The 243,793-nt window shown below is 44.2% G+C and overlaps 4 protein-coding genes across 18 annotated transcripts; 2 read left to right on the top strand and 2 right to left on the bottom strand.

Moving 5' to 3' along the window:
- Positions 1 to 12,985: 12,985 nt before the first annotated feature.
- On the top strand, positions 12,986 to 23,421 carry RNF139 (ring finger protein 139). Its single transcript, XM_090040612.1, has 2 exons — positions 12,986 to 13,280; positions 21,577 to 23,421. Exons 1-2 carry the CDS (start codon positions 13,115 to 13,117, stop codon positions 23,400 to 23,402), a joined length of 1,992 nt encoding a protein of 663 aa, XP_089896738.1. The 5' UTR covers positions 12,986 to 13,114; the 3' UTR covers positions 23,403 to 23,421.
- Positions 23,422 to 24,145: 724 nt separating this feature from the next.
- On the bottom strand, positions 24,146 to 54,914 carry TATDN1 (TatD DNase domain containing 1). The gene is made up of 12 exons (XM_090040613.1): positions 54,779 to 54,914; positions 52,521 to 52,586; positions 40,404 to 40,453; positions 38,876 to 38,939; positions 37,674 to 37,817; positions 37,541 to 37,583; positions 32,240 to 32,325; positions 32,084 to 32,124; positions 29,883 to 29,959; positions 28,920 to 28,990; positions 27,590 to 27,716; positions 24,146 to 24,441 (listed from the first exon to the last, which is right to left on the bottom strand). The coding sequence occupies exons 1-12, from the start codon at positions 54,828 to 54,830 to the stop codon at positions 24,339 to 24,341; spliced, it is 924 nt and encodes a 307-aa protein (XP_089896739.1). The 5' UTR covers positions 54,831 to 54,914; the 3' UTR covers positions 24,146 to 24,338.
- On the top strand, positions 54,852 to 62,298 carry NDUFB9 (NADH:ubiquinone oxidoreductase subunit B9). Its single transcript, XM_090040614.1, has 4 exons — positions 54,852 to 55,005; positions 56,848 to 57,040; positions 58,883 to 58,996; positions 62,031 to 62,298. The coding sequence occupies exons 1-4, from the start codon at positions 54,920 to 54,922 to the stop codon at positions 62,157 to 62,159; spliced, it is 522 nt and encodes a 173-aa protein (XP_089896740.1). The 5' UTR covers positions 54,852 to 54,919; the 3' UTR covers positions 62,160 to 62,298.
- Positions 62,299 to 66,257: 3,959 nt separating this feature from the next.
- On the bottom strand, positions 66,258 to 236,024 carry MTSS1 (MTSS I-BAR domain containing 1). Of its 15 annotated transcripts, XM_090040615.1 has the most exons (17): positions 235,377 to 236,024; positions 211,992 to 212,053; positions 208,062 to 208,135; positions 116,519 to 116,603; positions 114,919 to 115,010; positions 112,929 to 113,003; positions 92,314 to 92,471; positions 88,758 to 88,865; positions 87,669 to 87,766; positions 87,004 to 87,021; positions 84,326 to 84,536; positions 76,385 to 76,504; positions 75,270 to 75,464; positions 72,982 to 73,146; positions 72,099 to 72,261; positions 70,294 to 70,398; positions 66,258 to 69,151 (listed from the first exon to the last, which is right to left on the bottom strand). In XM_090040615.1, the coding sequence occupies exons 1-17, from the start codon at positions 235,446 to 235,448 to the stop codon at positions 68,466 to 68,468; spliced, it is 2,487 nt and encodes an 828-aa protein (XP_089896741.1). In that variant the 5' UTR covers positions 235,449 to 236,024; the 3' UTR covers positions 66,258 to 68,465. The 15 variants fall into 15 exon arrangements, with proteins under 15 accessions (XP_089896741.1, XP_089896742.1, XP_089896745.1 ...); XM_090040616.1 differs by lacking the exon at positions 87,004 to 87,021; XM_090040619.1 differs by lacking the exon at positions 76,385 to 76,504.
- Positions 236,025 to 243,793: the final 7,769 nt, after the last annotated feature.

Consider the following 243,793-nt stretch of genomic DNA (forward strand, 5'->3'; position numbering starts at 1 on the left):
GTCAAAAAATAAGTGAAAACGAAGAGTGGGCATTTTCCAAGGGTGTATCAAAGCTATCAAGGGATGCCTGAAGTTTATCAAGGGGTGCCTTGAGTCTAAAAATGTTGAGAATCACTGATTTAAACCCATCCTAAGCCCTCAATTTAGCCTATGCCTTGTATTGCCTTCTATGCCGGCATAAATATTACCCTTAGTGACATAACTTCACTGTCTGTTTTCCACAAGTCCCTGTCACAGTGGTTGCAAGAGTGCAGTTTTTAAATAATCTTAGTTGTGAAATTCCTTTTGAAGTCAAATGTCAGAGCAGAAGAGTTGTAAGAGCAGCTCCATGCTGCTTCCCTCGGCCAATAGCTAGCTCTTTATACTAATCTTGCCTATGCAATCTCATGAATGATCGATACTCAGAATTCACTTATTGCCATCTAGATGCAATATTTTGCAAGCCTTTTACTGAAGGCTTTTAGAGGGAGCAAGGCTGTAATTTCCTCTCTCATGAAGAAGACAGGGCAGGGTGGCACCCTAGGGACAAGCTGGTTCAGAAAGTTATGAGCCTCTGTAGGTCAGTCACTTTCAGGCCTTGGATAGATTCATGTCATTTCCATTGGTTTTATAGAGGGATGTAACTTGTACCAGGATTCAGAGCAAGCAGACAACCAGCTGTCGCAGGATAGCTGTACTACTGCAACACCTCACCACTACTAGACTGTTTGCTCTTAGCAAATGGCAACCCCAGGATGGGGAAGACCAACAGCACCTGCACTGATTTAATGTACTTTGGTATATTTTTACTGCTGATTTTTACAAAAGTAACTTTATGGCAGATTCAAGTGACAAACTCCATTCCTCTCTCTCAGAAAATGGCTGAAAACTAGTACTTTAATCACTGGCTAGAACAGAGACTTGAATCATCCCAGAAAGCAGATCATTTGTAATTCTTTTGTATGACAAAAACAGTGTTGATATCTTTATCTTTGTGAGCTTTGGCATTTTCGTCGATTCAGGACCGCTTGGTCATCAGAGACATTACCAGGGATCACTACATGGAAGTGACTCTTGTCGATCCCCATTTGTAATTGAAAAAAATATTAATTCCTGTGCAGTTGAGTCAAACTGCTACTCTCAAAAACAACTGTCATCTAGTGCTGTAACTCGGTACTGGTATTAATTACATGATTAATTACTGATGCCCTGAATAATCTAGTGTTGGTTAGCTCTGAGAAAGTGTCTAAGCTGATGACAGATTTGTGTTCAGAATATAAGCAGTTTTGATCGTCTCAGCTCTCCTAAATGTCTGAGTCTCATGTCAGTCTTGTACCATCCCAAAGATGAGGGATTACAGTTGAAAAGATTTGTCACATGGGTTGTTTTTTTATTAAAGTCCATAAAGATGAAACCTCAGCAGAGGTTAGAATAGATGACTATTTTATGCCCAACTGTGAATCCCACATGAAATGCACAGTCCATAGTAAAGGTTTAAGTTAATTTTAAGAGGATATGGATAATATATACCCAAATCCAGGAAAACAAATAAATATGTATTTATTTTACAAATAAATTATGATTAAAATCAATCATCAGAAAGCCCACAGGCATAACGTAACATGTAGCTGCAAACCAGACCAGTAGTTTACTTAGTCCAGTAGTTCTCGACGTTCTTAGACTCATCTCCTTAGACTCGGAGCACCCCTTGTTAGACCCAAAGCACCCCACAGAAAATGCCAGTTCTTAGTTTTCAGCAGGTCAGAATGATTGTAACATCATGAATTCCTATCTGAACACTCTGGTTTTATCTTGTGAATCATGTTTGCACACCCAGCAGTTGTGGCATCCTACGGCACTCTTGCAAGGATCTCAAGGCACCGTGGCTGAGAATCACTGACCTAGTTGCATCTCTGATAATGACTAGTGTGAAATCAAATAGGTCAAAGGAAGGTGAAAGGTGTCTTCTTAATATAACGTCCCTATATAAATGTCTGTCCCTTTCTGAATCTTCCTAAGCACTTGGCATTAACAGAGTCTTCTGCCTGTGAGCTTCACAGGCTAATCATGTATTATGTAGAAAGTATTTCCATGTATCAATTTTAAACATACGGTAATATTTTTCAATTTCATTTACTCTCCATTTGTTCTTTATTAAGAAGAATAGGGAAGTAAGAGTGTCTGGTTTCTGTTCTCTTTTCAGGGCTGTTATCACCTCATTTCCTATTCTCTCATCCATACCACCATCCCTGAGGTGCTGCTCTATGCAAATATAAATCTGGACCAGTACAGAGCCCCACTGAAGTTAACAAGGGCCCTCCATCCATGTGCATCCGTGTGGAACAGCTTGCAAAATACTGACCTAAATCTAACAGCCCCAATATTGACAATTCTCATGATTTTTGTCATTATTTTTGAAGTCTATGTTTCAGGAATGTGAAAGATGTAGCTCTTTCTTTTATATATAAATATAAAATATATATAAAAGAATTACTTTTTTCACGTTCCCAAAGCATAGACGTTAAGAACAACACCAAAAATCATGAGAATTGGCAGCACGGCAGCCCTGACTTTTCCAGTTTCTCCTCATTCAAAAATCTCTTTAGGCTTCTAACCATTTTCATCAGCTTTGCCATTCTCTGAATGTGTTTTACAAAGTAAAGACAAACTATGTTTTCTGTAGGAATCTTTTGGCTGCTAATGCACAATGAGCAGAGGTTTCATCTGAGCTGCCTACCATTACACCTGTCTTTACCCTGAGTAGCTGTACTGAAATTCAGACCCAGCAATGTATATGGGTAATTCAAATGACTCCTTCCAATATGCATTACGTTGCTTTTTCCAACAGTGAATTTCCCATACATTGGCCATACACCTAGTTGTATTCACCGCTGAAGATTTTTCTGGTCTCGTTCTTATGGCTAGCCGTGAATCAGATGTATATGTTGATTCTATTAAACCTATCAGTTAACTTTGTCCTCACTGACCATGATATACTGCTGACACATGCAGGACATGATAGAGGTATCTTGTCACCCTCCCCATTTGATACATGTAAGAGACTACCAGGGGAGATGGACAATATGGGTCCTGTTGCACTCACTATGTAGATAAAATAATTCTCAGTACTATTGACTGGCTTTTTCAATGTGTGCCCAAACTGGAAATTAGAAACAATCTGAAATGGGTGAAACTCAGCCCAGACCAGACACCTTACTTGAAGAATGCTGTCTGCTTTTTCTTCCTTAGGTTTGCAATATTAAGTGTTTTTCTGTTACTGCCTCGTTGCCTGTACAGCATCTGATGAACTAAGTCCAGGCTCACAAAAGTTTATAATAGATACCTCTGATTTAGTTTGTCTATGGGTGTATCTTCATGTCACCATACAGTGACGTTGCTACGGGCAGTAGTACCTTGTGGAAGTACTAAAGCACAGCGCAGTATAGGCGGTTACTGCGCAGTGTGCACAGGGCACGGTTAGATTTCACTGCTACGTTGCTGTAGCAGTGCACTATATCCAGGGAGCGTGCCACTACAGCGGCATAGCAGGCAATCATATGTAGATCTGCCTGCTTGCTACATCACCATAGTGTGCCATACAGCAATGTAGCATGTTGCTGAGTCACCATAGGGCAACATGTAGACATGCCCCCTAAGGTGCAAATACACACTGCCTTCTGCCTGACTTCAGACTGTCATGGCTAACTGCCTCTCTCTGCTAAATAGCTGAGTGCAGCAGTTGCCAAGAAGGCTTTACTTCAGGTACATTTAGTTTAGAACATCGCCATTTCTTTTCAGATGCATGTCTTACTATCCTTTTCCCCCTACTCAAATTAGTTTAGAGACACACTTAACATAAAGATACAGTAGAAAATAGCTTAGAAACCTCAGCCAGTGTAGAATACCATTGCCATGTATTAAGCAACATTTCCCAAAGGAAGCCTGATTACTGCTCCGCCACAGAAACACACTGGAGGCCAGTGCAATTGAAGATGGCATAACCCCTTGCTCTAAGAGGCTATCTGCGCTGAGTACCTGCTACAGCTGGGGGCACGTACTCTCAAGCACACCTCATCCAGTCTCGCTCACACAGACTGGACCCAGGAATACAGTAATGCTGCTGCTCCATGGGCATCCCTGAAGCCACGCTCAAGGCTTCAGCCGTTGGCTCACTGGAAAACAGCTGGACAGTATGAACCTGAAGCAGCTTCACTTTCACACTTCTGGGTTTGGTGTGTGCAAGTGGAAGTAACTGGCCAAGGGGCACTTGAGAGCATGTGCTCCTGGCAGCAGCAGGGGCATGGTCTGGACATACCATGAGTGGCTTGGACTACTCAAGCTAACAGCTAGATAGTTCCTGACATGTGATGATAAATTTGTGTGGACTAGCATCTCATTTTTTTTCTTGATCCACTACTTCTTAGTCAATTGGCAAATAAACAATCATATACTGAGCTGCAAATACCATTTTGCAAGATCAAATCCACTTAGTCCATTTCTGAGTTGTTTCATAGTTGTTAGGGGTTGGAAGGGACCTTACAGATCTTCAGGTCTAGTCCCCCTGCACTTGGGCAGAAAAGACTGCTGGGGTCAGGTAACCCCAGCAAAATATACGAGCACTCGTTCTACATTTGGATGAAAGCTTTTTCATTTTGTTGCTTAGGCTTTTCAGATGTGTTTATTAGAAGATGCCAGTGGATTAACATTTGAAATCTCACTGGTTCATTAGTTAAAACGACTGAGCTGTATCACTCAGTTGTTAGCATTGTGCACAAGCTAGTAGGACATAACAACCAAAACTTGTCATGGCTTCTTCCTCCTTGGTGTCCACCTACATGCAAATGAAACATGCAGGTCCCTTGGGTGCATTTCTCCACATTGTATTATTAAATTAAACAAGTTACTACATTCAAAACTCAGAAAATCTACTGTTAAATATATGATATACATAAATATTATTGCACAACCTGCACAACTAAAGCCAGGTGTAAGGGGCTGGGTTGTACCACAGGACCCCTTTGAGCCATCTACTCTGCTTGATTGCTGGGCTTGAGTGCAGACAGAAAAGGAGTAGAGGGCAGAGACTGTTCTACAACAGTGGTTGTGGGTTCTGCAGGGACGCAGAATAGCCATAAACTAAGTCAGCAGATATTAGTACCAGGTCCATTTAAAGTTCTCTACCGACCAAATCACAAACCTCTATAACAGTAGTGATTAACCTGGCTGGATCTGGCCCCCGAAGTGCCTAGATTTAGCCCACGGCACAAGGAATCAGCAGCAAGCATCCCCCCTTTCTCTGCCTTGCACGGTGCTGCTGATCCCCTCCACACCCTCCCTGCTCTCTTCCCTCCCCCACCCCAGGTGCTGCTTACTCTCTCCCTTCCCCATGCTGGCCAGTGGTGCAGCTGGGTCACAAGCCGCTGCCCCTCTCCTCTAAAAGGCTGAGCACTACTGCTCTAGACTTGGATACATAAGACTAGGTTATATCAGTACAGTGCTATTTAGGATTTGTTTTAGTTAGGAGCCAGTTCTCTAGTAGATCAGTATTTTATTTACTACAGCATTCTGATACCAGAGCTATGTGATCCAAATCATGGCAAGAAGTCAGAATGATGTGACATCAATTTCTTCACCTCCATTGCCTGTTCTTTAATGTGTCCCACTTACAGTCCATTAATGGATTTTCTTTCTAAACCATTATTAAAATGAAACTAATGCTGATGTGTTATTTATCAGAAAAAAATTGTTGTGTGTATACTACAACCATCCTGTCCTTTGAATGGTCACACTCATGTGCCAGCCATCGCATTTTTATATTATTTCACAGATTTCATAGACGTTAGGGCTGGAAGGGACCACAGAAGATCATTGAGCCCAGCCCCCTGCCCCAGGGGCGGGAAGTCAGCTGGGGTCACAGGATCCCAGCAAAATAAAGGGCCAAATGTCTGTTGAAGGTGTTCAAAGTAGGTGCTTGCACCACCTCTGGCAGCAGTTTATTCCAGACCTTGGGGGCTCAGACAGTAAAGAAGTTCTTCCTTATGTCCAGCCTGAAACCGTCTTGTAGTAGTTTATAACCGTTCGACCTTGTCATCCCTTGGGGCGCTCTGGTGAACAGACGTTCCCCCAGATACTGGTGAGCACCACTGATAAACTTATAGGTGGCCACCAGTTCACCCCGAGCCTGTATTTTTCCAGGCTGAAGGGTCCCATGGCTCTCAGCCTCTCATCGTAAGGTCTGTTTTCCTGACCTCTGATCATGATTAGTCTGTTTTCTCCTACATGCTGTCTGAATAAGGGATGTATTTCAGACAGTCCTGCTGAAAATCATCAAGCTCCATAAGGCAAGGGCCAGCGTCTCTCTTGCAGTCTTTCTGTAGTAAGGAGTCAGTGTGGGAAAATGCAGCATTCACCCCTACCTTGGAGTATGGGGGAAAAATGGAGAAAGGTTATTCTTGGTTTTGGTGGAACTCAGAAATTTGCTGTCTCAGGAAAACTACTCCTTGTTTTATCTTTCCACCCTAAAAGTGTTCTGGAAATGTTTCTTTCTTGAGTGAGACTTTTTGCCAGAGGAGAGGCCGAAAGCCCTTTGGCTCACTTAAAGGCATTGCTGGATAAGAGGCACTCAGACACTGCAGTAACTGGCCACCTTAAACATGCGGGAAACAGAAACGGGAAATTCTACACAGACAAATTATTACAATTGAACTTTTCCTCCCCTCAGTATATTTAAGATTCAAGCATTTTTCGGGCTTGGTTGATTTCAAAAGTGAAAACTAAACTCTTGACTCATATTTTAGGGGAAAAACCATGAAGATCAAAGCATAAATACAGTAATGCTAGCTGAATCTTACAGACAGTGCCTTTTATGGGCAAAATAGAAGCATTGTTGTAGCTGTGATGGTCCTATGTGAGTAACAAGATTGTAAGGTAATACCTTTTACTGGACAAACTTACAGTTGGGAAAGATGTTAGACAAGCTGCCAGGCACAATACAAATGGGAAGAAGACAAGCGATTCAACTCTTAAAATAGGAGAAAGATTGCCCAGTGATATTGGCAAGTATTTACCACTGCTATTTTCAATTTTCTTCTTTTTTAAATGTGCTTCTTGTTTGCTGTGTCCTAGTTGCTTTGCTTCTAACAAGCAGACATAAACTATTGTCCAGCAAAAATTTTACTGGTGTGTCCATGACCTAGGCCAGTGTCTTTAATTAGAAAATCTGAAAAATAGATACGAACCTTAACTGACAATTCTGTTGGTCTCTAATTATCTTACATGCTTTTAGTATCATGGATAACAGTGTATCTAGACCAACTTGCAAAAAAATATGCAGGTTTTGATAATGCTGTCTCCACCTGCAGGTCTCACTAACAATCTTTTATCATAGTCAGTATAAATAGTTACAAGTTCATAACAGACAAAAATTTAGATAAACGTAACTATGGACAGAATTTGTTCCTTTACAGAAAATAATCTGATAAACATCGGCAGGCAAGGTTCTTTGAGTAGATGTGATATCTTTTATTAATGAGTAGTTGGAAAAAAAGCAGACTGACAAGTCAGACCAGCGGAGACTACCTGTGCCTGGAAGAGGGTGACTGCACCCAAAAGCTTGCCAAGAACTTTTTTACAATTACTCAGTCGGTCTAATACAAGATATTACATCTTAGACCAACATGGCTACCACCAAAAATCCACTAAGCATCTGCATACTAAACATACAGAAGAAGCTCACGCTAATAAAATATTATTACTGAGCAACAGTCAAACTCTAAATTTATTTAATGGCAGAGAGAAAGCCTAAACCCCAGTTTCCTTTCACAGTTCTCTTTTCTTTGGGTCTGTTAAACAAAGAATTTCACTTTTCCTAGTAGAAAATATGGTGATGAATGAGCTATTATACAGAATAAGATATGGGATATAATTTTCAAATTATTAGTTCCAAAAATTCCTTTGGAAGTAAGGAAATCTTGAAATACAGAAGGACGTTGACTGTTTTATCATTTACAAATTGATTAAAACTGATTTTGAATTGCCTCTCTCAAAAACAGGAACAGTTTTTAGTTCTTGTGTAATGGCTAGATTAATATGGCGAAATCAGTCCTTGATGACATAAAGAAAAGATCTCTGACTATGCTTACAGGCTGTTCAGAAATGTGTGGTTAGAAACAAAAATCCTTTGCTTTGTTCCCCCTATAATTTGTAACGAGCCTTGAAATTAGTGGAGCTGCTTTGTTGAGACACTCATTTGTTCAAAGTCAACACTGATAATGTCAGTTCAGCTCCAGGAACTTCATTAGAGGATTCAATTCAGGCTCTGCCATGATGGGTGCACGGGTATCTAATGCTACAGAAGGAGGGGGAGTTTAAAAATAGAAATGTAAGGCATTGCACTCTTTACACAGACTTGCAGTAGCAGGATGACTTCTACATCACCCATTTCCTCCTTTTCACTTGTAGCAATTTGGATCTTACAACTGCTTGTAGTTTTGCAGTATGGACTCTAAGAGCCTTAGGGGACCTCTGAAGCAGGGGCTGGCAACCCTTTACCAATGGCGGACTACAACTTGTGAAACACTTGACACCGCTGGCTACCAATCCCATCTACCAGGCAATGTCTATTCCCCCCGGCTTCCGCCCCTAAAACCCCTCAGCACACCACCAACGAGCTTACTTGATAACGTTTGTAACTTGGACAGTGTGAAGGTCACATCCTAGTAGGTCTAGTCCCTGCAGCCTCATGACCCCCCGCCCTGCCGCCCAAGCCACTAGAAATGATGCTGCTGTTGCAAGGGGAGCCAACTCTCAGGGGAGTCATGCAACAGATCCCAAAGGTAGGGACCATCTTGTTCCCCACTTGCCTCCCCCCCAGTTATGCTTCTGGTTGTTGAATCCCCTTCCATCGCTACAGGCAGATCAGACGGTCATGGGCCAAATTCAATCTCTTCATGAGTCAGATCTGGCCTGCAGGCTGTAGGTTGCTGACCTGCTCTAAATCATGTTTCTTAAAGACCCTTTGGAGCACCTAACTGAGAAGAGGACTCCTTATGAAACATCAGTTGTTTCCAACAGCGGATGTAGATGAGGCAACTATGTAAGGCAGCAGAAACCTATAAACCTGGCTTCATTAGGGGATAGTAAATAGAAAGGCTGATAGGAGAAGTATGTGAGAGTGTATGCCAAACAGTTATTTTGAGCTCCAGCACGGTATCCTGTACACGTTCAGTTTGTTTGTAATAAAGTTATTAAACTAGCTGTGGCTCACATAAACCATCACAGCCTGTGTATGACACCTATAATTCAAGAATCTCAAACAGAGCTGCTTGAAAAATACAGGTAAAATCTTGTGAACAACTTTTGACATTTTTCAGGCAGGTCAAAAACAAACAAACAAAATTTCTGAAAATATTTTAAATGTTTTTGTACCATGTCAGATGTGTGGTAGTATCACAGAGTAAGTCAACAGCAAGATGGAAAGCTCCATCCTTCTGCCACTCTTTAAACACCAGACTTCACTTCAATTACCTGATGCACAGTTTATGAAAGGGATTATTTAACTTGGATGCCTGCAACAGTAGGGACATGGCATCATGGACCCAGAAGTTTCCTTCTACTTCTACAGTCCTATGAGTACAATATTCAAGGCCTGTTCTATCATACTGCTTTGTTAAGAGGTCTAGACTTGAAAGAGGCAGGTGAAGGAGCATCCATGTCTACACTATATGCCAGTTAAATCAATAGGAAGCCACAGAAATCCCTAGGCTATGTAAGGAAACCATTTTTTAGGAGTGTTAATAAAAATTCAAGCAGGAATAAGATGTAACCTTAAAATTTACATTGGGGTGCTAAATTAGGCTTAACTACAGAAATAATGTGATATAGTCTGTACCATATGTGTGATCCACTGGCTTTGGTGAGGTTTCACCAGTCTAAAAGAGCAAAATGTGGTTTGTTATTGCAAATGATCATCATACGAGGAAAGCACAAATTGCAAAACTGTAAATATCCAGCAGGTGTCAGCTTTGCACATCCAACCTACATTCTAGAGTAGAACGCAAGCTTTTTTTTTTACTTTAGCGATTAGCAACAGCAATTTTAGATACTGGGGCAAATTTTCATAAATATGCATGCAAAAATGTATCTGCTCATTTGATCTGAGCCAATTTAGGTACACTAATACGCCTTAGGAGTTCATGTGGGTTGGAGCTGTATGTTACTGAGCTGTTCACAAACACGCAAATTCACTCTGAAAATCCAGTCAACTGCTTTTTTCCCCCTTATTTCCATTGAGGCAATGCTCAAACAGCAGTGCAGGCTCTGATCCTGCAAGCTGTACTGTGAAAGCTGTACTGCAATATGAACTTGCACCACTGAGGATATTAATTGAAGTTAATGAGGTCCTCTGTGGGCATAGGATTTCACTGCAGGGAACAATTTGCAGCTGATCATCAATATAAATTATACGATATACCAATAAATATTTGCAATATATCTTGTACAGAATTAGAGCTCATTATACATATTTATACAATATATTGTATTATATTTTTTCAGAACTATACCTTTTGTTCCCATTTCTTCCTTCTTCAAAAGGAGCATTAACAGGATTTCAAATGCTTCATCTCAAGTCTGCTTGATTTACATTGCTCTTTATTTCAAAGCAAACATGACTGCCAATATTATTATAAGCACCAGGCTTAGGACAAGCTATAATTAAGAGTTTTAGTCACTTTTATACCCAAATTTTTGTAAAATTCCTTTTTTTGTCTGGCAGTAAATTTATTCTGGAAAGTTTGAATCATAATGGTTCAGCGATCTTCAAGGAAAAGCAGAATAAAAAATATACATTTTCCCCAGTGAAACACAAAAAACAAACTTGCAACTTCTATTTGGCCTGGAACTAGTTCCTGTATACCCTAATCCAAGACAACTTTGCATATAAAATAACCCCGCCCCCCCTAAAATTTCACACATTTATAAATTTGTTACAAGTTTCCATGTATAAAATCTAATTTTTGGAAGGTCTTCTTAAATTCACTACTCTCCCTCCCCCACTGCAGGAGTGCAAGCAGCAGAAGGAAGGCAAGGAAGGGCAGGGGGCAGGAAGTGGGCGTGTAGGTGATGGGGGAGTCAAGCAGCCTGACCCCCACCCCTTGCCTCCTGCTGCCTGCCCTGCCTGTGTGCCTTTGCCCCCATAACTGCCCCCCCCCGCCCCACCACCACAGCTTACCCTTGGTTGTGGCTCCAGCTCCTGCCCAGGGCACTGAGCACAGGCTAGCTCCAGTCTCCACCCAGCCAAGCAGTAGCTCTAGCTCTGGCCCCTGGACCGAGCTGCAGCTGCCACCCTGGCGGCTGCCTGGCCCAGAAGAGACTGGATCCAGCTTGTGCCTTTTGCTGCGTAGTAGAAATAGTTGTCAAAGATAAGGTTTCCTTTAAAAAAAAGTATCCTGTGGTACTTTTAAAAGCAATTCCTTAGCAATCTGCCTGTGTTTTATCAGTTTTCTGAGGGTGGACAAAGCTTAGGGTCATTCAGAGGCAACAAAGTTGGGCCTGATCTAAAGCCATCAAATTAACATCCCCATTATCCTGGAGGGCTGTGACAATATTTGCCTCAGTGACAATATTTGAGGAGGGAAAGGTGATTTCAAAGAACACCTCTCTTTTCCATGACCTAGACGTCACGTGTCATTGATTGTATATAACCCCCTCAGGAAATCCCCCACAACCCGCTAAAACAACAGTAACGCTCAAAGGTGAACGACTCGCTCAAGAGCAACCTGCCAAGTCTCCCGTGTCTAAACAAGCTTAGAAAATGTAGCAGTAAAAATACGGGCATGTGAAGGACATTTTATGAAAGTGGCCAGGGTAGGCAGACTTCTGGCGCAGAGTATGGAAGATTTGGGACCGCAAATTAAATGAGTTACTAAGACCATGAAAGCAGTGTGGTGCGGGTGTGCTATCCTTCTCATAACCATATGTTGAGCCAGACTAAAACTGTGTAGTGTTAGCTTCAGTTTAAGGCTCATCAGTGATTCTTTGCCTCTAAAAACAAGCATACAAGCCTGGAAGAGAAGAAGTACCCTCAAAAATCACTGACTGGTCATGGCTTAAAACAGGGGTTTTCAACTTTTTTTAATACATGTACCCCTGGCAGCTGGCCACGGAGCAGCAGCGCAGGCTGGTGGGTGGTGGCTGCATACAAGCTGTCCCCCCCCGCCAGGCACTGCAGAGGGGCACTGCCGCCCTTGGCACCCCCTGGCCCTGCTCCTGGAGGTGGCGGCACAGGGTGGTGCATGGCTGCGCCCCATCCCTGCCTGCCCACGGGTACCCCTAGGGTGTTCCCAGGTACCCCCCAGCGTACGTGTCTCCACAGGCAACTGGTGCCTCCCGAGTCTGGGGGGGCACCGCACTGCCAACCGGGTGGAGGATCCCCCAGCAGCTGATTGCCAAGCCAGCGGCAAAGCTGGACGTGCACTTCGTTTCGTGGCTGGTGCTTCCAGGGGGCGCACCCCCTGTGCATCCCCAATGCCTGCACCCCCGGTAGACAACCCCAGTTTAAAACAGTAGGGAAGTTTTAGTAATAGAAAAGGTATCCTACCCAGTCCTGAGGGGAAAAAAGGACCACCCATAATTAAGATATGGAAGGAAGGCGGGGAGAAAGGGATCAAATAGGGGTGTGGGGGAGAGATGCTTTCTTGGAAAACTGTTAAGAAATTTGCTAAAAAATATATATATTTTCTGCGTCCAAACCGAACCACTGGAGGAACATTTTTGGAGCCGGGGAGGGAAGCGCAGGCAGTCGGGGCTAGGCAGCAAGTTGTGCAAGGAGCTCGGGACGCGGGGAAGGCGGGAGCCGCAGGGAGACTAGCGACCCGGCAGGCACCGGGGCCCGGCAGGAGGCGCGCGCTGACACCGCGGGCCGGCAGCGCCACCCCCGCGGGGTTTCCTGGGCGCGTTCCGGGGGCAGCAGGAAGCGGGGGGCGGGGCCTCGCATTGTGACGCCGTGGCCCCGCCCCGCCCCGCGCGCCACGGGCGGGTCCGCGTGGGAACATGGAGGCGGCGGCGCGGGCGCGGGGAGCCCGGCGGGGCCCGGGCCTGGGCGCGGCGGGGGGCCGGTAGCGCGGTCCGCGCGGCGATGGCGGCGCCGGGCCCCCCGTGGCTGGGCGCGCGGCTGCGGGCCGGGCTGGAGGTGGCGCTGCGGGTGCCCAGCCTCTTCCTCATCGACGCCATCTTCAACGCGGCGCCGCTGCCCGCCGGCTCCCGGGGCGCTGCGCTGCTGGGCGCGCTGCTGCGGCTGCTGGGTGAGCCCCGGGGCTGGGGGCGGGGGCCGTGGAGGATACCCGGGCCGCGCCGGCCCGCGAGAGCCGAGCCGAGCCGAGCCGGGCCGGGCGGGCAGGAGCTGTGGCTGCGTCCCGCTCCCGCTCCGTCTGCCCGAGGGCCGGGCCGGGCCGGGCCGGGCCGGGCCTGACCCCGCGGGCGCCTGCGGCCCGGGGTGTTGACATGAAAGGAGCATTTGTGTTTCTGGGCAGTAAACGTAGCCGGGGTGAGGGCAGGCGTCTGGCGCCGCGGCTTCAGGCACAAGTCGGGGTCAGTTTACACCTTCCAGACTCGCTCAGTCAGAGACAGGCAAAGCTTTTGCAAGTAGTAGGTCCTTTCATCAGATGGTATCGTTTCATCAGATGGTATCGTATCCGATAGTATCCTTTCACCAGATACCAATTTTCTTAGCCGATTCGGTGCACGGACTGACAGGGCTAAGCGCCTCTGCTCGGGTTTGACTTCCCTCCCCTGCACTGTAGAGAAGGAGCATCTCTGTCTCAGGGTGCTAGGGCCCTGCTTCAGATTCAGGCTGGGTAGCAACTGGCTGTGGAGTTGTTTCATATTTGCAAGTACCTATTTGATAGCTCCCTGGCTCTTTTTTCTAGCTGGATAGTCTTTTTTAGGGTGTGATCGTTACTTTGCCCATGTGTGGCCGGTGTAAATTGGTTGTGCAATTCACCAGTGAATTGCATTCATGTATGTAATGTGTAGTGGTGTGAGTGGTGTGACAGCCCGCCCCTGGGTGCATTGGATTCAGGCAGAAGTCAGGGTAGATTTGCAAAAGCCACGTATGAGCAGAGAGGGGCACTCAGCTGTATCAGTCAAGTCCAGCAAGACTTTCACCTTGTTGGCTAAGCCAGGACGCAAGAAGCAGCTCGCTTCATCAGATACAGATTTAGTTAGCCAACAAGGTGAAAGTCTTGCTGGACTTGACTTATACAGCTGAATGCCCCTCTCTGCTAATATTTGGCTTTGGGTCTTTCTTTAACCCAGGGATATTGAAAGCATCTCTGATTCTGAGCGGTAAATGTGACCAGAGTGATTGCAGGTCTCTGGTGTCTTGGTTTCCCAGTAGACTTGCACCTCATAGACCAGCTTAGAGATGGGAAAAGCTTTTTTGTAAGTAGCAGCTGGCTTCACCGGGGACTGATTTCAGTAGTTGAGAAGGGGCAAATCTAGCCTGACTCCAGACTGATGCAGCTGAGTGCCTCTGTTCACACTGGGCATCTGGCTGTGCTTTTACCTGTAGATAAATGGAGCATTTCTGTTTTGGGGCAATAAATGCCAGTGGTGTGACCAGTGTGATGGCAGGCCTCTGCTTCAGACAGAAGTCAGGGTAGATTCATACTTTAAAGACTGACTAAATCAGAGATGCACAAGTTTTCATAAGCAGCACCACTTTATCAGATGCTGATTTCTTTAGCCTATGCCATGCAAGTCTAACCCGACTTCAGACTGCTACAGCTAAGTGCCTCTGCTCAGGTTTGACTTTGGGTCATTCTTTTATCTGTAGAGAGAAGGAACATCTCTGTTTCTGAGTGATAGGGCCCTGCTGCATGTTCAAATTAAAGCTGGGTGGAAACCAACTATTGAATTGTTTCATGTGTGCAAGTACCAACTTCACAGCTCACTGGCTTTTTTTCTAGGTGGACAGTCCTTTGTATGGTGTGATAATTACTTTGCATGTATGGCTGGTCTAAATTTATTGTGCGATTCACCGGTTAATTGTGTTAATATATGCAATGTGTAGCAGCCGCCTAAATGCAACCAATGTGACCAGTGTGATTGCGGGCCTCTGGAACATTGGCATCAGGCAGAAATCAGGGCAGACTTTGCACCTTACAGACTAACTAAACCAGAAACACACAGGCTTTCGTAAGTAGCAGTCAGCATCATCACATACCACTTTTATCAGCCAACAAGATGGAAGTCTAGCCTGACTTCAGCCTGACACAGCTAAGTGTCCCTCTGCTCACGTGAGCTTCGGGTCTTTTACCCATAGATTAGGAGCATCTCTGTTTCTGAGCAGTAGGGCCCTGCTACACATTCAAATTAAAGCTGGATAAAAATTAGCTATGAAATGGCTGTATGTTTTTCAAGCACCAACTTTCTAGCTCCCTGGCTCTTTTTCTAGCTGGATAGTCCTTTTTATGGTGTGATAATTACTTTGCACGTGTGGCCAATCTAAATTTACTGCAACTTTCACGGGCTGATTGCATGTTCATTACTTTGCACCTGTGACTGGTCTTACTTTGCATGTGTGGCTGGTCTAAATTAATTGTGAGATTCATCAGTTAATTGCATAATATATGTAACATGTAGCAGCGGTTTAAATACAACCAGCATGACTAATGTGATTGGAGGCCTCTAGCATCATGGCACGTGTCAGGCTAGATTTGTGCATTGTAGACTAAATCAGAGATGCATACACATGTAAGCAGCAGTTAGCTTTGTCAGATACGACACGGTGCAAGTCTAGCCTTCAGACTAACGTGGCCAAGTACCTCTCGCTGCTTATGTTTGGCTTCAGCTTGTTCTTTTACCCATAGATAGAAGAAGCATCTACGTTTCTGAGTGATAGTGTTCTGAAAATATTAAGTGTCTTCAGATGCCAGTATGGGATGCCCTCAGACTGCTGTTGCTTATATTGAGGCAGTTAGAAAGACTCTGGGCTCAGTGGTCTTTCCCCTAAAACAAGGAGGTTAGAAAGCCCTGACTTATTTATTCCCTGTGTATGAGATTGTAGCTGGTGCGGGCAGCTTTGGCGCTGCTGCTTTCACTTTGTGGAGGAAGGAGAGATGATCTGTGGTTCCAGTCCCTTTCTCTGAGAGCACTGAAATACTCTGATTTACTTGCACCTCTCCCACCCTTGCATCTCTCAGCTAGTAAAGGTGAAGCCTGAAACAGACAAAACGAATGATGTTTTGGGGGAAAAATTCTATTTGCGTATCTCAGTGGACATTTCGGACTCCTTCATGGCAAGAGAGAAATGCTTTATCAAATGCCTTGATATTAACCCTACGTAGCTGAGACTTGGTGGATATGTTGTGCGATCTCCATTAAATTTTGTAATAATAGGATTAAATGATTAAGGAGTTCTGCAGAGCTATATTCATACAGTAGCTTTTCCAAAAAAAAGTTTTGGGGAAGAAGCAGTGGTTTGTTTTATTTGTAATGTTTATAAATTAGACTGAAACACTTAACTGTGCTGAAGGGGCTGGTCCAGTAGCAGATGACCTACTGACTTCTGGGGTTTTCTATCTTTAGTGTATCAGAAACACTTTAAATAGAGAGGCTTCTCCCTTGGATCATATAGTGGAGTGTCTGTTGCTCGCTCGCTCGCTCTCTTTAATCCTTCATTCCCTCAAATTAAGAAAAGTTTATAGTCCGTGTTTGTAATCAGACACTGGGATCTTTTGAGTTATAGGTACAGACTTGTTTTGCAGTTGATATATAATGCAACTTCAAGATGAATACACTGGCAGGCAGGGACTGCATCCAGGCAGACCTGGAAAGGTTAGAGAAGTGGGCGGATCTGAACAGGATGCGGTTCAACAAGGACAAGTGCAGGGTGCTGCACCTGGGGAGAGGGAACCAGCATGATGGTTATAGGTTAGGGGCTGACCCTCTCAGCAGCACGGAGGCAGAGAGGGATCTTGGAATCAGGATTGACTCCAGGACAAATATGAGTTGCCAATGTGACAAAGCAATAGGCAGAGCCAACCGCACCCTGTCATACATCAACAGGGACATCACTAACAGGTCCAGAGAGGTCTTGCTCCCCCTCTATGCAGCGCCGGTCAAGCTGCAGCTGGCGTACTGTGTCCAGTTCTGGGCGCCTCACTTCAAGATGAATGTGGACAACATGGAGAGGGTCCAGAGGAGGCCACTCATAATTGAGGGCCTCCATGGCCAGCCCTATGAGGAGAGGCTGAGGGACCTGAATCTCTTCAGTCTCCGCAAGAGGAGACTAAGGGGGGATCTTGTGGCTGCCTACAACTTTATCAGGGGGCACCAGCAGGGACTCGGGGAAAGTCTGCTTACCAGGGCCCCCCTTGGAGTCACCAGGAACAATGGCCACAAGCTGAGGGAGGATCGGTTTAGGTTAGATATTAGGAAGAACTACTTCACGGTAAGGGTGGCCAGGGCCTGGAACAGGCTTCCCAGAGAGGTGGTGCTCTCACCTTCCCTGGAGACCTTCAAGAGGAGACTGGACAGGCACCTGGCTGGGGTCTTATGACCCCTGCCACCCCCAGTGCCCCTTCCTGCCCATGGCAGGGGGTTGGACTCGATGATCTGTCTAGGTCCCTTCCGACTCATTGATTCTGTGATCAACAGTATATTGGATTCAGAAACATCCTTTGGATCACGCCATATTAAATGGGGAAAGCTTGCCTTAAAACCATTGCAGCAAAAGATAGGTCTTATTGTACTTGTAGCAACTTACTATTATTTTTCCTATTTTAAAAAAATGTAACTATGTATGGAATCAGAGAAACAGTGTTCTGGTGGAAATTTCAGTGATACTCTGGGGGGAATGCTGTTCAGCACTTTAGAAACCCTGTTCCAGATGCATACCTTGCTGTTAGAGGAATGAATGGCTCCATAACAGCCTTGTTTTGCTTCAAAATTGTATAATAAATTTCCAATTTTGTTTTTATGCAATAGCCTTGACTTCACTAAGATTATAGACATTAAGTTGGAGGAAAACTAAGCCTTAAAACTGTTGTGCAGTCTTTTTATTACCCTGTTGTGTAACCTCTCATTTTATCTCCCTAGTTACCTACTCTCTATCTCTTTTTGCTTCCAGTTAAGAGATCTGCTTTGGTGACACTGGTCTGTTGTTTTTAATTGCCACTTCAAAAATAGTCTCTCTTCATATGAATAAACTGATTTGACAGAGTAACTGGCAGCACTGCTAAGGCTGAGATTCAATTTGAAGGACAGGGTTGGGGTCAGAGAAGTTCAGTGGCAATTCCATGTGATTTTGAGTTAGAAACAACTATTATCTAAAGAAATTATATCCTTTTGACACAGCTCTGATGTAACTGAAGGTCAAACTCTGGGTACCACATTGCTAGGAAGATACTGACAAATTGCTAGGAGTTGAGAAATAATTTACAATTGGAGAGTGGTTTGAAAAAGTAAAAAAGATTGATTAAATGTTGAATACAGAGACGCTATACACACATTTAGTTGGGCAAGGAGTTACAGCTACAAAGAGATGAAATAGTATGGAAAAATGTAGGTGGAACATGAGGAAAACTGTCTTGAGCAAGATGTATTAGGCTGTGCAGGATAGTCTCCCAAAATGAAATGGCAGAAGCCCCACCGTTTAGCAAATACTGCACAGAACAATCTTGCGTTAGCAAGGCAATGGACTGGATGACCCACAACAGGGGATAGGCAGGATTTGGCTGGGGGTGATGTGACATTTATGCAGTCAAGGATTTTGCCCAGGTGGTGGCTGGGCTGCTGGGAAAAAGCAGCAGTGGTGGTGCACAGGAGCCTGCCTGCCTTTTAGATCAGGATAACTTCTATCTTAGGTGCCTCTGAGCATTTGTGAATGCTCAGTGTTTAAAAGTGACCTGTAATATGTAAATGCAAACTAGTTATTCTAGGCAGGAAGGGAAAGCCAGGTTGCCTGGCTATGTGTTTCAGAGCAGCTGAACGGGTGAGACGCTTGTATTTAGCACTAAAGATATCACAAGAATGTGGATGCAAAAAATCATCACGTTCTTTGAGTCCTGCTAATGACTATGGGTAAACAGGAATCATTGATTCTTTCCAAGTGTTTGTACAAGAAATAGTAAATGAACTCACTCCTACCAGAAAGATGATTCTAAATAATAATTTGGCTCCTAATACAAGACATTTCTTTAAAATTAATTATAATCTTGGAGTTAACTGCTCGAGTCTCTTCCTTAAACTACCAACTTCTCCAAGTTAGTCCTTAATCTTGTGAAGGTGCCCCTGACATCAGCCAATATTGCTTAATGAATGGGTCTTGGTAAGATGTACAAATGTCTTATTTATACCTGACATTTGATTCTTATCCACATCATTCTTGGATTGCTGTTTCCTTTTATACAGTCCCTCAACACTGCTAGGATAATAATCATTGCCAACACTAGTAATGGAATGCAAAGTTGATTGCTCCATTGTTTCCAAGATGCCATGTGAAATGAATACAAAACCACAGCATAGGAATTAAGACTAACATTACTTCTGTAAAACTGTGGTATACGTACTTTGCAAGTAATGCCATCCTAAGGTTACTAAGAAAATTTTGCTTTAAACCATGTATTCCTAGAGCGTTTGAAATAATCTAAAAGTACCAATTTGGTTGGCTTTTTTTTATAAGACCTATGTTTGTCCTTAAATAAAATAGATCTGTGATACCTTTGGATTATAGAACAGATACTGATAGCAACTTTTAGACTTGGTAGGAAAACAAAATCTATCCAAACCTGTATGTCAATTAGTTTGAACAGGGAACCGCGGAATAAAATCATCCAGAGACTAGACTGTGTTAACTACGGTTTACATGATGACTTTGGATTCTTACTCCATTACCAGGATTCACTTTTGTGACCCCTTTGTTCCCATGGGTTCTTTGCTTGTTTGCTTCCGCCAGCACTGCCCTTTCTCCCCCCTCCCTGCTGCTTTGTATTCAAATGTGCATGTCCTTCCACAGTATTTGATAAAGTGAGCTCTGCATCTCTAGATGAGGTCGAGGCCCTTCTCAGAAAATGGCAGTACAGACTAAATTAAACCCAAAATGGGTCTGAATATTTTGGACCCTATGGATTTGTATTTGAAAGCTCTGGGTTTATCTTGGGAACCATATTTTCACGCCTAATGGGCTAACATTGCATGGTATCCTGTGCCACCCTTCAAAGGATCTCAAAGTACCCTGATTGAGAATCACTGCTTCAGTCTATAAGGTGCAAATCTACCCTGCTTTCTACTTGACTTCAGCTCAACAAAACTAACTACATGTATAGAACAGTCTCCAAAGTTTCCTTCTTAAATCAGAAGGAAAACTTGGTTTTTAAATCTAAACTAGAAACATTTCTTTAAAATTACTCTAGGTACAAATCTAGGGCAATGAGGAAACAGAATGTAAAACTTGACAGGTTTAATTTCTTTGGTTTTTTCCTGGCTTGCAAGGACACTGCACCTGTAACGCTTCCAGACTAGTGTTTCTTAGCCAGTAGTTTTGATCTCTGCCCCTGGGATTGTGAAATCCAAATGGGAATGGGGTAGGATTAATGAAGCACTGAAAAATGTTACCAATCTACAAGCATGGAACTGAGTAAGGGAATGAGGTTCTTTACCTTTCCATTCTCCAGCTATTTCTCGGCACACACTAAATTGTTACTGCCATAATTATAAAAATAGGAGACTGCAAATACTTTCTGTTTAAATACATGGATACCTACTTGAAAAGCTCAGGAGCCACTGCCCCAGATATGTGACAAGAGATTGGTTTGCTGCCTGGGTCTCTTACAGCCGTTAGAAATATGCCGGTGCAGTAAAACTATAAACTTGAACCTAACTTTTCCATAGCTTCTTGCAGACATGAATAAGAATAATTTGGGGTAGTTATCATTTTTGTTTCATATCTTTGGTAAAGCCACACTTACTAGAAAAAAATGTTTACTATCAGTTCAATTTGTTTGAGGTGCTTCATTATTTTGGGATGTGACAAAAACTTGACTTTTTAGAGTGACGCAAGTCAAGGGAACACAAAATAAAACCAGTTTAATTTAAGCGTGAGTGGTTTTTAAATATAATTAGTGCTCTACTTAACGGCCCCTACATTTTAAATAACTTGATAAAAGGGATTTGGATTGGGTTAATAGTCCCAGAGACTGAAGTCCTGCATATGTCCACAGGGCCTGAATACTTAAAATTCATGAATAATGGGGAAAACACGCAAGTCTCCGCACAAGCTGCAAATAATGTTGATGGTAGTGGTAACTTACACTTGTATTATTTTTGCTTTGTAGGTGTTTGGTAAGTTCAAGACTACGGGAAAAGCATATTAAAGTAGCCCTCTTCTGCAGTGGGGTACCTTGTGCAAAAATAAACAAACAAACAGAGGTTTATAAAAAAAAAGTTATTTGCCAGTTTTATGGGACTTTTTAAAATGAATGCAAGTGACTGAATTGAAAAGGAAGAGTTGAATAACTGTAGCTCAAAACTAATAAGATAAAAATGTATGGCCAGTTTCTGTTGCATGCTAAATGATTTCCATCTGTTTTTTTTTAGGTGTCTTTGTATCCAGTGTGGTTCTGGTCTTGCAGCAGCGAGCACTTTTCAAGTTTTATATGATCACCTCAGCTTTTCTGCTTGCTGCAACTTCAGTATTGGTGAATTATCATGCTTCTTTGCACATAAACTTCTACAGTGCCTACTATACAGCAGCTTCTGGAATTCAGTTCTTCCCTCATAAGGGACCCTCGCTATGGATGGCACTTTCTGTCCTTCAGCTTACCTTTGGAATTGGATATGTTACGTTGTTAAATGTGCAGTCCGTATATTCTCAACTAATCATACTGGATATATTGATCCCTATAATAGGATTGGTTATTGAATTACCTTTTCATGTCAGACAGATTTTAGTTTTTACTTCAGGCCTGATTCTGACATTATATACCACAGTCATTTTAGCTATGAAAATTAAATGGTTCTATTATTCTGCGCGATACGTTTATCTCCTTGTAAGGCACATGTATCGCATTTATGGATTACAGCTATTGATGGAAGACACGTGGAAAAGGATCCGTTTTCCAGCAGTACTGCGTGTCTTCTGGCTAACAAGACTCACAGCACAAGCTGTTGTATTAACGTATGTTGTCAGGATGGCAGAAACTGATACAGAAGAGCAATTTTACCTAATATCTTGGGATAATTGTTGGGAATTAATTTGCAGTCTTATTATAAGTGGGTGTGATTCTACTTTAACTGTCTTAGGCATGAGTGCTGTAATTTCTTCAATTGCCCATTATTTGGGACTTGGTATTTTGGCTTTCATTGGATCAACTGATGAAGATGACAAGAAGCTTGGTTTTGTAGCACCAGTTTTGTTTTTTATTTTGGCTCTGCAGACTGGTTTAAGTGGGCTAAGGCCAGAAGAGAGACTAGTTCGCCTAAGTCGAAACATGTGCCTTTTGTTAACTGCAGTCCTGCATTTTATCCATGGAATGACAGACCCTGTGTTAATGTCTCTCAGTGCCTCCCATGTGTCGTCATTTCGCAGACACTTCCCAGTACTGTTTGTTTCAGCTTGCCTTTTTATCCTTCCAGTCCTACTCAGTTATGTCCTTTGGCACCACTATGCATTAAATACATGGCTTTTTGCAGTTACAGCATTTTGTGTGGAACTCTGCTTAAAAGTAATTGTTTCTATCACTGTTTATGTTCTGTTCATGATTGATGGCTATTATAATGTGCTGTGGGAAAAGCTTGATGATTATGTCTACTATGTCCGTTCAACGGGCAGTATTATTGAGTTTATATTTGGAGTGATCATGTTTGGAAATGGAGCTTATACCATGGTATTTGAGTCGGGAAGTAAGATTCGGGCTTGTATGATGTGTTTACATGCATATTTCAACATATATTTGCAAGCAAAGAATGGCTGGAAGACTTTCATAAATCGTAGGACTGCTGTTAAAAAAATTAACTCCCTTCCTGAAGTAAAAGGAAGCCGATTACACGAAATTGATGATGTATGTGCAATCTGCTACCATGAGTTTACTACATCTGCTCGTATTACTCCCTGTAATCATTATTTTCATGCACTCTGTCTTCGGAAATGGCTGTATATTCAAGACACTTGCCCAATGTGCCATCAAAAAGTATATATTGAAGACAAAGAAAATGCAAGTATTGCTAATAACAATGGGTTTGTTGCACCTAATGAAAATCCCATACAAATTGCTGAAGAAGCTGCTGATGCTGAAAATGAACTAAATGAAGACAATGACAGTACTGGAAGTGAGGAGGAGGAGGAAGAGGAGGAAGACAATGAATGCTTGACACAACACCTGAATGAAACGCTAAATGTTGACTCTGATTCACTCGGTGATTAAAATGTCACTTAAAAATCCAGTGTCAGGCTGTTTGTTTAAAATTCAGTTCAATAGAATAAAATTATCATTTATCCTTGTATACTTAAGCACAACAACAGTATCTCAAAATAGAGTCTGTGAATGGTGGTTGTTTACTGTGGTGTGCTACTGTAAATATACCTCTAATTACTGCTGGTCTCTTTCGTGACCACCTTAAACTTGTGTACATTATTGTACATGGAATAAAATGTTTTCACATGTTTTTAAAACAAAGTTGGACAAACACTTTTTAATTGTGATAGTGACATATGCAGACCATCAGCTGTGCCAAAGACTGCAAGCTAGTAAATGCCCAAGTAGAGACTGGTGGGGGGAAGGGCGGGAACATATAAATAAGTCACTGTGTGGACCTGGTAGGTATAAGCAGAGGTGACCAATTCTGAACAACAACTTGTTGACAGCTCTGTTCTTAAATGTGTAGGTAAAATAGCCATAAATTGCAGAGCTGTTTAAAAACTGAAGTTTAGGTTGGTAGAGGATTAACTATAGGAACAGCACTTACATATGTAAAACAGAATGAAATTCCTGTGTTTTCTGCTTGTTTAAGCATAAGATATTGAGAAAGTATTGCACATTCAGTAGACTTCCTTAAAGTTAAATCTGAAACAGCACTGGAAAAGATGACCAGACAGGCCAGCTAGCATAGACTACCGCTGCGAGGGAAACGGCAGAGAAGCTGCCTGAACAAAATACAGACCAAAGTGTTTTAGGTTTAGGTGTTTATTCCTGCAGCTCTTAACGACAGGTTATCTCAGCATCTCAAGGAAAAAATAAGTGCTAAATACTGTACCCCTGGATGACATGCTTAAGATCTTGTAGATTTGACTACTGAAACCTCACAACGATTTTCTTTTGACTTGACAAAGTATGCAAAATGCATGTAAGATAAAATTAGCTTTACATACTTGAAAAGAAGACTTTAATAGCATTGTTGTATAAGGTGTTTGCCAATTCAAGTGGGTCTTCTTCTCTTACTGTGGCCATTATCTCCAGTACTTGACTAAAAAGAGAAAGATTTCATATTTTGAGTAATATTAGCACTGTTTATAGCATGTACATAATTAACTCTTCCAATCATTTGGAGTAATTTAGTTACTAAGAAACCAAGAAGGGAAGGATACTTCTAGTGAAAGGTTTCATCGTTACTTCTGTCAAACCCCTTAAAGTTGCCCCGTGCTGCTCAATGGTGTAGACTCATGTTTCGGCTTGAATTTTACTTGAGCAGGGAATAATTAAACAGTCTTACATCCCAATGAAAATGTGATTCTGTTGATTGTCCTTCTAAATGACCTTACTCTGTGTGTGACAGTTCTACCAGCCTCCCTTTTGGGATGAGTGAAGTAGATACCCCCTGTGGAAGTAAATAATTTATGTTGAGTATAGTTGATTCACTGGCTCGGAGACTGTTCATTCCTGTTTGTGTTCCAAACTGAAGTTTTAGTAGAAATACCTTCAAAGAGCAGTATTACTGCTCATACATTTATCCTGTGATTACAAGCTGTAGCTATAAAAAGAAATCTAACTACCTATTAGAGACCCAACCTTCACTAGCTGAACTACACCATTAAAGGCCTGTAGCCTGACCATGTTTTTTGGCAGTATCTCACCCTTCTACATTTATGGCCATTACTTTGTCTCTTAAATAGTTAAGGCATCTTCATTTTCACTTATCACACTTCAACTTAAGTAAAGTTAAAGCCACACTGAAGTAGCCAATATAATATTTGGTCTTTACCAGCTTACAGCTGACTAATATACAGCATGTAAGTTTGCTAAATGCTATATGAAGATATAAAAGGCCACTGACTTCAAAGCAACAGTTTAAGCCAAGTCTTGTACCTCTTGTTACAATTAAATGACTACTATTACTGAAAATAAATGTTTCTTCTAATATCTGCTTCAGCTATATTTAAAGTGCATCTGTTTCTTATAGTACTCTGGATGGAAGCTCATGCTATCCCCCAGGATCTGTAAATAGGGGTTTAACAGTAAAAAACACAAAGGTGCAACAGCAGAGCATCTGCATGCAGCCAAGGAAAGGTGTGCCCTACAAGACAGCATGCACAGGGAGCAGAAGAGATCTTTACAAATTACATGCATAATGATACATAACTGTCATAAAAAAACCTTTCAGCCAGTCAGAAATCACTGATATTCCCCTGAAGGTTTCATGCTGCTTTTATGTTCTTTTTTTATTCAAAATGTAAAATACACAAAGTTCAGAGACTCCTATAGAAGAGCAGCTGGAAACCCTTTTTTTCAGGCCACAGGCTGGAATGACTTGAGTCAGGCACGGGAAAGACAAGTGCTAGGCAGGACCTATCCGTGGCTGCTTCTGCCCATGGTAATATGGGGAAAGTACCTGTTGCCAAAGTCTGTGTCTACAGACCCTAGGTTACCCCAACCTCCACTATAAACTGTTACTATTCATAGTTTCTGTAACTTTAATGATGTCTTTTCAACTATGATCAATCCATACTTTTTCAGAAGCCTTTAAGTGGTGCTCATTAGTAGGATATTATGGAGGGTGAATCCCTTTGTACTCAAAGAAACTATGCTGTGGGTTACTTGCCAAATTCTTAAGATTCTTTAGTAGTTGCATCCAAGTTTTAAAAGTCTCTCTTTAAAAAAATAAATTTATGTAACCTTTTGTAGAAGGAAGTAAAAAAGCAGAGGCTGATTTCTGACCAGGTAAATCTATTTCACATTTGGTTTGGTTACACATGTATTTATGTTTTTGCAAACTTGTTGCTGGGCTGAAATTGAATTAAAGTCATTTATAACACAAGGAGAGCTTTTCATTTAATTTTTTGTGCTAGTGAATGGAAGCATTTAATATGTCAGCCAGGCTTTAACAGTGGACCAAATTTCAGGTTTCTGATATTCAGTGATGATAATTTTTAAAACAATTCCCTATTCAACTAGAACGAGCGATTCATTTGCTATTTTTTCCCATTCATGCAAGTTCCACAAGCACCTGAAGAGTTTTCCTTCTATTGAGGCATTCATGTTCATCTTCAATCCTCCCAGTCAAACTTGATTTACTGCCCTTAGTCTGTGGCTGGTTTTTTGCTTTTTTATATGCAGCAGCAGAATGGAGCTGCTGTGATCCTACTACATTTTAGACGGCTGCTGATCCTCAGGTTACAGATACACCAGCCTGCTGGCAGGTTCTGAAATGGGCTTAAAGAAACATAAGCTATTCCTGCCTACTGCGTGTCATGCCGTTCCCTCTTCCAAAGGTATGACGAATGTGCCTCATGGTGCACCTGCTGTAAATACTGCCACAGCTGGAGCAGCAAGGAGACTGACCGTAGTTGGGTTCTTAGTTCTGTTCCGGTAATGCTATAGGACGGGTCACCAACATTTTGCAGTGAGGAATGCTTTAATGGAGCTTCCAAGCACAGGCTACTTCCAACCCAGCCCACCCGCAGTCACCACTGCCTGCCACAGTGCTGCCACTTCCCCCTGCTGCCTGGCTGTCACACCGGAGAACCCCACTGCATTCATAATGCCACAGAAGCCTCACAGTTCTGTGGGCCGCAGGTTGCCAACCCCTGCATATAGGAGAATTTTTTATTTTGGTAAGGAAATTTTAAGTTAGGGGAAGGAATGCACAAGGCTACAAGATAAAGACTTAATAGCAAGGGCCTGGGGTTTTCAGTGGTTTTAAGCATTCACTACTGCTGAAGCTCAGAATCTTTGCAAATAAGCTGCTTACATACTTGGTGAAATACAGCAAAAGCTTTGTTACCCAGCACACGTGGGAAATGGGGGGTGCCAGATAACCAAATATGCCAGTTATCTGAGAGGCGCAAACAGGCATCCTTGCCTTTTTGGGCCACCACCCCTCCCTGGCATCAGTGTGCCAGGGGACAGAGAGAGGGGCCTGTGCAAGCTGCTATGCCTTGGGCTGTGGGGGCTCGGTGAAACTGGAAGTGTCATGGTGGGCACTTCCAGTTTCGCTTTTGCCACATCAACCAGCATGCTGGTTAATGGAGTGTGCCAGTTTGTAAGATGCCGGATAACACGGCTTTTGCTGTATATCTTTACTCTAGATTCAATAACCTCATTAATTTTAAGCCTCCTAAATTCAGTAAAGATAAACCTTCTTCAAACTCTTTAAAACGTAAAAACGATGCACTTACATTATATGGCAGGGTTCATTTCTGTCCTTCAAACAGTGTCCTATTTCCCACTTCTTTTTTGTGGGAAATGTAGTTTTTATAAACTTTGATCCAGCATGAGTATTTTTTATTCCACACCATGGGGCATCTAGTTAAATCAAAGGTATTAAAAAGCAATGAAATCATTTGGTAATAGCATGTAATTGTTAACTCTACTGTCAATTAATACAGTTCCTCTTTCCATACAAAGGCTTCTGAGGGCTTCAGTCTAAGTGCATTCTCCTCTCCACTCCCCTTGTCTTTCCACAACAACAGTATGATTAAAAGACAGATATTTCTTGTTATGAATGTTCTAATTAAACTCATTCTAGCTTCTCATCCCATTTTATATTTTCTACAATTGTAATATATCAAAAAACGATCCACTTTACCTAGCAGTAATGTAATGGGAAAAAAAAGAGAATTGCTATGATGAGGGCTGCTAGTAAATGTTTTGGATTGGGAGTCCAGAAAAAAAGATGACAAAGCTGATATGGAAATACAGAGCGCCCGAGTGAGAGACTAACAACAGAGGGATGGGGGTGAGGAGGGGAACGCGACTAGGTTACAGGTGATACAAACTACACTATATATGGCCCAAGGAGCTGTATGTACACATTATAAGAATCCCTGACTAAATTCCCATGTTTCATTTCAAATCTTGGTGGGGGAGGAGGGAAATGGGGAATCAAATTTACTGTCAACTGAGTCCTATGAGAATCCATATTTAATGGTTGTTTAGTAGCGGTTAAAGTAAATGTGAGGAGACATAACATCTGCTAGAGGACCAATTTAAAATCACTGTTGATTATTCCAGGAGGTATTTTTCAGGCCTTTTTCACGTTGTTTTACTTAATTACATGCAATTTATTGTTATGTATCATAGTGTGGTACTATTATTGCCAAATGGGAGGGAGTTAATCAAAATCTTTAGCATAACACACATTTGGTACATCTAAACAGGTCCACACTTTTTAAAGGTACCTGGGCAGGTGCAAGGCATCCAGGTGTCAGCTATTATTATCTCGCACACATTTACTCATTCACCAAGCTCAGGATTTGCTAAGGTAGCCCATGCTTCTTCTAGCAGAACACAGCTGGAGCCTCTTATTGAGCACTGAGCCAGGCGGAAGGCTTTTTGGACAAGAGAATAATTTCATATTCCTGGCCCTTGTTGCCATGGCACATCTGTGTCTCAAATCTGTTCTTTATACCTACTACAAAACAAGAAAACCCTAATATCCAATAGTTTTCAAATTGTGATCTAGTATTAAAGCAAGATGCAGTACAATCCATCTGGACAGCAACTTACCTGTCTCGATCATTAATCTTTCACTAGGAATTGATTTCAGCGTTTCTAAGTTGGCTTCTGTTTTCAATGAACTATAAAATCATAGAAATAAGGAGTAAATTTGGATTTAAAATCACTATATTTTAATATTGTGACTGTTCAAACTACACATAAGCTTATACATGGCTGGAGTTGTTCTCTCAGAGTCTCAAAAAGACTCATCATTTTTAGAAACTAGATACCATGTTGGTTGACTGCTTTATAATTATTGTGCTCACAGAAACTGTTTATCTAGCAAAAGTAGTTTCTTAAATTTACTTAATAACATGCAGCTACTATTTGCTTTAACTTGCATAACAGCTCTTAAATGTAAACTCAAGACACTGCTAAAAGTGGCAACCCTAGGGAGGCCGGAGGGGTTGTACGCTGTGCCAATCCTTGTTCCAGAAACGCACTTGTACAATCACTCAGACCTGGTAAAACGCATGGAAGCCTCTGCAGGGTTTCACTTGGCTCCATCTAGCAAAAACAAACTGAAGGCAGCTTGAGCCCAGATACATTTAACATTTCGGTCTCAATCAGATGAATATTATGGTTTCTGTCCCATCCATTGGTAGAACCAGGTGATCATATTACTTGTGGACTAGGTCAGGTAGTTTACAAGTGAATATTTAGTTTCTCTCTTAATAGTTTCCTCCAAAATACCAGCACTTGCAGCAATCAACAGCCTCCTTTATGTTCACATAATAGCATGAAAGAAGGGGTCAAGGCATTACCTCAATGAACTACTGGGAAATGTACAGTATTTGACAAAATAACTTTTTTCCAGCTAACAGATTTACTTTAGTAAGTACATGTTTAAATGAGCATACAGATGATCAGGAAGACTAATAAGCATCAAGGACTTAACCATATTTTTTAAAAAGGCATTACAGCTCAACAGCTATGACATTTTAAAAGCAATTTCATTTGAAACGAACTTACCAACCATTTATACCAATATAGAGATCCAAATCAATTATAGCAGCTGCTTCTTCCTTTGTGCCATCAAATGAATGTACCTAGAAAAATGTTTATATATTTTATCATGTGAGAAAAACCTATAATCCAAAAGTAAGATATGGTTTCTCGGTGTAATATAAAAAACATGACAATGATGCATTATTATACCTAAGTGGATTACACAATCAATGTGGCTTAGTTGATAGTACGTCTGCTTTTGGGTAAGAAAGTCACAGGATGAATTTACCAGAATTGGAGGTGAAACACTAGGCTGAAGACAGAACATGAAAAATTAACAGTGTTAGAGTTTGTAAATGTGCCTGCCTGCGTGGCCTGCCTTTCTCTTTTAGCTGAGGATTTTGGTTATAAACTAAAAATAACATGAAAGAGTTTTTTAAAAAATAATTTTAAAAATATTTTTCTCTACTAGCTAGTAATTCAGGACCTGAATTCCTGCAGGTACTGACTCATGGAAAATTACATCCAGACACAGTTTGGAGAAATGAACAAATGCAACAAATGAAAAGTTAAAAATGAAGATGTACAAAGTTCTACCACAAAGCTTGCAGCTTGTCAAGTAACTGCTGATGAGCGTTTCCTTCCAAAAATCTCTCTTAGGCATTAGTGATGGGAAGGGCAATGATGAGCAGGGATTAGGTTTTCCATTTCCCACAGAAAAACAGAGTAAAATGCAGATTTCTCATTTAAGTAGAGAAACCCACAGCTTTTGCAGTTTTGCAACAAGCCCTTTGCAGGCTGGCAGAGTGCACATGCACATGGCTGCCAGGCAGCCTGGAGAGCAGCTCCTTCAGGTAAGCTGGGGGTAGGGGAATGATTGAGGTCCTCATAGGGAGGGAAGAAGAGAGGGAGTTGGGCAAGGCTGGGGCTGCTGCCCAGCTGGGCACTGCATGGGGCTTGAGGCCCAGGCCCCAATGGGGAGCAGGATGGGGCTGCGGGTGGCTCATCTTGGGGGCAACGGGGTCAGCTCCCCAATGCTGCATGCACTCCCAGGGGAAGGGGGGGGGCTCATACCCCCAGATCTGTGTGCAAGGTAGGCACAGGCTGTGTGCTCAGACTCCCGCCCTGCAGCCCTCTCCCCAGTGTGTGTGACCTGGTGCCGCAGGACAGCATGGCTGTGCAGGAAGGCTGCTTGCCACTACAAGCTCCGAGCTGCTCTCATGATGTGTTTCTCACGCCCAAACCCATGCCGCTGCCCCCGGTCATGAAGAGGAAGTATGGCCAAGGCAGCACGGAACTGCAGTGGCAAGCAGCTGTCCTACAGAGGCCCCAGGGGACAGCAGCAAGGCAGAAGCCCAAGTGCACAGCCCACACCCACCCAGCACACATCTGGAGAGTCACGGGTCCCTCTGGCCCCACCAGGAGCATGTGCAGCAGCGGGGAGGCAGTCCCTCCGCCCCAAGCCTGCAGCAGGTGGAGAGCTAGGCTCTGCTCCTTTCCAGCAGCCACGGCTCCTGCCAAGGGCAGGGGGCTGCAGACCCAAGTCCCTGGCCCCAGGGCCCTCGCAACTGGGGGCCTCCTCCAGCAGGACTGGGGGCAATTGGCCTGTGGAGGCCTTTAATTTTAATCAAAGATTTTGGGGTTTTTATTAGAGAATTTGCTTTTTTTTATCAAGGAAAACCAGAATCCTCGATGATGAGACAGGTCTGGAGTCACGCAAACATAATTCTTACTTTAAAAGTCTGACTATTTTTTATGGAATGGTGTCTTGGCAACTGGTATCTAAAACATGCTCTGCTTAGGTTTTTAGCACTTTACTCTTATATACAGCTCAGATTTTTGTTACGTTTCAGGTTCTGGGCAGGATTGGTATAACCTTTGGGATGACCACAGCTATAGACACTGCAGAGCTAGGAAAGGGCCAGCATATGGTAGAAGGTGCTTAAGCTGCATTTCTGCCAAGCCAAAGAAAACTGCTACTGTCAGCAAAGAGTCTCTCTCTCCCTGGCCTATCCTTTTATCTTGCAAGAAATTGTTGGGTAAGCAATAGGAGGAATAAAAATGTGAAAGGGCTTGAGAACCTGTTATTAACTTGACATGTTTCAATGGTATATCAGGAACTCCAATTAGATTATATTATAAACAATAAGTTACAAGGGGACGGTACCAAAAATAATCTAAAAATATTAGATTGCATATAGTTTAGAAGGTTAGTTCATACTTACCACTCCTCCCACACACCTATCTCTGTTTCTTCTCATTATGTCTGTGAATTAAAAAGGAACATTAGCAAAACTGCTTGACAGAGGGCCAGTGAAAACATCTTTTCCCCCCTCAGAATCAGTCTTTGGCATTACTTTAAAACTGTGAGTGAAACCCACCTAAAAATTCAGCATGTGAATTTCTACAATGGAGAAATACTGGTAGTTTTGTTTGTTCTGACAGGTCAAATTGTTTTTCAAAGTATCTGTAAGGGGAAAAAAACCACAAAAATGTAGTGCAAGGCTGAATAAATAGCTTAAGTGATATAACAGCAGAATGGAGTTTTTATGCATATACATTCTTATCCACAAGAATCAAGACAAAATGGTTCTCTCTCATAGACATTTTTACCTGAGCAACAACTGGGCTTTGCTTGGGCAGCTTAATACATTAAGTGATCTATTTTGGAAATCAGATAAGTAGTAGTCAACTAATAAACCGGAGGATGACTCCTTTTTACCGCTTTGCCCCTGCTACCCCCAGGTTTTGTTTTGTTTTTTTCTTTTTTCTTTTTGGAAAACAGAACTAAATTTCTTTTAGGGAACTTTTAAACCCTAAAGAACTTTAGGATTAGATTTAGCACAGTTGTGGCAATTCTTCCCAAAGTTTCAGGAATAGGTAAGGAGAGAGATTATGAGGGTACCACTGGCCCAACAAACCATCAGAAAGTACATGTGGATTACTAAATGCATGGAAAGTATTCCCCTACACTTTGCAAACAACTAAAATCAAGCAGCAAATATGACATTTCTACAGCACAGTCATCCTGGAAATACCCAAAAAGTATTTTGGTAGATCTTCTTCTTCTATTCACACTTTCCAGTTACAGAATAGGGTCCCAATGTTAGGATGAATTCTTTTTGCCTCTGTCTATCCAAAATCTCTCTAGATATTCCATTATTTATTTCCCATCTTCCTTGTTGCATGCATCTGTATTTCTCATCTTTTATCTCTTTATCCCTCAAGGAAAGGGAGTAGTAGTGTTGTTGATAGGAGTCTTATAAAGAAGTACAAAAAGGGTGGGCAAAGTGAAACCAGCTAGGGTGCTGGTTTTCTGACATTCATTTTAAAAGGAAACCAATTAGTATTTCAACAACCTTGTCAGTTTCCATTTGCAGCTATCTCTGTCTCTAGAGTACTGCCATCAACCATATCTGCCTGGTTGTCTGCCAAACTGCACCCAGATCAGGCAAATTACAACCACTCAGGAAATACAGCAGAGGTACTTATGCTTGGCAGATGGCCAGCAATGCACAAATAAATCTGAAGAATAACATTAATTGTACAAGACTGGACAAAAGTTGCCTGTTCAGCAAACCAATGCTAACAGCATTTATTGGATTTCTTTATATTTTGTGGTTAAAAACTGGACGGAGCACTGGATCATGTTTGTCCATACATATCAAGGTCTTTTTAGAGGAAAGATTCAGTGTCCACCTGTAGCTGCATACGATTCGTAGGCTTGGGGTAGAATGGAAAAAGGTTAAAGTTCATAGATGCTTAGTTTAATGTTCATCCTTAGAGCACATAAAATGGAGGAAAAGAAGATGCAACAACTGCAAAGGCAGAGATATTGGTAGCATTGGAGAACCAGAATCAAGGGACAGTCTCTCCATATCTACCTCTGCCCAAGAGAGGACAAACGACAAATAAAAATTACAAGAGCTATTAAAAAAAAAATGAAGCCACGCCAACTATTTAAATACAAAAGCCATGACAGCCACCAACCAAACTGTTATTTAACAAAATAATACAAATGAACAGAAACACAATATCCAGACTATATAAAAAGCAGATCCATCATTCACATCTAAACAAGTTAAAGCTAAGTCATACCCTTGAATCTTCAAACCAACTGTTATCTTTTTACAACCAGAATTTTGTCTTTTTTTTTTTAAATATTTCTCTCCCTTTCTTTCCCAAGAAAAGACACCCCTAGACACATCCAAAAAATAGAAAAGCTAACTGACTACTCATAAAAGAGAAACAGCAAAATGATTAATTAGAAAGGGTGTGTGAAATGTACAAAGCAAGCCAACTGGGGGAAAAAATTAAAACCGTTTTTCTCCAAAGTTTTTTGTTATGTTAATCATCAATATATTTGAAATCCCAGCAGATGTACATTCAGTGATAGTTAAATTGATATTCCCTTTTCATTTCATATTTTAGAATGAATTTAGCATTTGTGAGATTCTAGATTGACATCAACCACTCACATATTAATGAAGATATGCACAACCCAAAATGTCAGCAAAAAATGTTTCCCTCGGACTGCATCTCAGAACACTGAATGGGGGTGTAGGTGGAGTCAATGCCTCCAAAACTTGGCTTTTTCCCCATAGCCAGTAAATACAAATGAGAATGCTTAGCTCGATATTAAAGGATCTCTGCCACCTCACATCATTTCTGATGCTGCAGCGGACGTACATACTACCAAACAGCACCAAATACTACCAAAATCATAACGGCAGCATTACATACCTGCTTGGCACAGAAATAGATAACTATAGAACAAGCTAGATAAGAGAAGCAGTACTGAAGTGTTTAACCTTGCATTTACAGACAAACCCCTAAACTTGCCAAAACAAGCCGATGAGAAGCTAAGCACGCGTGTTAAGTATCAAAAGGCCTGAGCCACAGCTCTCTGACGAAATAAAACAAATTAGAATCAATGATGTAAATGCTCTCCAAAGAAGCAATTCTGGATGTACATTCAGTATTGGATGTATCCAGCACTGGAAGTATCTCCAGATAAGTACAATATTTCTTCTCTTTGTATATACCTGGGTAGGGAAACTTCTGTTCTAGGAGTATTTGATCCATGCAAGTCCTGAGCAATATTATATTAGGAAACATGATTTACAAGAAGTTGGAAAAACTGGGATTAGTTATTCTGGACAAGACTGAAGGATTATTTGATACATCTTCAAGTACCTGAAGAATGGTTATAAAGAACTCTGGACAGACTATTCTCTGTGATCGCAGAAGACACAGCAAAAAGTAAAAGTCTTAAATTACAATAAGGAAAATTGATGTTGGGTTAGGGAGAACTTTCTGGGTGGCTTAAACACTAAAAAAGATAACCTAGACAGCTGCAGAGTATCCAGCCTTGGAAGTTTTTTATTGAAGACTGAACAAACTCTTAGATGACATGACTCAGGCAGGGATGATCTTGCCTTGAGTAGCGGGGGTGGACTAAACGAACTCCAGAGGTGCCTTCCAGCCCCATTTTTCTATAATTTTATAGCAGAAGAGAAGTTTCTAGACTGGTATTACCAATTTAACCATAATGTGTCGAATCGCTGAACTGTCTAGATAGTATTTTCATCTGCAGACAACTAGGCATTACCTCTTATCATGTAAATCATATCTACGCTAGAACAGGTGAGAAAGAGGAAAGCCTGGTAGAAACAGCTCCTGGAGCAGCTTTACCAAAGAACTTTCATCCTGCCTGGCTGTGCAAGCCAGGAGAGAAAGCAGAATGAACATCCTGTCATCTTCACAGGCGAATAACTGTCCACAAGGAACAAAGTTAAATATAACAGAAAAGAATGTTTAGATGTTGGGTGGAGGTCAACTTCAGGTATTATTCACTAGGAAATCCCCACACTTTCTTATCTTATCAGTGTAACTGAGGGTGACTGTTAGGAACTATAAATGACTAACATAAGAATCTGAACTCCCACTACACTGACAGCTGGCAAGTTTGCTGCACTCACTCCACCCTTTACCCTTAACATGTCAAAATATTAGTTGGCAGAAGTCTCCCACTAACCTGAAGCAGGTTTTGAAACTTAGAACTTAAGATCTACCCAACACAGTGTTCATTTTTTTTCTTTTGTCAATTGTGCAAACCAGATTTGCATAGACAGCTATAACAAAGTTACCAGTGAAATTAAAAATATCTATGGAAATAAATAAGAAAAACGTACAAACCTAAAAATGAAGTGCATCTTTCCCTGGGGCTTTCCCCATTTTACATTTCTTTAATCCCTTATCTTCCTTGCCTTCTGTCTCTCTGAATCAGTATTTCCATCTATCTCCTTTTCTATGATCGCCAGCAATGGTGGCAACTGGAGCCACTAGGAACTGGACTGACAAAACCAGCTTATTTCACACAACCCAATGCACAAGTGACAAAGTCTCTATTATTTGACACTACCAACCTAGGCCCAAAAGGAATCAACCGGTGACGTTTTCCCTATTTTATTCTTCCTCCTTTTCTCTCCCATGTTAATTTAAATATAATTAGAGATTTCCTGCAGCCTAGCAAAACTGTAGGTCAGCAACCTTGTGTTAGTGAGCCTGCTGGCATAGGGCTGTGTGTTAATGTCAATGTACTGGGAAGGAACAACTGGACTCCGGCTCTGCTGATGATTACGAAGCAGGCTCAGGATTTGCTTGGTGAAAAGAATAATCTTCAGTGACATCTTGCCTTTGTGTTTTATTGCACTGCAAAGGCTGGATGGGGTCCTCCAGATTGTACTTTATTGAATTCACTCCATTCTGGATTCTACTAGAAATCATAAAATGATAAAGAATTATTCTAGCCACTCAGTCTATCTTCTTACTACAAGAGGCTAAATCAGGAGCACAGAAATGCTGTAAACTAGAGATTAAAAGTCACAAACGAATACGCCTCCTACAGCGGAAGCTATGCAAGATGGTGAGGGGAAAATATCCCAACTCTATCACAGTGGTTGATAGGGGGTTTCCAGCTATTTAGAGCAGTGATATTCAAGCATCATCCAACAACGGATCATTTTGCTTGCATTATCATTGACTTTCCTTAACTACTTAATAGGCCGTGCATTTTCTGCCTGAAAGCACAGCATAATTGAGATGCAATGGCTGTATGCTTCCATTCTAACAACCCAGTACCTTCCCTGCTCCATATTCCATATCCCACTTTCGACAAGCCACCCTCTTTCCCTCTTCCAGTTTAATCTCACTTGTTTTCCCTGACTGCACATCTCCCAAAGACCACCCTTGTCAATAATTTCCCCCCTTCCAATTCTGACTCCAGCCCCTCTGACTATTCTGCTCCCTTCTACCTCCCTCCCTGCCCTACCTTGGGCCATATTGCAGGTTTCCCTCCCCACTGGAATTCCTGAGTGACCTTGAATTCAAGGGAATGCCTATCTATCCAGAAATCCCCAAATTCTGATCAATTCTACAGCAGAGGATATGCTGATTCAATGTGAGGTCATGTAGGAGTAGATCTGCACCAGAAAGTTCCTAACTGCTTGAATGTGGCTTTCTTTCCAGTACAGTTCCTGGAAACTAAACAGAAACCACTTAGATCAAGTACATTTTACACAGTGCAAGTTGCATAGCTACCAAACGCCACTTGCTACAATACAGAATTAAAAATGCTTCTGGAAATTGCTATAAGGTTAATCTACAGTAATCTTTCTTACTTGAGCTGGGTGTCCTTAGGGCAAAATTCTAATCTATCAAAATCTACAAGAGGAAAAAAAAGAATAATTAATTACTTTCCTTTTCAGTATGCAAAGGAAGAGAATAAACTTGAAGCAGTCTGATCATACTTACCCAGGCCACATTCCCCAACTGCTATGACCTTCCCCTTATTTTTTTCAACCAGATTTTGTAATTCAGCTAAATATTGGTCAGGGTCACTCTTCTCAAATTCTCCACAACGGGTGGGATGACAGCCAACCGTACTGTAAAACATCTCTAATGTAAAACAGTATTAAAAGATTTTTTTCAGGGACAAAATATATTTTTGTAAGTTAAAGACATCATTTGTATTTTTCAGTTCCTAACTTTTAAAGAAACTTCCTCTCTTACTGTCCCTATGTTATCTGTCTAGTGAATTAATACCAATGATATATTCTACCTCAAGGACAGTAAGTAACATTTATCCAGAGGCTGTTCACTATAGACCAAATGTAGTATCTGAACAATCTATTCCAAAACAGTAACTCATACGTTAGTTTTTCCTTGGGTTAATACTCAGACAAAAACATAACTGGGGTTTACACACATCAGGTGACAATTGTTGCTTATGCTCTTGAATCAGCATCTAAGTTTCTTCCTCTCACCTGCTCCAAACTCTGATACCTGCTGGAACAAAATCTCTGGGTCAGCCCCAAGCAACCCCTTACAGGTTGGAACTCTGCCACCCTGCAAGGGGAAACCTGCAGTTTCCCACATCTGTCTCTTTTAAAGGACTAAATCTGCATTTTTCCATGACAAACAGAAAACCCAGATTCCTGGTAATCAATCATAGATGCTACTTACTCCCCAGTACAATTATCCTAGAATAAAATTTTATGTTGTCTGTCCATTCCTTATGTAAGATAGTGTAAAGGTCACTTACTTTAATGTAAACTTGGTGTGTGCACAAATTCTCAGGTCAGTTAAAAATAATATATACTGTGCACTGTATGGCAGTGCAGCATGGGCAGTAAATATTAAACCAGCACATTAACCTACTCTTAGGAGAGGAGGGGTGGAGAAAAATTCCTCCTCCAAAAGCATCATTCACTTGTCTACAAACACAGAAATGGAAGACAAAGACTAATGCCCACCCAGACCCAAGCCTCCCTGAGATAACATCAAATAACAGAATATGGCTATGTGACCCCAAGATGATATTCCTCTTTTGAATCTGATAAGCCTGAGTTCTGCCAGCATTTTCAGGGGTAGATAATTTTACATGTCAGTCATGATGGTGGGGCTGAAAGTGATGCTACCCTGACTAGCTATTTTGCATATTAAGGCAAGGATACCATTTGTCTGTGCCAGCTGTAATGCATCTTTACTGTCTTGTAGACTTCCACCTGTAATCATAAACTGAAATGAAGAGAATACTGTCAGCAAATACTTGTTCAACTCTGAGTTAATAGCAAACTAAAGGTATCAAAGGGCATTTGGATACCAGAAGGATAGGATTCACAAGAACCTAAACAGATAAAATACTAAGAGGTATTCCCATTATACAGTACAAGTTCTGTTATCTGGCATTTTACAAGCTGGCATGCTCCACTAACCAGCATGCCAGCTTGAAAGATAAAGTGAAACCAGAAGTGCCCACCGTGGCACTTCTGGTTTCTCCGAGCCCCCATGGCTCGGGCCAAAGCAGCCTGCACTGCCAAGCCCCCACGGCCTGGGGGCATAACAGGTTGTACAGGGCTGTGCGGGACCTGCCTCCCTGTCCCATAGGGCCCACAGGGCCCTGCAGGAGCAACAGTGATGCCGCAGGAGGGGTGGAGGGACGCCTCAGACACAGCGTGAGAAGCGGTGGCTGGGGCCGCTCAATTATCTGGCATATTTTGTTATCCACCATCCCTGTTCCCGGAGCTTTTACTGTAAATACATTCACATTTTGGTAAATCGTACAAGGAGCTACTGAGTCATCAAGAGACATGATAATGAACTTAGAGTGGACCAAATGGTGGATTCTGTTCAGCAGAACATAAAGTCGATACCCATCTTAACTGTTGTTGTAAATCCGTATAGTACCACTACTTCTAACAATACTAACTCCTTATATAGTGATTTTCATCTACAAAGACTTCTTCGTGTCCAAATATGAACATTACTAGTTACCTGCCCCACATAGCTGCTGAGGAGCATATAACGCATGTACATAGCTTTTTGAGTGCTAAGAATTAAAATTATTCTATGTTAATGATTGGATGGTAAGTTTTTCCTCATTCTTCAAAATTAGTTTTTCTTTAACTCTCTAAATGTCCTTTCAAACCCTTCTAGAAAATAGGTTTTTTTTGTCAAACTTCTAAAAATGCTTGTTTCTCTAAAAGAGAAGCTTATCAGTATACTTCATTAACAGGGTAATATAATACGTAACTTGCATGATGCCACACATTTCATGTATATAAATATTTGCATCAGAATCATAGAAGTGTGTTAGTCTAGGCTAACAGAGATAATCACAGAGTAAGAGTTTCACAAGATGAAAAAAAGAACCCGCAACATGCTCACGGTAAGTTAGAGCAGAAAAGATGATTAAAACCGGGCACAACAAATTCTACATGCATGACGCAAATAAACCTCTTAGAAAAAAATACCCTTAAACTAAAGTTTCAAAATAATCTAATCACTGCGCACAGGAAATGTGATGCTTTGTACAAGAGTATTTTTATTTCACAATACCAGAGAGATTTTGTAGCATTTTTATTAATATAAAACTTCAATAGAAAGTTGTTTCAGTATCCATAAAAATCCAGATGAAAAGATTAGAGAAAAATCATTGCAGCAAAAGAAACGCACGTATACATAATCTACAAGATAAATTACCTTTTTAACACCAGTTTTGACTGCTCTCTCTATTACGTCCAAAAAGTCATCTGTAAAAAATTACAAAAAACTGGTAAATTTAAATCCACTTTTTGGAACATTATTTAATTTCATTACGTTAAACTAATGCAACTTTCGCACAGTCAACATTACATTTACTATAGCATGAATAATCTTTGGACAGATGCAATTGATTATGCTTAGGAAGACTGTGACAGGGGGCCATCCCAGGGCCTGTCTAGAGCAGTCCTCTTGACTGGCTTGTTTGCCATGCTTTTGTTGTACAGTATTCATAGAATCATAGAAGTCGGGTGGGAAGGGACCTTGTAGATCTTCAAGTCTGACCCCCCACCTGGGCAGGAGAAAAACTGGACTCAAATGACTCCAGCCAGGTAGGCATCAAGCCTCTTCTAAAAGACCCCCAGGGTAGGAGCCAGCACCACTTCCCTAGGAAGTTGGTTCCAGATCCTAGCCGCCCTGACTGTGAAGTAGTTCTTATGGATGTCTAATCTAAACCTACTCTCCAACAACTTGTGGCCGTTCTTCCTTGTTATGCCAGGGGGCGCGAGGGGAAACAAGGTCTCTCCCAAACCCTTCTGGTCCCCCCTAGTGAGTTTATAGATGGTCACCAGGTCCCCCCTCAGCCTTCTCTTGTGAAGGCTGAACAGGTTCAGGTCCCACAGTCTCTCACTGTAGGGTCTGCCCTGTTGTCCCCAGATCATGAGGGTGGCCCTCCTCTGGACCCTCTCAATGTTGTCCACATCCCACCTGAAGTGGGGCGCACAGAACTGGACGCAGTACTCCAGCTGTGGCTTGACCGGTGTCGCGTAGAGGGGAAGGATCACCTCCTCGGCCCTGCTTGAGATGCATCAGTGGATGCATGACAAGGTCTGGTTAGCCCTGCCAACCGTGACCTTGCATTGTCAGCCCATGTTCATCTTGGCGTCAATAATGACTCCAAGATCCCTTTCTGCCTCTGTGCTCTCAAGAAGGGAGTTTCCCATCTTATAAGTGTGCTTGCTGCTGGTTACTACTGCCCAAGTGCAGTACCCTGCATTTGTCAGTATTGAAACGCATCCTGTTTTTGTTAGCCCACCCCTGTAACCTATCCAGGTCTTGTTGCAGTCTTTCCCTCCCTATTAGCAAGGTCACCTCATCCCAAATTTTGGTATCATCAGCAAATTTAAACAAGTTGCTTTTCACCCCATCATCCAAATCGCTGATAAAGAGATTGAACAATGCGGGCCCAAGGACCGAGCCCTGGGGGACTCCGCTGCCCACTTCTCCCCAGGTTGAATATGACTCGTCCACCACCACCCTCTGAGTATGAACCTTCAGCCAATCTGCAATCCATCTGACGGTACAGGCATCAATGCCACAGTCGCCTAGTTTTTAAATGAGGATGGGGTGGGAGACGGTGTCAAAGGCCTTGCTGAAGTCCAGAAGGACTACATCCACAGTGACACCTGCATCCAATGCTTTTGTGACCTGATCATAAAAGGCAATCAGGTAGGTCTGACATGAGCTGCCCCTAATGAAACCGTGCTGGTTGCCCTTGAGCATCATCCCTGAAGCCAGCCCATCACAGATGTGCTCCTTGATGATCTTCTCAAAGAGTTTTCCTAGGATTGAGGTAAGACTGACCAGCCTATAGTTGCCCGTCAGTCTTTTCATAGATTTCATAGACATTAGGGCTGGAAGGGACCTCGGAAGATCATTGAGTCCAGCCCCCCACCCAAAGGGCAGGAAGTCAGCTGAGGTCATAGGATCCCAGCAAGATAAGCATCCAATTTGCTCTTGAAGGTGTTCAATGTAGGTGCTTGAACCACCTCCGATGGCAGACTGTTCCAGACCAGCCTATGGTTGCCCGTCAACTATTGAAATAGTTTTTTCTAGGCAGGAGGCCTGATTTAATGCCCTGATGCCAAGGGCGTAATACACGGCTCTGACCTACCATGTCCCATAGCTTGCAGATGGCATCCACAATCACTTTTGCTGTTACTCCTCTGACCCCACTGCTGGACCGCACTTGGCCTCTGGTATCCTCAGACTTACCTTGGCAAAATGCCCCATCACTGGGGTCTCTAGTCCCACATGCACTCTGGGCTCTTAGCCCCCGTCACAGAGCCCCCTCACTGGGGTCACTACTTCGCCCCCTCACTGGGGCTGCAGGGACTTATGGTCTTTGGGCCTCAGGTCTCTGTCAATGTGCCAGGACCTCGCTCTCCTTCAGACCTCCCACTAGGCCCCACTCTCATTTAGGCCTTGGGTCTTTTTGGCCCCCGTGTTGTTGCCCAAGCCTCACTCTCAGGCATTGGGCCTCAGGTCCTCTTGACCTCCATGTTGTTGCCCAAGCATCTTTCTCTCAGACTCTGGGCCTTCCTGGCCTCCATGGTGTTGCCCGAGCCTGTTGCTTTTCTCTCAGGGTGTGCTCCCCTAGCCATTCCCCTCCACAGGGTCACTGGCAAGGCAGTGGCGGCTGAGGCTTTCCAGTGCCCATACTTGCTGTTCACTAGGGAGGCACTGGCATGGCAATACCTGTGGACTGCCGTGCCACACCATCCTCCCCAGCAGGGTATAGTTTCAGGTCATGCCCTAGGACCACTGCAGGCCACCTGCCCTGGTCTTACCTCCACTCACTGGGCTCCTGGATGTTCTCCCTGGGTTGCTCACTCCCGGGCACTGTTGCAGCTTCCTTCATAATCTCATAACCTTCCTCTCAGCCACAGGCCCCAACTCTCTCAGGCTCCCTTACAGGGCACCTCCCATCAAGAGGCTGGGCTTCAACATCCATCATACGAGCGTACTGGCCGGCTGACCACCTATCCTCTCTTGGCAGTGATGTCCCCCCGCAATCGAAGGGACCTTCAGCCTCTTCTAGGCTCTGGCCCCTTCTCCAGGCCAGCTGGGGTGCCAGTAGCGCTCCGCAGCCCTGGCTTGCCGCTCATGGTAGGCTCACCTGCCCTTTGGCCTTTCAGCCCTAGCCCCTTTGCTTTGACCAACTGAGATTTCCTGGTATCAGTGTAGCAGCAGCTGACCTCCCTATTCATCAGGGGTCCCCCCTTGGGCCCCACCATGAAGCCATCAACTCCCACAGGCTTACCAAGAACCCTAGAGATCTTCTATCCGGCAGCCCTTCACTCCACTGGGCTCCTCTGAGCCCCTGGCCTCGGTTACAGGCAGTTCTAATCAGGGGCTTGCTCAGCCCTTCAGTAGGCCCCCACTCTCTAGGCCCCTTTCCTATGCTGGCCTAGCTCTCCTTAGGCTCACACCCATTTCCTTGGGGCTTGGCACCCCTCTAGGTCCCTAGGAACCTCCTTCTTCCCCATAGTTCCTACTCTTGACCTCCAGAACATCCTGGGAGCAGCAGTACTCTGTCTGGGAGATGTTCACCCTTTGGCCCCCCTAGTTGCAACTGCCAGCTCCACTCCTCAGGGCCTGCTTTTATTCTGAGGCTGCTCCAATCAGGTGGCCTCCTGGCTATCATGTCACTGCCCGATTGGCTCTGCAGTCACCTGCAGGCTGCCTCACAGCTTGCTCAGGCCCTTAAAGTGGCAAGCACCTGAAGGTGCACTGCCACAAAGACAAAAAGGTAGATGCAGTGCCTAAGGATGCGATACAAAGGCATGCCGAAGCTCACTTAAATTAGTGGGCTCACCAGAGATTACTGACACCCTTAGGTAGCAGTACCACCCTTATGTAGCTACATTGCTTCCTCTTTAAGAATTAGCGCATGCAGAGCAAACATGGCATTATAACCAAAAAAGATGCACGGATGCCTAGTTTCTTTCTTGTCAAGCTTCTCTTCAACTTCCCTAAATGCCTGTGCATATTTAGTAAAAGATTTTTAAAAAAATGAAACACTGTTTTTCCTCAACATAATATTATTTTTGTTTCAGTGGGAAATAAACACTCATTTTTTCATTCTCCTCACTTTTTGCACTGGAGAATGAGGAAATTTTAAAGTGAAGGTTGGACTTTTTCCTCACCAAGTATGTCAGTAACAAGAGGAAGGTCAGGGAAAGTGTGGCTCTGTTATTGAACGGGGGAGGGAACCTTGTGACAGAGAATGCAGAAAAGGCTGAAGTGCTTAATGTCTTTTCACTTCAGTCTTCACAGGCAAGGTCACCTCCCAGACTACTGCACCTGGCAGCACAATTTGGGGAGGAAGTAAGCAGCCAACAATGGTGAAAGAACAGGTTAGGGACTATTTGGAAAAGCTGGACACGTACAAGTCTATGGGGCCAGATGGGATGCACCTAAGGGTGCTGAGGGAGACTACAGAGCCACTGGCCCTTATCCTTGAAAATTTGTGGCACTCTGGGAAGGTCCTGGGCAACTGGAGAAATGCAGATCTAGTGCCCATCTTTAAGAAAGAGATGGAAAAGGATCTGGAGAACAGAAGGCCGGTCAGCCTCACCTCAGTCCCTGGAAAAAGCACGGAGTAGATTCACAAGCATCCAATTTCATAGATTTCATAGATTTCATAGACATTAGGGCTGGAAGGGACCTCGGGAGATCATCGAGTCCAGCCCCCTGCCCAAAGGGCAGGAAGTCAGCTGGGGTCATAGGATCCCAGCAAGATAAGCATCCAATTTACTCTTGAAGGTGTTCAATGTAGGTGCTTGAACCACCTCCGCTGGCAGACTGTTCCAGACCTTGGGGGCTCGGACAGTGAAGAAATTCTTCCTTATGTCCAGCCTGAAACGGTCTTGCAGGAGTTTGTGACCGTTCGACCTCGTCATCCCTTGGGGCGCTCTGGTGAACAGACGTTCCCCCAGATCCTGGTGGTCACCCCTGATAAATTTATACGTGGCCATCAGATCACCCCTGAGCCTGCGCTTTTCCAGGATAAAAAGTCCCATGGCTCTCAGCCTGTCATCGTAAGATCTGTTTTCCTGACCTCTGATCATGCGCGTGGCTCTCCTCTGGACTCTCTCAAGCTTCTCCACATCCTTTTTGAATTGTGGAGCCCAAAACTGGACGCAGTACTCCAGCTGCGGCCTCACCAAGGCCGAGTACAAGGGGAGAATGACGTCCCGGGATTTGCTCGAGAAGCATCTATGGATGCAAGCCAGTGTTTTGGTCGCTTTACTAGCCGCAGCATGGCATTGCAGACTCATGTTCATCTTGTGGTCAATGATGACCCCCAAGTCTCTTTCTTCTGTAGTGCTAACCAACGTAGCACTGCCGAGCCTACAAGGATGCTGCAGGTTTTTCCTCCCAAGGTGGAGAACCTTGCATTTTTCGGTGTTAAACACCATCAGGTTCTCATCTGCCCATTTGCTGAGCTTGTCCAGGTCAGCCTGGATCACCCGCCTGTCTTCTGGCGTGGACAGCTAGAGACCCTCTGGGTAAAAATTCGTGGGGAATACGGCACAGGGGACACAATGGTGGGAGTCTACTACAGACCTCCCACTCAAAGTCCTGAGCTTGACCAGGAGTTCGCCCGGGAACTGACTGAGGCCGCTTGCTCCAGGACCTTGCTTGTCATGGGTGACTTCAATTACCCAGACATCTCCTGAGAAGATCACTCAGCAAAATCTGAGCGGTCGCAAAGCTTTCTCTCGTGCATGGATGACCTCTACCTGACTCAAGAAGTCTATGGGCCAACGAGAGGCAAAGCACTGCTCGACCTGGTACTGGCTACAGGGGACGACCTAATCAGCGACCTAGTGATCGATGGGAAGCTGGGTGACAGCGACCACGAGCTGATCACCTTCACCATCCACCGTAAAGCTGGCAAGTCAGTCAGCAACACAGAAGTCCTTGACTTCAGAAAAGCCGACTTTGAGAAGCTCAAGAGGCTTGTCAGTCAGGCCCTCAGGGACCATGACCCCAGGGAGATGGGAGTTCAAGAAGAGTGGTTGCTTCTCAAGGAAGTGATCCTCAATGCACAAGCTAAATCTATCCCAACATGGAGGAAAGGCAGCAAGAAGGCACAGTAGCCCTCCTGGCTCTCCAGGGACCTAGTGGACCTCCTGTGGCTAAAAAGGAAAGCCTACAAAGGATGGAGGATGGGATTCACCTCCAAGGAGGATTACTCCGTGCTGGTCCGGTCCTGCAGGGAGCAAACCAGGAAAGCCAAGGCTGCAACTGAACTCCAACTAGCTTCAAGCATCAAGGACAACAAAAAGTCCTTTTTCAGGTATGTGGGGAGCCGGAGGAAAAGCAAGGGCAACGTTGGACCCCTGCTAAACCAGATGGGGCAACTGACAACTGACGACCAGGAAAAAGCCAACCTATTAAATAGGTACTTTGCGTCAGTCTTTCATCAGTCCCATGGGACACCCATGCCTGCTATGGGACAGGGAAATCTGGGTGAGGGGGATCCCCTACCCTCCATCAATGCTGACCTCGTGAAGGAACACCTTGAGAAGCTGGATACCTTCAAGTCAGCTGGCCCTGACAATCTGCACCCCAGGGTACTCAAGGAGCTGGCGAGCGTCATAGCCCAGCCCCTGGGACGGATCTTTGAAAACTCCTGGCACTCTGGTGTAGTGCCCGAAGACTGGAAGAAGGCCAATGTGGCGCCGATCTTCAAAAAAGGGAGGAGAGTGGATCCGGCTAACTACAGGCCCATTAGCCTGACTTCTATCCTGGGGAAGATCTTAGAAAAGTTTACTAAGGAGGCCATCCTTGAGGGACTGGCCCAGGCTAACATCCTAAGGGATAGTCAGCATGGGTTTGTTGTGGGTAGGTCTTGTTTGACCAATCTCATTTCCTTCTATGATCAGGTGACCTATCACCTGGACAAGGGAGAAGAGGTTGATGTCATATATCTTGACTTCAGAAAAGCTTTTGATCTGGTATCCCATGATCACCTCTTGGCCAAACTGGCCAGTTGTGGCCTTGGCTCCACCACGATCTGCTGGCTGGGAAATTGGCTTTGTGGTCGGACCCAGAGGGTTGTAATCGATGGCAGTCATTCATCCTGGTGCCCTGTGACCAGTGGGGTCCCTCAAGGCTCTGTCCTTGGACCCATACTGTTCAACATCTTCATTAACGATGTGGACATTGGAGTCAGGAGTGGACTGGCCAAGTTCGCCGATGACACCAAACTTTGGGGCAAAGCATCCACGCCAGAAGACAGGGGAGAGAGGTGGAGGCCATCTCTTCCCAGCAGCTCGCTGCCTCTCCCGCCAAAGAGCGGGCTGTGGTCAAGGAAGCCAAAGCCTTCCCGATAACACCAGCGCCGCAGTCTTTGGTTCACTGCGTGGATCCTCCTCTCCCCCCCTCAGCCCATAGCCCGAGACTGGGAGGATGGACGAAAACACCACCTGAGCTCCCAGACCCCTAAGCCCCGCTCCCAAATCCCTGTAGCACCTCATGACCTGGCTGGGGGTGCTCCGAGCCGTGTCATTGGTGCCCACGTGAATAAGGAGCATGGGGTAGTGGTCTGTGGGCTGGAGGAGCTCTGGGATCCTCTCCGCAATGTCTCGGATACGGGCCCCCGGGAAGCAGCAGACTTCCCGGGCTAAGGGGTCGGGGCAGCAGATTGCCCCCTCAGTGCCCCGCAGGATGGAGTCTCCCACAACAAACACCTTTCGCTTTGTCTTGGGGAGAGCAGGGGCAGTAGCTGCGGTCGACCCTGGGTTGCCTGCGGGAGCCGGGAACTGAGCAGGCTCTGCCAGGGCTGCAAGAGGTGCGAACCTGTTGCTAAGCTCCGGCGGGGCAGGGGCCTTGGTGCGGCGGGCCTTCGGGCCCTTGACCACCTTGGTCCATGCCCCTGACTGGGCAGAGCGGGAGGTCCCAGAGTCCTCCTTAGTCGTGGAGGGAGATGGAGCTCTCCCCTGCGGCTCCCGGGGGAGAAGGGCCTGGCAGTAGGAGTCTATCTCCTGCTCGTAGTCCCTGATGGCACGCAGTCTCTGGACTGTGGCCTGGAGCTCCTCCAGCTGGCGCGCCAGAGACCCCAGTAGGGAGCAGACCCTGCAAGGGGAGGGGGCCATGCTCCTGGGCCCCAGAGCCTGAAAAAGGGACAGGCAGCCCCTGCAGCCAAGAGCCAGGGGCTCCGTCTGCGTGGAGCCCGGGACCATGGGCTCCGTCTGGGTGGCCGTCTCTGAGGTGCCCGATGGCCGCAGAGCCCGAGGTGACCCTCGGGGTGCGGCGCATGCCCATCCGTGTCATGCCTCTGGTAGGCTGGCTACGGCTGGGGCCGGCTACGGCTGGGGGGGGGGTCGCAGGCAGGGTCTCGTGCCCTCCCGTGCCCTCTCCCACGCGAACTCCGCGCTAACTCAAGTGCCTGTTTGCACAGCCTGTTCGCGCGGCTCCCTGGGGGGCTGGGCCAAGTAGGGGCCTGGGCGGGGGCTTGACCCGGCCCGGCACCAGGCAGCAGCCTCCTCCCAGCAAGCGAGGAGTTAACCCCTTCCCACCACGAGCCCGCTCACCTCCGGCTGTGCCGGGGGTCGGCAGGGGGCTCGGCAGCTGCTGAGGGGGTGTCTGGGGGGCTTCGGGGGAGCAGCGGACTTCACCTGCGCGTCTCTCACCGCTCTGGAGTCTACCTGAGTGTTTTTTTGCAATTCTAAGCACTGGGAAGAGAAAAAGGTGATTAGGAACAGTCACCATGGATTTGCTGGGGCAAGCCATGCCTGACCAACCTGACTGCATTCTATGACGGTATAATTATCTCTGTGGATGCAGAGAGACCACTGGATGTGGTTTACTTTGATTTGAACAAGGCTTTTGATACAGACTCCCACAACATTCTTCCAGGCAAGCTAAGGAAGTACAAGCTGGATGAATAGACTGTAAGGTAGATAGAAAACTGGCTGAAGCATCAGGCACAGAAGGTAGTAATCAATGGCTCCATGTCTAGTTGACAGCTGGTATCAAATAGAGTGCCCCAGAGGTCGGTCCTGGGACCAGTTTTGTTCAATATCTTCATCAACAATCTGGAAGATGGCATAGAGTGCACCCTCAGCAAGTCTGCAGATGACACCAAGCTGGGGGGAGTAGTAGATACACTGGAGGGTAGGGCTAGGAGTCAGAGTGACCTAGACAGATTGGAGCATTGGACGAAAATAAATCTCATGAGATTCAACAGGGACAAGTGCAAAGTCCTGCGCTTAGGACAGAAGAATCCCATGCACCAGTACAGGCCGGGGGCTGACTGACTGGGCAGCAGCTCTGTAGAAAATGACCTGGGGGTTATAGTGGACAATAAATTGAATATGAGCCAGCAGCGTGCCCTTGTTGCCAAGAAGGCTAATGGCATACTGGGCTGCACTGGTAGGAGTGTTACCAGTAGTCGAAGGGAAGTAATTATTTACCTCTTTTCAGCACCGGTGAGGCCACATCTGGAGTACTGCGTTTAGTTTTGGGCCCCCCCACTACAGAAAGGATGTGGTCAAATTGGAGAGAGTCCAGTGGAGGGCAACAAAAATGGTTCAGGGGCTGGGGCACATGACTTCTGAGGAGAGGCTGAGGGAACTTATGGGCTTATTTAGTCTACAGAAGAGAAGACTGAGAGGGGATTTAATAGCAGCCACCAGCTGCCTGAAGGGCAGGTCCAAAGATGATGAAGATAGACTGTTCTCAGTGGTGGCAGATGACAGAACAAGGAGCAAAGGTATCAAGTTGCAGCAAGTGAAGTTTAGGTTAGATATTAGAAGAATGTTCTCACTAGGAGGGTAGTAAAACACTGGAACAAGTTACCCAGACAGGTTGTGGACTCTTCATCCTTGGAGGTTTTTAAGACCTGGCTAGACAAAACCTTGATTTAGTAAGTAGTGGATAGTCCTGCTTTGAGCAGGAGGTTGGACCAGATGACCTCCTTAGGTTCCTTCCAACTCTAATTTTTTATGATTCCTACACCACCAGAAGCAGGTACTCCTCACACCTGCAGAAGAGGATCACACTGCTGATGGGCCAACCAAGATTAAAAAAAAGAATGGGAGAAGCCCAGAGTAAAGAAATAGACAAAATCTTGCTCAACTGGGACTTAAATTATTATAATAGTTTTCTGGACTTCAAGTCAGTACATTCTAGAGGACATTAAAATTTTATCTCTAAAAATTGTTAACGTCTCCAACCTTGTTTGAAGAGAAAGGAAAAGAAAATGAATGCATGTATGTGAATTCCTTTGCAGAAAAATATTAAATTAATGCTCATTGATACTATGAACCAGAAAATAATGCATGTGGATAACTGTAAATTGGAAAGGTAGTAAAGATATAAAAAAAAGAAATCTTGATTCATTAGCAATAAATATTTATTGATAGAGAAAGTGTATTGCATCTTTCTTAGACAAAAGGAGACACAATCATTGTTACAAAAAGCTTACAGTGGGGGGACAATTATTTCAGGTGGAGGGCCGCTTAACAGGTTTTGTCGAGCTGTCAAGGGCCACCTGGGTGGTCCCATCCCTTGACAGTTGCACCAACCTTTTGTCGCTATCTTGGGACAAGAAGTCCTGCCCCCTAACCCTTGCCACCGGACGTCCTTCCCATTGCCCCCCGGAAGTACTGCTTCTGGGAGGGGGGGGTTGCCATCTTAGAACCAGAATAAAACCAAATCATACACTAAAAGTCTAACATCTACTATAACATATTTTATTACAAAAAATATTTTTGCCATGATTTGGGTTTGCTTAGAGTATATAAAGGCAATGTCATAATAACTGAAAAATACATTCTGAGTTTTACATATTGTGGGGGGGGGTATGGTGGGGGTGTGTGTGTGTGTGTGGTAAGATGGGGGTAGGGGGTTTGTGAGGGGGTATGGCTGTGTGTGTGGAGGGGCACAGGGTATGTCGGGAGGTTGTGTATATGTTGGGGGTTGGGGAGACAGGGTATGGGTCCTGGGGAGGAGTATGGGGACTCCCCCACACTCTCCCCATGGCATGCAGCCCCAGCAGGCAGTAGTGGCAGCAGCGGCAGCAGGTGGGGTGCTCAGGGCGCAGGTGCCTGGCAGGGTGCAGCTCTAGCAAGTGCTGCACATCACAGCAAGGAGTGCAGCCTCTGCTGAGCCTCCTGTATTGCTGGTGCTCCCTGCCACATTTGACAGCAGGGAGGGAAGACCCACGGGGGAAGGATCCTGGTGCTTCTCTCCCCTGCAGTGCAGCCCCTGAGAGGAAGGCAGCTGGCTCTAGCATGCGGGGCTTCCCTCCCCGCTGTGCAAGTGCAGGGGTTGCATGCAAGTGGCAGGGAGCACCAGCAATACAGGCCATTGCGCAGAGGCTGAACCCCTCACTGTGATGTGCAGTGCCTGCTGGAGCCACACTCCACTGGGCAACTCTGCCCTGAGCTCCCCACCTACTGTAGCTGCAACTGCCTGCCAGGGCTGCACACCATGAGGGGAGTGTGGGAAGGTCCCCACATTCCTCACTCTCCCTCACACCCACACACTGCCCACTCCAGCTCCATGCTGCTGCCACCGCCTGTCCCTCAGGGGTGGCAGCAGCAGCAGCAGGAGCCCTGCACGGAAGCTGCATGCTGGCTAGCTTCTGCCCAGGAGGTTGGGAGCCAGACAAAAGAATAAGTTTTTGGGCTGCGTGTACACATGGGCACCTTGCTCTCACCCTTGCAGGCAGAAGGGATGGGCAGGACACAATTTGTTGGGCAGCTCCGCAGGCAGGATGAAAGTGCTTGGCAGGCCAGATCCAGCCCACGGGCCATATTCTGCCCACCCCTGGCTTAAAGTCTAAACCAGACAAACTATTGAGTCCAAACGCATAGAACAGGATCCTCAGCAAAAGGAAACCACATGTGTATGGTATGTAAAAAATGTCACCTGTTGCAAACTGCACTAATTCACCTCAATGGAAATAAGCTAATTCATACCTGGCTCAAAGAAAACAAAGGATATAGTTCTACGCTCAGAACCCCGGGCATAAATGAAGGAACCCTTGTTTAAAGATGTAGGTGAAGATTTCAGCTACTGAGTTTGGGGTTTTTTAACCATCTGACAGTTTTATAGCAAAAACAGATTTCAGCTAGAATGCATCTTTTTAATTCTAGAGTGCATATCATATTTCAGGCCCCATCTAAATAAAAATAATACATTTTATTTACTTTATATAACCTCTGAGGGAAAAAGATGAATGTATCATAGTTGCTACTTAGGTAAGGAAACAGGCCCTTAGTCTAACACTGTTGCTAGATTCAAAGAAACATTTACCTTGATGTTTCTGTGTACCTCTATAAATCCCTCTGAACATAGGGTCTGTCAAATTAATAGCGATATCTGTCAGGAGAAAAACAATGGAGATTAAGTTACTTGTAATCATCCCCTCCACTTTAAAGGTATTCCCACCTCATGTAGTGAGTTTTTGTAACAGAGAGCTATGCTGGCAGCTGTATGGTGCAACTACCAGGAGGGTCTTCTGTGCCAAACAAGTTGAAGGGTAGAGACCAGACTAAGAGGAATACCCTGGTCTTCCAGGTTGGGCATGAACCCAACTACCTTATCTCATGAAAAAAACCCACATTATGAAACCAAAACTAAAGCCTTGGACAAATACGAAATGTGGATCTTGGAACACTGGATGCTCGTGTATGCCTGGAGCTTTAATTTGCCTATTAGCAGAGATGGAACAGCGTAGCGTGAATGTTGTCACTATCCCAGAGGTAAGATGGTTTGGACACAGAAATGTTGTAAGAACATAAAACTGATTTGGCAAGGACAGACAAAGATGCAACAAGGTGGAAGGCAACTACACAAGACAGGAGGAGATGGAAGGGCTGGAGCTATGGCTGTTATAGGTCCTCGAGGCCTGCAAGGCCAGAGAGGGAGCACTTTAGTCATTTCCTGCTCTTCACTGAAGGAAAGATTAGGGAATATGCATGTGTATGCACATGTGCTTGTGTGTACACACATGCATCCACACATGTATGGACATGTACATATTATACACACATGTGCATGTGTTGCCTACATGGTAGGTGCTCACTCTGGGCTAGCAAATAGCTCTTCTCTAGTCCCAGGCTATGTACTTGAACGGTGTTTCGCCAGAAGCATTTACCTACTAAATGTTATTCATGCTAATGTATGTCAGTACTGAAGTTTTATAGGGCAGGAGGGCAAGGTCAGGCATTTCTCCATTCATCCCACTGAACATAACTTGTAGTGTAGCGGCTCCAACACTGAGCCCAGGGCTGTCCAGCATACGTGTGGTCAGGTGCTGCACTGCCTGCTCCTACCCTCTGCCCCCAACACTGTGCAGACAACCCACACTGCTTCCCCAGTCCTGTGGGCTGTGCCCTGCTCCCACACACACATCCACACGTGTGCCTGCATGTATACATGTACATATACAGGCAGTCCTCAACTTAAGATGTTTCAAATTACATCGGACAGCACTTAAGACATTTATAAATTGACACCCTGTTTTGACTTTCTGACATCAGTTTTGATTTTACAAAGCTTGATCCCATGCCATGCCATGCCACACCACGCCTGCAAACAGGTTCGCTGCATCACCCATCTCCCTGGAGAACACCTGTCCAAACTTCCTTGGACACTTTCTTAAAGAAAGCAGAGAAGACTCTAGAAAAACCTTCAGCCAAGACTTCTGAGAAAACTCCAGCCAAGAACCCTTCAAAAAGTCCAGCAAAGTCACCTCAAAGTCCTTCCAAATCAATATGATTGCTATTTACAATATAAATACATTAATGTAGCTATATTACTCATCTATAATTGACCGAGTACAAAACTCTGGGGTATTTTTGGTGAAAATAGGGTATCGGGCCTTAGTTCAGGAACCAACCCCACTATTCATAACATTGTTCCTATGGGAAAATTGGTTCCAAGTTAACGACTTTTCGACTTAAGGCACAGTTTTCAGGAACCAATTGTGAGGGGCAAGAGGCAGTAGGGCAGAGAACTGCCTGTACACATGTGTGTGCATACACGCATACACCCTTACAAGTACACACATGCGTGTGCACCATACACACACACATCTATACACACAGGTACATATGTATACAGGTGTACACACACACACATGCAGCATACACACACCTATACCTGCAGGTATCTATACACAGAAGTACACACACGCATGTACACCATACACACACATCTATATCTGCAGGTACATATACATACAGATGTATATACACATCTGCACATGCAGGTACCTATACACACAGGCAGACACACATCTCATATACACACATGTAGGTTCATATACATACATGTACACACGCGCATGCACCATACACACATCTATACGTGCAGGGACGTGTCCATGCAGGTACACACACATGTACACAAGACAAGTACACACGTGGCCCCATGCACACATCCGCACCTGTACACGTACACACACACGCGCGCGCGCGCGGCAGGTCGTGCCCCGGCGCAGCCCGCGGGGTGACTCCCCTGCCCCCGCCCCCGCCCCCGCCCCCGCCCGCGCGCCCCTCCCTCCTTACCGACGAACTTGCACCGGCTCATGTCTGCGGCGGACAGGCGACTGTAGCGCATGCGCCGAGCGCGGAGGACTCCGCCCCCTTCCCGGCACCCCCCGCGCCCCGGGCCAAGAGAAACAGGGGGCGGAGCGTCACCGGCCCAAGATGGCGGGGTACCTGACGCACCGACAGAAGGTGCTGCGGCTCTACAAGCGCGCGCAGCGTCACCTCGAGTCCTGGTGCGTCCAAAGGTGAGGGCGCCTCCCGCCCCGTGCGGCGTCTCCTTGTAACGCCCCCCCCATGACGCAGGGGCTGGTTCCTGGGTGCGGGGGAGGAGCGGCGCCCCCCAGTATAGCCTGGAGGGAGTGCGCATGCGTGGGAGGAACTCCCTGCTCAGATTCGCTGTCAGCAGCGCCCCCTGGCGGTGGGAGGCTGCGGCGCCTGCGGGGGGGGGGCTAGGCCTGAGGCTGGATCTTGGCTGCACCCCGTCCTCGTGTGGTGGACAGCGCCTAGTACTGGAATAACTAGGTCAAACGGGACACTTGTGTGAAAGGGCTCAAGGATAAAGACTGGAACTACTGATGTGGAAGTGAAAAGGGAACCCATGGAGGGACTCTGAGTGGATATATGCAAAAAGAGTAGTGTGCCAAGAAGACTATCTTAGCATTAGTGTTTGGTGTGATCTTAAGAGGTGTTGGGTTTCAGCCAAGTTCACTGAAGAAGGTAACTATTCATGATGCAAGTTGATGAACAGCTTTGCTGAGCATTCTGGTGATGAGAGTACAGATCGTGTATAGCAGGGGTAGGCATGGTAGGATGCCCTACTTGTGCCCCTGGCCCCCCACCCAAAGTCCCTGCCCCACAGCCCAGGCTCTGTGGCTGCCAGCAGCTGCCTGGGCTCTGGGTAGCTGCTGCCAGCGACGGAGCGCAGGCTGCTCTGAGCTGGGCTTGCAGCATCCCAGCTGCCTGCTGAGAGCAGCCCACAATCCCAGCTGGCAGCAGCTCCCCTAGAGCTAGGGCCGGCTTCAGCCAAGAGGCTCCAAACAGCTGTGCCGGGCTCCAGCACCAGCTCCGCACCGGCACGTGCAGCACGCCTTGGTGGGGGCAGGGCCTGAGGCAGTGCAGCCCCGGTCTCTCCCCTACTCCCAGCACAGAGATGGTGAGCCTGGAGCAACTGTTTGTAACCAGTCCAGGCTCTGGGCAGTTGTAGCAAGCAGTGGGCTTGCTACAAACAGCTGTGCTGGGCTCATCACCTCTGTGCCAGGAGTGGGGGAGAGACTGGGGCTGCGCTGCTCTGCCCCCACTGCCTGCTCCGAGGTGTGCCTGCACGCGTGGGTGTGGAGCTGGTGCCGGAACCCGGCACGGCTGTTTGGAGCCTCCTGGCTGAAGCTTGCCCCGGCTCTGGGGAGCTGCTGCCAGCCGGGATCCCAGGCTGTTCCCAGGAGGCAGCTGGGATGCTGCAAGCCCTCCTCGGAGCAGCCCAGGCTCCATTGCTGGCAGCAGCTACCTGGAGCCAGGGCTGGCTGCCATGTGCCAAGCAAAGTGGCCTTGTGTGCCACACTTGTCACACATGCCAGGGGTTGCCAACCCCTGCTGTATAGAAATAGGTTAGATCAGGGTTAGGCAGCCCCGGGCACCAGTGCCAGGATGTGGCATTTTGCTGTGCAGACATCAGGGAGGGGGCTAGGGCTGCTCTGCCGCAATAAGAATCAGGCCCTTCACAGCTCCCCCGTCCACCCCTAGCATGCCAGCATCTTACAAGTTGAGGTTGGAAGTGTTTTTGGCACTGCCCAAAAGCGTTGCTGACCCCTGGGTTAGAAATTGCCTGGGTTTGCATAACCAGGCGGAGGGATGGACTAATTTAAAGGGACAGTCTGCGGGCCTTGGTTAGAGAATGAATAGATGACCTAAGAAGGCTTTCTGCTGCTGTTTCCTTGATTAGTAATGATGAAAAGGATGAATAACGTATGATTTGTAAAACTGAGGACAAGATTATGCTGCATAGAGAAACTTCTGCTATTCCTGTACTAGAAACCTTTGACACATCCGCTTTCTTTCCCACTAGAACTGTTGCAAGTTTTTTGTACTTACAGAGATAAGTATAGATTCTATGCCTGTTTGCTGAGAGATCGGTTTGATAAAAACAAGAATGAGAAGGATATGGTGAAAGCAACGCAACTGCTGAGAGCTGGCGAGGAAGAATTTTGGTTAGAGCAGCATCCTCAGCCTTACATCTTCCCTGACTCTCCAGGAGGCACATCTTATGAGAGATATAACTGCTACAAGGTAGGTAAGATACCACCAGGCTGTTTGGCAGTAAGGGACTTGTATGCTGGTGCCTTCTTCCCATCATTGCCTCTTGCTTTGGGGATGGGGTGAGAATTTCCATCACTGTTGTAGGTTTGTAATGCTCTGCTATTCTTTTCATTCTGTTAGGGCTCTTATTTTCCATGAAGGCTGTTAAGGGATCCCTATTTCTTTCTTCTTCCTGCCCTTCCCCCAAAAAACCTCTCAGTCCTCAAGTATTGCAAGTTAAGGTTGTAAATGATTGATTTCTGACTTGTGGATTACTGTCACATGTTCAACACTGCAGTGATACATGGTATAACAAAAACCCAAGGTAGATTTACAATAACATTCCTGGGGTTTGGTTTTTGGTTAGCTTTTTTTTTTTGGTTTTTTAAATTCTATATAGAAATTTTTTAAGGTTGCGTGAACCTTGGATGGTCTTTTTCTTGTTTCTCACATGCATTTTAACAAGACTATGACTATTAGACAATGCACTCACCCTTTCCTATATCAGCAAGTGGGATTTGAAGAGGGTGGGCATGTTTAAGATTAGTTCAGGGTGTGGTTTGCATAAGGAGCATATTGGGATAAAGAAACAAAGACTAAGGTGATGGACACACCCAAGGGATGTACATGTAATATGCATGATGCTGTGTAACTTAACTTTACTACAGTGCACAAGCCATGAAACTGTGTTATTGATTTGCTCAGTGCAAACCAGCTTCCCTGGCCTGGCACTATAATAGCCCCTGCTGTAGGTAACCAACTTGGAGAGCTGTTCCTGTGTCCACTCCTTACTATGGAGTCAGTATACTGCAAAATAAAATCCCTGTACTTCTTCTTTTGCACCACCCAAAGGAGGTGCAAAGCTGTGAGGGTTCTTGGAAAACAGAATGCGAAGCTTGAATTTGATGCGATGGAAGCATTTTGAGAGGAGTTGGATTTACATGATTCAGGTAAATGACCAGGAAGGTCTCCTTAGCTGTGTTTTGAACAGGTTGGGGTGGGATATGGATATTGGCAGGATAAATGGGGCAGGAAAGGTGGCCTACAGTTATCAAGGTAGGAGATAGGGGGCCTGAATGAGGAGGAAGGGTGGGATTAGTTGGAAAATTGATAATGTGGGGGGAAAAGTAGAACTTACACAGAGCCTGGATGTTACTTTATAGTAACAGGAATTAACAGCAACAATCCTGCAAGGTTGTGTACTGACTGACACATCCTGCTTCTACTCCTGATTAGACTGCACTTCAGAGTATATTTTATACCCCCCTCTTATGGATATGATTGCTGAACCACACAGCATAAGAAAAAATGAGGTGAATTTTTAGTCTTGCAACTTTTACTGTTATAACTTCCATGTCTTCCTTTCATTGCTGCATCTGGTTTGTACCACATATGGTAGTGACCGAACTTAAACACAAGACACATTTGAAATTGTGTCTGTTCTGTAACTGCTAATTCAAGCATCTGCAACTGGTACTGTTCTTGCAAGGGGAGAAATGAGAATAATTTGACTTGTGAAAAGAGCACTATGGGACTAATGAGCCTTGGATTCTCTCTTGAGCTTGCTTGTGCTCTGAGTGACATTAAAGCAAGTTACTGTCCTCCCCGTGTCTGTTCAATGGTCTGTAAAATGGAGGAGAGGCCAGTAATTTTATCCTTGACGTGATTAGAGATCTACTGGAAAGCACTATGTAAGAGCTAGATATATTGTTATGAAATGCTGTGCTTCACAGACCATTTACCTATCCCATGACATCTGTTGCCTAAGATGTATGTACTGTTGCTGTATCTTATGGTTTCTTTCATCTAGTGCTTGATTTGCTCTTTGGACAGGCTCCTGAATGGGTCCTGAATTACTGGCATCCTTCAGAGAAGGCAATGTATCCTGATTACTTTGCCAAAAGAGAACAGTGGAAGAAATTGCAGTTGGAAAGCTGGGATAAGGAGGTCAGTACTGCTTGAATGCAGAACAGAGCTCACTTAGTGTGCAGTCTGAGTTTAAAGGAATCAAAAAGGAATTAAAGACTCTTACTTAGTGAAAAGAAATGCCCAATTTAGGTATGAAAGTAGCCCCTCAGGGTTAACCTGCAGCCCCTAGGTTCTCACCCCTCCTCCAGCTTTTGCTTCGTGCTCCTGGGGCAGTGGAGCAGGGCACAGCCCACAGGGCTGGGGAAGCAGTGGGGGTTGCTTGCAGTACAGCATGGGGCATGGGATAGCGTGGGGGCAGAAGGTAGGACCATACAGCACAGCGCCTGACCACACATAAGGTAGACAGCCCTGGGCTAAAAGTGTTGCAGCCGCTACACTAGAAATTATGTTCAGTAGGATGAATAGAGAAATGGCCTGACCTTGCCTTCTTTCCCTATAAAATTTCAACATTAATGAGTAGCATTTAGTAGATAAATACTTCTAGGGAAACATTGTTTAAGTACATAACCTCAAGACTGGAGAAAAACTATATGCGAACCCAGAGTGAGCACCTAGAAGGCAGGCAACATAGATTTCATAGACATTAGGGCTGGAAGGGACCTCAGAAGATCGAGTCCAGCCTCCCGCCCAAAGGGCAGGAAGTCAGCTGGGGTGATAGGATCCCAGCTAGATAAGCATCCAATTTGCTCTTGAAGGTGTTCAATGTAGGTGCTTGAACCACCTCCGATGGCAGGCTATTCTAGACCTTGGAGGCTCAGACAGTAAAGAAATTCTTCCTTATACCCAGCCTGAAACGGTCTTGCAGGAGTTTATGACCGTTCGACTTCATCATCCCTCGGGACGCTCTGGTGAACAAACGTTCCCCCAGATCCTGGTGGTCACCCCTGAAAAGCTTATAGGTGGCCATCAGATCACCCCTGAGCCTGCGCTTTTCCAAGCTAAAGAGCCCCATGGCTCTCAGCCTGTCATCATAAGGTCTGCTTTCCTGACCTCTGATCATGCGCGTGGCTCTCCTCTGGACTCTCTCAAGCTTCTCCACATCCTTTTTGAATTGTGGAGCCCAAAACTGGACACAGTACTCCAGCTGTAGCCTCACCAGGGCGGAGTAAAAGGGGAGAATGATGTCTCGGGATTTGCTTGAGAAGCATCTGTGGATGCAAGCCAGAGTTTTGGTCACTTTACTAGCCGCAGCATCACATTGCAGGCTCATGTTCATCTTGTGGTCAATGATGACCCCCAAGTCTCTTTCTTCTGTAGTGTTATCGAACGTAGCACTGCCGAGCCTATAAGGAGGCTGTAGGTTTTTCCTCCCAAGGTGGAGAACCTTGCAATTTTCAGTGTTAAACACCATCAGGTTCTTGTCCGCCCATTTGCTGAGCCTGTCCAGGTCAGCCTGGATCGCCCTCCTGTCTTCTAGTGTGGATGTTTTGTCCCAAAGTTTGGTGTCATTGGCGAACTTGGCCAGTCTGCTTCTGATTGCAATGTCCACATCATTAATGAAGATGTTGAACAATACGGGTCCAAGGACAGAGCCTTGGGGGACCCCACTGGTCACAGGACACCATGACGATGGACCCCTGTCGATTACTACCCTCTGGGTCTGACCGCGGAGCCAATTTCCCAGCTAGCAGATCGTGGTGGATCCAAGGCCACAATTGGCCAGTTTCACCAAGAGGTGATCATGGGATACCAGATCGGAGGCTTTTTTGAAGTCAGGATGTATGATGTCAATGTCTTCTCCCTTGTCCAGGTGATAGGTCACCTGGTCGTAGAAGGTAATGAGATTGGTCAAGTAAGAGCTACCCGCAACAAGCCCATGCTGGCTATCCCTTGGGATGTTGGTATTGGCCAGTCGATTAAGGATGGCCTCTTTAATAAACTTTTCTAAGACCTTCCCTGGGATAGAAGTCAGGCTGATGGGCCTATAGTTAGCTGGATCCACTTTCCTCCCTTTCTTGAAGATAGGCACCACATTGGCCTTCTTCCAGTCTTCGGGCACTACACCAGAGCACCAGGAGGTCTCATAGATCTGTGCTGGAGGCCGGGCTTACCTTCTGCATTCCTTCACCCACTACTTCCCCCTCATCCCTGCCTCCTCTCCCTTATCTACCCATTGTTTCCCTAATTTCCACCTGTTTACATTCTCACTTACCTCCTGTCACACTTAGCTTCTTTCATTCCTTGGAGATCTCAGAACAACATCAGACTCCCAATCCTGAAGTAGGGTGCTTGTGCCTGAAAGATTGCAAAGAACTTTTTTCTAACTACTCAGTTGGAGTAGGTGTGGTATCTATTAGACCAAGAGCCTTGCTTTACCTTGCTTAGGCTCCTTACCTTCTTTCTCTGAAAACCTTTGCCCGGACTAGCAGCTTAGAAATTGACAGGGCATAGTTTCACAAATGTTGTAGTTAAACAGAATATTATAATGTAAAATAGACAGTTGGAGCTAAAATATTCTTATGTATTTAACCAATATGCACTTGCTTACAACATAAGAAATACAAGTGACAAATAAGGATCAACATTGTGTTACACAGTTAAGCAAATTAGGCCCTTAGGTATTTGTGTCACCTGTTCACTTGGTAAGCTTTCAAGAAATACCAGCTCAAAATAGCCACAGTGAGCTTAAGTAAATCCAGTGTAGTCAACAGCTGAATTTCTGGAAAAGAAAAATTCTTTTAAGGCATTGGAAGAGGTTGGTTTGGGACCCATAACTTCTAGTGTGGTATCTTACAGTGTATAAGACAGGATATTTTTATTCTTTAGTTTAGCAATCTTGTATTCCATTATTTTTTCCAGTAGGCTACAACTAGGTTTGAAGTAACTGTTGGAGATTCAAATGCTCCATATAGCAGAAGCTGCAGGTCAACAGTACATAGTTTGGCCATGCAGCTTGAGTGAGGGGAATTTTGTGAAGTTGACGCTCCATTTGTGATTTGAGGGTCTTCACTGTACCTACATTTGAGCCTGAAGTAAAATAAGAAAGAAGCAAAGATTTACATCTTTAAAATATGCTGATAAGCTGTGTGGACCTTTTTGTTTTTTTGTATAGGTTCAGCAACTACAAGAAGAAATTCCACCTGATGGTCCAAAGAATGAAGCCTTGCCCCCAGCCCGCAAAGAAGGGCATTTGCCACCTCTCTGGTGGCATTACGTAACTAGACCTCGTGAGCGTCCATAGTAAAAGCATCCTCTGGTGTGCAGCTGAACTAGTGGCAGTGGGCTTGTTCTCTACAAATCAGATAAATACCAGTTTGCATGCACTACTGTATGTAATAAACAGTAAGGCTTAACAAAATAAAAAATACAAGTATACTTTGGGATTTGGTGCTGTGCTACCCTAACTTTTAAGTCTAAGGTACCTGTGGGCTACAACAAGTGACAAAGTTGGTGTGAATATTACACATCTTAAATGACTGTTCTGTAGCCAGGTGTGCACTAAGGGGGGGTGTGATGTGCATCTCTAAGCACTCCTGCTCATAAAGTATTAATAGTGCCTTGGATGGATCGTAGAACAATTTAACTACAGACTAAGTTGTGTAGGTGCTGCACACATGAAACTGTGTGGCTCTGGTTCCTGCTTCTGGCTGCCTGGTGCATTGAGCAGCCACCTGTGGGTGGAAGGCAGTCTGGAGCTGGAGCCTTCCATATTGGGACAGGAGCCATCCAGCTGTAGCTTAGCTCTTTTCCCCTCCTTCCCCCTACTCCACTGCCCAGAGTCATGCAGCGGAGAGAGGAGAAGCTGCTGGAGGTGAGAGGAGCCCAGCAGTACCTGGTTGGCTGCAGCTACACTGCGAGTAGCCTCGATGGGAAGCTGTGCATGCTGGCTGGGGTGGTGCCACCACTGGGTATTGGGCAGGTGTGGGCCACCCTGGGTGGGGTTCAGCTGGATGGGGGTGGGCATGTCACACCTGCACTGCACCACATTGCCTGGGTGAGCTGTGCTGAACACGGCCCCTGTCTCCCTACCCTCTCTCACTCTCTCCCTACCCCCGGCTGCCTCCTAGGACATAGTGTGATGGCAACCTCTTTTCCCTACCCCTCCACACACATAGTACAGGCAACCACCACTTAGTGCTCTTAATTGGTTCTGGAAAAAATGAGTGCTAAGTGAAACAGTGTTAAGCAAAACTCATTTCCCCATTGGATTTAATGTAAATAAAGATAATTGGTTTCATACCACTTACTGGCCCAGACCCCATGCTCCTGCAGCCCCACCCTAGGCCCTGCACTCCTGCTGCTGCATGGGCCCAGGCCTTGCGTTCCTGCTGCCACACCAGCCTGGGACACATGCTCCTGCCACCCTCCAGCCCCTTGGTGCTGCCACTGCTCCTTCCCACCTGCTCTATCACCATGTGCCAAAGTGGATCCTAGGCTCCTGCCAGCTGCCACTCACCTGTTCCCTCCATGCTGACACTGATGCCAGTGAAACCAGGTAGGTATTTTAAATTAGTTCTATAATGAAACTATGCTAAGCAAAACAGCTTAAACAGTTAAGCGGGGGTTGCCTGTACACAAGAGTTAGACTTTTTTAAGTTAATATGCAATCACCCCTATCCACTCCCCCAAAAAACAAATCGGGCCAAAAATATTTTTTGCAATAAGATTAAGATGTGTTGTAGTAGAGGTTTGAGTCTTTTTTAGTGCTGGATTTAATTTTTATAATATTTTAAAAATAATATCTTCTGAAAGATTTTGTGCAGCCCTCAGCAGCTTACCAGAACTTGTTAAGTGGCCTACCAGCTGAAATTATGTCTACCCATGCATTAATGGGCAGTTTCTTAACAAAGTGAGTTTGTTTTTCATGTACCTTGTGATTTTTTTTTTTTTTTTTTTGTCTAATAAACTTCTTTATGCAAACTGGTTTTCCCTAGATTCACTATAGGAAGTCTGTTAGTCAATTGGTTTTTTTTGGTTCAGTGTTAAAAACATAAATACTCTTTTTGAACAAGGGTTTTGTTTAAGTGTAATTCAAAGGGGTAAAGTGTCCTTAATGGGGGCAACTTTCACTCCTGTCCTTTGATGTCATTTGCTATGGTTCTCCTACCAGTCTCTTCTCCTATGCAAGTCTGAATTTTAAGGGAAACGCAAGCAGACAAAGCTTTAAAGGCCATGTTTATACAACAAAGCAGAAGATATGCATAAACCTACCACTTCTCCCCTTTGTTGTACATCTCTGACACACATTTTTAGTTGGCAAAGCAAGAGACCCAAGAAGCTGTCCAAAAGCTAGTTCTGGCTTACCTGGGTTTTTCCTGTAGTGAAGCCAACCATGCCTACTTAGTGAAGTAACTGCATTACTCTTTGTTCTCACAGCAGATTACTTGCTAGTAATGCTCTGACTTGGCTAAATGGAGCATTGTGCATTCCAGGATGTAGGTAGTGCACACTACCCCACCTCTGTGGCACCTGAATAACCTGCATTATTGCCCCGTTTGTCTAGTGGATTGTACAAGCCAGAACAACTGAATTGCTGTTTGCAGCTTTTACGATTGTGGGCTACATGCTCTAAGAAGCTCTACTGTTTTCCAGAAAGGAATGCCAGATTCTTGGCCGCTAGAACCTGTAACCTGGTCTTTAGGGTGCTCTCTGGGAGGTGGAGTTATTTCAGGCTGAGGGCACAGAACAGACTGCTTGCAAGCAGTTGCTTCAGAGAAGTGAAGCTGTATTTTGGGAAGGGCCTAGTCCTGGGGGATTGCAGGGCTCTCCAGTACATGCTTGCTTGATTGGGCCTCTCAGAGGAAATGCGTTGCTTCTGCTCCTTTCATTTCTGCAGCTTGTTACTGCCTTCAGGGTAGAGAGGCTGACTCTTCTTGCAAGGCCCATGTCACTAGTGTTCCTGAATTATTCATGCTTAGCATTTTGGCCCTAGTTGAGAGTAGCTAACTACTGTTTTCTCACATCACAAGTGTCTTGGTCTTAGCAACTCATTGCAAAGAATGCTCAGATTCTTTTCCTTTAAGAGGATGGTCAATCCACCTTCTTGTGCTGTTCTTGCCTGGTAACATCTACATCTGGGGAAAATGTAAATATGAGCTCTTAGGCTTGCTTAATATCATCTGGGCTGAGATGACCTCAAATGCAAGCCTCTCTTGTGGGGAGTCTTTTCATGGACTTAAATACAGAGGAAATCAGGCCTTATGTGGCACTTCATAGGAAGATGTAGTGTTTCTTTTGTGTATTTGTTTAAATGGTGTTTGTGGACAGGCATGCATTAACACTGCTGGGAACATGGCTCAATTCCTGGAAGCTGATTCCATAGAGCAGGGGTTCCTAAACAGGTACATGTACCCCTGGGGGTATGCAAGGTATCTTTGTGGGGTACATGGGAGAAACGGTGTAATGGTGGATTTGATTTTCATTGTAATAATTGGCATTTAAGGGGTAAAAATATAAAATGCATGCTGGTAGGGGTACCCAGACAGCTGGTAAATCTCGAAGTGGGAACACAATAAGAAAGTCTGGGGAAACTCTGCCACAGAGCGTACAATCATGATGTATATTTGGTAGCAGACAAAAGTGATGGAAGTATGATCTTCAAGAAATTATTTTTAGCTCAACTACCTGGAGTTTTAAAATCTGAAAGAAAAAGTGGAAAACTTAAGACATGAAGAAAGAAATGGAAGCCTCAAGACATGAATTGTATATTTCAACAGATGAAAAAATTACGGTACTGCATGCATCCCAGTATTATTGGCTATGCTGGGATGGTTTACTTGAGACAGATCTTGCCTTGAGCAAGGGGCTGGACTAGATGACCTCAAAGTTCTTCCAGCCCTGCTTTCCTATGACCCTAGGTTAAGTTTTAAGCAGGAACAATTCCTTCCCTCTTAATCTTGAAGTCCAAGTCAGCTCAGATGCAACTTGAAGTGAACACCTGATTGCAAGATGGACAAATTACTGGTATAAGCACATGCACTGTTAACCACAGCATTTCTCTCCCCTAAAGTTAAGGCAACTCCATTCCATACTGGCAGCAGACAGAGAAAAGCACATTTTTCATGCCCAGGCTAGTATTTACATATAACAGATGAAAGGGCAGGAAAATATATTGCATTCATCATTTAGTCAGATGTTATTCTACCTTGTCTCAGCCCACCTCTTCCAGAAGCACACAAACAAAGCTATATGATGTTCAAGATCTCTTCTCTAAATGTCTGCTTACTTCCGGGCATGGAGTATACCTGAAGTTCAGCTGTCACTTGAATGTGATGAAATGGAGATATTGGTATCCCTGAAGAGGTGTTGTGGCTTGTTTTCAACAACTGAAACACAGGAGTTTTCCAGCAGTTCTTTATTTATAATGTAGGCTGAAGCAATCATTACAATGTAGAAGGGAGACACAGTTACAGCAATTCTTTATACCAGTTTAGAACAAAAAACTGCACACAGAGAGGTCAACTCTCAGTACAAACTAGCAACTAAACCACAATAATTTACCATTAGAAACGTTTTATTTTTAGCTGTGACACTGCTTTTACAATATGCAAAAACACAAACAATAGAACTATTCAAAGGGTCTTGTCACATTCTTTCTACATTGAATTTGGCAACATTTTATATTAAATTTTACTGAGATTATACTAACGTTTAAGAACTAAACAAGTGAAAAGCTGTACTCCGGTACAGTTACATCCATTTATTTCAAAGGTTTAAATAACACTTTTACCTATCATCTATCAGTTTTTGTTTAAGCAAAAACCATCTCAAAGCCTCATTTGCACAATGCATCAGCTACTTGAATCAAGATTGGTGGGCTACACCACAGGCACTACTGTTTATTATATTCTGTAAGAAGGAGCTTGTTTTTCAAAGAAAGGAAGGTTTAACATCTTCTAAGAATCATGCCTTTTTTGCTTTAAAGCCGTAAGTAACAAAAATGTTAAGCAACCACAGCAGTGTAAAAATGTTATACAGAACACAGTGACTATACAGTTACAAGGCTCACACCCAATGCAGTTATGTATTAAAGCATAAGAGGTTATGTAGGCAAGACTAGAGCCAAGAGAAATCTGCAGGGTGTCAGGTGCAAACAAGCCCCTTAACATGCACCAAAAAATTTGTGTAAGTCACAAATGCAAAAGTCTGGTGTCACTCTCTCACACGGTTCTGATGTGGATAGGCAGACTATGTACCCTTTTGGACTGAACACTAGCGTCACCCTGAGTTCTCCACATTCCTCTTGGCTTTAGGAGATGGGCATCGCAGCAATAACTTATTTTTACTTTAAGGAAAAAAAACAACTCATCTATAATTCTATCAATAACATTCCAAAAGTACATTACCTAGGATACAAAAGAGAATATAGTGGTCAGCCTCCCCGTAACATGAAATAAAAATCAGTCACCCCTCCCCCCACCCCCCTCCCTTTCACTATTTAGTAAAAGCCAATCATCTGCTATTTAAAAGAAGGTAAGAAAAACAAGCCCCTGTATCGGAAAGAAACATCTGCAATTTACTAGATGTCAAGCTGGTTACCGCTGTCAAACCATTAAATGTTTTCTTAAAATATTTGGGCTTTTCAAGGTGCCCAGCCTGCTGGGCACAGTCAGTAAAAGGCATTTTGATATATCTAAGAACTCCCTGCCAACATTTTAAAATGTCTTCACATTTGTAACTGCCTTAAGCCTCTTGAACTTTTTTGAACTTCAATGAAAGTATGAACAGAACAGAAAGTGAATGAGGAAGAACTAAGCCTACACAGTGACAGCAGCATGCATGTGACTTCAAGTTGTTGCTCTGCGGACAAGAAATGTTGGGCGGAGGGGGGTTATCTTTAAACACCCTACAGAAACAAACACTGCAATCCAATATGGCTTATTCTGATGCATTTACCATGAAGCTACTAGTAATTAATCCTACTAGGCTACTTTGTGCAACAGCATCTGCTATTTTGATGGCATTCCCCTCCCTCATTCTTCCCAAATATTCTACCAATTGCAGGTTTCTTCCTTGCATTATATTGCTTTTATTGTCAATTGCCATTCCTGCTTTTTGTATGAACACGTTTTATTATACTTAGATGAGGATCTATTCCTTACTGGTTCACTTAAAAACTTTAAAATAAGTCCCATTTGTGTTTAACCTCACTATTACAAGGCGCTCTACAAAAGCTTGCAAAAAAGCCAAATGCATTAAATCCCTTTGCTGAAGTTAATGACTTAACTTTGTTCTCTTATGCACTGAAAACTTTACAAAGTTATAAAAAAGTTAAATGGGATTTGGCACCTTCAGAAAATAAAAGCATAGCTTGGATCAAAAAATGTGCAGAAACAAAATCGTTTGTATTTACAAATTAAAACACCAGTGAGGACCACGTCTGTTACTATGCACTTTCATCTCATTTTCTCTTTTAGAGTATTTTCAAAACTGTCTGTTACTGGGTTTCCTACAAAATCATTTGACTACAGATTGGAATGGATAGAGACAGATAAGGTTTCATCACAGTTTATTCTCAGTGACTAGTACTCTGGCAGTGTTCTCACGTCTAGGAAATACGAGGTGCCGAGCGGTCGTTGGTGGTGGTCTTCTTCAGCTTGACGCCACGGCGAATGGCATTGAGCATGTCTTCACCTTGTGGGGCGTCTCCAGGGCTCATGTCCCCCAGGTCCGACTGTGGCTGGCATGGGGGCGCAAGCATGCTGGAACTCTCCTTCTCACTTTCTTCTCCCTCGCTTTCAGGAACCGCTTGCCTCTGTTCATCAGTAGTACTCAGTTTCTGGCTTGGTGGTGGAGGGTTGACAGATGCTTGTCCACTCCACGAGGAAGGCATCGCTCCTTGGCCACCATCTGCCGAGGGAGACTCAGGACTCTGCTCAGGAGATTCTTCTGCCCCAGCCAGGGTGCCTGGCAGTCCTCCCGGGACATCTGGTACAGTTGGTGTTTTGACAGGAATGACTGGGGTCTTGATTGGAATAGGGCCTGTCCCGATGGTGCCGCGCCTGACCGAAGGCTTGGTGGAAGGGGTCCGTCTGATGGTTGCTACACCAGGTGTAACTATCACAGGTCCCAGAGTCGTTGGCAGGCCAGCAGTAGACGCGGGGCGCTTGGCCTGGAACATTCGCCGGTAGGACTGGCTGATGTCGCTGTTTCTCGGAATGGTTGAAGATTTGTCGAATTCTTGTTGTTCTGCCTCCTGGTCACCACTCACTGAGAAATAATCGTAGTCTGAAACTGAAACCAAAAACAGCACCATTAGCAGCAAGCTGGAACAAAATGGCTGTGGCAGGCTAGTAAGAGTGAAGCCAAATGGGCACTACTAGTAGCCAGGACAGAGCTACACCACTCAGGGTAGTTGCTGCTCCTAAGCAAGATTCAGCTGATCTGCATTAACTGTTCCATATGTCTACTCCTATCCTGCAGGAAGCAAAGATAAACTGCAATCATTTATCCCCAAATGAAATGGGTGCTTAACAATTGCAGTTTAAAACTTCCATTTGCTTCCAGGTGGAGTGGACACACAATGCAGCTACAGCATTAATCCACCCCCTCAACCCTCATCAGTTAACATAACTTTGTTTGTCCATCCCCTATCTTTTAAGAAACTGTTAGTGGGAGCAGCCCTTGGTAAGAAGAGCCTTTACCAACCTGTGCTAGTCCCCAGACAAAGTCACACCCCTATGGCCTTGTAGCCAAGATTGCCAAACCTGAAGTCAGGCACCCAAATAAAAGTAGTTGATCTTGGAAGTGCTGAGCCCCCACTTCTACCACTAAAGCTAATGAGAGCTGTGAGCACCCAGCAGGGGAAGAGAAAGTCAGGATGCTGATTCAGGGGTTGACACGGAGGTTGTGGAGTTTGAGCTACTGACTTCTATGCTGTGGCAGGACGTGTTTGCTAATGCCTTATTGGGCTAACGAGAGAGGGAGAGGGAGAGGGAGAGGGAGAGGGAGCTCAGACAAGGTTTCAGGCACAGAATCCCCTTCCTCAGGGTCACCTTGTCCAACGTCTCTCCCAACGATAAATAGTTAGTCCAATAAGAGATACTACCAGACTAATCCTACTTCTTGCGTGTCTCTTGGACCATCGTGGCTACAATGCTATGGCTGTGACACCGATGCCCGTCACAACCATGTCCCACCATTTTGAATAAAAATGCTTAAAATTGCCAAAGATCTATCCACAGTCCTAGGCTGTAGGTGGCACTGCAGGGTACACATGGTTGCTAGGCCTCAAGGATTTCTGCAGCAAGTAAGAGGAAAAACAGCTCCTAGCTGCTAACTCAGCCTGAATTGTGAGAGTTAAGCTGGTTCCTTCCTTCTCACACGAAGGCTGGGCCAACTCGGGCCTTCAGTTACACCTGTGCAACTCCTATTACCTTTAACAGACTTGCCCAGGTGCAACTGATCCAGGCTTAGTCCACAGTTCTGTTGATGCAAGAGGAATGGAATCCGGCTCAGCCCCTCCTTGCTCACCGCCAGTTCTGAAGGTGAACACAGAAAACCCTTACTGCAATTGTCACAGCCCCTGACTGTGCTTTTAGCACATCCAGGTTTCAATTACAATTACTAGTTTATACCTGTTCACACCCTCCCTCCCTCCCTCCCTCCAAGCAACTCACAAAATGAGGGTGTCAGGAGCTGCGCAGAGGATGTAACACCAAGAGCTACAGAGCAAAATCCATGGATTTGCTACTGGTTAGTGGCTCATACAACACACTTCCCCCCCTCCCCACCCTCAGTCCAGTGACATGTTCTACTTGATTTGTCTTTTAAATACAATTCAAAATGCCTGAACTGATTTTCTACAAAACCAGTGATGCATTTAGGGTGCAATTCACTCCCCTGCAGAGAGGCTGCGTGAGGCATTTCACAGCACATCAGCCCTCAAGGGCCGACTCAGTCCCATCATTTCTTCAGCAAAGTGCAGTTTTGGACTCCACCTTTCAAAAAAGGACATTAGAGAGGGCTCCAGAGGTGGACAATAAAAATGATAAAGGGCTTGGAAGGCAAGTCCTACAAGGAAAGGCTGAAGGAGCTAGGCACATTCAGCTTACAGAAAAGGCATTTAAGAAGGGACATGACAGCAGCCTTTAAGAGCTGCTATAAAGAAGAGGGAGGACACGTTTTCTTTCGTGCTGCAGAGTAGGACACAGACCAATGGCTGGATGTCTCAGCAAAGCAGGTTTAGACCAGATATCAGGAAGCACTTCCAGTCAGAGCAGCGAGCCAGGAGAACAGACTGCCCAAGGAAGTTGTGGCGTCTCCATTACTGAAGGTGTTCAAGAGTCCCTGGTCAGAGAGGATCTAGACATAGCTACGCCCATGTTCTGCTATGGGTTTTCCCATGCTTCTGAGCTTTGCTGTTTGCCACATGGTAGTGGGGAGCCCATGTAGCAGGGTTTCATTTTGTGGGGGTTTTGTTTTGTTTTTTTAAGTCTTTCTCAGATGCACTGTGTGCTGGCTGTAGCCAAGGCTTGGGATTTTGACTGGAGTGTGCCAATGCTCTCTTATTGGGACTTAAAGTCTGACATTCCTGGCTAGAGGGTGGCTAGAGGGTCTTGCTCCTCCACTCTGCGTCAGACCAATCTTCATGTTTGGGGTCACAAAGGAATTTTAGCCCATGGTCAGAAAGATACAAGCTGTGGGGGGCTTTGCCTCTCTCAGTAGCAGGGGGCATGGCCCTCTTCCTGGGATCTCTTGAGCATATATTAACAACCTTTTACAGCATCAAGAGGTTGGTCACTGTGGCCTCCCTGCTTTACTTGTGGTGGGTTAGGGTGTTATGCCTTGTGTTACGCCATGGTTGACTTGTTGTTTTGCCAAGAAATTGGATGATAGACTTGTATAGGATGTTTTGGATAGGGATAATTCTGCTTCAGGGGATTGGACTAGATGACCAATGGAGGTCCCTTCCAGACCTACTTCTCTGACCCTGCCTTTGTTAAAGAGAAAAAAGGGCTGAGAACCTTGTGAGATAGACACAGTGATAACACTCAGCTCACACTTGCACCTGAAAGCCCTTCAGCAAAATAAAATGAGCTTTTCCCTTGTCCCATTACTGGCCCTGCAACAGCGCTTCATTTCCTGAATCCAATTCCTTAAGTACCAAGAGGGCAGGGCCTGAGATAGCCCTTGTTAGGAGTGCAGCACCTGGGCAGTAAGTAAATTCAGGGCGATTTACCTTGTGATGGGATAGTGTCCTCTGAACAGCACGGCGTGGTCGTCTGAGTGCTGTAGCCACTGGAACACTGTAAGGAATCCCTGCTGCTTCTCTGGGTGTCCAGCTGCAGACCCCTCGTCAGAGCCAAAGCCAGCTCCTCACATGCTTCCATCTCCTCTCCTTGCTATGGACACAGAGAACAGCATGTCATTGCATTTATGAATGGTTTGGTCAGGTCAATATGTAGGAGTCCTCCCTTAGCTTGGTCCTGCCCCCACCATGTCCTTTGGAACCTGGCATCACCACCACAACTCACCAGGGCATTTTAAACCAGTGGTGCTCAACCTTTCGGGGTGGTGGGCCTGGTGCTTGCAGTCTGGCTGTGCCACAGGTCAGCAATCCCCTCTGGTAGCACAGTGGGGAGCAAAGGGGACAGGAAATGGCAGCCAATGTTGGGGTGGGGAGCAAGTGAGCATGAGCTTACCTCTTATTCCGCATCTGCCATAGGGGAGGGAGAGAGGAAGGAGTGCCTGCCTTAAGGGGAGGAAGAGGGAAAGAGCAAAGAGGGTGTGGAGGGGATCAGGTGCATGGCTGGGAAGGGGACACCCTGGGCTGAGCTCCTTGACACTAAATCCCTGTGCTGCAGACCAGATCCAATCACTTAGAGGGCTGGATCCGGCCCACAGGTCAGAGGCTGAGCACCACTGTTTTAAACCACTGAGAGACAGGCGTGACAGCAAATCGTACAGTTTCTGAATCATGCACAAGGCTTCCAATGACTGCCGGAGCTCTGTCGTTCTGTGCCTGTACAGTGAGATGTCCCAGCCAAAAGCACATGAAACAACACTCCTGCAAATCACCAACATGTCCTCTCTGCACTGAGCTGGTTAGTAAAGAGCATCACCCTTGCGGCAGCTGACACAGTCATACTCCGAGGTCTCTGGGCCTCCTCAGCGGGCAGAAGTGGTCCACTCTGGGCTCCTCCATTAGGGTCCGGCTCACGTTTTTCTTTGCGGCGTTGCAAGGTGTTTGCCATAGGCTGGTCATAGGGGCCAGGCTTAGCCCAATCCTAAGGAAATGTGTGCATTAGGAGACATGCTCTCATGGAACTACAGCCATTCCCACTACATGGCAATATCAATACAGCACATTGTGTATCATAGTATATAGATGCACTACTTAATCTGAGGTTACCTGAAAAAACTTCCTAGTGTAACAACTACTTCTGCTAACCTCCTGCCCCTTTAAACAGAGGTACCTAAAATACTAAAATACCTTGGTTCTCTCTATATGAGCCTTTCAGTTGTTTAAGGCCTAACATTTCAGAACTAGAAAGGCATACACTTACAAACCACCACAAATAGGCAAATGCGGTGCATCTGTGAAGGCTAGTTAGCCATCCAAGAGTCCTTCTGCATATCCAAGAGATGGAGCACACCACATCCTGTGCACACAGCTCTGAATGCCCCCAGAAGTAGAAATGTACATATTTTGAAGCCTACTCATCAGCTTCAATCCAGGCTGTAGTTATGAGCTGTGTGGAGACTGTTTCCTCTCCTTTCCACACAGATGTGGAATGCACCGAGCCTTGGGCATTTACTCAAGCTGACAGGGACACATTCACTTAGGGATCTACCAAGCGGTGAAACTCCAGGTGAAGCTGGGGACTGTGTACCAAACAAGATCTCTGGCACAGATGGCAGATTCACTGACCATCTACTCCAGAGGTCCCAAAATAGTAATGCTCAATTATCTGTAGGGCCTCATCTCATCTCCTTCCCCAACAGGGACAGGGACAACTTGGAGACCACTGACAGCAGGTTAGCTGCTAATTACCTACTCCAGTGCCATCTCCAAATCAATGGCTTTACAACAAGCCAGGTCTACATGGCAGACTTCTGTTGGCACAGACTGTCAGGGCTGATGAGGTTCCTGACCGAGAGAGCTATGGTGGCAGAAACCCCTGGTGTAGAGACTGGCATGAAGCCCAGTTATGCCCCAAACACTTTGCCAATACAGTACTTCTCACACCAGTATCTTGCTCCAGTAGATGCAGCTGAAGATGCTCAAGGCCCACAGTTATCATTACCCTCCTTTGCATGTGGTTTGCCAAGAGTCAGCCCTATAGTCTCCACATACTGGACTGGGGAAGTACCGGACACTTACGTGTAAAATCTCAGAGCTAACAGGGGGCAGTCTCCAGAGCCAGGAGTTATTTAAAAAGGGCCTTCTTACTAATTAATTTCCTGGGAGCATATGTAATGTTGGAACAAATCCATGGCCATCTAGCAAGTCACAGCTCCTGGAAGTCAGGGCCACTTGGAGCCTCAACATTATCAAGGAGAAAAAGCTTCAACCCATTTACTCCAAAGACACAAGGTCCTCCTCCCACCTGCAAGCAGGGAGCAGTACTGGAGTGATGGAGGCAATGGAGCAGTCCCCATGACATCCACCAATGAACTGGTTAAAGTAACACAGTAGCAGAGTGGTTTAGGCACCTCACTACAGCTCCAGAAGCAGGCATTTGACCCCATTCTGGGTGGGTGCCAAAGGCTGCCCCCAGTCTACACAGCAGTAAATGTGTACCTCATCACACACCTGGAATGGGTAAGTCGGAGGCCACCAGACATGAGGTTAGCTACAGAAGCTGGCATGCCTTCACCATGCCACCCCATGGGCTATTAAGCTCAGGAGGACCCAGGACCTTTTTGGCTTCCTCTGCAAGTCCTGACTAATTCATTACAATAGCTAAAAATAATACGTGCACCTTGTTACACAGTGTAAGAAACAACGTTTTCACTAAAAAAATGCTGTGCCAACCCTACACTTGTGGCCTCAGGGTGGGTGCTGAAACACTTAGACGTCTGGCTCCCAGCAGCAGAAGGCCAGAGTGCATTCAGCCAAGATACCTCCTCCCCTTTCCAAAATCTGACCGTCATCCACTTGTTAAAAGAAACGCAAGTACTAATATCAGACTGTTCCTGTTGCTGCTGAAATGCTCGTTACCTTCCTTTAGATCATTATATTTATCACTGCATGACTCTAGTAAATGTTTAGCACCCATCTCCACTCTAGTATGGTATTAAAACAGCCAAATGAACTGGTAATGATGTGGGATTTGAAATGCTACAACTATAGTGGGTTGTGTAGGCATGGAGAGGAGAGTGCTGCTACAATGAAAGAAACACAAACCTTCCAGCCAGGGATCTTAGATGATGGTAACATGCCAGGCCCAATGGTGTAATAATGAACGTAGTCTGGATGGAGGGCTGAGGAAGCCCGACTCCATGCGCGGGATGCAGGCAGGTAATGAGGGAAAGAACCTGCACCAAATGAAGCTACGGATGGGTCACTTGGTAAACTACAGTGATAAAACCCATTATACAACTGGAAATGAAAAACACAAACAAAAAGAAAGAAATTAATATAAACAGGATGAATATGGAAATACACAGCCACACATGCTCTAAGGGGAGAGACATTCCTCATATTTCAAAGCAAAAACGGAGAACTGCGGCAAACAAACAATGGGGAGGAAATCAGTATGGTGTTTGCTCCTGAAAGATTGCTTGAAAATTGTTATTGAAATAACAAATTTCCACAGACAATCTAGAAATGATTTTTTCTGGGCTGGGCCACTTTGCCCTATCTCTGGTGGAGATGGCATGCTGCATGGAGTCTCAACAGGTTGGTTATGCTGACTCTGGACACCGAACATCAAACATCTCCAAAGCTGAAAGCCTTCGTATGTTGATGTCATTCATGGCATACAACAAAACAGAGCAGAGAAAGCATGCAGCCCCAGAAAATGACTGACTATCCCAGCAGCATAATGAGGGGAGGGAAGAAAAAAAAAGTAAGAAAAAAAATGGCAAGGATTACTAGATGTAAATGGATACTAATACCAACTTCCTCCCCCAGATTCAGAACGTATCCCAAGCTTTTTCTAGACTGTTTTGTTTTTAAATGTACCCGAGCTGCTTAGAGAGTAATGCATGCTCCATAATTTAGGGAAAGAAACCTGGACAGTAAAATGTGGACAAGAGCTTTTAGGCAGCCTCCTGCCACGCTATGGCTGCACTTTTTCCAGAAAGCCACCACTGTTACGTTGCCAGAGTTTGCAGGTCATCCCAACTGGCACTTTAAGACATGTTTCACCATGGTTTACTTATTCTTTAAAAGGGACCATGTAACAGTTCTTCACAGGGAGGAAAATCTTAGCTGCATGTCCCATGCACGTTGTTCACATCACTGAGCCAGGAGAACAAGCTTAAAGACTGGTATGTCTGCGAGATGAAATGTTTCACCTTCTCTGTGGAGGCCCAAGCCCCCATGGTGGAGCCTGAGCTGACTGAGGTGGGGGAACTGCACTCGCTCACTGACTGGCAGGTTTCAGAGGCTTCAGAAGAGGCAGAGCTGGACGAATTCTGCAGCGTAAAACGGCACCGCAACACCGCAGAGAAAAGAAAACAAGCCACCAAAAAAAAAAAAAAAAAAAGGGGTTGGGGGTGACAAAGCGCACACAGACAAACACAGGAGAAGGGGAAGGATGAGAGAAGCAGAGGGTTAGGCATTAATCATTAATAACTGCTCAAAACCATCACTAATGATCAGCAATTTAACAAGAGAAAAAGCCAGAACATTTCCTTAAGACAGAGGCCTGCTGCACCGGGGTGGGAGGCCTCCGTTTCCTCGCACCTGATCCCTCGCCATGCCTGTACCTGCAATTGGAGGGCCCAGTCCTGTCGGGGGACGAGACCCTGCCTGTAACAAGTCGATGAAGCTGAGAAACTCAGCGCATCGCACAACTAGGCCTTCAACGCACTTGAGCAAATGCGTGTCACCCCAGAGCTCATTATGTCAGGATTCAGCCTGCCTGCAGGAAGGTGAACAGGAAATGCCACTGGTGTTTACACGTTCTGGAGTTTTTCTTTGGATACAAAGGTCGGCTGAGCCTTTGGCTCCTGGGTTCGCATCATGATTCTTACTGGCTGCAAAGTTTCAACATTCACCTTTCCTCTGATGTCCTCTCCCTGCCTGCACTGGTCGTGGCCGCCTTGCAGCACGTTCTGCACAGATCTGAGCAGCGCTTTGCAGAGTAACACGTAGGATTCCTCCGAGGGTGGTAACCTGCTATCTGGTCCGTCAGCGTGACCCTGTTCGTTTCACAGTCTGTTCTTCAATAACCTTCCCTGATCAACACACACAGTTCTTCACGCTCTGGGCCACTGCCTCACTTTTATATGAAACTGTACTTCACATCTATTAGCCTATTAACCTGCAAAAACCTTCACGCTATCTCCATCTGCTAGCATTCTTTATTCACTCTATTTTCAATTCATATACAGCACTTCTGCCCAAAAGCATACTAGATATGCCTCTTCCTTCTGCAACGGTGTTTCCTAGAAAGACAAAATCCCACTGAAAAGCCCGATTTCCCAGGGGACTCTACTAAATCCCGCACTTGACCTGTATCAAATTTGAAGCAACTGCATGCAGAGAACTTGTGAAAGTTTCCTCCTCTGAAAGACTAGCAATGTAAGACGAGTTCCTGATAGGACCTGATCAGTGCTCTTCCCAGAGAAGTTAAGGCTCTTCTGAGATTGTCTCCTACCTACTCACTGAGACTTAGCACTTCTCCAAATGCTTTTTGGAAATGTAGGCAAACTTCTGTGTTTTAGTTTGGATCATTTGAGTGAGGGACTGCATCATCCTCTATGTTTGGAAAACACTGAGGCTGTGTCTACATGAAATAATACTGCACAGTGGTTACTGCACGTTTTATTTAGTACTGGTTTATGCAAGTACTAAATAAATGTGCAGTAACCCGAGTGCAGTAAATCCAAAAAGTGATTCTCCTGTTTTACTCAACATTGGTGAGACCACAGCTGGAGTACCGTCCAGTTCTGGGCACTGCTCTCATCCTCGTCAGCAGAGTCCCATCGTCTTCCTGATTTGTACAAGCAGAAGCCAGTTTACAAAGCTGGCTTGCCCTGTATTCCTAATCTAGCTTCCATTTTCAGGTGATCCGCTTCTCTCTACTCTGTATGGGAAAACTTCAAGAATACTACTCTATTGTTAGTAAAATTAGACCTTGCACTTTGAGAACAGCATTTGTTTTGCTCCAATTGTTCTTCCAACTTGTTTTGTCTGCTTATTCTTTTACAAAGACACCGTCCAATTTTCACTCTCATCGGGCCATTTCAAAAAAGCCTCTTCAATTGTGTCCATAACTTTCACTGCCCTCTGTCCTGACCAGATGTAAGCCAGGATGAATTTCAAGAGCAGCCTCTGACTGTGTATTTATTGCTGACCTTTCCTCCAGTGCGTTTCTTATGTTATAAAACACAAGGCATTTCATGTTCACTCAGAGGCATTCGTAAGTCCAATAAACAGAGCACCTGATCACTGATGTTCCTAAGCCCTGGTTTGTCTGTTGTGCCTTGCTGTGCTCAGCTGCTGGGTGTTTCACCCCCTGAAAGGGCAACAGTCCCAAAAGCAATTTTATGCCTTCTCTGCCACTGGTTTCTACCAACATACTTTTGTTTGTTTTACACACTTGTAAAAACCACTTGTAAATCCAATCCCACCTGGACAAGACTGGCCTTGTGATTGCCGAGTGCAAAAAAAAAAAAGCTTGTTTATATTCTGTGCAAGACTAATGACCCTTTTCAACACCTTGATTTTGACTGCTTAGCAATACTCAGTTAACATTTGATTCATTAGGAATGAAGTACTTCTTAGAGCTTTACATGTCTGGACATACTATGGACCATGCTCTGACACCCTTAGTCCCTGAAGTCCATAAAAATGTACCTGGAAAAAAGGCCATTAAGAGTAAGAGCATCAAAATCTAACCCCTTTTGTCCAGTTTGTGTCCAGGGTGTGTCAGCTATCTTGACTCTTTTCCACAACAGCCTTCATTTTGCCCTTGAGGCTCAATGACAGACTAAATAACCCTTTACCTCTGCTAAAATCTGAATCCTGTTTATCTGACAGCCCCATTATTGCCCATTTTTTAAAAAATAATTTATTCTTAAACTGCTAATGGGAAAAGTGTTGTTGTATGCTTGCTTAAAAGTTGGGTAGATGTATAACACCAACTTCCTGTAGCCTGACTGGAATGTATTCCACAGTTTGAACCCCTTTAGATGGTAGATGAACCTGGTCCCTTTCTGCATCTTTTCATCCATCACCCAAACAAAACAAATGCTTTTGTCACCTTAAATAATACATATGTTAATAAACATCAATCCATGGAGTTAAAACCCATCAGCAGCGAAAGGTCAATCAGTACAGGCAGTAGTGCTTTTTATCTGTTTAAAACTCCTTGCTTCCCAGAATGTTAATGTTAGAAACAATGACACTCAGGTTTCAGAAACATTCAGCAAACAGTATCTGTGCATTTTCCCCCTCCCCAGCTTTGGGAGCACAATGCCAGAACAGAACAGAAAGTCTGTGAAGTTAGGCACACGCAACATAAAATACACTGCATATTCAACAGCCTACTGATAAATTTACCCTTGCATTTTTTTTTTTGTCAGCAACACACACATTTTACTTAGTGCTGCACATACAAAACAAGCCAAGCCAAAATGAAGCAGCCAGGCAATGATGCACCACTTTCACCTTGAGAAAAAGATACATGGAGTAAGAGATGTGGAATCTGTACCTGTTCATTATATGAACACACTACACTTAGAAAAGTCAAAGTGAAATCACAGTAGGTCTCAGCTACTGCTCTCCTACAGCTCCAGAATAACTGCAGTGGCATTTGGGTTGGTTTGTCACTTTGTGCATCACAAAATGAAGTAAAATGATACTTGGTGTCACCCCTCAGTTCCACTGATGTTATTTCAGTTTACACCGACTAAGCAGCTGTTAAAAGTGCAGACGAATGTGACTCCAACTGCGGATGTTGACTATATAAAGTGGCCTTATCAAAAAAAAATCCTTTGGCTGAAGACTTGACTAGAGTTGTCATATAGCAACTCAGCACACTTTATACAGCTCCTCTGGAACGTTTGAACAGCTCAGGGGATCCCAGTAGGTAAACCCCATATGGTTTAAATTGTCCTTACTAATCCAGTTTGCTTTTTGTCATTCATGCTGCACTTACCTTTTTTGCATTTCACTTGAATTAGCCACAGCCAGTCAAAATGGTTAAATTTCAGTAACCTGCATGCTGTTCTTAATCACTTTTCTTTTCAGAATATTATCTGTAAGAAAAGAAGCTGCAGTGTACACAAATGGGTACACATTTTGGGCTTGAATTCATAGTTTCATAGTTTCTAGGGTTGGAAGGGACCTGAGCAGATCATCTAGTCCGACCCCCTGTCATGGTAGGAAAGAATACTGGGGTCAAACAACCCCAGCAAGATGTTCATCCAACCTCCTCTTAAAACACCCCCAGGGTAGGAGCCAGCACCACTTCTCTTGGAAGTTGGTTCCAGACCCTAGCCGCCCTGACCGTGAAGTGGCGCCTCCTGATATCTAACCTAAACCTACCCTCTGCCAGCTTGTGACCGTTATTCCTGGTCACTCCTGGCAGTGCTCGGGGGAACAGTGACTCCCCCAATGCCTGCTGATCCCCCCCGACTAGTTTATAACAGGCCACTAGATCCCTCCTCAGCCTTCTCTTGTGGAGGCTGAACAGGTTCGGTCCCGTAGCCTCTCCTCATAGGGCCTGCCCTGCTGCCCCCGATCATACGAGTGGCCTCCTCTGGACCCTCTCCATGCTGTCAACATCCCTCTTGAAGTGCGGCGCCCAGAACTGGACGCAGTACTCCAGCCGCGGCCTGACCAGTGCCACATAGAGGGGGAGGATCACCTCCCTTGACCTGCTCGAGATGCATCTGTGGATGCACGACAAAGTGCGGCTGGCCTTCCTGACTGCATCCCCACACTGCCGGCCCATGTTCATCTTGGAGTCAATGATGACCCCCAGATCCTTTTCCGCCTCCGTGCTGACAAGAGGGGAGTTCCCCAATCTGTAGGTATGGTGCCGGTTGTTCCTCCCAAGGTGTATCACCTTGCACTTGTCTGTGTTGAAACCCATCCTATTCTCATCCGCCCACCCTTGTAACCTGCCTAGGTCTGATTGTAGCCTGTTGCATCCTTCCAGTGTGCCCACATCCCCCCACATCTTAGTGTCATCGGCAAATTTGAACAGGGTGCTATTTACCCCCTCGTCCAAATCACTGGTGAAGATGTTGAACAGTGCGGGCCCGAGGACCAAGCCCTGGGGGACCCCACTGCCCACGTCCTTCCAGGTTGAGAAGGACCCATCCACTACCACCCTCTGGGTGCGGCCCTCCAGCCAGTTGGCGACCCATGTGACTGTGTGGGTGTCTACACCACAGCCCCCCAGTTTCTTAATGAGAACGGGGTGAGAGACAGTGTCAAAAGCCTTCCGGAAGCCCAGGAAGACTATATCCACTGCTACCCCTGCATCTAATGATCTGGTGATCTGATTGTAAAAGGCCACCAGGTTGGTCTGACAGGACCTGCCACTGATGAACCCATGTTGGTTGCCCCTAAGCATGCAGTCCCCTGCTGGCCCCTCCTGGATGTGTGCCAGCATAATTTTCTCAAACAGCTTGTCTAGGATTGAGGTGAGACTAAACCGGCCTATAGTTTCCCGGGTCCTCCTTCCTGCCTTTTTTGAAGATGGGGACCACGTTGGCCCTCTTCCAGTCCTCCGGTACCTCACCAGAGCACCACGAGTGCTCGTAAAGCCGCGCCAGGGGACTTGCAATGACCTCGGCCAGTTCCTTTAGAACTCTAGGGTGGAGATCATCCGGGCCGGCTGACTTGAATACATCCAACCCCTCCAGAAGCTCCCTAACTAAATCCTCGCTAACCCGTGGCTCAGGTGTGCCTCCCCCGGGGCCCGAGGGGGGCCCAGCAGGGAGGTGGCTGTTCTGGTCCCTTCTTAGGAAGACGGAGGCAAAGAAATCATTAAACATGTTAGCCTTGCCATCTCATGTGACGACCAAATTTCCCAACGCTTCCTGCAAGGACCCCACATTACCCGGGACCTTCTTTTTACCCCCTATGTATTTAAAAAAGGTCTTATTGTCCTTAATCTGAGAAGCCAGTCCCAGTTCCATCTCTGCCTTCCTAACTACCCCCGTACATCCCCGAGCAACTACAGAATAGTCCTCCCTGGTGATGTCCCCTTCTTTCCATTGGGTGTAAGCCTCCTTTTTAGCAAGGAGACATTCCTAGATGCTTTTCGTGAGCCATGGAGGCTTGTGTGCTCTCCTGCTCCCTTTGATTTTTGTCGGGATTACTTCCCTTTGGGCTTGGAGGATCGTCTCCTTAAGGAACGACCACTGTCCTTGGACACCTGGTTCCCCTCCCCTCCGGGACCTCAGCGCTTCTCCAACAATCCTCCTTAGCTCGTTGAAGTTTGCCCTCCTAAAATCTAGGGCCGCTGCCTTACTGCATGCCTTTGCCACCTTGCGCTGGATGGTGAATTCCAGCAGGCGATGATCACTGTCACCCAGGTGGTCGAGCACCCGCAGCCCCCTCACCAGGTCATCACCCGTGGCCAGCACTAGGTCCAACAAGGCGTCTCCCCTGGTGGGGCTGTGCACCTCCTGGGTTAGATGGAGGTCCTGCGCTCTGGCCAAGAACCTGCGTGAGCATTCAGACCTGGCTGACTCTTCTTCCCAGCAGATGTCTGGGAAGTTCAGGTCCCCCGTGACTACCACATCCTTAGCCTTCACTACCTCTGTGAGCTGACCCAAGAATTCCTGGTCAAGCTCTTCTCCCTGGTTGGGAGGTCTGTAGTAGACTCCCACCGTTAAGTCTCTTTCCCCTCGACTGCCTTGTACTCTAACCCAAAGCACTTCAGAGTGCCCCTCCCCTGACTCCTTGCTAATAGACGAGGATGTGTATTCCTCCTTAATAGAGTGCCATGCCCCCACCTCTCTTTCCCATCCTGTTGCTTCTCTACAACCTATAGCCCTTGACATTCACCGCCCAATCATGCGTTGAGTCCCACCATGTTTCCGTAATCCCCACTATGTCTGGGCTGGTGTCAACCCAACAGCTTTCTTTTAAGTAACTGCCTTTTTGTTTTATTTCAAGTCCTATTTATCAAATGCTCAGGAAGGAGCAAAGCACTTGATACAGGGATGGAGATGCTGAGAGGAGCAGCTGATGCACTGATGACATCTGCATGGCCTTGTCTTGGTGGTTTCCAGTGGATACAACTGCTACCAAATGGAAAAAGAAAGATTGCCAAAATGCCATGGTTGTTAAAATGCCAGTAAGGGAGGTTTTTTTTCAAATGATTTCAGTGGTGTTAAGTGACACACAAATCTCCGCAAGATGACAAGGCCCACAATGGGTCTTGATGGTAAACTTTACAGGTGGGGTTGAGAATGCAGGCAAAGTCAGACAAGTTTCTTTTGGTAACAAAGTCTTCACGAGAGCACAGAATAACAACATTATCCTATTTAAAGTGTGATTTGTGAAATGAAGCCGAGTTCAGGTGCTGAAAAAGATACAGCGGACATGTGTGCAAACCACTGTCCAAGTTCTCCAGAAAGTTTTGTAGGATGCTTGATTTGAACCACAAACAGAACACCACTTCACTTATATAAAAAAAGACAGAAACATACAAGAAGGGCAGCAAAGGATGAAGCCATAGATAAAATCTGATCCTAATGCTGACAGTCAAAAGTTCATTGATTTCAATTGGGCCAGGACTTCATCAAGTGTTTATAAGAAATGCCTATTAACCTAAACTCCTATTCCCTCCCCCCATGTTTGTGTTATTTATTACAAGTTGGTAGACTGACAATCAAAGGGAATAAAGCTATCAACTGCGGGAGGGGACACTCACACGGGCCTAGCAAGCTTTGCCAATGCCACTTCTTACGACTCTAAAGGGGCCCCTTGGAAGTGAGAGAAGGAGAACAGGGTTCAGCAGGCTCCAGGGTTGGCCTCTGTCCACACTGCTGGAGCTCATACCCACTGTCAAGAACCTACTGTGACATGGATGTCTGTCCACTGGAAGCTGAACAGCCACTAGATGTCAACAGCTTGCAATCCTTGTGAACTGAGACAGGATACCTGGGTGAGATTCCAGTGAGAATGAATTCCCACAGTTAATGTTTAAAATCCTATTCCCCGATACCAGAAACCTTGCACTGCTTTCTCTTACTCCATAGAAGTCAAGTCAATCACCATATACTGTTCGCATCAAGATAATTGTGTTTTACTATTGCACGTACCTGGTTAGGAGCTTCTGGTGGCATGGGGGATGGCGATTTGGACTGGAAAGCATCCTGGGACATGAATCCAGAATCATGGGATGACACACTGGACAGTCTCATGGGTGCCTGCTGTGGCAGATTGGAGCTGCGATAGCGATAGTGTGAACTAGGTGAGTGAGAGTGTGAGCCACTCGACCGGGAATCACTACTGTTAACGCTGTTCAGACTGCTGTGAGAGATGAAAGGGAAAGAGAAAGGGAAGGGGAGCAGACGAGACAAAGGGAGGGTTGGGAAAAGACCGGTACAGTACAATTAACCCTCCAACAAGTCTCTAGCAACAGGCAGCATAAACCAGAAAAAAAAAACAACAACAAAAAAGTGCTGGTGAAAACAAATCAGCAACTGCAGTATCCCTTGTAACCAGAGAAGGAAAATGGCTTTTTGTACTCAGTTTCACTTGCTGGGGCTAAATTCTGCCAGCTTGACTTTAAGGCGTTGTAAGGAAAGCGTGCAGGATAAGGGAGGCAGAATTTGGTCCTAGGAAGTTTTTTGGAGGAAGAGTTATGGAGGAAATGAAACACAAATTTCAGGCTTTTTATAAACATCATCACCACATGAAGTGCTGGCAAGCCAATGCTGTCCCTACAGAACAGGCAGCAACAAGTCTAGTACCGGTTCCATGACTGAAGTGTGTTTTGGGCCATCTCCAGTAGCATGTCTGAAATGTTATAGTCACAGCCGCCTGCACACCCAAAAGTTTGAGCCTGAACATGCAAAGTAGAAAGGCAAAGAAGCATAGTTTTAGAAAGGTGCTTTGGCAGATGGGGACAAATTCAAATTCATTCTCAGAGCTTTTACAGTAGGTTTCACTGCATGTAAAAGGAAGCTGCAGGCATAAAAAACTACCTCCAAGTGTAACGATCTTATATTAGTTGGGTAGGAGAGGAAAGAGAATTAAAGATCCAAGTTAATAACCGAGAAAAAAATATTCTGTTGGCCTCTGAACCTAACATGACAGGTTTAATTTCCCAGTAAATCTCTGCTGCAGCTACTGCTCGAGCACCTTTAGAGAGTTTTTCCTTTATACCTTGTGACTTCAAGGGCAGAAACAGACACCACCAAACCCAAGCAGATCAACTGTGGTGGGACATGTCCTACCAGAGCTCATCTGCTTTACTAGGTGATGATACACACATCACCTTTGCCTTGCATCAGGCCTCCGGCCTGATGTGGAAAAAAGGGAGATGGGTTCCCCTTGCCCAAGGATGCTCCAGGACCCTTGTTGCCCCACATCAGGTCTTGTGCTGAAAACATGCCTCCACATAAAGCATGAGCCAGTGCCAAGTCCTGCACCAACCCAGAGGTATGGGTCAGCACAGGTCCCAGGCATGGGCCACTGAGAATCTCCCACCTCCCATGCTGCCTTGTACCTCCTTGCCAGGAAGCATGTTTCAGACAGAGGCATAAGTCAGCATGGGTCCTGGTATACAATGGCACACAAGTCAGGCAATCTGCCTGCATGCTGGTACCCGTGCAGACCTGTGCCACCACGTGAAGCACGGGTCCCAGCACAGGACCAGGAAATTGCCAAGAGCCCTAGGCCTCCAAAACCTGTGCCTCCACATCAGGACCTGCACTGATCATGCTTCACACAGACAGTCAGCATGGGTGCCATGGTGGAGGCCCGGGGCACCTGGGATACCCAGGTTCTGTGCTTCCACAGCACGACCTGCGCAGGCTTTCCCTACTTGCAGAGCCGTGCCCCCAGGGAGCATCTCTAAGTGAAGAAAGCCAGGCTGGTGCTCCAGGTGTTAACATGACAAAAGGTAGTGACATTTATTTGCCCAGCATGTATGCCACCATAAAAACGTTTACAGAAGCACAAATGCAAATGTCAAGCAATGTCTGCTTTTACCCTTAAATAAAATAATAAAAAGTAATAGTTTGCCCCATCTGAGTGCAGGTCACCTAATAATAAAAAGGAAGCCTAAGAAAGGAACTAGGGCATCTCCTGTATGCTGATTCCAGTGTATGAATCTATTTAATACCTACATGTAAAAAGCATGTGCTGTATTATTGACTTGGGTGCTAGCAGTGCCTTACTAACTAAGAGGGAAGGAGAATCCTCGGGAAATGTGATAGTACCTTGACTTGGTTTATAAAAGGAGTAATCAGTTAGTCAATTGTAACTGTCCTTGACTTCTGGGTCTAAGCTTGCAAAGCAGTCCTGATCATAGCCAGGCTATAGCCTCGTCTCTCAAAAGACCAAACCTCATCAGGTTTTTGGTAATAGTAGGGGAGGTGCTGAGGGAGTGGGGAGCAAGGAAGCAAAAAGAATATGTTACTTGATCCATATAAAAAAAATTCTGCTGCTTTACAATCAGATCACTTAAGAAAATACAAGGTTGATTAGAACCTAGGTTCTATGCATTTTCAGCCATTTTCTTTGTAGTTTTAGGATACTGCATCTTTAAGCCTGTGCTTATTGCTGTAAATATATTTAAGAGGTGGAAAACTATCTCCATGCAAAAACAGCTTACATACAAAATCAAAGTGCAAGTTTGAGTTCAGCCATGCTACAAGCTTACTTAAGGTCATGCGCAGGCGCCTACCATACATTAGAGGTATAAGGCAAACAAAAATGGCAATAATACTAGAGAGGCTAATGAGGCATTAGAGGAGGGTGCACAATATACCGGTAATATCTTCCTTTTCTAGAAAAGGAAAGAGTGAATTTAGATGCCAAGGTAAGGGGCAACACGATGATAAACTGTTTGACAGAGAACAGGTTGTGGGGTATTATCGTTTTGTTTTGTTTTTTAAACAGAGGGCAGAGACAGGGTCTAACTTTTCAAAAACACACTTTGGGACAGTCTTTACAGCATTAAACAATCAGGGAATTCTTGCATTTTACAGTATAGCATTTCCATCTAATACACTAAAGAAAGAATCATCAAGAATATTTCTTCTTTCAAACAAGTTAACCAACTAAGAACTTGAAAATGGTACAAGATCATTTCTTCACTAAGTTGTAGTATATAGTACATTTGCTCAGAAAGGATAGTCACAAGCAAGCAGCTGCAGAGCTTAGATCACTTAGTACTTTTGCTTTTTGCTCTGTAATGGATTCAACTGAGCTGAATCAAAAGATACCTCCCAACCGTCTTACTGGTTTTGAGTTCAAAGTTGTTTGACGTATGTCTCATTTTTAAATGCTTGCAAGTCACATGCATAAATCTATGACTGGGAGGGCCCAATATGATCAGATTTTTTTTTAAAACAAGCAAGTATGAACCTGAAGTTGCCAACTAGCCTGAACTTCCCCTTACAAAACAAGTTAAAATGATATTCATCCACCTACCTGCAAACACTGGACTTTCTAGACATGGTAGTACTGGGAGAAGATGGAGGCGTCTGATATGACCAGCTGTAATCTGAACCTTTCAAATCTAGAATTACCTGATTAAACAGAAGTGATAATACAAAGGATTACAACCAAACAAACTCAACCTATTTCTTTATTAAGGCAACATCTGTTGCTTGCAAACCCACTGTTCATTGTAAGAGGAATTTTCAGTATTATTATAATGTATGTTTTTCCTCACTTGATAATCTGTGATCACTAATTCATGCTCTCCATTTTAGTCTTTAATTCAAAACGGAACAACAGCTTCTTTAGTTCCATCACCGGGTTCTCACCCAGACACTAGCGGCAAAAGCCAAAGCGTTACTTACACTATAAGTAAAAAAAAAAAAAAAAAAAAACAAACAAACAAACAAAAAAAAACAACTTTTAGGCCATTGTGAGTGAGTGAGGACAGTCCCATTAGTGTCAATGGATTTAATATGCATTTGCAAATCAGGCTTGCTTACATTGCTGGATCAGTGCAAAAGGGTCTTACTGTAAAGAGTCTCATTGAGAACCGGGCTCAATTAGACTAAACTAAAATGCTTAGTGGATCGGGGCCTGCACTCTAGAGCAGTAGTTCTCAACCTTTTTCCAGCCCCCTGTGCCCCGCTGCTGGGAGCAGAGTGTGGTGGCAGCTCAGGGGCGGGGGAGCTTCTGGCCTGCGGCACGGCTCATCTTTTCTGTGCAGCACCACTGGCATTGCCCCCACGACCCTTATTTGAGTCACAACCCACTGCTCTAGAGTAAAATGACCTTATAGTTAAGGCAGGTCAGGAGAAGGAGGACAGGGAAACTGAGTAAATTCATGGAAACACCTATCCAGAGCAGTGATATTGCTGCCTCAGCCTGCGATATTCTGAAGATGCTTAAGGGTGTCAAGCACCACATCATTTAAATGGGAGTCGAGTACCCAACTTTGATATTTGGTAATGCCATGTCCTGCTGCAGCTAGGCACTCACAAAATGTGTGCATGAACACTTGTGTGCAACAGCATTTCTATGAAGTAACAACAGAACCTTTTCTAAGGAAGGAGAACGAACCTGTTCACTCGAAGATGGCAGTTTGTGAGGATCCATGGTGAGGCTTTTCAGGTCATCTGAAATGGTCTGTAAGTGGGTTATTTCTCCTAGCATAGAAATTTCTTCTTCCTGAAGAAATAATACACAGTAGGGATGTTCACACTCTTGCGTTTATAAGTTAGAGAGACAAGAACGTATAAAACTCCGTCCTCTTGTGGTTGCAGATGCAACAATGACACATCCTGTCTTTGCCCATGAGAATTACTTCTTGTGGAAAATGTCAGGAAAGGCCTATCTACTGTGTTTAAACAGTAGCTTAGGGCCATTTTCACTTGGCAGCGTACACGAGCAGCAAAACTTTTCCTTGATTCTCTCTCACCCTTGAGATACAGAATCCCAAACTACTTTTTTTTTTTTAAACCTCTGAAAACCAAGTCAGCCCAATACTGCATTTGTAATGGGGATCCAACAACCCTAGGGCACTCAGTATCTCGCCTTTAGGATCCAATCCTTAAATCCAAGTGGTGGCTTAGAACTCTATACATTTTGCTGGGTTTCTGAGCACTCCATCTGGACAACAGGTACTGCACAAAAGGCACAGACAAACATTTGTCATGCGACTGGCCCCTTGAAATCACTCTAAAGCCATATCCAAACAGACTAGCATGGCTGCAGAGCCCTCTAATCTCATGATATATTAACCCTCATTGTATGAGGGTTCAAATGAAGCTGCTCCTAAGCAGAGCAATGTCATTAATTTGTCTGTTTTCCTGCAACACTAACCCAGCTGGAGCTGCGGTCTCTGGATGGGAGGGGGGAAGAAGGCAGGAGGAAGAGGTGCCTTCTGGGATTTTCAGGCCCACTGTAAGGGGGGGGAGGGTAGAGTGGGATGGGGCAGTAGACTGGAGCCCCTCACCTCAGGTGGCCTCCACTCCAGTGAAGCTGAGCAACTGAGAAGGGGGAGGCACACCTGGACCACGGGTTAGCGAGGATTTAATTAGGGAGCTTCTGGAGGGGTTGGATGTATTCAAGTCAGCCGGTCCAGATGATCTCCACCCTAGAGTTCTAAAGGAACTGGCCGAGGTCATTGCAAGTCCCCTGGCACAGCTTTACGAGCACTCGTGGTGCTCTGGTGAGGTACCGGAGGACTGGAAGAGGGCCAACGTGGTCCCCATCTTCAAAAAAGGCAGGAAGGAGGACCCGGGAAACTATAGGCCGGTTAGTCTCACCTCAATCCTAGACAAGCTGTTTGAGAAAATTATGCTGGCACACATCCAGGAGGGGCCAGCAGGGGACTGCATGCTTAGGGGCAACCAACATGGGTTCATCAGTGGCAGGTCCTGTCAGACCAACCTGGTGGTCTTTTACAATCAGATCACCAGATCATTAGATGCAGGGGTAGCAGTGGATACAATCTTCCTGGGCTTCCGGAAGGCTTTTGACACCGTCTCTCACCCCGTTCTCATTAAGAAACTGGGGGGCTGTGGTGTAGACACCCACACAGTCACATGGGTCGCCAACTGGCTGGAGGGCCGCTCTTAGAGGGTGGTGGTGGATGGATCCTTCTCAACTTGGAAGGACATGGGCAGTGGGGTCCCGCAGGGCTCGGTCCTGCACTGTTCAACATCTTCACCAGTGATTTGGACGAGGGGGTAAAAAAGCACCCTGTTCAAATTTGCTGATGACACTAAGATGTGAGGGGACGTAGGCATGCTGGAAGGATGCAACAGACTACAATCAGACCTAGGCAGGTTACAAGGGTGGGCGGATGAGAATAGGATGGGCTTCAACACAGACAAGTGCAAGGTGATGCACCTCGGGAGGAACAACCGGCACCATACCGGCACGGAGGCAGAAAAGGATCTGGGGGTCATCATTGACTCCAAGATGAACATGGGCCGGCAGTGTGGGGAGGCAGTCAGGAAGGCCAGCCGCACCTTGGCATGCATCCACAGATGCATCTCGAGCAGGTCGAGGGAGGTGATCCTCCCCCTCTATGCAGCTCTGGTCAGGCCGCAGCTGGAGTACTGCATCCAGTTCTGGGCGCCACACTTCAAGAGGGATGTGGACAGCATGGAGAGGGTCTAGAGGAGGGCCACTCGCATGATCAGGGGACAACAGGGCAGGCCCTATGAGGAGAGGCTACGGGACCTGAACCTGTTCAGCCTCCAAAAGAGAAGGCTGAGGGGGGATCTAGTGGCCTGTTATAAACTAGTCGGGGGGGGGAAAATCAGCAGGCATTGGGGGAGTCACTGTTCCCCCGAGCACCGCCAGGAGTGACCAGGAATAACGGTCACAAGCTGGCAGAGGGCAGGTTTAGGTTAGATATCAGGAGGCGCCACTTCACGGTCAGGGCGGCTAGGGTCTGGAACCAACTTCCAAGAGAAGTGGTGCTGGCTCCTACCCTGGGGGTGTTTAAGAGGAGGTTGGATGAACATCTTGCTGGGGTCGTTTGACCCCAGTATTCTTTCCTACCATGGCAGGGGGTCGGACTAGATGATCTGCTCAGGTCCCTTCCAACCCTAGAAACTATGAAACATCCCTCCCCTACCTTCTTCCACCTCCCATCCAGAGACAGCAACGGAGCTGGTGGGGAAGATGCATTCTCTCCCTATGATGATCCAACAGCCAACGTGTCAGATTGGGAGGATCAATCTAAGCCATGGTGATTTCTATGAAACACTATGAGTTAGATCCAGGAGCCGCACTTCTGTCTGTGCCTAAATGTAAGACAGGGGTGCTTAATCTGTGGCACATGTGCCACAAATGTCATCGGTAGCCTCGGTGTGGGGTAAGCAGCAGATTGGGGAGGGGACAGACCATAGCTGCATACGGGGCAGGAAGCAGAAAGCAGAGCAGCAGATCAGGCAGCCGAAGGGGACTGGTATTGCTCTCTGAGATGGTGGAGGCTAGTCTGTGGCGCACCTGCCAAAAAGTTCGACTTCCACTGATGCCAGGCATTAAATATATCCATGAATCACACTAGTGTGAAACTATGTTGGTGGCTGATTTAACCAGACAGTTTCAGTGATACAAGTTCCCATAGTAATCCCATCAGATACCATGGTAATTTTATATAAAACTTGAGTGTCTGCTATTCACCTCCTACTACTCAGCCTTCTTGCTTCCTACCTTTAATCATGTTTCTATGCAGGGACTGATGCAAGGAAGCATCAGGACTGTATTACAAGAGCACAGAACACAGTGCAAAAATACACAAGGGTTATAGGATGCCCTCAAAGATCCCATCCCTGCTTTAGGCAATCTGTGTTTATGAACATATATTTAATCCTTTTGAATTGACTGAAGACATCATGTGGGAGGTGGAAGCTGCCAGAAAATTGTACAGAGAAAGCTGATATCTGTCAAGATACCGTCATTTATATGCACAAGGCCGTCTTGAAGAATACCTTGGTCTTAGCACTCTACTAGGAGTGTGGGAGGAATATATTAATGTGGGAGGGGTATGCACATTAGTAACAGAAGTTTTGAATTAAGTCTTATTATTAACTAGTCTGCAAAGTTACGTGCATCCATTAGACTTGTGAATTTTAGAAACTTGAAACAAAGGACTTACTATCACAGGCCGTAGCATCGAGACGAAAGTACAGAATCGGCCACGCTCTTCAATGAGGGCCTTCCTAACAGCCTGTTTCTCTGTTTCTTCCAGAAGTAGGTACTTATCATTGACATCTTGTAATGCACTGTCCAACTGGGGCTGGATGTCTCCTCTTCCTGTACATAGAAAAGAACTGCAGGTAGGTTTTGTCTGAACTACTGACTTACAAAAGGAGGAGTTCCTTGTCATCAGTCAGCATCCTTGCTGGATTGGGTTTGTCATACTTAGAATCTAATACAACATATTCCCTAAATTAAAAACTGTTTTCTTAATCCAGTGTTTTCCCATACTTACCTCTCTTATTTAATAGGATAAATCCACGTAAATTCACAAGTTGTTTCCATCCAGTTAGAAAAGCAGGCCCCAGATTGCATTTCAGATAGGAAGCGTAAGACTGTGGCCCAAAACCCTCACAGTGTCCTTAATAGAGACGGAAGCCAGTGTATCAACCACAGACAAGTGTCTCTCTCCCTTGCCATTTCTGCATTTAGCAAGCTCCCAGTTATGACCTACAGAACTGTGTAGACCCATAAGTGATTGCTAGTGATTTTTCCTGGCATTAAAAATTAATTAGGTAAATGGAAATGGCAGTTGGACCATTGAACTGGATTTTATTAGCACAAATACATGATAAGACTAAAGCAAAACATTCATCATTCTCAGGTCAAAAACTTAAATAACTGAACACATCATTTCAGTATTTTTTGCATTATTCTGTCTAGAAAACAAATTTTAGAAAGAAGAAAAACAAAAAGCATTCATTATCATAAAGAGATCTGGCTAGCTGCAACCAAACTCAGTCTGTTGCTCCAACGTAAGTAGATGCTCACAGCTCGGCCTCCAACAAAGCAATGCTCCTGTTCACTCCCTACCATTCATGCCTAGTAATGGAAAGCAGCTTGGGTTAAGCATTGCTTAACAGGAGAACTTACTGAATGTGAACCTTGTTAATAAAGCAATATTGAGAGAGTGTTGCAAAAATGATACTTTAATTCTTAAAATGTGATGTTATTTCTAGAAAGGAGTATATCTTATACATTTCCATTCCCATCACAACTGAATCCCAGTGGGTGGTTTTAATGTTTATGCTTACTTATATTGAGGCTCCTTCTGGTAGTTTTAGTTGAGTGATGCTGCCATCACTACTTTCCATGTTTTTCTAAACCAGCTGGGACTAATTGCAAGACAAAGCAAGTGGCATTTTGGTATGGAAGTTAATACACTCCATAGTGGATTGCATGAGTGTATAGTAGAACAATGCTAACTGAATCTGATATTACGTACAGGTGAGATGTCCTTCAAAAGCACATGTAAAAATCAATAAGTGACAGTAAATGTTGAAACAGTAGATGCTGAAACAGTTTGTGATCATTAAGAGTCATTTGAGAAGTATGTATACGTCTTAAAATGGAAAAAACTACCCTCTATTTGTTTTTAGCTCTAGTGCTTAAAATATCTTGCATCTAATACCTAGACAATCCTGCACTTCTATTTTAGGTTTTACTATTGTGTAATTTATGTGCTATTTGGCTTACATGCAGGAAAGGTGAAACCTGGTCAAATTTATTTTTCAGTAACAGTTTGTCAGTCCAAGCTCTGCTGTCATCATCTCTAAAACCGCAGTGTTTACATTTTATTCTCTTTAGCCAACTCTTGATTCCCATCTCAACAAACGTTGTCGTGTGACATTTTTAATACTTGGCTCAAGGATGAGTTTTATAAAGTGGGAGCATTTGAAGAAACTCTAGCTTGCTCTTTGTGATATAGATCGGCTCCCATGATACCAAACTTGGCAGGATCTGAATCTTATTTGCAAATGGAAGTTAAAGAATAAAGAATACCGCTTTCCTGTTTTCCAAACTAACTGCAGAATCATGCCTACATCCATTATTGTAATCCTCTTTAGATAAGGGTTATTCAGTGCACTGAAATGCAAAATTTACAGCACAGTACATAGAAAAGTTTAAGGTAAAATTTGTTAATGTGGATAAAGATAGTTACTGGCAAAACTTGATCAGAGCAGAATTTGATGCGTCCTTGTGCACAGTAATTTTAAGGGACACAACAAATGACAAAGTAAGATTGGGTAAGCTCAATAGTACATTATCTAGCACAGGATGAAAGTACAGTGTCAAAGGTGCAGGGTTTCCCACGAAGATAGCACATTCCCTCCTTGGACAGGCCTTTATGAGCACTTTGCATCACTGTAGTATCCCCTTTGGACATTTTGGAAGTGCAGATAACTGTACCCCCTTGAGAGCTAAGAGCAGCTTAAGCCCTGAACAGAACCATTCAAACAACCCCATGGGCTTTGAGTGAAGAAGGTCAGTAAAGGAAATTCAGATGAATGCCTTTGCCTAAGAAGTATGTCACCCTTTTGTGTGGAGTAGTGTACCCTTGTCAGCCTAAAAGGCACAGCCAGCATGGGCAGGTACAAATATCTGAGTTTTTCAGGAAAGGTGCGAATATTTTTATTTTTATGTTTATATTTGGTGCCGATGCCCCTGTGCCTAGCAGGGCTCTGACCGCTTGCTGAAGCTGGAAAAGGAGAGGGAAAGAAGAGGATGGGATGTTGGGGGTCCAAGAGATGTTCCCCCGTAGTGGTATGGGTAATAGAACCTGTAATGTGGCACTACAAAATAAAGCACTACAGCAAAGCTCCCATTTGAGAAACCCAACCCATGCAGCAAAGCTGTTTTATAGTCAGATATATCAATTTAAAAAAAAATTAAATAGGACACTCTGAGGTGGCAGAAGTATAAGCTTTTCCCCAAAATAAATTTGAAGTTTGCCACAAATAACTTCTATGCTGTTATTTCAAATAGTTTCTTAATGAACCAGCATCTTCTCAGACGACTGCCCATCTCTGGAGATTTCATAGACATCAGGGCTGGAAGGGACCTCGGGAGATCATCGAGTCCAGCCCCCTGCCCAAAGGGCAGGAAGTCAGCTGGGGTCATAGGATCCCAGCAAGATAAGCATCCAATTTACTCTTGAAGGTGTTCAATGTAGGTGCTTGAACCACCTCCGCTGGCAGACTGTTCCAGACCTTGGGGGCTCGGACAGTAAAGACATTCTTCCTTATGTCCAGCCTGAAATGGTCTTGCAGGAGTTTGTGACCATTCGACCTCGTCATCCCTTGGGGCGCTCTGGTGAACAGATGTTCCCCCAGATCCTGGTGGTCACCCCTGAAAAAAAACTTATAGGTGGCCATCAGATCACCTCTGAGCCTGCGCTTTTCCAGGCTAAAGAGTCCCGTGGCTCTCAGCCTGTCATCGTAAGATCTGTTTTCCTGACCTCTGATCATGTGCGTGGCTCTCCTCTGGACTCTCTCAAGCTTCTCCACATCCTTTTTGAATTGTGGAGCCCAAAACTGGATGCAGTACTCCAGCTGCGGCCTCACCAAGGCCGAGTACAAGGGGAGAATGACGTCCCGGGATTTGCTCGAGAAGCATCTATGGATGCAAGCCAGAGTTTTGGTCGCTTTACTAGCTGCAGCATCGCATTGGAGGCTCATGTTCATCTTGTGGTCAATGATGACCCCCAAGTCTCTTTCTTCTGTAGTGCTATCCAACGTAGCACTGCTGAGCCTATAAGGATGCTGCAGGTTTTTTCCTCCCAAGGTGGAGAACCTTGCATTTTTCGGTGTTAAACACCGTCAGGTTCTCGTCTGCCCAATTTGCTGAGCTTGTCCAGGTCAGCCTGGATCACCCGCCTATCTTCTGGCGTGGATGCTTTGCCCCAAAGTTTGGTGTCATCGGCGAACTTGGCCAGTCCACTCCCGACTCCAATGTCCACATCATTAATGAAGATGTTGAACAGAATGGGTAGTCAAGATGGTGTCTTCCTGTCCGACTATTGTTCCAAGCCATTCTTATTCAAAAAGATTTGCTCATCTTTGTGATTAGCTGCATAATTAAAGCATTGTTTTACATCACACTAGAGCTCTGAATCATTTCTTCTACTACATTGAGGATGATGTTGTCAGGGACTATATTCTGCAAGCTTATCTTGCAAATGGCTGCTGATGAAGTACCCTCCAGTACCTTCCCTCAGTGTAAGCATGCCAAATGCAACATACACTTATTAACTGAACTGCAAAAGTTAACATAGCTCAGCTTGGGGGAACTACTGAAACCCTGGTCCAACCCAGTAAGTCTGGCTGAATTCATATATCTATTAGGGCTGTCAAACAAACAAACAAAAAAAATAATCACGATTAAAATCACAATTAATTGTGACTAATTTTTTTTAATTGCGTAACTAATCACACAGCTCAAAATTCAAAGTTATGTGCAAAAAACCTCAAACTTATGCAGGTACTTGGTATAGTTTGGGGGTGGGTACGGGGTGTGTGTAGGGGAGGAATATGTGAAGGTGTGGGGGGCTGTGGGTGTGTGTGGGGTTTGGAAAAATCGGGGAAGGGGATGTCCCCTCACACCCTGGCAGGATGCAGGGTACTGTGGGTCAGGAGTGAAGGGCAGCAGCAGGGCTGCGGGGGGGGGGGGGGCTTGGGAGTGAGGGGCAGACAGGCATGCAGACACGGCACCCAGCAGGCAAGTGTGTGGAGGGGGAAGGGCAGGGGAAAGAGTGGGGGCACAGATCAAGGGTCACACGGTAAAGCAGAGTTGGGGTGGGTGTGTGGTGGGTAGCAGATAGAGGCCCCCACAGTGAGGGAGGGAGTGGGGCAGGGGCAGACTCTGGGCTGAATGGGGCCCTGGGGCTGGGGTGGGTCATGGGTCGAAGCTGCAGGAGGCTTGTCAAGGTATGCATGGGGGAGGCATAGGGAGCACATACCTCCCAGATTTTTGCACAGGGCAGAGGTAGGCTGAGGCTCTGTGCCCCGTCGCCTTTGCCCCAGGAGCTGCGCGCTAGCCGTGCCATGTCCCCTGCCAACCGGGCGGTGGGAGGCACATGACATCGCGCAGCTCCTGGGGCAAAGGCAGCCTGTTTCCACCCTACATACAAATTTGGGTGCCCCCCCCCCAATAACTCCCCTGGGGGAACACACAGCAGTGGAGCCGCAGTCCTCACCTCCTCCCGCCGCATACCTGACAAGCCTCCCACAGCTTCAACCCATGACCCAACCTGGCCCCAGGGCAGCATTCAGCCCAGCACCTGCCCCACTTCCTCCCTCCCTCACCTTGGGGGCTTTGATCTGCCCCCCCCACCAGATACACACATGCTTACTGGCATGGCACTGCTCTACATACAGAGTGCAGGCTGTGCCTGCTCATGTGGTCTGTGCATGTCCCCCCACCCACTCACCTGGAGCCTGCACCCAGGCTGCCCTGCGGTCCTCTGCACTGCTACTGCTGCCCCACTGGGCAGCCTGAAGCAGAGCCCAGAAGCAGGCTCCAAAGACAAGTGTGTGCTTAATACATTAAAAAAAATTAACACAAGAACCAGTTACCATGTTAATCATGTACATCAACTGCAATTAAATTGACTGCCCTAATATTTATTGATGTAAAAGATACACTCACAATGTCAGAGGGATCTACTGATACAGCAGGTGAAACTGAAAGACCAAGGAATAATGCTAACTACCTGGGGTACCATTTTATACTAGGACAGATCCTTTGATTTCCTTGAAATAACCAAGACCAGAATCAGGCCATTTCATTTTGCCTAAATCCCTGCAGCACATTTCTGTAGCCTCCCACAACTTTTGGGCACCACCTATGCTTTTACAAAGTTTGTTTTGTTCCTTTATGTAACCTACCAAGTCCACAGGGACTCTCAGCCATTCTTTGGACAGGAAATCTGTACCAACCTCTGTTCAGTGAGCCACAATGCAGAAGCTACTAAGCTAGTCTTCAGGGCAATGCACAACCTACACTCCAAGGCATGATGTTCTTGGTCCTTTCCTAGGGAATGAGTCCTCTGTAGGACTCAAAGCTGGTTCTTCAATAAGGCTAGGGACAGATATTACATATAAACCAATTTAAATGATCAGAAACTGGTTTAAACCTGTAACAGAACAGATACTCAGTACACATAAATCAGTTTGAAAATGGCTGAAACCAGTTTGAGATAAACCTGGTTGAATGTAGTATCAGACTTAACTGATTTGGGTCAAAGCGTTTTATGCAATGTCTGTCCCAGACTCCTTCCTGGTTTAAGATAAGCCAGACTCCCCCAGCATCCCAGATGTCTGAAGTAGAGAGCCCTGCCCAGGGATGCAAGAGAGCTGGGCTCACCTTACGCCTCTGCTCCCTGGCTGGAGCTCTGGCAGAGACAGCAGGCACAGCAGTGTCTACCTGGATTCCCTGTGCCCCCTGCCTCCCAACTCAAGCAGGGATTTACCCATTCCCCTCGACCGCATCACAGACCATAGGCAGCATGTGGTATGCTAGCTTATGCTGAGAGGTGTCTGTGTAAGGCAGACAGGACAGTGTCCGCTTAGGGCTTTCTGGAGCTAAGCAACAAGTCAGCTGGTAATGTCCCTCCATTCCTTCCTTGGAAAAAGCTGTTTAAGAAGAGCTTGAACTAATGAGAGACTTGTTTTGCTGATGGGCTTATAAATGTTCCATTATCAACTCCCTGCTGGACTGGTCAAGAGCAGGAGGGGGCAATCAGAGCATCCTGCCAGGGTCTGGCCACACCCCCACTCCCCCCTCAGCTCAGCACTACAGAAGCAATAGGAGGTCTGCTCTAGTACCCCCCATTACCACCAGCTTCTAGCCTGAGCCACTGCAAGCATATGCCTGCATTTCTTCAGTCCAAAGGAGGTATCTGTGTGGTTACAAACTAATTCAGCCTAGCCAGGTTATACTAACCTGAAAAATTCAATCAATTCAGGCTCAGGCTTCTTGAATGTCTGTCCCTAGCCTAAGGAACAAACAGTGCTGCACTTACATTGTACTCCTGATGCATTAAAGTATCAGATCAGAACAACTCCGAAGTCACACTATTAAACGGCAGATCACCGCTTACTCCCCACCTATTGCCTTGACTAACCTGAATTCACTATTATTACTTACATGAAGGAGTTGTCAAATGTCAACTCAAACAAAAAAAAAAAAGTCAGGAACTGGGCACATGTCGCATCTAATTTTCAACCACTATGAATCAAATTGAGGCTTTTCCCTTCCGAGTCATTAGGGAAGTTTCAAATTGTTTATTGCCTTCCTGACAAATCAACAGAACTATTTTTTGCTTGTGACCTTAAGGGAAGCATCAGTAAGGAATATGAACAAATGATTCTTTCCAGCACAGAAATCTTAGGTGAAACATCTGGATATACTTCCACATCGTAAAAATTCTCATACTGCGGGGAGAAGAAATTCAGTGAAATTACACTGGAGTGAAAATATTGGTAAAGATGTTTTTTTGTTTGTTTGTTTTACACAAATATAAGACCTTAAGGGCATCTTTACACATGCTCTGGGGGTGGGGGTGGGGGGCAGCACTTTAATTAGAGTGACTCTGAGAGCCACTCTAATTAAAGCACCTGCAGCATCTCATGTAGTCAACATCCTGTGCTTCAAAATGGCAGTGGGGGCACTTTAACTAAAACTCATTGACAAGCTTTAGTTAAAAATAGCAGTGGGGGTGCTTTTAAGTGTGGAGACAGTGAATACACGAGATGCAGAGACTGCTGGAGCATGCCAATATGTATGCTCTAGCAGCCATGATTAGTCATGAAGACTTGGATTAAATCGAGTCTGCTCGAAGGTGCTGTAATTACAGCGCATCAGAGCAGTGTCCCCGCACGTCTAAAGGCACCTTATGAGACCATTTTTCCTTTATATTGTAATTTATACCCTCCCATTAATTTGTACCTGCCCTTTTCCTTGCATCTTTGTACAGCATAATAAGCATCCCAGAAAATGGGGAAACAACGAATAATTTGCCTAGGAACATAGAAAGTGTTTTCCTAAACCAAGACAGAAGGAGGCAGCAAAAATCACTGTGGGTAAATGGACCTATTAGGAAAAAACCAGGAAGCTTGCACCGTATGGGATGTTCCTGCATCAGCTGGGGATTGGACTCAACAGCCTGACAGAGGAACAGCTCTCTGGCGGGTCTCCAGTATGGAATGGTCCCAGTCACTGATGAAAATGAAGTACATTAGGTGAGGACCTACGGAAGAACACAAGGGCACCTACTTAAAAAGGAGAAACTCTCATTCACGTCTCAAAACTGATCTTTGCTGCTGTTGTAACTGGAACATAGACAGGGGATGAGAAACCCTGTCCCGACTCCTCCCTGCTGATAGGAAAAAGACAGGTTTCTGGCAGTGGTGGGACTTGCTCACTGACATAGACAGGTACACTTTTAACACATGGTTCATAGAGCTCATCACAGCTACTCAGCTGCCTCCCATCAATATTAACATAAATCCACTGCTACCCATAGGACAGTCTTTATATGCTACCTCAGTCCTGGAAGAGCTTGCAATGATCAACATGCATGAAACCATTAAATTTTACAGCGGTCCATGTGAACTACAACTATGTGCTGATGGACCCAAGTCAAATGCCTCTCTTTTACAATGTTTCAGGGATAAAGCTTGTAGCTGTGTTTGTCTAAAAAGCAGAGATAGGAAGTTGCTCTGTGAATAGGGAGATTACACAGGGACAAAGCTCCAGCAGGTTTCTTCCCTGAAGGTGTCAGATATCTGGCAGGGAGGTGAATTTTGCTCATTTCCTGTTTAGCAATGAAGTTTATGAATGAAGCCATGAGCTTTGTCCCTGCCTAATCTGCACATTCATAGAGCAACTTTTTCACAAATGGACTTTGAAGCCCAAGGAAACCTCACCATCCTTTACCTCCCCTGTGCAAGGTAAAGTTTCTTTTCTACCTGGGAGAACTTATGATCTTGAATCCTCCTCAGCTTGACGCAGGGTGTTTGGACCCGAAAGCTTGCAAAGAAAGAATTTTTTTTTGCTACTGTTTAGTTGGTCTAATAAAAAAAAGATCACCTCTAAACCAAGAGTTTTGTCTGCCTCTATCTTTTACACTGAAAGTTTCATGAAAGGGAGATGTTAGAGATGACCTAGTTTCCAAATGACTTTCATGCAGGCCATTTATGATGCACTGTAAATAAGAACAGCTTTCAACTATACAATTATTTCAAAATGCAATCGGTATTTAAGTCTGAACAGTAAGTTTATGGCTAGTACTAACCAGCTTGATAATGAAATATGTATAATGCAGTAAGTTTATATAGATCTTTCTCTTCAATTATGCTTTTCATTACATGTGTATAGCCTGCTCTCCCCATCTCTTTCAGGTGCCCACCTAGAATTTTAAAATTGTATTTTAACTCAATTCATTACACAAAAACAGACCTTAGACTGCTCAGAAAACGCTTGTTCAGTGGCTAAGCGTCTCCCTCCCTACATCACCCGCACTTTCCCCTAACCGTCTCTTCTGAAACGGTGTGTCAACTTAACGTTCTAGTACACTAGCTGGTACAAGTACTACACAAGAGTCAACAACCATCACAGTCTATTCCAGTGGTGTTCAAACTTCTGGCCCTGTGTGCCAGATGAGGGGTGTTGAGCCCATCTGTGGGCCAGATGGGACCCCACGTGGCAAGATCAGGATCCAGGCACCCTGCACTGCCTCCACCTGGTCCCACAGCTTGGGGGCCCCCACAGCACACTGCATGCCTGACCTAGAGTGCAGGGCCACATCCCAGGGGCTTCCCACAAACATGTGGGGAGCCCTTCAGATCAGGTGACAGTGCAGTGGGTCTGGCCCACAGGCCAGAGGGTTGAGCACCCTTGCTCTAGTCTGGAAATAAAAACACAGTCTGAGAACACAATGTTTTGGACAGGTGGAAACCTAGTACGTATTTGTTCTTTGTTAGACTATATAAGCCCATTACAGCATTATGGTCAATGTATTATACCAACTATTTTTGGAATTGAGGAATAAAAACCAGTAGGTTAAGTTAGACTGCAAAATCCATCTCCAAATTCTCTAAGGAATGCCTGCAGTCCCTTACAGAACAAAATCCTGAGAAGCCCAATAGCTGAACCAATCCCCAGCCCCATTTCTAAAAACATCCAGAACCCTGTTGCTTTGAAAAAAAATATGAATTAGGCCAGAATGCACCTTTCTGCCATATGTCTGTGCAGAGGCATGTGCCACTGAGATGGAGAATCTAAGTGGAGAAGCCCTTCCATCAGAAACACTGCTTTCCACTTGCTCACCATGGAGAAAGACATTTTTGCTGCTGCTCTTGCTAACTTCAAAAGCAATTTTCACATCCAACTCCCACTAAAATCAATGGGAATCTTTCCAGTAGCTTCAAAAGGAGTTGGATTGGCCCCGAATACTGTAAAATTGCTATTTGCTCTTACAAGGACAGCTCAAAGTCATTGAAAAACTTGCAGATTTCAATAAGCCCAAGAATAAAGCACAATTTCAACAAGGAAAAACAGACTGAAGCTTAAGACATTAGCTGAACACAAAAGGACTCAAGGCAACTCTTTTCAATTTCCAATTTGGCGATTGAAATTGCCTCCGATTCAACACTCAAATCAAGCAACAAAGGGAAAAAGAATTAAGAATCTAATTTCCACCCTTTTCCAGTATACTATTTACACATAATTTGCTGTTAATCATAAAAGGTGCATGCGAGTTTCAAAAAATTATTAGAAAAAGTAGTGGGGGGAGGGGGAGACTTGGATCACAGGTGTACATAAACAACATTAAAGGACTTCAAGCTCTAGACTTTACTTTCAATATGGAATAAATTCAATTTGAACACGAGTCTGATGATATACCGTTTCTTCAGAGCAACTTTTCTCACAGCCATGGCCTGATTTTACTAGTGCTTGTTAATCCCTTTCTAAAATAAACCTGCAGTTTCTGTCTCACATTATAGATCTGCTTCCTTCTTTTCCAATGCTCCAGTGAAATGCAAAGAAAAGAAGATCTTAGATTGGTTGTTGGGTTTTGAGATCACTGAGAACAGGCATTACTTTGATTAGGAATTAAAGTCTAGGCCACTAGCAGAGACCAGACAACCAGAGGCTACAGCAAGGACTACAATAAACCAGCCACCAGGGGTACAGCACAGCACAGACTTACCCAGAGCCTCAGCTGTCGGGAAGGTGCGCATGATGAGAAATTGCAGGATACAAAATTGACACAAAAAGGAAAATTGAAGTCAAACTGGTGTTGCAGCATTCCTAGTGTTAACACATCAATATCAGCACCGAGTCAGTGCAGAGCAGGCTATGTTGATTATTTCCGTGCAGTTTATCAAGGCAAATTTCTAGTATCGAGTTACAGCAATTCATCAACAAAACAAGCTCCCAGTTACATGCCTAGTCATTTTATTTTTAAAGGATTTAAAGTTCATTTTGCAATTTATAAAAGATGAACTCTGTTCAACTCGCTCTTCCTAGGAAGAATGTGGGAGCTTGTCCCTGTGGAAGTTACACAATATATATACTGAAATGTCAAACTCATTTACTTGACACACTGGAACAAGGTAGATGTCTTTCCATCTTCCACTCTCCCTGACCCTCCATTTAAAACAGTAGACACACAGGGAACAGTAGCTCAGGGCTTTGTAAATTGTGCTCACGTACTAAGGGCACTGTAGAAGGCTCTCTTGCAGCTTTATTAAACTAGTCCTCCAATCAGCTGAGACACACAACAAGGTCCTTACCATGAGAACTTTTGCCCTAAGTTTTCTACTATCCTTAAAAATCCTCCAGAAGAGTCATTTTCTAACATGAAACATACACCGTTTTCTTAAAGACCAGCTATTGGAAACTGGAGTGTGGATTATATGCAAGAATACAGTAAAAGCAGGTTCTGCTGCTTCCTGGATGAAAAAGTCAAACATGCAGCAATCCATAGGCAGAACAGTGACCCAACCCTGCTCCTTAGCTGCTACTCAGCTCCTTGCTACAAGGAAAGATATTTTCCATCATCCTTCTGCCTTTTAAAAACCAAGGTGTATATAATATTGTAACGTGTGTTGTATGCACGAAAATACAGTAAATCCCTCTGAAAACTAGAACCGATAAATCCAAACAAGGTTTCTTGCCAATGATTTGCCAGATATCTTCCTCTTATCTTGTATACAGTGGAACGTACATGGCAGGGTCGTGAGTAATGCAACATTCAGAGAGACCATGGCTTTGTCTATATCAAGATTTTTCCTTAAAGTGTTCCAATTCCCAAGAGTTATTACTCCTACTTTAGCATCACATGCTCCAGTCCCTGGTAACCATGAGCCCCATCTGCAATCCCATGCTCAGGGTGGAGTTGCAGTTAAATCACTCCAAAGGTAGTTTAACAGAAAATATCCTAGCATGCACATTCTAGAGTATGCAACGCCAGCTAGAGTTTAATGCCAGCTCTTCATGATGGTCACACAAAACTGACTGAAGGGTACTTAAATGCTCATCTGTTCACTTAGGTATCTATCCCCAACTCCTATCAAACTGGAGCATACAAGAATCTAATTTATTCTTCTCTCTTCAGTATAACGTGTACACAGCAACAGCCATACTTTACATTTTTTACAGCTGTGCCAATTATTCAAAATGAAAACATCATCCAAAAATCAGCTAACAAAAATATGCTTAACTTTGTACCTTACCCAAGCAAAAATGAGAAGGGGGTGGGGGAAGCACTGGAAGCTACTAAACTGATTTTATTAGTTTACTGAAAAACTGCTGTGTTACTACAAAAGGCAGTGCAGAGACTGAATCTAAGGCAGAGATAGGGAAAATATGGCCCCACAGGCCAGATCTGGCCCATGGAGGGTCCCTTGGACCCACTCGCCCAGGGCATGGCACATGCAGCATGGCTGGGGTGGTGCAGTGGCCTGACTCTTTTCCAGTAGCCCTGGCAGTAGCAGCTCCTTCCAGCCCCTGCTGCTGCTGGATCCAGCCCCTCTGCCCAGGCACCCCAACCTATCCACCTTGCATCCACCACCTGGAGCAGAACGTTTGACTGGCATGAGGTCGAGGCTGGGCAGGTGGGGCCAGGGAGACCCTGGGATCTTGGGGAGGTGAAAACATGAGGCCAAGCTGCGATCTGCTGCCTCCACACCAGTTCTGCAGCAGGAACGTGCAAGGAGCAGATCACAGCTCTGCCCTGGTCCCAGCCCCGTGTTGTCCCTGCCCCACAATCCTGGCCCTAGATGCAGCTCCTCGCCTGTCCATGCAGCTCCCAGGCAGTTTAATTGGGGAACCCGGGATCATGGCGGTGTGGGACAAAGTCCGAGTTCTGCAGGCAGGGATGTGCAGGGGCACATTGCAGCTCTGCCCTGCCTGACACCGTCATCACCCCACAATCCCGAGGTCTCCATGAAGACTGGCTGGGAGCTGCAGAGGCAGGGCACACTGAGCAAGGACCTGTGTCCAGGGCTGGGACCTTGGGGCAGTGACAACGTGAGGCTGAGACCAGGGCTGAGCTGCAATCTGCTCCCTAACAGTTCTGCCCATGGGACCCACAGGCAGTGGATTGGATTGTGGCTCTGCCCTGGGCCCCAGTCCTGTGCTGTCAACACCCCTCCCTAGCCCCCACAACCCCACCCTCACCTACCCATCTCACTCCCAAACACTGCTCCTCACCCACCTGTGCAGCTCTCCAGCCAACAGGCTGCAACACCTGTATAGCACACTGCTTGCCACATTTTTCATGGTACTGGAAATTCTTAGTGCTAACTGGACACCTGTCCATACCCTGAATGAAGCAAAACTGAATTGCCTTGGCTTAGTTTTAATTAATGCAGGGTAATGGGACCAGTTGCTGTGGAGCGACTGAGGCGTGATTAAGCCCTGCCCCTGTTAAGTGTGGGCACACTGGGAATTAGGGACTCCATGAAGCTCACAGCCCCTCGTATAAGGTCTACTCATTTAGATCCAAAAAAATCCCATTTTCCATAAATACACTTTTAAACCCTTGAAAGTTTTGTTTATACAGGGTAGGGATGCAGTGAGTGGCATTCTTCCCCGCTCTCTCCCCCCACCAACAACACACCTACACAACATATACACCCAAGTAGGAGAGAGCAAGTCTCTGATGAGGCCCTTTGGACTTCACCACTTTGCCATGCAGTCCCTCCAAGCCTTGCACAAAAACAATGCTGCACAAAGAATCTGGAAGAGAAGGCTTGGGGACTCAAGTTCCAGATCACAATGAGATCTGTTCAGCATAGCAGGAAACATGGAAATTAATTTTTTTGTTTTCCAGGTTATAGTCAAAATAGCTAACAATTTAATATTTTAAAAAAGCAAGATTTGATTATTAGCTACAAAGTCTCTTACAATGGTAAATGCTTTACTGTCCCCAAAATGGTTATAACCAAGGGAGACAGGACAATTACATATACACAAGCACAGATCCTCAGCTGGTACTAATCACAACTCTACTGAAGTTAGACCATCTCTGACCATTTCTAAGAGCAAAGGATTTGTCCCCAAGGCCTCAATCCTATAACAGATAAGCAGAAGGGTAACCAGAGGTGTTCTGCATATACCAAGGCTGACTGGCCACGAGTTCAAAAGAAAGTGGAGAACAATTTGAAAGCTGGGACGTGTAATTTGGTCCTCTGTAATCAACTGCATACATTTATATCAATAAAAAGCCTGAGAGTGTCTGCTTATGGCCTTACTTCAGTTGCTTTCAAGTTTTTTCATTTGTGAACCCCTGAAAAATTTCAAATGGAGGTGTGGACCCCCTTGAATAGTAAGTGTGAGCATTTGCTTACTTTTGATTGATCAGCCATCTTTCGTGGACCCTACAGACATAGTCTGTGGACCCCAGGTTGAAAACTACGTCCTCAAGTTTTCATAAAGAAACCACAAGAAAAGACCGTGGTGAACCTACTCAAGATTCATCAAGAAATTTTCAATCCCTTCATTTCCATAAAAGACCTGTCATTTTGCCAAATATCATTTGGCTAACTTGGAGAAAAAGGAATCCAAAAATCACTGATTTTACTTATTTAGAGTTCTAGCACTTATATTTTCCTTTCATTTTATCCCTATTAAAACACACACACACCCCTCAAAACATTCTGATTGCAATTAAAAAACAAAACAAAACACACCTAAAGTATACTTTCTAATTACAGACCTAGAGAGTCAAAAATTGAGTTTCAGTGCTGTCACAAGGAATCAGATAAAGGTATAGCCTAAGCAATTCATAAGAGAAGAGATGAGCCCAAATGCATTCAGAGCTTTCTGGATTTCAACAGATGGAGGTGAAGTAGTCATGTCTGTGGGATGGACAGCAGCTTATCCTAGAAATCCCTACATCTAAAGCTGCCCTTATACTTTTATCTAAAACCAGATGGCCACTTTCCAGTTCATGTGGCAGAAATGTTGCAAATATTTTGATAGCAAACCATATCTTAAAGTGTAATCAAATCCAGATGTCAACATTACCTCGTCCTCCCATCACTAAAGCATTAAGGTCATTAAAAAACATTTTAGGTCAGGAATGGGCAAAATGCAGCCCAGAGACCAGATGCAGCCCACCAGGCCAGTCTATCCAGCCTGTGGGGCCCCTAAAAAATTTAGAAAATTAATATTCATCTGCCCTGGGCTGCCTGTTATGTGTTCCTCGACAGCTTGCCATAACTCAGCAAATGGCCCTCTGCCCAAAGTTACCCCTGTTCTAGGTGGAGCTGGTAGAAGATAATCTTGTTATTTATTGCTAGAGCACAAACATGCTAGGAACATCACAGGAAACAGAAGGAAGGAAGAGATACTTTTGCTTGAATCCAGGACATTAACGGTGCTTACACAAGTTACGTTTTTCATGTAAAATCGGGCCCCTGAAAGCATTCTCTACCGGTGACGTAACACACGTGCACAGCTATAGAGAACATTGGTTCAATGGCCAACCTTGAAAAATTAACCCTGGTCAAATGAGGTATTAGATGAAGGTGCTCTAAAGCAGAGCACCTTAGAGAACATGTATTCCCTCCAGAGCTAATTTTTTACATTGGGCTGCCAAACTGCTCTTCTCCCCAGCCCCTCCCCAACACTGTCAGCAGGGGAAGGAGCAGCATAAAGCAACCAGCTGGGCTTGGCCTGGCAAGAGCTGGAAGGGGGTGGGGTCAAACACAGTCCAATCACCCCTCGGGGAACACTCCAGCTACCCTGGGTGGGATATGGCGGGGTGCCAAGCTGACAGGGTTTCGTTCCAAACATCCCCCCAGCTCTAGTCAGGCAAAGCAGTTGGCCGCTCCGTGCTGCTCCCTCTAATGCAGACAGGCCAATGGCTGCGGTAAGGGATTGTTTGCCAGCCTCCCTGCCTGCTGGCCAGGACCAGTGCAGGCAGGCTCTAGCCATCCCCTCCTCCCTGCTCCCTTCCCCAATCCAACAGGTGAAGGTCTGTTGGGTTGAGAGGCAGGGAAGGAGGAGAGCTTTAATTCATGGTGCTTTGTGTAAAGCGCCATGAGTTACAGCAAAGCCTCTAACAATCTGTAGGCATCCAAAGTGAAGTAGGAGAGATGAAGTAGGAGAGGGTAAAAAGCACCGTGTTCAAATTTGCTGATGACATTAAGATGTGCCAGCTTCAGGGATGATGCTCAAGGGCAACCAGCATGGTTTCATTAGGGGCAGTCATGTCAGACCAATCTGATTGCCTTTTATGATCAGGTCACAAAGGCAATGCATGCAGGTGTCGCTGTGGACGTAGTCTTTCTAGACTTCAGCAAGGCCTTTGACACCGTCTCCCACCCCATCCTCATTAAAAAACTAGGCGACTGTGGCATTGATGCCTACACAGTCAGATGGATTGCAGACTGGCTGAAGGGTCGTACTCAGAGGGTAGTGGTGGACGAGTCATATTCAACCTGGGGAGAAGTGGGTAGTGGAGTCCCCCAGGGCTCGGTCCTTGGGCCTCCGCTGTTCAATCTTTTTATCAGCGATTTGGATGATGGGGTGAAAAGCAACTTGTTTAAATTTGCTGATGATACCAAAATTTGGGGTGGGGTAAGGAGAGCACGCTAGAAGGGAGGGAAAGACTGCAGCAAGACCTGGATAGGTTACAGGGGTGGGCTGACATAAACAGGATGCATTTCAATACTGACAAGCGCAGGGTGCTGCACTTGGGCAGTAGTAACCAGCAGCACACTTATAAGATGGGAAATTCCCTTCTTGAGAGCACGGAGGCAGAAAGGGATCTTGGAGTCATTACTGACTCCAAGATGAACACGGGCTGACAACGCAAGGTCACGGTTGGCAGGGCTAACTGGACCTTGTCATGCATCCACAGGTGCATCTCAAGTAGGGCCAAGGAGGTGATCCTCCTCCTCTACGCAGCACTGGTCAGGCCACAGCTGGAGTACTGCGTCCAGTTCTGGGCGCCGCACTTCAGGAGGGATGTGGACAACATGGAGAGGGTCCAGAGGAGGGCCACCCGCATGATCCGGGGACAACAGGGCAGGCCCTACAATGAGGCTGCGGGACCTGAACCTGTTCAGCCTTCACAAGAGAAGGCTGAGGGGGGACCTGGTGACCATCTATAAACTCACTAGGGGGGACCAGAAGGGCTTGGGAGAGCCCCAGCTTGTTTCCCCTAGCGCTCCCTGGCATAACAAGGAATAACAGCCACAAGTTGTTGGAGAGTAGGTTTAGATTAGACATCTGTAAGAACTACTTCACAGTTAGGGCGGCTAGGATCTGGAACCAACTTCCAAGGGAAGTGGTGCTGGCTCCTACCCCAGGGGTCTTCAAGAAGAGGCTTGATGCCTACCTGGCTGGAGTCATTTGAGCCCAGTTTTTCTCCTGCCCAGGCAGAGGGTCATACTTGAAGATTTACAAGGTCTCTTCCCACCTGACTTCTATGATATGGGGGGGGATGTGGGCACACTAGATGGGAGGAATAGGCCACAAATCAGACCTAGACAGGTTACAGGGGTGGGCGGATGAGAACAGGATGGGTTTCGACACTGACAAGTGCAAGGTGCTGCACCTGGGGAGGAAGAACCAGGACCATACCTACACATGCTGGGGAACTCCCTTCTCGTCAGTGCAGAGGCAGAAAACGATTTGGGAGTCATCACTGATGCCAAGATGAACATGGGCCAGCAGTGTGGGGAGGCAGTCAGGAAGACCACCCGCACCTTGTCATGCATCCACAGATGCAACTCGAGCAGGTCCAGGGAGGTGATCCTCCTCCTCCGTGTGACACTTGTCAGGCCACAGCTGGAGTACTGCGTCCAGCTCTGGGTGCCACACTTCAGGAGGGATGAGGACAACACAGAGAGGGTCCAGAGGAGGGCCACTCGCATGATCAGGAGGCAGCAGGGCAGGCCCTAAGAGGAGAGGCTATGAGACCTGAACCTGTTCAGCCTCCACAAGAGAAGGCTGAGGGGGGGATCTAGTGGCCTGTTACAAACTAGTCGGGGGGGACCAGCAGGCATTGGGGGAGTCCCTGTTCCCCCGAGCACTACCAGGAGTGACTAGAAATAACGGTCACAAGATGGCAGAGGGTAGAGTCAGGCTAGATATCAGGTGGCGCTACTTCACTGTCAGAATGAAGTAGGATAGGATCTGCTAGGATCTGGAACCAACTTCCAAGCGAAGTGGTGCTGGCTCCTACCCCGGGGGTCTTTAAGACAAGGCTAGACTAACACCTTGCTGGGGTCGTTTAACCCCTGTACTTTTTCCTGCCAAGGAAGGGGGTCAGACTTGATGATCTGCTCAGGTCCCTTCTGACCCTACCAACTATGAAACAAACAGGAAATAAAAACATAACAAGTGCCCATGTACTCATCATAAACTAAATAATTCTGTACCATGGGCACTCAAAAGGTTTAATGCCTATGTGCTTACTTGCTGGCTCTCCAGTCCTTTAAAATGACTGGGATTCAATGCTTGCTTACATCTACAGTGAAATCAGCTTCTGGTGCAAGCTCTACAACCTTACAAAACTACTACATCTCAATTTCACTTCTACTCATGAGAAGCCTCAAGCAGCTGGGTACAGCACTGTTCTTAGGAGTGTGGTGTATTAATAAGAACTGTAGGACACAGCATAGAAAAATGCATCTCCTCGTGATGTTGGAGGTAAGCCAGAATCCTGATCTTGTTCAAGGACAAAGTCTTATTCCTTCCAATCCGAGGGTGAGGGAGAGAAGAGGCGTGCTTGCCATTCTTTTCTTCTACATCTCACTGCTTTGTATTTTCTTTCTTCCAAACGTGACAGGAAACAACTCTGTTCCTCTCTACTGTGCCTCCGATTCTGTGGACTAGCTAGGTAGCGCTATATCTCCCCACAATGCAAAAAAAATGACAGAAAGCGTGAAGTTTTCCACAATTACAGTGAGCCTTGACTGTGCTATGTACTAGATATCTGGACGACTTCCTTGCTCTGCTCACTTCCACCCCTACCTTTGAAACTTGTGTCGTCCCTTCCCAGCCCTTCACTTTCTACCTGAAATAAAGTATAAACTCAAACGAATGTGTGACACAACAACTCTGAAACTTGGGACATCTCAAAACGCAGTGCAGATGGGTGTAGGGGGTTCAGGGAACAGTCTGACAGCATGCCCCAGGGTACAGTCATTACATTAACAATATTAAGAAAGACATTGCTTAAATGTTCAATCACCCAATCACGGCATTCATTATTACTTTAGATTCTGTGCAGACACTAATAGAAAGTGCTTTTTGCTACTCTTAAAAATAAAAAATAAAGAAGTAGGATATACCACACTATACACATGCAGCAAGGCTGCTCCAACATGTTGCAATTACAGCGCAACAGAGCAGACTCGATTAAGCGTGGCAATTACCACACTCCAACAGATTCCAGTATCTTGTATATCAGGGTCTTTGTGCTGAACAATGGCCATGGCCATGAAGTTTACTTAGTTACCATTTTTCAGCGCAGAGACTGATACATGAGAAGCTCCAGGTGTTTTAATTAGAGTGGCTCTCCCCACACTCCCAGAGCACATGTATAAAATGCCCTTTGTTTCAACACCAGATTCTCTCCCAGAAAAAGGTACAGGCAAAGGTCACTGACTCCACTGAGTGAAATCCTTTTTTGGAGGCTTTTTTTCTAGTTTCTTTTTTCCTTTCTCTTCTGTTAGATAAGATTCAAGAGCAATTTAAACCCTAAGATAAATTGGTTATGTGATCTTCCTCTAGAATATAGTTATTCATGAGCCTTGATACCACACTGATCAAGCAGGAAAGGCATAGATGACTATACTGCTTTGGCTACAAACACAAGCAGATCTGACCCAAGGAAACACAACCCTTAATTCTTTTTTGAGATTTGGTTTCATGAAATTTTACAGATATCATCATGCTGCACCAGTTACTGTACAATGTCAAGTTCTTAACACAAAGGACCAGATTAATTATTCCATTTCAGAAGCAAGCTCCCATCACTTATTAAAATCTGCAGATAAATCTTAGATTTAGTATCAGAATACCAACAGCAGCTTTTCAACAGTTTAAACAGCATGCAATAACTCTATAACAGGTGTTCACGGTGCATGTGACAGGAGAAAACATGGGGCAACGATCATTACAAGAGAATGTCCTCTAGCTCTGCAATGGTTTGCCAAGGAACCCCTTAAAAGTGAGACTCAATGAAGTAAGTATAGAGAATGTTACCTTTCTTTGCTTTCTTCTGTAGCTTCAGTGTGTCTGACGATTTCTTTTTTATCTCCTGTCGGGCTTTTTTATATTCTAAAAAAAACCACAGTCTGCATTTCAACATACTTGATATTTAGAAAGGTCTTTGATTTACCAAAAAGGCTACACCTGAATATATGAGACTACAAAAGTTTTTAAAAAAGGAATATTTGCTTTTTGATCAGTTTAGAAATCAGATTTGTATTTTGTAGTGCCTGTAGATTTGGTTTTACAAATCTGTTAGGCAAAAATAGCCTTCACAATGAACCACATATTTGGAAATAAACCAAGTATTCACAGAGCAACAGCTGGGTACAATACATAACGACAGTGCTCTCTTGATTTATGGCTTATCTGCTACCTGGCATGGAACACAGACGGATTTTGACAGGCTTTTCAGAATATACCTTTGTTCAAAATTGAGTATCCCACAAACACAAAGATAGGTAAGTGATACTATATTAATGATGCTCTTGAAAGTCAGAGAAAGGATGGCCTGTCCTTCACACTGCAGAGAAGGATACTGAGATTCTGCCAAAGTATAGGTCACACTAGCCCCTCCTTTACATAAGTGGGGCAGATTTTTAGTTGCCCTCATTTAACAGAAGTATAGCCCCATGTGGACTAAAAATCCCAGTACATAATATTCTATCACAGTTTTGACACAATGAAGGTACCAGATATTATAATTAATAAAAGTGGATTTCATAATACATATAGCTCTTGTAACATACTCTTTTAATCATTACATTTCAAAGCACTCTACAAAGAAGGGATTACTGCCAAAATCGGACAGATGCGGATAAGGGGGAAAATGAGACGTGGGCTAGGCTCATGATATAGCTAGAAACTGAACACGGGCCTCCTGCACTCCACTGTGTAACACTGATCTCTACACATCAGAGATCTCCACCAGATAAGCCACCCCTTGCTTCCTCTCTCCTCCTCACTCTGCCCCAGGAACATCTACTGTTACAAGGGTGAAGAACAAGGTGGATGAAGGACAGGGTAGAAATTCCTTTCAGAAAAACTGTTGGTCTTGTTTGGCCCCAAATATTAACTGGGCGATAAAAAGGCACTTCATCCCCAGGGACTAAGCATGTTGTTTCCATAATAGTCTCAGCTGCTCCCAGGGTCACCCTTTTAGCAATGATTTAAGTGGTTAGAGTACTATCAAGTCAGCAAGGACAGATTTGATTTGTTCAGACAGGCCTTGAATTTAATGCACAGTCAGCAGTCCCAATGTCTACGTTCTCTGTACAGGAACAGTTAACAGTACTATGTGCTTTCAAAACGGTCCTCCAACAGCAACCCCTAGCTCCTGCCGTGAGATCCCACCACTTGTGCTTTCTAATGGCAACATCACCCCACCAGTGAACAGCGCTTCAGTTAAGTGGGAGCTGTACAAGTTGGTCCTTCACTCCTCAGACAGATGTTTTTTCCAAGTTCTTTTTGAATAGGCATTTCTTACATCTCACAGCACATAATACTAAAAAAAGGAAGTGCTTTCCAGGACCACACAGCGAAGACACATGACCAAGATGCAGCATAGCCTTAAAGGTAGCTTGAATATCCCACGGCTTTCCAGTGGTGGGTGGACATCCTCAGTAAAATATATAAGGAAGTATCACACAGCAAGGAGGCTGCTGAAGGAACCCCAACATGCAAACTTACATGAGAACATTTACTAACATGCTGAAAATACCTTTTTTTTTTTTTTTTTTTTTTTTTTTTTACACAAAGTCTGAGGTCTGCAGAACCAAGCTTCAAATTTTAAGAATTTGTGGAGCTTGAGAATGAATTGGTTTATTATATTTTTTGCTTTGGAGTTAGAGGGCATTTATGTTAAAAACAGCAATTTTGTTTGGTTTCCCAGGATACTGAATGAAAGGGGAAGAGCCATAGCAGAAAATAATCTTATATACCACAACTTTATCCTATTATACTGATGTTCTTCCTCTGTAGCTACCTTTTGCATGGTCTTTATCCAGTTGATTGGCCACTTTCTTCCACTCTTCCATCTGTTCTTGAAGTGGGTTTATCAGACAGTCAATTAAAGCACTAATTTTGTTGAAAAAACACAAAGAACAATCAAATCCTGCAGATGCCCTTATTTCTACAGACAGAGCCATGGTCAATATTGGAGTATTTTACTCTCTGCCGTGACAGTTGCTAACATGTAATGTAAATATCCAAACATAAGAGTGTTTAAGTATCTGATACAAGATTGGATGATTAACTATTTGATATATGGTGCAGTTCAAACCTCTTAGGTTAAATAGCAAGCTAACAAAACATGGGGCCAGTATAAAAATGCCGTATAAGAGAATTATCCAGAATGACCTGCACAAAGGTTCAGGATGGTAAATATAAATAACAGACCTTAACACAAAGCCATCATATACAAGTACACTTTTCATTTGTCATATGAAGTTAGTACTTGTAGAACACTTTAGGACAGATGTCCAGGAGACTAGACATTTCTATTGATCAGAGAAGTACACGTATCCACAGAGCACAGACAATAGCAATGGAAACTCACATATCTACCCATCAATGGGCCTTAACCCTCACCTGCAGGGACCATGATACTGAGGTAATTCAGACTCCATGCCCATTCACACATAGCATCTCTCCTGAAAAAATTAAGGAAGCATGCTACTGTAGTGGTGGGTTCTGTGATGCGATATGGGAACTGCCCAATACAGAAATGAATTGAGATTGGTGTTTTTACAGACTACTGAACAACCTATTTTTGTTCACAGTGGACATGGAACAGACTCAAACCAGTGACCCACAAAGAAAAGTCTGAATATCTTTTTATCTCCAGAGTCATTTGCTCTCCCAAATGCATCCCTTAAAAAAAAACAAAAACAAAAAAAACTGCACCTATATGGGTCATACAAATGAGAAATCATGATTCCCTCTTATCCTCAGGCAGAACAGACACTTTATTTCTATGGCAAATAGCATGCAAGGAAGCATTTGCCAATTTTCTCATAACAGATGTAGGTAGCATTGTTTTCCATCTGTCCTCTTTCTTCTCCTCTTTTTTAAACAAACTATGGGCAAAAATCTGCAGAAAAGGTCTACATATGAGACTTCATTTAGAATCTCCTATCCAAGTTAAGTTTCTGTATATTTAGGAAGGCAGCACAGCATTTGCCATTACTCTAGCTCAGTGAAGATGTTTAAGACTCGGCAACTCAAAGACTGGTCCCTTTCCATCACTGACTGACTGCTTACTGCTGAGCTACTGTGTTTAGTGACAGGAATTCCCAACATTTAAAGCAGCCTGAACTAGCAAGTCCAATTCTAAGACTGGGCAGCTAAATCTTGTGTTTCTTGATCTCTCTAAAGTCCAATTTGTTGGGGGAAAGAAAAGAAAGCCTGTTCCCAGTGGCATTAAGTCAGAGGTTAGCTGGAAACCAAAGCTGGTAAACAGCTTAATGTGCTCCTGAATGAAAGGGGGCTGCCTGACAAGTACTTTTTTTTTTTTTTTTAAACTGTGATCCAACAGCTCATGAAGAGCAATATCCAAGCTTTGGGCCAGCTGTGTAATCACTCACCTTGAAAACTGCCTGAGTTTGGACTCTATACTTCTGTGCCTCATGCACATTCTGGTTAGGGCAGACCCGATTTCTCTGGTACCACCTGGAAACAAAATACAAAAAAAAAGTTAAGACTTCCCAAAGCATCTCAATGTTAAGCAGGTGGAATCTATTTAAAGCACATTTGAAGACTTGCTGAACACCTGTAAAAAAGAAACTGAATCAAATACCACATTGTAAAATTAAGTCTCCAGTGGACAATTAAGAAACTGGAGGAAGAAGTTTCTTTTTGCTCACCAGTAGTCCAGAACTGGACTGCTAAAGTACTTCTCTCTCTAGAAACCTCCAGCGTGCCAAGAATGCTGTAAGGCTAAAAACTATTTAGGAGAAGAATCAGAATAGGATCTGATGTTGAAGAAGGAGATCGAAGGGTAAATATGAAAAGGAGCTATGCATAAAGGAGGAAGCATGATTTGGTGAGAGTTTAGAAAGATACCCAAAATAGTGAAATATCCTATGCAGGTCTCTGACCTACATTTCCTCTTTGCTAGACTAATCATTGCCTCCATTTGGGAGGATTTTGTTGCTTCAGGAAATTCTCTCCTCCAATACTGCCATGTATATAGAGCAGGCACATGCATGCACACCCACCCACATACTTAAAATCAGACTATGAATTCATCATGTCTCACAATGTTACCAGAAGATGGCACTGTTTATTTGCTCTTAGACTATACTCTTAGTTATTAATTTCAGTTCCTCCCAATGACAATTACTCAATGACACAATTACATTTTTAGTACTTCTTCCTCCCCAAGTTCTCTTCTTCTAAAGCAATCATTCTTTTTGCCCTGTAATTTGATTAAATAAACACACACAAATACATACTATACTATTAGATATAAAAAATACACACACATACTGAAGTTTCCTAAATGAAGGTTTTTTATTTTGATTGAAAAAATAGATCATTTTCTTATTCCTTGTGTAAATATGGATTTTGCTAAAAATCAAAAAGACTTAAAGAGCTCAATATTGTCTATATTTCATTTTTTAAAAATCCATTTACAAACTAGAAATCTTCCAAATACCATGCTTTGACGCGAAACCATTATTTCAGGACTGATTTTTTAAAAATATTTTTTGATCCATAAACTGTCTCGCAATGCAATTACAGATTTTTTTGGTCATAAAATGCTGTTCTTTGCTAGATGCTTTTTATATGCCCTTCCAAGCATATACTAAATTGAATTTATTCTTTAAACTTTAAAATAAAGAAACAGCAGTTTAAAATGCTACTCATACCAGGTTATAGTAGGAGGTAGGTGGCTGTAATTCAGCTAACAACTGTGCGTGAGCACAGTAACTGGAGGAGTCTGCAGACCAGAACAGTTCTTTGCAATGGCAGCAGATTAATCTTCTTTCTTTAACACAGCACTTCAGTCAAAAGCTGTTGTAAAGCCAGGTAAATCAAGAAGTACTGTGGATGAGTCAGATTAGAGCAGAACCAGTCCTGCTACAAAAGCTGTCATCCTTGCCAGCTAACAGGGTACTGCTCTTTTATCTCCTTTTGCCCCTAATCTAAAACAGAGAAGGAACTGCGAAGTCATCAAGAAGTGAGCAAAGAAACTCACTCACTTCTTAATAGATGCAGATCTCCTCTGGGAGACCGGCTTGCTGGGAAACAAATGCTAGAAGACTCCCTTGTTACTGATGAGGCTACTTATCAATCAAGACCAAAATAATTCCAGGTCACTCCGTGATGGGGAAAATTAGCAAGAACAAGTACTCCTAAGATTTAACAGTAAATTGTTATGCCTCCCTAAAACAGACAACAGGAAAACAAGGAAGGACCATTTAAGAAGTATAAATGAGCTACCCAGCACAATATGAAATAAGAATCCGTCAAATGGGAAAAAGGGAGGAGTTCCAGCAAAGCAAGCCACTAAAATCTGTAAGAAAGGAGTATGATTCAGATGCTCAAAACCAAAAACACATTATGCACATGCAACAACAATATGTAAAGAGAGTATGCAAGTGCCAGCACATCTGAATGACCAAAAAAACCCAAGGATAAATTGAGTTTTGATTCCTTATAGCAAAACACATTTGGAGATTTGAAAGAAAAAAAAAAAAAAGAGAGAAAAAATCCAGACACACACACACACGTTATTTATTTATTGTACAAAAACATTTTCTGGGGAGAGGAATAAGTTCCTCCACCTCCACATGTGAAAGACATTTTGGGGGGCTGAGGGTTCCATTTTTTTAAATTTCTCTTTCCTATCTTCCAAATTTCATGTTGGTGTGAAGCACCTAATGGACATGATGATATCTAAAAGTCTGGTTCCAATAGGAGAAACATCAGGTGCTAAATTCTTCCTGTGAATGTGAACTATTTAAAAAATAAAGAAAAATTGAGACAATCTAAGGTGCTATTATACCTGTTAGGAGACTAGGGCCAGGTACAGACATTACACTTTTACCAGTGTTAAGTGATTAGAAACCCATCTATACCCATAACAAACCAGAAGTTCAACGCACAACCAATTTATACCTGCAACAGAACAGAGCACGGTGCACAGAACAGTCTAAAATTGGCAGAACCCCGTCTAAGATTTGCCCCGCCAAAGGGTGAACATGTGTTGTGTTCACTACTGATCTGAACGATGCTGCTTACAGAAAACCATGCAACTTAGTTCAATTCCGTCTCAGGTGTTTCGAATGTCTGTACCTAGCCTAAGTCTAAAACAGTTATAAAATCCCCCAGAAGGGTCAGTGGTGATACCCGAGAAGCAGGACTAATACATGAAAGTAACTGTAACCAAGTTGCCAATGATTAGTGAAGAAGTTTAAGTTAATTAAAATCTAGAAAACTGTGAGCAAGCAGAGCAACGTGGTACTGTGTAATGCCAGCTAGATTGTCTTATCTTTCATTACTCGGTGTCAAACTAAGCAGTTGGTCAACCTAAATAAGTTGCTGTGAAAGCTGTCGATCAACACTGCAAAATTAGGTATTAATACTTAGGAAAATTTCTAAAACAATGCAAGTTTCTGACTCAACTTACATACAGTTGAAAGAAGGGCTAGGAAACAAGCAACTGACAAAAACTTGCAAAGCAACAAGAAAGGATTTGCAAAGACTTGGTTTCTTTATAACCCTTCAAGATCAAGTGTACCACAGAAAGAAAAGTGTTTTTAGATGCGAGGCACAGCAGAATATCATCAGTTAGTCTGATGATCCTGCAAATGAGACATTTGCAGTGCCAAAGCCGTCATCACAACCTAGCTGCAGTGACATCTTAAGCCCTAGAGATCCAGGATTTCCAGTCGCTCTTCATCTTCATTCAAAAGCAACATGACCAGGACCATTTTTAAAAAGTTTCATGCAGCAACTTGCCACTAATAATTACAGTGCTGTTTGATACAGACAGTGGGAAGCTTTGTTCTGTTGCTCAAAGCCTTCTCGTGCAGACTGCTGCCATCTCACAACACAACCGGCAGCTAATGGACACACAGTCAATCAGCCCATAGAGGGGGGCAGGTGGCAAACATGCACTGAAAGCTGTTCTGTGTGAGCAAGCTTCTGCTGCTGCAATAAAAAGGAACTGGGCTCTGTTCAAAGCATATTGTTACAATGAGGTCATTGTGCATTTCACATTCCCATTTAAAAGCTAACGTTACTGAAGTCTAATTAAGTGCATGAGATAGAACTACTGGAAAAAAGCAACAGACTTCAAATTTTGGCACATGCTTGATCAGAAGAATCAGAGCACCATGTAAAATAGTGTTCATAAACTACTATCAAGGTGAGAAGGCACACAATACTTCTAGAATAGCTCCAAGGGAGGCTGGGAATGCCAAAAAGGGAATAACTTCATGATACCTTTCATGTCTCATCTCAATGGATTTCCCTAGAACAACACTCAGTAGGCAGACTATAAAGCCACTTGTTAAAATCCTAAAGGGAGAATTAGGCCAAGACTGCTGATCTGAAATCAGTGCCTTTTTCCTATACGTATTGCTAAGGCTTCTTTCCCACATTTTACTCATACCCAGGACTTAAGGAAACAGTCCGAAGAGCAAATGAACTGCTGTTGGCATGGATCAGATTTTACCAGCTGCTAGATATTTAAGGAATGATAACTTCATCCTTTGGAAGAGGAAAAAAGTGAAAGCCTCTCATATCTTCAGCACCACTTCAAAATTACCCCACACTACATTAGTAACATACTTGTATTTTTCTTTCCAATACAGGGGGCACTCAGTGTGAGCAGACAGTCTCAGCTGACAATGTATTGATGTCAAGGCTGGGGCGGGGAGGCCAGGACACACCAGCAGGATGTCACTGCAGCACCTGCAGTGACATTAGCACTGCATTTGGGAAGCTGCAACTGGTTTGTCTCAACATCAATTAAAAAGGTACCCGGGCATGGGCTGGAAGATTATCCTAAAGACAGGTGCCAGGCAGAAGGAGGCCTCTTCAAATCATTGGATCTTAGTGAAGATGATTAAATGCTGTCATGTTTTTAGAAATGTTATGATTTTTAACTTTCAGCTTCCAAGACAGCAGACACAGATCGGGAAGCAGAAGCAACACCAGCTTTAGACTTTCACCAATTCAGTGTCTTGCCCATGCAAAGATGGGCAGAGACCACTAGCTACTTGGCTCATAGCAGTATTTCCCAATTTCACATAGCACCAAGGTCTTCCACCACCAGCGGCTCCTCAGAGCAGATGCTGAGCCCTGTATGTGGGAGGTCAGCTTTACAAACAGTGCTCAAGGGATGTGTGGAAGTTCATGTATTAAACATGCAATCTAATCCTTTGAAGCACAAAGCAGGAGCACTATAAGTCCTTATGGGAAAGCAGTTTCTCATTTCAAGAAGAGGTAGTTTTAAGGAAACTGAGTATGAAATCCCAGGACAACAAAGTCTATGCACAGTCAAGCACAGGGAGGTGCACTGGAGCTCCCAACGCTAACCCAACTAAACCAGAAGGCACCCCTCCCTAAAAGCCAATATCAAAGATCAATACTGTATCTACCACAGAGCCTCTCCGCTGAGATGGGCTCTATGAGTGGTCAGCCACAACGTGAAAACCCGTTCATTAGGGAACTTAACACTATCAGTTTTGTTCAAAGCAGCAACCAGAAAGGAGCCGGCTTTTGGTTGCTCTCAAATCCAGTAGGATGGAGCTCAGAAGTTAGGAGGTAAGACTGTTGCAGTAGTCCCAAGCACTCCTGCAACTTGTAAATGGTCAAACCAATTAAAAACCCATGCTGTAAAAACATTCTGTATAAAAAAATCAGACTCTTGCACCAAGTAAACTTCTAAAACAATTATACAATACCCTAAAGTAGGGGTGTCAAACATGCAGCCTACAGAGCTGTTTCATCTGGCCTACTGAGCTACCAGAAGGGGGGGGGTGGGGGGGGGGGCAGCGCGATGGCCTGCTGCAGAATGCAAGGCCCCTGGGCTCCAGGAGACGCGGCCCTTGGCAGCAGGAGATCAATCAAGGGCTGTGCTGATGCAGCCTTGCTTACCTTGTGCAGGTCCCACCACAGCCTCTGCTGTCCCATGCCCCAGGCCAGATTCACCCAACAGGGAGTTCCACAGTCTGGATGTGGTCTGGGGCATGGGGTGAGCCTGACTTCCCTAGCCTCAAGGGAATTAATGGCTAACTTATCAGTCTTTCAGTCAGAGGCTCAGCCATTTGGACCCCAAGGTGACTCCTTAAACAAGTTCCCTCTCTACCACGTCTCAGGACTACCCTCAAAAAACAGAGGATAATACTTACCTGCCTTTCAGGGGTAGTGCTATGATTCATTAACATATTCAAAGCTCTTTTCCACTAGGTCAGGTATAAAATAGCAATATAAAAGTGAAGGGTAATGTTACCACAGCACAGCAGAACCTCTCATTAGTATTTAAGTACTATTTTATCAAATAAAAAGTAGATTAGATTAAATGTGCTTTTTTCACTCCCCATGCTGAAGTGTCCCTACAGCAATCTATTTCAATAAAATACTGTGAATCAGTACTACTATAATCGAGTGCCCCGTAAATGCTGAAATGGTTTGGGTTTTTTTGTGCACAATTTTGTTATAAAGGATTCAGAGGCAGAAAGAGATTGGGGAAGGATGTCTAAACTTATTTATTAGAATCATTATGTTCATACTTACGCCCATGTATCAATTAAATGATCTTATGAAATACACAGCTGTATAATTGTAAGGCCTTCTGTATACTTGAATTAATCTCTTGCAATCTGTCCCTTATCTCTAGTCTTTCACTTAACGCCACTGCCTTTCAGATCTCCCTAACAACAGCTCAACAGGATAAGTGACTTTGAAATTCCACTTATTTACTAATTCCTTTTCTATCTGGAAGGGCAAAACCCCAACACATGGGCAACCTTTCTCCTTCCAAAAAATAAAAAATGACCGAAGAGTGAAAAATAGATATAATCTTCTGTAAAATCAACGTGATCAGGAGATGGTTTCACCTCAGAGCAAAAAAGGCCCCCAAACACAGGAAAGATAAGACAACACAACTAAGAGAAGGAGGTTTGAAGCTAAAGTCCCATGGGCCCCTAGACACATTACACATTTAAGATGCAATAAACTGGTAAATTATGACTTAAATACTAAACCAGCCACACGTTCAAGTCAATTTAAGCCATGATAGAGTAAGCAAGCTACAAAGTTATTCCACATTATAACAACTTTATGGCTTGCTTTTATCACGCCTTAAACTGAACACGTGGCAAGTGCGAGGTGGCCCATCACAGATTCCAATACTCATCCAAGTGTCCGAATCCAACATGGGGCAGCCCCAGGGTCTGGGACAGCTGTCCCCTATCCAAATTGGGATGGGGGAAGAACCAATCCCTGGACCTTGCACCTCCGCCTGACCCCCGGAAGCATGTCTTGGGGGTGGTGAACAGGGGCGGGGTGAGTTCACCAGACTCCAGAGTCAATGCACTGCAGACTTAAAATGCATGTGCGAACCTGGGCTGCACGTGATTTTATGACATCCTAGGACCCTAGGATCAAGCAGCCTCTCCCCAATCCCAAGATCCCCAAGAACCGAGGATAACAGGGAAAAAAAATATCATGTGCACAGCCAAGCTGCAAACGCTATTTTTAAAAGGCTCCATCCCAATGGGACCCTGGGATCAGATGGGGCCTTCCTAATCCTGCTTGGGGACCTGTAAAAGCTGTGCGTGCCCCCAAACTAGCAAACTTATCCTGGGAAATGCATCTTATTTCAGTGACGAAGTCCTCTTGCCAACACAGATTGTGCCAGTTCTTCAAATGAAATAAAATATAAACCACGCTGACATCATTATACCAACCACTGCCAGAAAAACAACTTATGTGAGTTTCAGGTCTAAGTAACTAGTGTGTATGGTGGATCTCTGTGAGGGAGAAAGGTACGGACTCTTCTTAGGAAGAGGCAGAGATTTGGGAATGAAAAGAAAAATCAATTTGCAAAACCCAGGTCTAAGTTTCAGCCCACATTCATTCAAGCTGTACTCACAATGCTCCCTTCTTGTCTTCCGATGGCAGTTCACTTGTATTTGACTAAGTTTACAATATTGCACAGGCCTGCTAATGGAGAAGTGTGTCGTTCCAACATCATGTGAAATCCTACATGGGTAAAGGGGTAAGTGAAAGAGACCAAATTTGTAGGTCATGACCTTACTTAATCCTGGACTTTTGTTCAGTGACTTGGGAAAAATCTCAAGGAATGGGACATTTGAGAGCAAAATTAAAGCGGGGGGGTGGGAGGGGGGGGGGGGCTGCCTTTAAGAACCTGCAGTCTTGGCCTAGAACAAATTAAGCCAAGACTGAACAAAATCTGGCAGGAAAAAGCTCTTGGCTAAAGGCATCACGTCCTACTTATCTCCCTGGCCTCCCACAAGACGAGGTAGAGTGACACATGGAAAGCTCAGGTTGCAGTAAAAGTAGCCAAAAAAGTAAAGAATCAGCTAGACAGAGAGAAAAGGTGCGTTTCCAGCACCTGTTGTCAACTCTCCCTCCCACCAATTTTGTTAACTCCCTTAAAATAGGCTCGGACTGTACAGAAGCTGTGATAGAGGAAGATCAGCCCCATTTTGTGGGGGCTTGACTCTTTTTAGTCCCAAGTCCTCATCACCCTTCAGCTCAATGTTTTTTGCTTGCTCCAGGTCCTTCCCCACATGTTCAGTAAAGGAATGTGGGGTGAAATCTCAGCCCCTTAGAAGCTAATACAAGTTTTGCCACTGTCAGCATTACTAAAAAGTTATTACACCCACACACTGGGATCACATGCATCAAAAGAACTGCTCAAAATCCTTCCAAGAGACAGGATGAATGTATAATAATGAGCCAATCACAGCACTGATCCTTGAATCCATGTGCCCTCTTGGATCAAAACAGCCATGGTTTTGCTGGCCTTCACGGCATACTGCAAAGCCCATCTGTTCTCCTTCACTTATATGGATATGTGGAGCTGGAAAGCAGTACTGTGGGATTCTGGTTGGGAGATTAAGCATTTACTAGAGCATATCTTGATCTGGGTAAATTAAAGCCTATTTATGGGGACATGAACTTTAAAAAAAAATAAAAATAAAAAAAAGGGCTAGGACTGCCCCAAATATTGGATGCAATTTTTTTGAAAGAGCTATAGAAATCCATACAAAGATGTTTAGCAATGGAGAGTGCACTGGGGCACATTGGTGCCCAACATGCAGCAGGTTTGTGTAAAAAAAAAAACTAAAAGCACACAGAATACTTCGAGCCTTTAAGCAAGGATTATGCATGTCTTCTGCGTTTTCTGCTGTTGCTGTTCATAAAAACTAAGCTGTTAATGCCAATAAAAATAAAGCATCAGCAGAAGCTTGTTTGCTTACAAGAAAAAGCACAATACCAAAGCATTTCCAAGGGGTTATTTCTATGTTATATTCTTTTGTAGTCAAAGATTCTGTATATTAACAAAACAATCTGGCAAACACTGAAAATACCCAATTAATATTTTCTTCCCTATTTTCTAATATTTACCTGATACCAGCAGGCTTTTTTCCCTCCACTGAACAAAAACGTTGTGCAATTTTGGCATACTTTTTTAGCTTCTGAAAAGATTCAGCCATTAATATATTTAGGTTTCCCCAAAACACTCTACCTACTAATAGCTTAAGATAAGCAGGGTAGAAACAGGGACTTTGGAAGCACCAGACAGCACCAGGCAAGGATTGTGCTGTATAGCCCCGACCCTGCATGCCCTGCGCCTGCTCTGGGCTCCAGCAGTGGTGGCGCAGGACAGAAGCTGTTGCTCAGCACAGGGGGAAAGGCAGCCTCTTGCCCTCCAGCTGTTCTTGCTACAGTGGTCCAGAGGCCACACGGAGCCAGGCTGCCCTGCATCTGCTCTGTGCTGCCACTGCTGCCCTGTTGGGCAGTGATAGTGGTAGAGAAGCAGGGCAGCCTGGCACAGCATGGGATCTAGGTCACTGCAGCAGGAATGGCTTGGCAGTGATGAGGGGAAAGAGCTGGTTTTCCCCCTGCTGCTGGAGCCCAGAGCAGCAGCTGTCCCCCACACTGCCATTGCTGATCCAGGGTGGGTGAGCCTGGAGCAGGCACACGACACGTGGGGTCGGGGCTGTGTAGCGCGGGTCCCTACCAGTACCGCGGGGCTGGGGCCAGATGGAAGATGCTGCTACTGCCTGGTCTGCCAGAAAAGGCAGTCCAGCTGCAAAGCTGCCCCAGCCCCTCCATGTTTCCAGGGGGCAGCAGGACATGCCAGAGTTGGACTGTGCCTGGGCCAGGCAGGACTGAGGGACCTACTGCAGGCCAGACAAAGACCCATCACATGGCCCATGGGCCATATTTTGCCCATCCCTGGTTTACCTTGTCAGGCATAAGACCCAATTATGAGTCAAAACACTGCCAGATGGGAAGAAATGCTGTTTCCATCATGGAGCATTGTCTGCTGGGTATCCCAGACAGCTTGAACCCCACCTCAGAAGAGGTGGAAAGATCTTTTCTGCTTTTTGTGACAGTCTTAAGAGCAAGAGGGTATTACAAAAGTAGGCATATTAATGTTTTTTCCAGTCTGAAGCAAGAAGGAATATAATTGCATGTACATACCTAAGTGACACTTAGCTGCCTGCTATGTCCAGTCCTGGGTATCTATTTCTTTAAATTTCAAGGAGTTACAATGTATGGGGAGAACGGTGGGTTTTCTACATACTCAGGACACCTATTTATTAGGAAAAGAGTCCATGTTTTCTAAATAGCTATTATTAAGTCTAGGCAATGCTATGAATCTGGCTGTGGTACAATCAGATAAGACTTGAATGGAGGAGACAGAGTTAATAGTGACTGGGTCACAAATGCAGTTTTACCCTGAATATGGCATTGTGAGGCTCATTTTGATCCCACAATCTCCATGCTAAATGTGCTCAGTCTACAAATATTAAGTTTCTTATGCCTTTGCCAACCTTACCAAAGACTTGAACTATAAAAAAAAGAGTCACGTTGAGCTCCTTCTGTGCCCTGCATCAATAGCAGCATCTGCCCAGTCATTGATTTTGCATAGGTGGCAGTGACTAACTCAGTGGATAATTCTATCGATGACATAACTGTGTGTTGCATTTGCAGGTACCTCCACAGCAGAGAACCAAACACAGCTAAGACTAACAGGTGCAAAAAGTAGAACATAGGATTTTTGACACTGAAGTCAGCAGATATAACTGGAAACATACAGCAAGCAGATCTGCAGAGTAAAGCAGTGCTATTTTTACACTGTCACTTCTCTGAACAGAACCACCAAGAATTCTTCCTAGGCAGAGGACAGGGAGGATGGAGGAGTGACTCCAGGGTAAATTTACTAAAGGTTATATTAAATCAACACCACATATCTCCTTTGCAATTTCCTAGGTTTGGGTTGATTACACAAAAATACATAAAACATATATTTAAATTGGCACATCAACCAATAAAAGCCAATTAAATGCACGATTAAACATGAATGGTACCATATGGCCTTTAGTACTTTTGCACAATGGGACTCAATAAAGCACTTAAGGGATGCTTAGCTCTGATTTCAGGTATTTGAAGATGTGCATTTCCCTATCTGATCTCTTTTGCTTTGCGTCAGTGTTAACGTTTTCTTGCCATATTTCGTACGTATGCACGTTCAAGTAAAATCTGTTCTGACACTTTTCAAAGCAGATGCTGTGCATGTGCATCCATTTAAAAAATGGATCTCGCCTCATTTTTTAAATACCTGCAACTCTCAAGATTAATTTATTGCACGTCAAAACTAGTTTCTACAAGGCCTGAAAAACAAAGAATGGTGTTTTAAAAAGCCATTTCTCAGAATGTCTCAGGCAAAATTTGGAGGACTTAAGGACACCTTGAATTCAAGGATAAAGAAATAGAATCAAATTTAAAGTTTAACAGTGGACTGGGGCAGTAATTTAAAGGACTACCTAAATTATGTCTGTGAAGCCTGCTAAATCTAATCTATTCTACCCAGTACTGTTTCAAAAGACAACTCCCACGTTGTCCAGCACCCCAGCATTTAAACAGTTAACTAGCTGCCTTCCACAAAGATGGTTCTGGAGTACTACAGCTTTCAACTCTAATTTTCTTAAGTTTATTGCACTGCTGTGCATTTCCACAAAGGCAGGGGAGAATGCAAAACACATGAGCTAACACCAGCTGGATGCTTAAACCCACTAAGCAAAGGAATTTAGTACACAACACTGACCTCAGCAGAGAAATACAATATTCCACCTGTTATGAAAAAGCATAACAAGGAGAATCTGCACATACAAGAACCAAGTGTCCTTTTTTGTTCACATAGATGCACTAAACACTACTAATGCTAAAAGGCTAAATCCAGTTACAAAATAGCTGCGGATTTTCAGTTTAGGAATGGTACTATGCTGTTTATAGGGAGAGGGAAAAATGCCAAATGGCTATGCTCTTTACACAAACAAACTTGGATACAGATTTAACACAGTAAGTTGCAGGTAGCAAATCTGATGAAGCCAGAACCTTGTTCTTCAAACAAATCCTTTGCTGGCTTGAATTCACAGCTCAGTTGGCAAGCTACTGTTTACTTGTAAAAAAAAAATTTGGCATAATCTAAATTGTCACACTGCATTTGGAGCAGCCCATTCAAAACACCGAGGGCAAATGGTGGGACTAACTCATGGAGAGTTCTGTGCTTTGAGTACACGAGACAAACTGTTTTTCCTTTAAAAACAACAAACAAAAAGACCCTGTAGATTGCTGTTGTGGTACTCTAGACATGGCAACACGGAAGGAAGCAGCTTCAGTCGCTCATTTACATGCAAATACAAATCATGTGCTTGTGTTTCACTGCAGGTAGATGCAAGGGATGAGAAAGCATGGCATCCCATATGCATACAACCTGCAGGATTTCAGTGGTTCATGAAACAACACCTTTTACATTTCTTCCATGAGAGACCCTGTCATGATGAGGATGTTGACAGGAATGCAAAAGGCTGTGCACTATATTGTGATAGTTACTGCTATAGTTTTCACAATTACAAAGAAGGTACAAGGATTTGGACAAGGTATATTTTAAAAGTTACTTCTCTGAGCACTAGATTCAGTAGGAATGACTGCTAAATGCTTTGAAAAGCCCATACTTTGTGGGGACAGCAAGGGCAGGGAGGAGGGCACTGACTCTTTCTTCTGGTCATAAAAATGAAGACAGGTGGGGGCAGGGAAAGGAATCAAAAAACCCGGCAGTTTTTGAGATCCAGGTTGTGCAAGTCAGCCAACATCTATTGTTGCTCATCTATCATCCCATCATCTGCCCAAAGTTGCGTCTGCTTCAGAATCTCACAATCAGTGTTGGAAAGGTCCTTAAAAGCTATGCTGCCTAAGTCCCTGCATGAATATACAGTGCGCTATTCCCATGCCAGCTCTATAAAATCCACATATCCAGCATCTTCCTGAAGGCCTCCAATGAAGGATATTCAACAACTTCCCTGCACAGCTTGTTCCACTGCCCTACGGTCTTGACAGTTGGGAAGCTTGTCCTGAGATTTATTGTAAATCTGCTTTGCTACAGCTTAAGCCCACTGCTCCGTGTCTTGCCCTCTACAGAAAGTGAAAACAGTTATTCTCCCTTTCCTTTGTGGCAGTTTTTCAAACATTTGACAACTGCCACCATATCCTCCCTGCACCTGTTAATCCCCTCTTCTCCAAGCCAAACATACCTTACTCTCTCAGCCTTTCCTCCTACACTTTTCTTATAGTTTTACCATCTTTGTCATTTGTCTTTAGATCCTCTCCAGTTTCTGTCCATCCTTCCTGGAATGTGGAGCATCAAACTGCAGGGAAGACTCTAGCCGAGGTCCGACGGGCACCAAGCTGAGTAATCACCTCCCATGACTTAAGTACAGTACTTAGTGGTCCTTAACAGTTTGTGACCAATGGTCACAGATGATTTTAACAAAGGGTTTTAGCCACTCCCAGCACTCTTGGTGCTTTTTCCTAGTATGGCAGCTAAAAAAAGGTTCCCCGACAGCTTGTACATGGCTGTCTTCTTTTAACACATACGGTGCAATTCTTTAGCTGTACAGACAGAAGCCCCCATATTTGCCTTCCCCAGGCCAACAGGGAGACAAAACTTCAGATCTTTGTTTTTAATGTTTTAAAAACAGAAGAGTATCTATGGCTCCCCAAGGAGCTGAGCATGAAAGCATTCATCAAACCTGCATCATAACCAGTGACTGAAACGAGAGTGAGCGCAAGTGAGCAAATAACCATTTTGGCTGGTTCTCCTTCCTTCTGGCATTGGAAGCAAAGGAACGTTTCAATATCCGTTGCGCGCATGCTTCTACCATGCACGTGACCTTTTGGCATGCTGTTCCCAACTCTGCCTAGCTGCCCAAATTCACCCAGAATACATTAAACACATGTACTGAGGGCATTTAGCAGGCAAGGACCCCAAGGTGGCAGGCGGTTGTGCACGCTGTATAAGCAGCTTTAATGTGAACAGAATTCACCCAGATGTGTGACAGGAATAAGTTATATCACCACCACCTGCTTAAAAACCAAGGCATACCACACCAAACCACACCCCAGGGCAAGAGAAATAGAGGCTAAACTGCAGGAAAATACCGCAACTATTGACTGCATCTGTACATGAATACGTCCTCTGAATCCTCTTATAGCACAACAAAAATGTCTTTTGCTTTTCAAGGGAAGCCAATTTATGCCTAACACTACAACTCAGTGGCTGTTTCTAGTGATGAGTTGAACTCCAACCCTTGCAGCCCTTCACTTGGTCTGTGCCTCCCCAATACTGCTAGGCAGAGCTCATCAGCCGCTGTTCAGAACAACATAGCTGGCTTATTATCTACTGCTACTAGACTGCCGATTAGAGGCGACAGGAAATGTCAGAGCAGGCAGAAGCACTTCTGACCTAGGCACCAAGCACTCCAATGCACAGGACCTGCATATAAAATGACAGGTTTAGAGGGAACTGCTTACAGAGATTCACCTGCTATTTACAACATATTAACAATTCCCCCGGGGAACACTTTGATTTAGTGCCACAGGGCCATGTTCCCACATTTGTAACAATGCTGTCGCATTATAGGCTTCCCTTCCCCTCCCCCCTTCAATTGAAGCGGGACTCGGTGCAATGCACCCAGCTGTTCTTGCGGATGCAGCCGACATAAGAACCAGGTTGCTCTCAGACAAGGAGCATGACCCCCGCATACAATTACACACTGTGGTATACAGCCCACATTTGTAATGCCATCTTGGGATGGGGAGGGGAAGAAAAAGCTTTAACATGGCTGTGACAGGGCACTAGGTGTGCTGACACTTTAACGCCCTGGAGCTGGCAGCCTCCGGGTGCCTAATGAGGGCAGCCATTTTAGGCTCAGGGCTGCCTATATAAACAAGGCCGTTTGGCTGCTGGAGGTCAGGTAACAACATGGCCTGGCCTGAGGGCTGCTGAGTTTCAACTGGAGGTAAGGGAGGAGCTGTAGGGGATGGTAGGAGGCTCCTGGTCCTGGGTACGACCGGAAACTACACCCTGCCGGGCGTGGGAGCCCCCAGGAAATGCCAGGCCAGTGATCACCCTGGGGAAAGGTGGGTCGGGGTGCCTTAACCCCTAGCCCTCACCTTCGGGTGGGTGGTGTACACTGGTGGTAGTTGTGGGGATGCAAGCTCCAAGGAGGGGAGTTGGAGGCCAGGTGTGGCCAAGGCTGTCTGAGCCCTGTGGGGGTTCGAGACCCCGAGGAGGAGAGTTGGGGCCAGGCACAGCTACAGCCACCTGAGCCCACCTGTGGAGGGAAGCCCGAGACACCAAGTAAAGGGGGCATTACGAGCAGTCTGGAGCCCCCAGTGTGAGGGGGGCAGTGATCAGAAGCCCCAGAGAGAGGGCGATGTGGAGCCCTGTGAAAGGAGAGGGGGCTCAGCCAGAGAGCGAGAGCTGAGCCCTGACCCCAATAAGTCCTCCACTGTTGGGAGGCAGAGTGTGGGTCAAAGGTAACACCGATTGTAGCACCACGACCTGCTGCCCGGGGGGGGGGGGGAGCGAGTCCCCTGTGAGACCCTGAGGCACCAGTCATGGTGTGAGGTACCCCAGCTCCCCACATCTGTAAAGGAAGTCCCAGAGGGGGACCATGGGATAAGAGTACATACATCAGGGCCTGCCAGAGCTTCCCCGACTGGCCCAGGTGGGGGCCAGGACCAGGAGGGTCAGAAGGGCAAGGAGGTCCCCTGAGCGGGACGCCCAAGAGCCAGGGGCCTGGGATCCCGACTGGCCTGGAGGTGGGCCGGGGCTAGTGTGAACCGAAGGTCCCAGTGAGGGAAACCACACCCAAAGGGGAACCAATGGCAGGGCAGTATATGGCCTGGTATGATGGTGGCAAAGTCTGCCTGAAGGGAGGAACCCATGTGGAGTCCTACAGTAGGATTTTGGGCCGCACCGTGGGGGACCGGCACATATGAGAACATAATGCTGTCATCAGAGAGACTTGGGCTGCCGTGTAGGGGAGAAATGGAGCTGCAGATAGCACCCCCTAGCAGCAGGGCAGAAAATGGGCAGCCTCCTGCCTAATTACATCTATTAATTAATCAGTTGAGAGCAAGGCAGGTGGTTTGCCCAAGAACAGGTGGGTGGGCCACCCAGAGATCAGCCCCAGTAGCCCCCCTGTTACAATGGCTTAACACAGCAGCTTCTCCTGTCAGCAGCGCACATTTAATGGACTGGCTCTGTGCAAGATACGACTTAGCTGATGGACTCATGCCCCTCACTCTCCCCAGCTCTGCTGGTGCCCCTTACCCTCCACCCACAGCCCCCACTCCCCCAGCCCTGCAAAGGCCCCGCGGGGAGGGCAGCAGGGCAGACATCCAAGCCTACAGCAGGCAGCCCCTACCCCATGCACAAATCTGGGAGGCACAGGTCCCCCTTGCCTCCTCCACAGGAGTGCAGGCAGTGGTGGCAAGCCAGCCCCGCCACCCCCCTCACTGGGACTCTGGCTTTGTATTGTGGCCCCAGGCCCGAACCCCACGCACCACCCAGCTGGGCAGCAGCCCCAGCCCTGCCCAACTCCCTCCCTACGGAGGCCTCAATCCCCAACCCCACTTACCTGCAGGAGCTGCTCTCCAGGCTGCCTGGTGGCCACATGCATATACATGCACATGGTGCCCTGTGCCTGACCACCCTCCTCCCACTCCCCCTGGCTCAGGGGCGGGCTATTATTCTGGGCAGAGGGCCGCTTATCCAGTTTTGGTAGGCTGTCAAGGGCTGCATGGGTAGCCCCGCCCCTTGATAGGTGCCCTATCCCCTGGTCACCATCTTGGGACCAATGTCCCAGGGCCAGCACAAGTGGGGCCTAAAGTGGGGCACAGGCTGGCAGGGGTCTGTGGAGCCAGGCTGGGCTGCACCAGCAGGGAGAGGGGGAGCTGGCCCAGCTCCACAGAGCCCCTGCTGGTTAGGACCCTGTACTCCTGCCACCATGCTCTGGGCCCCACCGGTGCTGGCCCTAGGACACTGGTATGGGCCCTGTGTTCCTGCTGGCTCCCATGCCCACTTGCACCCAGTGCCCCCCCAGCCCTGTGGTACAGATGGGGGGGGGGGCCAGTGCACAGCCCCTTGCTCATCCCATAGCCAGCACCCCGTGCTGTAGCCACTTGCAGCCTGCATGGGGCTACCTGTGCCTGCTCCAGACAGTCCTGCATGGGTGAGGGGCCGCTTTTCCCCATGCTCAGCACCAGTTCTGCTCCCCAGCTGCTGCTACTCAGTTGGTTACAAGGGAAGATTTTCTCTTCGTTCTGCCTTTCAAAAAACAAGGTGTATATTATAATCCAGAATGTGTTGTATGCAAGAAAATACAGTCTTTCTAAATATTAAGAGGTGATGCTCAAAACAAAAACCTGCAACTGCTTGTGCCCTTTCAGCTCTGTGTATGATACTAAGAGACAAGGGAGAAACTGAATATGCTGCACAAGAACTATTTAAACATCAAGAACCAGAGAACACACAGATCATAAGAGCTCTCCCCATTATACAGAACACTAAAGTCACACTTTCCCAGGCTCCCGAAGAACACTTCAGCAGCCTGAATCTCTGGTTGTGACGCAGGCTCACAATAACTGCAATGCAGTACTCGTGTGGTCTCCGATTATCTCAGAATTTGTCTTCTGAAGCAGAAATGTTGTCACTCATCCTGAGTGTAATTCAAGGGCAAGTCCTTAACAAAATAATTGGTGCATTCAAGCTATCCAGCTGCAATCCATTCTAGACAAGTGCCTGCAATAGCTTCAGCCTAGATTTTGTAACAGGATGTTTAAAGTAGGTAAAACAAATGATTCAATTAAAGAGATATCCCCCAAATAATTATTTCTTGATACAAGACTAAGGACAAAATAATTGGGTCTTGACGCAAGCAGCAGATCCGTGGTTAAGAAAAACTGTCTGGTGAAAGCCTTTAGTCTCATTAATCTGCCATTTCCAAAAGGGTCAAAAAGTTGTGAAAGGCACTACTTGCAGGCAAGACTAAAATAAAATGAGAACTATGTCCCTTAGTTAGCAATTCAGGTTAGAACAGTGGCACAGGTGAGATATATTCTATGTAAAGCAGTATTTATTATCTACTATATGTGGCAAAATCTGACAGCAAAAGAATTGGGAAATATAATAAAACCTTAGGAGACTGATACATTTCAAAACATTCACTAAAAACAGAGCTAGGCTCAAGGAACAACTATCGACATCATAACAATACTCCATAATAGATCAGAAAGAAGCAAGGCAGCAGTGATTAAAGCATCCTGGCATGGCTCCAAAGGCACAAATTCAAACTCTGCTCTGGATTGACTGAGCTATAAATGAGAGCCTAGTTTTTTGGTCAGGGGGTCTAAGGCAGCTGGCTGCAATATTAGCCACATTGCTTCTTCGGTGTGCCACTGGCAAAAGAAACCAGCACCCCTCACTTAGCTGCTAGCAGACTCAAAAGGACCTTTGACCTTGACAGCAGACCCAATTAAAAAAAGGCAAGAAAGCTACAGGACAGGCATCATCTAAGAGATGCATCAATATCCAAATAGGAACTTGAGATCACTCCCCCCTTCCCAGCATTGGGTTTTCTTTCAAAGCCTTTAAAGAAAAATTTAAAAAGTGCCAGAGATGCAGCCACAGGGTATATATAGAGCAACGAGCACCTCCACTTCATACACAGGTAATAATAGCAATGTAAGGAAAAGTCATAAGAATTATTGTTGGTAATGACAGCAATTGAAAATCTGGGGAGGGAGTTTGCCCAAAAATATTCATCCCCTGTTAAGGCCTAATTTTGAGAGAACTTTTTTGAAGGTAAAAATTGTGGACAGGAGGTGATTGCATAGGGCTTCTTTTGAATTTTCACTGCCATCTGCCACACCCTCCTACCCCCCTCCACTAAGAGGCATGGCATTGATTTTACAGGCAATCTAATTTAGGCTAGGACTTTTTTTTTTTTTTTTGGAAAGGCCTCATCAAAATACGTAGAAAGATAAAGCACTTTTTGACAAGCAAAGCTTTACCCAGCAAAATAAGCCTTTCCCTGTGCAAATGCATCTAACCACATGCTTTTGCTGACAGCGTCATGTTGGTCACAGGTCACCACAGTCCTGACCAACACAGCCAGACTGGCAAAAGGACGTAGTGCAGACTTTGTTTGGTCTAAATGCACCAAATGCTTCTTTAATAAAAGTGGGGTGGAATGGAAATAAATATCAGAGGGATAATGCCTATTTGGTGTTTAGTTCAGGACAGGCAACCTATAGCCTATTGACCAGATCTGGATCATGGAGATTTTGGATCTAGCCCTCAGACCCATGGCTTTAGTGGTGGAGGGTTTTTCATACACCATGTGGTGGTGGGCACCCAGAACTTGGGCCAGGGAGGGTGCGAAGCTTTCTGCCCACCCACTTCACACCTAAGGTGAGCCATCCTGGCTCTCTATTGGAAAAAGTTTGTCCACCTTGGTTTAGTTCACTTTGCTTCAGATACAGAATTGCTTCTAGCTATACTGGAGTCCCAGGTTCAGAGATTACTGTACAGTTTTAAGTTTTCCTGATGTTCCTCCTAAAACTTCTATCTTGCCTCATCATCCCCTTATCAAGGTTAAAGTCAAACTTCTGCCCAAGCCTAGTTGGCCCATTAGCCTGTAAAGGCCAAGAGATGCCCGATTCTGTAGCTACCGGCACACAAACTTACTTTCCAAGTGACAGATACCCATTTATAGATGTGCCAAAGACCAGTGGATCCAAGTCCAGGCTACAACTCAAAATTCAGGCCTCTAGATCCGTAGCTCCAACACAACACCACACATCCTCCTCCCTTTAAATCTGTAAGTAATTCTTCCCTTCCTTGTGCTTCCCATCAGGCAATCTACTACTACACAAATACCAGCCACCACAATAGGGGAAAACATGGAGTTCATAAGGATTACATGTGTGAAATGGTGAGCAGTAAGCAAGTTGTAACATGCCACCCTCCAGCAAGCCAAACCCCAAACTGTCGATTAGCAGTCAATATGCAAATCTGTGTTACAATGTATAGCACAGTAAGCCTGTGCACAGCAGAAAGTATTTGCTTCGGATTCAGCAGTTTGGAGGGGCAGCGATTCGATTCAGTGATTCAAATCACTGTTGATTCGATTCGGCCAAATCCAAAAGGTATTCAATTATACAGGCAGGCAGTCCCATCAGGAACAGCTGGGGGAGCAGCCAGACAAGCCCTGGCTTTAGCCGGCAGCCCCGGGAGAAGCCACAACTTACCCTGCTTCTGCCCCGCTGGGGTGAGGCAGGCAGTGCTGGCAGCCCCGGGAGAAGCTGCAGGGGCTGGAAAAAATTGAACGAGGAGCTTGGGGGAAGCCCCTGATCATTTCCCCCAGCTCCCCAATCATTCCCCCCAGCCCCCACAGCTTCTCCTGTGGCTACCAGCTCAAGCCGCAGCTTGTCCGGCTGCTTCCCCACTGTGGCAAGGCAGGGAGAAGCCACAGGGGCTGGGGGCAATGACTGGGGACTGGGGGAAATGACCAGGGGCTTCCCCCAGGTTCCCAGTTTGATCCTCAACTCCCGGTTTAATACCCCCAGCCCCCACAACTGCCAGCACTGCCTGCCTCACCCTGGCGGGGGGGGGGGAGGGGGGGCCACCAGGGGAGCAGCCAGACAAAAATCACAGCTTCTCCCAGGGCTGCCAGCTAAGGCCAGGGTTCGGCTGGCTGTTCCCCCAGCACTGCCTAGTGCCTGCCTGTACAATCTATGGCCAAATCTCTGAATTGATTCAAAAGATTCAGATTCAATTTGGAGAGATTAATGGGTCTCCCAATTCAATTCAGATTCAGCTGCCAAATCTCCTCTGAATCGAATCGACTCCCGAAGCTTTGCACAGCCCTATAGCACAGATAGACACAAGATGGGCAGTTCCTTCAAACTAACATTTGTTCTAGTGTCCTGTGATTATTGCCCCATAACACAGCAGTGCAGCAAACTGGGAAGTCTGCTGGAAATAGCACAGCACAAAGAACAACGCCACAATTTCATAGATTTCATAGACATTAGGGCTGGAAGGGACCTCGGGAGATCACTGAGTCCAGCCCCCTGCCCAAAGGGCAGGAAGTCAGCTGGGGTCATAGGATCCCAGCAAGATAAGCATCCAATTTACTCTTGAAGTAATTTCTAATTCTCCAAAAAATTAAGGAAGTGACCAAGCTTAAAGCATGCCTTAGCCAGCTCAGTACAGCCAATCCTACATCAAAAGGAGTTAATCACACACAGTCACTGACCTAGACTTTAATATAGGCCAATTTGTTTACAGTGAAGAACATTTCCCGCCACAGAACACCAGAGCAAAGACACTTACATCACATTTCTTCAAAAACCCTGTTTTAATTGGGGCCACAAGCCAATACTGATCTTAAACAGTTATCTAATAATTATTTTTCTCAGCTAAAGGTTTTGATGCTTTTGCACATGCTAGGGCTGTCAATTCTCTATCCTCTTGTCTAGATTTTCTATTATGGACTATGTGAATGCTACTCCAGAACCGTTGTCAGGCATGCTACTACTTGTCTCGGTGACGAAACAGTTATTGCATTATTGAATTCTTATGAATCATACCACTTCTTCCACATAATAGCAGCTATAAAGAGTGCAGCCCCCATGCAAAACAGTGGGTAACCTTGATGCACTGTCCATAGTGGAGAACACACCTGTCTTCTATGTAAGAACCTCAGATAAAGTCTGAGTCCTGTGTGTGTGTGTCCCCTCCCACATCCTTCCACTACTAAATTTTCCTAGGCAATAATTTGAAAATTACAGGAATGAGAGAATTATATTCTAGTCTCTCAAGCACTTCTTGCTACCTGACATTTGGGACAGAAGTCTAGCCAACTCCAGGAAGACCACCACAATAACAGATATCAACATATCTCCCTTCAGAAATGGAAAAAGCCTGCTCCCTAAAAGGCATTATTGGACTAATGAACAAGAAAGCACAACTAAACCCATTAGACTAAGTGAGGTCAGTTTTGGGGGCTGGGATTTCAGCTGTTTTCCAGTTACTGCTCCACTGAAGAGCATCTCTGAAGTGGTTATCTACTGGGGACATGTCAGGGTATCAGTCCCACCTACTAAAACACTGTCCCTTAAATAAAACAATAATTGCTGGCTCCAAGACACAAGATGAAAGAAGAAATTTGATGGAGGAACAGACACCTTTCTTCCATAAAGTCCCAGGATGTTGAGAAAGAGCTCCTCAGCTGCACTACCACACTGCCTTCAAAACATGGGCTAGAAAAACAATGGCACCATTATAATTACCATAACTACGACCTTCAAATGATTAACTAATGATTTATTCTTTGTGGCCAAAGCAGCAGGTGATTAGCTTCACTACAAGTCACCATGTCCCTGTAGTGCAATAATTCAATTAGACACTTTTTAACAGCTTTCAATTTTGTTCAGGAACTGTTTGTTATAACCACATTCCCAGGCCTGCGCTCTTGTTCTGCCTCACAAGCAAAGCAGGGTGAGTCTGGTCAGTACTGGGTGGGGGACTCCTAAGCGAGTCTCAGGTGCTACAAGAGGTGGGAATAACAGCGTGAAATTGCATTCTGAATGGCCTGGACATCTAAAAAAAATTTTTTGGAGATGAAATGAAGATTTGGATCTCTTCTCATTACTGCTCTTACAGCACCTCCTGCCAGGGCTGGGGCATCAACCCGAGTACTCTGACCACATTCCCACTTGGGCAGTTGACAGTTTCAATACGGTAGTCTTTCATTTCCTTTCCTAGCCCCTGTGCTGCGAGCTATAAAACTACGGTGTTCTCCGCCCTTGTGTCTCATTCAAAGATGACCATCTACCTCCTTCAACTTCCACCCCCAAAAGCACCAAAATTCAGTCTGGGGACCTGCTGCCCAAGTTGTGGTAGACCAATGAAGCTTTCCATCATGCTCACATCCATGTTCACCTGCACTGGAAACTCCAGAAGCAATGTGAAGGTGGGTTCTGTAAAACTGGTTACATGTCCCTGGAAACCAGAAGATTTTAGAGCCAATCCCTGTTGCATTCGCTTTACAAAGAAGTAAAGCCCTAGTTATATGACTCCCTCACACAGCTGAACCAATGAAGCTAGCCCGCAGGCTCTCCCAATGCAGGCGTCTCACTGACCTTCCTTACCAGCTGTGTTGTCCCCTAGCCCAGCAGATGGACAGTGCAATATGGCATGGCATAGGGACAAGCAACAGCAGGGAGCAGGAGGGAAAGGGGCAGAGAACCTGACAGAAGAACACAGACAAAACCTACAGAAGAAATGGGGAGATTACTGTGATGTGGGGAACAAAAGCAAAAAAAACAGTAAGTGGTCAGGGCAGACACGAGCAAAACCCAAGTGGAACAGTAATACATGCCCTTTCCACGTGACTGCCAATCCTCTTGAGAAGAGTCAGGTTAATCATACACAAAAGTATCTCCTTGTCCCAGTAATTCTTCACTAGAGTATCACGAGAGCCCTTTAAGAGAGTGCCACAAGGAGTCACAAATCAGCATGGTGAGTTGTGCAAGCACCTACACACGATTCCCAAGATAAACCCAGAAATTTCAAACAGGAATCCACAGTGCAAAAACCAGTCTCACCTGCTGTGGTCTTTGAGCTCTCAGCAACAGATTTTTATAGTCAGAAAGCAAGTGAAAGCTAAGAGCTGGCATTTTCAAAAGTGCTCCTTGACTTTAATGAGGGATGCCTGGAGTCTAAAAAGATTGAGAACCACTGCTTTAGCCTCACCCCTTAAACCACAGTGCTCCAAAGCAAGAGTTATAGTTTTTGGCTTCGCAAAATAAACCAAAAAAAAAAAATTAGTAGTCAAGCTCCCCCACCCAGGCCCTAATTACATTCCAAGTCAATGCTCTGACTGCAGTGAAAACACTGAACCAGGACACAGAAGATCGGTTCAATTCCCAGCTCCATCACAGACTTCCTGCATGCCCCTGTGCAAGTTATTTATTCCCCATGTCATAAAAGCTGAACCAACAAAGCATGGCAATCCCAGGTGTAAAATTAGTCTACGTGCACCATACGAGTTCTTCTGAGGAAGAGACTGTGCCAGAAAGGCTCAGAGCATAAGGAGGCCCCCCCAAGTTCACTACTGTAACACAAGATAATGGCATTGGTTGTGTCCCACTTAAATATGGAGGTCCAATTTTCATACCAACTATTTAACCATTAAAATATTAAAGTTTGTTAGCAAAAATCTGAGGATATCAACCAACAGCTCTTGTGTCTCCAAAACCAGAAGTGCAGTCTTTCTTTTCATAAAACTACTGTAGCACAGGGTAAACCCCCCACATTTACTCTGCAATATAAGGCTTTTTAACCAGGTCTTAAATTAAAAGCAGTGGAGCTTGATTTTCCCCGCTTTGGTAGATCAACCACCTAAACAGTTTTGCAGATTTCAGCCTAAACATTCACTAGTCTGATCAGCTAGAACTAACCCACGTTTAGGGACCTATTTAATTCATGCCCAGACAAAGGAATTTTCACGGCTTGGTCGTGCACGAAGAGCTGATTTCATGGGCATTTCCCAGAGGCCCTGCCCCGACTGGCAGAGGGGCCCCAGGGAGGAGGAGGGACAAGGGGGTGGCTGGCTGGCTGCCCTTCATGACATCTCATCAACCATTGCCTTCTCCTCCAGGGTGGGCTGCAAGATGGGGAGGACCACTGGCTCCCAGTGTTTTATTTTTTATAAAAATGTTATTTATTAAGATGATTTCACGGACAATTGCAGATTTCATGGTTTACACAAAATTAAATAGGTCCCTACCTATACTGTAGTACAGTTCTCTCTCTCTGGTGGCTAAGTCACAAGGGTTTACAAATCTGCTACTGGCTTCAAGTTGAGAGGTGGATTTTTCAGTTCAGGTAGCAGAACTGCATGATTTCATACCCACAGGTTTTCAGTTTTAGCTCCCTTGCTACCAACCGATCCAGGGGTTATCCTGCTAAATGAAAATACACTTAAAAGCGAGGAGGTATACAGGAGTTCTACAGATATAACTGTGCGTGCATGAGCACATGTGTGCACGTAGTGCAAGACTTTGCTCTAGAGCTGCTATCACTAAGCTCCTGCCAGATGTGCAGGCAAAGGCATGACAGGATCTAAATGTGCTTTCTGCCATGCCACCCATGCACAGCAGGAGGCATGACTGTGAGAAACTGAGCATCAGATCCCACCACACTTTGCTGCTGGTGCAAGGGGGAGTCTGAAATTACAAGCCTGGCCTACCCCCTGCACCAGCAAGTAGCAAGCTTCCTCCACTGAGCTGATAAGACTCCTAGCCAGAAGCACATGGTGCAACCCCATAGCTGGGAACCCCGTCAGCTGCATGCTCCCAGCCACGGGAAGGCATGACTGGCCCCTGCAGCTCTGCCGAGATCCCATGTCCGCAGACAGGACTTCAGCTGCTGGAGTGCATGGTGTGCTCTGGCAGCTGGAAGCCACAAACAGCTGACAAGGCTACCAGCCACAGAGGCGCACACTGTGCACCCCCACAACTGGGAGCACCAATGGCCAACAGGGCTCCCAGACATGGGAGCACACCTAGCCAGGCATTCACTTAGTGTCACAGGAACCAGCCCACAGAAAGTATGTAATCATTTGGTAAATAACTCTGTAGCTTATTCTTTGTTTTATGATGCCCCTAACTGCTTTAACGTGTGGCTGGGTTACAGCTTAATACATGATTAACCAGTTAATCGTGTCCCGTGTGTAAAGCGTGGCAGGGGCCTAAACAACTGTGTTTCTCAACAAAACTCCCCCCACCTCACCCACACTCAAGGAAGAGTCTCATCTTAAGAGTTATCCTAGTTTTATTCAACAATGATTTATCAATATTAGGCTGGGTCCCCACTTAAGAATTTTGTACAGCTCTATCTATCCAATAGGAATGAGAATTTTAATTATTTTATTTTAATCTATAATACTTATAAACATTTGCCCTTGTACAGGCACAATTAAAGTAGCATAAAAGGTGACTGGCAGCAGGGTGATTACTCCTCTTCCCATATGGCAATAACTACAATGTTATAAGATACCTTTATATCAGTAACTGCCCATTTTCAGGAGCTGCATCACTTTAACTACAGTGGCAGAGTTAAAGCCAATGCCACGTTCTAATGCAGTCAAGTTCTAATTGAATTGTGCCCGGCACTCTTCCAAAAGGTGAGCAAGACTTAACACCTGCAGGAAGGATACATGATGGGTATCAATGCATCTGTGTGAATGAGAGGTGGCTGGTATTTCTGGGTTAAAGAAATGAAACCAGAGTCCTTTCTGGAGACAAGTGGTAACTGCACTGAAAATTTAAAATAAACTGGATTTTCACTTGGAGCCTAAAAAAAAATAAAATCTCTTCTCCTTAGACCATATTCAGTAATGAAGGTTCAGTATGCACAAGCTGTGTACAAAATTAGGAAGAAAAAAAAAAAAGGAGGAGGGCTGAGAAATATAAAAGCACCTTCCATTTTTTTAAAATTTCTCATTGCTCCCACAAATAAATCTTCACAACTCCAACAGGCAGCTCCACAGGCCTATCTATACACCTTACAGGTGATATGTATTCCCCCTGTCATGCACTAACAATGCATGAAGCATCAATTAACTCCTTCACCGTCTGAACCATAGACTTCGTGAACTTACAGCCAGAATGAGGCATGTCACAACCCCGGTAAATGGAAGCTGGGGGGGGACATCTGAAGAAGTATGTTGAGCAGCTGATCTAGAAGATGGAGAAGACTGGTACCAGGCCACATCGTGCACTTACCAAACCAGAAACTCTGAAACTCAGACCAACTGATTAACCAACCTGGCCTTTTTGTGAAGGTTTAATTCTACAAAGAGAGGCCTTTAGAGCCACTGTACCGCCAGCTGGATAAGCCATGCTTGGAGCAGAGCTTCTGAGCTGCCCAAACCCCATGTGTATTTATAAAGTTAAACCAGACCGCTGGACTTCCGACCAAAAATTCAGCACAGCGGGTGGTGGGAGAGAGCAGTAAATAGGGGTAATTTAGAGCATGTCAGCATTGTGTCAAGACGTGGGAGGGAGCCTAATAAAACAGTCCAATTCCTCCTCTCTTGCTGGGACATCTGGTCACTGTACGAGCAGGAGAGAAGGAGGAACAATAAAATGACAGAGCGAGGCATCAGGAAAACCCAACTACTTCTGAGGTTAGCAAAGCTGATAAACATGTCGGAGCCATTTTTCTTCCCCTCCAATTCAGGGCTCTGTATTGCTAAAAAGGTAGGTGGCAGACCATGCCAAAGGGTTGTCATGGTTACCAGATGGCAGACAAAGTATTTCCCCTGTTGTAGCTTTCTGCCTCCCCACTGCTCATGAGTCAGCAAATACATTCACAAGTGCAACAATGTGCAGCAGCACACGGCCTCATCACCACGCAACAGCATCTCGCTTCAGTGCAAGGGGGATGTCTCCTGGAGGACGAGCTACACTCAAACTTGCCATCTCCCAAGGTTGTTCTCAAGAGGGGAAAATGGGTTGCCGCTGCTTCCTCAATGTAATATCGCACCCTCTCATGCAGGGGCTGAAGGAGTACTCTCTCAACATTAAATTTCACTACAGCCCTGTGAAGCAGACAAATCCCCCAGTTTTGCAGACAGAGGGACAGACGCAGAATGCACGGTAGTACTAACACCAGGAACAGAGCACCGGGCTAGGAGAAAGGGGGTCCCCATTACAAGCACACTTCACCTCGTTAGGAATTGCTCCCAAAATGACAGGTCAAAAAAGAAAAAAAATCCCTAAGCAAGCCCTTTCACACGTGCACAGCTAAAACCACCAAGTGACTTGGACTCTACTAGCTACTTTGAAAAGTGTCTTGAATAACAGGTGCCCAAGTGGACGTTATCAAGTATCTGGCATCAAGGAAGCTCAAACAACTTTTTTTTTTGAATTTCAGAACATTGTCCTGAGTGCTAATAAATTCAAGCAACAAAAACAGCTCGCTTTTCTTACACACACTACATCATGGAGCACGTAACAAATAATGCCGAGCAATGCCACTACCTCAATTTTACTAACAGCGAGCGGAGCTGCAACACCACATCCTAGACAGAATATACAGGGTTAAAACAAAATTAACTATGCAAATTTATCGTCTTTTTTTTTTAATGAAATCAAATAGCATATTGATTAATAGCCACTATAAAATAACCTAATGGCATTCAAGTAGTGAACTTGGGAGGTTCCAGAAGGGCCAATAAGACCCAAACATTTATCTCAGCTCCAGGCACACCACTGCTCCCCCTGCGAGCAACTGCTTAGTGACACGAGTGAGCTAACGAAGATGACGCTGGAATGTATGAGCGCAGCTAACTGCAGTGCTGTACGCTGATCAGACAAAGTGCATGTGACTGCCTTTTAAACATGTGCTTTGTGGTAGGTGCTCTTCTGGAAGGTGCGTGCAGAAAGCTAATAAACAGCGATAGCAGAGCTGTGAGTCATAACCAGAACTGGCATCCTCTTCAAAAAAGCATGAAGGCCTGATCCATTCCCAACTCCATTCAGAATTAAGGAAGTAATCTTTAATGTTCCCATCTGTCCTTGCCACGTGACCGGAAACACCACGGTGCTCCTGCTCAGCTTTGCACCTGTTTCAAGACAAGCAATGACATGACATGGGAGAGAAACAGTCCGTCTCCTAGGCAAGCCCTGTCAAAGAATACAACCACAGCCAAAAATAAACCCCCATGGTTTTAAAAACGCACATGAGAACCACAAGTACAGAGACGCAAGGAAAAGATTTCCAAGTAGGATCTGCAGTGGAAAGATCCTGTGACATGATCACACTCCAGCAGTAGAGATACTCCATTTCTCAGCCATGAAAATTCACTTTGGGTAGGAAGAGCACGCAAGAGCGAGAAATCCCAAGTGCTGACTGAATGAGCACGTGCAGCCGCCATGCTGACAAGTTGACACACCTGGCTGGAACTGCTCCATGGTGCCAGAGTCCAGTAGGCTTGGATACAAATTAGTCACGTCAGTGATCCAAGGATTACTGTAAGTGATAAGAACAGGTAATCTTATCCCCAAGAGCTCATTTTAATTAGAAACAAAGGGTCGGACCTCACAAAATCAAGGCAGGCAATACAGGGGCCGATGCTAACAATGCCATTTATCCTGCTGTGTTATAGTATTACCCTGACCTGCAAACACGTGAGACTGGGTGTTCTTAAAGGGAGACTAGGTGTTAAAATAAGTCACCTCTGCAAGTGTAATAGAAAGGGTAGAGAAGCACATTTCATCCACATCCCTGCCTTGTTTTAGGCACCTGGAAGCATCTCTCCCCATTTTGACAGGCAAAAATATGTTGGGGCTTTTTTTGTTCAATCATGTCAGCATAATAGTGCTAAATAAATTAACGTGGCAGAAAAATACAAATTTTTAGGTCTGTCAAGCCAGGAACTGCGAAAAAAAAGTTATTCACCACCTGCCCTATGAAGTCCGTATTTCCGTCTCCAAAATTAACCCTTGGGCTTTCCATGACAAAAGCAAAAAACAGGCCAGAGTGAGAATGTATATAGAAACAGTTTCAAATATCTTCAAACTCTGGGCAAAAATACAGGACAAATCAGCTTCACTCCCCTACACTTCGGTGGTTCTCCACCTTGTTAGGCTCAAGGAATCCCGCAGGAAATGCTAGTTCTTAGGTTTCTCTTCTTTTCTGAAGAGAGAAGAGTAATAGAGCAAGTCTTCTGTTGCAAAAAACTCAGAAATTCTGACCACAGCAGGTCTGAATGTTTTTAGCATCATGAATCCTTATCTGAAATCTCTGGGTTTATCCTCTGAACCATGTTCGTACAACCTGGCAGCGCTAACATTGCGTGGCACCTCACAGCTTCTCAGCACTGATGAAGCTGGTGCTCACTTGTACCCTGTGGTACCCACCAGTTAGGAATAGGACCAAAAACATCATATCCATTCACACAGGGGACAGAAAAGCCAGTGCAGAAAACCAGCGCTCAGGCTCTACCAGTATAAGGCAACCAGCAGTCTCAGTATAGGCAAGAGCCCCTCAGTGGTCTCCTAAACCATCAGTTTCCCAAAAAGTCAATGATTAGATAAATTCAAATTTAAGCATCAACATCAGAACTGATATTGAAACAGAGTGGCATCTTAAAGAGGCAGAAGACAAATGTGACCGACTTGCATGAGGTGCTGAACACAAGGGCACATTCCATAATAAGCAGGAAATCAACAACCATTGTGGACAAGATTTAGCGGGTGCTTTAAGACGGAAGTCTACGGGCTATTTCAAGGGCTATGTGCAAGACACTCTCACCGAGCCAGGTCAGACTCATAACCATGCGAAAGGCCCACAAAGGCCGAGGTCGCAAGGTCCTTGCTATTGCCTCAGAACATATTTGCAGACACTGGATCTTCCCTTGTGTACCTCGCCAACAGTATCATCTGATTTCACAACCAGTACCCCTGTTCAGGGAACTGAGATTACATGCGTTTGCAAAGGACAAACAAAGCTGGCACTAGCACAGAGCAATCTTGCCTCCAAAGTCCTGCTTAACTGCCTTGATTTTTTCCAGACAAACTGATGTGGATGTTGTAAGTAAAGCACGCAGGAACACACATTTTCACTGGGGGGGGGGGGGGGGGGGGGGGGGGGGGGGGGCGGCTAGAGGGATCTCACCTCTCAAAGCCTCCACATCAGAAATAACAAAACGACAGGATGACTGCTTGGTAGACATTATGGAAGATTAAAAAAATTTTATCATGTTCCAAATATGGAAGATATGGATGATTTCCAAAGGAAGACGATTTGTTCTGCAAAAGGAACTGGGAAAAGATGCAAAGAAACTCAAAAAGGAGACTGTAAATGCAATTGTTCTGCCAGTAGGATATGCTTAGGACATGAGTACATAATGTTCATCAATACGTACCCATCTTACTGGTGCTCTTTCCCCCTCTGTCCCCCATGCCTGTACCTACAATTAATGTATAATTTAAGATCAGATGTCTGTAAGCCCTTGGTAAAGGCCTGCCAAGCATGTGTGGTAACCTACAGGAAAATAAACTGGCTGGTATGCAGCCACAATCAAAGAGTCTGTTACAACCACTCTGACATGCCTGCTTAGCCAAAAGGTCCACACTCCAGTCCACAGGAGACAAAGAAAAAATAAAAAGCTAAAGAAAGCAATGGCTGCACTATTCACAACATACCAAGTGCAATGCTCCTTCACAATACTGCGAGAGCCCATTGACAGGGCGAAAGCACCACCACCTTCCCTCTAAGCCCCTGCAAGTAGCCCCGCAAACACTGCTCACATTTTCCTAGTTACATAAAAAATAGACTCGCATATTTTTACCTCTCTTCTCTGGACCCCATCATCATTCATGGAGAGAAAGGAAAAACAGCCCACATTACAAGTGACCTCACTCACCTGTGTCCTTCAACACTGTTCCAATCTTTTGTTTAAAAAAAAGAAAGTTTATGGTGAAATATGTTTCTCCTCCTGGTGCCTGACATCCCAATATAAGGTGTTCTTTATTTGATGAAATACAGCAAAATGGTAGCTTTGTCCACGTTGGACTCGATCTAAAAAAAGCAAGTACAGGCAGTCCTGGGACTTATGACAATTGGTTCCTGAAAACCCCGTCTTAAGTCAAAAAGTTGCAACTCAGAACCAATTTTCTCATAAGAAACAATGTTATAAATAGGGGGGTTGATTCTTGAACCAAGGCCCAACACCCTATTTTCACCAAAAATACCCCAGAATTTTGTACTCAAGCAATTACAGAGGAGTAATATAGCTACATTAATGTATTTATATTGTAAATAGCAATCATATTGATTTGGAAGGACTTCTTTGAGGTGACATTGCTGGACTTCTTGAAGGGTTCTTGGCTGGAGTCTTCTCAGCACTCCTAGCTGCAGGTTTTTCTGGAGTCTTGTCTGCTTTCTTAAAGAAAGTGTCCAAGAAAGTTTGGACAGATGTTCTCCAGGGAGATGGGCAACACAGCGAACTTGTTCGCTGGCGCGGTGTGGTGTTGGATCAAGCGCTGTAAAGTCAAAATTGACATAAGAAAGTTGAAGCAGGGTGTCAATTTATAAAGGTTGTAAGTTGAGGACTGCCTGTATAACCAAATCTAAATAAGCTTAAGGAATGGGAAGAGTGCGCTAAATGAACTGCACCTTACTGGTTTTTTTATATGAAAAAAAAAAAAAAATCACAGTTCAGCATTACTAATGTGTTTTACTGCGTTTCCAAGCAGGCATTAGAGAAGAGTTTAAAAATGGCAAGTCACTTGGGACTACTATCCAGTACCTTGTCATCTCTCCAAATGATGCAACGTATAACTAGATGCTGAATGTAGATTCTCTTTAAGACATGATCTGGAAGCACTGCTGTTTTCTAGCCAAGATGCATTTCCCTATTATTTTTCAGCTTAATACAACCCTTCTGCTTTTATATGTAGGAAACTGAAAAAAGGCTCTCTGAAATGATGTCCTTGCAGTACACCACTGAAAGTATGAACAATAAGCTCTATACAACCAAGGTTCTCAAAATTCAACCCTAGCTTATAAAAGGAGCAAAATTGGTGGTTTCCAAAAGATTTAGACACATAATAGGATCAGAAAAACTTGCTGCATACTATTTAAACAGGACAAAATTGGAAAGCTAACAGGGTTTGCAGCCTAAAACTGCTCCTGGAGGCAATAAATGTGACATGATCATTTTGACAGCTGTGACAAATTAGGTTTCATTTGCCTGAGAGCCAGCCATGTTCATTTAACCACAATTACTGGTTAAATCATGATCCCCACTATGGAGAATGCATCCAGTCAATGAAACAAAGCATCTTGTACAGACCAACATGCTCCAATCATTCCTCTGAAACCACATCTAGATACTCAAGTCTTCAAAATAAACATATGCATTTACATGCCCATGGTTTCCTCAGGTGCTTACCACACATGTATTTTTCAGCAGCAGAAAGAAAAATAAAGCCCATTTTTAATACTTGCAAGTATTTGCCCAGCAATCTGAGGAATCACCAAGCAATCCTTAAAAACAGGTTAGTCCGTGACATCCTGCAGAATCTTCTTACCGTCTGATCAAAACAGCTCTCACAACTGAAAACTATCAAATGCTGTTCAATCTGTATCTTTACATGCGACGGAAAATTATTCAAAATCCTACAGACAAAGATTTAGTTCTATTTGACTTCATCCACATGACACTCACTAAGAAACTTAACCGTAAAGAACATTTGGTAATTTATTTGGGACCATATTTAGTAAGAAATGAGCAGCGTGAATAAGTCAATCCAAAGATGGAAAGATGTTTTTTGCGCCTACAGAAAGACTGGCTGCGTTGGCATCCTCATTACACTACAGCCCCAAAGCAGAAGTGAGTTTCATTCATCTGAGAATATGCCAATGAAACAACAGCTTTCCTTCAGTGAGATTCTTCCCAAAAAATAAAAGCTCTGAATGTCAAACTGCTTTAAAGCTGGTAAATACCACACCCACTGCGGGTTTAAGTGATCCATTTAGATTTAGAAAGTTCACAAAATGTTATTATAGACTAACATTCTCTCTTTCTTACCCCCCCCCCCAAAAAAAAAAATCAAACCACTTAAATAGATTCCAAAGCATAATGCTGCAAACATGCAATTTGAAACAAGAATGTAGGAAAGTCCTTGTACATGGTGTTGTTCAGGCACCAGCTGCTTTTTCAGGCTGTGGCCTGCAGTAACAGGTGGCTTGTGTTTTTCTTTGAGAAAGTCTCCCCATCCATATCATTGATGGAATGCAAAAAAGAACAGTGGCATTTAGCCTTCAATGCCTGACCTCAAGCAGCATTCCTCTGATCAGCAAGTGGAAAAAAGTTGCTTCCCACTACACTTAGCTTCTAAAGCAAATGAGATGCACTGTCCTCGGACTGAGCTCCACATTCAGATGCATGACAGCAGAATGGCTGAAGTCTATTAAATAAACAGAGTTTGCACTTCATCAGTAATCGGTCTCCTATCAATGTATGTATTGAGAGACACATACAGAGAGAGAGACTTCTAGTACAGTATATTTATAACTTCATTTAGCGCACAGGCTGCTCTCACCTACATCCTCTATTAAAAAGAAAGCCAAGATTAGATGGCATTTAGCTAATGGTTAAATATTCCTGTCTGTCTCAGGTTCCTGAATAGATTTTCCCCAGCCCTTTTTTTATTTAACTGGCTATAAGCTAGGCAACTAAAACACTCTGGTTAATAACAGTGAATGGTAAAAAGCGGTAACAGCACAGAATGCCTATGCATTTAATAACAACCTGTTTTAGAACTGAGGCTAAATGCATCTGCAGTCTTACAAGATTGACATATACTTAAAATCTGATTTAAAGTAAGCATGCCCTCTGACATCAACAGGGTTACTTACAGTGCATAACAGTTGAATACTGGCATGAGCCACTTAGGGATTCCACTGTCAAGGTGTCCCTTTTCTTCCCCATGCCCCATCCTTCTGCATGCCTTGCATTGCCAGGTTACAAGCTCCTCATGGCGGAGTACTGCCTTTGTATGTTATTACACTTAGCATATCTTAAATACCAGTCCAGTATAAACAAGGTAGTTACCCCAAACCTATTCACATGGCCCATATTCATAATTTAAAAGCAGTGTTTATTCAGAAATGTACAGCTTTTGAAAAGGTTATTCATTCCTCTTCCCATCTGCAGACAGAAAGGTTAACCTCAGCATCCTCTGCAGACATCAGAGACAAGTGTACGAAAGAAAAAGCTACAAAGAACACAGCATTGAATACCTTTTGTCATGGAGAATGCCATGCTGTGAAAAAGTGGCCAAAAAAAAAAAAAAAAAAGTAGTCTTCCTAACCTGGCTATCTTGGTTGCTTAAATCAAAGACTCCATTCAAAACAATTCTCTGAAATGAGGTTGCCAAGAAGTCTTTGAATAGTAAAACTTAATACAAAAACAAAAGAAAAACAACACATTTATACCTAGAAATAGGTACCCATCAGGGATCTCCGACTGCTTTACCAACATGAAGACTCAGAATAACCTTATGAAATATTAGTAATGGGTAAGCTGAGGCACAGAGGCTAAGTGGCTTGCTCAAGGTCAGAGCTAATTAGATTTAAAAGTGGAGAAAAGAACACACAGTGCTGTGGCAGAGGGAACCGATCCACGTTTAAAACCAAAGGGCATCTATACACATGCTCCAGGGAGGGGTGGGTGTGCTTTGAAGTAGCTCAGAGCAGCTCTAAGTAAAGCACCCACAGCGTCACATGTATTCAGCGTTCTGCACTTCAAAATGGCGGTGGGGTATTTTAACTAAAGCTTGTTCAATGAACTTTAGTTAAAGCTCCCCCACCACCATTTTGAAATGTGGGAACACTGAATACATACAACAGACCCTGCTGGAGAGCACTAATTAGCATGCTCCAGCAGCGTTGCAGCAGCTAATTAGCATGCATCAGAACAGATGTCCATCATGTGTATAGGTGCCCAAAGCTTTTACTTCACTGGTGGGATAGGCCTATTAATCCTGTAGAACACAAACGAATTCAACAGCATTGAAAGCAGTCATGGAGACTAACTTTCTATACCCAGGCAGGCAATTATTTTGGGCAGAGGGACGCTTGCTGACTTTTGGCAAACTCAGGCCATCGAGGGCCACATGGCAGGCAGCCCAGGGCAGATAAATATTAATTTTCTAAATTTTTAGGGGCCCCGCAGGCCAGACAGAATGGCCTGGCGGGCCGCATCTGGCCCCTGAGCCACATTTTGCTCGCCCCTGTTCTATGCACGCCTCCTCTGAGTTTTAAATCATTAGGTTCATCTTGCTAGAGTATTTCCAGACAAGCACTTTGCATGGCTGCCTTTCCTCTGCAGCCAGCCAGCCAGCCAGCCAGCCATGCAGCAAGCTGAACAACAGGCAGCGCTGAACAGATCCCATTTCCAAAAACCCAATGGTTGGCAGAAAGCTACGGTAACATTTAAAGAGAAATTTAGCTATGTTTGTCTAAAGTCAAGTCAAGTAGAAAACAGGGTCAATTTGCACCCTACAGACTTACATGAGAATATGCGTACTTTAATTGAGGTTCAGTACTGGGGAAATGCATCTCATTCAAAAGCCTGGATTCCATTGATTTTTAATTTGAAACAGGTAAAGGCAAACTGTTCTTAAAAAAAGAGGAGGGAAACTAAGTAAACTTAACTGACAAGTGAATAAATCTGAATTTCTTAAATATCATCTGATGAAGTGAGTTACCTTCCTGTATTTTTACTGCAAATCGACAACAGGTACATACCCAATAATAAGAACCCATCATGGGTCGCCAACTGTTTTACCAAAATGAGGACTCAGAAAAATATACATGCTGCAACTCAAATAAACAAATGAACAAACAAACAAATTAAATAAGTAAGGAAGGCAGCATTGCAAAAGCAACCTACAGCCCTTTGGGCATGTTTGTGGAAGCTATTCGGAAAAAGGAACATAGGCATTTTCTATCCTGGTGTTTCTAATGAGGCTCCATCATCCCCAGGAGCTATGGCAGAATGAAAATGGGTCACATATCTAATTACCACTATTGAGGCGTGAAGCCCAAACATCCCTGAAATGTAATAGATTTTTTAATAACTCCAGCCTTATTAGAATATCCCAGTCACCTATGTATTGCCAGAAGCTTAAAAGGAGTGCTATAAAGCAAGGATGCGTCTGCTACCATACTGTTTCATTATCAGGGGTAGAGGTGGTGGAAGGACAGGATGCTTGACAGCATTTATTCTGCTATTTGGTTAAAAAAGTAGAATGATTAGTCAATCAACCTAGCACAGAACGTTCTTTTTAAATCTAAAAACCCTCCCCCCACAAGAGAGACATGCACAATTATGTACCAACAAAATAACTCCAAATTCAGTTCAAGGGAACAGCTGGACAGTGCTGTAGATTCCAACAGGGGTTACTTAAAAACAAAAACAACTTTAAAAAAAATGATGGTTTCTATTGCACATCACACATTTAATATTGCCCTTCAACCCAGTAAAAATGTCAACTGTCCAAACGTGTATAATTCTTTATTGCCCCCTTATTCTTCTCCCATATATACTGACAGAGTCCGCACCCACAAGCTATTTAAAAACCTAGCTACGCATTTAGGCTGTCACCGGCTGAACGCACTTAAATTACAGGTGTGTACTTTGGCTGCAATGGGTAATGAACTTTGCTGAACCAGCTTATCAAGATAAAAAAAAAAAAAAAAAAAAAAGAGAGAGAGAGAGAGGTACAAGGAAGAGGCACAGGGGAAAGCCAGGCCTATTTACAACACAAAGCTCCTGACAACAGGAAGCAACATCAACTGCATGCCAAAATGCCATGTTCTCCACACCAGTTAATCTGTTTTTTGTGTCTTAAACCTTGTTTCCATATGAAGCAGCATGACCCTCACAATGCTCTCAAGCCACACCCAATTTCACAAGCAGGTTCCCACTGCCCTTCCCTGCCTGGTGTATCGCTGCTATTTGCACCAACATACCAGCAAAGCCACAGTGGACACTACCCGGCGGTACGAACAGGTTCCACTGAAGGACAGTTCAGTAACTGGAGGTTTCTACTGCTAGAAGCTAGTACACCACAATTTAAAACACACAAAAGGCACAAGGTAACGTGCAACAAAAGCCAATAGTCATAATTAGGGATCCAGATTTTCTGTTCACCCTGGAAAGATGCAGTAAAACCTAGATTTTCTCATTTTAAGGAGAAAAATGCAGGAAACAGTGGGTTCCCCCCACGTTCCAGCCTGCAAGGGTGGGGGGAGGAAGAGAAGGGGGCACCATGCGCACGTGCGCATGTACAGATGCGCGCAGCCGCCAGGCAGCCTAGACTCAACCTGCAGGGAGTTGAACCCCTTCAACTCTCTGCAGGTAAGCCTGGCCCCCACAGTGAGGGAGGGAGTTGGGCCCAAACGCGCAGCTATGGGGCCGGGCAGGGAGTAGAGTGGGATGGGGCCACAGGTGGCTCATCTGGGGGAAGAGGAGGGGTGGGGGAGAAGCTGGCTCCTCACTGCTGCATGCACTCCTGGGAGGATTTGGGGTGCACATGCCCCCAAAATTTTATGCATGGAGCACGGGTGGCCTGCTCACTGCCAACTTAAGCACCTCTGCCCTCACCTTGGGGCCTCTACAGCCCAGCAGGCAGGACCTGGCACAGCATGGCAGGAAAAGCTCAGTGCTTCTGCTGCAAGCCCCACACCGCCATAGCAAGGTGCCCCCTGACCACACAGCAGTCCCACACTGGCAGGGGGCACCTCACCATGGCCATGCAGAGCTCCCAGCAGCTGCAACAAGCTTCCCCACGCAGCCCTGCTCTGCCCCAAGGTGCCCAGTCCTGCCTACTGGGCTGTGGAGGCCCTAAGGGGAAGGCAGCAGGGTAGAGAGCCTGGAGCCTGCAGTGGGCAGCCCACATCTGCCACCCTCCCCAACAAGCTCCACTCCAACCTTGCCATCCACGGCAGAGAGGAAAGCGGGCTCTGTGCTCTGCTGTGCCACAGCACCCACTGCCTCCCACGAACAGCAGCTGGGGGTCGGGTGCTGTTGTGGGGGGACAGGGAGAGCTCTGATTTTCCATGATAAAAATCACTATTTTATTATCGTGATTGAGGCAATGGCAGGCTTCCAAGTTGCTTTAAAATTGTAAATATAAAAGTCAATAAAATAGTGTTCAACTGAAACACTCACACACACATTTGATTTTAATCATGGAAAAATAAGGATTTTACGGGTTTTAAAATCAGGGAATTTGCGATTTTTAAAAACAGAGAAGGCCTAGATCCCTGGTCATAAAGGTTTTAGAAATCAAACTAAGCTTGCCAGTCCTATTTCAAATTGGCCTACAGCCACCCCCCGTACATGTCGAGTGGTACAGCTTTCATGTTATTATTGCGGTGCTCTCTAGGAAAGAAGAAACCAACAAGAAAAGATGATGCTAGGGAAGATCAGTGAAAAAAACAGTGAGCAGTTCATTCTGAAAAGGACGTGCGATTCTGCTTGTGCCCTGAAGGCTAGTAAGCCTTTTGCAGTACTTGGCACGCAAGCACAGCTTTATCTCTGCATTGATTTTCCATTTCTGTTTATTATATTGCAAGCGTTCCTCTTACAGAGCATCTGTGACAATCAAGATTGACCTAATGGTTTGTTAAAGCAAAATCTACAAAAAAAAAAGTTCATAGAGAGTCACTTGACAAAGCCAAGGAAAATATGAATTCTTTGATTAAACAACAGCTGAAATTTCCTGCATGTAACCGTTGTGGTTAGAGCCGTCATTTTCTTTGGACATGGCTAGGCTGGCAGAATCCCAAGTGTGGGCATTACACAGACATTTGGTGACGGATCAATATATAGTTTCTCCCCTTCTATACGCAGGGGCAGCTGTACTGGTATTCAAGTACATTGCTACCACAACGAACTGTGTCCTCACTAAGGAGAACGTCCAGCGTTAACCAGCACAACTGCAGTGGTAGTTTCCCATCACAGGCAAGCCTTAAGCAGGGCCAGCAGCAGAGGAGCTCACCACCTTGCTTCAGCCGACTCACCGTCAGATTCCCTGAAGAGCTGGACTTCCATTCAGAAACCAAAATTAGTCTCCAATTTTCAGTTCAGAAGTCCTCAACATGCTGAGATCTGCAAATGGACCCACCTTTTTCGGCTTAAAACCTGCATTTTATATATGGGGAGCTACAGCCCAAGCAAAGGGCCCAATTCAGAGCTTACAGTCAGTCAATGGAAACATTCCCACCTATGTCAGGAGACACTAAATCCAGCCCTATACGTGCCTTGCCTGGGCAGGGAGTACTTTGCCTACGGTTACACAGGTGTCACAGTCAGAAGCAAAATCCAAAAGTTCTGATCTCCCAGGTCCTACCATCTTTCCCACAGGAGTATCATTCACTGTGATACAGAACAAGTGGAGAGGAAGCTTTCAATGGAAAAATGTGATGCAAATAAAGGGAAAAAAAAGTGTAAAAGCTGTGTCAGCACATTTCATCTTTTTAATGAGATAAACAGACTAATTTTACATTCCCTGCACAGACTCTCTCTCTCTCATTTGAAAAGAAACCAACCAAGAACACAGAACTTGATAGCAAGCAAAGGCTGAACGAAACATATTCTGACAGGGTCTAAACTTTAAATGGAAAATGTCAAATTTTCACGCCACATGAAGAACAAATCAAGGGTTTCCCCCTCACTGTCTCCACCTGAGCAATTTAATTCTTATAATTATTCATTTCCTTTTAGATAACGTGACTATAATCAAAAGTTTGACATATGCAAGATTTAACCACGTGCTACTTCTTGTGCAGGAAACTGGCTTACTGGAACATTAAAAGTTGAAAGTCGGAATGGAAATCCTTGGAGCAATCCAACCTCAATCCTTTCAAAAACACATAAATGCCAACTAGCTATTCTGCCAAAAATTAGGAAACATGGAGGTGGTTCCTTCCAGCCTCAAGTCCAATCCCAATACATTTGTAGACAAAAATCTCTGAAAAAAATCACCACTGCAAACCTTCAGGCACAGCTACAAAGCACAATATTAGAAACGTCAAAAAAATCCTACAGGACCTATAGCACGCCAGAGATAAAGAGCAGGGGAGACAGGGGCACCACCAATGCCCTACCTCCACCCTGGCAGGTAGTTGGTTAACGTGTTCAGACGATCCTAAGAGGAAGACCATAGTTCACACTACTGAGAGGGGCAAACCCCTCTTCCTCAACCCCCAAGGTGCCGTAGGGGGAAAATTTCTTGCTAATCCTAAATCTGGCAATTGGTTTGAACCTGACCAGAAGATCAAGACTGGAGGGTACATTGCAAGTCAGGATCTCCAGCCAAGAGCCTGTTTTCTGGATGGTGTCAGGGGACATCAACATAGCCACAGCTAAGGTTTTGGCTGGGGTATGTCACTGCCTCAGAAAAAGAAATACACACCCAAACACTAGGAGCCAGTAGCACCGATGAGGAGAAAATCCCTTCTGGCCCTTACAGGGAGCCAACAAAAGCCCAGAAGCAAGGTTACCAAACATGGACCACAAAGAACAGAAGCAGGCATGAAAACATCTAGGTTTGCAAGCTTGTATTAAAGGCCTTGCTGCAATACATTTTTCTCCAATGTATTTTAAAGAAAATATTTCAATGTAGAAAGGGAAGCTGCTTATTTATTAAATCAAGTTAGAAAATAGAGCCCCTTCCCAACAGCACAAGTGTGACCATACAACCCTCCAAGCTGAACATATTTTACTTATTAAACATGCTGACTGCAGTTTTGTTCCAGACTTCTCCAGAATCGGAAACATAGACCCATTGTACCCAGGCCTCCCTATTCTTACGCGATGCTGACACAGCCCTACAGGTTCAGCCGCTTCACGTCCTCCCCGTTAACACCACAGACCATTCCTTAACTTTCTATAATGCAGCTATACAAAAAAGAAAAGGTCAACAAGCCACCACAAGAAGAACCACATAGGCATACACTACAAATACTAAAAAGTGTCTCTTCTGACAGATTTTATGCAGAAAAATATTAAATTAAATTTAAGATTTTTATCTGGCAGGCACCAAAACAGCAACTCTCAAAAGCACAGTCCTCTTTGCAAAGGCCAAGCAACAATGCTGCAAGATAACCTGCTTCACCCGCCAAGGAGACAATACTTCAATGCAGCCCATAACATCTTTGGCTTTTCTGCTGAAACTCCAAGGACTGCTGGTGGTTTGGGTCATGTTAAACTTTTGTACACTAGGAACTGGAGCGAGATTAAATTCACTGTCACACAGCTCAAAAAGCCAGCAGATAAGCACCTTCTGACCTTGACTACAGAGGTAAAAATCCCCAGCAGCATCCAATGCAAGATCTTACACACCATTCAGTCCTGCTGGATTTTTGTGCAAAACCTTAAAAATGCAACACGCTTTTAAAGCAAAGTCACACCTGGAAAGATTCAAGAGATGGTTTTGGGAGGACTTCCTGGTAGTCTCAGAAAGTTTAAAATCTAACTGGGAGTGCCATCTCACACCATGTGCAGCATTACTCCACAATACTGTAAGAGGTTATTCACATAACTATGCAAGGCTCAGACGTACTGATTTACATCCATGTGAAATAGGCACTCTTTCAAGTCTAAACAGAGGAGCCAAACCAATGCAAATGATGTTCAGTGTTTTGTTTCACAACTGGCGTGTTAAATATCTCTTGAAAACCATTCTTGTTATAACTGGTATTAATATATATAAGGTAAGAGCAAAAACAATATGGAAGAGAAGAGTGTCCATCATACTTCCTGCAAAAAAGCTGCATCACCCCTTTAAATTTTCTAATTTATTTTAGAGATTGTTTCATGTTAAATGGAAGACTAGTATCCCAAAGGGACCACGATGAAAATCTACAATGCAAAAATCTATATTTGCATATGCAGCTTCAGAAAACTTATTACACACGTACCGAAAAAAGCTCTGGGCACCGTTTCAAATCTGAAAGGGTACTACTATTTAGAAATCAGCTTTCTTCTGAAACGTATTAATAGATTGCATCCAGTATGCAAACTCAAGGAGGTACAGTTATTTATTTTAGTGGAAGCAAAAGAGGGAGATTAAAACCTGCCTCCCCTACATGGTTATAATGCAAAACAACGCTGCCTACACTGCAGATACAATGAGCTTAAAAAAAAAAACCCTGGTTCCTTACGTGGAAGAGCCAGACCAGAATAGTCAGAGGGATCACTGATATACTCTTTTAAATTAAAAACAAAAAGGAAAAACAAAAACAAAAAACCCCAGTCCTTTGAACTATACCCTATATTGATTTTTTCCCCCACTATTTTCATTTTTGCTTTAAAAGAAAAATTTAAGACAGAGGAGCTCAGGGTCCAATACCTATGTTCATTAAAAATTTAGTGGCAGGGGGCACACAAACAAACAGTAAATAAAGACAAAAATTCATTCTAAAATGATTAACAGGCAGGTCCCTCTAGTCCATAATATTCATTCTACATTCCTCTCTAATAAAGGGGTTTTGAGTGCCCCGTCCTTTGTTTCATTCCTAACGCATTTCCATGGCAAATCCTACAGCAGAGAAGTATCTACACTAATGGCAAATTTTTAACAGTTGTTCTGTAGCTGGTCGCATTTGCTTAGCTCAAACAGTCTTTAAAAGCTCAGCACAATTCTTTATTTTCCTGGACACACTTGCCTCCCAGGAAACACCACAAACATTGATCACCAACTCAGTAAGCAAACAAACATAGTCCACACAGGGTTAACTCAGCCAGGGCCTTTTCCCAGATCCTGAGAGAATGACTGGCTTCATGCTGTTCCCTCAGCCCGGCAGTCTTCCATCCCTCTCTCTGGCATGATTTTCCTGGCTCATTAGGGTCTTTTCCCAGGTCCTGGGAAAGTACCCTGGCCTGGTGTTGCTGCTGCTAGTCTAGTTCCTCTCACTCTCCCTGGGAGCCCTTTTAAAAATTCTAGTGTGCAAGCTAGTTATCCTTCACAGATGGCCCAGTCCTCCTAGGCAGCCTGCAATCCCCAACTGCCTGCAGCTGGGCTGTAACATCTGGCACAAGCAGCCTGGTATATGCAGCCAGCTCCACTGGGCTACAGCCCCTGAAAACATGAAGCCTACTACATACCCCTAAGCAGCATACAGGTTTCCCTTGCTTTAAGCTGTACATGCATTCCTGGAAAAAAAGGGTGCAACTCAAATTCACATAAAGGGAGCCCACTTTACAAATAGGGAAACTTACTTTCCAAGATCTCAACTGTACTGACCCCCTGCCCCCCCCAGACCTGTTTCTACCACTTCTACAAGACAATTTTGGTACTTGCCAACAGCAGGCAGTACTCACAAGCACAGGTCACCATCATAATGGGGAGGGCAATTAGAGAAATGTGTCACAGACAACGAGCGGAAAGCACAGATCCACGCAGAAGACTGTTTTGATGTGCGTCACTCACACAATGCACCACACACAAAGCAGCTGATTGCGGGCTTCCACCACACTAAATCACATAAGAGTGAATTTATCTCGCATACAATTAATTTTTGGTATAAAAAGGATCACTGTATAAGAGCAAATTCACACATACAGAACCCGCATAAAGCGAGGGAAACCTGTACCACAAATATATTCCCTGAACAACATAAGAACTAGAATGACAAATCAAAGCCAGAAAAATTCTGTCCTTTCCCAGTACTCCATTTTCATCCTCCTCAGGTCCTCCCACAGGGGTGGGCAAAATGCGGCTCAGGGACCAGACGTGGCCTGCCAGGCCATTCTATCCGGCCCCTAAAAAATTTAGAAAATTAATATTGATCTGCCCTGGGCTGCCTGTCATGTGGCCCTCAATGGCTTGCCGAAACTCAGTAAGCAGGCCTCTGCCCAAAATAATTGCCCACCCGTCCTATCAGTTGCCTTCAGTGCTTTCAAGAAGAGAACATTGTTGACATTGTCTTCTCTTGGCTCTTGCAATTCACCCCTTTTTGGGTTTTCCCTCTACCATTCTTCCCACCGGCTTTCAGCTGGGTTTTGCAGGGTTCACTTTGTTCCATTTTCTTCCCCTCTCCAAACCTTGGCCCAAATCCTCAAAACATTTTTAGGCACCTCAGGTCTATTAAAGTTAATCGATTTGTATGCCAATATAGGAGTTAACGTGCCTAGTAATTGGGAGAACGTGGGTCCTTGTCTCTAACAACCTCAAACTGCAAAAACAGATTCAATTCCCTCTACACTGATTAATGCTCTACCTCAGGAAATTGCCTCCTTCTGTCCAACCTAAATTCCTAGACTGCCATTTTCTTATGGATGTCCAGGCCTCAAGTTCAGCGAGATGAAAACAGAAATCAAACGTTAACCCCATTCTCATTTTTGGGCACTATGGATACCACCACTCTTACCTGGTAAGGGGATCCATGTATAAACCACCTCTTCAAATTAGGCTTAATCTTAAATCAGGTTGTACCTGATGTTCCCTCTAAGGAGCAGCAGTCCGTGAGCACGCTGCTTCGGTCCCACATCCCCCTTTCAGCACGGCACAGTCTGCCAGTAAGTGTCCCAAAGTGTCCAGGTGGGAGCGGGCAGGGTTTGGCCACCACCCTTCTCCATGCCAACTGCTGCCCAGAGCAGCACAGTGGCGTGCTGTGGCCCAGATAATCAATCGATAGGACTGAAAGGGAGGCACCAGGGCCAGCATGGGACACTTACCTCAGGTAACCTCCTCACTCCTCATACAGGGCAGGCAGCAGCTACTCCCCAAGGTGAGGCGTGGGCAGGCTCCAGGGAACTGCTCCACTCCCCCGCATCACTTTGGGGAATGAGGCGGCACATGGCATCAGGGCTTGGGGGTGGAGCAGTTCCCCAGAGCCAGCAGAGCCCACCCCAGCCCCCAGCCCCAGCAAGGAACCGCTGCCTGCCCTGCACAAGGAGCAAGGAGCTTACCTCTGGTAAGTGTCCCACGCCGGCCCCGGCACCTCCACTACACTGTGCCCAGCTCCTCTCCGGGCAAGAGCACGGCCTTAAAAAGTTAGTGCACCACAAGACTTTTACTTCTGCATGGCCGTGCAAGTGCACAGCTTAGAGGTAACACTGGTTGTACCTAAAATTTTACTGATTAAGCTGGGTGACCACCTTCAAGATGCAGCCTTCCAATTCATCACTCTAAAGCTTGGGTCCAGGCTCTCAGCTCGATATTGGAACCGGCTAACAAACAAATCTCCACTCAAAATGTTACTGGGACATTTGTATTTTTCTAGCTGCTTGCTTTGCATCCCTACTCTGGCTCAATTTCCTTTACCCCAAGGAAACATAAGCTACTTTTCACTCTCAAAGTCTGCACCACTTTTGCCACGTTCAAAAACTCAAGCAGGAGCCTTGCTCTGCCCTTCAATACTTGGAAGAAACTGCTTATACACATCTTCAAATCCCCTTGTAACACCTACAAAAACAAACCGTCTTGATGAGAGTTAAGACAAAGATTGGGTAAATAGTGAACCGCGATCACTGCCTACAACATCAACCAGAACGGTCTCATTTTCTTGTGCCACTGCTGTCCCTTGTTTTAGCCTGGGTTGTTAGCTCTGTGTTCTGTTTGTACGAGGCATAGCATGTTGGGGCCCTAGGTCCAGGACTGGGCACTACTGCAATACAAATATATCCAAGTAATCCCTCCCCTTCTTTTCAAAGAAGTCATCATGTAGCTCAAAACATTCCTAAAAGTTATCACATAAAAAAAAAAGCAAATGCAGCTATCTTACTGCCCTGAAAAAAACTCTCCATTTTTTTATATGAAAGACTATCAGCATGACATTACCATTAGTGGGATGGACTCTAACATTTTAAATCTTCAAACAAAGCTTAAATAAGCAAAGAACTGCATAATAAAAGATTATACGTCTTTATAGATGAAAGATCTTCCTAGAAGTTAGCACTGAGATCGGTGCAAAACATGAAAGAATGAAACCAGCACAAACACTGTGCGAGACAAAGCATAACTCAGCAGGAATGCTACTTCAAATTTGGCACAACTAGCAGCATCTTTGTTTGTGGGCCACAAGCAGCGGTTTCACTGCTGAAATCAGGATTTGGATTCATTTGGTTCCTATCCCACAGTGCAGTACTGGAAGAGTGAAGAGACACTTGCCTACTTGGGAGAGCAGAAGAATTTTATTCCAGTCTAGTGACTCTGCAAATCCACTGAACCATTTTGGGAAAAAAAAAAAAAAAAAAAAAAAGTTGCAAGGATGATAATTCCTCGCAGAATAAAGCCTTTGTGAAAATACAATCTAGACAAAATATATAACAGATTAAGGCAAAAATACTATGTGCAACTCGAGCAATATGGATTAGTTTTGATACGACCTATAGGATTATCTGTAATCTCGGTGTGACTCAATGTGTCATTAGGTGACATTCTCACCTTATCCCACCCCTACCCTCTTGGAGGCAGTAGAAGGGGGGAAACAGATATTAGGTAAGAATATGACATCTGCTTTGTTTTTCTTGTGCAGAAGGTAAGAGAATGAATCACCAAGAACAAACAGGAAGATAAACCAGGTAGCCTCACCCATGCTTCCTCTCAATAAAACAAGTTTCAACATATCACGAGTTGTAGCCACGCACCTAAACAGCATCTCCATTTGCCCTGCACACAGGCTGACGATCAGATTTGTATACTGCACATTATGATGTACTCTGAAATAACTCAGGGTAAAAGGGTAAAAACCAAAATAATATTCAGTGCAAGTTTTGCAGAATTACTATGAAAGTTTAAACAGCCCAGACTTGACATTTACTTGCCTGTCCTGCACTACGATAGACAAATGTGATGGAGAGAGAGAGAGAGAGAGAGAGAGAGAGAGAGAGAGAGAGAGAAAAAAAAAACACTACAAACCAACCATACTTAAAACACACACATAAAAAGTTATTCATGTTGTAAAATTTTGCAAGGTTGTTTTATTTTAACGTAAGTCACATCAGGCAAACATTAAAAACTCTGCTACTACCAAGAAAAAGGATAAAAGGTAATTGGACCATGAATAGCCAAATTTCATTTTGCAACTTTTTCCATTTTAGTAAATGTGAACTTTTTGATCAGAAGCTAAAATGAGGAGTTTCATATTTCAATAGTGGATCACTGGTATAATCCAGGTTCTTCCACATGACTGATCACATTCTTCCTAGATAGTCCAGTCTAATATTACATCAGCAAGTCGAATGAGGACAAAGTCACAAAACTTTTTCCTAAACTAGAGCTGAATAAGGAAGCAGAGGGTAAGGCAGTTTCTTAGGCCTCTTTTTTCAGGAGCTCCTGTAGTCATATTCAAATATAAAGTTTCGTTGCATCTCTAGACAGAGCCTCAAATGGTCCATGCCATGTTCTGCCAATTTAGCACTCTTAACCTACCATGAAAACATAAGGACTGGAAGGAAGCTGTTCACTAGTAGCTGGCCTTGGCTGAAGAGCTCTAGATCCCTTTACTTCGGAAGCAAAGGTTTGCTCACTTCTACACATCAAAGAAAGGGTCCTCCATATGTCCTGGTACCTCCTTGGCTCAAAATTTAACTACTTGGGGCTTGGGATGTTGTAGCTGGACAACAATAGTTGGCCACTCAAGTCAAGATAGTTGATTGGATTATCAAACATTAAAAAACATGTATCCATATAGTGTCAAAATAAGGAAACCCTGAGAATATTGCAGCTCCTAAATTCCAGCCAGGTATTTTTGCACTTAACTGGTTTTGCAGGATCTGTAGTTTGCCCTAAAGCTGCGTGTCCAAGTCTGCATGCCTGTCAGCTGCCTGCCTGCCGATTCCAAGCATTCTGCCCTACTTGGCTCTTCTTGGTCAAATTCCTGGCTTGGGAAGCTCTTTTGATAAGACTCGACACAAGCTGGCCTAAAAAGAGCAAGCTACATCAGCTAGGGACCAATTTCTTTTAGTAGGTCTTGCTTTTACTTGAAAGCAAAGACTCTGGGTGTTCTAAGGCAGAGGCTGTCAACTTACAGCCGGTGGCCAGATCTAGCTGATGCCCACTGCATCAGTAGGTATGAGAAAAAGGGCAGGACAAAATTCTCGACTTGTTGTTAAAACTGATTACTCCCCCTCCTCTGCCCCCCTACACATAGACTAGAAGTACATCTATTTAAAAGGGAAGAAAGGTGCCTGAGCCATGAAAACAGCAAGTTCTGAAGAGTTCAGCTAGGCCAGCTCCTGTGAGAGACTATAATATTTCAATAGGTACACATTACCTTATATCTATTACTGTCAATAATATGAAACTTGGCACTGTGTTTATGGGAACTGAGCTAGCTCTGCTGCACAGTGCTTTCTAATGTTTCCAGTAGACTGCGTGAAATACTGAATCCCAGCTGCTACCTCCTTCAACCCTGATAGGATAGCTATGATAGCAAGTTTCGGTATTCATACCTTTGCATTTTGGCTGCAAGACTCAAGGGAGTGTACGTGAGCATAAGCATATTTGTACAGAGAATACAGGGGGCGTCATCAAGTGGTATCTCACTTGCATATCTACAGCTGAATATATGGCCAACACTGTTCCTTAAACAGAAACTTCCTGTAGCAAAAGACTTGCACTTCAGAGTTCACAACTAGCATGATAGGCACTGTACAGTGCCAAAATACAAGGGGCAGAAAACTCTAGTACTTGTCCCAAACAGATGCACCATTCTGGGCATCTTCCCAGGACAGGGTTCTCTCAGTCATGTTTCACGTTTAAACCTATGTGTCAAATTTAACACTGACCATTTCTTGGCTGCAGCCTATCAAACATTTGGATGTGGTTCCTACCATCTGTGCTTCCATTCTTTATCTTAGGATCATGCCGTTTTTCTATCACCACTGGCTAGTAGAAGGTCTTGATCTCTCATAACGGAAGACAACCTTTTTCTTTATGCTTTCAAGAATTGGAGAAACAGATTCAAAAACCCATGCGTCTTACTGACTGCACAAGTGTTTCTTTAAAATTTGCGTTCTGCATCATCTTCTCCCCAGTTCTCATTTCGGTGGTCACCAATTCTACCTGTTCCCCATCCTTCTGTCACCTGAATGCATTAACCAAGCCACTTTGAAAATGCCAACAAAACAGTGATATTATTCCGGGATAGTAGCCTACTTGGTCCTTAAACTTGTCATGCTAGTTATTAAACACAATTAAATATTAACTAAGCAAGGAGGAGAGCAACTCCCATAAAAAAAGCCTTTCAGTGACAAGTGGTAGTTTTATTGCTCCGAGTTGCAGTCCTTTGACCAAAGTTTACAACAGATTGCTAACTGCAACTTTTCTGGAGTTCTGTGGTTCCTGTGCATTAGCATCCATCCCGTCTCCGCATGTAAATATTGCCTTTCCTCCTCTTCCTGCAGAACACAGCTAAGAATTTTATCATCTTAGGAAACAAGGTGCCTTAAATACTTCAGGCCCCATTTCAAATTACAAGGTAAAATGGCACTAAGTGAGCACAGACAATTATTTATGATTGTAACAAACCCTTTTTTTTTTCTTCTTTTTTTTTTTAATATTACAGGAAATTTATTAAGTAGCAAGATTGATGTTTTTAACACGAACAGTTATTCAGAAGTTAACTATTACAGACACTATATTTTTTTAATAGGATACTCGAAACTTTTGAAACATATCTTCCATTATTAACTTAGATATTCAAAATTGAACATCTTTTAAAAGGAGTCAATTTTTTTTGGGGGGGGGTTTGCTTGTTGGGGGGGGGGAGGTTGTTTGCTTGGGTTTTTTTATTTTTTTTTTTTTAAAAACACCCAGCACTCCTCTTGGACAACAGCAAAACTAGTGATGCATGGTTAAACCTTTGCATTGAAAACTTTGTTGAAGAACATTTACATTCAAAGGTCTTAACTGAAAAAAAAAAAAAAATAGTAGTCAGACAAATGTCCAGTCGATCAGATTTTGGAAAGCAAACCTCTATAAAACAAGAACCAATCCAAGTTTTTTGCCTAAAGCTTGTATACAACATACTTTCCAAGTGTCCCTTCAACATATCAAGCAAGTAGCTGAAAAACTGCTCCATGTGTAGCACACCCACTGCATTCTGAATGTTGTATAAGTGTTCCATTACTTCTATATAAGCTCATTATACAGTGCTGGGCGTTTCATTTATAAAAGAGACAAGTAAGTCTCAGTAGCCTGTTACAGAGCTACTAGGTGGTAGCTATGGGCTACCAGGAATTAAAAAAACTAAACAATCAGATCACATATGAAAATACAGTGAACAACAACAAATCCACAGTCAAAACGTTTAGAAGCTTCCTACAAATGTCTAATCCTGGCAAGCAAAATTTCTCCAAAACCACTCCCCACATGCCAGGATTAAACAGTTTTGCTCCATCTATTAAGAAGTGTCAAATACAGCAAGCAAGTCTCTGGGAACAGTCATTTATTTCCACATCATAGCTAGGTCATTACTGAAGCTCACATACTCCACTGCTCATGCAAGTATAGCACTAAGAGTCGCTCAGTGCTTTACATTCAAGTTACAGGGGTGTGTAGGTTGTAGCCGTGTTGGTCTAAGGACATAGGCAGACAAGGTTCTTTGGGTGAATCTGGCATCTTTGATTAGACCAACTCAAACAGTTGGAAAAAAAATTTTAAGCAAGCTTTTGGGTTCAAAAATGAAGGGTTTTTGAACATGAAAACTTGCTTTAAAAAAAAAAAAAAGTGTTTTTTTCCAGCTATTTAAGTTGGTCTAATAAAAGATACAAGATTCACAGAAAAGAACCTCGTCTGCCTTGTATTCAAGTGGCTTTTTGAGTCTGCGAACCATATGAGAAAGGGTTAGGTGGAGGAGAGGCAGAATTTGAGCTTGGCTACCTTTAGTAATTGGTAAGTAAACTGTTCCAGCCTCAGCATCTGCAGCTATGACAAACTAAGCAAGGAGAGAAAAAATCCCCAGGAAAACAGAGTGAAAATGATGTGGAAGCATCCTAACAGGGGGGTGGAGGGAAACACACCCCTGATTGTTTCTGTAGGCTGAGCTCGCTGTAAACAGCTGTGGGAATCTTAACATGCCTCCATTTCCCATCCCGTAAAGCAGGGGTGGGCAAAATGCGGCTGGCCGGTCAAATGTGGCCCATCAGGACATGCTATCCAGCCCATGGGGCCCCTAAAAAATTTAAGAAATTAATATTAATCTGCCCCTGGCTGCCCATCATGCGGCCCTCGATGGCTCGCTAAAACTCAGTAAGCAGCCCTCCGCCCAAAATAATTGCCCGCCCCTGCTGTAAAGTGTGCACCACCAGCCTGGCCAGCCTCCTCTACTTCTTTCTTACTTGGCTTACCGCACACCCCTAATTCCTTCCTCATTCACAGCATTCAGGTCTCCCCCCTTACGTCAGGACCTCCGTGTTGCCCTCCTTCCCCCCCTTGCTAATGGACGCAGTTCACCCATGTGTTTGATCTACAGTCCATTGCAGAGATGGGTGAAGCTGCTGGTTTTGTTAACCAGAAATCACCACGTGTTTTCATTTCTCTCTTTCACGCTTTCCAGCTGGCCCCAAACCCTACCAATCTGGCTGAAAGTGATGCCTGAAAACTTTGTGGCATCATAAGTCATTGCTTCGTCTGTAGTGTAATGCCATCAAGCTGAACTCAGGACCTGGCTTTTGACAGGGTTTAGCACAGAAGTCAGTGAAGCATGCCTGTGGCACCGCCAACCTTAAATGTTTACAAGGTGATGGATTTTCTGAAAAGGTTATTTGCCTCTCTCTCCCTCCCTCCCTCTCAAAATGAGGGGAGGGTCACATTTTCAAGATCTCTTCAGTATGGAGGAAGAAAAGAAACATTCAGAATATGAAAACTGATTCTCAAGTTCAGATGAATCAAGATGCTAAAGCTCCAAGGTAGACACCAGATACACAATAAAATTTGGCAACAGTAGACCTGGACATTGCTACTAATAGCATACTATTTTTGAGGCTTCTTGGAAGGCAGCTTGAAAGCTATCCCTAAAACAACATTAAATGCCCTCCCCCACAAAGTATATATATTTTTTTGCTTTAGGAGGTTTAAAGTAATTGGTCCAATCTGAGAACTGTTGCCACTTCCTTGCAGCTTGATTTGCCCCAGGGAAACGTAATTAATGTCAAGTTAAAATCCTACCTCCAGTATCAGGGAGATAATTGAAATCCGGCGAGTCCCAAGGCTCTCCTGAAACTGAGGAGTTGCTAAACCAAAATGTAAAGCTGTGGCAAGATGGTTATATTAATTGTCTAACCAATCATCAAGGGGATCCTATCTGAAGGCACTTTTCCATGGATAATTTATGGCCACGTTTAAAAGCTCTGTTATAATACACTGTATGTTCTTCAGTAACTCAAATGAGCCATTTCAGGTTTACAGTATGATGGTGAAGTGGCTTCAACTCCCAAGTGGAAATAGTCACTTAAACACTGGCTTGTAGCGATCCCCACAGGAAGTGAAACAGCATATCATAGCAGAGATATCACCAAATATTACTTTCCAAAGCAGCAGCTTAGAAGCATCAATACATTTAACCAATAAACTAGAATTTCAAAACAATTTGATCCTATAAAGCATAAAATAAAAAAGCCAAAACTCATTTACCATTTTTGACTGATTTTTCTGCAATAGTTTCACTAATCTCTGGGATCTCTTCAGGTATTTCCCATGTGATCTGTCTTGACAAATCTTTTGAAATCAATCTGTAGAAAGCAAAGCCTAGATAGAATTCAGTACTGAAGATAAATAAGTCTTAGAGCACATGAATAAACCAATCTGTAACATTAGTTTTCTAGGTACTTGACTAATCAATTAGATAAAATTAGGTCAATTTAACTAAACATATGACCTATAAAAAAAAAAGTAGAAAAAATATTTGGCATTTTCTGGAAGACAGTATTTTATATAGTCAGCAAGAATCACATCAGTTTAAGACACCTCAAGAGACTGAAAGCAAGCAAGACGCCACTGAAAAAGCAGCATGTTCTCAGAGGCAGTGGATCAAAGGCTTCCATTTTATGCTGGACAAACTCAGTGGTCTTGTAATATCCAGATGTTAATGCTCTGAATACATGCCGAGTATTTCCCATACTGCCAGGTAATCAACACAGGTTCTGCCCCCCAGCACAGAGCATTCAAGTTATGAAATAACCATTTCAGCTTTCCCAATGACCTTCAAAGAGTTGCTTTCCAGATGGAACTGAAAAACACTTCTCTCTCTTCTCCCTTCAAGCTTGCCTTGAAAATATCATTAGGAAACAGGTAAAGTGCACATGCAGATACAGACTGCATAGGTGTGTCAAGCCATTTATGAGTAGAGGAGGACAGAAGTGGTTAAGTGGAGCTCATCCACTTAAGTCAACAACATCCTAAGCACATGTGCTTAGCGCTGAAAGCTCTTACTTTTGTCTAAAGTTTTATTTATTGGACATTTAATTTTTCTAACACACTTCTGCTTTTTTCAGCCAACAGCTCTTCCACAATGTGCTACAAATGTTAAGAACACATTCATCCTGTTATTCCAAAGGGGGTTTTAGACTGACTTCATAGAAATCTTACCTCTTGAATGTGGGTTCAGGCTCCACTCCAAGACTAGGGAAAATGCTATTCTACCCGAATTTCTCTCTTTGATGCCTCAGTTTTCCCCTCCATAAAACAGGGTCTACATCTACCTCATCAGGTTAAGGAGAAAGTCTACAGAGATCCTACAGTGAAAGGGCCTAGAGGAGTGTCATGTACTATGCAACCACTGACAGTTCTATGGTTCCTGGGATCTGAAGCTCAAAATCCTATGAAGCAACGCTCTTAGATATTCAGCATCTCTCCGACAGATCCATTTAATGAGGGCAGCATGCTTCTTCCACAAGTGAAAATATAGTAGATCTTTTCCCCCTTGGGGGGGGGGTTAGTGTGGTCCATCTGTGACTGACACTAGCTCTCATCCACATCAAACTGGGTGTACTATCATTTATAATTAATAAGTGTAAACAGAAGCAAGTAATTCCAATTATGAGACAATAGAACAAATGATGTCAGATTTTATGAAGAAAAAAGGGATTGTGCCAGAGGCAATGCATCAAAACAGCTAAGATTCATTAAACCTTTCCACAAAGAAAAAAGTTCACCTGCTCCCTATTAATTCACTGATTTGATATTTTGGGACTGACAATGCTGAGAAGTCTGTCATATAATTAGATAAACAGTTGTCCTGCCTATAGGGGAAACACCATTACTGTAATGGAAAAAAAGATTTAGATCTTGTTTTCAGTGCGTCTGGGCCTGTACCAAACAGCTGTTTAAAATTCTGTGTAACCATTGAAGATTTGTGCTGCCAAAGTCATTACTCAGAAAACCACAGACTGAATCATAACTGGATGGCCAATAAGTTTCTAAAAATGAAAAACATTCTTCTCTCTCCATGCAGGACTGACAATCAACTGAAAAGGAATTGCAAGGTGACTAAAGAGCGGTTCTAGTATAATTAAAAAGAAAGGAGTTGCTTAGAAGTACACAAATATACGCAAACTCAAAATAAAACACGTTGTGCACTTACTCAAAGGAGATCTGTGTTGCTTTGCGAACCCGCAGAAGCCAGCCAGCTCATGATTCTTTTAAAGACTTAAGCTGAAGCAAGTCCAGTAAAGTTTACCCAATATTCAGCATATATAGTGAAAAATTAAAAGTCCACTTCACATTTTTATTCTCCTCAATTTGGTTCCATGAGTTTCCCCATCCTTACGCCTCCGAAGAAGGAAAGGCAAAAAGCGACATGTCATTTTGGCTGCAGCTTTTACTACTCCAAGTTCCTCCCATTCTGTGGGAGTCCCTGAAAGTACATATCTAACCTGAGAGTTACACTAAATTACATTCTTTTCCTCCACTTCTCATACTTTTCAGCCCTCTCCATATGTCGGCATGTGTCATTTTAGACATTGCTACAATGCTGCGCATGCTTGGGTATTGTTAAACTGCAGACAGCAGCAGTAGTTTGACATACAAACGCCAGGTTCACTCTCCACCCCAAATTCTTTCAAAGCACGTAGTGCAAGATAAAAACCAAACTGAACAAGAACAAATGCTTCAAAGGAAATAGACTAACGAGAAACCAAATTATTAATGCAATAAGAATACAGTCTTTGATGGGCATACCTCTTTAGTATCCATGACAGCAGTCTCCTTTTCCCATCTCGCACAGACCTGGTACTGCTGCTCTGTACCAGATAGGATGCATCAGGGAAAGACCAAAACACCCTCTAAGGCAGTGGGAGCAACCCTTTGTCAGTCATACCACACATTAGCCCCACATCCTCCTCAAGTGCCACTCCAATCATTTTCCCTTACCCAAGCTGCTGCTCATCTGTCCGCTCCCCACCCCATGCTGCCTGGCCAAGTTGCTACTCTGCTTTCTGCTCCAAGCCCCATCTGCAACCGTGCTGCCTGTCCCCTCCCCGATCCATCACATGCCACATGCAAAGGCTGCCTGTGCCACGTGTGGGTCCCTTGCCAAAGGTGGCCACCCCTGCTCTAGTGGCTGCAACCGAGAGGATGACTGATAGTCGGTCAAGCTGCCCAGGTCACGAAAAAGTTAGAGCTTCTTGGAATTTGGTACCTGTCAAACCACAAAATCTTGTGCCCGCACATATAGCTTTTCCCAGCGTGCCGCCATGTGAACAGCGAAGCCACTGCAAGTATAATTGTTCTGAAGCACAGGACTGCTACACACCAGTCTTCCTCTCCTAATCCTTTCCCCACTTCTCCAATCACACATGCAGCAGCAGCATTGCTGGTTGAATGCCATCTTGACCAGCTGGCACTCTCAGCAGCCCATGCAACTGCTTAATAGCTGCATGCGACCTTCAAAATGCCAACCAAGCAGAAATTAAAAAAAAAAAAGGGGGACAAAGTGTAACATCAAGAGAGGACACTGGAAGGTTTTCCAAAATTCAGATGACTCGCAGGCCCCCTAAAATAAAGCACTGATGAGGACTCAGTTCAACACCACCTTTTTCAGCTCAAGAGACAGTATTATGCCAAAGGACATATGAGGCGTTTTTTGGTCTCTTACGGTAGGACAGGACAGCAGTGCATCTCTGTTTCAGGTCATTTGACCGAACCTCCACATGAACTATGATGAAAGCCTACCATCTCAGCCAGTCACAGCGCACAGGCAACATTTCTGACACTCACACTGTGCCAGGGGAATATTACAGCAAATCTTTTGCCACCCAAGTATAATACTGCTGCAATTAATTTCACTCTAGGTTTCACTGTGGTTTGTTTCAAGCCCAAATATAGCAAAGCACTTGCTTGGACTTTTTTTTTTTTTTTTTTTTTAATTTCTCCCCCATCAAGGAGGAAACAGGCCCCTACGATTTCACGGAAGAATTGGAGCGTTACGAGCCACTGAAGAAAGGCTGAGAATGGAAACTGCTGTACAACTTCAGTAACGTTTTTTTCACTGTGGATCAGTGAAATACCTGAAATTTCTCTCCATATGCTAAGAAAACGTGCACATGGCCAGCCTAGCTCCAGCCCAACACTAATACTTCCGTTCACATTGTTATTACTCTTCCATATTTCTAAGGGAGCAGTAATTCAACAAAACACAAAAGCCGGGAGAAGTCTCAACTCGAAGTTGACAACCCCCTTCAGAAAGCACACATACAAAGCAGCAGTTACAGTGAAATACTTTATTTTTTTCCAAACTACAACCTTCCATTTTATTTCTGTCCTGTGTGAGATAATGGCTGTATTTCATAAGCGTACGCCATACCAGCATGAACCAGCATGCTAAACTGGAATTTTTTTTCGAAAATGTCTCAACTATAGGAAAGTGCTGTGAAGTGAGCCATTTCCCCTCATCATTGTTACTACAAGACCAAACCCAAAAGGTTCAAACTTGAAGGAAGGTCATCCCAAGCTTGCTGGAGGTCCCTTTGATGTGGCTATGATGTTTCAGTCCCCCTGCAATAATGTTTATGATCCTGCTGTATTGAAGCATGTGGAAAAAGTCCTTTCAGACTATAAAGACTTATTTTCCCGTCAGTCCCATTTAGTCTTTTGCTCCTGTTCTTGACCAATCCCATGGAGCTGTGTGTTCACTTTGGTGGATGCTTAAACATAAACATGTTGACAAATATCTGCCTTACATGATCAGTTATCCAAGTCCTTTCAATACATGCCTCCATCATCTCCACTTCCATTTTCTTTTACTCCAGTTTGGCCCTGTTGGTTCATTTGCAACTGACTGCATGTGTATTTCACTGACTGTTTCAAGAAATCTCTGACATTACCTGACAAACAAGACACTGCTTAGAAGACTGACATAGAAAGAATATGCATGGGTCTTTAAGTTACCTGAACGTTGACAGATGCAGGTAAAGACTCTGGCTGTAGACCAAACATTCAAGAACTTGAACACAAGTGAGAATGAGCATTGTACATGAAACACTCCAGGACAACTATTTTAGATTCAGATTGCTTTCTACTTTATCTTGAACCAGACTCATCAACAATTCATGAAAAGAGCTGTGAACAAGAAATCACCAGTACACCATTGCCTAGGAAGTGGGCATTCTCTCCAGCGACTCAAAGAAAGCTCGCTATAGGGTACCATCATCATATACAGTTCACTCCAGATTGAGTACCATTTAAAAAGGTGGATTAAAGTGTTAGCCAATTAGTCTCTAAATATGGCGGTCCATTAAAAAGCAGTGCAGCAGACACTTTGTTACCATTGCACCTTTAAAAGGAAAAAGGTAAATTGGCATGTGTGAGCTGAAGAGTCTATGCAAATTCATCCCATCCGATTGATGAGAACACTCTCATTTGCTGCTCCTTACCAAGATTATGAATCCACACAGCCATTATTCACTTTCATCTCTTCAAGCAAGTTCTGACAAAGTGGCTATAGAGCAATTGATACAAAACACTGCATTCAGTGCATGGCTCACTTGCCATCTCAGACTATTTTCACTCTGCCATCTAATGCCAGGAGAGCACTTATCTTGTCAAGCAGCAGTCAGGCAAAAGCTGCTTCTTAAAAATAAAACCCACAAAAAAATGCTGAAAGGAAATTTACAAGTGATTTATTAGAATTTCTCTCTGCCCACTGCAAAGAACCGGTATTTTTTCTACTTACAAAAATAATTAAATCCTAGCCTTTGGAAAGAGAAGCCAACAGTGCACCCTCGCACCTTCCCCAGAAATGACTACTGACCAGAACACAATCCCACCTCCAAGCTGAACTAAGGACGCTTGCATTTTGGGAAAACTTCTGTTTTATCATCAGACATACCACTCAATACGGGTTAAGCAGGGATAGTGCAAAGATCACTTAGATCTGACCCTTTCCGCCAACAAAACACCCTAGTGTCAATGAGGTAAACCTTCCAAAATCATGCCACTGAACTGCAAGTGACCTTGCAGTTGTGACACCAGCTGGCACCAAGGCACAGATTACCTCAATCATTAATTACTGAAATCCTAATTACATTAAAAGAGATGGTTATGATTATCAATGATAAAAATTAACAGGTCTCGTCTTCCAAGGACCAGTAACATCCCCTTTTGGGGTTTTTGTTTATTTGTTTTTTGAGATTCTAATATCTAACCAAAGTCACATCATTAATATTGCCAAGCAAAGTAAGTGGAAAGAATATCTTAAGCTATATAGCAGACTGCATTGACAGAATGTGTTCCCTGCACAATGCCATTCTTATCAAGCAGAAATCTTCCTTAATAGGGCGATTAGGTCACATTAGCCAATGTTTCCATTTTAAAAAACAGCACAAGACCAAACTGAATGGTAATGCATGGAATGACATTCATGGAAAATGACCCAAATAAAAAATGGCCTACCAAAATCCATCTAAAAGGACACACTGATTCTGGGTGGAGGTGCAGCCATGACACTTTTTCCAGAGCAATCTCACTCAACGGTGGTCATTCAGATGCTGAACACCAAGTACTATTGCCAGCTATGCATCTTGGGTAAGTAACTTCTACCCCTCTGTATTAACTACACCTGTAAACAGCTGGGGAAACTGGCAGTTCTCCAAGTATTTTTCTCCAAGCATTTTTCAGTCTACACACAGATAAAACACTATGAATTAGATCCATATATTGTTAAAAAAACCTGTCCTGGCTTTAGTATGATAGCCCTATGAAGCAGAAATGCCTACTCTACGACAGGCAATGAAACAGTGTGTGGGGTGGGGTTTGGTTTACATGCCTACATGACTGTTAGCCAAGCGTGCAGGACACACTGCTTCCTACATGCCTAGAAGCAATAACCTTTCACTTCATACTACTGTCAAGTTAGATCAAAGCCCTAAGGATTAAGCATACTAGGGCCAGCTGTAATAGCACATTATGGTGGCAAGTATTTGCAAACATGGCAATAATTCCCCAGTGAAGACTTAAACTAAGACTAAGCTGTGTACACATGCTCAAATGATCTGGGAGAAGAGTCCCAGATTTGTTCCCCTAGTAGAAAAACCTTACCCAGGGTCGCATGTGTAGACATTTGAATGCTGAGGCCCTGAAGAGTGAAGAACTTGCAGCGCAGCTGAGTGGAGGGAAGTAGGGGAATAAGAGGAGGATGCTGGAGGACCATGTTCTCTTCTTGAGAGAAGCCACAGCCTGTACAGGTATTTGCTCAGAGCAATTTATCCCAGGTCATCTTTCTTAGGCATTCTTAGGAGCGACTAGGCAACAGTTCAGCCATGCATACTTTTCTGCATTAACACAGCACTGGAAATATGCTCTACACAGATGGCTCATATGGGGCAGATGCAACATGCATGGAAACCTAAGGACAGTATTATAGAAGTGATTCAATCAGGCCATGTGTAGACAAAACAAGAGGCATGTGTGCACAACACTTCAAAGCGGGCTAAACTTCTGCACCGCTTTAATGACACTGGTGTTTGCATGCACTGGCAGTGTATTTCACATTAATTCCAGCCGCTGTGGCAAGTTTGGTGGTGTAATGCGCCTTGAATGACTTGGGGCACATAAAACTAGAACTCCTCCAAGGAGTTTTAGTTTCCTGCCCTACGGCCACGGAGCGAAGCACCAGGATCTGCATAGCTCAGGGGCTCTGGAGAAAGCTCCGCAGGTAAGCCTGCCTTCCCCGTCTGCTGCCAGGCTCCACCCAACATCTTTCTCCCTGCCCCCACTCCCCCCCCCCCCCCCCGAGCCTGTCTGCATGAGCTGTGCAGGGGCCCAGTGCTTCCCTCCACAAGCTGCGGTGCCCCCCAGGACCACCCAAGCCAGGTGCCACCTGGGGGGAGGACTGCCGCTGCCACCAAGGGAAGCACCATCTCCCCCCCCCCTGCAACCCCAAAGGACCGCTCCATCCACCAGCAGCTCACCCTCCCCTCCCCACTGCCAGAGAGGCAGGTAGTTTGGGTGTGCATAACACTGGGGTTTAAAGGGCCCTAAACCGAAGCAATGTTTTTAAAAACACACTGCTTCAGTTTAGGGCCCCCATTTTGTCTACACCCATCCTTATATAACAAATCAACCATTCCTTTGTCACAAGTATTTATATGCTGCTTATTGAGTTAGCAAAGTATACACACACCAAGTTCTGGAATAAGACCTCGCTGTATTTATTCTGATGTTCTGCTTGGGGTGTAAACACATCCATGCACATCTCAGCATATGGAAGAAACTCCAAACAAAAAGCTGCATAGGCCTGAACATAAGACATCTAGATGTGGCTTTCAGGTCAAAATTTTTTACAAAAAACTTACCTTTTCACAAAGCACTGGGAATCACACACACACACTGCCATGAGAGTCTGACTAATGGAGGAGTTATCATCATTTCATTGAGCTATATTTAAAAAGTCAGTGTTAATTTACCCAGCTAACTATTACCCATGTGATGGACTGAACTGTCTGTGTCTGAAAGAAGCTGGTAACAGCCCCCTTTGAGTCTGGTAGTTGCACGTTCTTTTTCAAATCACGTAATTTAAATCCAGCAGGCTGCCAGTATTTTATTTTGCTTTTTTGTCTTTCCAATGCCAGCGAGTGACCAGAACAAGTGACCATCCTACCAAGCTTTTTATCTCCTTTTCTGGAAACACCTGACCTTTTCCACAGCATTAAGGAAGAGCATTCCCTTACAACAGGTTGACATGCACAGACTGTAGCACTTCATTAGCGAGTATGGCAGGGTTATGCATAGCTACAGGACTTATTCCAGCACAGATTCCACCCCACCTTAATTTTAACATTGAACATGTTGACCAAAGGCTACTATTAAGCCAGTTTCAAAGGGTTTTCCTTCTGGAAGGTCACCTTCAGCTTTAACATATTTGGGAAAGGAGGCATCCTTTCAAACAACTGAATGTGCAATATATTCAGTATTTAAACCTGAAAACACACAAAGTAGTTTCAAATCAACCCTTTCAAAATTGTGCACTAGTTAAGTATAATGATTCATCCTTGCACTAAAATTACTAAGGAAAAAGCACAAGACATTATCTAGTTATTACTAGCCATTTCTGTACTGTGGTTGTGACAGCAACAAACAGCAGAAGTGATTAGAAACCTATCAGTTTGATCTCAATATTTTTCTAGTAGGTAGAGAACTCTTCAAGATGACAAGAACAGCCCTCCAAATGATCAACTTCATAGTTTTTGGTCATTTCAGTATATTAAAGTAGAACACAAAACCTCTGGGTGGAGCTCGTCTTATAGCTTGGATGAATTTATTCTGAATAAATGGGAATTGACTAAAAATGGCTTGATTTTACATGCATTCAGCCTCCCTCATTCCCCATCACTGGGAAAGAAATATGATTGTCCAAGACCACAGTAGAAAGTTTTCTGATGACAACCACATCTTCAAGATGAAAAATTTTAAGAGGGAAAAATAAATCTAGCAAGCAGCAGCTGAGGATACCCTACTTCTTGGCAGAGCAAGTCAAAAGGCATTATTTGCATTTGATAGCCAGCAGCTGCTTCCAACAAACTATGGAAATGTAAGCAATAGGAAAAGTTGAACCACAGCACAAGCATAAAGTCTAGCAATATTAAACATGACACCAACGTATCAATTCCTCAACACTGTAGTACTTAAAAACCACCCAGACCAAATGAGCAACAATGCTATTCCTCATTCAGAATTTACACAGCTAAAAGCCAAACTTTGGATTTCAAAAATGGATTTTCCTTTCCAGGCATGAAATAAAATGGGCTAAGTAAAAAACGAAAAGAAAAAAAAAAAAATAGATAAAATAAAAATTGATGAAGAACAAAGGACAAATTTCTATCAACTGCAAGTAGTAAGTCACATTTCCAAAATTCCCAATTGAAAGACTCCCATCTAGCTGGCACATACAACAGATTAGCAATAACTGAACCTTAGATTAACTCCAGTGGCTACAATACTGCCAAATACTGCTGCACAGTGTCCTGTATAGGAGGACTCCACTTTTAGCGGACTAGCTATTTCAAGTATTAGCTTTTTGGGAATCTAGACTCATACCTTAACACAGCCCAATTTTAAGAAATTTCTGAGGCCCCACCTTTGGGCATGGGAAGCAGCCTGGAGGAGGACAGAGGGGGTGGCGCTGTGTATGTAGAGCAGATAACATACATATTCATGCATGCAAAAGAATAAATACATTTCCTTCTGGATGTCACTCCTTCAGAAGTTAGCCTACACCTGTCTGTTACTGGCCATCAAAAATGCAATGCAACATACTGCCCTAGTTAATTTTACAAGTTTAATTTCACATAACCCATTTAACCAAATCTTTAAAAAAAAAAACCCCCACAAAAAACAACCACACACCAATATTACCAAATCAACTTTCTTTTCCTATTTTCTCTTTCTACACATGAAACTTCATAAATCTTCATTTCTGTCTCCCTGTTTATGTCCCAGTTTAAAAGACACCATCCTGATCACTTAAATCATGTGGTGTGGACAGTTATTCTTGGTTGCATACAGAGGAAGAAGTAGTCAAAACAAGTTGTGTCCTCTTAATTATACAGTAACAGATTTACATTTTGTTTCCAAAATTACTAAATTACAGCATTTTCCTCAAGACTAAAGATACAAGGCTTCAGTTTCCATCTTACTGCTCTTCTATGAATTTTCAATCATCTCTAAAAATGGCACCAGTGACTTAAGACGTGGCAAGAACAACAGCAGTGGGACACAGCCTCCAAAGCCACCTCTTTGGGATAGAGGGGTTCAAGTTCAGCAAAAAAAAAAAAAAGTGGCGCTCAGCCCAGGAAATAAATTATTTCTGCGTGAGTTTCATTAGTTAATCTTTAATAGATGCTGGTCACTTTTCTGTAAGCAGCAGAACACAGACACTGCTTTCAAAATGCTCATTTCTACTTCAATTTAGCCCTGATACCGTTTATGAAGTTGCTGCTGAAATACTATGCTTTCTGCTCAGATCAGCTTTGATTCTATGAAGAGAAACAGTTCACAACTGAGTCAGTGCATTTTCCCTACCGCCTGTCTTCCAAATACAATTAGGACTATTTAAAATATTGCAGCTAATAAGGAACTTGTTTAAAGACAGACAATGGGCTAGTTCATCTCCCTGAATGTAATCCAGTAGCGTGGCAGGCAAGAAATATTTGGAGTCCACCTCTAATTGCTGCCAGTTTCATTTGCAAGTTTACATGGAACAGGTTAGGAACTGGAGTTGTAACATGTAACATTAAAATTCCCTTTTTTCACCCAGTACCATCTCCCTGATATTGTACATGGACTGCAGCAGCATTAGCTTAATTTAGAGACACTAATGTCATTTCTTGGCACTTGCAGCAGGTCAGATGTGCAACACAGCTTCCTCTTAAGAGAGTAAGGAAAAATTGCCAGACTACATTTCCCCTTTTGTTAAAAAAGGCACTCTTTATTCAGAATATAAAAACTTAATCCCTTCATTTTCTGCATTTATTTTTTATTTTTAACCTGGGCTGGCTTGGGACCACACAGCTATTTGCCTACTATTAGAGACTAGACAGAGAGATTAAGGGTGATCTGCTACCAACTACATTCACAGCCCCAGATGTTGATAGTTTTTCCATAAAGAACTGAAGCCAAAATTCCCGACTCGCATACAAGAGGATCCACATGAGAATAAAAGAAAGCTGGCTTCAGCATTTCCATCCAACATGCTATTTAGAGGACTATGACTTCATACTTGTTTGTTCTCAAGTACCACAGATGTATGGTATCAACATGTATTACTGGAGGAAGAGCCGGATTTAAAATCATTCCTGCCTCAAGAGCTCGAGAAGCATGAATCTGAACCATCAACACGTTTTTGTCTGTGATCACAGGGTAAGAAGTTAATAAAACTTTTGTCAGGGCTCTCAAACCAACAGCATGGCATGGCCAAGCAGTTGCACTTAGTTCACATTCTCAGGTCCAAACCACAGCAGTGACTGCAATTTGAATTGCTAGCAAGACTTCCCCTTATCATTTATTCTAGCTTTGTTTAAAAAAAGGCCATGAATGACAGTCTTGCACATAAGGAGTCTTGCTTTCAAAAAAAGCAACAACATATTGTAATGCTTCATGATTCTAGCAATTAAAACTATCAAAATACAAAGGTAGATTTTAATGCACTGCCCTTGCTTCATTTATACACCTTATAGTTTACAACCGCAGTAATTTATTGTAAATTTCCAGTCACTCGTACAAATTAGCAAAGTGCTTTCTAGTTGTGAAATGCCAAATTCACTGAAGACTGTCACTTGCAGTACTATGCATCTTTGAAGGTCATGTTTGGTTTTTATTCCACTACCTACTAAAATTTGCATTAACCTTTAATACTGGGTCTGTTACTTGCCATAAATTATGCGCCATAACATGCTGCTTAAATATGTTTGAATCCACTACGATAAACAACAGTTTATGAAAGCAAACATTCAGATTATGGTAGTTAGAACTTGGAAGCTAAAACCCTCTGCAATTAGCAAGCAATTTCAATTACAGTGCCCTCCCTGCACATCTGTACTGGAGGTCTACAAATAGGTCCACTGCATTTTATGATCGGAATGAAGCTTATTTGAACTACTAATGAAAGCCACATGTTACATTAAGGCTCTCCAAGAGCAAAACAAGAGCATTTCACATTAGCTTATTCCAAATAGGAGTCTGTTGCATTGAGAAAAAAAGAGACACCTTTAAGCAGCAGGCAACCTGCTATATACACATACACTTAAAATTTGCTGTGCAAAAATAACTGACCCAAGAACAAGGTAACTCAAGCTTTTCCAATCTTTAATTTCTAAAAACAATGACTATATCAGGTGAAAGGGATTAATCTCATGTGATGAAGAATGCAAAGAAAACTGCCTCAAAACTTCTGCAGCCAGAAAAACAGAAGTGTTCACAAAACAATATGGATCTACCAAAGTATCAGCTAGCCCCTACTATCGTAACTGCAGCACAGCCACCAAATTTCCTACAGACCTCTCTGGCCAAAAACATACATCAGTGCATCCTAGGTTTTCATAACTACATCTAGGGTATGAATTTATGCGCACCCAAACTAATTCACTCTGCTTACAGATAAAGGTGTATTTCATTTTACAGCCATCTTATGTGACTGGCTAAGGAGAACAAGAGCAGTGGTTTTCAACCTGTGGTACACAGACTCTTGGGGGTCCACAGACCAAGTTTAAGGGATGACTGCAAAAGATGACTACGATCAAAAGTACGTGAATACCCACATTTTCAATTGAAAGGGGTCCGCATCTTCCTTTTAAATTTTTTTTTTAGGGGTCTGCAGATAAAAAAAAAAAGCATTGCAAGCCACTTGACTAGAGTACACAAGCTAAAAACTAACATCATATATTTTAGTCTATAACCTCTTGTTTTACAGCTCTTAGGAAGGCAAATGGTATCTGTAGAGCAAGGGGACAACTCATCTTGCAAACACATTTATGTGAGAAGGTAACTTGCAAGCACATTACCTGTGAGAAGGTAACCTTTGTTGATGGATACCTCAGTCAGGGTTGTTACTATGTTGAAGAGGGAGATGGCGTGAGAATGCAGTATTCCACAATGCTCCGTCATGGGACACGAGCACTCTCCAACTGAGCTCACAATGCTGAAAGATGGGCTTTCAAAGTCCATCCATGTGCTCCTCCTATCTCCAACTGACTGTGTGGGAGTTATCCCACCCACAGCTGACATTCCTGATTTTGCCATCAAAAGATTCAGCAAGGCCCAAAGGTGCGAGAGGTGTTCAATTCCTAAGCTTGCCTTCTAACTGGCTCCTCACCTTTGCTCAGGTTTTTCTGAAGTCTTCTTTTCCTGCACATCAACTGACTTCTTATGGAACAAGGATCCACAACTTTGTGAACAGAAAAGAAAATTGGACGGACTGAAGATAATGCAAGGATCAAACTGGCTTATTGGTAACTGTCTGCTAAAATGCAGCAGTTAAGACTCAAATGAGAGTCCAAACCAGAGTTTCCATTCCTTCTCGGAAGTGGGAGGGGACAGAGAGGGAATACTCCTACTTCATGCGACCCTGTGTGAGGATATACTATAAAGGTAGGTAAGGATTACGGTCAACCTTGCAGACTAGATTTACAAGCTACATCCTTTGGGGGTTTAATCCAAGGATCTAGGCTTTAAGACTCACTGTTCTATACAAAAACCAAGAGCACAGTTACTCCAAAGTAATGAGCAATAAACTCGATAAATGACCCAACTACTTAAGTCCATAATATAAGAAAATGATCTTTAAGGTACTATTTTATAGTTGTACTTACAGACATTTTCCTCCCAATCTACTTGCCTGCATAAAAGTCCCAGAGAAACTGTGGGGAGAGAGGCAAGTTTTATCCCTATACGGTGAGCAACCCCATTAAAATAAGAAAAGTTGCAAACTGAAACCGTATACTACCAGCTGTTGGACATGTGGCACTAAAACCATTAGGTCTTCTAGAACTCCTAGCAGGATATTTTTACTAGACGCTTAACAGCTAATAAATGAAAGTTTACTAGTCTACCGGTTTTTCCCTTGTCTAGAGAGTTGAAGTAAAGTCATCCAAAGTAAACATCTGTTCTCAAGGAGTTCAAAGTTCATTGTTACAGGAATTGTCATCCCTCCCTTAAACCCATACAGACAATCCTCAAACAACTGCAAGTCATACTAGAAAGAGGCCCTATTCTTAAAGAGGTCTTTCCAGAGCCACCCATCCTAGCCTTCAAACGAGCACCGAACCTCGCTAACCTCATCACCAGAAGCAAACTTCCTACGGCCCAGAACACTACAAATGGATCCAGACCATGTCATGACAAGAAACGCAAAACCTGCCAACACATCTCCATCACCCCCACAATTACTACACCCCACAACAGAACCATCAGCATTCCCAGATCTTACAGCTGCACCTCCAGAAAGGTTACATCTCATCCGATGCCCCAAATGCCCTGATGGAAAGTATGTAGGAGAGACCAACCAACAACTGCACACCAGAATGAATGCAGACTGCAGAATGAATGCAGACTGCAAATCCATCAGACAGGAATACCCAATTACCTGTGGGGGCACATTTCCCCCCCAAAAAACCACTCTCTCTCTCCAAACCTTGAGTTCTGATCCTCAAAGGAAATTTACAAAACACTTCTCAGAGGCGAGCCTATGAACTTCACTTCATCAACCTCCTGGATACTAAAAATCACGGACTAAATATAGACACTGGATTTATGATGCATTATACCTGCCTGACATCCGACTAACCAGGTACCTCTCCACTATTCATCCCCCTTCCCTCTCCCCACCCAGCCTGTCTCTCCATCCACTGACTCCTCAATTCACATCTTCACAGACTGCCTATCCTGCGTGCAGACCGGCCTGGCCTCTGGCTGCTTTGCTTCTCATTCCGTCCAGGAAGGCACATGTCAACTGCTGAAACTGCCTCAGTCTAAGGGTTTTTAAGCCTGAAAGCTTGCTTTAATAAATAAATAAATAAATAAATAAATAAATAAATAAATAAATAAAATGTTTTTCCAACTATTTAAGTTGGTCTAATAAAAGATATCAGATTCACCCAAAGAACCTTGTCTGCCTGTTACAGGAGAAAAGTAGCACAATAACCACAAAGAAACACAGAAATATTCAGATAAATCCATGTTATCTGGCTGTTAGAAGCTTCGGTCACTTATTCAATTCAGCAGAGATTCAGCCAAATTCAGCAGCCAAATCACTGAATCCGAATCGAATCAGGAGACCCTTTAATCTCTCCGAAAAACTGGAACCCTCCAAAATCGATTCGGAAACTGACACCTTTAAATGCGTTTTCGACATACTTCAAGGTACCAGGCAACTCGTGAACACTGACATGCTGGGGTGGATGGAGCGTCCCACGAGAGCACAGAGAGGGTTTCCCCGCATGCTCGGTGGCGGACACAAAAGAGAGGACCAGAAGCAGTTCTGGTCCACTTCCGGGTCCACCATGGCGTGCATGCCCTCCCCCCTCGGCAACTGGTGCCTCCTGGGTCTGGAGGGGCACCCAGGGTCCCCCGGCAGCCGATGGCCGAGCCAGAGCATGGGGGGAGGTCCCCCGGGTGCTCAGCAGAGGACCAAAACTACTTCTGGTCCACTTCCGGGTCTGCAGTCAAGATGCTCCATCCGCCCTAGCATCACAGCGTTCACAAGCTGCGCCTGGTACCTCAAAGTATGTAGGAAAAAAAAACATTTAAAGCTGTGTCTATGGCCGAATCACCGATTCCCCAAAAATCAGCACCAAATCTTCAGATTCGGCTGAATCAAAATCAGGACAGTGATCTGAATTAACAAATCAAATCACTGCCCTCTGAATTGGGCTGAATCAGAATCGAATATGGCCCACTTCGCACACCCCTATTAAACAGTCACTGTGTTTGGCAAAATATTGCGATTATTATGAACCATTTAGCTCAATTTCATATGTGCAAAGAAATAAGTAACTTCCCCTTTATTAGCTCATCTGAGTTGGTTTGAGAACATCTTGTGATCTGAAGTTACTCCAAAAAAAATTGCCACATTTTTAGATGATGTTTATTCATAATATTTAATGCTGTGTTTCTAGACCCTGGAGCTGTTTGCAAAACAGTTGTTACTTCTAAAATTAAAACCTCTGGCAAAGAATATGATTGAGCTCACTTTTATTCCAGTTTTGCAAATGGCTCTGCAACCTGCCAATGGCTCTGTGACCTGAGATGGCAGGGCTTGCAGAAAAGGAAACGAATTTCCCTAATACTCCACTCCTTTCTGAAACAGCGGGGAGAGAAGAGGACAATGAGCAAACTGAGGTGCAAAGATGGTACTCCTCTTTATTACTGCAAAAAGCTGTTCAGGTAAGAAGCCTATCCAGTACAAAGTCTCAAAGCAGCCTGGATTGTCAGAGTTATCTTGTTACCATGGGTAACCTTATCTCTAAATGAAAGGCAGCAGCATCTCTGATGTGTTCCAGCCCCCGTTAACACTTACTGGGCAACACCGATCCAGAATGGTTCCAGTGTGGTCTGGACAAAGCATGCGGTGTCTAACTGCCCTTTGTAAATGGCTCTGAAAACAGCACTGAAAAAACAGACAGACACTCTTGTAAGGCATGGTACAAATGATGAGATCTGTTGTATGCCAGCCAGAAAACAGAGGACATTTTGATAGTGTAGCTAAACTGCCAGTGTACTCTACTATTATTTTTTATCACTCAAGATTACTGGATCTTATTGTACTTCATAACAATATTATGCCAAGATGCAGGTTAGGATACTTCACCTTTTGTATACAACTCAAAATACAGCTGGAAAATAAGACCAGTTTGTTTTCAAGTGCTTGCTTTCTGTACAGGAATAGAAATGACAACCTGTTGTCCCCCCTGTAACCTCTCTCCTCTGTATCTGTCCCACAGTGACATGGGAGAGACATTTAACGCCCTCCCCCAAAAAAAGCAACACACACCATGACAAAAACCTGCAAACAGGGACTTGTACAACAAAAAAGAGGCCCACAAGGGGACTTGGAGGCAAATGCAGCACCATAAAAAATATTGCATCTCCTCATAAAAAACATATAGCTTTTCCCTCAGCTGCTGGAAATTCAAGTGTGCATTATGTGAGGAAGTATGGCAAGAGCAGTTTCTGCCAGCTACCAAACAAAAGCACATGTAGAGTTGGCACGCAATCAGAGAGAAAAACGGTCAGCAGACTCAGCTCTACCTACTGCTACTCAGTTGCTTGCTGTAAGAAAGACCTCTTGTTCTTCATTCTGCCTTTCCAAAACAAGGTGTATATTTTATTCCAGAGAAAAACACAGTGCAAGAAAATATGGACTTCTGTACCAGCTTGCCGATCGCTGGGCAAGTAAACTATGAAACCTCGGAGCACCAATACAGACGTCAGAGCATCTGTTTGGAAACGTGTTGGCACCACTGCCAGGGCAACACCACTATATAAGAGGGTAAATAGTTTACTACGCTCTCATCTCTCACCGTCAGCTAACCCACATTAGGTGCACTTGGGACACCGATTGCCAGGCCACTGCTAGAGCTACACCAGTGCCACATCAACAGCAAGACATGCCATTGGGGTTTCTCTCACACAAAGAGCACAGCCTTTCAAGGGAAGAAAAAAAAATTAAGTTAAGCTGTGAAACAGAGTGCTACTCCACTGCTAATGCTCAAGCAAGTGCGTCCAAACAACTTCCCAGTGAGATACCAAACCTGTGGCCACCTATAGGGATAGAGAACCTGGAGCTGATTTTTTTTTTTTTTTTTTTTAATATTAAAGCTTAGTCTACTATCAAAGCAGGAGTAAGAACATCACAGGTTTTCTCCCCAACTCTGCCAACATGCTCTTTGTTCTTGAGCCAGCCATTTGACCCCATACCTCAGTCCCGTACAAGTGCTATGTCGGTCCAAGGTTCAAGCATAAGGTGAAAAACATCCAGCTACCACACACATGCCTACAAAGCTGCTGCAAGATCCTTGGATGAAAGATATCATCTCTCAGACACCCAACAACAAAACACTTCCTAATCATTTAAATCAAGAAACATACAAGTTTACACAAATATGGTTCCGTGCATTCACTTGTTAAAAATATGTAAATTATATGCAAAGGCAATGCAGTTTAAGGACCCTGCGGACATGCTCTCCAATGGCACATTTGCACACTGTGTCTATCTATATGAGATAGACCAGAAATAATACATTTGATTCCACAGAGCACCACTTCATGGCACTAGCCAGAACAGAAAGCCCAAAGCAGAGGAGGGAAATGTTCTCTCTGAATCACTCTTATGCTTTGAAACCCTTGGACATTTCCTCCCTTAGTGAAACCAACAGCTTCAAACCAGAACTTTGCCATAGCTTAAAGTGCAGTCACCAAAACAAGGTGGTCAAACCCATGGATTTGATACAATCATCATATGAAGGAGTGGGACAAGGCTGGCCTAGCTTTCTAAGATAGAGTGGTTACATTTTCAAACAAGCAACAAATATTTTTTTTAAAGATTTTTTTTTTCCCCAAAGGAGGTAAAAAGGGGGAATATTTAAAGAGAAGAGGAAAAATAATGTTAAACATATTTAAGGGCCTAAAAAAGGCAATCACCTATCCCACGCAGTAGTCCCCATGTCACCAGAGCTCCTTTCTTCAGAGAAAGTCTGTCCCATTCACTTCTTTGGCAGGTAACTGGAAAGGTACAGGTCACATTTCATGCTTCACACTGCAGCATTCATCCAAATCTTACTACCAAAGACTATTAAGAATATACAGTGTAAGGTCCCAAGAGGCACCCAGGAAGTCTACAAGATACAGCCATCTGATTGACTCTCAATGGAACTGACCATCAATGGATCTATCATACAGCGGCTGCTTTCTGCCATCCTTATTAACACTCCCACTGAAGCCTGCCAAAGTAAGGCCTTAATTAATTGATAAGCCACAATTCATTCATTCAGCCAGAGATGAAGTTCCATATACTCCTGCCAAAACAATTCTGCTCCCACTCTTCTTTCAGCACAATCAAGTCTAAGTTATTAAAAAAAAAAAAACAGTAATATTAAAAAAGGTTTTCATTATAGTTGAAACCAACCTGAGATTTTTTGAAAAACATTCCCCAATGCTAGATTCCCTACGCACTAGTTTGGAGAGGGGGCGGTTTGTATCACTCATAAAACAATTGCATCTTTAACTGCTGAAATGAAGTCTAACATTAAGTAAACTCACATGCCTAACAGGAAACAAATTAGACAAGTACAAGTCTTTTTATATTTCTTATATGGGAATTTGTTTAAACATGTTGCTTCAGGTTTTTTTTTTTTTTAGTATTGTGTAATAAAACTTGGACGAAAAAGGAGAGAGGCAAGTAGTAATTCAAATGTGCTTTCAGGCTTTTCCTACTTTACATTACAAAATAAAGCTACGTACCTTAATCCCTCACTGAATCACTAAGGGCCTTGTTACACCTTATACTGTGAGCTACACAAATGTTGGTAGGTATTAGTGCTCGCTTGGAGTTTGAAGCAGTCTAGAAACCTGACTGTCCCCCACCAGCAGAGCTCTGACTTGCCACTAGAGACCTAGTGAGCAGGGGCAGGACTAGGAGCTGTAGCTGGAAGTTGCCACTAGGCTGGCTGGTGAGTCAGAGCAGGCTTTTTTATCCCTGTTCTGCAGACCTTTCCTCTTGTTTTTCGTGTCCTTGCAACACAGTGTTTAGCAGAATTTGCAGATTTCTTAGAATCCAACAGGCCATGCCATGAGCACTTCTGCTATGGCCTTGAACTGTGACCACTAGGCTTTCAACCATGCACCTTAGCACCCATACCACCCCGGTCTCCTGCTCTATGGAGGGCAGGGTGGGGAATCCTGGGATACTGGAGGACTTCAACATGGGTGGCATGTCTGTGGGGAGTGGCCAAACCTTATTGAAACAGGAGCTGGATTGTGCAGATCAAGAATAATCCTGTCCTAGAGTGGCGTAACTTTGAGCTACATAACGAGTGCTTAAAAACACTTTAAAAAGTGTTAATGTGAGGACAATCTAGGGGTTAAGAGCTCCAGGAACCACCCAAAATTACTGGGCAACAAGGCCGTAAGAAAGGTCAGCCTCTGCTAAGTAGAGCACCTCTGCTCCTTTTCAAATCAAGGCCAAGGTACACTCTTATGAAAAACTGTGGCTCACCTGAACTTAACAGCCACAGCTAGAACAAGCAGGATCCAAACCACTTGGCTCTATGCTTGCTTTGCAAAACAGGACCAGCAGAAGCCAAATAATTTTGCAGGTTACACAAACTGTCCAGTCTAAAAGGAAACAGACTTAATGTTGCTGGAAAGAAAGGTAGAGGAGAAAAAAAAGTAAAAGCCAGCATGCAGTAGGCAAAATACTTGCTCAATAAGCTCCGTTATTTGCCCAGGACAACTAAGAGCATGAATATGTACATATGAAGCTGTTTCAAAAGGGGAGGGTGAACACTTGCTCCAAACTGCAGCAGCTGTTACACTCAACTGGCAAATCAGGAATGATACAAATGTAGCAAAACTACTCCAACTTTAACACTGTTCCACCTAGGAGTTGCCTTTGCTACAGTTGCACTGTTCCCAGCTTGCCTGCACAACTTAAATGTAACCACACTGCGGCACATTCCTGATCATCACCTCCCCTTTTGAAATGGCTCCAAAAACGTCCGTGCATCCCTACCTGAAGTCACAAGTGGTATGGACAGCTTGTGTGGCATGCAAATATGAGGGAGGGAAGAGGCAGCACAGGAAATAATAAGGCAGAAAGCAGAGCAGCAGATTAGGGAGAGGGACAGAACTGGAGTGGCACTTGTGGACGATGCAGAGCTAATTTATGCTATGCCTGCCAAAAATGACATATCTGCAAAATAAGTACACAGAAATAACTTAAGAGTGACTTCTTAGAAGAACATATGCTCTGAGCACATTTCTCAGGAATGGTTACACTTACAAACATGGTGAAGTTGCTTTAAAAAAAGTCTGAAGAAGAAGTGCTTTGAAAAGGAGAAGACAAGGAAGGCATGTTTGCCACTACAGCCCACATAAATCACTGCATGCTACAGCTAGCTGAAGTGGAGGCCTGCACATTCAGAAAGTTATTTTTGTATTCAGGCACGAATTGATCTAGAACAACCCTGTGATACAAGCAGAATAGCCACCAGCCCCCACTTTTTAGTGGACAGGGAGAAAGGGGAAGAAACATGGTGCTACAATACTCGATGTCGTCTTCCAAGATTTTGGGCACCATGCTGTCTGGTGTTTCCTAAGCCAAGCAACAAAACAAATGGTTCTCAACTTTGTTAGACTCCAGATACACCTTGGAAAGTGCCAGCTCTTAGTTTTCCCTCCTTTTTGACTACAGAAAAGTAACAGAGCAATTCCCATTGGCAAAAATATTTGAAAACTCATGGTGCTCAAGTGAAGACTGGAAGAAGGTCAATGTGGTACCCATCTTCAAGAAAGGTCAAAAAGTAGATCCCAGGAATTACAGGCCAGTCAGCTTGACCTCAATCCCTGGTAAGATTCTGGAGAAAAATCAATCAAGGAGACCCTTCTGGATAAGCTGGCTGAAGAGCAACATCCTGAGGGATAGCAAGCACAGGTTAGTCACAGGTAGATCTCGCCTGGCCAATCTCATCTCCTTTTATGACCAGGGACTACAAACACAGCACTAAATATTATGAATAAACATCATCTGAAAATGTGGCAATTTTTTTTGGAGTAACTTCAGATCATAAGATGTTCTCAAACCAACTCAAGATGAGCTAATAAAAGGGAAGTTACTTATTTCTTTGCACATATTAAATTGAGATAAATGGTTCATAATGATCACAATGTTCTGTAAAACACAGTGGCTATTTAATAGGGGTGTGCGAAACAGGCCATATTCAATTCTGATTCAGCCCAATTCAGAGGGCAGAGATTTGATTAATTAATTTGGATCACTGCCCTGATTCGATTCAGCCGAATCTGAAGATTTGGTGCTGATTTACAGAATCAGTGATTTGGCCATAGACATAATCACCTGGACAAGGGAGAAGAGATTGACGTCATATACCTGGATTTTAAAAAAGCCTTTGATCTGGTGTCCCATGACCACCTCATGGAAAAATTGGCCAACTGTGGCCTCAGCTATTCCACAGTCCGATGGCTGGGAATCTCACTCGGAGGTCAAACTCTGAGAGTAGCAGTCAATGGCAGAGAATCGTTATGGCGCTCCGTGACCAAGGCTCTGTCCTTGGACCGGTTCTCTTTAACATCTTTATCAATGATGTGGACATCGGTGTCACAAGCGTACTGGCCAAGTTTTCCGATGACACTAAACTTTGGCATAGCATCCGCACTTGCGGCCAGGCTAGAGATCCAGACTGACTTGGATAAACTTAGTAAGTAGGCGAATACAAACCTGATGACATTCAATAAAAATTGACAAATGTAAGGTACTCCACCTCAGGGAAAACCCCCCCAGCATGTTTATATGCTCAGCAGTGCTACGCTTGCTAGCACCACTGCTGAAAGAGACTTGGGGGGGGGGGGGGGTCACTAATGACCACAAGATGAATATGTCACCAATGCGATGTCGCAGCTGGTAAAGCAAACCAAACCCTGGCTTGCATCTACAGATGCTTCTCAAATAAATCTCAGGAGGTCACCTTCCCACTGCATTCAGCCTTGGTGAGGCTGCAGCTGGAGTACTCCATCCAATTTGGGGCTCCACAATTCAAGGATGTCAAAAAGCTTGAGAGAGTCCAGAGGAGAGCCACGCACATGATCAGAGGGCAGGAAAACAGACCTTATGAAGAAAGGCTGAGAGCTATGGGACTCTTCAGCCTGGAAAAGCACAGGCTCAGGGGTGACCTGGTGGCTGCTTTTAAGTATATGAGGTGTACATCAGGATCTGGGAGAATCTCTCTTCACCAGAGTGCACCAAGGAAAAACAAGGACCAATGGTCATAAACTCCTCCAAGACCATTTTAGACTGGACATAAGAAAAAAAAATTCTTTACTGTCCAAGTACCCAAGACCTGAAATACACTCCAGGTGGTACAGGCACCTACTCTGGACTCATTCAAGAAGCATTTTGATGCTTATCTTCCTGGGATTCTTTGACCCTAGCTGACTTCCTGCCCCTGGGGCAGGGGGCTGGACCAGATGATCTTCAAGGTCCCTTCCAGCCCTAATGTCTATGAAATCTATGAAATTCTTCTCTTGCAAACTGAAAAGATCAGAAGAGGTCAGAACATTTTTTACCCTAAGGATTCTCATCTTGGGAATTGCATGCGGCACACCCTTAAAAGCATCTCACAGCACTACAGCGGAGTCACCGGGATAGACTCTGTATATGCTTGTGGAGAGCTGGTCACTTAAGATCCACAAAAATTAACTTGCGGAGCTCTCTAGGCTCACTAGCAGGAAATGCTAGGGAGATGGGATTGACTCACACACCTGAAAGAGCACAATGTGCTAAACTACTTGCCTATGTCAGTCAGGAATGGGGTCTCAACTTCCTCTGGTGAAGCCACTATGCTTTCCCTGGACTAAATATTCATTGGACAAAGGAACAACTATAACCTAGGGGCTAGGTCACTTATGGGGGTTTCAAGCCTGCTCCAGTTACTTGGTATTACACACACACACACACACACACACACACACACACACACACTGCAATACGGACTTAAACCTAGGTGAGTGCCCCAACCAATCCCTAGGATATGGAGTCATATTCCCACATTCTCTCCAAATGAAGGAATAATTATTTCATGCAAAGCAGAACAGCTTCAATGGAAGGAAATAAGCAACTCCCATCCGGCCACACTCAGCCTGATAATTATGAGCAGGTAACTAGGAGGTAGGAAATGGAAGCAGCCACCTATCAAAACAGCAGAAGGCAGCCAAAGCAAGGCTCTCATACCCTGGTTATCTGTACTACCCACTGGGCTACTGGACAAAAGGGGCATAGCTTCCTCCTCCATTTTGTGTAGGATCTAGTCCAGTAAGCAAGCTCCAAGGACATCTACCAAATTGGACTGCATAGATAGGATGGAGGCCTAGCTTGTGGATCTAGATGGGGCAGACTTGAGCCAGATGCCCAAATATGCCTGCAAGTGAGCAGTTAAGTATTTTCCCCTTTTGATACAGCCCTGAGAACATGCTCATCTATCATTTTGTATAGGCACAATTGCTGTTTCATTGTCATAATCTTGACTTTATGTAAACTTAAACTGAAAAATATCACACTCAAACTATATTCAAACACATCTACAAAGCTAGAAACTTGCCTGGGAGGAAGGGAGCCATTATGGCAAAAAGAGCTGAGGAAAAGGTTTCATATTTTTCTCATGTCCTTTCAACCTTTTCCCTCTGCGGCTCTTGGAAGCAGTGAATCAAAAGGTAAACTGAACCGACTTGCCCCAGTTCACTTCCATGCAACTTAAAACCACAACGTTAAATGTTTAATGTTTGCTCCCATTGGTTATGGGAAAGATTTTGGTTTTTTTTTTTTTACATAGAGAATAAATTCCATTTAAAGAGGGAATGTAGGAAAGGGAGCTAAAGCAGCTTTGTATTAATACTTTCATCCTTTAATTTCACAACAGATACACAATGAAGAGATTTCTTTTGACAAAGCTGTGCTACTTAGGAGAAGCTGCAAAGTCTGGCTTTTAAACCAGGTTTTCCATTTTCAAAGGTGCAATTTTATACTGAGAATTTTGCATTCAGTGGGTGCATCTACATGTGTAATTAAATGCAAAGCAATAAACTCCAGAGTACTTTGTGAGACAGAATAAACTGCTCCCAGGTACAGTGTTTACACATGCCCCTGGGACAGCAGCAATTTGAGCCAGAGTAGACCAGGCACCAGGCTAGAAGGAGCAGGAAAACAGGCTCCAGGTGGCAGTGGCAGAGGCCAGCAGGAAGCAGTCTCTGGCTTGCCAGGCTGACCTGGCACAACATATGCCTGCAGTCACTGTCCACCCATGTGTCTGATGGCAGTTGTTTACTCCACCATAAGACAGTACTGTCCCCAGAAGTACTGCCCTACAATGGAGTTAATTTGTTTGTTCCACCCTAATGCCAGCACACATGTAGACAGTGACATTTTACTGCAGGGCTAATTAATCTACTCCACACGCACCCAGTGTGAACTAAAAGGAGAGAGGAGGAGTTAATCATGACAACAAAAAAATCAGATACATTCATTTAATCTGTAAAATAGCACCTACGAAAACGTAGGTCTGGTTTGAGTTAGGCTTCTGAATGTTTCCAACAGAAATATGCTTAAAGACCGAGCAGTATTGCCAACTGTCTGTAAAAATTTACATATAGTATCCAAAATAGACACAGATTCTTCCAAGTAAGTATCCAGCATTCTTGCTGAAATGCAGCTTGAGAAATTATATTAATCACTCCTTGCTTGAGGTCAGCCTAAAATCTTTTTTGAAGATTGATTTTTTCATTAATGGAGTTTAATTTAAACAAGAATGTACACTGCACAAAGCATATAGCCTAAAATGGGCCTGGTATCACCATGGACATTCAGAAACAATATTAAAATTTCTCCAATGGCAACTAAATTTCAGTTGAATAAACTTGGCCACATTTCCCCAATTACATCCATAACTTAAGCTCCTGCTTGTGCAGTAACTATAAAAAGAACAATGTGAACTTTCTCTCTGAACCAGCACAGACTCATCCTTGGCTCCTATTCTTCAGAAGAGATATCCTAGATTTGGGACAATTACACATTCACAGTGGAACCAAAGAGAAATATGGTCTACTGAGCAATCTGAAATATAGAAATAGTAAGCAAATAAACCTTCAAAAAGATGGGCATACCTGCCATGATGTGCCCTTTATTCATTTATTTACCAGACAGAATTTATGAATTACTTTACACAAAATTAGCACATTTGCTTTATAGTGAGTACATCACAAAATTTATGAAGCCACTGGCAAGACCTCACAATAATATTATGTTTAGTCTCCATTTCCTGGAAGGGGGGGGGGGGGGGGACGGGACGGGACTATTTGTGCTATTAGGAATCATATCTATTATGAAAGTTTCTCAGGAACAACAAATCAAAACACCACTGAACTGTAGCTTCTTTTGAAACTTGGCACTAACAAGTTACATTGGAAGACTCTGTTATACCAGGTACATAACAGTTTTGTAGTATTTTGAACAGAAGATGCATCACATACTTGCAGAACGCTTGAAATCCTATTGTACTTGGATTAGTCATAGCTGAACAAAGAAAAAAAAAAGTGTTCAAAATGACTTTCAACTACTCCCTGACATGTATTTTCATGCTTCTTAGGCCTTCTGCTATTGATGCCATGAGCTTACCTGACCGGATAAGTCTGCCATTCAACAAAATTCTGGGGAACTATTTAATCAAATGCAGGGGTGGAAAAGAAAAACATTTACAGCTCAGATCGCTCATTCCTTTGATTACACACCACATCCTCAGCTCAGAGAACTCTTATCTGTGTGAAGAACATGGTTTTCATTTTTATTTTCCCATTTTCAGGAAAATGGGGTTCCCACTCTGAAAAGATATTAAAAACAGCATCATGGGGGTCTGTTTGTACATCTGACTCCAACATCTTATTTGTTCAGTTCACAGCCAAAACAAAGAGTTTCTCAAACTGCCAGGACATCACCACCTGGATTTTGGAAGGCAATTTGTATAGTTTCCTTTTATTCAACTCTTATTTATACCTACACAATCCAAGTGTACGTAATGCAAGCTGCACAGGTGTAAATGAGGGTAGAGTTTGGCCCTGTAGGTGGAACATTGTTAATAATGCTATTTATTCTTCACAGCAGAACAGAATCCACTGTAATTGTGACAATGGTCATTGCAACAGCTGTTACTCTTTGGAGAAAAAGCACCCATCTCTAGCCTTACATCACAGAGATAGTCTGAAGTAAAGCCAGAATGTAAAAACACTCAGTCAATTTCTACTGTATTGCTGAGTGTTTCAGCTCTACCATCATAAACCCACACTGTCCCCTCCTTTGCTTCCTGCCTTCTGCATAAGGCAGATTTCCAGATTGCAATACAAATTCTGAAATGCACGCACTTCTGTTGTAGCAACGGCAGCTACACTGTGTACCTGCTCGGTTGTAATCAAGTCCTTGTAGAGGATTCCACCGAACTGTGAAATATGCTCAAATACAGCTCCGAAGTCCCCGCCAGCTCCTTGATATTAGTTTCTATAGAAACCAGTCCCTAGACCCAGGCGCTCACAGCAGGGAAGCATGCAGATTTCAATTTTAGGTAGCAATAAATGCTGCAGGGGGACAGAGCTGCATAGCAATTACAGACACTGGCTTCGCACATGGAGCTTACCCCACACTCTCGCTCCCCTCCCAGGCCTCTGTCACACTGCAGATGAAGAGGATGCCCTGGCCCTACTATTTTTCAAGTGGTTACCAGCAACCCATACAAGGGCAAGTGCTACAAAATGGAAACGCTGCTCATTGCCTTTACCAGCCTAAGGAGCATGTTCCCTTTGATGTGGGGAAAGTGGACAGACAGCAGGGAGGCAGCAAAATCCAAAGAAATTTAGCCAAATGTAACCCAGGCACTCCCAGGAATAGTTTATCATTATTTCAGACCCCAAGCTCCCTTCCTCAAGATCAAGTGGCAGCTGAATGAAGAGAAACCCTTCACCACAGAGATTTTGGCTTAAAGCCAGTTTTCATGCACGAGACAAGGGGCCTCCAACACGGAGATGAAAAAGCAGGATCGCTGCACTGTTTTGAACTTTTAGGCAGTTTTACAGGTTAGTCTTCACCAAGCAAGGGAGTGGAAGTGGTGGGATGGGCACAGAACAATAAGCCATTTATCTTAGTCAGATGATCCAGATGAAACCTGAGCATTAACTAGCCCTGCTAGAAAGGACCCAGAAATTTTGCCCCAACAGAAGAAGGAGAGAGACTAGAAACCTGAATAGCCATTTTAAATAAATAAAACTCAGCTTGTGTCTGAGCATAGCAACAGGGCAAATACATTGAGCTGACAACTCCTGATAGATCAGTGACTAAACAGATGGACAAAGGAAGAAACTGGTCTATTTTAAGCCAGACGTCACTATTACCATATAAATAAAGAACCTTCCTGCATGAGCAAGTACACAAGTATGGGATGAATCATATCACAAAGGAAAATGCCTAGCAAAATGATTAGCCCCAACTAGTTTGCATGGACACACAGAGGGCAAGGCCTATTTGCTGCTCCACAGTCACAAGAATGGCACAGAAGAGCTGAACTTCCAGGGAACAGCCACACAACATCTGAAATATTAGGTCGAGCATCCTTCTGAAAGACAGACACTATATCGGGGGGGGGGGGCCTATTAGCGAACACAAATGCCATTGGCTCTTTTGTTCGAGCATTAAACAGAGCTCCATTGTTTTGGACATTCAAGGCTCAATTCCAGACTTCCAAGGCATGTAATCTCATATTTGCTTGCTTCTTATGCTGCTAAAAAACAAACAACTTTCCCTGATAGGAAAACTTCTGGACTCTCCTACATCCCAAATCAAAAAAAGTTGCCTTGTACAGCAAAATTAGTAAACAAACAAACAAGCCAACCACCGATGCAAAAAGTGCAGATGTGGTCCAGAAATATGCCATCCTAGGTCGTTGATCTACATCTCGTCCTGGGAGATGGCATTGAGAAAATGAAGGTACCACTATGAAAGTCTGGCAACATAGGCAAAAGGCAGGGTAGATGCACACCTCTATAGACTAAGACAAATTTTACACAAAGTGCTGATTAGCTGACTTCCAGTTTAACAGCCCGATACACTAACTTTTTTATACTGATTTCTACACTTTGGGCACCTCATAGCCAGTAGGCTGAAAACTAAGGCAAATAATGATAAATTGCAATGAAAACATATCTTTAGCAACTATTGCCATCCAACCAGTCATTCTTCTGCTGTGGTTACTACACATTAGTTGCTATGTATCAGCTGCCAATTTATCACCTCAAAAAGACTGACAGCTTTAGCCCAATGGGGATCTCCAACCGCAGGAGGATGTCCTAGATCAAATAACCACCATCAACCAAAACTTCTGTTTGGTTTTAAAATGCATGCAGTGTTTATCACGAAACACCACACAGGCACTAGGTAATCTTGTAAAGTGAAAGGTCTGAGCAGAAGTCATCATGAACTGTTGCAGTCTCATAATTCCTCAAAATCAAACAAATTTAAGCACTGGAAAAGACCAGAGTCTGTTTATACAAGGCCCAGTTCTCCAGAAAACTCTTAAACTAGCACCTAATTTCTACCTCCCAAAGAAACTCCACATACCAAGCACCAGTGCCTGAGAGAGCCCTAGAAAGGTAGACAAGCTCCATGCATATAACTCTTCCAAGGTACCAGGGACTCAGATATTCTCTAGTAGTTGGGCACATCTACACAAGGTGTTTACCGCAGAGCTGCCTAATTAGCTCCACTGTACACATCTCTGCAGCTACGTGTGCAACCCTACTAGGGCATACAACGCTAAAACACTGGAGCAGGCAAGTAAATACAAGTACTAACCGGCTCCAGAGTTTTTTTGTGCAGCAGCGCATATGTAGACACTGCCTGGCTGGGGAACATGGGTGCTTCAGTGCAGCCAACCCCTCTGCAACACACTGAGCCCAGGAGTAGCAGCCGTGGGCTGCTGTCAGCCAAGGCTGCTCTAACCAGGCTCAATGTGCTGCGCACGTATAAATTCCAGAGGAATATATTCTGGAGTTTCTTGCTCTCAGGCACACGTTTAAACAGCGCACCTAGGAGCAATAAGCTCAGAATTTATTCATGCACATTAATTGTATGTGTAGACATGCCTATTGAGAGCCAGAACTGCCTAACAGGAGCAGGGACCACAGCTACAGTAAACTTGGGGTAATCTGCCTAGGATAACGTGCCACTATGATTTAAATTGATGCTACTTAGACTCCCCCGCCTGTGCCTCCAAAGTATCACCTCCCAGTAATTAGTCACTACTGGATAATTCACCATTGTGCCTTTGGAACAAGGAATCCCCCAGAGCCTGCTGTGTCAGCTAAATAATGAAACTGGCTCAGTACTACAACTCCAGCCTTCTCACCCTCCACCAGCAAAGGCTGCCAACCCAACTTTTCCAAATAGATTTGCGTTTAAAAATTGGAGAAAGGGTGTCAAAAACTCTCCCTTACTACACACCTGCCCATTCTTTTCATGGGGCTCTAAAGAAGCTTATTTGCACAGCCTCACAAACATGATTTTTTCTCCTTTCGTTGAGGAAGGCAAACCCCTGCAATTAAATTCATTTGTTTTTGCAACAGCATACAAAATTGTTGAAGCTGCTTAACCCACTTCCTAACTGCATGTCAGTCTCTTATCAAGACATCCAGCTTCATAAAAAAAGGCAAGCTCCATTCAAACAAATGAAAAGACAATGTATTTTTATATACCATATTGTGCAAAGAACTGTGGACTAGATGGATGTGTAGGTTGCCATAGTGATTATTTTATCCATCGAACAGGAAATTTTCCCTCAGCAAGAAGCACAAAAGCAGCACAAATTTTGATTAAATTAATCCTAAGCTAGGTTTGGTCTTGACCTTAAGAAGCAGAGACAGGAAGCATATGCATCGCAATACTAATATTTTTACTACTGCTGTATCCTTCCTATCCAATATAGGTGAGAAATTGAGACATATTAAGAGAAAAAATAAGGTATTTCATGCCGTGGCCCAACCATTTTTGCTTTGGACAGCTACAACTGAAAAGGAATCACGTCTCATCTCATTCTTAACTCATTAAGGTGTGACCATCTGCTGCAGAGCTCTCAGGAAAGAGGACAGTATTAGAAGTTACTGAGCTGCATATCTATACATAAAAAGGAAAGAGAACAGGATGGACAGGCAGCACTGTGCTCCTCCCATCTGCCTTCAATAGGCATTTTCTTAGCATCATGGGTTGCGCACACACACACACACACACACACTTTTTAAATTAATTTGTAATACAGATGCATGCTATAGAACAGATTGTATGTATTACCAGGCTTACATGAACATTACCCAACAAATTAAATTGGGCCCCATAGGGTTTTTTGTTTTGTTCTGTTTTTTTTTTTTTTTTTTTTGGAGGTGGGGGTTGCATTTTTATGATGTATAAACAGCAGCTTATTGAATAAAACCTTTAATACTTTGAATGGCTTGCTTAATACCTTTGAAGTACACACATAAAAGCACCATTTGATAGGGGAGGCAAAGAGAGAGGGAGGAGCAATGGAGAAAATAAGTATGTATACTGCCAGCTCTTACGGTAAATGTTAAACAGAAACAAAGATAATGACAGCAATGTTACTGACAGATGAGTTGGTCGATAAGAAGTTGCGGGGGGGAGGGGGAAATATGACACGGACACATGAACTTATACGCTCAAAGTGACTCCACCCATCAACCTTATTTCTCCCCCCCTACTTTGTGTGATGTCATTTATACACTAGCTGTCGAATCACTGGAAACTTCCATAGGAGCTGGCTGAAAACAAACCTTTCATGAAAACTTCCACCAAAGCTAAATCCCATTTTTATGACCATTTGAAAATGGCATTTTAAAAATATATTGCACTGTGTGAAGGAGAGGTGTATGCTTTGCAGGGTCTGTTAAGATGAAGAAGAAACTAGCATCATGATCCTCCAAATAAGATTGCCCACAGAAAAGCTCAGAACTGCTGCATAATTAAACCATTCAGAAACTCGTTCATCTGCTAATAGCAAACACTGGCATGGATATTTAAAGAAACTTCAATAGAGAAGGGGAAAAAAACCCACTAAAGCAAAGTAGGTATTGGAGGACTCATTAGCAACTGCAGTTTGATGATCAATTGTTAGCTTCAGGGTAAATCACAAAACTTTCAAATAGTCTTCCCATATATCTGCTAAATTTACACCCACCAAAAAAAAAAAAAAAAAAAACTCAGAAGAGCTAGGGGGTGGGTAATTAATAAAATTTGCAGGCTCTCCTATGACTTTTCAATAAAGCAGTTGTGAAAAATATCACTGTAAACTCTGAAACAATACCATAACATATTAAGTAAATTACTCTTCTTTCACCTACATTTAAGTTTAATTCCAGCACCAGTCAAGGACGACAGAGCAAAGGAAGAGAGAATTGAGTATACACATAGAACAGCAATCCAACATCCCTATTCATACTTAATTCATACTCTGCTCAAATATTGTTGATGTTGTGTTTACAAACACAAGTATGCTGGCATTCTTCTGCCATAAGAAAATGTAGTAGGACCACATCAGAGTCATTTGGGAAAGACAAGTACACAAGACTGGCTTAGCAGAAGAGTACCATATTTTCACATTTAACCTGCACCTTCTCCTCCAAAACCAGCTGGGGAAAATCGGGGTGTGCAATCTATGCAAGAAAAAGGGATACCAAATGTGGAAACTGGGGCAAGGAGAAGGGACGCAGAGCAGTGGCAGCATTATTTACTGTGGCTCTGGGAGCCACAGCAGACAACGTTGCCACTTTTTCCCCTTCATTCCTCCACCCCACCACTAATTTTCCAGACCCATGTGGACCCTCCTGTCCCATCCATGCACTGGATCAGGTCTGCATGCAGGGCTGGTCCACAGCCAGACTCAGCACTTTGAGTTCAACCCAGCACACTGCCCCAGACTTGGCATGTCAGCTTCAACCCTCCACGACAGCTCTGGAGCAGGTGCAGGCAGTTATTTTGGCTGGAGGGCAACATAAGTTTTGCTCAGCTGTCAAGGACAGCACATGCAAAGTCTTTTAGAAGGTATCATTTTAACAATTTATAGATAAACAAATCATACACTAAAATTCAAACATCTACTATAGCACTTCAATTTTATTTAAAAAAGTAAATTTTATTCCCATTTGTTTTCAGGTACAGTGTATATAGAGGCACAATTGCATAATAGCTCAAAATAAAGTCTTACTCTTGTATACGGCAGGGGTGGAGGGGGCTGCATGTGCAACACAGCTCATCCAGGTGCTGCAGTGCACGTGCGGTCTGCAGCTGCCCCCATGACGCTCTGCATGGGGCTAAACCCTGCCCACTCCCACCTGGAGCCGCCAGCGCAGCGCTCCCACCCGTGCCCCCGCCAGCATGTGCGCTTCCCCAGCAGGGCTGCTCCTAGTGGGGCTGCAGCCGCCTGAGTGCTGCTTGGCTCCCCACACCATCCCCAGTGGCTCCCCCTCCTACGCCACTTCAGGCATGGGGGAAGCAACAGCTGGGAGGCTCTTGCCCAATGCACAGGCCTCCAGCACCACCTCCCACCCATTTGGCTGCTCATTGCGCTGGGTGGGGAGATGCGAATCTTTTCTATAGACAGCTTTAAGGAAAAAAAAGGCTGCATATTACATTCAGGGACTTGGTACATACAAGAATATACAGCGTTAGCATTTTAGAGTTCCTCAGAACGGTCATTTCCCCTTCAGTGTGCTAAATTTGCATTATAGCAGCTTCGTACCCATTCAAGAACACCAGAAAATTATTGGACCCATTCTAGTTCCTCTTCTCCTATCTTCAGTCAAATGCACAAGGACAACAGCAAGCATTGCAAAATTCAGATTCAGAAGTGGCTTTAGTGAATTAAAGGTGTTAGGTTTTTTTTAGATACTTTTCCTGGGATCCTGTTTTGACAGGAATTCTTCACCAGAGTTCACAGTGTTACTGTACATTTAATTGTGAAGGCCCTCAGATGCTGCATGGCTTTTTTAGGGTTATTTTTTTCAATTAAAAAACAAAACAGAACTGTGAGAACAGACGAAGTTCCTTTGTTATTAGTGGGATGAGCTGAATAGAAGCCATAGCGTTTTAAAATTATTTAATGCTTGTACTGCTGTAATCTTCCAAGCTAAATATTATCCCTAAGCACAGACAGGAACAAGAGAAGGGGAAGTACTTGAGGACAGCTCAACTTACAAGGTTTGGAAAGGAGCTGGTCAGTGACCCTGTTAAAACAGGAAGTGGCAGATGGCAAAAGCCAAAACTTTGTGAGGACATCTATCCCAGGTTAAATGTAACCTGATGTAGAAAGAGAAAGGGTTTTGTTAGTTGGTTGATTGGAGCTTGTTTCAGTTTGTTGGGTTTTTTTTTTGTTGCGGGGGGGGAGGGGGGGGGGGGGGAGGGGGTTGGTTGGTTAATGCAGCAGCAGGGAAACCCAGGTATTTTTACACGAGTAAGCACTGCAGCACTGGGCACTTTGAAAAGCACCACTGAGAAAATAGTGGCAGCACACTTTTGAACTAAAACAGCTACAAGGTGTTTTAATTCAAAAGCGCGCTGACATGCATTTCACCGCTTACACAACTGCACACCGTGCAGCGCAATTCGCCTCCGCTCATGCATGGAGCAGACTCGATTAATGAAGTCTGCTCCGATGTGACGGATCTCCGGTGAATCACAAGGGGGAAAAAAAAAACAAAACAAAAAAGTGTGTATAAATGCCCCTAAGGTTTTGAACACCTTCAACTCCTACTGAAATCACTCGACATTCCCAGCATCATCCCTCCCATATTAGAATAGTCTAGAATTAAAAAAAAAAAAAAAGACATTTATATCAAATGAACGTGCAGGTAAAATAATTTAGCTGACACAATCACTGAGTTTGCCTAGACTAGGGTAGAAGTTGTATTTTTCACGTGGCAGCACTTATGCTCTTCCCATGATCCTATTTTTTTTTTCCTGCTAAAACAACTCAGAAGTAAATAACATCAATATTAAAACTCTACAGTGAACAGGACCACAAGGTCCAGTCTGTATGTACGAGTTTACTACGCACAATAATGAACCACTCCACATTCACTAGGTCCTTCCTAATTTAAGAGCCAGCAAGTATAGGACAACACAGGGTACTGGAGGTCACAGCCCCCTAGTTTTATTATCTGAAACTCACCCCTTGAGCATCTCCACCCCAAAGATGCCAGCTCTGAGCAAAAACATAAAACTGCAGCAGACAAAATTGAGCTCAGAGGGCGGAAACAAGCAGAGGATTGCAATTCAACAGATAGCAGACTTGGTGTTGTACCTAATGAGATTAAGACCAGAAACCACCAATCACACTTCACCCTTAGGTAACTGCAACACTCTTAGTTTTCCTCTGCATATGTATGCATGCATGTGCGCACACATTTTTCTCCCCTCTAAAGCTAATGCTGATGCAAACAGATTAAAGAGTAGCCAGAGAGGGCTACTGCTGACTGACTGTGATAAAATGCTTTCATCAGCTAGAAGACTGGGTCTTAAAATAACATGTAGCTTCCAGTAAAACTATAAAGCAATTACAACTAAAAACCAGCGCACAGCTTCACAACACTTTAATCACACCACTTCCCATTAGTTAATAACACTGCCCCTCCAAAATAATGCTGATCCAGATGCCTATTACTTAAAAGCTCCCCCACCCACCATAGTATCTGTTAACACAATGACAACGTATAGCTGCAATTTAGAGCATACCCATCTCTAAACCCTCTCTCCTGGCAAATTTTTTTTTAAAACCTTGCAACCAGTATGCCACCGTTCTTGTATTTTACATGCAATGTTATTACCAAAAAAAAAAAAAAAAAAAAAAAAAAAAAAAAAAAAAGAAGAAGAGTTACATCCCTTCTTGTAAGAAAATGAATATTGCTAACATCACTTCATGTAATCGCTCACAGTTGTAATGTTACCATTTGTTCTTCTTCACGTAAAATCTATACTACAGCCTTAACCACAGGTCTAATACCTATATGCACTGGTCAAGAGCCACAGTGCACAGAAACAAAAAAAACCCCAAAACTAAAACAAAGCGAAACAAAAAACAGACAGCAATATTTATTAAGGTATCTAACTCTTCAAGGAAGGAAACCGCAGACAGGAAAAGAACCACCCATGTCACAACAGAAAATTCTCACTCTCAAAATCTCTCACATCTATGCCTACTTTTGAAGAACTTAATCAAGTCAAGGAGCTGCCATTAACACAAATGGCTTCAGGATTTCAAGTCCTGTTTACAGTAAAATATAAATAAAAAACCCACAAAACCTGAGGAGTCATGCTAGATAAAGAACCTCAAGAACGCCCCTTGATGATTACCATACAACAGGCTAGTCTCTGCTTCGAAGGGGAAAGGAGTGGGGGAGCAAAAGGATAAAACACAAAAAGAGAAGAGCCAGTAACTTGGAATTTTTGATTCTGTGCCCAGAACATCAGTTTCTAAAAATAAGACAAAATTCCCTTCTATCATTTCAGCTGAGGAAGGCGGAAGGGCAGAACAGAGCAGCTATACAACTTCAGCAGGATGAATTTACAGAGCTCCTTTTGTAAAGGATGTATTCAAAAAGATACGACAAAGGGACGTGATGCGTGTCAGACATTTCAAATCATAACGGAAGGTTTAAAATAACCTGCAGTGACCTGCACAAATCGTGTTATTTAGGTTCTTTTGTTCAGTCTAGAACTCATATCCTCCTAAAGAAAAGGACCATCTCATTCAAGGATGTTCATTAACCCACTAAACATGGGCCAGGAGCAGAGAAGCTAGAGTCTGAATTTTTTCTCTTCCCCTCCCCCCACCACTCTCCCTTCTTTTTTGAAGAAACAAGCCAGAAGTAAGGACCCACAGTGTTTCAGGGCCCTAAAACAAGTTTTTCAGCCTGGCCTCTGTCTCCAGTTTGGTCTCTTTTCTGCAGCGTACAAAACAGCTCTATCAGAGCTGGCCTGATGTCTGACCTGCATGAGCTACACAATTTGTTTCTAAGTTAGTATACTGCAACAATTTACACTAATACCATAAAATCTGGATCGCCAGATTTATTATACTATTTGGCACTCGTTTCAACTGTTACTATTCCAACTCAGAAGAAGTGTGGCTTAGATAGCACATCACTAATGAACTCTCACACTAGTGATGCAGTATTATCAGAGAGTTAAATATGTATGTTTAACTCGTATGCGAGTTAAACCATGTATTTTTTATATACACACACTTTTTTTTATATTTATATCATGGATGTATTAGGATCAAACAAAAACAAAATGCTCTAACCAGAAGCTATTGAAAGCTATGCACTGAATGGCTGTACATTTGTTTTGGAACAGTTTGTCAGCGATAAAACCTTCCTGGACACAGCACCCACAAGAAATACCCAACTTCTGCAGGGACATCCAAAGGCCTTCGGCATAGATAGGCAAGCTTTTACTCTCCCACTGACCCAGGATCCCCAGCTGCAAATCATTTGACTTTTACCTAGTCATAGAAAACGCTTGCAATTGCCCCATATACACTTCATTCCCTTTCAAAGGCAAAGAGAACTAATTTTGGCCATTAATGGGCAGACAGAAAAAAGGGGGGCTAGGAGGAATGATAAGGGAGATTTGTTCCAGAAATAAAGTGCAGAAAACCGCCACAAATGTCTACCAACCCCAAGCTTCAGAATACAGGCCAGATTTTCAGCCGGTATAAGAACTGGCCCAGCTTTGCTGTCTTGCACCAATTTTCATCAGCTGATGATCTAGATGTACATCTCTTTTAAAGGTACTTAGAGGGCAAAGTGTCAGTTGGAGAAGAGACAGAGTTAGATAAATCTAGAGTTAAAATATTCTTCACTAACATGCAATTCAGACAGCAATTAAGAAATATTCAAATGATTTATGTCACCCATATTGTAGATTATAGGTTTCCATCTTTAAAAAAAAAAATAGTTCCAATCTCTCCTCATTTGCTACATTTTCAAAGCACAAGCCCATCTAACAGATGTCTAACAGATCTGCTTGTCAGTTGTAACAAGTTGGGCTTATCTTTTTTTTTTTTTTTTTTTTTATTACCACAAATGGTATAAAACCGCACACAGCATTCTGTTAAACTAAATATTGACACATCTGCTTACCACGTGTGTTAGTAGCCATGTCAGCCACTTTCTGAAAGGCATCCAAGAAGGCAGCAGCTGCTACTACTGTAGTCCTGAAATGCATACAGATAACAAAACATTAGCAATGTCTCATTGCTGCCTATTTAATTGTTGCCAAAAAACACATTCAGGCTTATAAAAAGAAGCAAAAGAAAAAAAAAAAAGCTAGCGTGAACTTGCAGAGGCAACAGTGTAACAAAAAGACCCCCTATTTTATGTGTGATTTTAGCCCACTCCCTCCATAATTTCTTAATCTCTTCCTTGCTTTGTGCTGGCACTATGGACTGTGCTCCAACCATGCTAATGCCATGCTGTGAATTGCACAGAACAGGTGCTATTTCAAAAGGATGCAGCCAGCCCCTTCTAGCTGATTTCATCTGATGAACTAATATTAAGCAGTCAAACATGAAAAAGAATCTAAACAAATTACACTACGCTAATTAAACTACAAATTAAAGACACTGCTATTTCCAGGAGACACTTGTACATTTTTAGGATAAATGCCCAGATTAAGGAGCGATAACCTCTCTGCAATCCCAGCCCAATCTCCTCCTGAAACAGGTCATTTCTGAGTTCTCATTTGCAGAGCATCTGCTTCCCTGCAAGAGGAAGGGATCTCTTCCAAGATTTCTCTTCACACCGTCTGGCAGTTTAGGGACTAATGAGAAACTACTCCGACTTCCTCTCTGGTTCCCTAGCCAGGGCCAACTGTTTTGTCATTTTCCCCCTCATAGGCAGACCAGCACTGAATCAGAATTGGCAGTCTTGGTTACTGGATACACCCCAATCTTTATCCCTGAAGTTCAAGCAGCCTTAATAGCCACACGAATACGTGTGCATACACATATTCTGGTATAGAAACCACGTAGCACCTACTAAAGAAAGCACAGGTGCCTGTACAGCTCAAGAAGAGACACAAAGCCATTACAAGCAAAAAAAACAAGCAAACAAAAGAAACCCAACCTCTCCCCCACAAAAAAAACCCACCAAACATATAGCTGTCTGGTACTGGTGACAGCAACACCACAAGTAAGTTCCACATGTCTTTCCCAAGAGACAAGGTGATGAACATGCAAGAGCCAGTGGTAGCAAATTCTAGCAAGACTAATCAAAACTCATCCCATCATGTAACAAGACCCCAATGAAGAGGGCTCACTAGCCATTGCCAGCCTCTGAGGATGCATATACCAAGAGGTAGCAGTGTGAGGACATGTCTACAGCACCTGTGAGCTGAGAGATTTCCTCCTTAGCTACAGAGCTGCTGCCTTGTTTTGTCCAGGAAATGAACTCAATTGGGTTCTCTGGTTTAAAGGACAAAAGACAACCTGCCCTTCATGCATGCTTCAAAACTGAGCATTATATCCATTTATCTAGAAAAAGTCTTAGAGGAGGGGTGGGCAAAATACAGCCCGCAAGGCCCCTAAAAAGGTTTAGAAAATTAAAATTTGTCCATCTTTGGTTCCCATCAAAAATGCGCTGCAGCCACTCACAGCCCACGTGGGGCTGCCTGTGCCTGCTCAGGACAGCCCCACACAGGCTGCAAGCGGCTGCAGCAGGGAGCACCAGCCACGAGGCGGGTGAGGGTCCCCTTTTCCCTGAACTCACCACCAGCTCCTCCCCTGCTGGGGAGCTGCACGTGGGGCTGGGGGCACTGGGGCTGGGATGCACAGGGTCCACAGTGTCCTGGAGCCAATGCCAGCAGGGCACAGAGCAGGGTGGCAGGAGTGCAGGGTCCCAGCCGGCAGGGGCTCTATGGAGCTGGGCCAGCTCCCCGCTCTCCCTGCTGGTGCAGCCTGCTCCCAGCTCCACAGACCCCTGCCAGCCTGCGCCCCACCAGTGCTGGCCCCAAGACATTGATCCCAAGACACTGGGACACTGGTCCCAAGATGGTGACCAGGGGGTGGGGCACCTGTCAAGGGACGGGTCTACCCATGTGGACCTCGACAGTTTGCCAAAACCGGGTAAGTGGTCCTCCACCCAAAATAATTGCCTGCCCCTGTCTTAGAGGTTATGGGCCCTGGACTCTTACTCTCAAAAAAGATGTATGGATTCCAATATCTAAATTCAGTTGTTCTAAATAAGTAGTTCTTAAGGGACCTACACACCCCAGGTGTGCGCCAAAGCTTTCCTCCTTCTGGTTTAGAGTCTGGGTATCCTGATTTAAATGAAACTAGGACAGGACTTCAGGGATAAAACAAACTGGGGCAGAGCAGTACTTCATCCTGATGGATTATCTCTATATCCCCAGGTAGGTAGATCTTATGTTCCTCCAGTGCACTAAGTTCTTTAGGTGTTCTGGGGAGGTAGGAAGATTGAAATGAGACCCAGACAGCCAAAGGCCCTTAAAGAGGAAAAGCACCCATTACATTTTTGTCCTCAAGGGTTTCATTTCTCATTCCAGTCCAAGGGTGAATGTTCTCCTAGCTACCACCCGAAAAAAGCAAGATACATTAGCAGAGAGCTGCACGAGGCCTGGAAGTGCTAAGAAAGGAGCTTTGTAGAGGAAGTTAAACATGTACAAGCAGGACGCATTTTCCTGAAGGTCTATTCCAGGTCTACCCTCCAATTACACCAAACAAAGTAGTCATATACAGCTGGACTACACCATTTAGGACTTTTCTCCTGCCTTCCCCATCTTCTCAAAGACAGGGTTTGAGGATCTCAAACAAAGGATGAGGAGTGAGCACAAATCACCCCAGGGCTGGCAGGGGAGAACTAGTAATCAAGAACCATAGTTTCCTTTAGCTAACTGCCAACGTTCATCTATGGGTTTGGATGCCCTTTTCACATCCAGACTGTATTCTTAGATTCTTTCCAAGTTGATGGGTTAAATTTTAAATCTCCAGACTGGAATCTCCTTAGAAAAACCTCTGACAGGAAAATACCAGAGAACCTCCCCTCAGCTAAGATGATAAATGCTTTCCCTTTTCAGAGGTAGGGGACAGGAAATGAAACGAAGATGTAAGACTGATGTTTCCCAGAAGAAAACCAGCAAATTCTTAGATGCTAAAGCTGCCCGTGGACAGACAGCCAAGATGCACACAGGCCAGCAGCTCCGAGAGGCTGGATGGATTTACAGAAGCAAGAATATATTCTACAAAATAATTAATTGTGCTGGAACTCGATTTCTCAGGAAACAAAAGTCAGTGTCCTGTCCCAAAGGAAGCTGCTGAAGATGTTCCTCAGTGCCTCAAGTTTTCAATTATAGTAACTGAGGCCTGGGTCCAAAAGCTCTTGTTCAAGGACGTTTCTGTGTTGAGCTGCTAAGCATCAGACAGGTCAGGAACGGAGCAGCAGGGAGCAGTCCGAGTTTGGAGGTGCCGTCTGAAGTCCCCGCTCTCTCTGAAGAATTTTACAGCAAGAACCTACGACACTGACCTAATGGCATGGACTGCCAGCAAGTAGAGGTGTCGTCCCCTTTCAGAGGAATGAAGACCGCGAGCGGGGAAGAGTTGTAACCATGGGCATACAAGTAGGCTCACATCGGCTCCAACCACAGATATTGCCCAGTACTTTAAAGTACAACGGGCATAGGGATATGCAATTCAATTTGAATGGCCTGCGCCCATATGAATGATACTGTGGCTGCTGTGGTTCCCCTGCTCTACCTGTGGCAGGTTAGGGTGGTACGTCTGTGTGGTGTCAGGGTTGACAGTAGTCTTATGTATAGCTTTGATTATGGTTTCTATAGGATGGTTTGGATATCAATGATCCTGCCTCAGGTGGGGGGCAGAACTAGATGACCTATGAAGGTCCCTACCGGGATCCCCTACTTCTTGGATCCCATGATGCTATGACTTTGACCCCAGAGTTATTTAATAAGTTATTGTGGTAGAAACATTCAATTTTCCCCCTTCATGCATACATATGTGGGGTGCAAGGGGTCTGGAGCGACTGAATGAAGCTTACCTCAGCTGAGACTGCAGCTTCCCCGCTTTATTTATAAAGTCTTCCCAAGCTGGGTAGCTTCCCTGCAAGAAAAGAAAGGAAACAACAACAAATGTCATTTTGGACATTCAAAGTTCATGCAATAAGACGACTGACTAAAGCAATAAATGTAGTCAGTTTCTGCTAATTAAGCCCTGAACACATTTTTCTAACAATTTATCTGCCACCTGGTTTAAACAAACACACGAACCTAAAAACAAGACTAAAACTTGTGTTGGTCCTCAATTTATGCAACCTATCTGTTGAACACAAGCAGCAGAGTGAATACTAAACATAATAGCCAGGAGACCAAGAGTCCATCAGAGACTTATGAGCCTAGAAAAGTCCATTAGAACCTGATTTTTAATATTTAAGTGTCTAAAGAACGTCTGACAATCCAGGTCTGAGGCCAGGGGGACTAAGGTTCTCCATCTGGGAAATGAAGATAGTATTACACTACCATATTTCACAAGGGTATCACGGAAATGAACAGCATTAAGAGACGACGAGCTGGGGTTGCATAACTATCTAAAGATAGAAGGCAGACTCCCAGTGCCTGTCACTGCACCTATTCCTTGTGGCAAATACCAGGTCCCAGATCTCCTTTCGAGAACTTCTCGTGCAATTGTGCCAAGTTACCAAAGGAAACCTCAAAAGCATCATCTCCCAAGGTAATGCTAGAAAGCTCAAACCAGAGAGGAGAAATACTGGCACAATGCAGAAGATGAGGCTCTTGCAACGGCTGGTTTTTACTTGTGAACTACTCCAGAAACAACTGCTACAACTGACCTGGGAAATGACTTCAGAACTAGAACTGGGAATGAGAAGGCCAATGATACTTTGGGGCAGTTCTTAAGTATATCAAGTCTTCCTTCTCCGAAACATCCTGTCAACTTTTTATGGCTTCTCAATATAAAAACCCTGACATTTTTTTTCCTTTTCATGGGGGCTGGAGAGGGAGTTATGAAAAAAGCAAAGCATACTAAACAAACAGTGTCAGCTTTTAAACTTTTCACAGAACCAACAAGCAAGTTCAAAGTCTTTGTTTTGACCAAGTCAAGAGAGCATCTACTCCAGAGTAGAGGTAACTTCATCTTTTGCTCGTCTTTCCCTCATCATCCTTAACGATACCAGTTGCCTGAGGGACAAAAAGCAAGGTTCATTTTACTACATGAGAAGACACTCACTCGCCCCAAAAAAAGGTATGGTTGAAGTTTAAGCAAGACAGATACCCAAAGCTAAAATTACTACATGCTACAAATGGAGTTGGGGTGGATAGATGTTATTAGCCTCAACAGGTGTCAATTGTTTCCATCAAATTGGACAGGAAAATACTTATTATTTGTATTACCGTAGTGCCCAGCAGCAAATTCCAGAGCAGTACACCATTAAGACAAAAGACAATAGATGGATACAGAGGAGATAAAATGGGAAAGAACGAGGAAACAACAAAACAATACTGTTTAGCATAATAGACCCTGGTATTAGCACACCACTGGCCCAATCATTGCCAAGCACCCTCCCCACCCACAAAAAGAGAAACAACAAACCAAATTAGTCTTCAGATAGGGCATTATAAACAGAGATCACCCCACCCTCTTGCATGAACTCTGTACCAGGACTGCCCTTTAACTTTTCTGCTTATTGACATACTTGGCAGCAAATCAAGTTGTTAGGATGTTAGGTCCCTTATTGTTCCTATTGCCTACAGTCCATCAGCTCGTAAGAATAAGAACCAGACCCAACTTTCCGTGGAAGCAACAACTCGAGCTCACGCCCTGATTCCAAGTGAAACAATGAGCATCTATCTCAATAAGTCTGACATGATTTGCACTTCCCAATAAAAACAGAGACCTAATAGAAGAGCTGACTTTTCACCCCAACATTTAAAAAAAAAAAAAAGCCATTTTATTTTTTGTTTGAATCTACAGTATACAAGGAGATAGGTACAAAAGAACGTAGTAGTTCCCACTCAAAAGTTTTGTAAAAATATACAATTTCATGTATAATTGTAACTCAAGAGTTCCCAAGGACAAAAAATTCCAAATATTATTTCAACTCAGCTTATTAAAGGCTCAGAAACTACGTTTTTGACAATACTTTGTTTTACATGGTTCGTGAACTGACTGGAATACATTCCCCATCTTTGAGAAACGTCAGCAGAGAAAGACCCCACCATGAAGCTTACCACACGATTAAATTTTCAAGATGTTCAGACACTTGAATCTGAAGGTAAAAAATCCTGACCCAGCTGAAGTTAACAGCTTTGGCACTAACTTTAAGGAAGATGGGATTTCACCGCAAGAGTTATTTCATGCAGTGCCTTCCAGTCAGCAAGGCCCAATCTTGTTCAACATGAAAGAAAATGGTCAGTTTTATAGTTTTCACATCCAGAGTTATATTGGAAACTTTGTTTTGTTCTGTTATAGCTAATGGCTCTGTGTGGTTTGCACTGGTATAACACAGGTTACACAAGAACTTTACCAAACCAAGGCCAGACTACACATCTGAAATGCAAGCATTTGAACTATTTATATACCTAAAAAGTCAGAGACACAGGTAAGCCCTTTACTGAATCCGGGCAGTGTCATCTATAACCCCTGAACAGGCATTTTACTTTTGCCACACAGCATCACATGGAAAAGGGAAGGGGGAAGGAAACTCAGAGCTAAACCAGAATTTTATTGTTAGACCCTTTACCATCTTCTGAACACTAGCAACAACATAAAAACACTTCTTTAAATTTAATGCACTACCCATAAGACAAAGCTGAAGAATCCTTAACTAAAGAAATGGTAGAACATTAATACTGACTTCAGCATCAACATCAAACAGCCATGGATGGGGAAAAAAAAAACATGACTCAGGGGCACAATAAGATATACTGCCTGAAAGACGAGCCTTTGCAGGTGCATCCAGACAAGCGTGGGTGTGCAGTATGCAGCACCACTGACCCATCGGCGGTGCCACACACTGCACATGCCACACATGCAGGCACTCCCAGCACTGCTACATTGTGGCACCAGGGGTTTTTTGACCCCAGGATCTCAAAAAAACAAACAACCCCCAAAACAAACAAACAAACAAACAAACCCACACCTAAAAAAAAAAAAGTGAGGCAGCACACATGGTGGCAGCGCACACCACCCAGAACTGAAGCCTGGCAATGCTCCAGCTGCAGGCCAGGCTCCCTGCAGCAAGGGCTCCCAGAGGCCCTGAGGATCCTAGGTAAGGGTGCTGGGGCCAGCACAGTTCCTGGCCCCAGCCTCCCTTCCTCCACCTGGGGCAACGTGCATTTCGGCACAGAGCACATGGCACTGGCATTCCCCGGGGACAAGCAGCAGAGGCACACATTGTGCCATTTGTGCCCAGGAAACACGCATGTTCCCACTCATGGGGATGCACTGTAGGGGTGTGACAAGCAGCTAATTTATAGCTAGACAGAGAAGGGTTGCGCAGGAACACTCAAGCTACACAGAAATTTAGTAAACAAGAGCAGAGTTAGGTTAACTCAAGCCGCAAACTAATTTGCATCTCCGCTACTTTTCCAACCTGGCCTCCTCTACATCCCAAACATCTGCCAGTATTGCTATGCTGTCCTGGGGAACAGAGAGAGATCATGCCCAGCAGAGGACCTATTAGTGCCAACAAAACCCCTGGTCTGTGTGAAGCTGTGCTGGCAGGAGGAAGCTTGCGTCTAAGTTTCTGCTGTTTCTTGCAATTCCTTCAGTGGACAAAGTTGGAATAAGAGTGGTAACAGGGAGATGGTACATGTAGACGAAGGCAGAGTATGAGCAAGCAGCACCTAAGCTTCAAACCACACCCCAGAATGGCTGGATAGCTTAAAGCATGACAATGCCAACTAGAGATCTGTACGCTGGGATGGGAGCTAGGTTAGTGGAACTGCTCGAGTTATACTCCCAATAGCAGTTGTCCTAGTTTCATATACATATATGAGTCATCGGTAATATCTGCAGAAAGGCCCAGCATTAAATGTGTAAGAAAGAGGCCCTTCCTCTCATCCTTACAGATGGGTTGTGCAGGTCTAACGCATCATACTGTTCAACATCTTCATTAACGATGTGGATATTGGAGTCAGGAGTGGACTGGCCAAGTTCGCCGATGACACCAAACTTTGGGGCAAAGCATTCACGCCAGAGGACAGGCGGGTGATCCAGGCTGACCCAGACAAGCTCAGCAAATGGGCAGACGAGAATCTCATGGTGTTTAACACCGAAAAATGCAAGGTTCTCCACCTTGGGAGGAAAAACCTGCAGCACCCTTATAGGCTCGGCAGTGCTACGTTGGTTAGCACTACAGAAGAAAGAGACTTGGGGGTCATCATTGACCACAAGATGAACATGAGCCTCCAATGCGATGCTGCGGCTAGTAAAGCGACCAAAATGCTGGCTTGCATCCATAGATGCTTCTCGAGCAAATCCCGGGACGTCATTCTCCCCTTGTACTCGGCCTTGGTGAGGCTGCAGCTGGAGTACTGCGTCCAGTTTTGGGCTCCACAATTCAAAAAGGATGTGGAGAAGCTTGAGAGAGTCCAGAGGAGAGCCACGCGCATGATCAGAGGTCAGGAAAACAGATCTTACGATGACAGGCTGAGAGCCATGGGACTCTTTAGCCTGGAAAAGCGCAGGCTCAGGGGTGATCTGATGGCCACCTATAAGTTTATCAGGGGTGACCACCAGGATCTGGGGGAACATTTGTTCACCAGAGCGCCCCAAGGGATGACGAGGTCGAACGGTCACAAACTCCTGCAAGACCATTTCAGGCTGGACATAAGGAAGAATGTCTTTACTGTCCGAGCCCCCAAGGTCTGGAACAGCCTGCCATCAGAGGTGGTTCAAGCACCTACATTGAACACCTTCAAGAGTAAATTGGATGTTTATCTTGCTGGGATCTTATGACCCCAGCTGACTTCCTGCCCTTTGGGCAGGGGGCTGGACTCGATCTCCAGAGGTCCCTTCCAGCCCTGATGTCTATGAAATCTATGAAATCATATTGAGGAAGCTTGCTGTTGCCCTAGCTGCAACTGTTCTGAGGGTAAAGAGAGAGCTCTTGGTCTGGAACCTGCCAAACATTTATTTTAATAAACTAAGTAAACACATGGCCATGAATATAGGGAAGAATAATTCTTAGTGACTGCATCTAATGAGGAAGAGAAAGTCTTCAATCCAAAGAGACCTGGACTATAATCTTAAACCAGAACTGTCACCATTTAAATAGAAGAACCTATTTAATTAATAAATGCCACTTCCTTAAACCTGTTAGTATTACTTCAAACGCCATCTCAGCAGTAGCTGCTGGTGTTTCAGCACATGCCTACATACAGTCCATGCATTATGCATGTGTATGCCAGGCACCTTCCAAGTACTGACAATTAACAGCAGGGCCTAAGGGCCTACCAGGTTCTCAAGCAAAATACAAGCTGACAAGTAAAGATACCAAAGCAGCCTAATTATACTGCCATTTCAATGGCAGTACTGTGCTGTTAACTGCACCTATGTTTTCTAGGGACACACACAGTTCAAATATAACTTGAGAAGGCGGCGTTGGTCATCTGGCCAAAATGCATCACAAAGAAATCAAGATCAAAAATAGACAACTGGCACCTCAACACATCTTGTTTCTCACTTTTAAGGCTTAGGCCCAGCCAGTGTTCAGGTATTGCACCGATTCAATGAAATGGTTCAATTCAATTCAGCTGCCTTAATTATATTTATAGAACTTCTTTCTGTGAAGAGTCTTAAACCCAGCCCAAGAATGGCTGATCTCAACCGCAGTTCGGCACAGCGTTTGGTACCAGAACAGCAGTCAGTCCACTCAGTCGCACTTTAAACCTTTGGGGTCTGATCGTCTACCATCTAGCAATAATCCCATTTTCCAGCAGTAGTTTCTTTGGAGTGGCTTCTACCATCATACACAATAACACTCGAACAATCCCTTCAGCCAGCCATAACTTGCTTAATTTTTCTACTGCTCTGACCTTTCCCCTGCAAATCTTACAAAACAAATGTTTAACTTTCACAAGCCAATTCTCAGAACCAGCTCTTCCAAACCCAGGACAGCAATTTCATCATCCCTCTCAACTCCCCGCTGCTCACCCATTTAATGACATTCAAGTCTTTTGTGCATTACACTGTGCATCCCTTTAGACCTTCCAAACAAATGCTTCCAACAATATAATCTTAAAAAGGACCGAGTGCCCTGGGCTCTTTCTGAAAGTAGTGACAGCTTCACTTCACAGGAGCTGACTGCATGCTGTTAAACACTTCCCAGCTGTTGGGAAGGAGGATAAGCAGGGTCAGCAGAGTAAGATTTACAAGACACAGATGGAGAAGAGCCTCCTGTGATTACAGTACTAATGGAGGATCTGGGCTGAAGTCTCTTCTCTGCCACAATTTTACTGTGCCACGTTGGACAAAATCCTTGCCATTCTGTGTTCCCTATATTTATAAGAGTGGAGTAACAGCACCTCCCAATCTTACAGGAGTAAATATCTGAATAGTGATGGGAACAGTCTAGATCCACAGATAAACCATCCATTCAATTTAATCCTGAGAAATAATCATTGCAATATTCATTACTTTCTTAATTTGAAAATCTGACTATAATCAATTTGCTTTGACTAAGCATACAAATGTGATTTCAGGCCACTCTGGAAGAGAAGTAATGCAGCGTTTTTCAGTGTAATGTTTCCCCACAGCTATCTCTGATATCAGAAATTGCAAAAGGCACAAACAGCTGATAAAGGAAATCAATTTTTTTTCCTTTAAATGTCAGAGTCATTTGAGCTCAAATGTTATCTGTAAAAGCGGCAGTCTTCCTTTATCTTTTAGCCCCTGTTCAGCATGAAGAAAATGCTGCAAGGAAGCGCAGCTAGGAAACAAGGTCCTAAATCCTCTGTTCAGTAATCCCACCACTTTAAAGAACAGCCAGTCATTTGCAGGGCTCTGGTTTGATTTTTTTTCCTTTTAATGTTTTTGTTGAAAAAGAAAATTATATATAAACTACTTGTTATCTGGGGCCTTTTCCCCAAAAAGTACCCATCCGCTTAATTTAATAAGTTAGTTTTTCAGCTTTAAAGGTCACACATTGTGTTTTTCTTTTAAATTAATATTTTATCATGACAGTAAAATACTCCAAGGTATACTCCATAATGATATGCCTTGGCACTTAGCAGTGCTCTGCCTTTGGCTGCATGCCTACCAACCAAGGCATATCATTATGAGGCAATAAGACAGCATCATCTTATCTTATTGCTTAATTAGTTTATAAAAGTGATTAGTTATAACATGGGTGAGTCTTCTCCTTGGGTCAGGCAACTATGTGAATTGTGGGAAGGGCACTGTCCTAACCGCTCACCACCAACTAACTCAGCTTGCAACATGAAAGAGTATGCCTCCCCGTCAGTATTTGGTCAGTCCACAGTTAAAATACTGATGTCCCTTCAGGGACACACACAGCAGCAAAGTAATCTGAAGGTCCTAGGCCAGGAGTGGGCAAAACAGCCAATCCAGAGGGCAGCTGGACTCCATTTCCCAGCAGCCCCTACCTGCATGGCTTGGGTCGGTCTCCATGGAGACCCCAGCCACACGCATGGGAAAGCTCAAGGCTGGGGTTGCCATAGAAACCAACTGCAGCTGCGTGGGCAGTGCACATGGCAGAACAGCACAGGGGGCTGCTCCAGAGCTGCTGGGATCTTGCGACGGGGACAGCTTGCTCTGAGCCAGGGCAGAGCCACGATCTATAGCCTGCACGCTCCGGGCAGGGGCGCGCAGGCAGGAGGTTGCAGCCTTGCCCCGGCTCCAGACCAGGCCGTCACTGCTGCAAGAAGCCAGAGCAGAGCTGCGATCCCCTGCTTGCACGCCCCTGCCTGGAGAGCGCAGGCTGCAGATCGCGGCTCGGCCCTGGTTCCACAGCAAGCCGCCTCATCGCAAGATCCCAGTGGCTCCAAAGCAGCCCCCTGCCCTGCTCTGCCAGCATGGCTATGGCTGGTCTACATGAGCTTTCCCACCTAGGTGGGGCTGAAGTCTCCATGGTGAGCAGCCCAAGCCAGGCAGGCAGGGACTGCTGGGGAATGGAGTCCATGGCCAACCAGATCCGGCCCATAGGCCACACTTTGCCTATCCCCATCCCAGGCTAAGCCAGTGCAGCTCTTGAAAGTCCTCAAGCCTCAGACGTGCCATACTCAGGTCTACTGGCTCGGGGAGAAATCCTGACACACTGACCACACTCTGATCACAGACTTATCAACAAAAGTCACAGCTTCTTTTGGACAGCTGAAGTCATTTTTGAACCACTAGGCACAAGTGGCATAGAAGGCAAAGACTGCTCAGGTTATTCTCAAAGTCCTTGAATAGCAGACTCATTTTGCCAACAAATCCCATTTATGCCTGCTTCTGGATTCCACAAAAGAGTTCAGCGGAAACTCAACTCAACTCACTTTAAAATCAGTGCTGCTCAGGTAGGTTTAGCAAACAACTTCCAGCCCTGGAGTGAAGGAAAAAGCATGGGAAAAGCTAACACATGTAGTCATAAATCTGCAAGCGGGAAAAGGTTTGTGCATTGACCACTCAGTGGCAGATTTGGAAAGACAATGTTCGATGTATAAAAAGTGATCAAGTGAGCCACTTTCATATTATAAAGCAAACACTACATAAAAGAGAAAAGAATATTTAAAAACTGCTTTCTTCTTTCCTTTTAGGCTAACACGCTGATAGACTTTGAGAATAATCTTGATTTTGGTTGCTTCTATCTAGGAATATCAAGCTTTAGAAGAGGAAATATTTATTTTATCCAGTGAACGGGACTGCTCAGGTTTCTCCAAAAAAAACCTGCCATCCAGATACAGATGCATTAAGCAAGAGTAGATTTGCTGAAGGGTGTCACACTTACTGAAATCAGATCCAGCCACCAGGCTGAGAAAGAATCCGGAGCGCTGGAATTGGGTTTGTGATCCTAGATAAACCTAACAGCCTGACAGCTTAACAAAAGGAATAGTTATGTGCCTCTTTCTGCTTTGGGCGGGGCGTGGGGGAGGAAGCTTCTCTCTAATAGCTTATATTGACACATTGCAAGTAAGAGAGAGAAGGTGATGGAAAGTCCTTAAAAAGCAGTTTAAAACGTATGCACACTCTTCCCTATGCCAAATAAAATGTTTAGGTGACTCCAGTCCTGGTGTCAGCTCCTATGACACTGACCAAAGACGACAGCAGCAAAGATGACAATGAGGGAGACAGCAAGCCGAGGGCAACAGGCAGTGGTATCACCCTTCACTACTCCAAGTTTCCACACCCCACCCAACATGCCCCCACTTCCTACCAGCCAAGTTTATCACCACAATCCTATTCTACGCCAGTCCTCATGCCATATTTTTCACTGGAGTATCTGTCGGCGTGCATATTAAGCAACAGGACCACCACGTCTGTCTATACACAGGAATTACAAAATTACTATTAGTAAAGTCACGGAAGTTAGCACTTCTCACTGATACTGCAGAAGTCACTGGCTAACATTATACTAAAAAAAAAAAAAACAAAAAAAAAAAAACCACCCTTAAAGGCAGGTATAATACTGATGCTAAACTTCACACCCTAATAACACCCTCCTCCCACAAACTGTGAATCCGTCTGTCCAGTAATTCAGTACTCTGCTCCTAACTGCAAGTCCTTGAAATAAAAGGAACACAACCTTATCTGTTAGTTAAAAAAAGCTTTCACAATTATTAAATGGCATTAACAGGAGTCCTATAGCATAATAGTACCCCTAGTCTAATTGGTGGCAGTAGGTGTTATGTGCTGTATTTAATAAGGGTACATAAAAAAGCAAAGTTGGCTACATGAAATCCACTTCCACATAATGAACAGTGTTCTTTCAAAGAAATGGAAATAGCCAGAACAGGAATAAGCAAACAAGCAGCCATAACAAGATGGCCTCAGAAGAAGACCTTGACCATTGAGATGTATCAACATGTGGTAAGATACAGTGGCCATGGCCAACTAATCAATTTTACTAATCCAGTAACATCAAGTGCTTAAAAAAAAAAAAAAAAAGCAAGATAGTTATGGTTGGGCACATAACCAGCTCTGATAACAGGAATTATAAAACATAGGCAAATACTCTGCATGTTTCTCCCAACCCACAGAAGGATCTGTAATGCAAGGAGCGCTGCAGTCCAATCCACAAAAGCCCACATCAGCGCTTGCAAGACATCTGCCATCACCTTAAAAAGGTGCCACACCTCAGAAAGAATAATCAAAAATATGAACACAAAATGGATGACACCCAGGTGAATGGCAGCACTATGGATCTAGGGAGTCTTGACAGATGACAGGCACAGCACTCATCTATGATGCAGCTGAAAAAAAAAAAAAAGGCCAATCAATAGAAGCATTATGTGCAAGACATAGGAGGCAACAGTGCCTCTACTCAGCACTGGGTAGGCCTCACCTTGAGTTGTGTGTGCAGTTCTGGGCCACACATTTTAAAAAGAGATGTGGAAAAGTTAGAGAAGATCCAGAGACAGGCAAGAAAAAAAAATGATAGGTCTTGAAAGGCGAATCATACCAGGTGAGACTGAAGGAAGTAGGCACATCCAAATTGCAGAGAAAGCACTTAAGAGGGGACATGATAGCAGTCTTCAAGTACCTGAAGGGCTGGCCAGAGAGGAGGGAAAACATCTTCTCTCTCTTGCTGCAGAGAGCAGGATGAGGACTGATAGCCTGAAGTTGCACAGTACGTTTAAAATGGGTATGGGGGAAAAAACTTCTCCACTGTTAGAACAGCAAGCTGGGGAAGTCGTGGACTCTCCATCTCTGGAGGTATTCAAGAGGAGGTTGAACAGGGACTGGTCAGGGATGATCTAGGAGCAGTTACGTGCACGTTTGACTATGTACATTTCCAAGCTTCTGCGCTTCAGTGCTTTCCACATGTGGCTAGGAGGGAATTTTTTCCCCCAACTCCTGCTGTTACATGCATGAGGGGCATTTTGGGTGGTGGCTGCAGCAAAGGCTGGGTATTTTCATTGAGTTACACCAATGCTCCTGCTGAGATTTTAAGCCTAGAGAGGGTCTTTCCCCTCTGCTCAGGGTCAGACCGATTGCTGTATTTACAAATCAGAAAGGAATTTTCCCCATGGTCAGATTGGTACAGACTGGGGGGAAAGAGGAGAGAAATTGCCTTCCTCTAACAGGGAGTGTGGCCATCTTCCTTGGATTTCTCAAATATATTTTAACACCTTTTGCAGCAACAGGACATTGGCTACTCTGGTCCCCCTGCTTTACCTGTGGCAAGTAAGGGCACTGTTTTGTGGTTGTATCAGGGTTGACCGTGTAGTTCCGCTAATAGTTTAGACAACGGATTCTGTGCAGGACGCTTTGGACAGAAACAACCTTGCCTCAGACATGGGCCTGGACTTGATGGTTTCTGGAGCTCCCTTTCATAGGCTCGGAGAGGTAGGACAGGGTCTTTGATACAAGAGAAAAAGAGCAGCCCCACATGAAATTCAGTCACCTTGGTTAAAGCTTCCTAGTAACTTAGAACAAATTTTCCTTCCCCCTTTGCTTTATTTATTTTTCATATGCTGCATGGCTTGTTCACTTTTTAGGTTAGAAAAAACATTTTAAATAAATTCAAGCACCTACTTGATGAGCTATTTTTGGTTGTCCCCCAACTATGCAATAAGCTGGGGGACTACCACCTTCCAATAAGCCACCATGAAAACTTCAGCTTTCTGAAAACATTTCATCTCGTATGCAGGTCTATAGCTATGCAAAGCACATCTATTTGAGGGATTTCTTTTTTAAATGTATTCATTCTTGTCTTAATGAGCCACATTTAATTACTGCTACCTTCTTTATCAGTTTGCATCTTGTTTAGGCACAAGCAGTTTTGACAATTCGGTTCTCCCATCACCCACACATTCCCCTTTTCTAAACTTCACTATTAATATTCTAGGAAGTGAATCATCTCTCCAAGTTCAGCAATATCAAATACACTGTATGTCCTGTCATGAGAGATCCTGACATTGCAAGACAAAAAACAGGAAAGAGCTCAAGATGGAATAAATTTAAATCCAAGCATGTTAAATAGCAGTTTCAGTCCATGGTTTAAAAATAAGATTAAAAACTATCCACTTTGGTTCTCATGGGTCAATATAAAAGTTAAAACATACCATTAAACAACATGCCAACTTTCCTCTAAGCAATATAACAAAGCTTGAGAAATCTAAATGTAATATGGGACGAGCTTTCTAAAACGTGCAGTGTTACAATTTACAAAGCCAGACTCGATCAAAACCATGGTCACACAGTTGAGTATCTGGTCCAACAGTGGTCAATGCTAGAAGCTTCAAAAAAGCACAAGCAAGTCCACTAAAGCAAATTCTCATATCATTGCCTAAGTGCAAAAAAACCTTTAAACTTCCAGTACTGGGAAGAAGCTTGCATCTAAAAGCATGAGGGTTTACATACTTTCCAAATTTTGTTTCTTACTTGTATTTAACTGCTATATAATGATTGTTGTCGGCATTGTGCAATACCACCTGGTTCCTCTCATAGTCGCCTGCCACGACTTTGATCTTATGTAGGGAGGAAAGAGATTGGTATATTGTTACCGATGGTATTCGCAGAATAACCCCCGAGACATCACATCAACCTATAGATTTATTCTTTTTCCTTTACAGCTGCTCAAGGTGCAGGCAACAGCCTCCTCAATTTTCTGCTGGGCACAGCCATCAGCTCTGGTGCAGATCCCCACCAACGAGAGCCTCAAAGGTAAGTAACTGCTGCCATTTTCATGCCACTAATTAACTCATTAGTGAGGCACAGTTTCTATGTCTTTGAACCTTCTCCGGCATCTTTTGCCTGGAACAGCCCCCCCACTTTGCCAGGGCTGGCTGTTACAGGCTCAGCCTTACCTGTTTTCAGGGAGTCATCCCCGTCTACCCCAAGCCTGCACCGCCACTTATTGCCAGTAGTTGGCTTGCTAGCAGCTGTGCTCGTTGCACCCCGTCTTCCCCTCAACACTTTGGAGACTGGAGCAGCTTCAGCTGCTCTCCCATAGCCGATGCTGGTCTCTCCCAACCGGGACCCCTCTCTGGTCAAAGGGAGCTCCTGCTGAACCACGTCACAGAGCCTCAGCTCCTCTGGACTCACCGCAGTGGCTACAACTTCCAGTAAGTATCCCGTCTCCAGTTGTCTTCCTGGCTTTCTAGTGCCCAAAGGCATTCTCACCTCTAGTTTTACCCCCGGGATCCCAGGTCCATGGGCCAATCATGAGTTAGGTGGATAATCCTCTCCACCTCACCGGCTGTTGTTACTCACAGCTCCCAGGTTTTAGTCTAAGTAACAGGGCTCCTGCCAGAGACCCTGTTACAATGATTTTTTTTTTTTTTTAAATCAGCACTGAAGTCAAGAAATGTGCTAATCTGACACCAATGTACATAGAGTAATAAAAGATGTATATAGAATAATATCTGCACTGCATGGAAACATTATTTCTTTTCATCTGCTTTTAAATTTGCCACCTTTCGATTTCCCTGAGCATTCCTATTCTCTTCTGCTATGAGAATGAGAAAGTCTGTTTGAATAAACTGTACTTTAGATCAGCAAATGCCAACCTTTTTGACAGATGTGCCACAAATTATCCCTGCCCCTCTGCGTACCACCCTAATAACTTTCTCCTACCCAGTCTCCTGTGGTTTCTGCTCCCTGACCTGTGCTTCCTGCCTGATCTGATGCTCTGCTTCCTGCTCTATGCTCATCTGCCACTGTACTGACCATCCTCTCCAAAATCTGCCATATGCCACACACGAAAGCTGCCTGTGCCACCAGTGGCCACCGCTATTTCTGACCATTCATAGCCAGCAAAAACATTAACACATTAGATGAAAGCAAAGCTACTGTTAATTTGTTTATATACAATAAGACAGAAACCAGGCACATAATTATTTTTAAAGCAAAAGTCTCTCTGGCTCTATCAACAATATCAAGAAAAGGATACTTTACAGCAGTGGTTCTCAACCTGTGACCCATGGGGTTGCACGTGGCCCAATCAGCATACTGCTGTGGCCCATGAAACACCCTGTTAAAGCAATTTTTAAATGGATACACAGGAAGCAAGCTGTGTGGGTACAGCCCACTTAACATATTGAGAGCTGCAGGTGTGGCCCACTATGGCAAAGAAATTGAGAAACACTGCTTTCTAGCATAGTTAAAAGTATGGCAACATCTTGATCAACTCAAGAAAGCAATCCAAGCAAGTATAAGTCTGAGAAAACAACTATAGCCCCCAGTGAATAAAAAAGAATATTACAAGATCGCTATTATTTCTATATTTCCAAAGTACTACAATTAATTCTTTAGGTATGGAAATGCAGTCACCTTCAGAGTGGAATATGACAATTGAACAGAGTGCGGCAAACGCAAACTATTGTTTAAGGGAAGGAGGGAATATGGATCAGATGCAACTTTAATGTTAGAGACTCCTTTTCTTTGTTTGATTACCTTGAGATAAAACCCTTACCTCAACACAGTTCCTAAACTGAACCAATGGCGAAGTACATTAATTCTCCTGTGCTTACGGTATTCATGGGTGCCAAATCAATGCAGCATCCTGAAGGACTTGGATCACAAGCCAATACGTCCACCTGCTATGCCAAAAAGGATGATGTCACACTTACACTGCCTCTGGCCTGATGTTACTACAGAATAACAGAAGGAAATAAAGTTCTGAATAGCCCCTTTTTAAAAAAAATACCAATATATTAATTAGCAAACCTAGTAATAATATAGGATGATAGTTAGGATGCATATATACATTCACACATACAAACACAAACCGTTTGTAAGTGTTCTACTATGAAAAACCCTCCCAAACGTATTAGGATGACTACATTTCCACCAGCAGTCTACTGAAATGCTCCTCTCAAAATGGAAGGTCTTTTAAAAGGGGGGAAAAAAGGGGCCAGCTGCAGCTGGTGAAGCACCTGGCCTCTTATCCAAGGTGGTGTGCTACAAAGAGCTGTTTGCACAAGACAAGCGCATCTAGACAAGGATTCCAGGGAAAGCGCATTTGTTCCACGTTCTTCCACTCAGAGTTGCTCGCAAACTTGTCATTCTAATCTGAATAGGGGATTCCTCCACAGAGACTCATCAATACAGCCTTTCATCCACTGAATCATTATGAAAAAGCTTCCGAGCATGCACAGCGGGCACTTAAACCCACAATATTTCAACTAGATCAAAACTAAGATAATTAAAATATCAAGAGGCACTCATTCAAGTTAATGCATACAGGGTAGTCTCAAAGCAATGCCAAGGGCTATGGCCTGGTAACTCCATTAACTGCAATGGGATTCGATCCGTTCAAATTTGACCATTCCCTTTGAGAACAAAGTTTATTAATAACAGTGCCAACCACTTGTTCCGTGTGCATTAATATATTAATGGCTGACCAGCTTCTCCTACAAAAGTCTAACTCTATTTAAAACATGCCATAGAATTAACATGACTATTCCAACAAAAAACCCCACACAAGAATTGGGCTTTTGCTTGTGCACCAGACTTAACACATTTTTCATCAGATGGGTACTAAATAATGTCCAGGGTCAGAGACAGTGGATCACCTATTTCTATTCCCCAGATTTTGAGAAACGCCCCTTTTGGCCAGTTCTGGACACAATCAGAAAGGTCTCTTTCAGGTAGGCAGATCCCAAGCTACATAGGGCTTTATTCTTTGGGTGGCTTCCCAATTCTTGTGACACACCACTGGTTTATCCCAAGGAATTTCTTCTCCCCAAGCTGCACACTTATGTCAAGTCTAAGCACAGAAAAGTTCAGAGGTTATCACCATAAAACAAGGCTTAATAATAGACGTGCCAATGACTTAACTATTAGTCACTGAAATCTGAAGCAACTTCTTAATATTCATGGCCTGACAAGAAAAAAAAAAAAAGGAGTTTGGGGGCTACTTTAGAAAGTACATGCTTGGGGCTCAGATAAATCATTGATCTCACTTGGCTCATTGCAGGATTTGAATTGCTCAAGAATGATAATCGTTGGTTTGGGTTTGCACAGGCTACCATTAATGCCAGTAAATTCACAAAGATGTGCTTTAACAGCTACTACAACACATAGTAGATGTTTCAACTTGTACCCCAAGACTAACGTAAGTGACGCATCACTGCTCTCATCTGCCTCAACTCATTATTGGCAATTAGGGTGAGAAATACAGAGTGAACTAGCCACTACGGATTCTTCATTATTTTTCGATTAAACATAATCCTTCAGATTAAAATGCTCTGGCTGCTCCATTAAAAACACAGGAGCAGTGCCCAACAGCTTTGACTTCAGATGAACATTTTGGAGGCAGAAAGGACAGAGAACTGTCATAATCAGAACTAGATACAGTTCTGCAGATATCATCTGCTGTACCAGCAAACAAGGAGACCTCATACCAGGGAACATCAATACAGCTTGAACCACTGACAAAAGATTTATTAGATGCATGGTCTAATCTAAGCACGGTACCAAAAGCCAGGACCTCCACAGCACTCGAACCCAACTCTACCACTTACTCCTTTACCAAATGATCAATCCTTACCTTGCCTTTTCAGAAAATGGGGTAATTGCTCCTGTGAAGGTAGGTGTTAATGTCTGCAGACATCTTCCCTTTTTGAAGAAGAGTGCTACAGAACAGATCCTACAAGCTACTTAACATCCCAACTCCAGTCCGGCAGCAGCACACAAACCATCCTGCTGACTTCAATAAATTACTTGCATGCTTAACGGTCTGCAACCACCTAAGTGCTATACTAGACTGATGCCAGTGATTGGCATTTTACTGAAACCCTGCATAATGCTATGCTGAAACCACCCCCCTCCCCAAGTATAACTGAGGAGTCGAGCTCGCTTTAGCTAGTGACCTTTTTGAGGGACTCCTTACTAATTCAGAACCCCCCTGATTTGGCAGGCTTGACCTAGGTCAATATACCATTCAACTGCAATTCTCATTCTGTTGTTCTGCTCTGCAATTATGGAATTTTTTCCTTCCTACCCCGTGCGGTAGTCCTTGTACTGGGCATATCCGCAGAGATACCACTAGTTCCCTCCTGCTTAAAACGTAGGATTTGTTATTTCACAAACACCAAGTCAGATTATTGGTGCTCCATCACTTGTAGCAACAAGTTTGCATTGAAGAGACATGCCTATGCAGCAAAGCACTTTATATTTTATGCTGCTGATTTTATTACATCTTTTCCAGATTCAGAAGTGAGGAAGGAAGCAGCGAACTCTGAAAAATATCATCATTCGTTATGTATTAACTAGCACCAAGAGTGTAATTACAGACTTGTCCTCAAACATTTGTTCAGGCAATTACGTTTTTATGCAACAAGGAACAATCCCTTCTATGGCTTACCTTTACTGTAAACCCTCCCAAAAAAGCCAAGGGCATTCTGCCTTTTTTTTTTTTTTTTCCAGATCAGTTTTCAGGCATTTTCCCCTCCAGACAACATCAGGAAACAAAAAACTATCGTCTACACTGAAGGGGCAGAACCTCAAATGAGGCAAGCTATCATTGCTTCGCTGCAGTGAATTTAAGTCAGCCAAGGATCTGTCCTTAGAGAAAGGTCATAGTGGAGCATATTCCCAGCTCTATACAACAACATGGAACCTCTAAATACATATTTATACATGTATTTATGCTACCCTTCCCAACAAAGGTGCAAGGCAGCTCACAGTACAAGAACAGAACAATTTATAATCAGGAGAACATTAAGAGAAAAGTGAGGGACAAGAGCAACACAACTTAAGAGAGGAACTAGCATAGCAACATAAAAACAGAGCCACTAAGCAACAGGTCAGCCTAGCTTTGTTTGTTAAATACCTTCCCAAACAAATGGTTTTATGTTGCTTCTGAAATGCAGATTAAATACATGAGGAGCCTTTCAGCATTTCTCTTCCTAAACCATCTTCCATGTTTGTTATAACATGAAGACGGTTTTTTTAATCTAAAATCTTGTAAAACCTTTACAAAAAGACACTACCAGCTGTTGATCAAGGGCAAAGAATTCAGCCCAAACAAATGAGCTATTTTTATAAACTGCACATACACTGGAGAAAAAAAAAATCAGCTGTATTTGTTAATCACATAAAATATTGACAACAGAATACTTTGAGATGAGAAATTAGGTTTTTGGTGTAAATACTAAAGCTTGTGCATTTGGAATGGGCCACAGCTTTCTTAAGGGTCTTTGTACACAAACCAGCTAACTGAATGTAGCAAGCACTGGACCAGGCTATGCCAGGAAAACTGTTCTCCCTCTCCCTGAGCCCATAGTTGGCACATGTATTTCAAAATCGATTGTTATAAGAACATAAATGAAAAAAACTCCACTAACAATGTTAGCCACTGGAGGGAAGCTAAAGCCTGAAATCAGCTACCCATCATGTTTGAAGATGATCTACTCCTTTGTGGCTATATTTAACTTGAAGTTGATAACTATCGCCCTACTCCAAGGCATTTAGAGACTATTTGTTTGAGGTGCCCTACAGGAAGTAAGGTCCAGATCCTGGAAATAAAACACATGCAGATACAAGCCTGTAGGTGCAGGGATCCATCTGCAAAATCAGGACCTACAGCTCTATTTGTACTGGATCAGCACTCCCTTACAGTCACAGTTCAGTCATATCACAAACATTTTCACTTGTTTTGCAAGTTTGTCCCCATCCTGCGCAAGAAGCTGCCAAGGGCTGTCCCTAACCAATGAGTCAGTGCTAAGGGCTAAATACCAAATGGTGGCAATTCTTGCACATCTTCAGCTGAGTTATAGAATAAGCAGTTTAAAAACTTCTAATCCCACATAATAAAAATACACCAAAAAACTGGCAAATACTTGAGAGTTCTCATTTCCAACAACATAAGGTGCATTGTCCCTGCTATAACTAAGAGCCACAGTTTTCAAAAGGTTGACAGCAGAGACATTGCACTGCCTTCTCAAACAGCATTACTAGCCACAACAGGAGTGAAGTTAGCAGTGCCTAGATCCAATTTAAATTAAAATAAGAGTAATTAATCCTGTGCTCTCAGTTCCTAAAGGGAGATTTCACCCAACAGGCAATGAAAAATGTCTTCAGGGCTCTGGATTTTCTCTTGGAAATGTTAAGTTTTATTGTCTAAGTAGACAATTTACGATCCCTTCCTGGTGCCATTCATTGCTCATATCCTAAATCTGGAAAAAGGAAAAAGAAAAAAAAAAATCAATGCAATTAGAGTAATATTTTCAAGACTGCTGTAAAATGCAGCTAAATGCTCAATATAAAACTTAAACAACTCAAGGACAGCCACCCAGGTCCGCCTGTCATTCACATGGTTTCCAGGAGGCCTGAAGACACCACTCAGCACAAGTCCCTGAACCTAGGTACTGTATGAATGCAGGGTAAAAGCTCCCAGGAGCTTTCAACCAAAAAAGATGAGACAAATGTGGAGGGTAGAAGGATGTATGTACTGTTGCTCATATGTTACATGCCAGTATTTTAACACTGAATTCCTTGCTCTTGCTTTTTCTGTAAAGGGAATGGGAAGTAGTACGATTAAAGAGAAGGGAAGTAGATAAGCTAAAAGGAGCCTAAAAATAAAGGAAGAGCAACATTAAAAGGGAGCATGCTCTGCATCAAACAGCAGGCTCATTTGAACACCGCTCTTGAAAGGCTTTCCGAAAACTTATCTGCACAGATTTCCCTGATGCTACCCAAAATATTGAAATGAACAGCACATTGCTTCTCTGTACTTTGTTGCCACAAATGAGTTACACTACATTCAGATCAAATCCAACCTTCCCAAAGGGAGCTCCAGAAAGTACGCTGCGTTCAAAGGGAAACCTGCACACTGTTAGCCTAACATAGAGAACTGCTCTTAGGAGGGCACAAAGTAAGTGTTTTCTTTTTCTTCTTTTACAGTTCTGACCACTTTGAAAAAGATCTTACATGAGAATACAATAGCTTACAGGTGTAACATTCCTATGTTGAACAAGAATGCATTAAGATCATTTAAGACCTACAACTATTAGATCTTTTCTATCGCTAATTAAATGTTCAATGATTCTTTAATTCTTAAATGCTGCCATGGCTAAATCCAGATTCTGTAACAAAGCTGCCAAGAACGGCTTCAATTGTGAACCTGGCAAAAAAAAAAAAAAAAAAAAAGTGTTTTGTGGCTGTTCCTCTGTATTCCATGAGAAAGGCTTGCAGCAGAGGGCTGGGATTTTGTCCATGGATTTAGGAAGGGGTCAGATGGTTCAGAATTCATAGTCACTTGAAATAGTTTTAAAAGAAAAGAAAAAAAAAGACTGAAAAGGATTAGTGAATTAAATAAGGAAACTATTAATACAACATCCGTTGTGTGGTTTAATTTGATATTTAAAACGTAATTACACAATGCCCCATAGTTATTGATTTAGAAATAGCTGCCAAAACTGCATGGTAGAAATTTCTGGGAAAACACTGAAAGTGAAACAATTGGGATGCCTGGAAACGGCTTCCTTCCACAGTCCCGAGTTGTCTGTTGGTTTAACATCTCTGCTAGCATGAGCAAGGATCAAGCAGATAACCATAGTGATACAAGCAGTCCTTATTAGGTTTCAAAGTTAACACACCAATGAATTAATAGGGCAGCTATTAATTTGGAGCTATTCACAGAAACATAAAACTAAGAGGGACTCCAGAGGTCAATTAGCCCAACTCCCTCCTCAAGGCAGGATCGCACCAGTCTAAATTATTCCAGACAAATGTCTGTCTGACCTCCACTTAGAGAGGTTGTGAAATTTGACTTCGGAGGTGTCCATTTCCATGTTTAATCACCCTCATTGTTAGCAGGTTCTTCCTGCTGTTAGGCTCCATACAGTGTCCACACTAAGGCAACTTAGGCAGTAATAACTGGCACAGCCAACGTGATGGCCAACAAGTTGGCCGCTAGCATTAATACAGAGAGCCCTAATCTTAAGCAATCTATCCTCATCTCCATTTGCAACCAAATAGACCTCATCTGCCCCCACTGTTGACAACCATACTGAGTAATGTTGATGCTGTATTGGTCTGCCTTCTCTTCTCTCTGCCAGCTTTCTTCCTGAGCACGATGGCTAGACACTTACTTAAAAAGGGGGGTGGATTCTGTGGCAAACCCTACAGCATCATCACCAAATAAACGGGATCCTCATTATAACCTTCCCAGTTGAAGGAAATGGCCCTTACATTTTGCAACAAAGGCGTGGTTAGCTCCAAGCCCCTATTTGTCAAAACCTTTCTGAAAGTTTGATTTTCTGACAGCTTTGTCTATAACCAGCTGAATTAGCTAATATTCCACTCACTGTATTGTATTAATTGCATCAAATAAAAGCACAGGTGCAATGGTTGTTTGCACTGAACACAGACCAGGAGTGTTTCTTCTTTAAACAGTACAAGGTTAAGTACTGATGCAGTGCTCTCTTCTATAAACCTCACACAACTCTTGTGCAAGGGCCAATTTACATGAGATTTCCCTGTTATCGAAGATCGGGGGCGGGAACAAGTCCACGCCTGTTCTCATCGTGCGGAGAGATTTCTGATGAGCCAGGGCTCCTCTGCAACTACCAGCGCATAAGAAAACAGGACAACAGCAGTTTCTCTACCAAAGCAGCAAAATAAGATGCATGGTTTCTACTGGAGAGAAGATGGGGGGGGGGGGGGAGCCACATTTTCTGTTCTGCCATATATATATATATTTTTTTTTAAAAAGCATCCTAGATTTCACCAGGTAGAACAACATATCCTCTCTGTGGTATGCTTAGAGGTGGTGCTCTTTTTGTTTTATAGGTAAAGCCTGCGCTTTGTCGAGCAAACCAGAATTTGAAAAAAATACAAGCCCATGACAGGAAAAACATGAGAGCATCGACTGCAGTGCTCTCCTTGCATGCAACCCTCCCCCAAAGCTACCTCCTCCTTTATGCTTTTAACTAAAATACCTCCACAGATCAGCACAGAGAAAAGACCGTATGCATGTGAGCCAAAAATTAACTCCCGAAGCAAAGAGCCCAGCAGTGCCAACATACAATAAAAAACCTTCACCTATGTTCCACTGCCAACGGGTTTTCCAGCTAGTAAAACCAGGCTCCCATCCAGTACACACCCACCTCCACCAGTAAATCCCTCAGTTCTTAAAACCCATTTCCCTTGAACCCTCTCTCAGCCCTTCTGGGGGACAAAATACAACAAAAAGTCATGCAACAATTAAACATGCATTAGAGCAGGCTGTGACACAGGTTATTAATAGTGTAACCTCCAGACTTCACTACTGGCTGCATTTAGATTAGGATTCCCTCATTATCCGGCAAGTGCAAGCTCCTGAGTCCCTCCCTTCAGGAGCCCCTTTGGAGGAAGGCAGCTCCCCTGGTGGAGGGGCACACTGCAGTATCCTGCAGTAAGTGCTGCATTACACTGCTATCGTGCTACTTCCAATGGTTCTAAACCATTACTGCTAAAATACTGTCCAGCTTTTATTTTATTTTTACCAAGACAGGCAGGCAAACACCTCCCAATTTAAAAAAACAAAAAACAAACCCACACTTGGCTGCCAGTGTAAATTGAACAACTCCTCACTTGAAGGGCATCTCACAAGAAGGATCCCAAGGGACTGTTTGCAAAGGGGCACAGCTTCAGGAACCTGGGCACTTTGCATTTCAACATGGACTCAGGAAGAGGCAATTATCATTTTCACAAGCCTAACCAACATGCAAATGGCAGAACAGGGTAACAGGCAGTTTTGTCCTCAAAAACTGATCAACTTTTTATCCACAGATCTAGATCCTTAAACTGCACCCATCAGCCTAGCCTGGCCTGCGAATGGCATTGCTGTTCCTCCCAGCCCCACCCCAGGGCTCTCAAATCCATTAATGTGGGTCTCTTCCACTACACCCTGGCCATTTATTCTGTTAGGAACCTACCAGGCTCCAACATTGAAAAGAGGGGGAAAAAGAAAAGAAAACAATGGGTTTAGAGGAACCCACCTGCCCAAAGATAAGGGCAGGCACATTTGAACATCCACTGAAAAGGGAAGTCCTGTCCTGCAAGCAACTCAGGAACAAAATGCTATCAGGTGAACAATGAATAAATGGGAAATTAAAAGTGTGCTGTTGACACCGATGCACGTCCAGGAAAGTAAGCCAGGATCTCTGCAAGGAGGGGAGCTTTGGGTGGGGTGAGGAGCGAATGCAACCACCTTTCAATGCAGCGGGGTTTTATGGTGCAATTGCAGGGTGGCTGTCAGGTGCAGGCAGGCAGGCAGGTGGCCTGGGCACCTGATCCCCCCACCTCCTCTTACCTTCATGTCGCTGATGATGGTCTGGAAGAGCCCTCCGAGCGCGCTGCACTCCTTCTCTATCACAGCCTCCATTTTCCCGGCTCGAGCACACGCAAACTGCTGCAATTTCACCACCAGGCTAGAAAAGAGTCTCCCCCCACCCCCGATCCCCCACCTCGCACTAAAATCTCGTCTAAAAAAATAAAAAGCAAAAGTAAAAAAGCCAACCTACAGGCAGCCAAGACAATCACTGGATTCCTTAGCTCTGCACAGGCTTGGAACAAAAAAAAGAAAAAAAACCCACTGTTACTAGTCCTCCTCCTACCAGCAGCCCCCAGCAGCCGCCCCCCACAGCGCCCTGGGACTTGAACCCGCGCTGCTCCTAGCCCCCCACGCAAGGGCCGCCACCAGATCCATCCTTGGGCATCGTGGGCCGTGCCCCGAGCAGGACCTGCCCCGCTCTCGCGGCGGACACCAACAAAATTAGGAACAAAACCAGCCGCTTAAAAAACAGGGAAGACAGAAAAGCCAAGCGCTGAATGCCCCCGATCAGCTGCCTCCAGAGAGACGCGGGAAGGCACCAAATCCGCCGGCAGCGAAATACGCGCGGGCGCCGGAGCCGCTGCTTTTTATAGCGCACCAAACACAGCCCGCCCCGGAGCTGCGGGTCCGGCGGCCGCCAGCAGCGCCCCGCCCCGCCCCGCCCCACCGACACCGCGCGGACCGCCCGCGGCTCGGCACCTCATTGGCTGCGGCCGGACGTGTGGGCGGGGCGGCCCGAGCGCCGCGGGTTCGAGACCGGCCCCCGCCAGGAGCCGCCGGGCTGGCGTCAGGCCTCCTGGCTGGGTGGTGCTGGAGTGGGGCAGCGGCCGAGCAGGCATCGGGCCCGGGGGGTTTGAAGCCCCTGCCTATGAGGGGAGGGGCAGGAAGAAACCTGGGCTAGGGGTGCCCCTGGGGTGCAGCAGGGGGCAGACACATGCCCACGGGCATCCTGGCCACGGCCCCCTCGGGTACAGGGGGACCTCGGCTGCTGCCACAAAGGCCCTGCTATGCACTGCATTTGATTTTTGGAAAAATGTATTTAGATAGATATACATTATATATATAGAGAGAGAAGTGTGTCTGTCTATATACATATATATAGGTATCTATCTATCAATCTATATGTATATATTTATATTAATATATATGTTATATATATATAGAGAGAGAGGTATATATTTATATATAGATAGGTATATACATTTTATATATATATAATGTATATACCTATCTTATATATCTACTAGCTATAAATATAGAGGGATATATGAAAGTGTTAAATGAGAGGTGTACAGATACAGATATTCATAGATGTTTGGGTCAGAAGGGACCTCAGTGGATCATCGAGTCCGACTCCTGATCTAGATATAGATAAGTGTGTGTGTACAGGTTTCCCTCGCTTTATGCTGTACATGCGTTCCTGGGAAATGGCACGTAACTCGAATTCAGATAAAGGGAACCCACTTTACAATGTAGCAAATAGGGATACGTTCTAAGACCTCAATTGTACTGACCCCCAGATGCATTTCTACCACTTTTATGAGACAATTTTGGTCCTCACCAACAGCAGACAGTACACACAAGCACAGGGCACTGCCATAATGGGGATGGCAACTATAGAAGCATGTGTCGCAGACAACAAGTGAGGAGCACAGATCCACACAGACGACTTTGGTGCGTGGCACTCCTACAGTGCACTGCACAAAGCAGGCTTCCACCACACCCATAGCATCAGAATGAATTTACTTTGCATATAACGAGTTTTTGGTATAAAAAGGGTCATTGCATAAGAGTGAATTAGCACATACTGAACCTGCATAAAGCAAGGAAACCTGTATATAGATATAGAAATATGTGTGTGTGTGTACACATACATATATAAAGAGAGAGAGATCTATATCTGTATCCATGAATACATATCTATAGATGTATATATATTTATATTTGTACCTCTACTTTAACAGCCTTGTCTTGTGACTGGTCCGGTTCACTTGACAGTCCTTATTACACAGACACTGTTACACTATCATCAACTCCCTTTTACAATAACCACACCACACAGCCGCCTGCCCCTGCACCCGCATGCCCACCACCATCCCCTTGACCATCACGATCATGCAAAGGACTGTCTCCGAACCCCCTTCCTACGCAATCTTCTCCCACCCCTCTCCCAACTCCCCTCCTGATTCCCCAGTTCTTTCACTTGTCGCTGTCGTCACTGTCATCATCATGGTCATCTCCATCACCACTGGTGTTCTCTCTGGTTGTGCTGCCTCCAAACGGTCTGTGCCAGTTTTTTCTTTTTGATGTTATCTCCACCACCTCCTCCCCAATGTCTTTGAATGACTTTCTGTAGTACCCCTGCATCTCATTCAGTCTTTCCCATTTTGACACCATCTTTGACTGGGAGGTTTGTGGACCTGTAGGTGAGCAGGTTCCTCGTCTTCTGTAGGGCGTTCCTGAAGCAGGAGATGATCTGATTGAAGTGGTTTGTTGGAGTTCCCTGCTCCTTGGACAAGTGCATGAACAGTATTGCCTTTCTGGTCATGGTCTTGACCCCTGTCACCATCATGAGGAGTAAGATTACTTTCTTACACACTCCCTTGGTATATGGGCAGTACCAAAGGAGGCAATCAACTGTTTCTGTCTTCCTCAGGCAGGTTTCCCTGGGGCAGTTTCATTGGCCTCTCTGACCCTCTTTCTATATCTCATGCAATGGACTGATGAATCACACAATAACTGTAGACCAGCCACACATGCAGAGTTTTTAACACACAATTAAGATATCTATCCAGCTCCAAAAAGAGCCAACCCGGTATGAAGTTAGTGCCTGAAAATGTGTAGCAGCTCCATAGCTGGTTTCTATCCAATTTTAATTTAAATGTGTGCCAGGGGCCTCGAGTACCCAGGCTCCTAAAATTTTGCTTCTGCACAGGCCCATAAGTCTTAAACTGTCTGAGCCTCACCAGGATCCTTGAAGGTCTTCCTCCACCTGTTTCATTAGAGGGCCTTGATTCAGACAGTGTGACACACTGATTGGATCAGCCCCTCTGGGACACGAGCCACCCGTTTCTTCTAAGACCTAACCCAGCAACGCAGTGGCTAGAGCATATTCTGAGGAGATGAGAGCCAGCTTCTGGGCCCTTTCCAGCTCAAGGGAGTACAGACCCATGACCCCCAGTGTCCCAAGAGAGTGCCCTAACCACCTAGCTCTAGGCTGTTCTAGGTGGGTGATACCTGCTAACCCCAAAACAAGTGCTCTACTCCCAGCTTAGCAACGGTCTGAGATCTCCCGGTGGCCAGAGGAAATGCTATAAGGACACACTGAAGGGATATCTCCAGAAAATGGATGCCAACATCAAGAGCTAGAAGGATCTGGTTATTGACTAACTCCAAGGGCACTACAACCTCAATCAAGTGACAGCCCGTGTTGAAGTAAAGTGTTTTTCCCTCCAAGCAGAGAAGAGAGAACAAAGGAAGGAAAAGGAGAGAAATCGTAGCCTACATCCTACTCTCCCCTGCAGAAAGACCTGCAACTTCTGCAGACAGAGCTGTAGCTCAAGGATTGGACTCTTAAATCAGCTGTGGTAGAGATCATCCTTAAATTAAGGGATTGCTGCCAATGCCGGCTTACTACCCCTGCTGTTGAAGCTTTTCCACTTTGCAAAAAGGAATGACATGGTCACTGAGTCCAAGAGAGAGCAGGAGTGAGCATCGTTTTTAATCCTAACAACTGGGGCAGTGGTGCCTAAACTTCTGACCCTGTGAACTGGATGAGTGGTATGGGGGTCAGTCCACAGGCCAGATCCTGCCTAGGGCTGGCAATCCAGCATGCCCCAAACACTGGATCCAGCAGCACACTAGCCTGACCCAGTGGGCTGGATCTAGCCACATGCAAACCTGACCCTGAGCGCTGCATCCAGCTGAGTGCTGGCCTAATCCAGGTCCTGTGCACCTGGATTTGGCTGCAGAGTGATCCCACGCACCCAGATCCTGCAGCACATTGCTGCAAAGTAGCACACCTGGCCACGTTATCCAGCTGGCAGGGCTCCCCCTGGGTCCACAAATTTGGCAGCAGGGGAACAGCAATTAATGCTGCCACCGCTCCCCTGCCACCAAATTTCAAGATCCAAGGTGAGCCCCATGGGCAGGCTGACATTGCTCCAGGATCTGGATCTGGCCTGCAGGTGGGAGAGTGAGCACAACTAGATTAGGCTTCTTGCCCAAGTGAGGAGAGGTGGAGTTTTGGATCTCAGCCCCAGAAAGACAGTATTTCTGTATTTTAAATCAAACTGTCATTGGATGAATTACATAAAATACTCATCGGAGGAGGAATGGATGAATTTGTCTTTAATGATGCAATCATATTATATGTTTTCCAAAGGATCCCACTTTCATTCATTGCAAAGGATGAACATGCTGTAGGGATGAATCAGGCTCCCTTAATCAGCGACTGCCACAGACACCACTTCCAGGCTTCTTGTCTGAATATACTCCAAGCACCCACACTCCTTCAGGTCCAGTCCTTGTCCTCTCTGCATCTAAATCAAATAGCTCCATCCTACGTGCTTCCTGGGCCAAGAAGCAGGGAGGTAAGCAGTGAGACACAGATCGGACACTCCTTCTCTCAGTCTCAGTCCCCAACCTTCAGCAGCCCAGAGGTTGCCAAGAGGTTGTGCTCAGCATAGATGGCATCGCCAAGAGGTTGTGCTTAGCATGGATGGCATCTTCTGGGAAATCAGCACTAAAGGCCTAGCAGCTCTGTACTCAACACGTGAATGATGATTTTGTCACTAAATTTGGGAGGATTTTCACAAGGATGGAAAAAAGCACATCCCTTGTAGAAAGGGTACATCTCTGGCATATTTTGAGTCTCTGCTGCAAAGCATGAGCATGCTCAAGATAGTCAAAGAAAAAGTTGCCAGAATTTTTAACAGAAGCTAAACAACATATGGTTTCTACCCTTATTCTTAGAAACAGCACAACTGTGTCAGCTGATTTTGTGTGTTTGTGTGTGTGTACACACACACACACACATACACTATATATATATTCACAAGACTATCAGTCTTGTGAATAAAGGTTAATACATTCTTCAGCTGGTGTGGTCTGTGTATATATGCACATGTATACACACAAACACTTATATATGGCACTGCCTATTCTTTAAATAACTACCCTTGCACTATAAGAGCCTTTTCTCAGCTTTTTTTGGAACCTAAGAAAAAAGTAAGAAAAGGGTCTTATAATGCAAGGGTCATTACTTAAATAAGATGCAGTGCCGTCATATAAGTATTTGTGTGTATAGATACACAGACCACACCAGTTGAAGAACGTATTGATCTTTATTCGCAAAACTGATAGTCTGGGTATTTATATGAAATAAACATATTTCTTTTAAACCTGTTTTTTTAAATAGGTCTCTTAAAAACATAAATTAAATGTAAAAATTGTCCACCCAGAGACCTTGAGGGTGTGTCCACACATGCAAGCACGTGGGCTTACAGCAGCTCAAATAGAAGTGGTTCAAATTTGAGCCGCGGCTTTTTGTCTTAGCACATGTGCTTAGACATGCACTTTGTTGTGGAGCAAATTGTGCCACTTGGAGCAAAATAACCCTGCTTGGCTCCTCCCAGATCTGCAGCCAGGGTGAGCTAGATCCCGGGGCCAGCACCTGTGCTGTCCCCAGCAGTATAAAAAGCTGCCCTGTCTTGGCCTCATCTGTATAAAAACCTGCCCTGGGAAGCGGCTCAGGGCTACTTGCTCTCAGGAGCTTCTGGCGCTCAGCCACTTGGTATCTGGGGACCCTACCCCTTGTGCCAGTGGGACTACTGCAGCAGCAACCCAAATCCATTTTTAAAAATACCCCAAAATCCATGTTTTTCCACAATAAACACAAAAGGCCACTCTATACACACACACACATACACACACACATATCTCTAAAGAGAGAGAGAGAGAGCGATCAGTTGGGCAATGCTTTATTGGTATATTTACAATGTTAAAGCAGTGTGGAAGCCTACCAGTATCTCTATCATCATGATAAAACAAATTCTAAATACCTATATGTGGTGATGTGTACTTTTGGGTTTTTTTGCACATGATGGGTGTGTGATGGGGGGATGTGGTGTTTGCAGGAAGGGGTTGGGAAGGGGTGTGGAGGAAGGTGGGTGGGTGTGTGGGTAGGTGTGGGGCAATTGCTGGGGGGACTGTGGGTGTGGGGAACCTTGTGGGGGGCTGCTCAGGAGGCGTGGGTCCCCTGGCCCCCACAGGGTGCAGCCCCCTACACAGCACTTGGAGTACCCCCCCTGCAGAGCCCCAACTACCCCTGGAGGGCCACAGCCCCTATCCCCCACAGGGCGTCAGCCCCCCCACCCAGGGTCCCAGGCACCCTGGAGGGCCACATCTCCCCTGCTCAGGGTCCATCTCCCCTGCCCAGGGTCCCAGCTCCCCCTGGAGGGCCCCAGCCTTCCAGCCAAGTTAACTTACCTTTAGCAGCAGCATCAGGAGTGGGGCACTCTGAGCCATGGCGGTAGGACCCAGTGCGGCATGTGGGGACTATGTGCCAGGCCCAGCCAAGTCCTGCCAATCCTGGGGCTTCTGCCACCCGGCTGGGCCAAGTCAAAGTGGCAGGACCTGACACAGCATGCAGGGACCATGTGCCAGACCCAGCCCGGTCCTGCCAGCCCTCGGGACCATCTGTCGCCCGGCTGGGCTGGGCCCTTGGCACCAGGACCCAGCACGGCACATGGGGACCGCACGCCAAGCCCAGCCTGGTCCTGGGGCCTCTCTGCCACCCATCCAGGCCCTTGGTGGCAGGACCTGGCACAGCATGCAGGGACTGTGTGTCGGGCCCAGCTGAGTCCTGCTGCCCTCAGGGCCCCTCTGCCGCCTGGCGCAGCATGCAGGGACCACATGCTATGCCCAGACGGGTCCTGCTGGCCTTGGGGCAGCTCCTGCCACCAAGGGCCCAGCATGGTCAGGCGGCAGAGGGACCCCAGGGCCAGCAGGATTGAGCTGGGTGGGACGCGCAGTCCCTGCACACCACACCGGGTCCTCCTGCCTCTGCCCTGCTATGCCTGCGGGGGGGCGGGGGGTGCGCGCAGTGGAACCTGGGACTGGGCTGGGTCCATACCCCCCGCATCCCCGGGGACATCCCCCCTGCCAGTCCCCAAACCCCGCCACATCCCCTTGCCACCCCTCACCCACGCACACACATGAAGCCCCCCCTCCCCCCACTACTTACTTTGGACAGCACCGGGGCCAAGGCAGCAGGAAAACAGAAGAGACGCTTTGGCTAACACCAGAACGTCTCTTTTGGAGGACTGACCTCCTGGCACGATGCCTTGCTCCGCTCTTCTGTGGAGTGTTTTTTCAGAGCCCTGGTATCCTGAGGTCTAATTTTCTCCACACACTGCAAACTTACAACGCAGGGAACATTTTTTCATTCCTGCATGTGCCTCTTGCTCTGTCTCAAAGAGGTTTGAGGTGGGGCAAACGGCACATGCGCACTCATCTAGACATGCCCTGATTGTGCAAAGAGAAAGATGAACTGTGGCTATCATTAATTTAGTGCTACACAAAAGTATCAGCACAATCTCCACTTGTAACAGAGCCTGCCAAGCTATTAGCAGTGTGAGATTCTTGCACTTTTTTTTCCAGATTGGCAACCTATAACAGGATAACTACCCCTATGTCTGAAGGGGAAATTCAGTCTTCATGGCTGATTAAGACCTTGCCTTTTCTGAAAAGAATTCCAACAAGTGGTTTGTGATATAAACACCTGCCTCATATGAACTGGACCCAAAGCAGCAATTTACTTGATACAATCAACTCAACTGACTTCAAGTAGAATAGACTGGAACCAGCAAATTAGATGCAAACATTTCTGTCCTGGTATTCCTCTCTTCTACCACACAGCCTTTGGGAGGATTCTTGTTTTACCATGAGTAATATTATATACAACCTCATTTTCCAGAGTCAGCATCTCTGATGTAAAAGGTTTGCGGTAATAAAAGCTGTATGTATGTGTGCAGGATAGAAGTAAATCTGGTTCTAAAAATAAAGGACCATTGAAAACCATATTTCAGTCAATTCTCTGAGGACTCCATTAATGCAATAGTTTTCTCAATACATATCTAAACCAGTACCGCATCCATCCACTAAGTACGAAATCGTAATATAATGATAAAAGGGTGTGCATGTATGCAGTAAATGAAAAAAAACAAATTTTAACCAACAGGAAATTATAAAATCCTTCTATTGAAAAATAGGAATTTGTAAAATTAAAACATTCTATGGGAACATGCAAATTAATGACCCCCCGCAATGTTCTGCAACAAAAATCAAAATGAAACAGTAACATCAAAATATTTTAATAAGGTCAAAATATTGTA

This window comes from Crocodylus siamensis, chromosome 3, assembly GCF_052110815.1.
Source record: "Crocodylus siamensis isolate JL-2025a chromosome 3, ASM5211081v1, whole genome shotgun sequence".
In the NCBI taxonomy this organism is placed as follows: Eukaryota; Metazoa; Chordata; order Crocodylia; family Crocodylidae; genus Crocodylus; species Crocodylus siamensis.

Bases quoted from the DNA above. Each gene is read 5' to 3' on its own strand.
- TATDN1 (XM_090040613.1), bottom strand. From the start codon at position 54,830: ATGCGCTACAGTCGCCTGTCCGCCGCAGACATGAGCCGGTGCAAGTTC. The intron at 38,940-40,403 runs GTAATTTATCTT...TCTTCATTTCAG, and splicing joins TCAAAACTGGTGTTAAAAAG to TTTATGATTACAGGTGGAAG. The intron at 28,991-29,882 runs GTAAGTTCGTTT...ATGATTTTATAG, and splicing joins TATATTGGTATAAATGGTTG to TTCATTGAAAACAGAAGCCA.
- NDUFB9 (XM_090040614.1), top strand. From the start codon at position 54,920: ATGGCGGGGTACCTGACGCACCGACAGAAGGTGCTGCGGCTCTACAAG. The intron at 57,041-58,882 runs GTAGGTAAGATA...CTCTTTGGACAG, and splicing joins AGAGATATAACTGCTACAAG to GCTCCTGAATGGGTCCTGAA. The intron at 58,997-62,030 runs GTCAGTACTGCT...TTTTTTGTATAG, and splicing joins TGGAAAGCTGGGATAAGGAG to GTTCAGCAACTACAAGAAGA.
- RNF139 (XM_090040612.1), top strand. From the start codon at position 13,115: ATGGCGGCGCCGGGCCCCCCGTGGCTGGGCGCGCGGCTGCGGGCCGGG. The intron at 13,281-21,576 runs GTGAGCCCCGGG...GTTTTTTTTTAG, and splicing joins CGCGCTGCTGCGGCTGCTGG to GTGTCTTTGTATCCAGTGTG.
- MTSS1 (XM_090040615.1), bottom strand. From the start codon at position 235,448: ATGGAGGCTGTGATAGAGAAGGAGTGCAGCGCGCTCGGAGGGCTCTTC. The intron at 116,604-208,061 runs GTAAGCAGATGT...TTTTGTTTCCAG, and splicing joins CATGGCTACTAACACACGTG to GTGGTACCAGAGAAATCGGG. The intron at 72,262-72,981 runs GTGATGCTCTTT...CTGTGTCCATAG, and splicing joins CTGTGTCAGCTGCCGCAAGG to CAAGGAGAGGAGATGGAAGC.